Source organism: Balearica regulorum, chromosome Z (genome assembly GCF_011004875.1).
Source record: "Balearica regulorum gibbericeps isolate bBalReg1 chromosome Z, bBalReg1.pri, whole genome shotgun sequence".
Classification (NCBI taxonomy): Eukaryota; Metazoa; Chordata; class Aves; order Gruiformes; family Gruidae; genus Balearica; species Balearica regulorum.
The window spans coordinates 34,316,380-34,599,222 of NC_046220.1; the positions used below are offsets into that span (position 1 = coordinate 34,316,380).

General features: G+C 42.6%; 3 protein-coding genes across 7 annotated transcripts; 2 read left to right on the forward strand and 1 right to left on the reverse strand.

The window, feature by feature from the left end:
• Window positions 1–5,073: 5,073 nt before the first annotated feature.
• On the forward strand, window positions 5,074–80,187 carry GAK (cyclin G associated kinase). 4 transcript variants are annotated; one of them, XM_075740186.1, is made up of 28 exons: window positions 5,074–5,410; window positions 17,836–17,897; window positions 19,273–19,332; window positions 21,228–21,342; window positions 21,768–21,910; window positions 25,490–25,615; window positions 26,786–26,875; window positions 31,388–31,523; window positions 32,129–32,241; window positions 32,800–32,911; window positions 35,058–35,181; window positions 42,689–42,738; window positions 42,833–42,981; window positions 46,088–46,210; window positions 49,994–50,127; window positions 51,389–51,583; window positions 52,621–52,738; window positions 55,151–55,230; window positions 55,585–55,778; window positions 57,602–57,760; window positions 58,538–58,981; window positions 60,995–61,165; window positions 66,034–66,168; window positions 66,529–66,648; window positions 69,968–70,180; window positions 71,592–71,740; window positions 72,855–73,031; window positions 74,643–80,187. In XM_075740186.1, exons 1-28 carry the CDS (start codon window positions 5,269–5,271, stop codon window positions 74,742–74,744), a joined length of 3,936 nt encoding a protein of 1,311 aa, XP_075596301.1. In that variant the 5' UTR covers window positions 5,074–5,268; the 3' UTR covers window positions 74,745–80,187. The 4 variants fall into 4 exon arrangements, with proteins under 4 accessions (XP_075596301.1, XP_075596300.1, XP_075596302.1 ...); XM_075740185.1 differs by having other exon boundaries at window positions 5,075–5,410; window positions 58,538–59,011; XM_075740187.1 differs by having other exon boundaries at window positions 5,075–5,410; window positions 32,869–32,911; window positions 58,538–59,011.
• Window positions 80,188–108,320: 28,133 nt separating this feature from the next.
• Window positions 108,321–209,672, forward strand: PIGG (phosphatidylinositol glycan anchor biosynthesis class G (EMM blood group)). 2 transcript variants are annotated; one of them, XM_075739878.1, is made up of 13 exons: window positions 108,321–108,550; window positions 112,178–112,383; window positions 113,529–113,738; window positions 115,301–115,489; window positions 117,014–117,152; window positions 119,493–119,705; window positions 129,032–129,249; window positions 131,825–132,106; window positions 141,171–141,628; window positions 149,434–149,625; window positions 156,274–156,583; window positions 168,629–168,792; window positions 208,015–209,672. In XM_075739878.1, exons 1-13 carry the CDS (start codon window positions 108,391–108,393, stop codon window positions 208,238–208,240), a joined length of 2,967 nt encoding a protein of 988 aa, XP_075595993.1. In that variant the 5' UTR covers window positions 108,321–108,390; the 3' UTR covers window positions 208,241–209,672. The 2 variants fall into 2 exon arrangements, with proteins under 2 accessions (XP_075595993.1, XP_075595994.1); XM_075739879.1 differs by lacking the exon at window positions 208,015–209,672 and adding an exon at window positions 171,165–171,271 and having other exon boundaries at window positions 108,322–108,550.
• Window positions 209,673–256,688: 47,016 nt separating this feature from the next.
• TMEM271 (transmembrane protein 271) lies at window positions 256,689–258,263 on the reverse strand. Its single transcript, XM_075740575.1, is given in 3 exon segments — window positions 256,689–257,611; window positions 257,643–257,766; window positions 257,769–258,263. Coding segments are annotated over 3 exon segments (1,182 nt in total). The 5' UTR covers window positions 258,063–258,263; the 3' UTR covers window positions 256,689–256,847.
• Window positions 258,264–282,843: the final 24,580 nt, after the last annotated feature.

The window sequence follows — 282,843 nt, forward strand, 5'->3', positions numbered from 1 at the left end:
TCCTAACTTCTAATCTAAATCTACCCTCCTTCAGCTTAAACCCATTACCCCTTGTCCTGTCACTACACTCCCTGACAAACAGTCCCTCACCATCTTTCCTGTAGGCCCTCTTCAGGTACTGGAAAGCTGCAATTAGATCTCCCCAGAGCCGCCTTTTCTCCAGGCTGAACAACCCCAACTCTCTCAGCCTGTCCTCACAGGAGAGGTGCTCCAGCCCTCTGATCAGCTTCGTGGCCCTCCTCTGGACTCGCTCCAACAGCTCCATGTCTCTCTTGTACTGGGGCCCCCAGAGCTGGACGCAGTACTCCAGGTGGGGTCTCACGAGAGTGGAGTAGAGGTGCAGGATCACCTCCCTCGACCTGCTGGTCACACCTCTTTTGATGCAGCCCAGGACACGGTTGGCTTTCTGGGCTGCAAGCGCACACTGCCGGCTCATGTGGAGCTTTTCATAAATCAATACCCCCAAGTCCTACTCCTCAGGGCTGCTCTCAATCCATTCTCTACCCAGCTTGTAGTTGTGTTTGGGATTGCACCAACCCACGTGCAGGACCTTGCACTTGGCCTTGCTGAACTTCTCACATGGGCCCGCTTCTCCAGCCTGTCAAGGTCCCTCTGGATGGCATCCCTTCCCTCCAGCGTGTCGACCACACCACACAGCTTGAGATCAAAGATACAAACTTTTTCTTCAAGGAGTTGGATAGCCTCTGTCTCCAGAGTACAAACCTTTATTTCCCCTTGTTGTTGATTTGTGTTTCAAAGCAGCCAGGAGCACCAGCTGCAGAAGAAATCCGATGGAACAGGTACAGTATACCCAGAAGGCCTGTCTACAAATTTTAGTGAGTTTTCTAATAACTAGTGAATTAATTTTATTTACATAGGGTAGCTAATTTGCCCTATGTAAAATTTTCCTCAAGAACAGCAAAAGACATATGCCTTGTTTGAAACAAGCAAACAGAGAAAAGCTACCTCTGCTAAATTTGTAGTGTCTAATCTGGACAGACCAAACTATTGCTTCACAAAATCAGTGAAGTAATTTTTCTCAAATGATTGGCATGTTTTCCCATTATCATTCTAGAAATGAATCACTTAAACTGGAACCTCAAAAATAAAAAGGGTACCCAAATCAGACATAAGCATTAAGATGGCAGTTATTGCTGAAAGTTGAGCTAAATTATAATGTAGCCTACATAGAGGGATCAATCAAAATATTTTTGTTTCCAAATGTTGCAACTATTGCTTTATTAAAGTCATTATTTTAATATCACACTGGCTTTTCTTTGAAATATGGGGTTACAATATGTTATAAAAATCTCCCAAAATACAGTGGCTTATAATGTGTGTAAGAAAAAAATTATAATTGCACATCAGAACAACAACACAATAGTTTATGCATTGTGTTTTGTGACTTCATCCAAAGTAGCAGGCTGTACCGCTATTCAGCTAATACAAAAAGCTACATGAATGAAAAATCTGTACTGCAGAAAACTACTTGGGTGTACCATACACTGTAACATGTAGAAGTATTAGTGGCTGTTCTAGAAAACAATTTTTTCAAATAGTGAATTTGGATGGGCAATTCCAAAAGCTGATGATTCTTGCTGGATTGTGTGAGGCAGGATTAAACCTGAATCTTTCAAAAGGGAATAGTTTCACTCAAACCCCGTCTAGCCAATTAGGGAAGAAAATTAATGAAACAGAAGTGCCAGCTTGGCTCTGAAAGTGTCTTTTGTATCTTTCTGGTCTCAGAAGATGTGAAGGGTCTCTGCACGCAAAACATTAAATTAAGAGAGGTCAAACCTGTTGTTTGCTTTTTGTCAGTATTAGCTTTGTGACTCATGCTTTCAGAGTACATCGTAAGAGCAGCTGCACTAAAAAATACAAACCTTGGAGATGTATTTGATCTTCCAAGATGTACTTCTGAAATAGATTTTCAGCTGTGCTGAACCTAATAAATCCTGTCTAGAGCCATGCAGACATTATTATATATGCCATTTTCCTATATTTCAAATAAGTGCTACAGAGAGAAATGCAAAGTAGAATGCTAATTCATTACTATTTAATTCATTTAATTCCTAAGGAGCTGAAAGCAATTACTGGAATGGAAATTAAAGTGCGTATCTTTACTACCTGCTAATAGAATGAACTTTTCATTTAATAATTCCCCAGGTTATAGCTCTGCCTTGTCTTGACCTTATAACACAAAAGGAAATCCCTTCTTTACCACCTTCCCCACCCGAGATTTTTGTCCAGAATGATTCTTGGCTCATTCTGAGTGAGGCTGTAGAAGGCAGAGGACTGGAGGAGGGTTAAAATGGGAACGCTGGAGCAGAGCTTTTTCATCAGGAGCTCAACCATCCTGCAGCAGTCCAACGTGGCTGTCAGAACTGGGATGCAAATTAGTAACAGATGGCACAACTTTGTTTTCCTCTGCTTTTCAACAGGGATGGTGCCAGCATATAAATGGATAAGCTTTACTGCTTTTAACAACTTTAAAAAAATAAATCCATAGGCCACTCAAGCTGCATAAATAGAAAGAATACATTGCTCTTTTTGGCCAAGTACTGTTAAAAACTGGAGCATTTTACCATACTTTTGTCTTGGCATTAAATAAAAATGTCCGCCTCAGTAATGGAGAGCCTTCTAGACAGCCACACACATTTCAAACCGCATTGTACTTAGTGGTCTGCTTGACCTCTCCAGTATAGTTCTGGATACTTAAAAAGGCAGATCAGTAAAATATTACCCAGGCATTCTTTTAAACCTCTTGGCCAGAAAAGCTGCATTTACATCAAGGCTCTTCTAGCACACCTGCAGTAGCTGGAATGCCAAATCCATCCTGATTTTTTCAAATGTAACATTCCTGCTTCTTATCCTATGTTTTTTCTTATACTTCCTTCATGTGTAACAGATAGTTACTGCTCCTGCAGTCTTTCTTAGGACAAACTCCCACTGCAAGCTATGATTGTCCTATTTGAGCAATTTCAAGCAACCAGAGGAATTGTACAAATCTGTAGGCTGAGCTTTTCGTATGAGACCTGACACTTGGTGCCTATCTGCATATGATTTTTGCACTGAAATTTTGGATTATTTGTGCCAAGATTCTTTCTCAACAGTCAAATCTCTCTTGCATAAGTAGTAAACCTGCAAAGTTTTAAATACAATGTTTTCAATGATGGAATTTTATTTGCTAATTTTTATACATTAAAAATGTATACTGCCTTGTCATCCTCAGCTGTTTCTTCCAGCCCTTGCGAAGTTTCTTCCGCGCTGAGGTAAATGTGAGGCTTAGCAGTGAAACAGTCTGGGAACTGGCCATGTTAAAGCCGGTTAGCAAACAAAACCCAACAAAAACCTGAAATCCAAAAAAGGGGTCATTTTAGCCCAGGTCATTCAATCTGTTACTGAAGATATGGCAGAAACCTCAGTCTTTATTTAAGCTGAAGTATGAGTTTTAGTTGATTCACATTCTGTCTGCGACAGAGTCCTCCTTTTGGGAATGAGAAGTTGCTAACATAAAACCCAGACCTTCAAACACAGAAGGATTACTTGTGTGGTTCCTTATAAAAGATCCTGTTCCTTTTCCAGTGGCCTTGTATGAATGAGTCTTTGAAGAGGAATATGCAGATGAATGATACAACAAGGGACAATGAGCATAACAGTATGGTGTGGCAAGCCTAACCAGCAGTGTTTGCCCTAAATAATTCCAGCCTTTGCCTGAAAAAAAAAATTGGAAAAGTCAGAAACCAAAATGGGATCGAAGGGAGCATGCTCCTGCTGTGAATAGAGAGTCTACTGTTCTTGAATGGTGATGGTGGTATGATTTATGATAGCAAAAGAGGTTCTCTTATAGGGAGAACTGAAAAATAGCAGTTAACCTCTGTTACAGAGAGAAGGAAGTTCTCCATATAATCTAACTTCGATAATTTAAACTTTTTTTTTTTTATAAGAGATATAAAAAAATGGGATCTCTGTACAAAACTACTGGCCTTTAAGACCACACTTCTTGACTGGTAAGGCACTACAGAACAGTGAAGGAAGCACAGGATGCCGTGCCCTCGTAATTTCCACAGTAGCGTAAAGAACAGCAGGTTGTTAGTTTATGGAAGTTGATTGAGAAGTGCAACTTTAAAATATTTAACTACTCATCTGTGCAGGAGAAAGTAAGCATGGCCACCTGAAATCTCATGGAATTTGGGTATGTCTGGGATCACCTCCAAGTGATGGCTGCTGTCAGCAAGCAGACTGCAATAGTGAAGAGATGTGACTTTCTGGAGTAGAGTCCTGGCTAGCTGTATTCTTTCTGCAACAAAAGGTTTTGAGACAGCCTTGCTTTTAGTGATCTGCTCTCCCAGGTCATACAGCTGTATGCAGCAGATAGCCCTTACCAGTTAAGTCACCTGCTGGTGCAAGCACACGAAGTCAGCCTCACACCTTAGCACGCAGGCTAATGCTCTCCGGGGATTATAGCCATACTATTCATATTTTTACCAACATTCTTGTACCCGCCGTGCTGCAATGCATTGGAAAGGCAACACCACCATGTTCCCTGGTGCGTGCAGGTTCAGGCGGCTGGGACACGGGAAGGGCTGGCGTCGACGTGTCAGGGTGGCAGGGAAAATCGAGGGAGGTGGAAGATCCCGGGGGCTGATGAAGTGAGAGGATTACAGCAATACCCTGGGGGAAAAGCGCACGTGCAGCCCAACTGCCACCTCCGCAGGCCTGAGTTATCGACCCGAGGAACGTCACCTCCCGGTCACTGCCGAGGTGCTGAGTGTTAACTGGGGCGGTGGGGGTGCGTCAGCTACTGCCTAGTGGATGAAGTCCCCGCTCCCTGCCCCTGCTCCCACCCCCGCCCAGCACACACCCCGACCCCGCCGTGCCGGCCGCCGCGGCTGCCCACCGCCAGCGCCGCCGGCCGGGCGCAAAGGCGAGCTCCCCCCGCTGGTGCCAGGGGCGGGGCTTTCCCCGGGGGGCGGGGCGGAGCCGTCTGTCCGGCGCCACGGCTGGCTGCGGCGGCGGGCAGAGGGGTGGGCAAGGAGGAGGTGGCACCGTGAGGTCATAAATGACGCAGCGCTCCCGGAAGGAGCTCGGAGCGGAGGGAGTAGCGTCTGACGAGATGGGGTGTTGTCGCTGCGGTCGGTAGCTTGGTGGAGCCTCCTCGTCCCTCTTCCGGCCCGCCGTCCTCCTCTCCCCTGCCCCCCGCCGCCTCGGCCGCCACCGCCGGCCCCCTCCTCGTCGCCCGGCAGCTGGGCAGCGCCGGCCGGGGCCATGTCGCTCTTTCAGTCTGCCCTGGACTTCCTGGCGGGCCCCGGTTCTCTGGGGGCCGCCAGCCGCGACCAGAACGATTTTGTGGGGCAGACGGTGGAAATGGGCGACATGAAACTGCGCATCAAGCGGGTCATCGCGGAGGGTAAGCGCGGGCGGCGGCGGCAGGCCGGGGCCGGGGTCGAGCCGTGCGGGGCGGACCCCGCTCCTGCGGGGCTGGGCTTCTCAGGTGCCGGGGCTCCCGCTACCCCTTACCCCGTCTCCCCTTTCTTGGCCGGGAGGGGCTTCCTTTTTGGTAGGTCCCCCCGCGCTCTGCGAGGGGAGGCCTTGTGGGGTGAGCGGGCGGCGGTGCCCGTCCGGTGCCGTTGGCTTCCTGCTGGGCCGGCAGCCGGCCTCTCCGAAGGGCTTGTTGCCGCCTCCTTGCTGCTCTGAGTTAGCGTTGTTAGCCCACTTCAGGAATAAATCCCCGTAGAGAGCTAGTGTGTGCTCTGTGGCTACTTCTTCACTTGCTTTATGATTTGAAATACTGTCACTGTGTAACACAGGTGTCAGAGGAGTTTATAATCTACCTTGGACCTCATGGAAATACTGCATTGCATTATATTTTTTTTAAAAAAGGACAATGTATAATATTACATCAAAGGTGCAAGTTTGCCTGTGCTGTTTTGGGTTGTTTGGAAAACTGTGAAATACAGGAAAATGTTAACTTTAAACACAAATGTCAGGACACCGATCTCGTTCAACATAAAGGCTTTGTGGGACTACAGGAGTTAAATGTGTACCGGGAGTATGCCTGGGCAGTTTTCAGTTTCCGTGACTTTTTGGGTAGGCATCTTGGCGCACAACTTGCTAGCCTATTTTAAAATAGGCGCTATGTTTGGCGTGTGCAAATTACTTAGAAATTAGCAGAAATTTGGATCTTGTTGTTCTTGTGGTTAGAGGAATTACTTTATTTCTTCAAGCAGAAGAGATATTGAAAGCTTGTCTCAAAAGACTAAAATGTGAGTTTGTCCATATTAATGCATTTATGTGGTTGTTTAACTTTGTACAGGTGGTTGGTGTTACTTAGGTTAAATACCCCAAAGCTCTATTCAGAGCTCCTTTTCATTATTAAAGTTATTTTCTGTAGTTGCTTCTTGTAATTGTCTTATGTAGTTTTATAAATAGATTTATTGATTTTTTTTCCGAGTAGTTTTTTGTTGAAATCTTAGTGAACAGCATGGAAGAAGAATTTGATTCTTCAAAACTAGCTACTTACAATTCCTTGTGTAAAACACCAAATTCCTTGTGTACAACAATGGGACATTGGTCTTCACTGTTTTATCTTCTTAAGGGCAAGTAAGTTGTTACTTTAATGCTTAAGCACTTTTGGCATATGATCTTGAGCAAAACTTGGGAGTTTTTTTAGTTAGTAAGTTGTATTTAAAACCATACTAAGTGTCAAGACCTGTTCTGCCTTCAGTCTTTACTTACGGCTTCTTTACAAAAGATCCAGAGTTGAGTGAAATGCAGGTGCTCAGTATGGTGTGACTGCAAGGTGAATGTGAAATCAGCTGGCTGTTGCTGCTGATAGTGTGACGTTCCTGCCGGGAATGACCACAGCAGTTTCCAGAGAACAACAAAGGAAAGGAAGGACAGGAAACTATGTTTGAGATGTATCTGCTGTTTAGCTCTTGGTTCTGAAACAAGTATTGCATACTGTACTTTGGCAGCAGCCTGCTGTTTCCCAGGATCTGACACAGGCTTTCTAAAATGTCAGGGGAAAGAGGCCAGGTTCGATGATTTAAAGCAAATGGGGACATGCTTTAAGTCTAGGCTTCTTGAGAATTTATCTGTAACCATTGCTTCATGTTCCATGTTGGTCTCAGTATTATGGTTTTATTTCATGTCGTTTTCTCGGTATTTCACTAATTGAAATAGAGCCTAATTGCTTGCTTTTGCTAGAAAATAAGACTTTCTAGCTGAAAGTTGGCTAAAACAACCCTTAGGGAATACTCAGTTTAACTATAAAATATATGTATAAAATATAGAAGTCGTAGCCTCTCCTGCTGTCTTCAGACTGGAATTTGGAATGTTTCTGTCTTTCGCATATCATTTATTTTGTTGCTGAAACTGAATTCATCTTTGAGCTCTGAACCTGCATTTGACACCTTCTGATACATGCTTGCATAACTGGTTTATAAGCATTCCCTTCCATGCTCGCACATGCAGAATCTGTTTTTTTCTAAACAAATCCTTTCATGCCAAATTCCCTACTAAAAATCAAATTTCTGAATTTAGATTTCAAATCCATGTTGTACTGTGTGTGACCTGCCAATGCAGAGAGGTAGCCCTTTCTGTAAGATCATATGGTCTGCTTTGTTTTTAGTTGGTGTGAACAGGCTCTGTGGATTAGCGTTACCAGTATCATATGGCAGCATAAGTTCAGTTCTCACACCCTTCAACTCTTTGCAGCTCTGTAGCGTACTGCCCGTCTGTGTTGGTGCAAACACGTTTGGTCAAGCAGAACCATTAGCTGCACGGTTCATTTGGATGCGTTTCCCTGCTCACTTTGCAGAGGTGCCATGCTAGGGGTGGGACCAGGCTAACTGAAAACGTGGTTTGCTGCTGCAGGAAGCTGAGAGCAACCGGGGTGGGGGGGACGATAGGGTGGTGATGATCTCTAGCACTGATACTGTCTCCAAATGCACTAACAGCCTAAGTGTGATACAGGATGGACTGAGTGCTCCTGGAGCATGGTCTCCTGTATTTTCTGCTTGGGCATTTCAGTAGCTCATGGCAGGTAAGAAGTTTTAGAGGAAACGGGTTGGGTCCTTTGTTTAATCCATACTTGCCCATCCTATGATGCTGTCCTCATCAGCTGTCATGGTTCTTTTGGGTCCTCTGGTTAAGGGCACAGGTTGCCTCATGCTTCTAATTAAGTAAAATAGTAATTGATTGCATACCTAATTAGTAAATATTAGTAAATGTAACTATATCTCTCACTCTTTCGTGACAGAGGGCGTTCTCTTGTATGGCCGTAAGTCACTTGCCAGTCTGAGTATTCTGTACTTGTCTCCATCACAACATGGGTGTCTGCATATGGGTAGTCCAGCTGCTTGTGATAAGTTCTGCAAATGCTTACTAACATGTTTATTTTTTATAGGGTTAGGTGAGGGTGGCTTAAACTGTAGTCTCTGTCAGGTCCCTTGCTCTTCATGTGAAAGGTGTGTGTGTATTTATGCTGACTTTTGCTTCTTCAGTTGACATCCTGGAGCGTCCTTCCCTTTTGTTCAGGAATGTCAGGATTCCTGTCTCAGTCTGTACCAGATAGTCGAGGGACTGAGATGTTCCTTGCTCATTCAGTGATCGCTGTAGCCTGCACATTTGACCTTGGGAGAGAGTGAGGAGAGCGTGTGATCACAGCAGGCTGAACAGTAGTTTTCGGAGTTTTCTTGTTTCTGGCTCCTGAAAGCTGCACAGACAAACAACCTTGCAAAGTTGTTTTTCAAATGCTAGATGTTGCTGGCTTTCATTTTTGCCTGTGTTGGACAAAAATGTCTCTTCTGATTTTATGTGTTTTTACCTGGTAATGGTGACACTTAAAGATGATGGACAAGTAAAGATGGGAATTTTTTTGATCTCCACCTATACTGTAGGAGGAATAGAACCTGATCACTGTGCTGTCACAGTATTCATTGAGAGAGACTGCTGATGCCAAAGATGGTCAATGAATTACAGAAACTTATTCCTCAATTCTGTCTAGCAATGCTACTCCAATGAGACAGTAAACTGATATGTGAATAGCATGTCTTCTGACATGTGCTGTCAGGGTCCAAAATGACAAAGTTGAATTTTTTCAGAACTGTAAAATGTACATTGTACAGTTGCAATAGCTTTGGGATCTAGCTAATTGGAGAGGCCTGTTTGTGTGCTGAATGAATGTTTAATAAAATATTGCTACCTTTTAGAGCACAAATGAAAGGCGGGATGATGATCTGATAGCTAAATAGGATATTGACAAAACTGCTTCTGTGCTTAAAAATTATTCAATCTTTAAATATAATCATATTTTCTTCAATGTTTCCATTGAGCCTTTTTTGTAAAAGCCAGTTAGCTGTTGCATTGATGGGGTAGCAGAAAGTTACAGCAGTTCATAAATTATTTCATATCTCATGTTGACAAAGTAAAAATAGAATAGAGAACTTCTCTATTTTCATAGAAGTATCTCTATAATAGAACTTCATCTTTATGGTCATCTGTGGAACAAAACCTGATACTCTTATAAGGTTGAAATGATAAAGGGATCTTCTGCAAGTTTTATGTTAGGTGTTTGGTTAGATTAAGTAATGTTTTAAAGAGGTTTTAGTGTGTTAAAAATCAGTTGACAACTTCACTAGTAGTTCCTACTGCCACTCAATGCGTATTGCAATATCCCTACAAATACTCCACTGCCAGTGAGACTTTAATTTGCTTCTTGAGTACTGCTGTTGAGGTTTGTAGGTTGAGTAGTAAATATGAAATTATCAGTGAGTATCCTATTTTAGCTTTATTAAATTTTCTGGAACAGAGATCATACTAACTAAAGATAATGGCATCAGGAAAGTCTCTTTATGCCATCATTACTGTTTAAAATTACTGTTTTCATCTTTCTCAACCACTGATTCAACTGCAGACTGATTAACTTTGGAGTATGCTATGGCTCTCTCTTTAATTCTTGAGTATGTAATTCCTGTTCTGTGAAGTATAGGCTAGGACTTTGATTTTATTTGAAATGAGGCACTAGTATCTTGGTTCAAGTTAAAGAATTTATATAAAGCAACTCAGGGTCTTGTCAGTGGAAGGCAGTGATGGCATGGAATGAGGAACATTCATACTTCAGAGTATATTGAGAAATGTGCTGCTTGCTCATGTAGGCTAATTGTAATGTGTTTGACACTTGTGTTACTGCTTTAGCCAGGTACTCTTTGGCCTGACAAATATGCAGCAAAAGCTGAGGATAAGTGATGAAATTAGTGTTTCAGTGTGTGTGAGGTTCTCCTGCAGAAGAATCGGGGAATTGATATCCTCAAGTGAACAGTCAAAGATAGAGATTTCACTGTTCATGTTAATGCTGTAATGAGCAGATGATTGTGGGGTGCTTGCCAGCTCTTCAAATACCAGTTTTATCTCATGAAACACATTGACTTTTTAATGCTGATTTTATGTATGGGATACCTGAGACAAGTTCCAGAAAGCTGCCTTTTGGACACTGCAGGGTTGTAGACAAAATGGTGGAACTTCTGTGCCATTTCAGCATCACTTTCCTTGAGACTTCAAATAAATTACAAGTTTATAATACATTCAGAGTCCATTTAGCCTTGTTTTGTCTTCCAGATAAGGGGTTTTCCTTACCACTGTGTTGCTTTACTGGTTCTTGTCCCTTGGTTTAGAAAGAACCACTCTGAGAATAGACATGGATTTTTCTTCCTCCTGTGGAGGTGAGGACTGTGACTTTCAGTTTCCTGCACCATCAAGTCTTCAGGGCTTTTTTTCTATGGGCTAATGTTAATACTAGTACTTTATTCTTTTTTAATAGAGAATTTTCCTCTCAATACAACAGTATTTTGCAAATAAGACAAAACGAATCGTGCTTGTGATGTGCCACTTTGTCCAATTGTACTGCCTTTATAATGAAGTTCCAGTGGTTAAGCTAAACTTTCTGTATGCTCAAAAAAGCCATTGAAAATCAGGATTGAGATATAGGGAAGGAAATTCCCTGAAACTCCCCTGAAAGAAATATTACTTCTGGTTCCTCTTTGCTTAACTATCCATGTACACTTTACAACTTTCCAATGTTTTTTCTTTTTTACATATGAGGCTGAACAACTGCGAATAAACCAGGTGGTGGTGTAAAAAGCAGGAAACAAGCAAGTTCTGTAGCACACATTTAACAACCATTTTTCATGTGTATTGATTTCTTATGCTTCCTTTGAGCAGCAAGCATGGGCAAAAGACCACAGAAGAGAAACATGATGACAAAAATATGTTATTTAAACTGTTTGATCTGAGTCTAAAACTGCCACCATTGTGTAAGAATCATTCCTTAGAAAAGTAGCAATAGGCTACAGACCTTTATTTTTTTTTTATTTTTAAAAAGCTGTCATGAATCGAAGCCACGTAGGTGATTTGTTGTAAGCTGCATTCTGATAAAATGAAACTTGTGTCTGTTTAACGTATCAAAAAAATTCTGCTTTAGTCTTCAAGGCTTCTTCAATATTTTGAATGGGAACAGGCAGTAATACAGTTTACCAAGCGCAGAGGTGCAATTTTATGGTCTCTGCAACTCTTGGATTCACAGGGTTGTGGTATTGTAATTAAATACTGATTTTTGGATGGATGTAATTCATAAAACTCTGGGCAGCAGAGGCACAATGAACACTTAAAAATCAAGTTTCTGTGAACATTGTTAGTTTGATTTGCTGACAGATGTTTGGAGTTACTATGAAGGGAGGAGAGCTCACATCAAGTCAAAGAAGTTGCAACAGCCTGTGATGTAAAGGATGAACTGACAGTTACTCTGCAAACCATGTGTGAGGGAGGCTTCTCAGAAGTGGGAAAAAGATGACAATCTCTAAAGAAGAACTGAAGCACCCTGACCTGGCAGCTTGCCAGTTTGCATTCCCTTTACTGTAGATATGGAGAAGTTTTTTAATGTGAAACAGAACAGTGCTGTTCTTTTAAAGCTGGTGTTTCATGGGTATAGTAGTTCCTGCTTGTGGAGAGCTCTGGAAGTTTCTACCTCTCCACCTCTCAGTTGTGGGAAAGTCCAGATCTTTGAGTTTGAGCCATGTGTAATTTTTGAGGCAGTTTCCTCTTGTTATTAGAACTTTGCAACTGACACAAAGGCATGACTGGACTTCAAAAAATACACTTATCAATGCTTGACAACAATGACAGAGTATACTTTCTATTTTGAGTAAGGATATTGCTTGTACTCTGGTGGAAAAGTGTCTGTCTGCTTTCAGGTAAGATGCACTACACCTTGTAGTCCAGGCTAGAATTATGGTGTTCCAGTCAAGTTATAATTGAAACATGAGCAGCTCAAAATTGGTATGGAAGCAAATTTGGTCAGTATTTGGGAGGGGAGAGGACAAGTCATATCAAGTAGTTATAAACAGGAAGTTATTCACACCATCCCTTTCTCATGACTAGTTAACGCATTAATGAAACAATGCGTTATAGTAGCAAGCAGTTTTATGTTGTGGTTGATGTCCCGGTTTTGACGCTTCACTAGCTGACAAGTAGGAGAACTGTCATTTCACTGAAGTAGTTTGTCTGAAAAGAATCAGTGAAGATGGGGAAAAACTGGAACAGGATTAAAAAACCCCAGTTTTAAGTCCAATTTGGTTTTAGTGCAGTGAACTTACTTGATATTATGCGATGGCTAGGGTTAACTTGAGGGAGAAGGCAAATCTTCTGGTTGGAAAAGAAAGGGTCTTCTAATCTTTGTAAGAGAATGATGGAGCAATGCCTGTGGGCTGTGGTGGTGTAAGGGTGAGTGTTGAGTGCTCACTGTTAAAGCAAATGAGGTGGGGTTAGTTCCTAATGCAAAGGAAGTCATCAAATGGTCTCAGTGTGGGCCAGGAAGGTGAGGCTAGTAAGCTTTGTGCTCTAGCATCTTTCTTTTTCTCTAAGTCTGCCATGTGGCAAGCGTGATTCCAGGACTGTAGTACTCCATATTCATGAGTTGGTGTGGTGCTCTGTAGTGAACCTCTTATGTGTAAGTTTGTGTCTACAGAAAAGAAAGAAAACCAGTTTTCTTTTGCCATAATTTCTGTGGCAGAAAATAATAATCTGCGACCATTTTTGAGAGCTTGGGCTGTGTTCTGAAAAGAAGATTATGAAATGCTTCAGCAGTGAAAAACTTCTCTCAGGGCCAGAGCTTGGATGGGTATGTGTATGTATATATATACACACACGCATGCACACACACACTGGTAACCTGTATGGGGAGATACTAAGATGATTTTGCTGGTACAAAAAGCTGCAGAAAACTGACTTAGAGCCACCTACAGATATTTACATGAGTGGAAATAACAAGTGAAAACACTCCAAATAAAACTACATTCTTTCTACCCCCTTAGGAAAGAAACCAAAGCAGTCCTTCTAGTCTTAACTTTGTTTCCTCATTTGCCTCAGTCGGGTCTCCTATAAAGGTGTTTGCTCATACAGGTATGTTGATATAGGGGTGTGATCCTTGACTGACATGTTGGTCAACACTGGCTGTGTTGACTATGAAATCTTTGGTGTGGTTATAGTTAAACAGGTGAAACTGGGTTTGGTTTTTTCATTTTTGCAAATTATATTCCAAACTACATTGGTCGAAGGGGCTGGAGAAAACTGTTATGGCAAAGGAGAAGTTTTGCCAGTAGAGATGTCCATATTCAGGGTATGTTAAAATGGTTTTAATAGACTAGCTCTACAAGGAAGCCAGCATCAAACCCTAAATGAAACTGCTTTTAATAGTGAATCAGTAGGACTAATTTGGCTTTTGTGAAAGAATTGTTTTCACCAATAACAGATGGTTTTAAGAAATGTAAATTAAAAGTACCTTCACAACTTACTGTACCTCCTTTGATATCCCAGAAAATCCATAGATTTAAAATGGGTATGAGCTGTAGTGCTGCAATAATGCTGAACAGATCATTACCTGGAATGAGCAAAGTGGTATGGAACTGAATTGTGTTGAGGTGAAACAATGAAATGACAGAATGAGAAACTTAGATAAAACTGATGTTTTGACAGGGGCATTCCTGTAAAGGATGAGGTTAGAGGCCATAGCAGTGAAATTGTCTAATAAAATGGGTGTAGTGAAATAGCAATTTAAATACCACTGGGTTTTGTTTGAAGTTCTGAAAAGTTTAATGAACTTAACTCTGTGTTTAGCATTTCAGTACTTGATCTTAAGGTGCAATTGCTGAGGTAAAAGTGCATCTTGTAAGCTACTTGTGTGCTCTCAAGCTATCGCTGTTTTAATGATGTTTCTCCCTTCAGCTTGGTATTCTAATACCTCTGTATAAATCGTGAGATCCTACTGCATAACTGCTGCTAGGAACTCTGGTAAGCCATGCCACCATTGAAATGGCCTTGAAGACTCTCTTCATTACTTTTCCTTTTGTTAACCCATGCTATGAAAAATTTAGTAATTAAACCAAGTGTTTTGGTAATACACAAGTTGAGTCTGGCCAGCTTTAAATTTGACCTCAGCAAAATCTTAGTTTGGACACTTTGTATGCAGATTTCACCAGATTTCCAGATAAGGTCAATTATGCATCACTTAAAGTCAAATAGCTGTGCTTTAAATTTAACAGAGCTTTTATTGACTTCTGTTGGTAACAAGAATTTATAATTTTTAAATGGCTGGTATTGCTCAAAATGTTCACTGGCACTGCTAGTCCAAAATGAACATTTATGATTTTCAGTGACTATTGAAACTTGCAACCAGTATATGCTTCGAAGTAGTTATGAAGCTGAATATAAAACTTCTTCAGATTCCTAGCTAGCAATTAAGAGGACTGAAATTATTTTTTTTGTTGAAAATGAGATTCATTTAAATGCAACAAAACTTACTTAAACTTCAGAAGTCTTTCTGAGGTGGTTGTAACATTGTGATTCTGAGTGTTAAAAACATAGGCTTTTCCATCAAGAAATGAACTTGTGTAGTTTTCATAAATGTGGTTTTATTTTAGGCATGGTTTCAGGATAATTTGCAAACTGAGAAAATTTCAGGGCAGCTGTGAATGCATCTATAGAGTTTTGGGAGGGCTGCATGATGATCAGCACTTACGTGAAAATTTAAAATGTATCTTTTTTTAAGGCTTACTATAGTCTTTTTTTAGTCAGGTAAACTAAGTCCTCCTTTTGCTCCTTTATGTCCTCAGTGTCAACAGAATTAAGCTCAGTGATAATGTGCAATGTGCTTTATATTGTAAGCGTTTTTATAATGAAGGAAGAGCTTGTAGGAAAGCTTGTCGGACCAGTTGAAATGGTTGGAAAGGTAGCAATGTTTCTAGGGACCTTCTTCAGAGTTTGCATCAGCTTGGTTGTTAATCAAACATATGCTGGTGGATTGAATTGATCATTTAATTCTGATGCATAGGTGTTTTCACCTGTATAACTTCCAGAAGAGCGTTTGCATTTGAATGAAGCATACTTACATTTTGGAGTGCATGTAGGTAGGTCTGTGGATGTTTGTAGAGGGTACTAGCAAGGTGCATGCTTGAAATGCAGGGTACATGTGCCACATTCCAGTCCTGGTAGAATCTTTGGCAGCGTACACAGCTGAGCTGAGCTTGCAGACTAACTGTTCTGTAATCTGGGGTGCTTCTGTCACCACTTTGATCTCGAGTGCCTTCCAGAAAACTAACTGCACAGTAGTTTTGTGTACTAGAAATTTGTGCTGAGCTGAAGCCCCTAATTTTGTACACCAAAGCATTTCTAGATGCAGCTTTGCAGGGTTGTTAGATTAAAATAAAAAATATTTATCAAGATGAATGTAAAGACTTTCTTGTGTAGGGCCAGTGGTACTTTCACTGTGTAGAAGGTCTGTGGGATCTGTGTAGGACAAAGACAGAAGCAGTGACTGATGAACAGTGTAGGGGCTTGCAACTCAGTCGGACAGGGGGGCTCTGAAACCTGGGGCACACCTTTGGATGTGAATAGGGAACTGCTTGGGAAAAGCAGTCAAAACCCATTGTTTCCCAGAACCTAGCTTCAGTGGAAGGATGACTTGCAGATCATCTTGCGTGTTTCACCAGCTCTATGGAATCCATATACAGTAGTCATAACTGATCAGCACTGCCCAGACCCGTGTTTTCCTTGCTTATGTGCTCATTCACAAAGGAGCAAAGTGTCTTTAGGTAATACTATGGGGTGGTGTTAAGTGTGGACTTCCTTCTGTCTCTAGCCTTTGCCTCATCAGTGCCCAAAATGCTGATTGTAATTGCTGATCAGAACAGTTGCACTAGGGGTCTTAGAAAAGCTATGGGAACTTCCTTTTGTGGGAATTACCATACCTCATTTTACAGAATTAATCAAGGTGAATGGCTAAGCACAATGCATGCATAAGTAATGAAGTGCAGCCCTCGCTGTCTGTCATCTTCAGTGTTCTCATCAATACTTCAGCTCTTCTGTGGTGTGCTAGTTACTATTTTGCTTGTTCTCCCTGCAGCTGGGATCTTAGTTTTGCTGGTTTTGTGTATAATTATCATCTTGATAGCAGAAGGAAAGACAATATCAGGAGCCTGTCATTTATTTGTTTCATGTTGTGGATGCTACTACCAACGTAACAAGATGTGTGGGCAGTACCATTCAGGAGCTTTGAACACTGTGATGGTCAATTGCCATGTAAAACTTTTGAGAGCAGTTCTTGAAAAGCCTTGTATTGGATTGAATTGCAGAAAGCAAATACTGTGTTCACCTGAGCCTCATGTTAATACTCCTTATCCACAGAGAAGGTATTGAGTTCGAATGTGAGTGATTTGGATCCTGCATCTTTCTTAAAGTGACTTGTTTCTTGTCTGTAGCTAGTTCATTCTTAAGTTATCCTATTGTCTCAGCCTTTTTGATCAGTAAAATTTTGTAGTTCACTGACATCTTCTGTGCTTCCCCAAATTATTGCTAGAGAACATTGCTGTGTAGTTCAATGATTTACCTTTCTATTTCTTTAATATAAATTCTATTTCCATTGAAGTTTGTCACTTTGGCTGTTAATCTACTATAGACACTCTGCAATGGACAGAGTGCATATATGCAACCACACTGTTGGTATAACCATGAGGATGACATTCCCAGAAGAAATAGAAGTGATACCAGGATCTTTAAATTGAGTAGAACTGTACAAATATGTTATTTTGATACAGTTAAATTAACATAATTAGCAATTGAGGAAGATTAGTAGACCTATAACTTGTTCTCAGTCCTTTTTTACTTTTTAGACATTTGCATGGTGTTCTTGAGCAAATTGGTAGTGTTTGAAATAGATATTCTGACAAAAGGAATTGGAAGGAAAATAGTGTTTGGAATGACAAATTACAATTTAGTAACAGCATCACCCTTATGGGAGGTGTGTGCTTCAGCGCTTGAAAATGCTTTCTGCTTTTAATATGAAGCCTGAAGCATGGCAATTATCGTAACAGTATGAGGTGTATATTTAACATTTTATTTCCCTCGATTATTGCTATTTTTATAGGAAGCCTAACAGTGTAAAACCAAGAAGTAGTTTTTAATGAAAATCTTTAGGTAATACTGACTGTACTGAATCTTGATTTCATAAGAACCTGCATTAAAGCTTCATAGGAAATTTGTATATGCAGACTGACAAAATGAAGGAAAGTAACAGTCAGTGTTCTGGCATGTGTAAAAGAAAGGCAGAGAATATTTTAGCTCTTGTATGGAGGTTACTCATACTCTCAGCAAGCCACTGAAAATATATATACTTCTTACATTCAGAAAAGCATCTAAATTCATGCATTAGCTCTGTTAGACTAAAAAGAATGATTTAACTGAATGTTGAAGTTAAAACTGACTTAGTGTTCCTTCTTCTTTTAGGTGGTTTTGCTTTTGTCTATGAAGCTCAAGATCTTGGAAGTGGGAAAGACTATGCTTTAAAGGTATGCTTACAAGGTCTGTCTTTTTGCTTGCTGCTTTAGCATGACAGTTAATTCTTGATGTGTGCCACTGAACAAGTCTTTTGGAAAAATCCACAATGATAGTGGTGTTTGTATTTAAAATTTTTTTTTTATTTTACGTGTATTTAAAACAATTACTCTTGTTTCTGTCAAAAATGGGAGTTGCTTTATTAGGTAGTACTGCTGTTTGTCTTCATTTGGTCTAGAAATTAATGATCTTTCCCCAAGCATTTTGCTGCATGGGTAAAAGGAATCTTTCCTAGTTACCTAAAGTGGGGTACAGGAGTATTTTTCACTCCTCAGAAGCAGATGTAGGCTACCGGTTAGCCTACCTTTGTACTTCCAGAGTTAAGTTTCATCAACATTAAAAATACTTCACACTTTGACTCATTGATTGAACATTCAGCCTAGCACTTTTCAGAGACCCTCTTGTTTTCTGAAGGCTTATAATACTCATGTAACAGCTGAAAAACTGAAGTATTGTGGAAAGGACAATAAAGTGAAGTAATTTGTTGTATTTTACTGCAAAAAAAGAAGTCATGCCACTTGTGTTCATCACAAAATGACTTCATTTTTGGAGTAGGTGTGTTCTGTGGCTGTCTCAGTATGAAGACATCTATCATGGAGAGAAAGTGAAAAGGGTAGTAGCATGAGAGGTGGGAGAGGTAAGATGGTGTTACATCACCAGTAATTACTTGGTCTGTTTTTTCCCTTTTCATACCACTTCCTACAGTAACAAAACATCTGACCAAATCCATATAGTATATGTTCAAAATGTCATCTAGAAGTAGCCCCATTTAAAAATAAAAGGTGAACCATTACTGTACTTTTTTGTGAAACAGGTACTTTTGTAGTAAATGCTCTGATTCTAGTCAAATGTTGACTTCAAATCCAAGTAATAGTAATGCTTGATTTTGCTGTTGATTACTTAGGTACCATTGAAAAAGTTGAACTACATAATTTGGAGAAGTTTTTGTTGGATTGGGTTGAAGGTTGTTCTTAAAGATTGGAGGCAGAAGATGAATCTTTACTTGTCAGTGCACAATGGTGTAGCCAGGAGACTTTAGTGTGTTATACAACAGAAGACTGTCAGAGCAGTTACTTTACAAGTGTCAAAGTTTACAACTGCTCAGTTATCACTAAACATGAATGGTACAGGTAGCTGTAAAACTGGGTGCTATATTTATGGTAGTATGTCCAAATGTGCAATAAGCCTGCTTTGTATCCCATCACAGTTCCTTATGTTTTTGGCTGTTGCTTATCCTTTGTGTTCTGCGGGGGTGGGGTGGGGGAACCAACTGTGCACTGATTTTCTGTAAGTTTTAATAACTACTGTAATTATTCTATTTTCTGACAGCGATTGTTATCTAATGAAGAAGAAAAGAACAAAGCCATCATTCAGGAAGTTTGTTTTATGGTATCCTTTTCTGGAACATATTTTAATGTTTTGATTTAATTGCCTGATATCAAACATTTCTGAGAAGACTGCTCTACAGATTCAGTTCTTTCCATGCCATACACTGCTTATGAGAACTGACATTCTGAGGGAGGTCTGGGTTCCTGATTTGTCATAAATCTGGCACCAACATCCAGCATGTTCAGTTTTCCAAAAATTGCAGGAATTTAATGTGTGCAGATAACTTTTGTAGCTAGTATAGACTTTGTCATATGCTTTGTCTAGCAAGAAGTGAAATTCTTATTTGAGCTTTCTTGCAGTCCTGTGACTATGGTCAAGAGACCTTTTGACTATTCAGATGATACTTAGATCTTTTGAATTCCCTCACTTGCACTAGATCCATTGCCTTTTTGACTACTCAAAACTTTGCGTTTACTCTCAATGTTTCTTAATTTCTGCCTTAGATATGTCTGGCTTTGAAAAGTAATATTAAAGAATGAATTTCAGTAGAATACATGCATCAGAAACAAAAAGCAGATGTTTCTCAGTGTTGTTGCTGTCCTTTTCGTCTTCAGTGATGTTAGTGTGGTATGATGTCATATCAGTGTTTTCAATCCTTGACTTTAGTAAACTCAATATTTGTTCCCCAGCATCTGCTCTAAGAACCATAGTTTGTTTCAAGAGTCAGCGAGTAGCTGTGGTATGCTGTTTTGTTTACCACTCTGAGTATTCAGCTTCATTTTGAGTTATCAGGCAAAACTGTTGATCTTAATTTAAGCTGCTCAAATATTTCTTTTTATGATTACTGAAATGTTTGACAAAATCTTACACTAAACGTAGTTCACTAGAAGTACACTTGCAAAGCAGGGACTACCATAGCACTATACATTTTTCTAGCTAATCTGACTACATCTTGCCACAAATAAAGAACTGAATGTTTTTTGGATTTTTTTTCACAGCTCAGGCTCATAACATATACATAACATGAACAAGGGTTAACTCATGCTAACTTTCCAAGATATAACTGTAAAATGAAATTAATTACTGCAGGTCTGAGTAAAAGTATGTGAAGAGATGCATAAGATACAAAATAGTACTTTGTATTCATTCTAAGGTGATGGATCAAACTTGCCCTTTGTAATAGCTTTGTTGTACTTAACAATGTCTTTGCTTTTTTCTTTTCAGACTTGATGAATGCATCTTGTAAATAGTGTGTTTGTCTCATAGATGTTTCTCAGTATATGACCAAGGTGATGCACATCAGGCACAACACTAACAGGCGTAATACAATGTAACTTCCACTGGCAGGAGTTGAGATTACTTACATTTTGCTCCCCTTTACATAGTTCAAAAATGTTACCTTGAATTTTTGAACTGGAAGTGAAACCTGACAAAGCATTTAATATGAAGAATTATTAGTAATGATGGGAGGATAAGTTCCTCAGTCTTTTAGAGCTTTTATTTGCTTTGAATTTTATTTAAAGTAAATTAAAACATAACATACTTAATACTTGCCTTGGAAAGACAGGTGTTGATACAACAGCCCTTTCTTGATCAGCCATCTGGAGAAACAGCTGATAATTAAAAGGTCTCTCTGGTACTTGTGCTAATGCCTTGTAGTCATTGTCAAAAAGAAGTAACTAGGCCTGTTATGAAGTCCAGTTTCCTCAGAGCCTTAACCACAAGGACTTTTTGATGTTTTATTTTGGCTTTTTATTACTACCTTCAGTGGCTCCCCTTAAAGTATCTTTTTTCAACCAAGGCCTGGATTTCCCTGTTCTTTTCAGTAATTTAATTGCAGCTGTAGTGCTTTCTGTGGTTTTAAGCTAACATTTCAGATTAGATGTCTGTGAACTGCTGTATACAATTGTATCAGTAAACTTAGCAGTTGTCTTCCTTGAACATGCTATCTCCAGAAAAAACTTTCAGGTCATCCCAACATTGTCCAGTTCTGCTCTGCTGCATCTATAGGAAAAGAAGAATCAGACACAGGACAGGGAGAGTTTCTTCTGCTTACAGAGCTGTGTAAAGGTAAACATTTTTCTTCCCCAGCAATGCATGTTGCTTCTGATACCTGTTTTGCACAGGTTGCTTCACAGCTTAGAAGCTTTGAAAGCCTCTTAAAGATAGCATAGTTCAGTGGACCTCATCTTTTATAGGATAAAGATCATGTTCTTTGAGACTGTAGTTCAACCTCATCTTAAATATGGGATGATAATTAAATTCTTTGTTTGATACTAGTCAGAGGAAGGAAGAGAAGGAATAGTTCCTTAGTGCACCATTTCCTTCCGCACTGCAGTCAGTGTAGATTTGCCATTTTCAGAATATCCATCTAATGTTGCCACTCAAGACTGTAAATCTTCCTTGATGAGAAAAGTGTTTGTCCACTCATGCCAAGCTTTCAGAATTTGTTGTGGTTTGTGTGTGCTGATGTGAATTTCTCTGATTTCCTGCAGGACAGCTAGTGGAATTCTTAAAGAAGGTAGAATCCAAAGGACCTGTCTCCTGTGACACAGTTTTGAAGATTTTTTATCAGACCTGCAGAGCAGTGCAACATATGCATAAGCAGAAGCCTCCTATTATCCATAGAGATTTAAAGGTGTGTTACAATTTTTAAAGGCTGAAGTTTTAAACTGTAAAGGAGCCTTTCAGGCTGAATCAGTGTTAAGGGTGTTGATCAAATGCAGTGGACACTCTTGAGCACAGTGCTTACATGTATTGCCTTGCCAAGGCTGCTGGGTGTCAGTGAAGATTATCGCTGAAATACTTGCATCTCCTCAAACAACGTCTTTTCATTGTGCTTGTGGTGTTAGTACTACTCGTTCTCTATCTGAACGAGCTGACAGAATAGTTTATCGTGGTTTGCTGATGAAGTTAGTCTAAGTAATTTGCTTTTGATAACATAACTGGTTATGACTTGGCATTGCCACTTTGGGGTGAGCAGGTTTTCTACATAAACGAGGTAAAGCTGTGAAGGAGAAGAGAAGGTGATGTTGGATTCTCTGTGAAAGGTTACGTAGCCTTTGAGAATGTGTAGTAAACTGTTTTAGAACTAACAACTTGCATTGCATTTTAGGGCTTGTTTTTAACTTGAATTTTTAAATTTGCTAGGCATAATTCATGATAGATTCTGTTTCTTAATTTTTCATTCTGTTCACCATTACCAAGATGCTGTAGGGTTATGGTGTAGAAAGTATCTTCTTAGAAAGTTTGAAGATTTGAAAGGACTTCATCTGCGTTTGAATTTTGTATTTTGAAGGCAGAGGTTCAGCTTTACATTGTGCTATACCTTAGACAAAGGAGCCTTAATAATCAGTGAGTTTCTGCTGTACTACAAATACATTTGAACCTAGTGGAAAGAGGTGGTCTTCATAAACATAAACAAGATAAGACAAGATTCTTATTCCTGAAACAGTATATGAATTTCATGCATATGTCTGTTTCCTGCTTGATGTGGTATCAGCTGAATATAAAAAAATGAAAATTTGTTCTTCTATGTACTTGATTACTTTGGGGAAAGGAAAACTAAACCACTTTTTAAAAGTGTGCTAGGTGTTTTCAACACTTGTTGAAAGTTTGATGTTAGCCACTAGTATAGCCCCTCAATATAAAAATAGTTGTGATGAGCACTCCTGGTTTTTTTCTTAGTACCATTGGGCAGGCTTCTAGGTCATGTCAAATTTTAAGCAAGGTGGGTAGAACTTTCTTGGTATTATTTTCAGAATAAAATCTCTTATACTTCACAGAAATTTCTATACACCAGCGCCTAGAAAAGCTTGTAGAAAAGGTGGATCTCTTCTCTGAAAAAGGGGTAAAAAAATGTATTTACAAATAAATATACAATTTCTTACGTTCCCAGCTCCATAGTTGATCTAATGCTGTCATTCAAGGTCTGTTTTTTCTTATCAAGTATTGTAAGTTCCTGAGAGATAAAATATGGAAAAAGGCAGGAATTTGGTTTCCTGTTGGCTTCATGTTACAGGGGCTGCAAAGCAAGATTAGATGATAGTTGTGCTACAGTAGGCAGAGACCTTACTACAATCAGGAGCCCAATAGGGAACACTTAACTGTGCTAAGCTTTCCAGAAGACTGAACTTAGGTCAGCAGCATAAAGAACTGTAGGTCAAAGTTTTGAGCCAATCTCAAATGCTAGTGTAGCTTTTGGGGGAGGGGTGTAGTGGGGTAGAGTCCCAACATTTTTCTCAATTATTTTGACTAAAAATGTAAGGATTCATTAACTTCTACAGTGCAGCTTAAAAACAAGTTCACCATCATAGTGGTGGCTGTTTCTGTCCTCCTGTGGCTTCCTTCTCTTGTCAGCGTAGTGTATTCTTTATCTGAACCCCTTTGAGTGATGTTCGCACTTACAGTATGTGTGTACAGCACTGTAGGAACCCTACTAATTAGAGTTGTAAAAACACTAAGCTAGTTAGAGGGCAAATTGTTAAAATGTCAGTGCTTCTTGGATATCTTAATTATGTGAATTTGATCTGGATTTGCCATGCAGTGCACAGCTACTCTGCATAACACAGGTCATAGAGCCTGTTAAAATATGAATAATCAGCTGTAATGTTTTACCTTATTTAGCAACCTTTACCAAAGCACAAAAATGAATATGTGCACAGAAGCTTGATCTCTGGTCTTACTGTGACAATTTTTAGTGTGTAAATTTAATTTGATGTTGAATCCCCCCCCCCCGTAGTACATGGAGAAAAGCAAAGGTTATCCAACAGAGAAAGAAGTTCAGCCTGCTCATTGAGATTGGTATTGTAACCACATCATTAACAGAGCTGTTGTGGTTTAACCTGGCTGGCAGTGAAAAAAAATACAGCTGTTTGCTTGCTCCCTGACCCTTCCTCCCCTCCTGTGGAACTGAAAAGGAAAGACAAAAGTACAACTTGTGGGTTGAGGTAAAGACTGTTTAATAGAACAGAAAAGGAAGATAATGATAATAAAAAAATATACAAAACAAGTGATTTCTCACCACCTGAAGTCGATGCCCTGCCTCCTGGCCCAACCCCCAGTTTTATACAGAGCATAATGCCATATGGTATGGAATATCCCTTTGGCCAGTTTGGGTGAGCTGTCCTGGCTGTCCCCCCTCTTAGCTTCTTGTGCACCCTCTGCCTTCTTGTTGGCAGGGCAGTATGAGAAGTTGAGAAGTCCTTGACTGCTTGGCAACAACTAAAACATGAGTGTGTTATAAACATTATTCTCGTCCTAAATCCAAAACACAGCACTATGCCAGCTGCTAGGAATAAAATTAACTCTATCCCTGCTGAAACCAGGATAAGAGTGTATGTCTTCCTGCAGGGTAGTCAAAATTAATTTTATGGTGGAAGAAGTTGGAAGGGGCATGTATAAGGGAGGCGAGTAGGATGTTCTGAAAAAAGAAAGGAAGGAAGTCCAGAGATGATGTGGTTTTGAAGGGAAAGGAAAGACAAGCCTGGTTACCTGAAGTGTGTCATTGTCATGTTACTAATATGCCTCTTAACTTTTACACCTTTTCCTGACTTCAGAGATACAAATTTTCTTTTTCAGTCCTCTTGTTGTTATGACTCTACCACACTTCTGGCCAATACCCTTAAGTTTCATCCCCATTTCATTTAGCAATTCAGGAAGGTTGGATTTTGTGAATTAGAAGAGGGAGGGATGATTCAGGGAGCACAGGGTCCTCAAATAGCTGGTTTCTGTGTCTGTCTGCACAGGGTCATGGCTGCCTCTTTCTGCGTGTTCCCCAGCAGCCTGTTTCTCTACTAGTACCTTCCTGGTTTGTGTCTGTGGCAGTCATAACCTCCACTTCACTGCACTTAAGCTCAGTGTTCAGTTTTGTGTATGTAAACATTTGGATTCCAAGATACTACTTCTGCAAGTGGTCCTCTGAAAAACTGTCCTCTTAAGCACTAAGAAAATTATTTTCTTTCCTGGGGTTTATTTCCTGCTCACTTGAGTGTTTCTTGCTTATAGTGGTTTTGGTGCTTCCTTTTTAAAATTGGCTGTATTCCTACCATATACGTCTACAGTACTGTCTGAAATCTTTGTGCTCCTGTAAACAACATTCTGGGCTATAGTGAGTATTTTTTGTATATACGCACAAGTGAGTTGATGTTTAAAAGCATGTGTGTTAGTGTACAGAAAAAAAGATGTGTTTAATTTATTATTCTACCTCTTTTTGAAGGTTGAAAACTTGCTTATTAGTAACCAGGGGACGATTAAACTTTGTGACTTTGGTAGTGCTACAACTATAGCTTACTATCCTGACTACAACTGGTCTGCACAGAAGAGAGCACTGGTTGAAGAAGAGGTGAGACTATTTTAATGTGATTAATCTCAATATCAACAGTAGATTCATTTGACTGTTACTATTAATCTGACATTGATTTGTGGGACTTCTAAGACAACTGAAGATTGTTTCAGTTGTAGAGTTGTTTGTAAAGCTTTGGTGGTTTATATTTGTGTTGCCAGAGTTCAAACACTGTCTGCAGTTATAATCATAGCTTGTGTTCTGTAGCTGTGTATATAAACACTGCTTCAGCTTGAGCAGTCTCCATTCTGCAATCTGATGTGAAAATAGAAGTGATTACTAGAGCTTCTTCTAATTGTACTCTGAACAGGAAGTGAAAAACTGGTTATGCCAAAGTGATTCCCACCGTCTCAACTTTTTTTTTCAGTTCAATCATGTATAAGAAACAGCAAGTCTGCTCAGCAGAATTTAAATAGGCAGTATTGCAGTGCCTCTGGGACCTCAGTGACAGTCTTAAGCATGCAGTGTGTTTTTTGCAAAGTGCATTTGTTTTTAGTTTAGATTCACCAGCATTACTCTCAACTCTAATGTAGTACATTAGCTGGACTTGGACTTTTAAGCATGGAGAAATAATGACACTTAAAGTTCATTTGTGCAACTTCTGATATCTTGAATCTCTGTAAATGTCCCGTTTTGGATTCCAGCATCCTTGGAGAGCAATCCATTGATTTCTAGAGAAGAAAAGATGATGTACCACTGTGTTGTATAGTCTATGCAAAAAGATGGTAGAAAAGGTCTCTTCAGGGATCTTTGTGAACATAACTTAACTCTTTGGACGTATCTGTACTGTCATTAAGTGTCATGAGGAAGTGAGAAATACATACTGGAGCATGAATTCATTTCTTGGTTTACTGTTGACTTTCTGTATTTATGCCCATATCTGTCTTTGCCTTATGTAAAACAGTCATTTTACTTTACGTGTTTTGCAGTTTGGAAGGACTCTTGAATATTACAATGTTATTTGAGTACTACTGTCTTTATCTGGCCTTATATCAAAGCTGTTGTGACTATTGCAGGATTCAATTGATGGCTTCTACCTTAACAAGTATTTCTGAAATTAATTTTCGAAGTGAGAATGCTATCTGTTCTATGTGGAGAGACATTTCCTTGGTTGAATGCTGTTAGAGCTTATTATTCAAGTTCTGTTTCAAGAAATTCTGTCTTTTGCAGATCACAAGGAATACAACACCAATGTATAGGACACCAGAAATGGTAGACTTGTATTCAAATTTTCCAATTGGTGAAAAACAGGACATTTGGGTAAGAAATTTTTCTCTTGCTGTATCATAGCTGCCTATGTCATAGTGAAATTGATTTTGCAGTCTTCATGTTAATTAGTTGATTAAATAAATAAAAGCACCAAAAATAAACATAGGATAGTCTTATGTCAGAATAAACTTAAATAGGATGAACTGTGTATCTAAATGTTAAAAGAATGAAATATAATATTTGAGGTTTTCTCCCAGATGTAGCTTGGCTTCCGCTGAGAGGCAATGCTGAACTTCTTTGTCATTCAGTAGAACTGTGGCCTAGTTGGAGTTTGCTACCATAGACCCAGAACACTTACAGTCCTGATATGCAAAGTCTTGCCTTTAATGCTCTGCCTTGCATGTAATCCTGGGACAGCCTATTGCTGAATTCAGAATGGTTACATCTAGGTATTGCATCTAGATGAAATACTGACAGCAAAGATGAGAATGATCTAGACACCATTCATGCTTTGTATAAAAAGGATGGTAAACTGTTAACATTCACTAAAAAATCTGTGGCCAGAATTAGAGGTAAATATTAAATCCTCAGTTGTACCTTTTGCAGTTGTGTAATACTAATATAGTACTGGGATACAGCCCAGTGACATTGTGCATAGGGACTTAGTTTATTGTATGTTTTTTACAGTAGCAGGTGTCAAGCTGTTCAGCTGTTATCTGTATTGGCACTGTGTCAAAAGAAAATTGGAGAAAATGTAATACTGGTGCTTTAAAAGTTTTTATTTGGAATCTCAGAACATTCAGTTTCCTAAATTAGGTACAAGATATTGTAGAAGCTCATATTCAGCTTCTGCAGCTGGTGGCGATTTTCTTCTGGCATGTGAGAAATACCAGGAAAAATACAATTTTTGACTGTTTGGTTACTTCACAGGAGTTAAATACTGGCAGCTGGAGCCAAGATTACATCCAGTTAAACACAAATCTAGAAGTGCATTTAACAAAAGCCTCAGTCAAAAGAGCATTTACAATTTATTTTTTGTTTAGAATAATTCGGTATCTGTTAGTATTAACATGGTAGTTGTATTAACATGGTAGTTGTCTCCTGCTGTGTCTTTGGAAGATCTGTTCCATTTACTATGCCTTCATTGGAACATGTTGTTCTGTGTTTTTTTCCTTTACACTCTGGGTTCAATGAAAACAAACAAAGTATTTGGCAGTAGAATATGGCACTGTCTCAGGAAGCATAACTGATCTTGTAGTTTGTGGTTAGGATAAACAAAGCAGTTTTCCTAAGAAGGTAGGCAGGGTGCTTGTGGTCTGTGTGCTTGCCACTGTATGAGTTTAAAAGTATAAAGGAGCTAGAAATGTCTTACTTAAAACAGCAGCATAGATAAAACATTAGTTATCAACCACATAGATTCCACAATAGGAATGCTTTCTGTACTTTTCCTACCTAGTTCTAGAGATCTTCAGAAAATGAACACTAAACTCAAATACCTTTAGTTCCTTTTTTCCAAATTAATGTGATTTCCTGAACTGAAATTCAGGTGAATTGCACTGAAATAATAGGCTTTACCTTGTCTTAAAGATTTTTCTCCATTGAAATTATCTTTTGCCTTGGAAGGCCCTTCATACACTCGCCCTCTTATAAATGTCTGAAAAAGCAAAAGAGTGGGCTTTGGAGTATGTTTAAGGAACAAAATTTCTAAGTTAGATTCCTCTTACCAGTATCTGGTAAAAAATGCTTCTAGTCAGTGCAAGACATCTTGCGCATCTTTAATTCTGTGGGAGCTGAAGGATCTCTTTAGATTTCATGTAGTTTAATTCTATTCAGAAAGTACTTTGGTGTCATACCTGTGTGTCATCCTGCAGCTATACTGTAAAACTTAGCATTGTTTTAAGTATGCTGCATATTGTCTGAAGCTGGTAAGTGAAAAAATAACAGTATTTTGATTTATTTCAAACAGCCCCGCCCCAAACACTCCCCTACCACAACTCCCCAAAACCCTCACTGTCGCCTTAAGGAAGAGTTAAATTAGCTGCTGGTAAGGCACAGCAACTGGTCAAAAAGCTGTTCATAGTTATTTTTGGTCACTTTGTCATGCTACTCTTTCACCTGCTGGCATGTAAGTGCTCAAACTGACCCAGGCAGCTTCTGTAGAGGGGCTGTCTGCAGTTGTGGGGCAACATCTTGGGGAAATCGGCTCTTCTGTTAAGTGTATTAATGCTGAGGTTATGTGGATGGTCTTGGCTTTGAGGAATTGTCTTCCTGCAACTGGAATAGCCTTTTAGCCAAACTGAATCACAATCGGTGTTTAAAATATTCAGAATACATCACTATTACAATCCTAAGTTACAGATAAAGCAGAGGGAATGAAAAACATTCTTTAGCAAAGCAGAGTTCAAATCTAAGTGATCTCTTCACTTCCTCTGCATTCAGCCGATTGCCTTTGGCTATGGATGTTATCTTCTGATGTGCTTGGTGTCTCAGACTATGCAGGGAATAGTTTCGTTCCTCCAACTAAATTATGATCTGCCTTCTTTATGAACAGGCATTTCTGTGGCAGAGTAGGTGGTATTTTCTGTATGCCTCTGCTGGATTAATTAATGTGGACTATATGATACTTCAGTGCATACATTACAGAGCTTTATGTCAACAGATGTTGACATAAAAATGTAAGTATAAGTACAAAAATGTACTTGCTGTACAATAATACATAATTAGTATGCAGTTTATTTCTGGCCTTAAATTGAGAGACTCAGTGTTTTGGAGTAACTAAATCTCAAACATTCAACAACATTCAAATCTTTGAAACTGGGATAAATTGACAACCAAAACCAGCTGGAAACAGTGCACGCAGAGGGCTGGAAGCAGTGAGCAGATTTTTTAGCTGATGTCTTCATTGGCTTGTTTTGTTTGTGAGGGCTATAAAAGCCCATATGCTCAAGCAACTAAGCTGAGGTTCAGAAGAAACTTTGAGGAAGAATCTTCCAGTCTGTTGTGCAAACACTTTCTTGGAGGTTTTAGTTGCTTTATTACCAAACTTTTATTGGCCAGATGGAACTGGCATAACTCTGCCAGTTATATGTTAACTTATATTAAAATATATATATCAACCTACATTTAATTAACAGATGAAATTATTCTAACTAATCCATAACACCTGGACTATTCAGAAATGAAGATATGAAATAAAACTCTGAGCCTTTTTGTAAGAAAAATCCTGTTCTTGAACATGTTCTGTTGCAAGACTACTCATTTTTTTAATACTGTAAAATTTATAAAATGGATTTATTATAATGATTTTTAAAAAGACAGGAATTGGAAAATCCCTGAACCTGAAGACTTCTATGAAAGGTAAACAAACCCCAGAAACCTATTTAGTAGCAGTATTGCTGCTTGGAGCTCTCTAACTGATAAACAAGTGAATGTTTCACTAAGTGTTCTGTCCTCAAGACTATTTCTAAAGGACTGTGAAGTTAATTTCTAAAGCACTTGGAATATATATAGAGTTGCATGAGTCAGCAGCTGATGATTGAAACCTGTGATTTGCAGGCAGTATTAGGCAACTTAATAAATTTCATAGTCTAAAATTCTGCTTTAAATATTGCCCAATTAAAGATAGCACAAACAAGAACTACCACCCAATGGGTTCATGAATCAGAAAATTTGTATCTGTAAACTTTCTTCATTCTTAAGTTTCACACAAAGAAGGTGGGTGCTGCAGAGCTCCTTTTGTCCACAGCTGTGGGGACCTCCCAGCAGGACCATGATGCTATCTATCACGGGGTATGAGATTAGGTGTATAGGCTAAGGTGTTTCTTTATCCTTGGGTCAATATCCTTGCATAAAATTGCAACACTCCTTTGAGTGGCCTAGGAGGAAGTGTGCCCTGATCTGCTCATGTCCCTGTCTGGGGCTGCAGTTGTCAAGACAGGAGAACCACCAAGTGAGGCAGTCACCCTCTGTTGCCATGGGCAGCCCCTGCCTCCCTGCCTGAGGCTCTCCCAGCCTCACACCAAAGTTGTCCATTCCATGCCTCCCTGATGGCCAGGAGATGCCCATCTTGGGCTGAAAGCGTTGGCCACCATGAGCATTCTGCCCACTGGCATGACTGCTGCAACACTAGGGCTAGTGCCAGGATCTCAGCCCCAGTGAAAAAGGACACAGAGCTCCCTTTGACTGTGGCTTTGGGGAGACCTTATCAATCTCTACAGCTGCCTGAAAGGAGGTTGTAGCGAGGTGAGTGTTGGTCTCTTCTCCCAAGTAACAAGTGATAGGACAAGAGGAAGTGGCCTCAAGTTGCACCAGGAGAGGTTTAGACTGCATATTAGGCAAAGTTTCTTCACCAAAAGGTTTGTCAAGCACTGAAACAGGTTGCCCAGGAAAGTGGTTGAGTCACCATCCCTGGAGGTATTTAAAAGATGCGTAGATGTGGTGCTTGGGGACACGGTTTAGTGGTGGACTTGGCAGTATTAGGTTAACGGTTGGACTCTATGATCTTAAGGGTCTCTTCCAGCCTAACTGATTCTATGAAATGTTTCTGCCTTTACCTCTACTTAGGCTCTGGGCTGTATCCTGTACTTGCTGTGCTTTAGGCAACATCCGTTTGAAGATGGAGCTAAGCTTCGCATAGTTAATGGAAAATATGTCATCCCACAAAATGACACACGCTATTCTGTGTTTCATGATCTCATTCGTAAGTTTACGATGTTTCTTAATTTGGTGTCTTTATGGATACATCTTCTTATTGACAGTGTTGTGTTACTGATAGTTAAATGTTATTTACATGTGATGGTGAAAAAGGTTAACTGCAACACCTTGTTTTATTAAAAAATTCAATCCATTATCAAAAAAACTTGGAAATTTTAAATGAAACTTGGTTTTTAGTGCTATTGTCTGTCTTGCTTAGGATCTGAATTAGTCCATAGGAACAACTAGTGTTTTGATTTGGTTTCTTTGAATTTGCTTTAGACATTCTATTTTTAAATTTCAAACAGATTTCTGGAAACTTTAACAGTACCAGAAATGTCTCCAACTCCAACAGTATTAGATATAAAGTTACTTCTGAGGTTATTCATTAGCTGATCCTAAAGTATATTTTTTGAAATATTCTTAACCCTAAATAGTGTTTTTTGTGGATGCCTGTTATGACAATGATAACTGGATGTGGATTTAGCAGTGGCTTCACTCCGTCCACATGTTTGATTATTGCATTGGAATGCACTGAAGAAATTATTCATCTCTATTGGGAGAAAAGTTGTGATGGGTATCTGTTACATTGTCTGAATTTCCTTTTTTTAGGCTCTACTTTGAGGGTGAACCCAGAAGAGAGATTGTCAATCACTGAACTTGTGAATCAACTGCAGGAGATTGCAGCAGCTAGGAATGTGAATCCAAAATCCCCCATCACAGAGGTAAAGATGTCTCAAGGAGTATTATTGATTAGGTCTCCTTTCTCTCCTCTCTTTATCCAGTGAGTGTGAGTTTAGTAACAGATGTCAGAGCAGGTCCTCTGTTCCTTAGTCACACTAACTTGTTTGGAAATTCAATTGAATTGATCTGTATCAATTGTAGGATCTTCAAAAATATACCTTTTAAAGCACAGAGCTTGCATGACATTAAAGGAAACTAATTGTAGTTCTTAGCGCTTGTTGAAAAACTTCTCATGGTCTTGGGTCATTCTTTAGTATGCAAGTACTCTGACACGCTGCATTTAATTGTAATTAACTTGCACAGAAAAAAAATCTAGTATATGAAGGGTCTGCCTATACTAACTTGAAACCTATTTAGTTATCTTCTGTTTGATGCTTAATTGCACAATACTGCAAGTGAATCAGTTAGTGTACCTTAACTTCCTGGTTTTCTCCTGAGGTTCAGCTTGCTTGTTCTCACCAAGTAAAAGTAACTTACAAAGCATAACAAGTTGGCTAAATTGGCAAGAAGATATTCATAGTGAGTTTTAATTGCCACAGCTCCTGGAACAAAATGGAGGCTATGGAAACAATGCTCAGCCTCGGACACATGTATCCTCTGTTTCACAGAGCTCCAAGCCTGCAGGACAGCTCAACAATATGTACAATGCAGGTAAGTGCAGAAAGAGACATCATCTTAGTGTAAAGCCAATTGCATATTTTCTATGTGGAAAAAAAAATCACTTGGGGGTTTTAGACATCTTGCACAAATACTAGCTATCTTGCATTTATATCACTGTTTCTACCCTTTTATTTTTCACAGGATTTGGTTCTATGTTGATACATGCGAATGAATTTCTCAACTTCATTGCTGGCTGAGATAAAATTCAGTTTCCTGTGTAAAATAGTTGAAACTAAAATGCATTATTGACCTGTAGAGGTGGGAGAGTTGAAATAAGTGAACTAAAATTTGATGAAATTGGATACAGTAAGCAATAATGTTCTTAAGAACAAGAGCTGTAGAGAAAGTATTCAGGTTATGACAAATGCATAAAAATGGCTTATTTTAAACCCAAAACTTTTGCAATGAGGCAATTATATTTGTGTCTTGTGTAAAGAGGATTTAAGAGGAGTTTAAATTTAAACTGTTAAAAATCTTCTCAGAAGTGCTGTATTTTAACTTGCAAACATGTTACTTTGTGGCAGAAGTTGCTGAAATCAGTATGTATTCTGAGTTTGTGCACATTATTGAATCTTTGGTGTAAGAAAGTGATGGCCGTTCTTGCTTTGCAAGCACTACTAACATCACATATGTTACAACTTGAAAAGATAGCAGCCATTCTGTGGCTTTTGGTATAACTTTATGCTGAGATGGGCTTGTTGGTGTCTTAACAGTTGAGGTAGTCCAATAAAGAAACGCAGAAGCTATTGCAGGGGTTTTGACTATGGACCACAGTAGTTCATTAATGCTAAGGAGTCACTGAGCTGACATGTATTTATTTAGCCTGTGAAAAGTCTGTATGAGAAAAAATACTTCTGTAAACATTTGGGGTCCTCCTCTCCCTTCTCCTATCCTGCCCCCCCCCCCCCCCAAAAGACTATTGACCCCCCCATTGTAATCTGAAGTCCATCTGGCAGAGTGATCGTAGTCTAAAGCTGTTAAGTTTTGTCACTTCCAAAAGACTCATATCTGACAGCCTCAAAGGGAAAAAGCAGCAGCCTAAGCGCAGTTTATTGGCTAACCAGTCAGTACTGTTGGAAATAGCTGTTGAACCTGGCTAGTTATGGGAGATTGGGCAGGGAGGACTTCAGGAGATAGTTGTACAATAGAACATTAGTGGGGAAGAGAAGGAGTTGTGGTACCATCTGAGGAAAAACAGTAGTAGGACTAGCAGTACTAAATTGAGTCAGCTGAAACACATCTCCAAAATGACACTTAAAAGCTGACATACCCATTCTGTAAAAACAGATATTCCAGAGTTCATTCAGTTGAAAATACTTGCACTTAATAAAGAAAATGAGAAGCTTGATAGGCTTATTTTCATGTAATTTCTTATTAAAAAGCAATTTCTGCACTCATCATATCATATGTGAATATGGAATATTTCAATTAATGTAAAAGATATCAAGAAAATATTACATACTGTGTTCAATTTTCCTTCCAGCTTGATATTTCTTGCTTGATATTACTTATACTGAATTGCCAATAAGACAAAGGGTGTTAATGTTCCAGAGAAAACTTAAAATGGGGTAATATTTATTGCAGTAATGTTATCTGTATATCAATTTCTGTGGAAGAATCCAGCTTCCTAATAGGTTTATAATCAAAAGGCTGCCTGGACATCTGTTTTGTGCAAGAATGAGTACTGTTTGCCATATACAATCATATTAATAGGGATGTTTTCCTAGGATGTCGTGTTTAAAAAGTAACCTAATTATGCCAGCTGCTTTTGAAGCCCTGCATTAAATGTCTCTACTGAGGTTGTTCAAGTAGATTTGCTGCACTTAGAGACTGATACTAAAAAAAAAAAACAGTGTTTTGCTGCACTGGCAATATGAAATAAGTGCTTCACTTTCAGAAGTTTTTTACTTTGTTTACTCTTAAATGCAAACAGTCAATTAAACATTGTGTTAAGTAGTTTGCTAGTACCTCCTGACTGCAGGAAGTGCTATTTTTTGTGTAGGTCATAGTTAAGTAGAATGCTAGAACTGTGAGCCTTACAGCAATTCACTTCCAGCTTTGTAGGCAACTTGCTTTAGTATGGAGCCCATTCCAGGATATGACTTAAAGTACAATTATTTTTATTCGACTACTCTAGGCCTGACCGTTGCGGAATGTGACCAGACTTATGGAGGGTTCTTTGATATTCTGAGGGGTGGAACAGAGCGATTTTTCACTAATATTAAGGATACATCTTCTAAAGTTATCCAGTCTGTGGCCAAGTGAGTAAAAAAAAAAAACAAACCAAAAAAATTGTGCTGGTAAGAGTTCTAAATGAAGGGTCAGGAGCTTACTCCAGAAATGATCAAATTCAGCATACTTTTCCAAGTATGAGCTCTAATAGCTGGTAGCTAGCCCTGAGATTTTGAGTGATATTAATACAAAAGTTACTTTAGCAATTGTACACTAGAAATGAGAATGTTGGGGACAAAAACCTATTCATAAGTATACTTTCCCTGCTGTTTTTTAGATACTGAAAGCTTGGGAGAGATGAGCAGGTGGGGGCTGGAGCAGGGTGGAGCGTTATGGAATAGGACTATTGTGGTTCTGAATGAATGAATGGAATTGGTAGATGGGGCCTCCATGAATAAGAGAGGAAGAAAAAAAAAAGTGGTATAAGGTACAAATAAAGGAAACGCAGGTGAAAAGAAAAACTACAGGGAAGCAGTGTATGAGCTCTTCAGTTTAGTTTTTAGGTGGAACCCTATGCCCTCAAGGCAAAGTGAGAGGATCTGCACTGTTTGTCTCCTTTGTCCATTATATGGAAGAATACTCTCCTTTTTTGATGTATGTGTTCTCAGATACTAGTGTGTGATTATTTTTTTCTAATCAGATTCCAAATGTTTCTAGTGCCTCTATATGATCAATATTAATCAATTTGATTCATACATTTAAGTCATAATAAAATTTTATGCAGTGTAAAAGTTTTTTTTCTTAATTCTAGGAAGAAACAGGTAAGTCACTACTGAATACCAGGACTGAACTAGAGCCTTCTAAAGAATACTGAACCTTGTTCTTCACTGTAGGGTTTGTGGCCCTTTAATTGGGATGGTGCGATATGGCTTGTGAAGTTTATTGCTTGCAACATACTTTTTTGTCACCGAGTGTAATCTGTGCGCAGTGTTGCTTTAAAATGTTTGTAATGATCACATAAGTTAGATTTATAGATCTTGCACCTCTGTAGCTACTTCAAGTGCATTTTTAGCTATTTTCTCTCACACTTAATCTGTTTAAACTTCCCATGTGTGGCTGAAAAAGGCCAGGTCCTCTATTTCTTAAAGGTTGCAAAAGCTGTGCAGCTTTGGTTTGTCCTTAAGCTTTCTACAGAAGCAGTTGCCACAGTAGCATCAGACTTTTCACCTTGGGGAGACCACATAGACTCAAGAGAAGACAGGGAGGTGTACTGGGGAATGGACTGTTGCATGATGAAAAGTGATGACTTGTTAGCAGCTTAGCAGAACTGTAGGAATTCAATGTATGAAGTAGCATGAGCTACAACTTTTAAGCAACTGCTTCCATTTTATTTCTTTAACATCTGCTGTCCTGCAGGCCTCTGTTCTTTATCTCCTTGTACCTGCTACCTTCTGTGGAACTGATCTTCCTCCCCCCTCCTCTTCAGTCCTACTTCTGTTCATTTATCGTGGTATCTTGTCAAGTGAAACTTACTGTGTGGTAAAACATGGAAATATTCAGCAGATTCCTTGCCTTTGGCAGCTCTACTATTTATAAACTCGAAGGTACTTGATTTCTTGTCTTAAATTCTGCCAGTTTTGCTTAGACTTAAGTCTCACAGCAGAGAAATTTCTTTTCTTCCTTTGACAGATACCACTTAAGTTCTTCTCTACCTTTGAGAAAGTTTATAAGCCCTACTTTCCCATGGCTGTGTTCCTGTTTTAGCTCTTACTCTGATACTATATTTTGGTTGTACGCTCTATGCTTCTGAAGTACGCCTGCACTTCACTTTCTTGTGCTTCCAAAATGTTGGAAGCACTTGACTTTCCAAATTGTTGTGCTTCTGTCAGTTTGAAGAAGTTTCCTCTTCCCACTCTTGCAAGAGGTTTCTTCCTTAAAGGCCACTGGAACTTTAATTACTTTTTTGAATTTCATCTTAATGCCATTTTCACCTTTTCTAGTGGTGGATTAGGACTGTCTAAAATTGTTTTAATGTGTCATGGCTTATGCTGTACCTGCACCCTGTTTTTATTTCTCTTATCTATCAGGTGTGTGTGTTTGCTTTGTGAGACTTCCTTTGCTTCCATAGTAAGTGTAGTTTGCAGGGAATAAAATAGGAACTGTACATCCAAGTGTGTCTGCAAAGCTCAGCTGGCAGCTTCTGAAGTATAGGACAGTGAGTACTTGCTGTCTGAAAAGATGCTATTCAGTTCATATGCTCTTCTCTACAATTGTTTGTTAGGATTATGATGACTGCCCCAAATAAGTCTTGCATCTATCTTGTTCTTAGAGTTTATTATGCTACTTCTGAATTGCTAGTTTGTGTTCTGTGGCTGAACTACACATTTGGCACTTTAGTTAGAATCCCTTTCTTGACAAAAATGAAGAAGTATGATTGAGATGGAATGTAAGGGTCAAGTCCTGCACAGAGCCCCATGGCAGGATCCTTTGTGAGACGTAAGGAACTGTTGGAGTCCTCTAAACTGCTTCAAACTTTGTCATGACTATTTACTTTGTGGTAGTGTTTAAGCCGCTGTCAGGAATGTGATGCTGTTGGAGACATTTTAGTGCATGTCTTGTGGAACTTACTAAATATTAGCCAAATAAAAGCTTTTTACTTTTTTGTAATATCCAAATTAGATCAATGAGCCAAGGCCTTTTCCAGCTAGTGGGGAATACAGCATTTGCATGGGCTCTGATGGATTGACAGAGGACTGTCAGACAATGCACGTTAAGTCCTAAGCTTCATCATGAGATCAGTCCCTCACAGATGTTTTGGCTAGCCTAATTGAATAAAAGTTTATATTTAGGTGACTTGTGCATATCACCTCTGACAGAGCATGTGAGACTGTCAGGCTTTTAAGCTCTGCACTGACATAAATCTTGGTTTTCTGGTAGACCTTCTGTCTTCACGCAACTGCCTGTTGTCTTGTGTTATATAAGCGAATTTGGTCGTTGGGTGGGGAGTGGAAGAAGGGAATGTACCAAGTACATAATTATGCTGGTGAAAACCAGTTACTTCAATACTTATTTTCAAGATAATATTAATCAATACTGGAAGAAAAACTCTTTCCACTTGTAATTTGCTGATATTCTTTAGTGGCCCTTAGTGCTGTAATTTGCATTCCTTGATAAGTCTGTTGTGTATTTTGAATCTTAACTGTTTAACAGTTTGCTGAAATGGCAAAACTGAATTAATGTGAGCAATACTTAATATTTTGCAGGCCTTAAGGTAGTCTCAGGTTCTTTAGCATTTAACATTCACTGTGCTGCTGAGAGTCCCACCACTGGGCTTGTGCATTCTTAAACTGCGTATGCTTTAACCAAGCTGAAGTTTTAATTCTTTTTTTTTTTTTTTCATCTTCTATAGGATGTATCTATTTGTTATGGTCATTTCCTGCCTTTACAAACTTGTGTTGTGGCTACAGCTGATACTATCAGGCATGTGATAATACCTCTTCTACTTTGCATCCTTGACTGCCTTTCCAAAACTCTTCAGCCAACATGAGAAGCAGACATTCTGGACAAACTAAAATCTCTCTTCCTTGTCACACATTTCCCTCACCACACTTAAGCAGTACTTGTGTTGGAGTCTGTCATCTCATTAGGTAGGCTCCATCCTTCCTACTTAGCATTGCTTTTTCAAATTGTGGAATTACGTCCTTTATCTGCAGACAGACTTCTTTCTCACTGAATCCACACAGTGGAAGAGTTAGTGTTTTCGAGTTGCTACAAAATTAACTTTTTCTTCTCTCCTATAGCTGCCTTTATCTTAATTCAAATTGTGGTCTCTTGTTTATCCTAATAAGTGATAGTCTGAAAACTAAAACACATGTCACAGGCTACTAGGAACAGGTGAGTGAATGAAGGCCATCTTGATTGTCCCCCAGGCCACTTCACTTGCAAGTGTCATCATCTCCATTGCAGGTTCAGGTCATGCAGAAGCAGTTTACAGCTACATGAGAGAGAACACAGAGCAACAGAGGCTCAGTGCTCTGTTGATACAAACTGACCTAAAAGAAAGTATGAGGGTGTATACACACTTGGAGCAGATAGGCACTGCTCTGTGAAGGGGCCTGATATGGCTGAGCAGTATCTGCATCAGAGGGAACTTTGTTCCAGGAGATGTACCTGTGTGGGCCTGATAACTCACTCTGCAGCCATGCGGCCTCAACATACCTCTGGTCAGCTTGTGACGCTGCTGTGCCCTTGACCAGTTTTTATGCTTATTGAGGCCTACATCCACACAGGTTACAGATGCCCTGCCAAAAACCATATATAAAAGTTTTAAGTAACCAGTCTTCACTGGTATTGAAAATGGCATGCAAAACTTACGATCAATCTTGTTTTGCTTTATCAGAACAGCCTATTTCACTGAAGAGATTGTTCCCTAGATTACTAGATTATAATTATTTACCTTTTATTGCTAGCTTTCTTCGCTTCTAAGGTAATTTTGTTTCTGGTTTGATGCTGCATTAATGTTTTATTTCATGGATCTTTGTGTTGCACTAGGTAGTTGAATGATTAATTCAGTTTTATGAAGCAAAACCAAGTGGGAAGAGATTGATGTGAATTTCACTGCTGCATTTCTTTCTGGCTTTTGAAAAAATAAGCTGCAAAAATTGTGTTGCTTAGCTAATGAATAGATATTTTTCTACACTTGTGAGTATAGAGATGTCTGGAGGAAGATTGCTTTAGTGTCAGACAATTATTTAACTGAAGATAAATGGTTTGTGTACTCATATTGTAGTTGTGCTGGTTAGTTTGTTGTTGTTTTCCCATCTTCAGCTGTTAGTAACACAAGGTAACTATGCAGTGTTGTAGTATTGTGCTGTATGCTACCTAGTCTATTTTGTGAATTTATTGTTAATTTTAATGTGTTTTAACTTTGAAGTGATCTTTTGTGTAATACTAATTACGGTCTTTAAGTGCAGCTGTTCTCTGGCAAGATTGACAATGCCAACCATTTATACATTGAAGTCTTTAATGTCACTTAAAACTTCTGATTTTGTTTAGGTACTTATTCTGCAAAAATGAGAATTTATATCTCGTTGGCTACGTTTCCCACTAGACTTCTCACTAAAAAGCCTTGAAGAAGCCTGGTATCATCAGAAAAGTGACTAAATGCTAGTGTCGTAACATATTTTCCTGTTTAGCTTAATCACAGCCTTAGAAAGCACACTGAGTTTTCCATATGGAGCACAAGCCAGAAGCCCTCCATGCAGTCTCTTGATTTGTTTGCATGAGCTCCTGCTCTTACCATGTGCCAGCAACATCGTTATTTAAATGAAATTTCTGCTGTTAACAGTATGAAAGGGAAGACCTTATTCCTGATGTGTAGTTACAGGGTTATATCTTCAAATGTGTATGAATACTTAGCAGTGTGAAGAATATGCATTTTTTCACCTTCCTGCCATTTAAAGCAATCTCAGTTACGAGTATGATATGAAATGGTCCGCTAAAAACAAAGTCCCTTATGTTAGTCTTACTTGAAATATTCAGAATAAAGTTCAAGGAATTCAAGGATAAAGTCACATGTTTTAGGAGACTTGTGTTGATTTTGCAGTTTAGCAGTTACATTTTGATTAAGATAGCACAAGCATTCTGAAGCTTTTTCAGTTGTTAAAGGCATACAGATTTTTTCCTGCAAAGCAGCAAGCTTGATTCAGCTGTGCTCTGTTGTTTGGCATACCATGCTACACTTTCTCAGCGATGTGTGTATGGTAAGATCCATGCTCCTAATAATGTTGCATTTTAATTTAGACAAATGTAAAAAGCAAAGGTGAGTTGAGTGGTCTTGCTAGTAAGAAGTCAATATCTGAAAGTGTTCCCAAAGGAGTGGGTGTGAGGACTGTACTTTTTTTTGCTCTTAATAGTTCTGTGCTTCTCTTTCAAGTTGCTGCTTAACCTCAGTGTTATAACATTGAAGAGAGTGGTTCTTTGTTCTCAGACTATTCTGTTAGGTAGTTCTTTATCTTGATACCAAAAAAGTTGTTACATTAGAATGATCAGAGTGTTTTCTTACTAGAAGCTGGTGAGTGTAAGCAACAAATAACATCTGATGCCTCTCAATGATATAAAGGACTTTTTACTAAAAAAAATCATGATTAGCTCTGAATGTAAATTTCTGCCTTACTTTGGCTGCAACAGTGTAACCACTTGAGCTATATAAGTCCTTTGAAAGGTGCAAAGAATTTTGAAATGGTGTTTATTTGGCCATTTTTGTCTACCTTATGCAAGCCTTTTCAAGGCTGAGGTTGTTTTAGTGCTTTGTCCAGTCAAACTCTCAAACTTTTGTAGTGATTTCAATTTCTCTTGAGATTTGGGGTCATTATCATTGTTAGGACACTGATTATGCCACGCTGCATAAATACTGTTTAATGTCCTTGCTTTCAGAACAGTTTTTCTTGCCTTATCTAAAATCCTCTTCCCAATCCTTGTAAATTCAATAATCTTTTAATCAATCCCTTCGTCTTTACTGGCAAGCAGTAAGGAATCAAAGCATAATGTTCTCTTTTGATATTTCAAACTGAGTCCAGTGTACTAGGTCTGCTTTTTCAAGCAGTGTCTTGAAATTTATAGTGATAGAAAAGCATTGCTTTGATAGTGCCTCTGCATTCCTTACATATGCATCATAGTGTTGTGATGACATTTTGATATTCTGGAGATAATATGCTACTGACTTATTTAAGTTAGGCATGTCTAAACCAAATTTTGTAGGTGAGGTTTCTTATTTTGCTAATCAGGAGTGCAGACCTATGTGGTTATGCTCAAGGGTGTAGGCCTGCACTGGGGCTTTTCAGTCTTTTTCTTAAACTTTTTTGTCCTGCTACGTAGCAGATACCCTAGAAACAAACAAAAACCCCAACGAAACAATGGTCATAAAATAGTAAATTATTGGCATAATGTGGGTGATCAGGTAGAGATGAAGGGAATGGACCTAAATAAAAATTCACTGGGAGATTATTTTTCAAAGAGGCTGCTCTTTAAAACTGTGCACAACTATATGAGAAAGAAATGAGTAATGATTAGTGCCTCGCTCACTATGGGAGTTTTGGAAGTGAATTTTTGGAGTAATGATTTAAATGAGGAAAGATTTGGGTACCCTCTATTCATATGGAATCCCGAAAGTGGGCAGCATGACCATCTATGCCAGATAGTAACACATGTCAGAGTTACATCATTTAAAATGTTTCAAAATGGTCTTTGTTTTAAGCATTATGATGTCCTCCATTAAAGATGTTCCTGCATCCTCTAGGCTTTCAAACTGATACCTACAATGAATGTTTATCAGCAAGAGCAGAGGCTAGAGGAATGAGTTAAACATTGAAGGCACCTGTGCAAAATCCCCAGAGATGATTGTTGCAACTGATGTAAATGAGTAATTGTTCAAATACAACATCTATTCTGAAAACCTTGAAGTGTAAGGTGACAAGCCTCAAATGGAAGAAATGAAACACTCTCCATGGTGGTGGCTGTAGTCTGAGACTTGGATTTTAGACTTATGGCTTGAATGGTTCTATTTCCCAGTATTAACTCCAATGTGTTCTGTTTCAGTTATGCAAAAGGAGACTTGGATATATCATACATCACTTCCAGAATTGCTGGTATGATAGCTATGTCTGTCTTAAGAATAACTTCTGATTGTTCTTAATATATGAAAAATGTGAATACTTCACATGGTGTTTGTTCTGTCTTCAGTCATGTCCTTTCCAGCTGAAGGTGTAGAATCTGCCATCAAAAATAACATAGAAGATGTGCGGTTATGTCTGGACTCTAAACATCCTGGCCACTATGCTGTCTACAATCTCTCTCCAAGAACATACAGACCTTCAAGATTCCATAATAGGGTCTGTATAGTTTTTTGTGTATTTCTGTAAGAGATCTTTCAATACAGTCTTGATTATAACTTCAGCTTGTTATTTTGAAATATGTTAAAGTAGGCTGTATAATCAAAAAGATCATAAAAGAATAAGTATAAACATAAGGTCAAAGAATAACCTATATTCTGCTTGTCTTTGCCTTCAATCCAAACTTAACTGATTAAAGACTAATCTTTAATCTTACTGACCAAAGTCTGTGTTTCCTAGGCTAGTGATATCTTTGAAAACATGTACAGGTACCTTACACGTTTCAGATTTAAATGGAGAATGCTTAATTAAAAATCTTACTAAAATGTCAGTCTTTCGTACAATTGGAGTTTTTTTCTGGATCAAAGGTAATACTCCTTCGGTGTCTGATTTGCACAACCTGTTCATTCGCTTTTCTCCTTGTCTCACTACATGGCATTTGACTCCCGTATATCCCAGCCCTAGCTGACTGCTTGTTGCTACTGCCTGAAATACTGGTATGGCTTAGCTAAGCCTCTGTTAGCCTTTCTGGCTATTTCTCTGATACTAAAATGAAGACATTTGCCTAATTCAGTAACAAGATAGTGAGGACAACTCACCTTATTAGGTGCTGAGATACTGGACTCCTAAATACACACGACTGTCCTGTAAGTATGTCAACAGTGGAGACTGTTAGTGTGTTGTGAGTTGTCTAGCACTGGCCATGTTAGACCTCACCTAAATAGTCTGTAGTGGTTATGCACCTTCCCCACAATATTGACTTCCCAAAGGAGAGTCTAGAAGCATGATTTGTTACAGGAAACCCGTTTTGGGCCTTATCCTGCAGAGCCATCCTTAGCATTACTTCAGTTATCCAAGTTCACTTAAACTGTCAGACTGAGGTATGTTTAATGCATTCTATCTAGTGCTTGTTTCTTCCTTCCTTTTGTTTCTTTGTAAACTTGTAGACAAGACAAAGTATTTTCAGACCTGAAAAAATAATTACTGCATCTTTGGGTGTAGGAGTCAACTTCTTTATCTGCATTTGGTTCTGTATGAGGTTCATGCAGAGGCTGTTCAACATGGAAGGCAAAGCCTAATTATGCAGGAAACCTCCTGCATGATTATTTGGAGCAGGTACCTCAAAGCAAAATCTTCAGCAATGCTTTTTTAGTGCTAGATTGCTGGAAAGGCTGCTGAGACTGGCAAGTGACCTGATTTACTCCTCATCCTACAAAGCTATCAATTTCTGTTTATGGAATGATAAATTCTGTGACTGAAGTTGCGTGCTCTGGGGATGGTTTTTGGTTATGCATGTCCGAGGTGCCTGTACATTGATATTCCTCATGTATTGGTACTATGAATGGTAATATGAGCACAGCTAAATCTACCAGTGATCTGGAACTCCTCTGGTCTGCATTGATCTCTTTGACATTAATTTTGTCTTATGATCTTTGTTTTGCTGGGAAGTAATAGTAGATACAATTTGTCAAAATGTTGTAGGTTCCTGCCAACTTCGGCTGGGAGCATTTCAGAAGTTTCTACAAAACTTTGTGTTCTGTTTAAAAAAACAAAAAAAGGCAGCTATTTTAGTTGGAAAACAGACTCTTTAAATGTATTGGGGGAATTGTCCCTGTCTGTCACTGAAATCCAGGTGCACAATGAGTAATAGTGACTGACTTAACTTCATTATTCAGTGCTGTGTGAGAGCAGCCATGTGGGAAGCTAGGGAAGCTTAGTTTTTCTTTAGTGCCTGCAAAAGATGATTATGGCAAGCCTTAAACTTGGTCAGAGGAGAAGAGCTTCTGAAATTCTTAATTCTATCCCTTTGCTTAGTAGGTATTTATGAAATTATATGTTCTTGCTTTCTTGCTGTATATTATCTGTGTGGAACTTTTACAAATTTCTTTAACCTTAGTTAATGGTGGTTTTGAAGTCTTCTCTGCTAGTTTTGAGTCGCACTTGGAATAGGTTGCTCACAGAGGTTGTGCACTCTCCATTCTGCTAATGATCAGAACATTTTGAGCTTAAAATATAGCCAAAGTAGAAGAAGGTAATGTTGTGTGATATACAAAAACTAGTGTTTGAGCAGAAAGTAAATGATAAACCTGATAAATCAGTTCTTTTTGCTTTTTTATAAACACCTGCTTTTCTAGACTGTTTTCTGGGTTGTAACTGTAATGCTGCAATACAACTCTTTCACTGCTACTTTAATATTTGAGATGTACTGAAACCCACGTTGAACCCTGTGGTGAACAGGAAAATAAAGGAGTGCTTGCCTTAGCTTTTACTCATTCAGTGGTGATTTTGTGTAAGCTTTACTAACAAAAGAACATTCAATTTAAATCTCTTGCAAAGTAAAACTTTCTGAATCTGCCCTCCTTTTTAATTAAAATACTAGAATACAGCTAAAAGCTGTAGAAGACTGTCGGACTTTCAGCACTTTTTCCTGAGCTTGGCAAAAACCCAATCTCATTAAGATTTTTTGTGATACTCAGTTCAGGTAATTCATCTCAGAGTAACCCTTGAACCTTTTTGTCTGTGTAAGAAAACATGTTGCTGATAGCAAAACTTGGTCTTCCACATTCAACAATTGTGGTCCTGGCTAAAAAGAAATAGAAAAAGCTTGCTTTGTAAGTTGTTTCTTGTTCTTGCAGAACATCTGTTTAAGTTTTGCAAATGCTCAAGGACCAGCGTTCTTACTGGACAGCTGATTTTAAGACTGTAGACTGTCAGCAGTGAGGCTGATTATTTGGTAGTATTTTGTAGGACTTATTGCAGAAGGAATACTATTTAACTGCTGAGGCCCTTTGAATAAAGGACAAATAAAAGCAAACCAATCTCTGGGTTTTTTTGCTTAAGAATCTGTACACAAATAAAGCTGAAACCTGTTTTACTTTCTAACTTGCTCTAAGAAAACTTCAGATAGTAATCTGAGTTGTTTTATTGCACTTCATGCTATAAAGTGGTGCTTACTCTGTGTGACTACTTTTCTTGAGTGTCCTGATAATTTCTACCTGAAGGTGGCATTAAAGTGTAAAATTACCTCTTATTTACATAGCACAAGCTGTGTATGTGTATGTGACTCTAATCTTGTTTCTCACCTCTGCTATCTCTCTTGTTGCAGGTTTCTGAATGTGGCTGGCCAGCAAGACGAGCACCAAATCTTCAGAATCTTTATAGCATATGCAAGAACATGCATTTATGGCTGAAACAAGACCAGAAAAATGTTTGCATTGTGCACTGCCTTGTAAGAAACTGGTTTAAGTCTGGAGCACATTGCTCAATCTAGCTTTAAATTGTGATAAGGATGCTAGTATCCATTCAGTTTGTGAACATTACTGGCATTCTTTACTGTGAGATGTGGAGGCAATTCCATCCTGCTAGGTCTTCAGGAAAGTTATTTGCATAGATTTTCTCCTTAAGCAAATTAGGAGGATAATATAGCCCCTGCTTACTTGCATGTAGCATGGAAGGCAGTACATAGGAGGGGTTAAGGCAAAGTAGCCTTTGGAAGAAAGAATCTACTCCACTATTTCAGTGTTTGCTCTATTTTTGTTCATGTTTTTTGAGCGACACATGGATGCATGCTGCATTTCCCACTACTGTCCATTTAGGATGTAAATCTGTATCTGCAGAACTGCAGAAACTGACTGAGACTTTCAGTGGAACTTGCTGTTTCTGGCAGCAGATTGCGGTGTAACTTCCACTGTTCCTAATGTATTGTTAACTTTGATATATCCCCCAAAAGCAATAAAACTCTTGATAGAGCCACATCATGTCAAACTTGGGGGGGGGGGGGGGGGGGATTGATTTAAAGAATAGTGACTATGTTCAAGATCTGAAAACATGAGTTTGCTGTTGTATTTGTGTAAGGGCATTTCATGTGAAATTCTGACATTCTTATTTCCCTGTGCAGTAGTAAGAGAAACGTGACAGTTGTTACGATGCTTATGATGCTGCTGGAAAGCATTCATTACTAGTCCTTTGATATGGTATAGTAGTCTATATGAAATATCATTGTTAGACCCTAAAAGAGGGCTAATCTGGCAAAATGTACTTCCTTAAACAGAGTTTTGCAAGGAAAAAGATCAGTTAATATTAGCTCCTGAAAACTGATTGGCTTTTCAGTGCTGCTGTGAGATTAGGAACCTAATTCTGTATTAAAGTGATACTTACACTACCTCAGTATCATGTGATTGCTGGTCAAGTAGGTAAGAAGCAGATGTGATGAATTAGCACCGATTTATGTAACATCTTTTCTTTGAAGTATTTTCTTTAAGGTACTTAACTCATTCTTTTTCCTCAGATGTGAGGGAAAGCTTCTATATATATGGCAGCTGTGATGTAAAGAGACCAGAACTACAAGAAATGCATGATAGCTGCAATATGTGTCTTGGATTCATATAGCTGGAATCTTTTTTAGATTTTGTAGATTTAAAAGCTGGGAAATCTAAGTTGAAAAGAATGCTTTATCTGATAGAGATAGAATGTTTTCATTCATACACTTTCTTGGATAACAAAACATAAGAACTGCTTATTGTAAAGGTGGAATTGCTTCTACGTGGCTGGGATTCAGTACCAGGTGGGGCTTCCTGTCTTGTGATCTTTGCTGTAGAGGTTTGGAATAATGCAGTGAATTGTTAAATTTGTACATTGTATGTGAAATGAGAAAAAAGTTGAAAACAAGGTTTAAATGGCAGTTCCCTGCTTCGGCTACAGTTAAGTCTTTTTGGACTGGCAATGGCCGGGATCTGTTTTTAACAAGCATCCTGTTCTGTTGATACTGCAAGACTGTAGCACATACGCTGGAGGCTGGAGTAAGTCCAGGACATCTGCAGTAACGTTTTGCTCTATGTAATTGTTTGGGGCCATGCAGTGATGGTAATCATTGAAAACTTGCACAGTTTAAGGTGTGAGCCAGCCACAAAGATGGTCAGAGGGCTGGAGCACCTCTCCTGTGAGGACAGGCTGAGAGAGTTGGGGTTGTTCAGTCTGGAGAAGACAAGGCTCCAGGGAGGCCTAATTGCAGCCTTCCAGTACCTGACAGGGCCTCCAGGAAAGATGGTGAGGGGCTGTTTATCAGGGAGTGTAGTGATAGGACAAGGGGTAATGGGTTTAAGCTGAAGGAGGGTACATCTGGATTAGATGTTAGGAAGAAATTCTTCACTGTGAGGGTGGTGAGGCACTGGAACAGGTTGTCCAGAGAGGTTGTGGATGCCCCCTCCCTGGAAATGTTCAAGGCCAGGTTGGATGGGGCTTTGGGCAACCTGGTCTATTGGAGGGTGTCCCTGCCCATGGCAGGGGGGGTTGGAACTAAATGATCTTTAAGGTCCCTTACAACTCAAACCATTCTATGATTTGATGAGTACAAGATCATCTTGGTGGAACTTAATGGCAAAGAGACTTGCCAACTGGATATGATGCAGCTCTTTAAGCGTGCATAAGTGTTCCTTCAGATACCTGTGTTCAGATGAACTAAGTTAAGATAATTATACACACTCTATGAAAAGATATGTTTAATTTGTTTTATGAAAGCTATTCCTTTTCACAATAGTTTAGACACAAAATGCCTCTATCTAGTTTTTTGAGGCTTTGGACAACTTACGCTCACAATCTAGCTTTTTCCAATAATTGTTTTTCATTGCTCTGTTAATGATTGTTTATGCCTGAGGATTGTTTATTTTTGTAGCCAAGATCATTCATCCTTGTAACGGGGAAAATTTAAATTCATACTGTCCTATCTCTTTATGGGAGTGTTTCTGTTGCTCCCATTCTGCAACTTAACAGCTTTTCTGAAGTGCGAGGTTCTGTCATCATATTTATTTACTAATGACTAAGATATTCTTTATTTTGAATGCTGTATTTCTGGTTGTAAAGTGGACTTTAAAGTCTTGTAAAGTTATCCTCTGACTTCATGCCACAGTTGCAAAGGGTTTGTGGTGACTTGCTGACTTCTTGGTACAGTGATTTTTCTCTCCATGGTGTGGTGCTTTGATTTGGAAGAGGCTTTGTAATGCAAGTGTACATAGGTCAATGCTTGTTGTGCTGATCAGTGTTGTTTGTTTCTTCCTTTGTAGTCATTAATGTTTTGTCCTAAGTGTACGTGTCTCAGGGTAGGGACCATGTTTTTGTTACATCTGTGTGAAATTTAACTGAAAGGCAGGGTCCAGCCCATAGAATCATAGACAAATTTAGTGACTTCTGGAAATCATTGGGCTTGCTAGTTATGCCAGCAGTAATAATATTGATTTGCTGAACTGCTCTTTAAAGATCTGGCTCTTATGGTGCTGGCATACCTTCTTTTCATTGACCTAAGTAATGGTTAAAGTAGAAGCCTGGCTTTGAAGGAAATGCCTATTAAGTTGGGGAAAAACACTTCCTTCTTCCCCACTTCTGCACTCGTATGCCAAATGACTACAAAAAAAATCTGTTCCATGTTGCTAGCAAAAAACTTAGAAGTCCTGTTCTGCCAGCCATTACCTCTTCAGAACCTTTAGTCTTTTATAATGCAGGGATGAACCTGGGATATGTGTAGCTGTGGTCCATGCAGAAAGAATGTTAGTGTTTTAATTTCCTTAGTTCCGTGGCAAGCTATTAATCTCAGGCAGTTTTAGTCAGAAGACTAAAGAGTTTAGTGTGGCTTAGTTCTTCTGAATCTCAGGACTTCTCTTGTAGTAGAAGTCCATGATTATCAGCCAAAAAATAGCACTGAACCAGGGTTTCAGGTAGCAGCCAGGAAACAAACTTAAAAATGGCTATTAGTGATAGTAGCATAATAAACATCAATTGAAAATTTCAAACAGTGTTAAGCTAATAGTTACTCACATTTGAGCTAGCAGATAATATGTAGTATCTTTTGTATTGTGTGGAAAACAAATGAAAACATTTCATAGATACAAACTTCAAATCTAATGATCACACTAGACCTTAGACTTCACTATATTAAATGAGGAGAAAGCATTTTCTTCAATAACTTCTGTCATACTTTTTACACTAGGCTTAATAACAAAGTTACAATTTTTCTTTGTAGGATGGAAGAGCAGCATCTGCTGTTGTAGTTTGTTCTTTTCTGTGTTTCTGTCGTCTCTTCACTACTGCTGAAGCTGCAGTTTATATGTTCAGTATGAAACGCTGTCCTCCTGGCATTTGGCCTTCTCATAAAAGGTATGGTATTGGTCTGTTTGTAGGATGCTGTTGAAGCAAGTAGTAATGCAATTGTGAATATACTGCTATTTTTACAGGATGCTTTTTAGGAAGATCAGTTATTACAGTAGTGTCTGTGTTCAAACAGCAAAATAATTAGAAAAATGGGTGTTTCAAAGTAGAGAAAGTAGTTCTGAATTTTGAGAGCCCTTAAGTTACTCATGTTTTTGTCAAAAGTGAGACAAGTGTGAGCTGTAGTGAAGAAATGTTTAGGAATGAAAACAAGGGTATGCAGTGCTTTTGAATGCTCTCTTAAGTGTAAAATCCTCTTCCACATATGTAAGACTTATTCCATGTTTACTAGTTTATTACAGTAGCTTTTACGGTGTCAGAACACTGCAAGTTCTGTGGAAAGACTAATAATGATTTCTGTCAATCTTTTCTGATTAGGTTAGAATGCCTCCTGCTTTTTAAAGGAGTGCATGCAGAGGTAACTTACATAGACTTTGGCAAATGTTTTAAACTGAGTATTTGATTTAATTTGATAGATCTTATAACAATAAAGTCTCAGTAGCAAGTGACACTGGTAGTAAGGGTGTTTCCTACAAAAAGGATTAGATTTAGGAAGGTGAGAAGTAAGGATTAGTTAAGTATAAATGACAGATTATACTGTTGTACAAATTTGAGTATATTTAATGGGTCCTCTACAAGATAACTTATATTAATGAGGATAAGTTTAAATCCTTTAGGAAGCTTTGAGTTACTAGCTTCAGAATTGTTGTGCAATTTTGATCCATTATGTGTAAAATACAAAATGAATAGTTTTAGTTCAGTGTTTTAAGGCCTTTGAAAGAGTGGCTAGTTTGTTTCACAAGTGAGTATGTGTAAAGCTACAGAACTAAGTCAATGTCTGGACATGTGTGGAAGGTGGGACATGACTGCAAATGAGTTAATATGCCGTGCTGTATTCAATTTTCTGATCTATATATTTTTCTGTTGTAATGCCACTATCAGGCTTTGGCACAGAAATTGTGTTGCTGCCCATAAATTGAGAGGCTGGCTAGGGATCATATTTCTCCATGTTTCTATTTCGTTTTCCTTTTGTGAAATTCTATCAGATTTGAAAATCTGTTTGCTGGAAGTGCTGTTAAATGTTGCTAGTGTTTTGTTTTCATCTGTCACTGCTCAGTGGCTGGATATGAACAGAAGTAACTTACTTATGTGTTCACCTATTTCTAGAATTTGGTTCTCTGGCTAAACAAGTATCTCTTGGTTTTGGCAGATACATTGAATACATGTGTGACATGATGGCTGAAGAACCCATTATTCCTCACAGCAAGCCCATCCTTGTCAGATCGATTGTCATGACTCCAGTTCCTCTTTTCAGTAAGCAGCGTAATGGCTGCAGGCCTTTTTGTGAAGTTTATGTGGGAGATGATAGAGTAACCACTACCTCCCAGGAATATGACAAAATGAAGTAAGTACTCTGAAGTGCTCTGAAACAGCACATTATATTTTTCTAGACTAACTTACATATGAAGTCTTTACTGTAAGGAGAGAGCATGATTTTGCATATGCCAGTTGGGCAGAAAGGTTCTTCAATGTATGGAACAGCTCCTGTGTCCCATTTTAGCTGATCTTGAAAGGTAAATCATGAGGAAGAGACAACGTGGTTATAAGAGCAGCTTGGATCTGTACTTGCAGAAAGTGAGGGTGATGGCGGGATTGACACAGTGGACACTGGGAGGCAGAGATAAGCAAGACCCTCTTTCCTCTCCCTCCATGTGGTATAAACAAGATCAATCCCTGGTGTGTGAACTACATCATGTCTCAGTCATGGTAATGGTAAGGATTGCCCAGGCACAGTGGCTGTAAGGGGAATGCTTATTAGCCCCTGTACAGCTCTGGTGCCTGCTGGTGTAGTGCAGCACAGGAACTGCAAATGGTACTAGCAGTACTAGGTGTAGGTAGTCAGTGGAAAGATGAGAGAATACAAAAGTCCTTCTAGCTTTCCTATAAATCCTTTGATCTAACTTTCCTGTAAGCCCTGTAAGGAGTTTAGTCAGTTTGAAGAGACCCGGAACAGAAAGAGCTGTGAGGTGTTATAGTAACACTTTCCCCTCTTTCTCTACCACTGTCACTCAGTGGGAGTCCTAACATACCACAGCAGTGCAAGTACAGTTTCTCTCTGCACAGTTTCTTCTTTTTTTCAGCTTTTTTCATAATATCCTGTCTCTTGCATTTCCCAGCAGCTCCTTGAAGATGTTTCTCCCATATTTGATTTGAGAACTATGGGTCTAAATATGTCTGTTGTTCTTGCTCTGCTGTAGTCAACTTGTAGTTTTTAGAGCAGCTTTTAAGTTTTAATCATTTAGAGTGAATTTCTTTTCCATTAGAACTTGAAACAGATTTTTATGGGTTGATATTGAAGGCCTTGGAGAAACCAAACTAAACATAAGGTAATACACTATTTTTTTAAAACAAAAATAACTGTGGTTATGTTTTTTTCTTCAGGGAGTTTAGAATTGAAGATGGGAAAGCAGTAATTCCACTAGGTATAACGGTCCAGGGAGATGTTCTCATTGTGATCTATCATGCCAGATCAACACTAGGCGGCCGACTACAAGCCAAGGTAATGATATATTTAATGGCCTACATGGAATATTTGCTTTTTCTTGTTGTAGTTTTGTATCATACTTGTATTTGTGATCTCATTGAGTACATAGCTTTACTTGCTATTCTTTGTTCAAAGACATGTGTAAGATTTTCATGTACTTGGGAATTTAGCCTTTTCAAGCCTAAGTATGTCCATTCTTAGTGGTCTGCATGTCGATGCTTTGGTAAGCATTTCTGGAAATTACTCCAGTAAGGATAGTTACTGTATTTGCATGGAAAGCCTCTAGCCAGTTTTTTGAGGCAGTGATTGTTGTGTGTTAAGTTGCACAACAAGCTAGAACTTCCGTACACATAAACTGCAACCAAAGGAAAATCACTCATTAGAAGAGTGGAATTCCAGGGACTGCCTGTACAAAACAGGCTAGGAAAATCCATGTGGTTTTGTACCCTATTTCTAAGGCCAGGTTGAGTTTTTATAGCCAGTTTTCTTACTGTTTTTTGCTCTTCTAGGAAGAATGCATGTTTACTTTTTAATTCAACTATGGATGCAAGATCAGAAAAAACTTGCTAATGAATCCTGTCTTCAAATTTCTGAAAAACATGGGATTTTTTTCTCCAGATGGGTAACCCAAATTAAACTTGGAGATCCATGTAAAAGTTAGGAAGGGGTAGTGCAAAGTTTAGGATAGCTTGGAGCATTGTGAAAATTGATTCAGAGGTTTTTCAGGTTCCATACATTTGGGGCAAACAAGCATATTCATACATATCTACTATTACTGAAATAGTTTTCTCCATGTATTTTTTCTGCTTTGTGTGTAGGAAGGTGAGTATCAAATCTTCTCATGTTGCAGAGGTTCAAGACTTTATGTCCCCAGATTGATAATGGGGCCAGATCTGCCAGAACATCCTCAAACTGAAAGCTCAGTGAAATGAGTCTCTAATGCACAAAAATAACTAGTATTTGGTTCAAGGTCATCAGTGAAGAAGGCATACAACTGGGGAAAAATCAGCCAAGGTTAGCAATACTCCTTGTGCAATCTTGGTTTCACTGATGGTAGGGTTTCTTTGGTGTGGTTTCTCTGGCATTTATTCATAAACTGGAAAAGATTAGAATTTTCTCATCCATCTGCTGAAACATACATCAAGAGTGTTTGTAATGATCCTGGTTCACAGCTTTGATGGAACAATATTCAAGGTATCCTTAGCTTTATGTACTGTAAATTGCCCCCTGAGGGTCTCTGCAGAACTCTTACCACCACACTTCAATATTGCTGTTAAGTGCCTAGAGCTAGGCTTTGTGAATGTCTCCCACTTGCTCGCAGTTAACTTCAGAGAGGATTTAGTTATCTTCTAGGAAGTGTCTCAATAGCAAGGGATTAAGAAACCTGATTTAATAGGGTGATCAGGTTTTTATATGTAGTTCTGGGCAGGGATGTATGAATGGATCAGAGAAACTCTCTCCAGTATGTCCATGTGTCTCTTGTACTGAGGAGGCCAGCACTGGGCACAGGACTTCATATGTGGCCTCACTAGTGCTGGATAGAGGGGAAATGCTCTGCCTGTTACTTGACGTTTAGTTATGATGTTCAATAAATGCTCATTTACAAGGAAAGCTTTCATCATTCAATTTTATTATATCATATTTACTGGACTATTACTGTATGACTTCCTTTGTAAGGACTGGCAAGATTATTCAACATGTGTTGTAACTAAAGCTGGGGAACTAATACATTGTGGATGTATGAGTTTTCTGTAATTTGGATCTGTGTAAGACCAGGAGCTATGGGAATGTTCTATAGTAGCATTTTCTGGATTCTCACATGCTGATCAGGCATGGGAAAGTAGTTTTTCTGTCAGCAGAAGAAAGAGTTAGGAATGTTGAACAGTTATAAGGAATCAGTTTGGAAAAGCTCTGTAATTTTCTCTGGGATGAATGGTTGACTTCAAGTTGCACAGGAAAAAGAACTCTTTCCATGTCTTATGAAGTGTCCTTTTAAATGTGCTACATTTAAAACTGTTCTGGATGGACTCCTTTATAGATGACACATACTTCTTGATTAGTGTATTGCACAATGAGTTTTTCTGAGTGTATATTATTCAGAAAAGAAAGAAGGATCATTCAGTTTCAGCCTCTAGAACAGGGTCTGGAAATATTTAAGACTTTGATAGTTTGAGGTTAGTGATGAGGGATATCTTGTTCAAGGTCTTTTGGTTTGTTTCTGGTAGTAATAGATTTATCTGGGTTCTGTCTTAAACTGCATTTAAATCTCTCAAAACAAAGTATATATGGAATTAACTGAAACTGTAGCAGAAAAACACTTCAAAATATTTTAATACGGAAAATATTTACATTATATCAAAAGCAGAACACTGTGCATACTGTTCATGTGGATTTATGCAGTTTCCCTGTATTTCTTATTTTCAACAGATGGCGTCAATGAAGATGTTTCAGATTCAGTTCCACACAGGTTTTGTGCCCCGAAATGCCACCACAGTGAAATTTGCCAAGTATGTTGACACATTTTTGTAGGAGATTGGAAGAAGTTTTCTTTGAAACTGCTTAATCTGCTGAACCAACATATGGTGGGGGGAGGAAATATGGTCGGTGTAGGAAGAGGATGACTTAGATTGCAATAAGATGATTCTTTTATTTTTCTTACCTCAAGGAAACTGAAGGTTTTGTTCATGATGCAAAAAAACTCTGTATCAAAATACCACCTGTTTTAAATATATGGAAAAACTAAACAAATACAGCATGTTTTAAGCCTTATACTAATTGCTTTAAAGTTATGTCTTGGCCTGCAGTGAATTTAACCTAGTTAGCCATCAGTATCAAGATTCTACTTGTGTGCATCTTTGCAGGTATGATCTGGATGCCTGCGACATACAAGAAAAATATCCTGATTTGTTTCAAGTCAATCTGGAAGTAGAGGTGGAGCCCAGAGACAGACCTAGCTGTGAACAGCCACCATGGGATAACATGAATATAAAGGGACTGAATCCCAAGATCCTTTTTTCCACACGAGAGGAACAACAAGAAATTTTATCAAAATTCGGTAATGAATCTCTTGAAAAACTAGAGAACGTCATAAAGTTTCTCATGTACTTAGTGTTTGAGACTCATGTTTAATTTCTGATATTGCTTTAAGTGAAAGAAATTTAAAAGGTTTTTTTTGTAAATATCACTTAAAATTTTGCATTCTATGGGGGATTATAATTATCCTTCTCAACTCTGCTGTTATTACATTTGCTTGCTTTAAAGCTATGAATATGCTATTTGCAGGGATTTTAGCTAATGGAATTGAGAGCCAGGATTTGTAGGCCAAATGTGTTGAAAGAACTGTATGTGGCTAAACTGGCACCACTGTAATTTCACTTAAAATCATCTATGCATTCCTCACAAATGTTCTTAACTAAAAATGTTTTTATCAAGGTCCTTGTGCATAGCCAAGTAATGCTGTAATTCAATTTTTCAACTTTTCCTAATATGGTCCAGCAGATGTTTAATTTTTTTAATACTATATTCTGTGCTTCATCTGTAGATGCCAGCATTAATTCCAGTTAATGCTGTTCAGTATCTTTCTTCTCCTGGTATCAGTAATTAGCTGTGACATTTTCACTAAGACTCTTAAGCCTTCTCTGTGCTTCCAGGATAAAAAGCATGATGGCGATTATTGTGGTGATTTTTAGACACCATACATGAGGTCTTACTCTCTATTCTTAATATGGTACATTGTAATTCCATTTCTTCTGATACAAGGTAGTTGCTGATGTCTTTTTTTTTTTTAGCAGGATATGTTTGGTTTGTATTATGATTTAGGTAATTTTCTATTTAACTTAGTTTATACAGATTTTAAAGATCCTACTGTGAATACAACTCTCAGCTCATTAAGATGTTTCATTGGTAATGAGGATCTGTAAAAATTACTCTTAGTTTAAGTCACTTTCATTTTCTCATTGATAAATGCAAGGATTTCAAATTCCATTGAAAATATTTCTTAAAACTGGTGGGAAGTAAATAGGACAAGAGCAAGTGCTATGAACTGGTTTTATAAAACTTCTCTTATTAAAATTGAATTTGAACTATGCCATTAATCATGATCTTTCATATGTGTTTTCTAAGGCAGATTATTTTTTCTGCATCTCTAAACTGCAACTGAGTATGTGGAAGGAGTGTGAAAAAGTGGTCTACCAGTTTGGTGTTTAGATTTAGACAAATAGCTTTCTCCCAAGCATTCATCCCATTCTTTTCAAACAGTAGATGAACACTTAATGTAGGGAGTCATCTTATTTGCATTGAGGAAGCCTCCTTTCTGAGACATGATTTAGCAGTAGGTAATTCAGCCCAATTCAGTCTTACACAAGAGTCACTTAATATCTGATCTCAGTAAAATAAGAAATCTAAGGAGCAGTTAATCACAGCCCACAGTGTATTACGCAACTCCTTTGAGATGTTTGTTAACAATTCCATGTTCTTATCTGGCTTTATACTCTGCATTTTTTCTATAGCTGCATTTGCTTTTTTCTGATGTTCTGTTCCTTATTGCAGATGTTGCTCATGGCTCTTTCCTGTTTTAGGGGATGATTGGTACAAGTGAGGAGTTTATTTACATTTGTAGGAAAATGAATGCTGAATGTTTTGCTTTGAGTCTGATTTTAATTTAATGTTATGGCTGAATATAGGGTCTTAACAGCCTTTGTAGTTGAAACAAAGTTAATAATGCTAATTTCAGGAATTTGCCTTTGCAGAGTAATAGATACTTTGAGACAGTTGTCTTGCTATAGCAGTCAGTCTGCAAGTGAAATACCAGCTGCTATGACCAAGATTGAATTTTAGAAGTTTCTGTCTAAGGGTTCTGGTTTAAAATCTATCTCGTAGGGAAACCAGAGCTGCCTAGACAACCAGGTTCAACTGCACAGTATGAAGCAGAAGCATCTCAGCTGGAGCAGTCTTCAGAAAGTGCACCTACTGAGACTGAATCCCCACACAGCAGTAGTACTGATGCAAATAATTTCTTTCATTCTCTGGACTGGAAAGGTACAGGTTTCCCTGTGAAATAACTATTTGTTGTATATTTGTTGTCTTGTACACCTTCCAATGAGTGCTTAAGCCTTCTTATGCAGCAAAAGTCACTATTTCACCAGAACATGAGAAAAAGCTATTTAAAATGTGAGCTCTGCAGGTTAACAAGTGGTCATTTGGCTTCGTCTGGATAAACATCAAGGAATGGGTTTTGGTATTGTGTGTAACTTAAGCGCTGAGCTGAATTTTTCTTTTTCAGCAAAAATCATAACCTTAAAGGTTTGCAAGGAATCCTTTGCATACCCACAGCCCCATTTGGGCTGGCTGAGGAACAGAAGAAACAAAGTAGACTAGCCAGTGGGTCCAGATCAGTATGTATGGATTGAGAAAATGTAACTTTAGTGCATGTGTAAGTCCTTTTTCTGGGTTCTGCTTTGCTGGAAAAAATGACAGCATAAGCAATTATCGACACTGAATGCTATCATTGTGTGGAGCAGCAGTTACTGAGTGATCTTCTAAGCCGTAAATGGTACAATGTCCTGAGGTGAATGTCCAAGTCAGTCTCATTTTGAAAAAAATCGTAATACCTGCCCTTGCAAAGTGGCAAGTATGGTAGTAAGCTCCCCCTTTGCCTGCCCTGTACAAAGAGGTGGTGGACAACAGCTCTTTTCATCAGTTCTTTTGTGACCTTTGATTAATTAAGTATTGATTTCATATGATCTCACCATACAAGTCTATCTTATCCTAGTTGGCAGACAAATCCTGATGAGCTGTTGTTTCTTTTTATTCAAGAAGGAAAAAGTCCAGAAAGTGGAATAGAGGACAATTCATCTAAAAATGATCGTGTTCAACTATCTGATGACAGGGAGGAGAGCGATCCCTCAGATGAGGAGTTCCCTACATTTCCAGGTGAAGAAAGTGCAGTAAATGTTGATGAAAAAGACTCCACTCCAGAAGGAGAGTTGCTTTTTGAAGCCAATTTTGAAACTCCATCTGCACTGTTAGAAAAATCTGTTCCTGAAGAGAATGTAGACTTACTGGGACTAGACTCTGATATTTCACCAGAACAGAAACAACCTATATCAGAAACAAACTCTTCAAGTAATGCGGACTTGTTGAACAATCTGTTTGTGGGTAATGCATCACAGATTTCAGAAGAGACCACCGGAGATCTTCTTGGACAAGGGACAGATTTCTTTTTCAGCAGTCAGTCTCAGTGTCCAGCTGCTAATCAGGGTACGTCTTCAGCAGCAGCCATGTCTTCAGGTATGTGAATTTAACATCAGTAGTCTTTGGCTGACCAGCAGATAAAAACTGCTGGTTGCATTGTGCTTACAAAGTGAGTACCATCTGTTGATCTGTACACTGAAAACATTGGTCTATAGCAAGAATCTGCATAGAATAGGTGTTTTTACTGCATGAAGGAGACAAATTGCTGTATATTATCCAGGTATTTGTTATGTTGCCAATACCCTATTAGCTTTAAACCATGTAAACAGAGAAGTATCAAACTTTGAATTTAAAGGAGATTCAGTACTCTTGAAGAATGCAGAGCTTTTCCCTACAAACGTTACGTGCTAGATCCTTTTCTAAATCCACATGTGAATAACTACTTTTGTTAAGGCATGGAATTGTAATGCCTTACTGCTTTCTTGCATTTTGCGTAAAGCAGTAGCATTAGATGTGGTACAGAGCTGTGCTGCTTAGGTCAAATGTCTGTGTGGGATTTTTGAGGTTTTATCAAAACAGCTAAGCAACAGGAAATCCTGTATATTACTGTTCAAACCAGTAGGATAATGGTACTGCTAAAAGGTGTGTTTGTGTACTTGCTGGTTTTATTGATGTTGTTGGCAGGTCTGTGTCCTGCAAGACAATGTTACATGCTGGTACCTATTTGGTGTTTAAAACAAGGTGGTTTAGTTCAGAGGTTCCATTCCTCTTACCATTGCATAGTTAGCTCTTTAGTCATATGACAAACTTCTGGGAATAGCAGTTCTCTGCCTTGTAATATGATTTTGGGGAAAAGTAGTCAAATAATCCAGGAAAATGTTACAAGGTTTTGCTTATTTGCACCAAGATAATTCATTTGGACTAAAAGCTTTAATCTACATACAGCTGCAAAGTACTTTTGTAGAATATTGAGGTGATTTCAGTATTTATTTCTTTTGAAGTAGTTCAATACTGAACTTTGTTACTGTGGTCAATGAGGAATCACTTAATTTGCCATTTGTACATAGGCAGAAGTCTAGAAAAGAGAAGCTTCATTACTTTATTTTTTAACTATACATTTCTTATATCTGCTCCATAAAACATCTGAGCAGTAGTCATGTATGTATCTCATTCTACCTTTGAATTGGATAAAAGATTATTGCAGAAGTGAGAATATTTGGTCACTGTTGTATTTCACTTTGCACGTCAATCTTGTGGTTGAGGTTTTGTGTATGTGCAATGTAAGATAACTTGATCACGTTCCACGGTTTGTTTTTTGATGTATTAGTCCTGTACAATGTGGTGATGACCTCAGGATGTGCTAGGGCACTAGCAGGATTATTCCTTCTCTTCAGCTTCTCAGTGAATCTGGCAGGAGTCCCTGGGTTCTTGAGGATTTTGACCCTAGAGGGCAGTAGAAATGCAAAGATCTTGAGCTATGATTCTAGCTGATGGTCACGTTACCCCATGCTGACTATAAATACTCTTCCAATTAGTTTTTTCTTCATTGTGATCAGTAGAGACCTGTTGAAAGCCTTGCTTCTGTTGGTTTTCATTCTTGAGTTGATGTGCTTTCTGCTCCGGTGTCACCAATGCCTTCAAGTCAAAGTGGTAGTATAAATATTTTACTTGATATTCTTTTTAGTACTTTAATAGGCTGTTTTGTATAATTTCTTTGGAGTTTTCGCATTATAGAGTATTTAACAAACGTAATTCTTGTGTTTGTAACAGATGATCATTCAAATTTAATGTCTTACATGGGTGAAATTAACAATATTGTTGAATGTAGTCTTGCTAAGGATTTGGGTTTGAAGACATAGCTATTCATATTGTGTATGGCTGAAATATTTTTTGTACCAACTGGAAAGTAGAGATGTCTAGAGGAAGGGACAGATAGTGACTCTTTGCCATGAAAAATTTCCAGAAGGCTGCTGCAGTTACTGACATGAACTCTTTTGTGCCCCCAGAAGAGTAAGGCTTTTTCAACTTTGTTTATTCTAAAACTTGTCATAGTAACTTTGTTTTCTGTTTCTTTTTTAGCTGATCCTTTTGACCCATTCACAATGTCATCAAGCTCAGAGAATCAAGCCCTGTCTGGTCCAGACCTCTTTGGGGACTTTCTTACTCCAAGCTCAACATCTACAGCTAGTACACTTCCTTCCATGCACAGTTCACTTCCACCTTCTTCCAGCTCAGATTTCTTAAATTTAGGTAAGTGTGCTTCTGGTTCTGTTTCTCAACAGTTGCTGCTGCTCTGTGCATTTCTCTTTCAGCTTAGTCAAGGTGGATTCGTGTCTTAATAGATCCACTTGTTGTGACTGCTGTTTTAATTAGCTCTGTGTTCTGGGAATGCAGATACAAATGCACAAAGTAGCAAGGGTTTCCTGTAAAATGCCATGCTAATGTTTATGATGTGAGAGGAGTTCTAGCATTGCTAACCTTCTGTTAGGAGCTGGAGTCTCCTGTGAGAGCTCTTTGAGGATACACAAACACCTGCAAACTTATTTTCTAGATGTCAGAATGCTATTTTGATTGTATTCAGATGTTAAAGATTTTTCTGGAAGCCTTGGAAAAGAAATGAGCAAGTCAAGTTATAGTACAGCCAGTTCTTAAAGTGCAAGCTGAGGCTAACTTGGACCTTCTTGACCTGAATGCATTGTGCTAATATTCTTACAGAGACATTATGTAATACTCTAATCTTATTTGTTTCATTTAATTTCTCTGATGTATTTTTGGTGAAGCCTTTTCCTCATGCATTTGTTTTAAAACCTATTCATCTTTAAACAAAAAGCTTTGTGATATGTTCCGTCTTCCTGTATCTCCATCCTAAGCACATTACTTCCAAAGTGTTACTAAATAGAGCTTCTAAGCACGTTCATTCTTTAAAGAGAAACATACCCTGGCAAAAATGGTAGAGCCAGGGGTGTTGCTTTTTAAATCTGATTTTCAAAGAAAAGCATAGGTCCTCTCCATACAGATTGGAGTTGAGGTCAGTCTGTAACAGCTCTTCTCTGCTGCTCCTTCATCCTCACACTGTTCCTCTATTCCTGCTGGGTCTTTCCCAAGGGATACAGTCTTTCAAGACTGTGGGTTTCTGTAGGTGTTGTGGTTTAACCCCAGCTGGCAGCTAAGCACCACGCAGCTGCTTGCTCACTCCCCCCTGTCAGGATGGGGGAAAAAATTAGAAGAGTAAAAGTGAGAAAATTTGTGGCTTGAGATAAAGACAGTTTAATAGGTAAGGCAAAAGCCGTGCATGCAAGCAAAGCAAGACAAGGAATCCATTCACCACTTCCCATGGGCAGGCAGGTGTTCAGCCATCTCCAGGAAAGCAGGGCTCCATCATGTGTAACAGTTACTTGGGAGGACAAATGCCATCACTCTGAACATATCCTCCCTTTTCCTTCCAGGAGCCTGCTGCTATTTGGGCTCCTCTCCATGGACTGGAGCTTCCTCCAGGGCATGTCCACTTGCATGGGGTCCTCCACAGGCTGCAGTGTGGATATTTGCTCCACTGTGGTCTTCTCCACAGGCTGCAGGGGAATCTCTGCTCTGGCACCTGGAGCACCTCCTCCCCCTTCTCCACTGACCTTGATGGCTGCAGGGCTGTTTATCTCACACTTTTCTCACTCCTCACAGCAGCTGTGCAGTGTGTTTCACCCTTTCTTACATATGTGTTCCCAGAGGTGCCACCATCTTGGCTGAGGCACTCAGCTGTGCCCAGTGGTGGGTCTGTTGGAGCTGGCCGTGTCCAGCATGGAGCAGCCCAGGCCTCTCCTCATAGAGGCCACACTCCTGCAGAACCCCCCCTTTTAAATTGGAGGCAGTCGGGAATGGTGGTGTCACATTTCTCACCCTGAATCTGGGAGTGTTTTCTTCCCAGATCTTATTGCATGCAGTTTGGAGTTGCCTCTCCTTGTTGGACAGGGAATCTAGTTGACCCTGCCTCTGGGTGATGCAGTCTGAGTGTTAGCTACAGAGAAACTGGGTAAAAAAGAAGCAGTATTTGACTGGCTGAGATGAGAAGGCTTCCTCCCTGAAATAAAAGGCTAGCCAGCTGATTGCCCTCTGCCATGTGTTCAGGAGTTACATTCCAGCTTTGGCTGATTCTGCTGAGATCATCCCACTTGCTGCTTCCTTTGCAACATTTTTGTTCTGTCCTATAGATACAGTAACAGCTGTGTGGTTTAGTTGTATATTTGCATAGTTGCCAGTCTTATGCCACTTTTAGTTATGACGCTATTGTTGCATCATATAGTTTGTTGCATGAGGTTACCAAATAGATGATGATTTTTTTCTGTTCAGTAGAAGATTTGATCAATACTGACCTTGTGGAGCATTATCTCAGCCAAAATCTATCTCACTCCAGAGGCAGGGACCTCTGGAGATTGTTTGGCTGACCTGTTCAAAGCAGGCTGCTCAGGGCCATGTCCTTACTGATTTTTATTATTTCTGCAGATGCAGACTCTACAACTTTTATGGGCAACCAGTGCCAGTGTTTGACTACTTTTACAGAAAAAAACCCTTCTGTTTAGGTGAGGTTTTCCTGTGTTTCAGTTTGTGCCCACTTCCTCTTGTCTTTCCACTGGGCAGCACTGAGAAGGGTCTGGCTTAATTGTCTTTATTTCTTCCCATTAAGTATTTATACAAATTGATAAAACTGCCCACCCCCAGTCCTTCTCTTTTCCAGGTTAAACAATACCAGCACCCTCAGCCTGTCCTCATACCAGAGGTGGTCCAATCCCTGTGTGACAGAGAACCCTTTTATGTACTAAGTTTAAGTTGGAAAAATACATAAATGTGAATTTCTGCTCTCTAAATGTTTACCTGCAACCTCAAGGAGACCACTATCAGTGTTCAGATGTTAGTAATATGTGAGCAAGCACAGAAGAAAAAAATACTTTGACATCTGATTTCAATGCTTATTGGTTTATGTTTACTCTTTCTGATTTTGGTTGATAACACTTGCATCTTAGTAAATGCATTAATGTACCTGCTATATTAATGTAATTTCTGGAGCTTTCTGTCAATGTAGGGAAAAGATACTTGAAATGTACCCATCTTCTCTTCAGTCTACTGCTACACAGTGATTTCCTAATATTTCTCTGTTGCTATGCAGGCTTTAAAAACCCTATGGAAGTACAGGAATTGGGATAACATTTCATGCTCATTTAAGTTTACCTGGCAAATGACAGCTTTTCTATGTGTTTAGGTGAAATGAAGTATGTACTTGAGCCTTTAGCATTCCATCCAGTCACTGGTATCAATTTTAGCAAGTGAGTTAGGAATATTAATAGTTCTAATGCTTGTAATTTGAATGAGTGAATGTGAGTAAAAACATAACTAGTAACTGGAGAAGAAAGGGCAAATGAGAGCTTGTTCTTAAATTACATATTTGGAAGAGTTGTGTCGAAAGAACAGAAGAAAGTGCAAACATGAGGTCATTAATGTAAGAAACAATTTTAAACTCACTAAAAATAAAGTAGTAGTAATGTCAGCATTCATTCAAAATAAGCTGCAGCAATGAGGTATGGTGAATCTACTTGAATCTACTGCTGGAGCAGTAATAAGTGTCTCGAATTCGTTTTTAGTGATGGATAAGCTTTCTTTGGTAGTAAACGATTACTAAACTTCTGCAGATACAGAGGAAAAGCTGTTTCAGTGTACACAGGTTCAATAATCAGAATTTTAGGCTTGTATTTTTCAATGTGGCTTGAAGTTTAAAATCATAGGTATTTTAAAATGTAATTTCAATTTGTAGGAAAGGTAGTTCTTAGAGTATCTGGTCTGTTAAGGTATTCTGTCCTGTAATATGAAAATGTTGAGCAGTTACTGTTAAAATGGCAACGTATTAACAAGATAATTTAATTTTCTGTGAAAAGCTGTAGTGATTTGGCAGAGAAGCTAGTAGGTGGGATGACTATTCACTTCAGATAACCTGCTCTTAAGTGGTCACAGTTGCAAAAACAAGCTATTGTCAGTAGTTGGAGGAGTGTCCATTTTTTCCTTAGTAGGTATCTGTTCAGGGAGTGTTTCTGAGAACCGAATTGGTTTGGATATGCAAGTGGCAGGTCATCTCTAATGCAAGTTGAGTCTGGAATGTATTTCCCTCTGCGAGAATGATCAAAAGATAGCAGGAGATGTGGAAGGTGATTGAAAGAAACCTGAGTGACCAGTGTAGTCTTTCCCTGAGTAGAATTTAGTTTCTCTGATGACTGTGTTCTCAGGCTTTAGACAAGGTTAAAAAAACCCTTGCATCATATTAAACCAGCCTCTTGGTTAACAGAAAATCCTGTCCTCTGTGATTAAAGGATTTCCGGAAGAGATGACAAGTTAAATAAAGAAAACCTAATGTGAAGCTGTGTGTAGGATAAAGTAAAACTCAGGTCTCTTATTGTGGGAAGCTGGAAAGCATGATCTAATTATTCTTACATCTTAGCTTGATTTGAGCAGTGTTAGTAAAGAACTATGCCCTGACCTCCAGTGGTTTACTGTTGTATGGCTAAGAATTATAAATATGTGCATTAAAGAAGAACTTAAGGAACAAGCAAGTATGGATCTGCTTGCCCATGATCTCAATTGCTTCAACTTTCAGAATATTTAGCTATGCTCCTTGTTTTACCCTTTCTTTAGATATTCTGCTCCTTTACTGTAATCTGTCTATATGAACTACAGTGTGCCAGGTTACAAAAATAAAGGATTTGAGCATGTGGTCTCATCATACCTCTTCAGAATGTGTAGAAGTCACATTGGTATCTGATTGGTAATGCTATTTTTTGATGTTGAAAATCTATTGTAATGCCCAAGTGGTATGACTAGAAAAAATATAGCATAAGAATAACCAGGTCTGGGAGAAGGTCTCTGAAGTGCATGGAATGTTTCAAATACAAATGAAGGAATTTCAGTGGTAAAACCCTTCTGAGTCCTGTTTAAGACTGCATGACTGTTATGGAGAAATTTAAGCTATGTGTTTGGTCATTGTAGCTGACAATGTGATACACAGTTCTATTGGTATTGGCAAAATATCCATTGTCACGATGCTTTTATTAAAAGAATAATCAAACCATTTTTTTCTTCTGTAGGGAATTTGACATCAGAGCCACCTAAAATATCATCTTCTACAAGCCACCCAGATCTCTTAGGTGGATGGGATTCTTGGGCAGATTCCTCAGCAACCAGCAATGTAGCGTCAGCACAGTTGAAATCCCTTTTTGAAGGTATTATGAAATGAAATTCTTTAATTAGAGGGAATAAGGAATACTCCAAGCTTGATCAGTTTAATCACCTGAAACTGAACATGTGTTTGTGCCTTTTTGATTTGTTCCTTAAAGGACTCCATGCTGCTGTGCTTAAATGCCCCTTTAGTAAGTCACTTGCGTAGTTTTTCAGAATAAGCTCAAGGCAGAGGAACCAAATAGTGTCAATTGTCTGTAGCAATATTGATTCTTGTCATGGTAAAAAATGTCATGGAGCAGAATGCTGGGCAAGTTTACATGAAGTGTTGTTGAAATAAACTTTTATTCATTCTCTCAAATTCCAAATACACCAAGTACATGATACATTTTCTTATTACACAGGTCAAGCTTTTACCACAGGGAGCCAGTCCAGTGTGTCTTCAGGTGTGTCCCTCAGCCAGGCTAAATCTCAGAACTTTGATCCCTTTGCTGATCTTGCCAATCTTGGATCTAGTCTTCCAGGTAAGATCTTACTTTTAAGAGCCTATACTTAATGCCTCTACAGTTTAATTTGCTTCTTATACCAATAAATGTAACTGATAATGTATATAAAAGGAAAGTGTTACCTTTTAATTGTTAACAACCAGCTTGAGGCAGTTGCTGAGAACAGACAAGTAACAAGGAAAGATGAAATCTTTACAGAAATTGTGTGAAACATCTGGTATAATATTTCAGAAGATAACCACAGCTGTAATTTAGAAACAGTGTAATACTTAATGCTTCAGAACCTAGTTGAGAAGGTAAGAGAAACCAGGGGTTGCTGATTCAGTAACTAAGCATGAGGTTTCTTATCTAGCATTGACTGATACTGTGCTGTGAAGGATATAAAATGAAAGCTGGATTAAATTCCTTGTTAGGTCCAAAGTGACAGTTGTTTTCCTTTGAATTCAGTACTTTTCTCTGAATTCAATAGGCCTTCATAGCTCCTCTACTCAAATCTGTCATGTTTGTAAGATGAGCAAAAATCAGGCCCATACTTGTATACCAGTACCATGAGTATTACGAATGTTTGTCAGTTTGCAATGGTGCGCACAAGTTGTGGAAGATGAGACACATGGCAAAGTTACACTTCTCCCAGCATGTTATATTCACCCCAAACTCAGGAATTAGCACTGCAGCATTCTCAAACAGCAGAAAAACTAAGGGCAATAAAAAGAGATGAGGTCCTTGCATTTCAGGACCACACTGCAATAGCAAATGGCTGATTTGTAGCTGTTAATTGTGACTAGCTGCTGAGAGTCCATGGAATAGGACTGTCCAAAGAACAACCTATAGTTGCTGAGTTGCAGAAATGTGCTTTTCCCTTCACTTGGAGCTGACAGAGGTTTTATCCTGTTGCCTTGGCAGTTAGCATTGTGTATTGAATTGAGTATCTTCTTGGTGGAATTATCTTTTATAAACACAGTATACATACAATGTTTGGCTTCTTTCTGTTGCCTGAGCATAATTATGTGCAAAGTTCTTGTGTTGAAGTGGTACCAAAAGGCTACACTGCAGTAAATAATTTACAAAATTTTTCTAGCTTGATAGTTCAGGTTAATATGGACTTGTCAAATCTATAGATAGCGTGACAGTAAAAAAATCAATTTATCTTTGACTTGCAGATGCAGGCATAGCACACACTGAACCAGTGGAAGACATTGTACTGATTTTAGTAGGATTTAGATCAATTCATTAGTCTTTCAGCTAACTTTCAGTAGGAAAAATGTCACTGTGCTAGTTAACCTTCTCAGGTTTGAACTGAATTTTCAGGGAGTTACAAGAACTGGAGTTTAGACTTGGTGTTGTATTTTTCATAGGCGTGTTTTGGCCTTCACTGACAAGTCATTATTCTGGAAGAAGAATTATGAGAGTGAAAGCTACTCAATTAGTAATGTTATATAAACAGAAAAGAAACAACAGCTAAAGGTAGTTAGTAGTGTAGTGTGTTAGGGTAGTGGTAGGATACCAAGTGTTCTGTGTTAGTTGGTGTTCTCACACTCTTCGTTTTTAGGAATGATCTAGAAAGTAGGAGTGTGGTGTTGAAAAGTTCCTGCTGATAGTGAGGTGATGCCTTGTCCTACAGGAAGAATTGGTGGTCTTGTGACTGAAATAATGAATGTAGAATGCTTTGAAAGAGTAGTAGAATGAGATTATTTTTCAATGTGCAAGTTCATGTACTCTGACTAGTAACAGATATTTTTTTCTATAAATTTCACAAGTTAGAAGTGACTGAAGACTGAGTTGACTCTGCAGTTGGGTGCTTTCATGAAAAAACAGTGCAATCCTACATTTTATCAGGTGTTCTATTTAGAGGTATAGTATAGTATCTTCTACATGGCCTTGGGGAGACATCCTCTTGTGTAAGCAGTTATAACTGGAGCAGCAGCTACAAAACAGAGCTATCAGGAGAGCTGAGGTGTAGGGAATCAGTTTTGAAAGAGAAAACAAGAGTTTACTTTGCTGTGTATACCCAGACAGACTTGGGTGTTTTTCCTGAGGCTTTAGCGTGAATAAAAAGGCGGAAAAATAGAAACAAGAACAAGTACATTTAAACTGGCTTGGAATATGTTTGAGCTGAAAGTTTCTAACCATCATCAGCTAATTAAAAACCTATGTGGAGATACAAAGACTAATTCACCTTCCTCCAAGAAATAATGAGATGGGATCATAAATTTGTTGTTCAAGATTGACTGATAAAGATTTCTAGTTTTGAAGTGTCAGTATTTCATTCATGTTATACTTCCTGGCTGGCATCAGGTGTGTAACCATATTTGACCACTAGTTTTGAATTTGTGTTCTGTCATCTTTAGGGAATTCTTCCAACATAAAGAGGTCTTAATCTGTTTCAGGATGCCATAAGTGCGGTATAAGATGTTTTCAAAAAAAATCTAGCTGTATCTAAATTCAGTTGTCATGTTATTTTTTTCCCCAGTGATGGGTATATGCAACTTGTCAAGGGAACTGAGTTTCTAGGAATCTCTCCAAAGGATGTCAGTTGAGGACAATTTAATGGTGGCTTGGTTTAGAATAAAAAAAATTCAGATTTATTCTCATCAGTGAGACAAACTGAATAATGAATTTAAAAGGTTGGAGCTTTATTCTGCTCAAATTGTTTACAGTGAGTATTGTAGAGTGGAGAAAAGGCCCTGTGTGTTCTTCCCAAAGTGAGTAGCAGGTGAAGCTAATGAAGGGAAATGGGATACTAAAAATTGAATCAATATTTTGTTGATAGACAGAGGGGTCTATAGATCACACCTGGGTGATTACAACAGTATCTCCTGCAGACTTCAGTGCTTTTTTTACTCATGTGCAATGTTTTCTGCTAATGCTTCTGTAGAATAAGTTTCTTATCTTTCTTAAACAGTAGTGCAAGAAATCACTAGAGACTTTGACAGCACTCGTTTGAAAATATTCTCAATATATTACATTTTCTTGATCATATAATTAGTTTTTAAGTGTCCTCTGCATATTGACAGATGTTGAAGTGTAAAGAATTGGGAGGCAGAACTATTTTCTGGCCTTACACATACCTTGCTGGTCAGACAAGAGCAAATGTTTATGCTAAAACTGACAGTTAAGAACTGGAAAACTTTCAGTAGATGGCTCTAGATCCTGCCATCTAAGCTACTTGTTAATGAGACTCTTAACTTCATTTCACACACTCTTTTCTGTTACACTTTCTCTTGTATAGTGGTATTGCTCTAAACTATGTGTTTAGATGTCAAGACCAAACTGTCTTACTTGTATGAAACAGTTGTTCAGCTTGGTATCTGTCACTTAATTTAGTGTTTATTGTTAGGTTCCTCCAGTGGTGGACTCCCGAGTAGTGGCTTTGGTCAGAAGATGACTCCATCTCAGAAGTTGGGAAATCAGTGGCAGAAATCCACAAAACCACCAAGTACTTCATGGCAGTCCCAGACTAAATCCAGCACAGCAGCTAAACCTAATTACACAGTAAACTTCAGTGTTATTGGAGGACGAGAAGAAAGAGGAGTCAGAACCCCAAGCTTTGGTAAGTTTTCTGAAGGCATTATTTATAATGATTGGTATGAAGTTAGTGAGATGTTCTGTTAGCTGCAGAAACTCTTGTACCTTCATCTTTTTATTTACGTTTAGGCTGTAGAAATCTGAAAAGAGCTTGGCAAATCTGGTGTCCTGTTTTTGCAAAGCTACACTAGAATATCACAGAGACAAGCTGACTATAGCCCAAAGACTTGCAAATTTAGGCATAAAGTCTCAAGGCTATGTTCACTGACCCACATAGGTACTGGTTTTATATCACTGGGTTAGGTAAATTTGATCTATGCAGAGAGAGATGGTTGATAACGTTGCTTCATGCTAGTCCACTTGTGATACACAGGTAAAAGGATGCACCATTTTTCCTAGCTGAAGAATAGTAGCTAGCCTTAAAAAACTTAGAGGAAATTCTTCTGTTTCAAACAGGGATGGGGACGGGAGCAGGTGGAATCGTTCTTGGAACCAGACTTGCAATCAGTCTTGGAACCTTAAGATGTTCCAACTGAATAGGCAAACCTAGAGGTATAGGGTTGGGCAGGGGCCCTTCTACATTAATCTTTTAGAAAATTTTATTTTCCCAGGTGTGCTGGTATTAGGATTATGCCTCCTTTTAATTGGCATGTAGGTGAACTGCAGGTACTTCTGTAAGTTGAAAAGATTCCATTGATCTGTATGTGGAAAGAAGTGACAGGATGGAGGGGCAGTGGGCACAACCTGCAGCACAGGAAAGTCTGCTTGGAGAACAGGGGAAAAAAATTTCAGTTAGCATGATGAAATGCTGAAACAGGGCAAGGGATGTTGTGAATCCTCATCCTTGAAAACAGGTGGACCTCAACTGGACAAGGACCTGAGAAATTTATCTAGAAGTCCCTGTTTTGAGTGGGGATTGGACTATATGATATCCAGAGGCCTCTTCAGAATTCAGTTATTCTGTAATTCTCTAGATTTTTTTGGTTCTATAATGACTATTCATGTTGATATTTTATTCCTTCATTATTCTGCATAAGTCTCAACATACTAAAATATTGATTACATACTTTTGATTAGAGTATTGAATATATGGTCACTTGAAAAACTGCTGCACAGCAGTTTGAATTACTTTATAGTGGAAAAATGAAACCATTTCCAAAATCATGAATACATGTGTGCTGCCTTGAGTCTAATCCATTTTTTAAAAAAGATGACATCCAAGTATTTAGTCACATATGCACATGAGGCTATCCGTTCCACTGGATTGAAAGCAATCCCTTTTATTCCTGTCCTTCTGTTAGTCTTATGGAGTTAGCCTCTGAAGGATATTTATCATGGTAGGGAGAAATGTCATGCAGGTGTATCTAAGTGCAATAGATTTCCCCCATTAATGTATTTTATGTAACTTTTCCTTTAATATTTTTCTGCTTTCTTAGGTCAAAAGCCAAAAGTTTCAGAAAATGACTTTGAGGATCTCTTATCTAATCAAGGGTTTTCAGCTAAATCTGATAAAAAGGGACCAAAGACCATTGCTGAGATGAGAAAACAAGAAATGTCTAAAGATATGGACCCATTGAAACTCAAGGTTTGTTTAACAGTGATTTTGATGTGTGTAAATCTGAGCTTATGCTTAGAACTGCTGATAATAGAGCAGAAGGATACAATTGAAGGATACAATAGAGTAAACTGATAGAGTGAAATATCTGTATTTAAATCATATGATGTAGAAGTTAATTAGCATGAACAGCAGTCAGTTGGCAATGAAGCAGCAGTGACGATAGCACAAAAAGTGTGAGGATGGAATGCTAGATCCTATTTCATTTAGCTAAGCTTGGAGAATTTAAGAACCTGTTTTCTTGTCAGAGTCCATTTCTTGAAAGCCAGAGCAGTTTTCTCTCTCATGTTCCCAAGGGTCCCCTTAGAAAACATGGATTTGACTGATAATACAAAACTACACTTTAAAAAATAGGCATGTGAGAATAACTGTCTTCAGAGTGACTGCTTACTTGCATTTACTGGTTAATAAGTGCTACTGCTGTTACAAGAAATTACTGAAAGATGCAATTCTGGAGATAGGCCACAGAATTAGTCTGTGGGTTGTTACCTGATTAGCTCTTAAGATTTTTTGATGTATTACTCATAACATCACGTATTAATGTTCTTTCAGTTTTGTAGTCTTTATGGTGCTTTAGAAGACTTAGAAAAACTTTGGTGGAATGCTGAAACTTGTTTTCACAAAGTGTATTACCTGAAGAGAGTGTGCATAGCTTGCATGGGTAGCTTTTAAGACAAATCACCATATATGGAAATAAATACACATTTTTATTTAGCATACTTGCTGATAGACAGCAGATTTTCATATTACATAGTGTTTAATGAAGACACTGTATCACTACATCAGTGGCTTGAATATTGCTGTTCTAATCAACTCTCATGGGGATATACATAACTATCTTGGCAATTTCTCTTGCAATGACTGAATTTCTGCAATAAACTAGTGAAAATGAGCAACTCCTTAGTGGCAAATGCCACTTTTGGGCAGCAGAAAGAAGAATGCAGTAAGATAGTTGGACCTGGGGGGAGTGAATGCACCAGGACAACTGAATTTGGGTCTTGTCTTGTACAGAGTAAAGGTTATGTCTTTAGATGGAGAATGCTTACAGTGCTGCATTCAGTTCTGTATGTTCTGTTTTTCCCAGATTCTTGAATGGATTGAAGGAAAGGAGAGAAATATCAGAGCATTAATATCCACTCTTCATACAGTGCTTTGGGAAGGGGAAAATAAGTGGAAACCAGTCAGCATGGCAGATCTAGTAACTCCTGAACAAGTAAAGAAGTACTACAGGAAAGCAGTGCTTGTAGTTCATCCAGATAAGGTGAGTGTGTTCCTCTGATCCTTCCTTTAGAGGGAATACAAACTACTTTTGCCACACCATACTAGCCACTGGCAGATGCTGCAGCCTTGCTTCTTGATCAGCACACTAGATGCTCTTCACTTTGCTTCCATTGTCTTCTGAATGTGGTGTCCTACTGCATTCAGGTAGTACAGGACTTTTCTTGTCATCCTGATGCAACACAGAATCCAACAGACAAATGTTAACAAATGAAAGATCTCATGAAAGTTGTACTGAGCACCAAAGTCTCAGTTATGCTGGGTTCTGACTGACTTCTGGCAGGTTTAATGCTGACTGGTAGAATCTGTTTTTTTCTACCAGCTAAGTCAGGTCTTTTAGGACTAGTCACCAGTATATGAAGACTTAGAGGCTGCCACAGCAAAACTGGTGGGGAAAACCTGCTGAACCCCCTTTACCGAACAACTTTACTAGGAACTAGAAAAAGTAAACTTTACTGAGTAAACAAATTAGCAGTTGAAAACTACTTGATGAATATGACATTCCAGTTGTCTTTAAAAATATTTAATACATTCCATTGCTGTTTTAGTCTCCCAGTGTATGAAGATAGTTTCTTGTTCTGAGTCTTTAGATATAAACACAAGCATTGAAATATACCTGATTTGAATTTGCAGGCTTGCCTTCACTGGTGGTTCAGTGAGCAGTAGTCTAAATCCTGTCTTCTTGTATCCATAACAGAGAAACAAGATGGTGTTTGTTCTTTTCTTCTCCCTGTCCTTTGCTGTTCTCATGTGGTTTTCTCCGTCTTTGTGGCAGTTTCTTGGTGCTTTGTGTAAGCCCCTTAGTGCATCAGTATCAGAACAGGGGTCTTTTTGAGGCTTTTTTTTCTTTCTTGGTTTCTTTGAGTTAAAGCAGTCCCTAAAAAGGTCTATAAAGTAATGCAGCTGGCATTAACCAAGTAGCCGGAGAAGGGGAAGGATACTGGAGAGGGCTCTGGGGCTTTCCTTTTGTGTTAGAAAGAACCTGTTAAAATGACTCATCTCACCTTGTGGGGCTGGATCTTTACTAACCACTGGCACTGGGTTGGCCTAGAGGTAGGGCTGCTGTGAAATAGGCAGGGAATCAGGAGCAAACTATCTCCATTTGAGTTTGGAGGTAAACACACAGGAAGTGCTATGTCATTAATGTTGAATCTTAACATCACTCACAATCAGCAACAGACTTTTCTCCAGGAAATGCCATCCAAAAGGAGCTGTCTTAAATAGTGCTTACATTTTATTCTTGTACACTACTCTGAGGTCTGTCAGAAGCAATTCCAAAAATGACCAGATTTGACATTAATACTAACTAAAACTATTTATGAAAAGAACAGCTTGAAAAACTGTTTTTAGCTACACTTCAGTTATTTATGAATTGCACTAAAAGTTTGAAGTAATATAAGGAAAGCAAGGATTTCTTTAAAATACTTGTGGCAAACTTTGGATAAGATCAGAGAAGGCTGTGTGTCTGCAAAATTATATTCACACAGCAATCTAAAGTTGAGTAAGATAGTAAATATAAAATGGGTGAGATCTTCCCCCAAGTCACATAATTCCTAATGTTTTTATGCTTCTAACATGTTCTGGTTGTTTTCAGGCCACAGGACAACCTTATGAGCAGTATGCCAAAATGATCTTCATGGAATTGAATGATGCATGGTCAGAGTTTGAAAACCAGGGATCCAAGTCCCTTTTCTAAAACTTCACTTTTTATAGAGCTACTTCTAAAAGCTGGACCTGAGCATTGTTGTGACTTTATTGCACCTATGATTTATGAAGCTCTTCCATAATTTCAACACAGTTTCTAATCATGCACTTAAATGTGGTGATATATTTTGTAATATGTAGAGTACAAAGCATTACATAGATGCATTAAGAAAACAGCTGCTCAGTACTTGAAGAAATCAGAGTCTGGAAGTAAAGGTGTCCTTTCAGTTTTATATATGAAAATAGAATGAAGTGAAATAGAATTTTAATGAAGTTCTGTGATTTCTGGTATACTAGCATTAATTATTAACCATTCCAATTTCATTGGTCTCTGCTTTACTCCTACCTTCCCCAATTTGTCTGTTACTTTCAGTAGTTTCGTGATTCAATTTTGATGTTTAGTGCCTGTTGCCTTATTCAAAGTGTTATAGTTACCAGCAGTGAATTTGCTTGACTTATCTCAAACCTGAAGGTGTATATTTTCATCTGTATTTTATGTAATCCATCTGATAATCATTCTGTAAATAACATTTTCTGACAATACCTGTGCTCCTTACAATAAATTAACAGTTGTTTAGCCAAAAAGACCCCAAATGTGGGAAAGTCAGCCAGGGTTGTTCTTGATTTTTAACTTTTTTACATATCATAATTCTAGAAACAAATCTTGACTTTAAGGTCTGCATGTTCCTGCTGTTTTGTTATTTATTATGAACCTGTGGAAGGCAGTACTGACCAGTGCTTATTTTCCTAGTTCTTTAAATGGTGTATTTTACTTCCAATTCCAGTGAAACATTCCTTCCATTGGACTTCAGATACTCTGACAGAAATAATGTTATTCTGAAACTTGAAGTGTAAGCACAAAACCTTTTGCTCTGATTTGTCTGAGTAAATACTGCATTACTCATTACTATCTGGAGAGCATTTAAAGTGCTTTAGCACATTTTGCTGCATGTCTGAACTTCTGTATTTTTGAGATGCATGACATCAGTGTATGTGAAAACATGGGGTGTATTGGTAGACTTGCATTTCTGCTCACCTACTCTCCGTGCACTGGCTAGTGCAAGATGAGTAGAGACACACCTTGATAACAAAACTTGCCATGTTTTCTCATCCCTATTCAGAAGGCAGTTTTTCACTAGTACTGAGGTGAATGAATGCAAATGACCCGTGACTGTTATACTCTGTGTAATATGAAAATTGCATTTTGTTATCAAGTTTGGAAATGTTGAAAATTAGTGTTGTGGTATTAAAGCTTTGGCAGCAGTCTCTTGAAACAGTACGGTTCGGCATTCAAGGGGATATTTTGATCATCTTGCCATTTTATATACATTTATATACATTTTTGCATGCTTAACTGAGGGGGATGCTGTACCTTTATCAGAGGTGACTGTTCAGCTGAGCAACATGTGAACAGAAAACTTGAGATTCTGATGCCACCGGAATAGTGTGGTGGGTGAGGTTTTCCACTGCCACGCCAGCCTGTGAGCTGATGGGTTTAGAGACTTGTGAACACAGGTTGCAATGTACAGTCTCTAAGCTCAGATCTAACACAGTTACTTAACCTCTGATAAAAGGTTTTGTTTGTATATATTCATATCTATTCAGCTACTGTGATTTTTTTAAGAGGGAAGCCAGGTTCAGTTACAGATCAGGAAGGCTATATGTTATTCATAGTTGCAGTTGTATTTCAGTTACTGCTTTAAAGCATTTTTAAATATCAGTAGATTTCTTCATAAAAACAGGTAACCTGCTGTCTGATTTAGAGTAAGAGCTAATCTTTTTTCCCTTGGGACACTGCTAATTCTTTGTGTTCATAGTCTGCATCCATGGAAATTAAAGGTTTCTGCTGGTAGAATAGGTTTGTTGGAGACTTGCATGTTTTTTTACAGTTCCAGGGCAAATGATATCTAGCAATAGGCTTAGAAAGATGTACACATATACTTAATGACTGTCATCAACTATATTCCTATATACAGCTGAGAGAGAAAGCATTTCTGAGGGAGCTGCTTTTAGTAAGGAAGAACTACTTTAAAAACCCGTATTCCATTCAGCACATACAGGCAACTTAATTTTGAGAGACACACTTTTAATTGCTGTCTTCTTGAAATATGTGTATAAAAAAATTAAAACTGAAAACTGGGAGGAAAATATCTTCCTCTCTACTTTGTATGTCTGGTAGCATTTTCTGGATGATGTCTACATTTCTGTTTTTATTTGTCTACTCTTGTTTGCAAAACTTTCTTTAACAGTGGAGAAGAACTTTTGATGTGATTTCAAGTGAGTGCAAGTGTTTTATCTGGAACTGAAGATCTGTTGAAATTGATTCCACCTTTTTAAAATTATGGAAAATCCTGAAGTTTGGCTGTGGATTCTTCCAAAAGCCATTTGAAAGTTATTGAAACTTCAGTCAGGCTGACAAGACCTCTCAACTTATTTTATGGCTTACTCAACTCTGGTCCAAAGTGTGGGAACTGTCTGATTCCTCTATAGTGCTCCTTTCTATGTAGCTGAATTTTGGTGCTAGGAATCTAGGAAAGGCTCAGTTTGGTAAACTCTCGAATCTTGACAATGAAACTGTTTTGTTTTGTTCATTTAACTGCAGTTTAGTGGTGTTGCATACAAGACTGTGCAGAAGTTGGATTTCAGTAAGGCTTCATAAGCAAACTTTAAAAATTCACATGATGAACATAGTAAACTAAAGTTTTGTTTTCTTTAGAAGATAAAGCAGCACAAGGACCACTAAACGTGTTTCATAGTGTAAGGCGTCTGTATGACATTTTTTTAGTTACAGGAATCTGGGAAGAAGGAAGTTAAAGTAAATTTTATAAAAACATATTGAGTCTTAATGTTGCTTTAAAGCAAAGGGTCATTTGGAAGGAAAAGTCCAGAAGTTCTGTTTTAATTCATCCTAAAAAACAGTAATAAAAAATGGTAAAAAACCTGGGAATATGAGGGCTCTCCAACTTTTCTCATGCTCTATTTCATTGTTAATTGGTTGTCTGCTGTATGGGATAGGGCTACACTCAAGATATTACTGTAGTTCAAGCTGAAAAGGTTTTAGAATAGGCTACAGAAAAATTGATTAAGCTTAGACTTGATTGGATACTGTGAATTCTCTCTAGGCTTAAAATGTATATTTTCCATTCATGCTTATTATTGCACAGTTAAATTTTGAAATCTTGAAGTGAAATCATGTCCTGAAAGTTAGACTGTATCTGCTTCTGCTGACTGCAAAGCTTTAGGCTGAGGTGTATGTTGCCAGTAGGTTGATGTGTCTATCAGACTTCACACGTGGCACTTGAAGTTCTGTTGTGAAGCATCTGCTTGACTCTTGCCATGAATCAGTATTGTTCCTTTGTTAATGGCAACTGACTAATACCATGCTGCCTTTGCAGCCTACCAGGATCCAGCACTTAAAAGTGAGTAGCTTGACATAGTTATTGCAAGAGCAAAAAAACCAATGCAACATAGATTAAGGGAAGAGTAGAGAAGAACATCCAGAATCTAACCTACATCTCAAATGTTGTTTTACAATTATCTCTTCATTAACTTATTCCTACCTACCTCTGATAAAACCAGGTCTAGACTAGTAGAAAGAACCTGGTTTGTAGCCAGCTTTATCAGCCCTTTTAGAAGTGCTACTGACTGGCTATAGACAAGTGGCAGTACCAAGTGCGTGGCTTCTTTTTGCAGAAGTTGCTATAAAGCAGGGCTTACAAAATGATGGGGCAGGTTTCCACTAGTTATTTCTGAATTAAGTTGCTTATGTTACAGTGCTGTTAGATTGGAGAGTCAGGCAACTTAACTTTTAATATAGATATCTGTAAGAAGAATTGGTATTAAGGGTCTGTGTGGCTAGAACCTCCCAAATGGAGAAGAGTGATGTGTTTTGACCATGTTGGGGGAAATCAGTTGATGTCTTTAACCTTGGGCATGCCTGTTTGGTGTTTCCTGGTGCTGTCAGATTTCCTTGAGCTTAACAGCAGTGAAGAGAAAGGAAATAAGCAGTTAAGCACTTATATGCATATCAAATTATAGGGTTATGCTCAATATTGTTAGTGGGTAGTGATTCCCAAACATCAAGCCTGGGAGGAAAAGTTCCTCTGTGTTGTCACTTGGGTACCAAGTTCAGATAGTTTGCTAATCAATGGTACCTTCCTTCATCAGCATTGTTGTAGGTTTTCCATTCTGTACTTGCTGAAGTACACTTCCTTGGAACAGTGGCAAAGTCCTTGGCCTGGCACCTGTGAGGGTAACTAGTGCTCAAGAAAAATGCCAGTTTACCTCCATTTTCTTGCTGATTCTAGAAAGTTCCTCCAATGTTGTCTTGCCAAGCATAGAATAACAGTTCCTTCCTGAATGCAGGCTACATCTCAAAGCTGCGTGCACAGGATTCATGTTTTGCACAAACCAAAGCAGAGTTTAAGCCTAACTGGAATCTCAGCTGCCGTTGGGAATGCTGGGCTATGTGCACTGTTCTGCTTCCCAAGGCCAGTGTTTCCCCAGCAGCAGCTGTATCTTTGCATAGTCATTGGCTGGAATGCAGGAATGTTTCAGGGGTTGCATAAATGCAGAAACCTTGTTCCTTAGCAGTGTCCTTAATTGTCTTAACAATTGCAATATAATGAGTGCTTTGTAAATAAGTTCAAATTAGTCTTGTACAGCTGCCTGTGCTTTCAGTCAGTTGACACTTTGTCAACAACTTGCAGGTGATTGACCTGTGAAAGCTGTAGAAGGAATGTATAATTTCCCACCCCTTGAGTCTGTCCCTGGTGCAGGGTACCTCTGGCTACCAGATGCCCAGTGACTAGGAGTAAAGGGTGACTCAGCTGAGCTGCAGTTCTCATCTTGATGAATCTTGCAATGCTTGCTTGCTCTCTGTTTGGGTGAGCTTCTTGTAGACTGCAGTTTAGACTGCATTATGCTTCCAACATATGCTCCAAAAATACAAATTCAATCATTTTTATGAAGGATACATTATCATAGAAACCTTTATTACCAAAAGAGGATTAAGAGGCATTGTGAGAACTCCCAGAACTGTCTTTAGTGGAATGTACTGTATATTTGCAATGTAGACTTCTAGAAGTGCTTGTCATCTCTGATAAGGACTTCACTTGCTCTGAGGTCCTTATTGTATTTACCTGTAGTTGTGATTAGACTTTCTATACCTGTGATTTTTCTGGTTTGGGATGTGTGGAAGGACAGAACAGATATTCAAGTCCTATTTTTTGCCATCTTTCAGGAAATGCAATGTACTGAGTAATTTTGCTACTAGTGAAATGAAAATTATACCTGTATGTATATAAAGGTAATATAGTCAAATTAAGCCTTGTTTAAAAGTAGATTTAATGTTTGGCACAATGTCCTTGAACAGAATATTTTGCTTTGAAATGTATTACAACTTAACCAGTGATCAATTAAAACAAACAAAACAACTTTGCGTGTTTCTTTCTTTAGCAAGGGGGAAATGACCTGAATTCCCAAAGTATTTCCACTGCCTCTTTCAGAACAAGATGCAAGTGTTATAGAAATGCTTCTCATTAGTATGTTGAGGTTGACTGAACCTCTTAGAAACCAAGTGTCTCTTCTGAAGTGTCTCTTTGCTTGGAGAAGAGTCCCTGCAGTGTGCTCTGTGGTTTGGCAGCTGAATTGCTTAAACTGCTGCCTGTGTTGGGCTGAGAGGGATTCTTGTAGAGGACTTGGTGCAACACAATGCCATCCTGTCCCCAAGGGAAGCTCTTGTATAGATGTGTGACAGGAATCAAAGGGAAGGAGAGCAGGAGCAAGGGGACAAGACTGAGGCAGCAGGGAGGAACGAGCAGCCTGTAGGGAGGGTGGGGGAGTGGGACATATGGTGATGAAGGACTGCAGATGTGGGGAGTCTCTGAGGGAATGCTGGAGAAGGGGGGAGTCGCTGCTGGGACAGTGCTAACTAGGTGCCCAGAAGCATCTTTGGACTCCATGCTCTCAAACAAGAGTGGGGGAAGCGGGGTCTTTTACAGTTCGGAACAAGCCTCTTGGTGACATCGAGAGTTTCTTTAAAAAAATAAAAGCATAGCAGTATAGGATTACCACAGGGGATCCCCAAGGCGAAGGGTGGGAAACAGAAAATATGGGAGAATGGGTGGGCATGAGTAAAGGAGGATGGGTGGGAAAGAAGCATCAGCAGCTGAGAAGCAAGCAAAGCAAAGCTCTGTCAGGGAAGGTCCATTGGCATTGGTAATGTTTTTCATAGTCTGCTTACTACTTTGAGTAGTCTGATGGGTTTATGAGAGCTGAATATTAAGATAGGTCTTCTAGCATTGTCTGACCAAATAATCTTTCTCCTTCTGTCCCATACAGAACATGCCAGTACTTCTGCTGTTAATCTGCTAACTCATAATGTGCAAAACTGCTGAAAAATGTATTGATACCTACTTCCAATCCCTTACTGCTGCAGCAAAAAAGGATAATGTTAGCGAGTTGCATCTTTCTTTGCCATGTATAAAGCCTCTGGCATTTATTTGGAAAGATTGAGTTAGGAGTACAATCCACAGCAGACTGAAATCCTGCAGTGTCAAGCTGGCAGGTGTCAGTAAGTAATTACACCAGGTAGGCAAAATGTGTTAAAGGGTGGCCCGAAGGTCAGTATTGAGCAGAGCAAACAAACTAGGAAGAGCAAATGGGGGGATAAAAGAAGGTGGCAGCAGCAACACTGTGCAGAATACTGCATGTGCTCATCTGCTTCTGTGCCCACCTGCTGCAGCTGCTTCCCCACATGTGCAAGGCACAGGCTGCTTTCAGACCTGTACTTCTCCTGTGTGGGGTGTCATGAGGAGCATGCCTCCCAAGGAGCCTTGAGCTGCAATTGGTTACCATTTCCAGATGTAAAAAAGGGTGTTTCAGGATTTCCTAGGACTATCAGCTCTTCTTAGGAATTCAGTGAAGGGGCAGAGGCAGAAGGGACTCTGTTCTGTGCTCTGCTTTTCTTAAGGCAGGCAGCTCCTCTCAGCCTGTCCTGGCCTGGGGGTTGTGTTAGTCCTCTCCATCCTGCCGGGAGAGGGAGGTGATGGGGAGGTGGCTGCCCTGAGCCAGCCCTTCGGATAGCAGGCAGCGCTGCGGCCAGCACAGCTCTGCCAGGAGGAAAGGCAGCTGCCCTCCTTGCTGAGGAAGAGGGGGCAGGAGCTGTGGGGTGAGGAGCACTCAGCCCTCTCCCGTGCACCCCTCAGAGTGGGTGGCAGCTGCATTGCTTGCTTGAATAAAATGCATATGACTGCTAGTGGAATTATTTATCAGAAGTAATTATGTTTCTTCGCTTTGATTGCCATCTGCTGGCAGAAAATTATGTTCATAACCATTTCACACTTGTACTGCACCGGGTTTTTTTAACCAAACCTGTGCCACGCATTTTGCATCTTTTTGTGTATTTTGTATGTGAATGCTGCAGAAAAGGGGCTGCTTTTGGGTATCTGAATTCATAGAGCTGATGATGCCCAAGGCAGGGCTCACAGCTGTCTGTGGGGCTGGAAGAGCAGCAGGGGCACCCAGCTCATCTCCCTGAGCTCTGCTGGGGAATGTGCTGTGCAGCTGCTCCTGTTTCAAGCTGGGGCACTGTTGCCTGCTTTTCCCCTCCAGGAATCCACAGGCTCTGCCTCTGCTAGTTTTTAACTGCTACCCCATGACAATGGGTGATCCACAGCTTGAAGCAGGAGGAAGTAATCTACCTTGCTGTTGTCATCTTGGAGCTGGAGAAAAGAGATGTGCACCACAGGAGTCTCTGAACTGGGGGTGGGGAATGACTGAAAACAACGTAGGAAAGCAAAGGGCCAAGGAGTAAGCAGATCACAGGTCTGTGCATTGCATGTGCTCAGGCTGTGGCATGTAGATGTGGCCTCAGTATAGACACACAAGTATTTAGAGTGCAGATAGTTGGACATAGTTGCCTGCAATGGGAGGAGGAAGAGTAGATAAGCAGCCAGAACCTGTGGCAGTGCAATCTGCTATATGGTCCCAATACTTGCTCCGAGCCCCCAGTAAATGAGGCTGTACTGCCTGTTCAGCCTAGGCTGCTTCACCCATGGTGGGGGTTGTTGAGCCATCATCATCTGTTCCTGGGTGGCTGCAAAGGATGCTGCCTGCACTGTCAAGCTCTAGTCTCAGGGGTGGCATCTCGACACCTGCTCTTATAGAAAAGACCAATCTCTCACCAGCATTCCTATGCCCCACTATGAATGCCACAAAATTCATCTGATCAGAATGTTAAATACTTAAAACTCAGGTGCTGAATTAAGTTCTGCCCTGGGAAGTTTCTTGTCTGAAGAAAGATGGCAGCAGCTTCAAAGAAAATTTGATCTACATTTATTTACCTTCATGCAGGAAGGTATAAAATTCAGCATAAGTGACAGCAATTCACAAGGAGTTGATACCAACAAGACCTTAAAAGTGAAGTTTGAATTTTACCTGAAGGAATGGTAGGAAACTGCATCTTTAATCTGATCCAGCATCTTGTGTATGGTAAATAAAATTAGATAAGCTTCAACTTCTAATTCTGTTGCTGTCAAGTGTAATGTGTCTGCTTCAACTGAGAAATGATAAATGAGGTTCTTTAATTTCAGCACTATGCAAATAATATTAGAAGATTACTCCTGATGCTGGAAGATCAGCACCTGCTGGAAGATTAGCATAGGCTGGAAGATCTATTGCTGTGATCCATGATGGCATTTAATACTTACTGTTTTCTATAGATAGACTGACATGCAAATGTATTTCCCAAAGACGATTTTCCTACCTCAAGTATTTGTTGTTTGTGTAAAAGCATAAAAAGGAGATGGTAAAAGACCATGCACTTATGCAGGAATGTGAAATTAAGCTCCAGGTCTGCAGAACACTAGGAGACATTTGCATCCCTTAACTGGACAGAGACTGCATCATTTTTAATGATCCCAAGAGGGCAATGCACAGGAGAAGGCACACATCCAACCTGCTGCTTTCACCTGTGTCCTCCTGCCAGACCCACCCCTGCGCTTTGTCCCAGGAAGTTGCTAGACTTCAACCAACCATTTTTCTTGTACCCTTCTCTCAGAAATGGCTTGAGTCTTACGAATGAAAATTTCCTGGAGGCAGTGTAGGAGAGCTTGAGGAAGGTGCGTGTGGCTGGAGGAACATAAAGGATGCTGGTGGCTGCCTAGATGGCAGCAGCACTGCCGCCAGTCCCCATGTGAACCCAAAGGCACATGTTTACTTGGAGCCCAGGACGTGTCCTGGCTTCATCTATGGGCACAGCTTTGCTTCTGAGCTGCCTGCTCCAATGTGAGAAAAGGAAAAGAGCAAAAAGTTCACCCTAAAAAGTACAATGCTTTACTTCTAGCACTAGTTACTTTGTCAACATCTTGCCTTCGTCCTTCCTGTGCGTTGCTCATCGGCATCCCATGTCCTTTGCCAGATGAAATGCTCTGTTAATAGTGGGCAATTTCTTCCTTCTTGTTCTTGGGTACGTGTAAGATGATCTTTTTATGTTTCAAGCCCACATATGCTAATAGGTTATGCTTTCTCCTCTCCTATGGGTCCACAGGGTTAGTTATGCCATGATTACTCAGGTTTGCTGTTTCTTTGTATACAACGTGATTTCTTAGAAAAGGAGAACCAGATGACTGCACAAACTAAACAAAACTTACGCTAAAGGAATTAGGCAATAGTGCCAAAAAAAAAAAAAAAAGCTAAAAACTACAGGACAAGAGCAGACGCTGGCCATTAGACAATTTTGCTGCTGCAGCTAGGACAAGCTAGACAATATGTGTCTAATCCTATGGTAAGTTGCAGGTGATGCGTCTTAACTAATTTTGCAGAGATGGCTGATATCAAGTTCAAGGTCTGACAAGACTTGAGGTCTAGTGTAGCAAATTGATGTTATAAACCTTGAGACCTGATATGAATATGACTGTGCTACAAGGCTACAATTTCTAGGTGAGAAAAGGCAATTCCAAGGCTTAAGACCTGAAATTTCAGAAATTCGTGTGTGCCAGTCATACATTTGTGGCAATCAAACACCCACCTGTGAGAGAATTCCTGTAAGGAATTTCTAAGTGTTAGGAGGAATGAAGTCCTTCAAACAACCAACAATACCATGCACTTTGCAATGGGAAGTCATTACTTCTCAGTATTTCGATAGCTTCTAAAACATCTCAGGTTTGGTACTGTTAGTATGGGTCCTACAGGCCTGCATATTTCCTATATTCAGATGTTTGACTGTTTCTGAGATAAGGTTTGCCCTTGTTTTACATGTGCAGTTATCAACGCTGAGGCTGTTCAGTTTTGGAGCAATGAACATGAACAAGAAAGCAACCTGGCACTCTTGGCAAATGTGTGCTGAGGCAGAGCCTTGTTTTCAGATATGCAGCTTGCACAGAATTATCTGCTTATCAACCTCTCTGCAACTCCAGTGTTGGAGTCATCTGAAATAGTGGTGCTTATTTTTCTCACTAGGATATTTTTGAAAAGCTGAAGTGGTTCCCTTGGCATTAAGTATAACTGCAGTCATACCTCCTCCATGTAGATTTTTAGCTACAACTCACGTTTCCCCAGAGAAGATCAGCCTCTGCAATTGGACACCTGGCATGGGGCAGATGTGCCTTGGTGATACGTGGGTGCTGGGCTGTGTCCCCGAGCCGGGCCCGGGGGTCGGTCTGTGGGAGGCCATCAGCCTTTGTGGAGGAGGAGAAATAGGGTTTCTGCGGCATTAGCAACGTGCTGTCTTCCCAGCAGGAGAGTTTAGTAAGAAACTTACGCTTTGCAGTTCCACTTCTTGCTAAAGGGCAGAATAAATATCGAAGCACTAGTAAAATCCAGCTGAGCTGTCTGAATAATCCTTTAATAAATTGTATAATAAAGAAGTGAATTCAGTAGGAGATCAGCTGTTTACATTGGTCCATAATTGATCTCTAGCAAATAACACATCCACTTAGCATCTTTCCTGCTTTCAGCCCTGGGGACATGAAGGATGAGATGGTATGAGCCAATTCCCTCCTCTCTACTGGCAATGATGTCATGGTGGCATAGTTACCAGGATTAGGTGCGTCCTGCATGGTGGGAGCCACTGCTGGCCAGTTGAACCATGGGGCTTTGCACGAGCAGCTTGCAGCTACACAGATGGGTGATTGCGGTGTGCTGGCTGGCAGAAATTCCTTGCTAGGCAGAACTGATTCTGCTGCTGCACACTTAACATCGAAATCTGACAAGGGAGCTGGCTTGGCATTGCTGCAGGGAGGACTGTTTGCAGGAGCTTGCTCCAGAGCTTGCATGGGCTGCTGCAGGGAGCAGGGTGGCTCTGGGATCCTGGGTATCTGCTGCAGTCTTGGACCTCTGATTTCAGGGCAGACATTTTGGAAACTTGGCACATCATAACATCTGGGAATCTGCATGCTGCTCCTCGAAAGACCTCTCCTAGATCCACCTGGTTTGTGGTGTCTGGGCCCCTGGAACAGGGTCTTGGTGTATTTGCTGTTGTGGCTCCAGGGCAGATCAGACCTTGGGGTTTCTGGAAATCTCCCTGATACACTGTCTGTGCTGGTGGGAGCCTGAAGCATTGCGACTGCTGACCATGCAAACGCAGGTTTAATTATTCAGCTTCAGAGAAGAGATCTGCCCTTCTCCAGTGGCTCATGTCATGGCACCATACCCTTTTGGGCCATGGAGCAAGGGACTGAGTAAAAGGAATTGGGTGCCCTCTGGCATGCCTTCTGGAGGCACGTGCTGTCCTGCTCCTGCTGCTTTTCCCTACCATACTTCGTGCTTGGGCAGGAGATCAGAGGAACCAGCCCATTGCTGTGTGTCCTGTAAATGCTGTCCCAAATGTCTTGAAGAGGGACATGATCCCTGCTCCTCCTCCTGTCACAGCAGCTACAAAGCATGGGGCATGATATTCTCCTTATGGTCCAAAGTTGCACTTCATAGAATCACAGAATAGTTTGGGTTGGAAGGGATCTCAAAGATCACCTAGTTCCAACCCCCCTGCTGCGGGCAGGCACACCCTCCACTAGATGAGGTTGCCCAAAGCCCCATCCAACCTGGCCTTGAACATTTCCAGGGATGGGGCCTCCACAATCTCTCTGGGCAACCTGTTCCAGTGCCTCACCACCCTCACAGTAAAGAATTTCTTTCTAACATCTAATCTAAATCGACCCTCCTTCAGCTTAAACCCATTACCCCTTGTCCTATCACTACACTCCCTGACAAACAGTCCCTCTCCATCTTTCCTGTAGGCCCCCTTCAGGTACTGGAAGGCTGCAATTAGATCTCCCTGGAGCCTTCTCTTCTCCAGGCTGAACAATCCCAACTCTCTCAGCCTGTCCTCACAGCAGAGGTGCTCCAGCCCTCTGATCGGCTTCATGGCCCTCCTCTGGACTCTCTCCAACAGCTCCATGTCTCTCTTGTACTGGACACAGCTCCAGGTGGGGTCTCACAAGAGCAGAGGTGCAGGATCACCTCCCTCGACCTGCTGGTCATGCCTTTTCTGATGCAGCCCAGGACATGGCTGGATTTCTGGGCTGCAAGTGCACACTGCCGGCTCATGTTGAGCTTCTCATCAATCAATACCCCCAAGTCCTTCTCCTCAGGGCTGCTCTCAATCCATTCTCTGCCCAGCCTGTAGTTGTGCTTCGGATTGCCCCGACCCATGTGCAGGGCCTTGTACTTGGCCTTGTTGAACTTCATGAGGTTTACACTTCTTAAGTATTCTACATGCCCTTCTGCAACAGACGCATCACTGCCTAATACAACAGTGCAAGAGGCTCTGCTGTTCAGTCCTTCCTTGGTGCTGTGGAGGGCAAGGTGCTTCCCACAGGCTCCCCCCAGCTCCCCCTCATCTGAAGATGCTGTGAGCCGCAGGGCACAGCACCTTTTAAAGCTTCCCACCCTCTGCCTGAGGAGCTGCCTGGCAGCTGGTCCTGAGAGTGTAAAGTCTGTGCCTAGCACCGACTGCGCTTTGGCCCCAGAACAGGTTTTACTTATGTGCTTTGGAGTCCTGCCGCAGTCTGGGTGCAAGGCTTGCTGGGTTGCAAATGATGCAGAGCTGTGGGGTAATGCAACCCGTCAACCAGGAGTTCTGGGTGGTGAGAACCAGCTGGCAGCATCTCCTTTCTGTCATCTGCACAGCACAATCTGCCTCCTCCTTGCTTGCTGTCTGTATGCCAGAGCACACAGAGAATTTGCTAGCAACCAGGTGCGTTGGATATGCAGAGCACGTTGCCATACGCATTGCCGGTTTTACTGCTAGGAACGCTTTAGTGGCTGTGAAATGAGATAAGCTGAACACTGTTACATCAGTATCGGTGGACAAAAGAATCAAAAGTAAGGGTTCTGCATAACAACAACAACAGAAAAAGATGTTTTAAGTCTGATGTTAGATGGTTCATGAAATAATTAGCGTTTCCAAGTATGTCCTAATTTCAGACAAAAGTGAAAATACAACAAGATGAACAGAAAATGATGGGTTATGCTTTTGGAACAATGCACTTTAATTGAGCCAGATGGGCCCAGATGTTTCCTCCCACTCTCTGACTGAAATGATCACCTATTCAGAGAAAAATGTTGTGGGAGAAACTGTAACAAAGATGCAAGAGGAAATTTTCCACAAGCAATGATTACATTAAGGGGACTTCAGCGAGTTCTTACTGCTCTAGTGAGGCTAATTGTGTATGAAAGTAGGAACATTTGAAGGCTGACTTGAAGAGGTGCTTACTGCTGTTCACACTTCAGTTTGCATTCTGATCCAATGTCGTGGTTTAGCCCCAGCTGGCAGCTAAGCGCCAGGAGGCCACTCACGCACTCCACCTCCACCCGGGCCCAGGCTCCCCTTATATACTGAGCACGATGTCATGGTATCAATAGCCCTCTGGCTAGTTTGGGTCACCTGTCCTGGCTGTGTTGCCTCCCAGCTTCTTGCGAAAATTAACGCTATCCCAGCTGAAAACTGAACATCCAAGAAAGACTTTATAATTAGTCTCTTCTCTCATCAACTGGCTTTGGCTCCAGGTTTCCTTTTGGTCATCTGCTCTTTCTGTTCCTGGTTAATGCAAACAGACCTCTTCTCTCTGTGTTTCAGCTTTCCTGATGCATTTGATAACAGCGACTATTTTTCTTCTAACTCATTTTTAGAGTTTCAGTTTGAAGTTGCAACTGAGAGGAATGGTTTTACATCACTGCAGCATTTGACACAATCAACCTAACCAGATATCTTTGACACCCTGAAGGTCTCCCAGCTTCCCTGCACACGCATTTGAAGCTGCCAAGGGGTTAGGCATGCACAGGGAGGTGGGAAATGTGTGCACCCATATGCAGAAGTGTCCACAAGAAAAAGTGGAGATTTAAGACTACAACATTAAGAGGTTGGTAGGTGTTAGGAAGATGTTGAGGCCATCAGGTCTGGAATGGGCCTGGTCATGGGCATGCTCGATCTGTCTGTCCTGGGTTCTCCCTTGCTAGCCAGCCTGTGCTCCCTGCACTCCTCCTCACCCTCCTGGCTGCAGTCAGTCACATGTGGTATGACTAGAAAGAAGGTTTGGTTTATTTTTCTGCCCCAGGCTGTAGTGGCCAGGTGCAGGGCTGTGTGGCAGTTGTCCTTGGACAGCCTGACTGTATACCTTAGTATCCTGTTATTTGATCCTCCTGTTTGCTGCCCTTGTCCTTCCCTTTCTCAGCTCAATCCCTTCCCAAATAAACAGATCACTCCAAATTACCGATTCTCCACTGGTTCCAGTTTTGTTACATCCATACCCAAGTCTGGTATTTCTGATATGGTTATCCATACAATCTCTGTCCTCTATGCCATTACTGATCCAGTTCCTCGGTAACTGCTGGCCTGGCAACACTCTTTTCCCCCGAAGGTCTCCAAAGGTCCCCTCCCTAGAAGTTCACTTCTAACATCTCTGAACAGCCTGTGAAACCCAGCCAGTCCTCACAGTGGCCTGGAAATGTCCATCTTCTTCCTCTGTCACAATCTGTCCTGAAGAGCTGGCAGAGTCCCCTGCAAGGCCATGTCCCAGCACCATCTATGGGTTAGCAGCACTCCATTCCTCTTTGACACAGAAGGAAGAGAGGAGACACAGAGAGCAGCCACCCAAGTCATCCCTGCCATCACCTTGCAGGGAGGGCAGGAAGGACAGGGGAGGGCGTGACTCATGAGAAACAGACTCCGTTGCCTTGTGACTGCCTTCTAATTGAAGCTCCTGTAGTATCCTGATGTCCCCAGTTCATCTTGTGAGACTCCTCCGGAGACTGGGCACAGCACCTCCTCCCTCACGTTGTCCAGGTTGGACGGAGCTGTGAGCATCCCAGGTGGGCTTCATCCCCGTCTTCAACTCCTTGGACAACGTGTCACCCTGGAGCTGGGACTGGAGCTGAGGTATTGGCTCACTCATTTGAGTCCCGGGTGCTGCAGGCGGCAACAGCTTCCTCCCGCCTTGCAAACTGCCCGGGGGGTCATTTGCTGGGGCAGCCCACAGGGGTGTTGCTGGTAAAGTGAAGTTACTGACGTCAGCACTAAGAAAGTCTTCTAAAGAAAACCTTCCAGATCTGGGGGTCAATTATCCTCTTTCAAATTCTCTCAGAGTTAGGAAAAGGGGCCTTTCCTGCCTGGTCCAGTGTCCAAAGTGCTCCACCGCCAGCCTCTGGGCTGAAGCTGTGGCTCTTTGAGTCCCAGCACACCCCAATGTGTGGGAGCTGCATACCCTTCCTCCATGAGCTGCATCTCAATCTAGCTCAGCTGGGGAGGATCATTGGTGAGTATTACACTAATTAACATCACAGAGTGGCGTTCCTCTCTCAGGTGCATGTGACCCTGCTCCTCCACCTCTGGGAACTGGTTCCTGCTAGAGGTTTTTTCCCCAGGCTGGGGGAGCAAAAGCCTCTGGGGAAACCTGCTGCTTCCTTCTCCTGCCTGCTTGATGACAGTGTTTGACTCAGGCATTTGGATTTGCTTTACAGCCAAACAGAAGACTGTTTCCTTTGGCTAACCCCGGGCAGTATGTTTCTCAACACATGCCTACAATGCAGCTGCAGAATGGCAGGGGAGCAGGCACAAACAGTGTCTGAGGTGGTGCTCAAGGTGTGGGAAGCTGCTGCCTCCATCAAACACAACCAGGTTCCTCTTGGGAAGGAATTATCTAAATGACACCAGTGGAGAACTGGACAGCATGGACCAACAAATGTACTTGTGGGGGCTTGCTCCTTTTCAACTTGGCAGCTTTCTTCCAAGCTCCCATTAAGCACTGCAGCCAGTTGATATTCTGGTGCTTTCTATGGGAGCCTGTTTGCAGGTCTGCAATGGTCTAGAGCTGTACTGATAGCATAATAGACCCTGAGACAAACTGTCTTGAAGTTTCTATTCATCATATAAGAAAATCTTAAAGCTGTTAGACAAGTCTTTAGCTCTGCTTTGGATCCCTGTATGTGGATTAATCACTGGGAGCCCCAGGGAGCAGAGCTAATACTCATGTTCAGTTGTTCCAAGCAACACTACAAGCCAAACAGCTGTTAAAAAGAAAACTTATGAAGGCAGTAACTCCTCACCACCCCCTCACACCTGTTACCTAGTAGCTTACAAAATCTCCTTCCTGCTGATGGGAATAAAGAAGCCTTGTTTCTCCCTCTTTTCAGTAGGTTTCTGGGTGGGACTTAGTCACACAGAAATAAAAATCACACAAGTTCCTGGCCTGGTCTTGATGTAGGAAGACAGTACCCTACACGACAGTCTCCCATCCTTGGTACACCTGTAATGGAGAGCTGACCAACAAACAGCCGTTGGGAGGGAGGGAGATGCAAAGGCTCCCTGTGCGTCCTCAGGCAGTATAGCTGCAGAAAAACACAAACCTGCCTTGAAATATGCCTTGGTAGCTGTCAACCTGCAGCTATTGCTACCACAGGATCTCAGAAGGAAACTGACCTCCAGGGTAACCACCAGTCCTTCCTTAAGCACCTCTGTTACAATGCACAGAAGTGCATGAACCACAACTCTGGGATGGAGAATGCACCATGGGATGTGGGAACATCATTCCCTCAGCTTTGGCAACCCAAATGCAGCATTACTGATGACCTGGACAATTTCCCCTTTGTGACTGCATCACAAGTTTCTTTGGTTTGGTTTAGTTTAGTTTTGTTCCGTTTTTTTCTTGGAAATACAGGGTGGTGAGAAGATGAGATAAAGACAAACGGCAGTGCTGTGAGACACAGTAGTTCCTCAGCAGACTCACAGAAACTGTCTTAGGAGTGCAAAAGCTATTGTCATGTCTCTGGTTCGTGTTAGTGTTTGAGCATTTAGCATATGAGATACTGCAAGAGTGACTGAACCTTAATCAAATAAAACAACTTTAAAAAAAAAAAAACAAAAAGGAACTGCTTGACAATTAATTTGGAAACCATGTTTTTTCTCTGACCAAGGAGTTCAGGGATTTTGAACCCTGGCTTTTGGCAGCTCTCACTTGGAGGGACCCCTCTGGAGGATCCTGTAAGTATTTCAAAGCACTCCCTTCAAAGCAAGACCCAGTTGCAAAACCAGGCACAGGGGACTCTAAATATTTGTTCAGCCTTAGTTCTGACCCTTTGAGCACCACACAGGAGCTCCCCGTCGTGAACACCCCTCTGCTGTCAAGTCAGCAGGACTGCAGCTTGAACTGGGAGTTGTTCACAGAAACCCTGGGAAGCATCTTTTTCTGTGCTGGAAACACTGTGCTCTGCTTCCAGATAGCCTAGAAATGGGCAGGGATGTATCTGCCAGTATCTGTACACTCCACTTTCTTCCAATGGAAATACATCCCACCACTGTTGGTAAAGGAATCTGGTTGCCTCACTGGGCATAAACGCAGGTTTTATTTTTTTGGAAGCAGAAAATTCTTTAGCAGTCCTTAATTTCCAAAATAATTTTAGTTTTTCATGAAATGTAGATGGTCAAATCTTTCTCTGAAAATAGCTGATCGTTTTTGCCATCCCAGCCTGTCCAGTACATGCCTTCTCACATGGGACAGGTGACAGGTAAAGGCAAAAGAAATTTTTTTTTTTTTTTTTTTAAATCACAATGGCCAAGTCTCTTTAATAAATGTCATTTGGTTACCAGCAATACAGCATTAAGCGAACAGAAGCCACCTGTAAATAAATGATGACTAGCTCTTGGCTTTTGAAAGGAAATGTCAGCCTTATCACTGTAGTTGCTCCCAATAATGGCTTCAGTTCAGTCCTGGGAGGACACTTACTGTCAACATGTGGGATGCTCTCAAAATGAAAATGGCACAGGTCCTCGTCTCCGCAAGTGGCTGCACCTTGGTCTGCCACCGCGCTCAGCAGAAAGCTACAGCTGTGGCTGTTTGCTGAAGCAAAGCACCTGTCCTGTCCTTGCTGCTCCCAAGGTACTGGTGAATCAGGCAGGCAGACTCAGCTGCAAACTGGAAAAACTTGCTGGTGCTGATACAGCCTGTGCCAGACTCCACATTACCATGTGGTGTGTGGCTCAGAGGTGTCTGCTTGGCTTTCAGCTGTAATCCCGCAATCTAGTCACTAGTGCACAGAGCTACTGGCTTGAATGTGCAGTCATCTTAGCAATGGGCTCCCAACAACGCTGCCTTCTCCCCACCTTTCCTCCCACATTTTCCTTCAGCTGACTGGTGCTGACCCATGGGCTATCTGGGGAAGACAAGTTTCTGAAGACTCTCAGCCCCTTGTATATTTAGGCATCAAAACCACTTCCACCACCACGTGCAAGCCCTCGACCCTGCACAGGAACCTGGGACCTCCACTGGCAGAGCCCTGGCCTGGCACGAAGTCCCACCAGTGAACCACAAGGTTGGGTCCCGGGCTAAGGCAGCCACTGACAACCTCGCATCATCTTTGGTGAGGGCTGTCCATGCCTACACAGTTAAAAGGGATGTTCTTGTACCACCTGAAACCCAGGCATGAACTGAGCTCTCTTACCTCTGAAGGCCCTGGGGAGGAAATTGGCTTTAAATGGATGATAAAGGCTGCTGAGCAATTAGCACAAGCAGTGTCCTCAAGTGGTGCCCACCTCACCCTCTCCCGAGCAGTGGCACTGGGAGAGGAACCCATGGGTGTGTTGTCATGGGGTGCCTGTACAGCTGCTATGAATCATGAGTTGGGGGGCGTCTGCATGTGCCCTTTTGAAGGGCTTTGTGGGGGCTGGAGGAAGCCCCATGCAGGTGAGGGGCTCTGCACTCCCTGCCCTGGAGCTGAGGGAGCTCCCTGAGCCAAACCCCTTTGGCAGCAGTGTATGTGCCATTCGGTGTCCTACCACCATGGGGTCTTCCAGCGCCCAGGAGAAAGCACGCCAATGCCTCCCTTGGAAACATGTTTCTGAGGGTTCTGCCAAGGAGAAAAACGTCCTGATTCCAGTTGCTGCTGCTTCCTGCATTTTGCAAACAACCTTAGTAAGGATGCCACTTGTTTAAGGCATCATGCAGAAATAAGTCAAATGCCTCACGAAAAGTCAGAGAAACCTGTGCCAGTCTGGCCTCTGAGGAACCACCCCTCACCCCTCCAAACAGATCCTGCTCTAACAGCAGCATCCTGTCTTCCTCCCTCTCCACAGCTAGCGTCAGTTCTAACAGTAACTGGATTTGGGAGTTATGCTGGTTTAATGATATGATAATCCCTTCAGAAAAGGCATTCATAAAAGTCAATGATTGAATTCCTAAAGGAACTGAATATGTACTTCTTTTGCATCTGAAGAACTGAATGAAACAGATGGTGATTTTTTTGACACTCTATATTGGGCCCCACCTAAAACTTTGTTATTCTAGTTCTCCTGCTATACCTGCATTGCATGGACTTTGGAACTCCAGCAAGCGGAGCTCTACCAGTAAAAGACATCTTTTGCCATTTGGCATAAAGCATCTATCTTATCTTGTCTGTGGTAACATACCCTTTAAAGAACACTGTTTTGTGAAAACAGAGGTTGCAGCACATATGTTGCAACAGCCAAACACACTGCAGGGAGAGTCAAGCTGTCCAGGGAGCTGGGTGTGAGAAGGGAGAGTGACAGACTGTGCAAGAGAGCTCACGCGTGGGCTTGAGAGCACCCATGAATAGACCCAGAGCTGTGCCTTAGAGAGGATGTGCAGAGAAACTTTCCCCAGGGATGTAGGGAGGCTCTGACTGCAGCTGAAGGGAATTACTGTGCTGCGAGGACACATGTCTGCCAGGAACCGCCAGCCCTACCTGAAAAATGCTGCGAGTTGGAGGGAGTTAATTTACTATGCCTTTATTTCTGTTTCACTGACAATGAGTTTCCTCAAGAGAAGGTTGTCTAGTGCCTGTTCTAACAAAAAGGCTCAGTTAGGATCATGATATCTTCAGGGCTGCACCATGGCCAGTGTGGACACAACAGAAAGATGGCCAAAACGTCGCTTATTTTGTTTGTTCAGACTGAGTGGGAAGGTGGAGAAATGGGGTTCACTCCAGCAGTAATGGTTGGGTGACTTGTTCTGCTTTCCTTGTGTAGATTACAGGGAAGGAGGCTGGTGCCTACTGTTCTCCCTCCAGACTCAGCAGGAATAACATCACATCTGTGGTGACCCTAAATGTCAGGCAGGTTGATGAGAACGCAGAGCACATGCTGTTGTTTAAGCAGATTTCCCAGCCCCTGGTCTCTAGATGAGAGATGAGTTCCAGGGGTTAGCTCAAGAGAAGGCGGACTTTGCAAGGGAACTGAAATTAGAAGTAATGTGCTGAAAATGAACTGTGTATCGCAGCAGATGAATTGAAATGAATGCAATATAAATATTAAACAGACTAAATAGCATGTGATATAAATTCTATAAATATAGCAGAAGGGAATACTTGTACTGAACATTTTGAAAGCTTGAAGATATTAAGATACCACAGATGGGTAGCCAAACATTGCACAGACTTCTGATGCAGCCTAGTCTTGTTACTTTGGTTTTACAAGAACTAGCCTGGCTCTCTATCTTGTAGTCAGTTTGAACTACTAGAGAGTAAACAACAACAACAAAAAATCTGTGTTACTTCTACAGCTTCTTGCTGAAGACTGTGTTCTCTGGTTCCTCTTTTCTCTTTGATCCATCTTAGGCTGAAAGTCTTAACATAATAGAATCATTTAGATTGGAAGAGACCTTTAAGACCATTGAGTCAAGCTCATAATCCTTCAAAGAAATCTAGGACCTCTGAAAGAAATGCAAAAACTTACTGCCTTTGTGTGTTGGGTTTGCGTGGCAAGGTTTTGGTAGCGGGGGTGCTACAGGGGTGGCTTCTGTGAGAAGCTTCTAGAAGCTTCCCCTGTGTCTGACAGAGCCAATGCCAGCCGGCTCCAAGACGGACCTGCCACTGGCCAAGGCCAAGCCAATCAGCGCCTCTGTGATAACATATTTAAGAAAGAGAAAAACAGTTAGAGAGTGCTTTTGCAGCTGGAGAGAGGAGTGAGAAGATGTCAGAAACTCTGCAGGCACCAAGGTCAGTGCAGAAGGAGGGGCAGGAGGTGCTCCAGGCACCAGAGCAGAGATCCCCCAGCAGCCCATGGAGAAGACCATGGTGAAGCAGGCTGTCCCCCTGCAGCCCATGGAGGGAGGATGAGGTGGTGTAGAGATTCCACCTGCAGCCCGTGGAGGACCCCACACCGGAGCAGGTGGAGACACCTGAAGGAGGCTGTGGCCTGTGGGAAGCCCACGCTGGAGCAAGTCCCTGGCTGGATGGGTAGACCCGTGGAGAGAGGAGCCCATGCCAGAGCAGGTTTGCTGACAGGACTTGTGACCCCGTGGGGGACCCACGCTGGAGCAGTTTGCTCCTGAAGGTCTGCACCCCGTGGGAGAGACCCACGCTGGAGCAGTTCGTGAAGGACTGTAGCCCATGGGAGAGACTCACGTTGGAGAAGTTCGTGAAGGACTGTCTCTCGTAAGAGGGACCCCACGCTGGAGTAGGGGAACAATGAGAGGAGTCCTCCCCCTGAGGATGAAGAAGTGGCAGAAACAACATGTGATGAACTGACCGTAACCCCCATTCCCCATCCCCCTGTGCTGCTGGGGGGGTGGAGGTTGAAGCCGGGAGTGAAGTTGAGCCCGGGAAGATGGGAGGGGTGGGGGGAGGTGTTTTAAGATTTGATTTTATTTCTCATTCCTCTACTCTGTTTTGCCTAGTAATAAATTAGATGAATTCCCTCTCTCAGTTCAGTCTGTTTTGCTCATGACGATAATTAGTGAGTGATCTTTCCCTGTCCTTATCTTGACCCACAAGCTTTTCGTTGTACTTTTTCTCCCCTGACTAGAGAAGGAGGGGAGTGATAGAGCGGCTCTGGTGGGCACCTGGCCCTCAGCCAGGGTCAACCCACCACACTTTTTGTTACTTTCCTACTTCTTTTTCCATGTACAACTTTGGGATAAAAGCAGCCACTTTGTGTTGTGTTTGCACAACACTCAGCCTAGCAGATCTGGTCCATCTCTGGGGTTTCTATGTTCTGCTGAAAAGCCTGCAAACCTTCCTTGCATTGTCCAGGCAATCATCAAGCTTGCATTCCTGCAAAAGCCCAGACTGGATCTGTGACGGACTGAAGGCACTACCAGGTGCTTTGTTCCTGCACCCTCCTTTGCCCCATGCCAGTTCTGAAACAATGCAACTGTCCTTCCAAGAGATCTCTGCTCCCAGTTGTATCAGCTGTGCCAGCCTGGAAAACAAGCTTATTCCCACTGCTTGTATAAAGAGCTACATGGTGGTGCTCACTGTGTCCCATCTCTATATAACATGAGAAACCTGTAGACACCTGTGCCTTATCCAAGAAGTGGACCACCTTCATTGCAGCAACTCCCAGCAGTGATAAAATAGTGCGGGATTTCTAGCAGAATCTTGCTCTCATCAGAAAAGGTACCTGTCAGCTGCTGCCATTTCACTGCAGTCCTTAAGCAAAATCTCAGGGACTCATTTGAAAATATTTGGTTTAAATGTGGGAACACTGTGCTCTGGAGGCGTTGTAAAATAAACTCCTGTTTGGTAGCATAATAAAACAGGAAGGTCTGAAAGCATTTCTCCCTTGGTACTATATCATATTGTCCTTTCCTTGTTTTCCATGCAGTCTCCTGTTCTCTACAAACTTAAAATGAAAAAATTTTTTGTATTGAGAAAATGTAACAGAGCTGCTATTTTACCACTGCCCCTGCGTTAGAGGTGTGCTGCTGTTCCTTTCCTGGAGCAGCCTTTTTCGGGGAGGCTGTTAATGCAGCCGTGTGTGCTGGCCAGTACCCAACCCTGAGACCTGCCCCACCCAAATAATCGAAACCTCCCCCAGAATAAAGCGTTGCTCATTCTGAGTGGAAAAAACAGGTCCTTGGTTAACTTTACTGCCTTTTTTTCATCCTATTCTTACAGCAGCAGTCCCCAGATGGCACTGTTTGGCTATTTTATGTGGTTTTTTCCTGTTTGCTTTTTTTTTTTTTTTTTTTTTTTAAGTTCATAGGCAGTGTAGAGTCTTTGAAGAAATGCTATATTCTTCCATATAGTAGGAAAGGCTGCTTCCTAGGAACCATGGCTTGGTGATGGGATTGATTATTTCTTTGTGTTTTTGTAGCCTTGTCCATAGAAATGGCTTCGTTCTTTTTGACTGTCAGTGTTTCACAATGCTCTGCTCTCCCCAAACCCCTTCTTCCCATGACATATCTTCTCCTCTCTCACCTTTGAATATTCTTCAAGTATTGCAGGCAGCAAGAAGCTGATAGCAAGACAATACTGTATGTGTATAGATGGTATATCCTGAAGCATCACACTCAAAACCTAGTATCTTTCTTTGCAGCTTTAAATTTCCATACTTCTACTGTCAAGGATGTTTGTGTTTCTTTTCCTTTTTTTGATGTCTTTAGTGGCTGCTTCCATTGTTAACTCATATTACAACTACTTAAAGAAAATCAAGACAACTTTGATGATACCTTTTTCTCCAGATAGTGTCGCAAGCTAATAGGAGACCTCTAAACTGTTAATAACTACCAAGATTGCTACTGCTCTAGTTTGTGGAAAAACCAAAGAATAATTTTTGTTGTTGCATTCAGTACTCAGGAAGGGGATACAGGACCAGATGAAAACAGGGTAACATGATGGACAGAAATGTTCAGGGAGAGAAGCATAGCAGCAGTGAAACCTGTTCTCAGGTGGAGAGGATTATGTTCCTCATCTAGTAAGGGAAATGGTGAGGTTCAGAAAGAAAGAAACTGTATGTTCAGTAAAGTCATGTCAAAACAACAAAGTGAGAAACTCAGACTTACTGTTACTCGGTTTGGGATGCAGAGGAATAGGGGATTTAGAGAAGGAAGGACAGAGGCAGTAGGTGCTGACTGCAATAGCCCATTCAGACACAGGACTGATCTGTGATGTCCTATGGGTCATAACTTGTTTACATTTTTACTAATGATTTTTGGCACAAGAATTGGAACTGGAATAGTTAAGGAGATGAGAGTGATGATACAGCATGAGTTTCAGTAACCTAACGTGGTAAGATTACGCTTTTGAGAACCAGCAGCCAGAATCTTTGTTACCACCTGGAAATACATCAAAGGTGATGTAGGAGAAACGAAACACGTGAGGGCATGCCAGTTACAAGATGATCAGACTATGGGTGGGGCACAACTGCGGAGAAGCTCTTCCGCTATGTCACGGCCATTGCCAGCAGAGAGGAAAGAGACCCTCAGAGTCACAAGTGACGTATTGAAGCCTGCTTTGAAACACTGTGTGCAGCGTGAGCCACGTGCAACATTGGAACGAGGCCCGGTGTGACAAATAATAATCTTGGCAGGTGCAGCACAGCCGAAGGGGGCCAAGGTGCAATGACAGTGTCCTCCACAAAGACATCAGGATGGAAAACCAGCTGGGATTCAGAGGAGCTAAGCTGGATAACACACAGTGCTGGCACATGAACAAGGGATCTCCAATACATTGAGGGTGGAAATTAGCAGCTTTCTAGCAACTGCAAGTCATTTTTTTGGAACAGCCTAAGAAGCTTGAATAACAGCAAGATGAAGTTTGACAGGTTTATGGAAGACAGCATACAAGATGATGGGAAAGGGGTGGTTTCAGTGGCTGAGGGGTGCCCTCTTCATCTACTTTGCTGTGCCATTTTGCTTGAAAAAAAAAAAGAGATGTGATTTGTCATAATCAGGTCTTCCTTGTAGAGTTGTGTCAGACAACTTTTGGGGATTGAGTTTAATCACTGTTACAAGTAAAAATGCACACAAAACAGAGAGAAAAACAAAGAAAAATATCCTGACCTCCTGTTGCAGCTATTATACTCTGGTTTTGGTGTTCTGGGTATGCTGATAATTAAACTCACACTTCAGTCTGCTGCAGTTTAAAATGGAGTCAGTAATGGAAGACTTCTGTTTCAGTAAAAGAAAATACTCAGCTGCCTGTCTTAACACTAGAGGCATCCAAGAAGTGGAAAACCATTCTTACTAAGGGCTATAGAGAAATCTCATTTTCTTGATGGTTCTTGATTCTTAGTTACAGTAATTCTTGTGCTCATTGAAAGCTTTCAAAAGTCATCGAAATGGACAGAAAATATTCCTAACTTTTTTTTCCCCTGCTATCAGGAACTCTGGTGGCCTTTGAAAATCTTCCAAAAGCTCAGCCAATTCCAGTGTTGCTGTAATCTAAGCCTCATTCTCCATCTACACTTTGAGAAAATAGGCACTGAGAATAGCTAAAATAAGGGAGAGATCTTGCTTTAGTCTCATTTCACTTGATGGATGTGCCAGAAGCTGTTTCAGAAATTAAAAGAAAGCTCAGACAAGGAAATTTTTTCAGTTTACTAGTGCAGATAAGCTTAACAGCCTGTAATTGGATGTAAGGACTCCTTGCCCAATTTTCTCTAGAAATAGGACTTATGGGCTCATAGCGTCTCTATATGTCAGTGTCAGTCCATTTTAATGTTTTAATCCCCTTGTCAAGTACAAAGAAACACGGTAGAGAAGCAGCAACGCTGCATGACTTGAGGAGACAGGTGGCTGAGTAAAGTGGGGAGGACCTATGAAAGGCTGGAAGCAGTAAAGCAAACTTCTGTCTTATTAGACCTTAAGAATCTAAGAGACTTCATAAATGCCTCAATGGCAGGGGAAGCAAGAGGTCCAGCCAACTCAAGAAATGAAACTGTAGAAAGCCTAGACAGTTTTGTTCTTCTGCTTGGCAAGTCACCATTTTCCTGGCCCGGCTGCAGTGAGCAGGTGCAGACACAGGGACAAAACCCAGGGAGTTTCCTTGCCCAGGTAACATGCTCAGGTATGTCCACACTGACAAAACACCCACCTTCTGGGTCTTGGTCCCAGACACTTACACGTATTTTGATTTGTTACCATGTTCCCTCTGGAAGTGAAGCAGGTAACTCAAATGCTGTGACGCAGAGTCTGTTTCAGGGACCAGCTTCCATCGTGTGACACTGCACCAGGCTTGGCTCCCTGCAACCATCCAGGCAGGCTGAGTTCCCTCTGCTACCCTATGGTCCTTCCCAGCGCATGCAACAACTGACTCTCAGCTTCACCCCACAGAAAACGCAGCACTCAGCCCTTGCTAAAGCAATCTGGGAAAACCCCCCCAGCAACGGTCTTGGAGCTCTAGTGGATTCGGGGCATGGAGGAGAGCGGGCCCAGGTACGACGCAGAATGACTCTGGCCCACGCAGAAGCAGCCAGCCCTTCCCCACAGGGGAGGAAGGGGGAACATCTGCCTGGCAGGCTGTTAATTGGTGATGAAGCTATCAAAGCAAGAAGTTCTAGCTACAGGGTATTGGAAGAGATTTATCCTGAAAATATAAGCACCTGAAAACCTCTTTGAGAATTTACTGATGCCACAGTTTGACGATGCTGATTCATTACCTTAGGTGACTAAAGACAGCTAAGTTACTGTTTCTTTCCCCCTCAAAAACACTTTTGCTTTTAATAATTTGCACCTGACACATTCTTCTTCCCTGTGCCTGCACAGTAACAAGCAGCGTTTCCTGACCTCTCTGCAGCCACTGATACATCTTATTAATGACCCTTGTATAGGTTTAGCTTTTCCCTTGGTGATGGCTTGGCTATTCAGCATCAGATTTGACAAAGTGCACACTTCAGTTAGCAAATGGGCAAACAGCCTGCACTCTTAATGCTTGCTAGCCTTTCTCATTTTCTTCTTTCCTAAGCTAAACAGTTGAATAGCACCTGAGCATTAAGATAAACAGATTTATGATGCTATCTTGGTACAGCATGGCATTTGCCAGCAGTGAAAAGCAACACATAAAGACCTCTCTCCTGGAAACAAGTATTCATGGTAAGAAGTGTCAGAGAAGAAGCTGTTTTCTAAAACAAGAAGTGCTTACATTACACATTGGTGTTTTTTAACATAAAGTATGTGGTGTTCAGCTATTAATAAATATCTAGGCTTAAAGTAAATTAAAGACACTGTTACTGAGCATCTGGCACCTGCAGGTGAATCTTTAAGTGAGTTAATTTTAAAATGAAGAATTGGGCTCAGAGAAAGGAGAGATGTTGGGCAAGAAGGCTATAAAGATAAAAAACCCCACCAACCTTGGTTAGGATTTCTTGCTTAGGAAGGTTATTTCAGTAAATTTATATGACATGGAAGAATGTAACTACATTTCCTACTTCAGTATTGTAACTGTTTATCACCGCTGTTCATAGGGACTCAGGAAAAGAGGATTTCTGCACCATGAGAAACTCTCAGTAGGACAAAGACCGTGTGACTAAAGAAAGCCTTATAGCACTAGGCAGATCAAGGTAAACAAGGAGGGCTGGAAGGGGCTGAAGTCATCGCTTGCATGGTGGGCACAAACATACTAATGTCATGGAGAGGGAGTAGCTAAGCAGGAAAAGGGGCAGTCCTGTTCCTGGCAGCTGTGGGGTCACCCCAGTGACCAAGATGCAAATGTGGTTGTTGCACATGTTCTGGTTGGGACATTCATATCATGCCCCTTTTCTCCCACTGCTCTGTGGATTCTTTGGCACCTGCTTTAGGGGTCAGCTTACACCACAAAGGGCTTTCTTGGTGGGGGCACTGATAGAATCTGTTTGCTATTTCCAGGTTTTCATTAAACCTGCAAGAACCTATTATCACCGGAATCCTTGTTCACTGTCTCTGTAGAAACGAGCTAAGGCTGTCAGAAAGAGCAGGAGAGAGAGAGACTGTCAAACAAAGCATGGCTGCGCAAGCTTTTTCCTTAGGAAGTAGAGTAGGAAAGGAAATGGGATTAAAGGAGGAGACAGTAAGATAAAGGGGCAAAATTAGAGGGAGGAGGGATTTTATTCCATTTTTGTGTGTAAAGCAAAGCTGCTGCTTCAGCTCTGCCTTGATTTGGCTCCTTCTCTCAGTGCCTGCCCTGAAGGCTAGATGGCTGGCATTAGTCTAGCTGGTAGAGTGTGCAGATGTTTGTGGGGTTTCAGACATTTATAGCACCAGAATCAGTCCATTTACTTAAGTTGTTTTGTAATTTTTCCTTGAAGACTTATTCTTTTTCATTCGTGTTTTATCCAGCCCATTTAGACGGGATGAAAAACTAACATTGGGTCAGAGCATCCTCAGGTCTGTTCTTAGAGCAGCACACATGGGGATCAGGCTCAGCGATCCCAGCCAATATTTGCAGCTCTCAGACAACTTGCTGGAATGGGAGCACAAATGCAGTTCTAAAGCCAGGGCTTTCTTAAGCAGGAATGACTGTTTACATCTCTGTACAAACCCTGTGTACAGAAAAGGGGACAGACATATTGCTACTAAGCAGTATGAGCTTTGAGTGCAGGGCTCTGGGGGAAACTAACAAGCAGCCTCTTCTTCAATTAGTTCTTGCTCTGCAGCTTTGCTTCCCCTTTGAAAGCAAGTAATTTCATACTGCAGCAAGGAGCAAGTCTGCAGTCTACAGAAACAAAACAGACTTTGAGTTCCTACAGCTCATCACCTCAGGGGTTATCAAGGGTTATCTTCTTCTGTGATCCCTGGCTGCATCAATCGCAAATCCCATAAGCTCTGCAAGCATGGTCTCCAAAGTACCTAAACCTCTGTGTGTGTGTGTGTGCGCATGCGCATGTGTGCGCGTGTGTGTAAAGACAGACAATCAATTATTTCATATGGATAAAGCTATTCAATTATTTTTTAATATATTTTTGCTATTTAATTCTCCTGTATGTGCAGAAATTCCTATTCGGTCTTGGATTTGAGAAGCAGGGTTTACAACAACAGTGCTTCTGCATTGTCTTTTGCCTCAGCAACTACAAGTCTCCAGAGGCTTTGTGGTGCACCAGAATGGAGGAGGGAGATTCACACTTCAGTAGACAGTCTTTGATAACCTTTTCTGATGTTTTACCATGGCTTAAAACCAGCGGAGACCTGACATACATTCAAATTGCCAGGTACTGAAGAATGGAGAAGTGATAGGAGAGAAAAAATTACTACATGTCCTTCTCAATTTCTAACTACATAGTAGTGTTTTCAAAGTGTCAGATCACCTTGGAAAGTTTTTGGTTTTGTTTTTTTTATTACAGCTTCACTTACCTGATATGCTACACAACCTTTATATGTAAAAAGAGTGGCTTTTATTTACACCAGTCAATTTTGCCACTGCCCTCATTCCTGCCCCTCTTGTGTGTTCCCCAGTGCAGTACTGAATGTATTAGGGGCAGGTTTAAGAAGTATTACTCTGATTACAGAAAAAGGATGCTTGTTTAAGCCACCAGCATGAGATGTTCACATACCTGACCTTGTCAAGTTTGGATGAAATATGCAAGTTTCTCATAAACACAGACAGACACTCACATGGAAAATCTTGCTGAATTAGAACCAGAGAGGGAGAATACCTGAGGCAGTTCAAACAGAAAGGTGGTAAGCTGAAGATCCCCAGAAGTTGTTAACAGCAGGTAGAGAGACCTGAGAGCAAGACTACAAGGGAACCAGTCAAAATAAGGTTAAGTAAAAGAAGGGGAAAAAAGAAGATGAAACTGAGGAAAGTGGCTGCATATTGGCTGTATTTGAAACTAGAGGAGAGAGGAAGATTGGGCCTTTTTCCAGTCAAAGTGTGAAACGTAAGTGAAAGAATCAGGTGAAAAGGAGCTGGGGAAGCAGACATGCTAGGTACTGACTAACAGGTGCAACATTTCATTAAGTGCTGGCAGAGGACACAGAGACTGTTGGAAGGTGGTGTGCTCCTGCCTCATGCGACACACCAACTTTTTTGTCTTACCTGCTTTTTAACTGTTGCCCTGGTAAAGAAAAGTCTTGATGGATGCCAGAGAGATCAACAACATCACCTGGCTGCTTTAAGTGTTGGTTGCAAAGAACTTCACCAAAATGCATTCCTGCTGGTTTAATGGAACCAGTGGGAGGTCTGGTGAAGACAAGGCTTGGTTTCTGTCTGCCAGCTTCTCAGCAGATTTGGGGCAATGCCTCCGGTGAGAGCTGGGAACAGCGCCTTAAATTTCCTTTTCTTCCACAAGACAGGGAGATGTAAGTTTGCTTGAGTGGCTCTTCACAACAGCGGCAGTAGCAACATGCTGCTCTGGCAGAGAAAGATGCAGATTCATCTCCCAGGTGGAAGAGTTGCACTGTGCTCTAAAACGCTCGCTGGCTCTGATGAAACGACAACCTTTTGAGGGGCACGAATTGCACGTTGCTGCACAACCTCTCCTGACACTCTGACATAAAGGTTTAACCTTAGTCAGCGCCCCTTGGCATAAATGGGTGCACACAGCACTGGTTGTGTGCTTAAAAACTGGGGACCACACAATCATTCCCTCCAAATTCTCATGAAATGACCAACTCTCACAGGGCACAAATCTGTTATGCACTTGTAATATGTCCACAGAAATGCACAGCAGCAATTGCGAGTATATTATGCTATAATATACTTGTAGACTCATAGATAATTACTCAGTCAGATCTAAAGTCTTGTGCAGCACTCACATTTTTTTCCTAGATATTTGATGCCTGCAGTGAAGTGAAATAATAATGAACTTGAAAGCACATAGCTGCAAGAACTTGCCAAATGCTGATGGGGGCAAAATTATGATGCAGCTCAGAAAATGCCCAGAGATAGGTCCTGGGGAGTGTGAACCACATGCCAGCTAGTGTATTTATGTCTGTGGACATAAATCATCCTCCTGCATGAACATAGAAATTATGATCTTAGGTGGGAATGTGAAGGTATGAACTACAGAGAAAGTTGCAGTGTTTTGGGAATTTCTACCTTATTCCTGAAAAGTACTGAATATTTTCCCAGAAAATGAAAGAAGGCAGAAATTTCTTAGTTGCTGTTTTGTGATTTATAAACACTGCCTACATTAGGGCTTTATATTTGTGTTATGTTTTAGCCCTGGCCGGCAATTAAGCACCACGCAGGCACTTGCTCACCCTGGTGGGATGGGGGAGAGAATCAGAAGAGTAAAACTGAGAAAACTCATGGGCTGAGATAAAGACAGTTTAATAAGTAAAGCAAAAGCCACATGCATAAGCAAAGCAAAGCTTTCCCATGGGCAGGCAGGTGTTCGGCCATCTCCAGGAAAGCAGGGATCCATCATGCGCCACGGTTACTTGGGAAGACAAACGCCATCACTCTGAATGCCGCTGTCTCCCTCCCCCCCATTTTTCCTCTTCTCCAAACACCTTAGATGCTGAGCATGACATCATATGTTATGCAATATCCCTTTGGTCAGTTGGGGTCAGCTGTCCCAGCTGTGTCCCCTCCCAACTTCTTGTGCACCCCCAGCCTGCTTGCTGGTGGGGTGGTGTGAGAAGCAGAAAAGGCCTTGGCTCTGTGTAAGCACTGCTCAGCAGTAACGAAAACATCTCTATATAACAAAAACATCGCTGTATCATCAACACTGTTTCCAGCACAAATCTAAAACACAGCCTCATACTAGCTGCTATGAAAAAAATTAACTCTATCTCAGCTGAAACCAGGACAGTTTGTTAATGGAGTTACTCTTTCTTATTTTCTGCTTGGGCAGTCTCACTCACTAATTCAAGGTTTAAAGGAAAGTAGAAAGTGCCCATATAAAGTAACAAACAGAACTTTTCTGGACATACAAATAATGTAACTTTGAGACGTGTTACATAAAGACATTTTAGAGCTTGATGCACACATAAAATGGTTTGCAGTAAAAAATGGAAGTTTCATTTCGCCCTTTCCTAGTGATTTAAATCCTTGCACATTTTCTCTGAATTTCATTGCACTGTCCACAGTCAGCTGCAATTAATTACCAAATACTAACTTTCGTGAGCCTTCAATGCCTCATTTCTGGCAAGAAACAACCAAACTCTATCTACAAAAACGCAATTTGTTTTTTACACAATGCCTTTGCATCTTCTTAGGAAATGGAGATGGTAGAAGCAGTCTGAGTAGAAGCAGGAAGTGGCTGAGAGGGATCAGAAAAAGCACTTATTTGTGGCCTTAACACAGCACTGTGCTCAGGGATGTATTACCCAATCCACCACGTAAGCAGCGTGAGCTCACTGGGCACGGGGTCCTTGATTTCTTCTCTGTATTTGGAGGCCTTAGAAAGACTTGAAGGGATATGAAGTCATACGAAGCTTTTATCCCAAACCCACTCACACATGCTTTTCACATCAAAGCAGCTTTGCCCAGCGACAGCTGTTGCAAAGCCCAGTATGAACAGCTGGTCAGTAAAAGCACAAATCGAGCTGCCTAAGTGGGAAAACACTCTTGAAAGCATAGTACAAGGCATTTGGCCTGTCTTTACACAACAACATATCTTACTTTATGTCAAGGAAAATGGCCCAGCAGGAAAACTGCTCTGGAGCCCAGTTATATGGTGCTTTTAGAGCCACATCAACATACACATAGCTGTGGGAGGATGGCTATAAACAGGTTAGATGCCACGCCAGCATCAAGCTGTTGCAGCTTGTAACAGACCGCAATGGGCTAAGCCCGGAATGGTGACTAGCACCAGCAGTCCGTGGCTGGTGGGGAGCACTGTACTTGTCAGATTAAGGAAAACACGCTGCCCACAGGTAAAGCTAGGTCATTATGTACGCCGCAAAAAAAACATACCATGTATTTCTAGCAAAGAGGTGGAACATCTGAGAAGCAGTTTTGTTTGAGGGAATGAAATTCTGAGCTTCGAGGCTATCTTCCTGTATCAATGGGCATAGCGAGACCAGTATCAACTCTGCTTCACTTTGCAGAACATCTTTTGTTCCCTTTTTCAGAAAAATAAAGCCTTTTAAAACCTCATTTCTCCTCTTTCATCTGCCGTGATCCACCTGCTACAGTCTGTTACCTTTCCCATGGAAAGGAAGGGTTAAAAGACTGATGCAATCCCTGAACGCTACGGCCTTTCGCCACCTGCCCCAGCGGCTGCCCCAGCGCCGGGGAACGCGGGGCTCGGCCGACCCTCGGACAGAGCGGGCACCGCCATGCCCTCACGATGCCACCCGCCCCGCCCCCGGCTCACCGTGGGGGGAGAGAGCCGGAATCTACTTCCGGTTTGGGGGTCACACCTCTCGTGGAGAGGTTGGGTGGCCGCTAGCCAATAGTAGACCTCGGTGGAGAGTTACTGTGGCTGCTGGTTGGTCGGCAGATGGGCAGGGGCGGGAAGAGAGGGAAGGGGCGGGGCGCCGCAGGTGCTGCCTCGGAGAGCCAGAGGAGCGGGGCCTGGCGGAGCTCGGCGCCGCGGTGGGAGGATGCGGCTGCGCTCGGGTGTCTTCGCCTCCTCCTGCCTCCTGGTGGAGGCCCTGGGGGTCGCGCTGTTCCTCCGCGGCTTCTTCCCGGTGCCCGTCAGGTCCCTGCCCCGCAGAGAGTCCCGCGGGGACCCTCCCGCCGAACCGGCCCCGCCCGGCCCAGGTAACCCCAGCAGCCCGCCCCTCCCCTGGTCGCCGTGGCAACCCTCCTCCCCCGCGGCCCAGCACTGGCGGCTCCCGGTCACCAGGGCAACCGCACTCCCACCCCCGCCCGCCCGCCCGCTGCCCCGGGCAACGGTTGCCGCGGTAACCTCCCGACCCGGCCCGGCCTTGCTGGCCACGGCGGTGCCCCGCTCTTCGGCCAGAGCCCGGCAGGGAGAGGGCCGGAACGGCGGAGCCCCTCGGAGCTAGGTGCCTTGCCCCTCACCATTGCGTCTGCTGCCGCCGGTTTGTGTTGTGTCTCTTGGGTTGTGAGATTGCAGAGGCAGGAGCAGCCGGTGCGAGCCCTGTGCCGTGAGGACCCTCTGTGCTGCAGGACGGCTTTCTGTAGCGCCATTGTGTTTCCAGACCTGTTTCCGAAATAGTTTAGAACTTAACTAATTTTGTGTGTAGTTATCGATCACTGCCAGCACTATCTGCTCACGGTCACAAAAGACCTGATGCATCAGCTGTCACATTTTTGGGGCTATGCTTTTATGTTGTTTTATTCCCCTTTCCCTATCTCTGATACAGCCATCATACCCATACTTTTTAATGATAAGTTGTTTGCATTAAGCAACTCCATTTCAGTTATAATACTTCACATGCTTGCTTTGTTAACTTACTCGTTCTGATGTGCTGGAGAATCATTGTTTTTGTGATGCTCACAGTGCTGTGTGAGAGTCTGAATGCCACTTTAGTGAGACTTTAACGCGTAAGTAGTGAGGAAATCAACTGTGGTAATATGGGTTTTCTTCACAGTCCGGTCAGATTGCAAAATGCACAATGTTACTGTCCATTACTCTTCCTCTGAACTCGTGGTCTCTACAGGTCCTGCTGTATCCCCTAGCTGAAATTGAAACCAAAAGTTTTGAGCAACTTTTTAATGAAGAGTTGGTAGAGGATGTGCTGATACGTAGCAGTCTTATATGTCCAGTCACAAGTTCTATTAATAATGTGAAGAAGAGGAATGTGTACTTGAAGGAGTGTTCTTCACCAATGCTTGGAGCTTGTGGGGTGAAACTTCAGGTTCAGTGGACAGCTAAATTAAGTAGTATTTTGCTCATATAAAGCTCTTACTCAGGACATCTAGTTGTAGTTAACTTGGTGGAACAGGACTGTAACTGCCCAACTGGGTCTTTAGCTGCTTGTTATTGATAATTTTTCCAAAGTATATGCCGTTATGCATGTTGGGACAGGCTTACTTAAATGGCAAGAAACAGTGGAGGGAAGAGAAGGTTGTGTAATTTAGAGCATGGTGTGCTGATAATCAGTTAAGCAGGAAGGCTGAAAGAATCTAATCTGGTAACAGACCTGAGCGGATGCTACCAAATTGCAGGTTGCTTTTTAGGTGGAGATTACCAAGACTGTCAGAGATGTTTGATAGGCTGCTATGAGTGAAATGTTGCAGTCACGTGTGATTAATAACAGGAGATTAACACAGAGGGAGACTGTTGGGGTGGGAGGGAAATGTCAGACAATTGGGTTTTGAAAAGACTGGTTTAAGTTGAAAAGTATAAATGTGTACCACAGGGCTCTACAAACACTTTAAATTTAGGCCTGTCACTAGTAATCCTAGGGATAGGTAGGCAAAAATGGAATGACAGTTGAAGAATACTTCCTTTCGTAGTTCTTGGGTTACAATTTGCTCTCAGAGATATCTCTTGGTCTGGATGGTAAGCTCTAAAGGCAGGGGATTGCTTACAAAACCGTGATACAGGCTTTCAGCCTACTTTAGATGTATTCAGAAAAGAATATTTATTCAGGGCTTCTGTATTTCCTGAATGTTTCACTTTGTGAGCCCAGACCGCCATTGAATCCATGCTGTCTTGCCTGCGGGATGACTGATAAAATTGTGTAGCTGCTTGTATAATAGCGAATCCTTGCAGCACATCATTGTGGCAAGTTTTTGGTACAACCTATGGTTTTGTTCACTGCTTACAGAAGTTCAGCTTCATTTAAAGTAACTGTTTTCTAAATAACCATAGCAGGGATAAATAAGCATGCTGCATGCCAGAAATTGCACAAGCTGTTGCTTTAGCTGTCTTACAATCAGTATTTTCAGATGGCTTGTAATCAACACCTAATTTCTTTGCACTTCGCAATACTTTGATTTACTGGTGAATAACACTGTAGGAGGGATTTCTGAGTAGGGTGTGTTTGTGATCTGAACATTTTTGTTGTCCAGCAAGTTTTGTTTCCCTAAGCCAGTGAATAGGAGTAAATTATGAGAAAGATTTAACTAACAATACAGTACATCCATTTGTGCCTTTTTGGTTTTCACTGGGAGCCAAAGTATGCCTGCTAAGTTGATAATTCAAGTCTGGAAAAACAACATTATCATTTTAATCAGGGTTGCTGGCAGTTAGCATTTTGTTGCTGTTGAGATTTCTTCCTTCTCCCTGCTGTGCCCCCCTCCCCAATTTCCTTATCTGGAAAAATCACTAGCAGTAAGGGGGCTGTGAATGTCAGTTTATTGATGCTTATCTATGTAGCAAAAAATACAGTTTCAGAGGTGTTTTGAGGCTCTTTTGTTAGACATAACATCATCCGTGACCTTTCAAAATTGTCAGCCACTTATTCAAAAACATTTTACCCTAAAGGAGTGTAAACCCCCTAAATTTATATAATGCATGTACTGAGAAGTTGATTCACCACAATGTTGTCTGAATAGAGATCTGTGGGTAGGATCCATTCTGCTTCCATTTTGTCCTTCTGTGTTTTTTCCTGGTAGAGATATGGGACCTGTAGAGGTTGGGCCAAAAACTGCTGCTGTAAAAGTTAAATGTCACCGTGTGGACCAAGCGCAATACAAATGAAGAGTTACTGCAGCCAGCATTAAGTCCATACAAGAGAAAGAGGTGGGCTTGAAGGCATGACACTGCCCGCTCCCTGACGCACAACAGCATTTTGCTGTGCCTGCCCATGTAGCATGTTCAGGGGATTCTGGAATTGGATTTTGGCCCTGCAGCTGCCCTCACCAAACTGTCCTGGCATTCAGTCTTCTACCTTGAAGGGCGCAAGTGTGCACAAATCTTTTCCCTTCAAATTTCAGTGAAACTGTCTATTTCTTTGTAATTTTCCTGTTGTCTTATGGTGGGATTTGATTGAGAGGCATTGTTTGAGACATGTTCTTAATGTGCAAAACTGGGTATTAGCACAGGTGAATGCTGCATGTTGTTTCTAACAAAAGTTGTCTGTCAGATATATGTAGTTCAGCTTTACTAAATTAGCCAGAGAGAAGGCAGCAGCTATCCCTTCTTCTTCCTTTGAACATTCTCCATTTTGTAGCTTTTCCGTAGTTCTCCCAACTTCACATCATGCATTCCATTCACATTTTGTTTTCCTTCCTAAATGCTCTATTGGATTTTTTTGTTGTTGTGCCATTCCTGTGCTGGATGACCTGAAAACTCAGCTTCCTCTGATTACTTCTCATGTTTGCTATTGTTTGCAACTTCTCGCTTCTGAATGTAAAGTTAAGGAAGAAGTTGGAAGCACTTATTTCTGTGGTGAAGTTGGCCTTTAACTTCTGTCTAGCCGTTGTTAAAATTGTTGATGACTTTTATATACCCTTTTTTTTTTTGTTGTTTAGGAAAGATTTCTAACTGGACCAAAATTCCACCACCACTTTTCAAAAAAGTTGTCATTGTGCTGATAGATGCTTTGAGAGATGACTTTGTGTTTGGATCCAAAGGTAAACAGTTCATGCCGTATACTACACAAGTTGTTGAAAAAGGGACATCCTACAGTTTCATTGCTGAAGCGAAGCCACCCACTGTGACTATGCCTCGAATTAAGGTAAGTGGGTATTTTTCCACTTGGGGTTGTTTCATTTGAGAAAATTTTGAAGGCTGGGTTGTTTCATATGCTCGGAGTTGGCATAAAGGGCAGGTTTTCTCTGTTACTGCAATTTGTGGCTGAAACTCACTTTGCTGTAGTAGTGCATATGATAAAGTCCTGATTTTCCATGGCCTTAAGGTGCAGGAAAGGGCAGGTCAGGGATTGAAGGCTGAGTAAGAGGAAGAGGTGGCAGCTCCTACTTAAGTCACTTAGCCTTGTTTTATTCCTTTATTTGGTAGCTTTGTGGTGGGAAGGTCTGTGAGAATCACTTAGGGGCAGTTAAGGCCCTAGTGCAGGATTAATTGATCAACATAATCTTTCAATTTGTAATCACAGGAAGGCAGTAGCCTCTCAGTTGTCAAATTTTCCAGTTGTCTTCTATCCAAGAACATTTTTGTTGGTATTTCTCTGTGTTATTGTAACTTCTGATAGGAAATCCAGTTTAGTGTAAATTTGTCATAGGGAAGTTTTTGCATAGCTTAAAAAGAAAATTGTGCGAAGTTCTAGATAACTGAAAGATTAGCTGTGGGTCTGTATTGAAAATACTTGATCATCAAGGCTTCTCAGTGGTGGATCTGAGTGACATTTCTTCCATGGAAGAAGCTGAGTGAGTGAGCTTTGATAGGTCAGCCAGAAGGCCAGTGAGAGAGTGAGGGGGAAATAGCCTGGTAACTCTTGATTGGTAGACTTCATTGCATTTTCCAGAAGATTCTTAATCACTGTATTGAATGTGCTACCATTGTTATTGTTGTGTTAAGTCAGTTTACTTAGGCCTCCTAAACTGTCTTTTTGGTGATTTTATGATGAGTAAATGAAGCGAATTTCAACTGGCATACAAAGTTGTTTTGCTGTTCACTAATTAAGCAAATAGTATTTTTACCTTTCTGTAAAGCAGCTATTATCTCTGACATGAGCTAGCACTATGTTGTGGCAGGTAATGTGGTATGGCAGCTCATGTGTTCTTTTACTTTACTATGTGTTTTTATTGAAAGTATAATTTCTCTACCCTCTGCTTCATTGCTTCCTTTACGCTAATACTATCTTCTGAGTACTGAAAGACATTTTAGTTTCTGTTAATATGTCTCTTTTCCTGTGTTATGTAGGCTTTGATGACAGGTAGCATACCTGGTTTCATTGATGTTATTGTGAACCTCAATTCTCCAGCTCTGTTGGATGACAATCTGATATGGCAGGCAAAAACAGCTGGGAAAAGAATTATCTTTTATGGTGATGACACTTGGGTTAAATTGTTTCCAAAGCATTTCGTGGAGTATGATGGAACAACATCCTTTTTCGTGTCAGACTTTACAGAGGTGAGAGACTTTATGTAATCCTAAGTTAAATAATGTGAGTACAAACACATAGTAGCAAATCCTAAGAATGAATGAATGAATAAAACTGTCCTTGTTCTGAAATATGAACCTGGCAATTAAATAAAAATTGGATATGTGTTTTCAGTATTCTCAATGTGGAGCTAAGTATTTCAGTCCCTCATACCTATGCTGTGGAAAGTGTTTGGATGATACAGTAACAAACAGTGTGTTACCGTTTAACTTTCCTAAACGTATGATATTCTCACAAAACATGTTGCGGTAGGAAGTTAGACTACTTGCTTTGTTTAAAAATTCTGCTATCCATGTTTCCAGTTTGCTATCACATTTATATTAGTATGTGCAATCCTTAAATGGCCCATTAATATATAACCTTGGTCTCTTAGAGGCATACTTTCTGGAGTATTGTATCACTTTTGTGGTTGCAATGTGAGTAGTGTTTCAGTGTGTTATCAAAGAGGGAGCATAAAAAGTAAATGAAACAAATTAAGAAAATTCTTATTCTGTGCACACTAAAAGAGTAAGTGGTTTGGCAATTTTAGCTCATATTTTGAACCTTTATGATTTGTGAAAGCTTGGGCTTTTGACCTGCTGCTACTGACATAAGTATTTTAGTATGTTTAAGGAAATTAGATAGGTCTAATGTGAATTGGAAGACACTTCTAATTGGTTACTCTAATAAGACTTGCAGAAGTCTCAACATGGAGTGGAAAAATGCAAACATGCTGCTGCATCTGCAATTAGATGGCTGTCATGCATATATGCTCTTTATGCAGTCTTTATGCTTTCTGAATATAGTCCATTACACAGAAAGCTTTTTATAATTTTTTAGTTAGTTACATCCAGAGTCAACAAAGCTGTGTTACATGTGGAATTTTTAAAGGATTTTTAATATTCAGGGAGAAATATATGCAACTAAAAATAGCTCGTCAACCTAAGCAAGGGAACATGTGAGTTAGGCCCCAAATAGCACTTTTCAAATAATTTTTCTTCCTTGCTATGTTGTCAGCTCTTTTTCTCACAGCAAGTACAATCTTTTTGTGTTTGCACAGTTGCAATAATCGAGTTGAAAAAGCAGGAGTGGGGTTTTTTCCCCTGAGCTTCCAAGCACCAAAGAGAGTCTTTTCCCTGTACCTACTTCTTGTGAAGTGACAAATCAGGAGTGTGAAGGATGAAAGTGACTGAAAATGTCTTGAAACAGTTTTTAAAAGTATCTGTGGAAGCATGGCAACCCATTTTCTCTGTTTGTATGTAATCTGATGCCTCATAACCAGAAAAGAGTGATATGGTGTGAAGAATCTGTCTAGTAAGATAGATTGTTGTTGGTTTTTTTTTTTTTTTTTGACTGTCTGGCATTGAACTAATCAATCTAATTTTTCTTTTTTTTTTCTTTTTTCTTTTTTTTTTTCCTGTTAGCACTGTGAGTAAGTGTAATTCTTATCAGCTTCCACAGATTTTTTATGGGTAGTGCAATCTAATTTTTCTATGCTTTTTACAAGAGGGAAATATTTTTACCTTTTAATTGTTTTCCTTTTATTTCTGAGGTTGATGATAATGTTACCAGGCATTTGGACAGAGTATTAAAGAGAGAAGACTGGGACCTCCTAATACTACATTACCTGGGGTTGGACCATATTGGACATGTGACTGGGCCAAACAGCCCATTAGTGGGACCAAAACTTCGTGAAATGGATAACATCCTGAAGAAGATTCATATTTCTCTTCTTTCAAAGGTAACATAGCTCCTTTTTGGATCAATGTCTGTTAGTTGTGGACTAACTTCAGAATGCTACCTTATTTGTGGGCGGTAGCTGTTTATTCCTAGACCAAAGAGGGTATTCTTCTGTCTTTTACATTCCCTGGCCATTCCCCAGTTAACCATAGAGCGTAGCATTTTTAAGGATTTACTGGCTGACCTTAGTAACATCTGTTAAGTCTCTTCTGAACAGCTGTGGGAAATAACTTCCTGTTGGTGTGCAGGAAGAGGAGAGGAATGCATGCCAAAATTCTCTTATCATTCATGAATTAAAACAATGGTTGGTGTGCTTTCTAGTAATGAAATTCAGCAGAAGGAGTAATGGGCATATATAGCCATGGTTTTGATTTCTGCAATTGTGAAGGCATACCTAATTCTTAGATATTGAAAAGATTCAAATGGAAATAGTGGTTATAAACAGTGTTTTTCTTATGCTAGATGTAGCACATAAATAACATCCTGTATTTCCAAATCTAAAAACAGATTCAGATTTGGTAATTTATCTAAGTAGTCTGGACATTGAAATACCAAGTCCTAATTCCAAGTGGCCTGAAGCTTTTTTCTTGTTTGCTTTTGGCAGCTGCAATTCAGAATAGCTGCTCATAAAATTTCAATAGTATTTTTAGACTAATGGATACTATTATATGAAAATAGAGGTTAAATCCTGCTTGTGAAAGTTATAGTCTGATGAACGTTGCAGTAGTTTTGCTGCAGTTTGTTAGTATGTTTTGCTTTTGCCAACTATATGCAAGCTTTTATCTCAGCTTTAGAATACAGGAATAATGAAAGCACTTTACTTTTAGATATGACAGGTACTGGTAATGACTAGACATGACAAAAAGCTGCTTTATTATGTAATGACAATATTTATTTTCTGCTGTCTTTGATTTATTAGCTCAATATTGTTGGACAGGTTTCACTTAGACTTCTGTTTCTTTTTGTTCAGAAGAACATCATTTGACACTAGTCATGTCAGATTTCTACCCCAAAAGCACTTGAGAGACTAGAAACTATTAGAAAGAGGATTATCTTTTTATATTAAATTTCTATTATATTAATATTTACACTATTAATAATTTAGCATTTATATTAAAAACTCAATGAAGCTGAAGAAATGGAGGATGGAATACTTCTCTGTTAATGCAACTGCTCCTGGACTCCTGATTTTCTCCCCACAGTATGATGACCTTTGTTTAATCCCTCAGTCAGTTTCTTGTGACTCTGTAAATGAGAGGATTTTTTAAAGCTTTTTTGGGTTTTTTGCAACATACTGACAAGTATCTGAGATACGTATGTGTGCCTTAACTGTTAAAAATGAATATTACTGCATAACACTTAGTTGCAGACGTCTCTTGTAATCCACGCTAGGTGTTGTGAGTCAGTTTAAAAAATGGAATTTATTTTGAGAAATACTAATGTGTGAAAATTATAAAGATAGTGAAGCATTATATATACACATCTTGTTTGTACTGTAACTTAAATTTATTTCTGTGACTTGCAGGAAGAAGCTTCTCTGCCCAATTTGCTAGTTGTTTGTGGGGATCATGGGATGTCTGAAACAGGTAGTCATGGTGGTTCTTCAGAAGGAGAAGTGCACACACCGCTGCTGTTTATCAGCTCTGCTTTTGAAAAGAGAAGTGGTAAGAGTCAAAGAAACTTGACCTCTTCTAGAACACATTGCCATCTCTAATTTATATTGGCTCTAGAATTCTTCCCGAAAAGTGCTGTGGTTTGTTCTACAGGTATCTGGCAAGAGCCATTCTGCATGACCTACAACTCTGGTTTTAGTTACATTTTACATCTATGTCAAAACTTAAGTTTTGTAACCACTGAGAGAATTGGGTATTTCTCAGATGATAACCTTTTGCACTTCTGTCCTACTTGAGTGTTGAGAGCTAATGAGATCTGTTGTCAGGATCCTGGGATGCTGGTAAATGGATAAAATTAGAAGTAAAATCCTATTTGAAGTGAGTTTTAAGTTTTGTCTTTCTTGGCCAGCATATTTCCCTGGGCCTCCATTCTTGTCCCTCAGACAGCCAGGATAGAGGAATGAATGACAGTTTCTCATTCTGAGAGTAACAGGAAAGAGGAAGAATTGCTCTCATGAAAGGATGAGAGGTGACCGCAGTGAAAAAAACACTATTGATTGCTAAGTGTTAAGGAAAGAATTAGGAGCCTGAGTGTGTTTACTGTTTTGGCTGGGCAGTTAATTTTAAATCATTGATGTGAATTTGTTTCTGAAACTCATTTTCTACTTGTATAATATAGCTTAAGGTAAGAGGCAAGATGGGAATGGTGCGGTAGAGAATCTGTAATCTAATCTGTAGAGTCTTGCTTAAACTCCTTGACTGAGTGAATCGGTGAAATGTAGTTATACCTGGAGTGAATATTTTCTCAAAATAATTCTTTCTTCTGCCTTTCATTCTGCCACTTGCTCATTTCCATCTGATTTCCTTACTTTTAAAGCCTGTTTGGAGAAACTTGCCTTGTTTATCTTGCTCGAGGTTCTTGCAGCACAGTGGAAGCAGATTTACCTGTCTGTCATTTATATAGCTGTTATCCAGTTGCAATAGAAAGCATTGCTTGAGGAGTCATTGAACTCTTCAGTTTATATATAAAAACAAAAAAAAGTCAAGAGCTGACCAAAGCTCTCAGGTAAGTTTTTGCTTTATAAATGTCACTGGTATGTGTGGACAACCACACCACATGAGTGTAGATTCTGTAAATGCAATCTCTTATTCATTGGGATTGGTTTCTGTTAGGTTTAAACCAAACATGCAGCTTTTACAATACAGTGAAATATATCTATTCACCTGTCTTTTGGGACCAAGTTTGTGATTTCTAATGATGCCCATGTAAATATCCAGGAGCTTGCCTTGCATTGCTACAGTAATCAGAATTCTATCGACTGCTCCTTATGATGCTACTGTAAACAAAATGTACTGTGGTTAATTTGGTAGACCTTAAAATAGTAACCTTGTGGGCTTTTGCATTTAGTATGCTGTCAGAATATTACTTGTGTAGCCTTCTACAGAGATGTGTCACCCATGATTGGCTAAATGCATTTGGTAGTTTGGCTTTTTTTAACCAGTTAAGAACTTGCCTTTAAAGATGAAATCTGAAAACTGCTGACATACAGGCACTCATGCAAAGAGGCTTTAGGGATTATAGATGGCATTCTATACAAGTATGGGATTAATCAGAGCTAGATGAGAAATGAGAGAAGTTTTAATGCTCTTGAAGGGAGCCTCGAGACTAATAAACACTATATATAGAATTCTTTCTGTACTGTACTTCAGTCCAAACACTCAATGCCTGGAGTTACAGAGAGAATGAAGTAATAGCATAATAGAAAAAACACTGTTATGTAACTAGCAAAGCGCACAAAGAAACAATTGACAAGGCAATCTTAAACAAAAGGTCACTTATGTTAGTGAAATTATTCATGCATGTAGATGGCTGTGGGACTGAAGGCTAATCCTAATAACTGCAGTAAGGTAATGGGATCCTGCAGAGAACCCTTTAAAAATCACTGGGTTTGCCTGCACAGACCCATGGATTTGGGCCTCAAGATTCTTTACCTGACCTCCAGTTCTGTTTGCCTAGCAACCTGATATTAATTAAATCTTGAGCTGTTGTCATTATATTGAGAAGCTTGTAGAATGCTGTCAGCTTCTTCATTCATGCATTAAATTAGTCTATTGTAGTGCTTTCTATTCTTTCTCATGTAAAAGTTATCAAACCCTCTTAGGATGTAGGCTGTGACTTGCTATTAAGGTGATCTCCTGGACCATCTCTTCTTCCTTGTACTTGTATAACATTCATGTTTTAGATCACTTGAAATAGCTGACCTAACACCAGTGAAAACATTTTGAAACTAACAAGATGCCAGCTGTCTCTGGAGAAATAGAATGGGCTTGTTATTGAAATACTTTTTTTCCTCTTTTTTTCTTTTCTTTTCCTTTTTTTATTGATTCTAGGTCCTTTAACCCAACCTGAACTTGTGCAACAAACTGATTTAGCTAGCACACTGGCAGTAGGTCTTGGCCTACCAATTTCAAGAAACAGTGTTGGGAATCTTATATTGCCAGTTGTAGGAGGCAAGACAATGAGAGAACAACTACGTTTTGTGCACTTGAATGGGTTCCAGCTTAGCAGGCTGCTGCAAGAGAATACACCTGCATATGAAAAAGGTAAATCAGCTAAAAAAAAAAAGTTACATGTACAAAAGGAGGTTGTTTATAACACAGTTTGGGCTTTTAGCATGGCACTGCAAATCAGCCATTCTGTTGAGGGCAATGTTCAGAGAAATGATACTGAATTCAGTCTTTACTGTAACCTGCTGTGGCACACTGCCTCTGAATAAAGTTTTTTTTAACATCCAGTACTATTCCTAGTAGGCAAAAGAGCAGCAATGATGATGAAAGAGTAAGACTAAAGTAAAACTGCCAGTGTAGTTAAATCTCAGTGGTTTCATACCTGCTATTTGTGAGGTATCCTACATACATATTGATTCAGAGTTATTTAGACGAATAGCACAATGGAGTGAATTTTCTTGTTTAAATAAAAAGATGCTTCAAGTAAAGCTGGGAAATAATTTAGGGTAAGTTATCTTTTTATTTCATTCTTATGTATGAATTTACTTGGAGTGAGAACCTAGAGAACTGTAAAGTTTTTTATTAAAAATACACATAGGTGTGCATATACATGTGTGCATGTATTCGGAGGAAAGAATGAAAAACAAGTGGAAAAATAAACGAAACCTAGCAATTTTTTTTTAAAATTAGTATTTTGTTAGGAAGCATGATATGAACTGCAATATTAGTAAGCAAGTTAATATGATAATTATGTGAAAAAAATTGAGTCGGAGGATGAAGGAGAATAATTTACCATGAACCTTAGAAGATGTTGTCTTAAAGTGACTGTGAAGCTTGAAGCCCTTGTCATTTGATTTATAATCTGTTGAATCATTAAAATAACTGGATGAGAATGCAGAGCTGTGCTATAGCTATGAATAATTAAAGTGGGTAACAACATCAAGTTTAGCAGGATGATCATTTTAGGTCAAGAATTAATTGTCTTTCAACATCACGGCTTCTAATCATATGTAAACCCTATCCAGGAGTCTAAGAAAACAAAGGCTGCTTAGGGTAGCAACATGTCTATAGCAGGACCCATGCTCTATCTATTCTGGTGGTTTTTTTCTGCACAGATTTCCTCACTTAACCCATTTGAGTCAAGTGAGGAAACTTGCCCTGTTGGTGAAGTTCAGGATACAGCTGTGTTACTGAAAATTCCAACACAAAGCTCCATCTAACAGTATTTCTGCAAGCACTGGTGAAACAGACTGACATTTCTACCAGCTTCGTGTTTATATCTTCACTTTCATTTTATTTTTGTCTGAGAACAGCTTAATATCAACTTGTAGCTTTCATCTGAGAAGTGAAATCAAAATTGCTGAGAATGGAAACGTGGTAAATTTTTATGCTACTTGCTTCTGACTGCAAACTGTTATTAGAGGTACTACCCTGCTGGAAAGGGGTTGGGAGGCAAAGCATCCATGATGAGCTTCTCTTCTTTCAGTAATGGAGAGTGTCAGTAACATGGAACTAGATCCAAGTAATGGTAGGTTACCATTACTTTAGGTGAATTCTCTCTGTTGCTGTAAACTTGTTAGAAGGTGACGTAGTTTAGGCCCAGCCAGCAGCAGAGCACCACACGGCCGCTTGCTCACCCCTCCCCCAGCGGGATGGGGAGGAGAACGGAAAAACAACGGCAAAGCCTCGAGGGTTGGGATAAGGGCAGTTTACTGGGACAGCAAGGGAGAGGGAAACAGTCAACAACAGTGCTGATAAGATATTCACAATGGGCGATAACAGAGAACAATTTACCGATCCCATGACCAGACCGACCGACTGACCAGACACTCAGCTCCTCCCGGAACCGCACCGAAACCACGCCGCTGCCCGACTAGCCCCCCCTTTTATGGTGAGCATGACGTCACATGGTATGGAATAGCCCCTGTCCAGCTTGGCTCACCTGTCCTGGCTCCTTTTGAAATTAACTCTACCCTTGCCAGAACCAGGACAGAAGGTCTTTTTTTTTAGAGGGTCCTAGGTGTGCAAGGCTGTAAGTTAACGCTTTGGTCAGGACAATTAAGGTTGACAGGGAAAAGCGTGCTGTTTGTTTAGTGTTGTTTGATTGATGTTGATACTTCAGGCCCTAGAAATACTAAAGAAAATGTCACTAACTCAGTGGCTAATGCTGCATGTAGTTTAAAAGCATGCATGAATGGCCCTTTTGGGTTGCTTCTAAATGCCATCCCACCTATCTCACTACAGGCATATACATGTGTATGCATATCTGTCATGATTCCTATAGGAAAGGGATTATCTTGCAGAGTAGTCACTATATTTAGTAATCAGATCCATCTTCAAGTAGGATCCCCGTTTTTTAAAAGGGTAAAAAAGGAGGACCCTGGGAAGTACTGACCAGTCAGCCTCACCTCTGTGCTTGGTAAGATCATGGAACAGATCCTCCTGGAATGCATATCAAAAGACAGGGAAGACAAGCAGGCAATTAGAGATGGCCAGCATTGCTTCACCAAGGGCAAATTGTTACTGACTAATCTAGTGACCATCTACAACGGAGTAACTGCATTAGTGGAACAAGAGAAAAGCTATGGATGTCATCTACCTAGACTTCTGTAAGGTCTTTGATACACCCCCCCCCCCCCCCCCCCAACATTCTTGCTGCTGTATTAGAGACATACGGGCTTGATAAATGGAGTCAGAAGAAAGTGGCCATGTCCAAGAATTACGTTCAATGGCTCAATGTCCAAGTGGAAACCAGTAACGAGTGGTGATCTAGTCAAAGGTGTCCCTGCCCATGGTGGCAGGGGTGGACTAGTGGATCATTAAAGATACCTTCCAACCTGAACCATTCTATGGTTCTATGATTGTAAGTTGGGATGGGGAGGAGGGAGAGTTGCCCTTTATGTGAGAAAGCAGTGGCAGTGCATGGAGCTCTGTCTGGGGGTGGATGATGAAACAGTTGAGAACTTCTGTGTCAGGATTAGTGGACAGACCAACATGGGTAATATTGTTATGGGTGTCTGCTACAGACAGTCTGATGGGGAAGAACTAGTAGGTCTTCAGACAACTTGAGGAAGCCCCATGTTCACCATCCGTGGTGCTCATATGCTGCTTCAACCGTCCTGTTGCAGTTCAGGCTAGATAACTGAACAATGAGGTGGACTGAAAAATGGCTCAGCTGCTGGGCTGACAGAGTTGTGATTAGCAGCACAAGGTTGACCTGGAGGCCAGTCACCTGGGGCTTTACAAAGGCCAATACTGTTCTAACATCTTCATTTATCATAGAAACATAGAATGGTTTCGGTTGGAAGGGACCTTAAAGATCATCCAGTTCCAACCCCCCTGCCATGGTCAGGGACACCCTTCACTAGACCAGGTTGCCCAAATCCCCATCCAGCCTGGCCTTCAACAGTTCCAGGGATGGGGCCTCCACAGCTTCTCTGGGCAACCTGTTCCAGTGCCTCACCACTCTCCCATTAAAGAATTTTTTCCCTAATATCTAATCTATATCTGCACTTCTTCAGCTTAACCTGGGCAATGGGACAGAGTGCCCCCTCAGCAAGTCTGCACACAACACAAAACTAGGAGTGGTTGATGTAGTAGGTGGCTCTGCTGCCGCTCAGAGGCACCTTGACAGCCTGGAGAAATGGGCAGACAGGAACCTCTTAAGATTCAGCAAAGGGAAATGCCGAATCCTACACCTGGGAAGAAATAATGCCATGCACCAGTGCAGATTGGATACTGACTGACTGGAAAGCAACTTGGTGGAGAAGGACAAGGGGTCCTTGTGGACACCAAGTTGAACATCAGCTAGCAATACACCCTTGTGGAAGGAAGGCCAAAAGCATCCAAGACTGCATTAAGAGGACAGTCATCAGCAGGTCAATCCTTACTCTTTCCTTACCAGTGGTGAGACCACATCTGAGGTCCTGGGCCCAATTCTGGGCTCCCCAGTACAAGAGAGGCATGGTTATAATGTAGTGAGTGCAGTGAATGGCCATGAAGGTGATGAAGGGATTGGAACATCTGTCATAGAAGGAGAGGCTGAGGGTGGTACGACTGTTCAGCAGGGATCTTATCAATGTAGATAATACGTGATGGCAAGGAATAAAGATGATTAAACCAGGGTTGTCTTGGTAGTGTCTGGTGAATAGACAAGAGGGAATGGGCACTACAATTGATATACAGGAAGTTTTATTTAAATAAAAGAAAACTTTTTTAATATATATAGGGGTTGTCAAACACTGGAATGAGTTGCCCAGAGAGGTTGTGGAGTCTCCATACCTGGAGACATTCAAGACCTGACTGGACACAGTTCTGAGCAATCTTCTCTACCTCACCCTGCTCTGTGCCTTTGGTTTTTGTTTGTGAATCATCTGGACACTCATCACAGTTGCGCTGATAAAGTCTTGGTCCATACCATTTCTGAATTCCACAGACAACGTGTGCTGCCAGGTTTTTTTTTGAGGGAAAGGAACCTCAGAAGATAACCCAATTAGACATCTCACTCACATTTGCTACTGCAGGCTCAAACTTCCCAATGCAGATTCTCAGCTGATAACAACTGATAGATCATAAAATTTCAGTTGAATACTGAGAGAAATGCATCTGACTGGAGCTTTAGTTTAAAGTGAAATATACTTGCAGGCATAGCCTAAGCCTTTCTGCTTTTTTTTTTTTTTTTTTTTAATTATGATTATTTTCAGCTCAGAAAGAGTAGGTTCTTCTGAAGGGGAAAACATGGAATTCCTGTGGAGAGTATTGTAATTTGCAGCACAGAGATAGGGCACCAGCTGTTAGTACCTTGAACATAACTGAGTCGTGGTAAGAAAAGATTCACCCATTTTAAGCTATAGCATAATGTATACATTCATTTTTGGACAATGTTCATTTCCTTTTTAATGCAAAAAGATGAAGTCAGGTGTCAGTTGAGATGAATCACAGAATCACAGTCAGATGGAAAGGCAGAATGACTTTTACATGCTATTTCACAAAGAAGCTATGGAGTTGCCTGGATTCAGCCACTCCAATGTTAAGAACAAACTGCAACAGTACACAAAAATATCTTTGTCTTCAAATGTATTTTAAGTATATCTATTTAATAAAGAGCAGAATGGAGGCAACTTAGTAACTTTTTTCTTTTTTTTTTTTCAATGTTTGTTCATGCAAACATGCATTTTCAAACCAAGAGGTAGTATAGCATTTCATGGGACTTGGGTTTTGATTTATTGAGGTACAAAGGAATCTTCATGGTTAAACCTATCTTAAGGTAAATTAAATTTGAAATGAGAAAATTGAAGCTTGGCTAAGGGCTTGATTATTTTGAAAAAGACTTTGAAAGATGCTAATAAATGCTAATGTGAGGCATTAGGTTTTCTTTTGATAGAAATGGACACATGCAGGTAAAAAAAAGTTTGGAAAAGGAGAGTAAAAATAGCTGGCAAAAATGAAGAAGCTGAAAGGAAAATTATCTAGAAACACACTTTGGGTTTCTGAGCGAGTTCATACCTCAGTGTAAGGTAGGCAGCTGTAGGTATCTGATAATGATTCCCTCATGTTCTGGACTTCTGAACATTCATTTGAATGATGAACTAGAATTGGTTCTTTGAGTGGCACTTCACAGTGGAATGAAGAGTCATGCTTGAGAGCAAGTTGGATGTTATTATTAAAGTGAGTGTCCACTTTTCAATTTCTAATTAATCCTGTACTTTTATCAGAGGCATGTGTTGATTGAAATAATTTGATTGTTGCTGGGAAACTTATATACTGAAACTGGAGAAGTCACTTTTATATTATCTTTTTTTTTTCTTATTTTTATATTTTATTTTTTTTAAATGATTGCTGCCTGTGTCTGGAACTAAATAAAATTTTTATCAGACAGATGCTTGGGAAGCATAGCCATTTGCTTTTGATAATGTTGGAGGAAGGCTGAAGCAGATAATGCTAATGTAATGCTGTGCAAGCAAACCATTGCCAGTTCTTTGGAAAACCTGTAACTGGGCAAGCTTGCTTTGAATTTTGCCTCAAGTTTAACTTGTCTTGTGAGTATCCCATGCAGGAGTGACTTGCAAATGTTACCCACCAGTTACCAAAATGCTTCTCCAACAAGTGACAGTCTGTGACCCTTCTTTTTTGTACTTACCGCATACAGCTGTGCCATTGAACACATATTATTGGAGTTCTCAAAGGAAATTTGGTATCCATGGTCCTTTATTCCTTTCTGCAGGATCTTTAAATCATTCACTTAATATATATCAGAGATATAAATGTGTGTTTGACTAGAATAGTCATCTTTCACAACATGGACAGAATGGGTTTGGTGGGCAGTAGCATGGAAAGAGGTAGATGAGAGCGAAATAAAAATGCTAAAAGGAATGAAGAGGGAGACTGGACAAAAAAACATGAAAAGGGAGCAGAACAGCAGCAGCTGTTCTGTAGAGAATTTATTTAGATTTCAAATGTTCAGTAGAGAGAATTTATTTAGATTTCAAAATACAACCTGGACTCATCTCCATGTTCTTTTTAATGAAATAGTGACATGTCAAATCTCAGTTTCATTAAAACTCATTTTAGATGATCATTTCTGGATTTCCTCAGAAGTAAAAATATTTAACTCTTATTTCAAATATACTGGAAGAGGAACTTTCTAGGGAATTCACTGTTCAAAGAACTATGGTAGGGAAATGAAAGTCTCCATGAGCACTGGCAACTATCTTGATATACAAGTGTTTGCTGCTGGCTGAGTTGTACTTTCTAGCAGATATCTGCAAGCCTCCTGCATAGTAGGATCAGCATGCTTTGGAGTCTGTTGGAAGTTTTGGGAGACCAGACTGGACATTCTGAGTTAAACATTGCTTTCCGAAATTCTCATTTTGAATTCAGCCAGTAGTAGATCACGAAGTGCCTTGTAGTGATAAGAGACTTACAAATGGTAAGCAGAATTCTTTCATAACTGTACGAGACTTGTGAATAGAAATACTTCATTCATCTTCTTTTACTTGAAATAAAATTTAAAATGTTTGAGTTTAACAATGTACGTTTGCTGAAAAGAATTAACAAAGAACATGCTGCTTTTTTTCCAAGTCTGACACACTGTTGATCTACGAGGAGTAAGAACAAGCTGTAACTTAAGTCTTTATGACACCAAACTTACTTTGGTCATTGCTTTAACCCTTGTCCTCTGAAACTGTACAGCAAATGTTTTGCCCTACTTTTAGCTAAGAAGGTAAAGATTGCAAGATGGGAAGATACTGATAGGCTTATTGTATAAAAATTTCCAAATTGGCCTTTTGGCCCTTAAGTTGTCATTAACTTTCAATGAAATTGCAGGGAAATAGCAAGGATTATTAATGTGAAGTGAAACTAAACATTTACTTCTAGCAAAAAATATGGATATATGTAAATATTTACACATAGCATGATGTCCAGTGAGATAGAAGCTTCTGAAAATTATACTCTTCCTTTCCTTTTGTTGTCAGCTGAATTTATGTGGTGATTATATACTATAGTCAATGACAAGTATTTTAAATATCACATGTCATGTTGTAGTATGGGGTGATATACCTATAAATTGAAGAGGGAAAATATGTCTTAAGTGCTTTCAGAGACAACATCATTTGCTACATTTACAATAAAGCACTGAAACTGATTTAATTGATGTATTTTAAATAAATGCTTTTGAAATTAAACTTTCATTACATGAATAGAATGTTCTATAATAATAATTTTTGAAGAAATTGGTTTAATTTCTTTAACCTTTATGCTTGTAGTGAGTGTTTACATTTTTTTTAATGTGTGAACAAAATGATGCTCATCTGTTTTCACCTCCAGACTCTGGTTATTGTCACTGCTGAATATATCTTTTTTGGGAAGTAAAAAGGCTGTCAAGACTCAGCTTTTCATGCTGCAGCTTTTTGTGTAAGTGTTTAGTAATGAGAAAGTTGGTGATGAAAATCAACAGTAGTTGATGGGAGAATAAAACAGTAGAGTACTTTCATGTGTCCTTTGAATCGACTTGAATTGTTGCCTCTCCACACCTACCCTTTGGCAGGTTTCAACCAGAAGAGTTGGTGTAAAGTAAGGATTCTGTGGAATAACCAGTGAGGGGAAATACATGTAGGAGAAAAGCTACTGCTGATGTATTTGTAAAGGATTTCTAAAATGTAGTATTTAACTGTTTGCTTCTTTCCTGTGTGGCCTGTTGCCCTCACTCAAGCTTTTAAAATAGATTTAGAGAGAATAGAGTAATGCAGACGTGTTTCTACAGTGTAAGACAGAAAGAAAAGAAGCGGCGATGTCTCTGTACCTATATTAAAAAGCATACTCACATTAAAACCTGAAGCCACAGAATTCAGTGGTTCCTTATTTATGAAATGGGAGGAGTTGAATTAAGATTACTCCTTCAGAGACGTAGTCTAATGCTAGTCTTGTCCTCATCCCCGTTTCTGAAAGCAGACCACAGTCTTCATATGTGTTGTTCATATGTGTTCACCTGCAGTCCCGTTTATACATATATTAATCAAAACTACATTTCTACAAGAAAATATTACCTAGGTATAGACAACACATCTGTGTCCTGGAGGTTGGGGTTTTTTTTCTGAGTTTTTCTCAATTTATTATTAGGTTGGTTTTGTTTTGGTTTTTGTTTATTTTTCTTCAGGTCAGAATTTTTTTAGATGTAGATAGGACATCATGAAATCATCTTCTGCCACAACAGTCTTCCTTCCATTGGTTGGTGGCAGCATCAGGTTTTCTCTTTTTCCATCAAGTTAGTCTGTGGGCCGTCCTTACGCTATAACTAAGTTTATCTGCTGAGGATTGCTTTGCACCAGCTTCAGATAGTCCAAATGCCTAAAGCCAAACTGTTCACTTCAGCTGTTAACTTTTATATTACTGCTTCAAAATTTCACATCCTGTGTGTTTAACTTTGTGGTACCAACTGATGCTCATTAGCTTTGCAGCAAAATCAAGACACCTAATATGGTGTGTGTGTCCTTTGATGTTTCCTCTAGAGATCAGCTATTAGATCATTTCCCGCTTGGCTTGTACAATATGACCTGGATAACGAGTGGCTCCAGTGGAGAACATGACTTTTTTCAAGATTTAAAGCATATGAATAAGTTTGTCCTGGAAACCTTTTGTAAGAGTAAATGGATGTTTTAATATGTTTGTTGCTTGTAGAGGTCTTGACATTTTATCAGGTTAGGGACTAATTGCTTTTATTCTGAGTAACTGGCTCATTACGGTCTTGCTGCAGGAAGATAATGTAACTTTCTAAATGTGAAAAAAGTTTCAACTGCCATAGCAATTTTTTTTATACTATACAAGCAAATACAAAAATGTGCTCACATGTCTAATTTATCCTTCTTTGTTCATGGGCCCTCTTACTGCTTTTCTTCTTTTTTTTTTTTTTTTCCCCTCCTTAGATCCTGGATATGAACATTTTAAGATAGCAGAAAAGTCCCATGGTAATTGGATCAAACTATATTTAGAGGGGAATAATTCAGAAATACTCTTAAACCTTGGCAAAAAGGTCCTGAAGCAATATTTGGAGGCCCTGAAGACTCTGAGTTCTTCACTAAGCAAACAAGTGGCACAATATGACATGTATTCAATGATGGTGGGGACTGTGATCATTATGGAGGTACAAAAATACATCTTTCTGTGACAAAGCTAAGTGTACAAACATAAAATTTTCTGGTTTGTGACTATTTAGTGTATACTTTTACTGGTCTCTAGAATTACTGAGTGTGAACTCTTAGAGTTGGCTTACTTTCTGCTTGGATGAGGTTAATAGTCTTTTAAAAGTATGACTTAGCCTTTAAAATTATTCAAGAGAGCTTTTGATATAAGCTACTTATGTTTTGGTGTAACTATAGTTACAGTAGATCTGCAGATGTGCTACAACTTGAGTTACTGCTATGTTAGTTAGCCTTCTACTTTTTGAGCAGCCTTACTACATTAAAAAAAAAAAAAGTCTGGCAAGTAAGTTCCTACCTGTTCCTCTGTATCTAACAGTGAGTGTAGCTGCTCAGAACAGGCAATACCTTGTGTGGGCAATTTTCACAATTTCAAGAATTATTCTTCATGCTGATAGGTGTAAAGCCCTGAAATAAATACTCACTGTAAGGTGCTGGGTTGCTACTTCATATCTCACGTAGGAATAAAGATAAGATGTCCCGTGTGCAGAATTTTAAGTGGTTCTCTGCAATTGATGTTTTGGGCAAATCTCAAATGCTGGAAATACTCTCTGTGGTAATGCTTTGAGAACTATGCTGAAGGGATACCATGCCTGGATACTGAACTTTTATGTACAGAAGCTTGCACTGACCTTTTAGATTACATGAGTGTCAACTTTTGTAAGGATAAGCATTGTTCCCTAGGGTGGAAATACCTACTACAAGCTTAATTTAGTCCTTGCACATGTGTGGTGCTGTACAAGACTATTCTCTGTGTATGGAGTACATCTGAAATGGCTTTCTGTTAGGTTGCTCAGTGGGGTTTATCACTGTGCTTACTCCTTCACAGGAATTAGTTACACAGTGCCCTTGGGAGATGAGATGGTAGGTTCTGTTCCTGCTCTACAGATGGCAAATCTGGAGGCGAATAAAGCTCAGCACAAAGCTGAAGCGCTTATATTTCTTTTTTGTTCTGTTTTGGGAACCTATACATTCAAGCTCTTAACAGTTACTTTGGACCTGAAGCATTGGATGATTTCTTTTTTTTTCTGGAAGGCAGTTGTAGGTGCTTACTGTTTCTACAAAACAGATGTCAGGTATTTTACTCAATGGGCCTTCATCAAAAGAAACAGGCAACCATGAAAACGTTGGTTGACAAGAGCTTGCTCAGCAGCATTGTAAGAGTCGTTGCAAAACTGCTGGAGTTTTTTTCTTTTCTCCAGTGTAGTACTCCACAAACTGCCTTGCTTTCCAAAGTCTTTTTGTCTTGATACGTAGTTTCCACCCTCACTGAATAAATAAGGGTAGGGAAACTCATAGGTTACTTCAAACTATGCTATGCTATAAATTCCATTTATCCTGTATTTCACATGAGGAGAATACTTCTGGGACATGAATTGTTAACAGTGCATTTGCTCAAAAGAACTAAATTTAGATCTGTAGATAACTACAATTTGAGCATTTTCCTATCATAAGTGCTGTCTTTGTTTTAATTGTAAGTGCTGTGTTAAAAGGTAAGACGTAAGCTGATTTAATACTGTGAAACTTCATAGTTTCATAACCGAGTGAACTGCGAGAAGTAAAATGTGAAGAAGACGGAAGACTAGTGCAATGCATTGGATTTTTTTGGTGTCCTTTTCTATACGTCACTGTATCGTGGGAAAAAATTTAGGCAGAGGTCTTCACAAGTGACAGTGAAAGATTACAGGTTGGCAATGGTCTGATAAAGTTGTTTTTGTCTTGATTTATTTTAATCTTGCCCTAGCTCAAGCTGATTGAGCTCAGTCTCGTCCTAGCTCCATCTGTGCCCCTTACAAACCATTTTAGTGTGTGGCTGAATTTTCCCTTTACTTGTAAAGGTTTGTACATGGGTAGCAGAAATTATTCGTGATATTATTCATTTCCACTGCTACAGTTCCTTGAGAGGAAAGTTGGAATTCTGCCTGATTTGTGTGCAGGTAGAGCAAAGCAAAAGTAAATCCAATAAATCAAATTGAGGTAAGGAGAGGTACAAAAAATAAATACCGGGAGAATTCATGAGCTTGAAATGCAGCATACACTTGTGTAATAGTATGAGAACTTTCCCTGGTTTGGGAAGCTATTTAACTCAGCAGCATCTCTGTGTATGTGTATATCACACATTGTGGCCTTTGGCAGAGTGTGTATGTAGCTTTAGGCATTTACAGGTGACAAATAATGGATTAAATTTCTTCACTTAAGAACTAGTTTGATATTGTGGAGTTAAAACTCTTACTTTTGCAGGGAATGAAGTTCACACATATGATCAGTTACCACAGGTGGGGTGGTGCATGGTAATTTATTAAACTCTGGCAACGTGTGTGTCCAAGCCCTTAACACAATCTTTAATTTTTCCCATTTATGTGGTAATATCTTACTGGGGTCAAAAAATCCAGCATAGTTCTTCATAGTTTGGATTTTGTTTTTTTTTTACATATTAACAGTATGATTTTTTGGTGTGAATTCTCTGTGTGTTTTAGCTAACCCAAATTCTTTAAGTATTAATTATCTAATTTTTTCTAGGTTCTGCTGCTGCTTTTGCTCAGTGTTCCAAAAGCCCTGAGCAGCCAGGCAGAATTTGAAGTGCCCCTTTCCCCTCCACTATTCTCTCTGCTGTTTTACTTGATGTGTCTGATGCTGTGTGCAGTTCACGTCATTGTATGCACATCGGCAGAAAGTTTATGCTATTTCTGCAGTATGTCCTGGTTAACAGCAGTTGGAGTGATGATGCTGATTTCTGCACTCATGTGCGGTATTTTATCTGCCATTGCAAAGATCTTTGAGAGTTCCAGACTTCGACTGAAGGTGAGAGCATGCGTTAATTATGGTTCAAAATGTTTTGCTTTTTATGGCACACTTTCAGATAAAGTTGTATAAAAATTTTCTGTGTGTATACTTAAAGAAATTGTTATTTGTAATGTAATTTGAATAATTTAAAATAGTAATTGAAATGTAGTGTGTTCGCTGTGGCATGATACTGATTGCTATAATGAAGATCATAGAGGTGCTTATTTTCACATTACTTTGAAAAATGTTCTAATTAGTGTAAATTATTTTGCAGTTGATTTTATGAGATCAGAAACAGTTACGGTCTATGCTAATTTTATGTTGTTACACAGTGATGTTTCACAATTGCAGTTAAAAGAAGATGTATGATATTTTGCAACAGCATGCACCAGTGATGATTTGTCCTTTTCCAAATACCACAGACATTAATGCTTTAAGACTAATAAGAAAATACTTTGCCAGTACCCTTTCTTATATTGGTATTCTTAATGCTTTTTTAAAAATAGTTTTGAAACTGTAACAGAGGGAGCAAAATCTATCTGTCTCTTCTACTTTTCAAGTTAAACTTTTTAAGTTTAAGAAATTGAGTTTGTTACGATCTTGGAATGCTCAGAAATGTTCTCAGTTGTGTGAGTAGTTACCTTCTGTAAAGTACTTGATGAGTTTTATTGTTGTATTGAGTAGAATTCAGGTAATTCCAAGGAAATAGAATTTGCAATGTCTTACTTTTCTTTCACTGTGAAACTTAGTATGCCAAGAACTGTCAGTTACACCATAGAATCAGCTTCTAGCTGTTTTTTCTGATGCTCATTAGTCATATCTTTCAAAGGTTTCTGAAATTCAGTAACTTCAATGCTCTTAGTGCTCTATTCAATGGTACTACCTCTGTGCAGAACAGTCCTTTGTCAGTGTGGGTTTCTTTGAATCACGTTTGGGATTTTAGTGCCTTTTTTTTGTGGTGTGGGACAATGAAGTAAGACTGCTGATTTTTATTATTCAAACTATAGCAGTTTGTATTTTGTTTCTGTAATTTCTGAATTTGTGTTATTCCTTCTTGGAAATGCTGCTTTTCTGAGAGAAGCCTTGGACTAAAAGAAATACCCTTCTCTCCTGAAGACAGCTTTTTTTCGCCCCCCCTTTTCAATTTTCTTCAGTGCAATTCATTTAAGAGTATTGAAAGTGATTAAAAAGGGAATTGTTGATAGAACATGGTGTTTTGATCTTATGTTTATATTTATCAGCCACATAAGATTTAGATGTGTCTGTTGATCATTTAGATAGACTAAAATAGAGTAAAAGGTCAGCTAACAGTGTGTGCTTAATGAAATCAGGGAAAGAAGTTTAATCTTGGGTATAGCTGCTAACAGAACAGTCTTTGGAAGGGTAAATTACAGTTTGCTTTTGGTGCTGAAAATTTTTGTGTAAGTAGTGTTAATGTTTTGCTGCCAAAGCTAGTGTTGCCTGTGTGGTTTTTTTTTTTTTAAGGCAAATAAAAGAAGAAAGTAAAATTACTCAATGTGAATGGAGAAATCTACTGAATGAGATGTCTAGTTGTACAGTTTGTTAACACTGTTGGTACTTAGGGACATGCTGGTCTGTAAATGGATTTGGTTCACATCTGCCATTTCTGAGTTATTCTACTTAGGGTCTTCATCAGCTTTCTGTATTTTATTGTAAACAAGGTAGAAATTATTCTTAGAAAAAGTAAAAGAATATGGTCTTGAAATAATAATTAACAATCCAATGTATTCTGTAGAAACTTAACATTTACTTGCTGTGCAATGATAAACAAATACAACTACGGAAGACAAGCTCATTTTTCATCTTAATTGTTACCAGTTTTTCTAATTCTAGCAAACAGTAACAATCTAAAAAATTATGACTGTCTAGACCTGCTTATAATTTACAGACATTCCACTACAACAGAGTTGAGAGCAATGGCAGTGGATTATAGCTTTGTCCTCCAGGTTGATAGTCTCAAAGCAATTCAGTCTATCTGTGACCAGAAATCTTTGTTATATGGCTAAAGATGAGTTAATTCCTTGTGACACACACTACTGTAGGAGTAACTTTAAAGTAACTTTATATGACCTAGGAAAAATGCTTTCCTACTAGATCAGGTTGGAATCTATGAAGATGCTGCTATTCCTTGGCTATTACTAAATTTAGAATAGGCTGTTACCAAGTGTTGGTTGATAGGTACAAACTCTGCCTTTTTAATTTGGCCTGAGTCTTAGGGTTTCATTCCTGTCTGTTCTTGGCATGTTTTCATGCTTGTTGGTGAGAGACAGCTGCTGTGCTGGTGTGATCAGCTTCCTGCAGATGGCTTATATATTGCTAATACAGCTGGTCTGTCAGTGATCACAGCAGCAGTTGCAAAATGTCTCCTGGTATTCAAAATTTGAGTTGGGTGGAAATGCTTTTCTTATGAAAGGAATTAATTGCTAGGTCCCTGATGGAGGCAAATAATTCCTCAAGGAACAAACACATAAAAAGAAGCACCCGTATAATCCATGCTGGTCCACTTTTAGAATTAATCTTTCTTAGGAACTTTAGAGGAGGAATTGCCATTTCCATACTCATAGTCTTTTGGCCATTTCTGATGATTCCACCTGGTCAGTTATGCCTAGGGAGCACGGACAGGAGTATGTGTGAGAAGTCTGTATCTATCCCTTCTATTTCAGTTGCCTGCCTTCCCTACTCCTGCTGTGTCTGTACATCTGCCTATGAGGACAAACTGAGCAAATCCAGGCAAACTGATTAGAAATTATATCCAGGATACTGTATCCAGTTTCATATCTTTTCCTCCAGCACACCACATTCTGCATATGAGAGACCACAGCAGCTGGAGCTTTCTCCCTGGTTGATGTTGGGGCTTTAAATTCAATCCCCTGTTGCTTGAAGAAGAATGCTTCAGCAGCAGCTTATCTCCTTTTCCTCTCTGGTACCAATTATGAGACCATCTGGAATTCAAGAAGTAGGAAAAAACCCTTTTTATTCACAAGCGAAACTTGGTGTCACTGGCAATAACACTTCTGTCATTTTAGGACAGGGATCGGTCAGTGTCTCTTGGATGTGAAAATGCTTATTTTCACGTCACCTTTGAAAATATCTACAGTTATCAATTCAAGCATTTCCTGGTTGAACTAGAAGGGTGGGGGAATATCTGAAATTGGTGCATACATGTTTTCTGGAGTTTTACCTAGCTGGGACCTCAGGACATACCAGCAGATGATCAGATCATCTGCTTCGAGTTGATAATACACGAATGAGGAGGTTTTCAGCAGTGTTTTCCAGAAGGTTAGTATGTGTTTGTTTTTCCAGTGGTGGGGCAGATAGAAATAAAAAATACTGGATTCTCCACCTCAGGTCTGTCTGTGCTTATATTCCTACCTGAAACATATCTGAAAACGTGGGAAGCTGAAGTATGTCTTATGAAGTGTACTGAAGTATGTCTTATGAAGTGTAGGCAATAGTAATTCTGGTTGTGGCACGTGTGACTTTGTATCCAGACCTGTAGAAATCCATCCTCATCATCCCATCTTCAATGCTATTCTGTAGGTGACTCGGTTGCTGGATATGTATCTCATCTCATCAGTCAGATAGGCTTTGCTGTCTCTATTCAAGTTTGAAAGGAAGCTTGCAATATTTTGTAGGTTTAGTTAGTAAGTACCTCCATTCCAGACGCATATAAAAGAAGTGATCTGGATTTGATTTACATTTTTACCAGTCTCAGGGCTGTTGCAGAATGGTGTGGTGGGGGTTTTTTGCAGGTGGCTGCTTATACAAAGATAGAGCCTGGAGAATGTTAAAGGAGCAGTGGATAATCTGGTGCTGCTTGCAGTGTGGATGTGAGAGGTTATTTACTGGTAACTGGGGCACAAACACTATAATTCACAAACATTCATGTCCCACCTTCCATCCCCTTTTCCAGTAGAATACCTAGACTTTGGGGAAGAAACTGGTCATCTGTATATGCTGTGTGTTGGTCTGGAAGGGACTTCTGTGTTAGGACTATTACTTATGCTGTCTGAATTCAAGTGTCTGTGACCTCGTGCATCTCCACAGTGCGAATCTGCGTATGGGCTCCACTTCTGAAGAAGCTCTGAAGCCCTGCTCTTCTGCTGGCAGGCGTAGAATCCTGAATCAGGGTCTTGCCAGTTAAAAAAGCTAAAAACCTTTTCTAATCTCATGCTTTATGATAAAATGTAGGTATTTTAAAAGTAATTAAGATAAGCTCTCCTGCTAATGGCTTCAGAGCTTTTTTCCTTAAAATTGTTTCCGTTCACATATAAAGATTTCTCTGAAGTGCTTCCCATTTGTAATGCTTTTTTTCCACTGTGGCTGAATATAGAAACTGATTACCAAGTTCATGAATTTTCTGAAGACCATTGCAGGCAGTGTTAGCATCTGCTTCCTGACTGTTATTTATAGGTTCTGATTACTATGTTTCTAGCAGCACCAGTCCCTTCTTTTAATGACACTTCAGGCTTTAAATAGTTCTGCAGCCCTTTACGAATTCCAGAAAATCGTCAAAAATTTTAGCTTCTTGTTCATAGCTTCACTCAATTGCTTGGTAGTTGACTTAAGTACACTATTTACTACTACTAGATGTATATTTTTTTTTCCTGTTTCTGATAGAAATCAATACCAGTATTTTTGGAAAGGAGAACACAAAAGTTAAAGCCTGTCAAATATGTTTTTTTAAAATTTTCATTGTGCAGAATTATATTGGGTTTTTAGTTATGTAAACAAAATGTCCCTCTTCCTGTTTATTTTAAAATACCTTGTTCACATTAAAATATTTTTGTTTTTCCTCCTCTGTGTGATATTCTTTACTGAATTGAACAATAAAACATTTTTATGCAATTGTACCTAAATATTTTTTTTTTTACTTGTTAAAAAATAAAAGGTGATTGGATAGTGCCTTTACTGGGTAGCTTTCAAAAATTATTTCAAACTGCTGTGAAAATGCAGGAGCAAGTGTAGTACTGTTGTACTCTGTCATAGGGAAGTTATCATCATTGGGAATCAAGACTGGGTGCAGGGAACAGAATGGTAAGTATTTAAATTTTGGGTGATGGTGGGCATGAAAAATAAAACGTTTCTCATCTGAAAAGTGATTGTAAAATTCCTCAGGCATTAACTGTGGATGGTTAATTTTTGTGAAAAAGAGCTTTACTCTCAACCATAAAGAAGTCACATAAGTGGAATTGGACCCAGAAGGTAGACTACAGGAGGTTTTATTTCAGAGTGAAGGAAATGTAATTTTAACGGGCAGAGATGCATATAGTCCACTGTTTATGTACTGGCACTTCTGCAAGCTAGCAAGGTATGTTCAATGATAGGCCAAAGAGGTCAGTTTCTGTATTACTTAATTACTAATGCTGATACATCAAATGTTAAAGCTACCTTGGCTTGGCAGATTATAGGCTTAAATTGAAAGCCCGGCATTATAAATTTCTTAACCAAAGATTCTGTATTTTGCCCAGATATTGGTGCAAGTCGTGCAAGTCTTTTAGTATCTGGAGTGCCTACTGAGTTCCTGAGGGTTGGAGGTGTTCAGCAGCTAGAAAGACAGAGCTGTGAATATCAGAGTAGGACCTACATTTCTGTCTCTGTAAACCAGATCTAAAAACTAATAAAGGCACAGTTCACATGTGAGGGATTACCAATAAATTTAGAAAAACTTGATGACGCTATTTTCAGTATTTCTTAGATCATGATGGCTCAGGAGATTATAATTTTCAGGATAATTTTTCATTTTACATCGTGACTAACTCTGGTCTGAAATACAGTTTATCAATAAATGCCATTGGACTTTAACCCTTTGATGTAAATATAGCGGTAATTTTTTTCTTTTTTCACTGGAGTTGTGAGAATCAGACAAGCAGACAAGAAATACAGATTTCTGACACTGGGACATTTCACACTAATGCCGTCATTTTCATGAGGCTTTTGCATGTTCCCCATTGGTAATGCATCACATCTTCAGTTTTCATGTCAGTGCTGACAGCAAACAGATACAAGAGAGCAATCCGTATATAGATTTTATGTCTTATAAAGAAGACCAATTGTGTTGAAGACTGGTTCATTCTCATTTGTTGAGGATCTCAGATTCCTTTGTCTCTGCAAACAGATAGTGCTTACATGCTCCCTCATTATTTAGTTAGCCAAGAGCTTTAAGGTCAGCATGATGGAATTTAAGCTTTCTGTAGTTTAGTCATTTACTGTTCTTGTTTCAGCTTTGTGAATTTCATGGTCTTTGGTCTCTGCACGGACTACATCTCTACCTTATCCTTTTGTTCCAGAATGTATCTTAAGGTATTTGATTTCCAGAGTAGAATACTAAACAAAGAGGAGTGGTCTTTAGAACACTGAAGAAATTTCAAATGCTAGTAAATTTAGATTGGACCTGGGCGGTTTTACACATTATGACTCTTCTTGTGCTAAGGTTTTAGTGGTTTCTTCCCCTGATATTGTTATATTGTTGTGTGTAACCTCATGCGAATTTTTTGTTGGTTTTGTTTGTGTGTTTGGTGGGGTTTTTTTAAGTGAAGTGACCTTGGTGTAATATATTTCTTTAACGACACAAGAAAAGGAGGTGATCTGAATAAGTGATAACTTTAACTATATCTTCTGCATTCTTTCACATACATCTTATTAAATCTTGATTTTGCAGAAGTTGTTTTCCTCAAAGCAAAATTCTGGATAGTGTCAACTACCTTCTTGCATCAAGTGTGTTTGTTGTCCTCTCCATGCTACACTATCTTGCTTATTGAACAAAAATACATATGCTGCTGTCAGTAAATCTTAAGCATAAGTGAGACTTGCATCTAAGATGCTCAGGAATATTTGTATTGTGTACACCCGCTTTATTTTTACCTTCTCTAAGATAAGTGAGTTTCTATATTATTCTTACAAATGATTTAAACAGTTCAGGAATCATAATACACTGTGCATCTTTGAATGTGCGTATGTTCTCTGTGAGATTTATCTGTATGAATATTCAAGGCGTTTTTTTAAAGTTTGTTCAGAAGGTCAAATGTAGGAGGATGAAGTGGTTGAAATGTGCAGTTAGAGAAACTAATGTGAAAGTAGTTTCAGAGCTCTTTGTTCTGAAGTAAAAATGGCATGCAGTAGTTTTGATTTGGCTTTTAAATTGTTATTTATTGGGTGTTTAAAATAGCAATTTAAGAGATACTCTCTGATATTCTCTAATAGAAGAAAAAATAATGAGAAAATAAAATGGTAAAGGATGATTTTTGACAGTGTCTTTCCCAAAATGCTTCGCAAGTATGTAACACCATGTGTTAAGGTACGTTAGGAAGCCTGTGCTGGCTCCAGTGGCCTCCAGGGCTGGGGCATCTGTCCTGGCCTTGCTGCTGGAGCCTAGCTGTGCCTGCCCAGCCTGGGCTCCTGCCCCCACCTCTGGCTCAGGCTCTGAGGAGAAGTTAAACAGATAGAGGTCCCTCCAGTCAGTGCCCTTGTGACCTCTCACATAGGTGCACACTCTGGGGCCTCCAGTTTCTGATGCAGACCTACAGGCTTGTAGCTGCATGGTCGCTTTTCCTGTTGCTGACACCCTAACCTCTCTTGCACTCTGATACCTCTAGCTGGTGGCGCACCTTGGGCATACAGTCCCCATGACCTGTGGTTCCCACTTTGGTCTCTGGCATGTGGACCCCCATGCTCTGCAGTCCCTGGCAGTACAGGTGTGTGCGTCCAAAGACCCGTATTCCCGCTTGAGGTGCTGGCATTTGCTTTTACTCGCCGTGTCTCAAGTTGCTGGCATGCAAGCTTGTCCCCAGTTACTTGCAGTGAGACCTCGCAGCACCCGCAGGTGGGACAGAGAGTGGAGTTGCACAGAAAGACAGGAGAGGATTTAATAAGACAGGATAGAAAGCAGTGATCAGGCACAGGGCTCAGTCAGAGAAGCGTGCTGACTGGCTCCTGCTTTATGTGACTCTGGCCCCTTTATCCTTCCTCCTTTCACTTTGCCCCCTGCCTCCAGCCTGTTCCTCCCCACCCCCTTTCCCCCACCTTTGACACTTTCCTGAAGTATTGCTTAATGAGTTTGCATAGATCCACAGGCGCCCTCAGATATCCATAATACTTATGTTCCGTCGCTTCCCCCTTATCTGTTACAAAGTCCAGGCTGATGCTCTTCAGAGCTATGCCTGTGGTTTCTTAATGGCCTGTCAATTAATGGCTGAAGAGTTTTGGTCATCTTTATGATCTCCCTTAGTGCTTACTTATCAGGTTTGTGTCTCTTTGTGGTCTTTTTATGGCTTTCCCTGTTACTTAGTATTCCCTGTGAGCCGAAAAGGTCCTTTACCTGATAATGTCAATGAACCAGATGCTCTCACCTTCCACATGCCCGTCCACTCTTTTTTTAGCCATATCATCGAGGGGTGTGACGATGAGGCAATTCCAAGAAGCTGCTATGAACAGGAGATCGAACTAATGGAGGCATTAGGCAAAGAATATTATGGTTTTAGATAGGAACAGTGTGTGAAGTAGATAATAGATGGATAAGGTTTAAAGTAGATTTTATGATGAAAGACACATTTCAAGCTAAGTAAGGTTGAGGGGTGCCATCAGACTGTCTGCAAGTAACTTTTGTTAATTTGCGTAGTGAAGGATGTCATTGTACTGAGTTGAGGGTAGCATAGATTTAAACTATTAGAAAATTACCTATTATCTGTATCTCATTTGATTTCTGCAGGATTTCTATTTTTACTTCTGTAAATGTGCAGTGAGGTTGTTCCAAACCTTCTGTCACATGCTGGTAGGGAATCTTAATCTGTGCAGTTGTGATGATTATTCATAGAGAAGTTTTTTCCCTTAAACAGAATGTCATTTTAAACAGTATGATTATGTTGTAATGCTAGCTTAATAGGCTACACAAAAATGATTCTTTTAAATTTTTGGGGGATTTGTCAAGATAGAAATAACTTGTCTCACTGTTTATTTTGTTTTCTTAGAGGAAATTGCTGTAAGCACACTATGAATGCTTAAACAAGTGAAATTTTTATACACTTTCAACATTTTTTTTTTTTTTTTTTTTTTTTTTTTTCAGAATCCAGTTGTGTCCAGTTCTAGCTGGTCAGAAATAGATGTGCTGATTCTAGCTGGAACAATTGGCCATGTTTTGAGTTTGGGGGCAAGTAGTTTTATAGAAGAGGAACATCAAACCTGGTATTTTCTTATCAATACACTTTGTTTGGTGCTGTGTCAGGAACTTTGTAGAAATAATTTTCTTCTGAAAGAATGTGACCCTCAACATAGCACCACTGTGAAACAAAATTTTGATGTTATCAGAGAAGCCTCTGAGTGCAAGAATATAGACATTCCAGCAGCAGGTAATTCAAAATTGGGCAAGGCCACCTCTTCAGCTGAATTCATAAAAGGATCGGATAAGTGGATAAGTTTAGCAAGTCCATGGATCATCCTTATTTGCTGTCGGCTGCTTCGATCCTTGAATCAGACAGGCGTCCAGTGGGCTCATCGGCCAGACTTTGGACATTGGCTGACAAGGTGGGTATCTGATTTATTGTTATACTTTCTGTCTTAGTAAAAATGTATGTTTCATTTGGTGAAATATGTATACATTTCTATATAGTCTCTGTTTAGAAAGTGCTGTAAACATGCAAAGTGGGTAAACAGTGAAGTAACATAAGGAATTTTTCACTGCTATTTAATGCAGGAGTAATTCCTTGTGTACTATCAGTAGTTTATATCTTTGCCCTGCACCATGACTTATCTAATTAATGCCAATTATACATGATAGGTTTATCAGAGGCAAAAAGTAAATATTTTCCATGTGAAAGTCAACAGTGTCTGGTTTGGGAAATTACAAATCACTTAATAAAATTAAACCCTTGAAATTAAGGCAGAAGGTTCTGCTCAATTCCAAACTTCATGAAGTTGCAGGAGAAGATGCTGCACATAGAATTCTTCCTTGTCTATCACAGACATTTAACGTGTGGGTGGAAAACTGAAGGAATTTTTCAAGTGCAGTATGATAAACAAGAAAGGGAATTTTTTACAACTTGAAGTACACTGGAGAAAGTCTGCTACCTTTTAGTATTGTGAAGAACTACAGCCATTATTCAGTGATAAGAAGTACTTGATATTTGAACTGTCTTCTGTACTTCAGCTGGTGGATGGAGAAGCAACACCTTGTGACTGACTAGTCAGTGTTTTCCAGACAGCAGATGGGGAGGCTGTGCTGTGTAAGATAAAGAGATTTCTTGCCAGTATCTTACAACACGTGGATGAAATGTCATTCATCATTCATTAATAGCAACATGAGCAAATGAACTACTATGAGACTTGTTACTTATTGGCATCCTCACAGATAAAATGCTAATTGCTGTGACAGGCATGAGTGCTGAAAGACATGAGTTATGAGGGAGTTTATCACATTATAGCAGTTGTTCTATACCAAAGCTTTTGCCATGCATTCCTCCTCTTGAGATGAAGTCAGGAATTGAGGAAGGAATGCCGTATTCCCAGCGTTAAGTACACATGATAGAGAACTCCTTCATTATGAGCTAAGCCAGTGTGTGAGCAGGATTATGTGTGATTTGGTGTGACTGGGAGGATTTTTATAATTAATCCTGAGTATCTTCCAAAGATTTATTTGCCCAATAACTGAGCCAGATGTCTTCTTCAGACTGTCAGCCCTTTTCTTTCGAGTGTACTAGTGCTACAATGCCGTGAAACAAGGACTTGATATTCTTGCAGCTGAAAAACTGCATTTGTTTCAGAGATGTGCTTTTGCTCATATTGTCCTCCAGGAAAGTTTACTGACCTTGGAAATGTTAGGAGCCTTCTAAAAATTGTGTCTGCATGCCTGGACTTTACTTCCAAAGATCCTGTCTCAATTAAGTGTGTTCCCACCTCTGATTTCCTGGTGCTAGGTATGCCTATAGAGCAGAAAACCTGTTACACCATTGGGCTGTGGGGACTCAGGGAGATAGCACAGGTAGAATGTAGTCTGCAGCTACAGCAGGTGCTTCTAGGGCTTCCTGATTTATAACAAAAGCTGGGAAATCCTGTATGTCCAGCTCTAACACTACTGCTTCTCAGGAGCTTTCAAGCAACCCACTCGGGTAAACCAAGGTGGTTTACACCTGTTTTGGCTTAGTCTTTTTTTTTCTGTTGGGGAGGAAGGGGGGAGAAGGGAGGAAGGAGGCTATTTTCGTGTTTCTTTTTTTTTTTTTTCTCCTGTGAATTTGAATTGGCAAGTTTTGCAGAATTCATATCCATCTATTGAAAACAGAATCACGTTGGAGGGGACCTCTGGAAATTATTTGGTTCAATCCCCCTACTCAGAGAAGAGTGATCTGGAACAGATTGCTCAGATCCTTGTCCAGCTGGGTCTTTGATATCTCCAAGCATGGAGATATCATAACTATTCTGGGCAACCTGTTTTCTTCCCCTCCCTCCCCCCAAATTTCCTTCTGTTTAAACAGAATTTCCTCTATTTCAATTTCTGTCCTTTGCCTCTTGTCCTTTGCCTCTGGGCACCAGAGAGAAGGATATGCTCAACATGAGATCAACATGAGCCGGCAGTGTGCACTTGCAACCCAGAAAGCCAACCATGTCCTGGGCTGCATCAAAAGAGGTGTGACCAGCAGGTCGAGGGAGGTGATTCTGCCCATCTACTCTGCTCTCGTGAGACCCCACCTGGAGTACTGTGTCCAGCTCTGGGGGCCCCAGTACAAGAAAGACATGGAGCTGTTGGAGAGAGTCCAGAGGAGGGCCATGAAGCTGATCAGAGGGCTGGAGCACCTCTCCTATGAGGACAGGCTGAGAGAGCTGGGGTTGTTCAGCCTGGAGAAGAGAAGGCTCCAGGGAGATCTAATTGCAGCCTTCCAGTACCTAAAGGGGGCCTGCAGGAAAGGTGGAGAGGGACTGTTTATCAGGGAGTGTAGTGACAGGACAAAGAGTAATGTGTTTAAGCTGAAGGAGGGTCGATTTAGATTAGATGTTAGAAAGAAATTCTTTACTGTTATAGTGGTGAGACACTGGAACAGGTTGCCCAGAGAGTTTGTGGAGGCCCCGTCCCTGGAAGCGTTCAAGGCCAGGCTGGATAAAGCTTTGGGCAACGTGGTCTAGTGGAGGGTGTTCCTGCCCATGGCAGGGGGGTTGGAACTAGATGATCTTTGAGGTGCCTTCCAACCCAAACCATTCTATGATTCTATGATATGGCTTCCTCTTCTTAAATACCCTCCACCTCCAATCAGGCTGGTAAGATCCATACTGAGCCTTCTCTTCCTGAGGCTAAACAGTCCCAGTGCTTTGAGTTTCTCCTTGTATGACAGATGCTCCAATCCTATCATCATTTTCCTAGTCCTTTGCTGTGCTTGCTCCAATATGTCCATGTTTTTCCCTGTACTGGTTAACCCATACCTGGAGCCAGGGCTGAGTACAGGGGAAGAAACACCTTCTTCAACCTGCTGATAATAATTTCATAATGCAACCCCAAATGCTGTTGGTCGTCTTTGTTCAAGGATACATTGCTGGTTAACAGTCAACTCAGGGTTCACCAGGATCCTCAGAGCCATCTCTGAAAAGATGATCAGTCCTCTATCTGTCCTGATTTGTGTAACTATTTGTTCCAAGGTGCAGGACTTGCCTCTTCCCCTTGTTGGATTTAATAAGGTTCCTGCTGAACCATTTCTCCAGCTTGCTGAAGTGCCTTTGAGTAGCAGCAGACCCATCTGCTGTATCAACCACTGCTCCCAGTTCTGTATTGTGTGCACACTTGTCGAGGGCACACTCTGCCCTGTTGTGTGGGTCATTTACGAAGATGTTAAACAGTATCAGCCCCAGTGTCAAGCCCTGGGGTTGATCACTAGTGACTGGCCTCCAGGTGGACTTTGTGCTGCTGCTGACAACCCTGTGAGCCTGGCAGCTGAGCCAGTTTTCAGTCCATCTCACTGTCCACTTTCCTAGCCTGGACTCCCATCAGTTTGCCTGTGAGGATGTTACAGGAGATGGTATTAAAAGCCTTGCTAAAGCCAAGATAAAAAACATTGCCGGCTCTCTGCTCTTCCACCAAGCTAGCCATCTCATCACAGAAGTCTGTTAGGTTGATTAAGTATTACTTCCCCTTCATAAAGCCATTGCAATCCCATTATTAAAGCTGTCTGCATCCCCCTTCAGTGAGGCTGAAGTACAGCAGCTAGATGTCATATCAAAACTTTAGAATTTTACAGGTGAATTGCTCCATGTGCTTCCCCGCCAAATTACAGCTTCACCTTGAGTATATTTGCTTGAGTCTTGAAGCAAGTAGAGGAGAAAAGGTCCTACAGCTCTAGTCTTAGGCTACAATTGCTTGTTTGGCTATCATGGTATATTAAAGGAGCTCTTGCCTTACAAGGCAAGGTACCTGCTGTCTTCCACCTCCCCTTACTGGTTCTGTATTATACCAGCACAGCTGTTGCTTTGTCAGTGTGGTGAACAAAATTGTTGAATAGATGTGGCTGGGAAAATAACCCAAGACAGGGTGGAAAACTCTTGGCTTTCAGATGGATCTCTTCCCACTCTGATTTACCGTCCAGCTTCACAGGCACTTGGGCTGGCTTAGTAACAGGAATGCAGGAAGAGTTTGCAAGCCAGCACTGCTGCTGTTGAAATTCCTGTAGAAACAAATGTGGTAGTATCTGCATCTTTTGAAGTGCTGTGGACATAAACATTTTTTCTTTCTGCCCCTATCAAGCATTCCTTACAAATACCCACTTGCCTTTCAAATCTGATTGAGAAAGAACTAATGATTCACAAACTTCTGCTTTTGGGGGCTTTAAAAAGATTGTGGAGTGCTGTGCCTGGCAGGCTAAGAGAATGTGTCGTTGGGGTGCCACAGTTCTGCCTTCTCCCTTTCGTTGGTGTAGCTACTTCTGTCGTGTTTAGGGAGCAGGTGAAAGAGCAGAACCTTGGCAGCCCTCGCACAGGTTGGCTTGGGCTGCTGTGGAGCTACATCCTGACTTAAGTCAATGGAGCAGTTTTTAGCCTAACAGGAGAATACAATATATGTCACCATGCTGACATATACTTCACTTGCTTTATAGCGTTAAAAGATTGCCCAAATACCAGCATTTGAAGTGCACAGTTTTTGGACTTGAGTGATGGGATGTAGGTGAGTTCTTGGGTCTGAAATGTTTCACTGGACAAGCTTTGGAAAGATGAGGCAACGATGCAACTAAATCTTTGTACATCCCATGGTTTGTAGAGTATCTGTGAATTCTTATTTGGCAAGCATGCTTGCCTTTTCTTTGGTTGGAGGTTTTAATGTCTTTGTTGCTTCTCCTTCACAAGAGAACAGAGTGGTAGAGATGTCTGTTTCCCTACTGTTTTGATCAGGACTGAGATGATGTGTTTTCCTGATAGCATAAATTAAAAGTTGGTGATAAGCTGAGTTGCATAAAGCACTTATTCCTCTTCCCAAAATGCATTGCTAGTCTGTAAGGTTGATTGTTATTCTATTTTTAGTATGTGTTTAATTTGCATAGTTATATCTTAATAGCACATTTTTTTAGTAATAAGAAATTAGAACCTTACTTAGATCATGTGTACCCTTCTCAGTTTGAGTTAAAGCTGCTCAGGTTTTTTTCTAGGCAGCCTTCTAATTTGTCTTTAAGACAAACTGATGAACAAACTACCCTCTTCTTTTTATCCCTTGTATTGACTTTTTAGACATCTGTGCTCATGCTCTGACTAATATTTTGCTTATCTGGACAGTGCTTAAGGAGCTCAGCATTTGAGACAAAGAGGCTATTGTGTAGGTTTGTGCATGGAAAAACGTAAGCAGCAAACCATAGAAAATCAATCTACTTCTAGTGTGTTGAATTTGGCTATTAGGAGTGCATCCAACAGCGCTGAAATAAGGAAAATGTTCTTTGTTATTTGCAGAGAGACTCTGTGAAACCTGCTACAAAGGCAAAAAAAAAAAAAAAAGGCTTTGGTGGGAAAGGGGGCAAAAGAAAATCAGACAGTAGATTAAGTGGAAGAGAACATGCAATCCCTAAATTTGCCTGGAAGTCAGGTTTTCTATTTAATTAGTTGGTATTCAGGTAGCTTCATTTGGCTGTTAATCTTGGTCAGAACTGATACTTGGAAGGTGCCAGTGCTGCTTCATGGCTCACTGTGGAAGGGGCAAAGCTGTCAATGGCAGTGTCAGCTTGAAGAGAAGCGATGAGAAGCAGCAGCATGGGAAGATGATAATATTTTATTTTAATAATGTACTTAACCATCCCCAAGTGCCCTTCCCCCCCAAAGGTAGCATACCATGTGACTCCTATGTATTCTATTGTACATAGTAGAATGAAAGTAACCAATTAAAAAAGGCTTTATCCACATAAAATATGAATCGTGCACATTTATAATTCCTTTCACTCTACTTGTATTTGCAGTAGTGAGGTGAGGTCAAAGCAGTGGAAGGAAATGTATTCAGTCTTCATTCTGATATCAGAAGTATGACAGTGTAGACCATAGATGTTATAGTAAGAACATGTACCGAAGCTCTCTTTTTTTTCCCATTCCCCTTCCCCAGATTCTCTCTCAGGAAACTATTGCTTCTTCACTTTCAATCTTGTCATTTGCACAAAACCCACTACATTTCAGCTGAGATCAGAGTAGCAATTTCATGCTTGAATTTCTGAGTAGAATTTCAAAACCATTTAGAACTTTGCTAAATGGCTGGACTCTGTGTTGAGCAAGTACAATCCCTTACAAAATATGTGCTAATTTAATATGCAGCCAAGGAAATTATAGCCTGAAAGTTTCTGAAATTTTCTACAAAGGTTCATTTGAAAGATACAGTGGCTACTAAATTAATTCTTTATGTGTTGATCATGAGAGATGGTGCATGCACTGTCTTCACAGGTGGCTGCAGCAATCCCTTCACTGTTTCTACTGCCTCCTCCTGCAGAGGAAGAACAATGGTGAGGAGAAACATCAAGACTACATTTTCTCTCCAATAGTGTTCTAGTTCTTATTCCTCTCACTTTACTGGCCTGCAGAGAGTAGTGCATCTCTTGGCAGTCTTGTTAACTTGTATAAAGTGCTTGACTGGGTCCCACAGGCAGAACTAACAGGGCAATTTTTCTGCCCCGTATCCTTTCCTCTGTGACTTTCCAGGCACAACAGCTGAAACAGCTATTGGGTCAAACTCCTGATAAAGCATATACTAGAGAATAGGAAAGTAACCTGTTTGAAGTACTAGAATTCTGATTAAATCAAAGATAAAACTTGAGTTTCGTAAGTGTGGTCAGAGTTAATGCAGATAAGAGCCCAGGCTCATTGTCAGTTTGCTGAAGTCAGTGATCTTTTGTCATGGCATTTTGAAGTGTGGAAGACAGAAGATGGAGCCCTTGGCTTTCACACTCTACGTGGTGTTCTTAACAGAAGGTAAATCTAACAAAATTAGCTGTTGTAGGTCATTTGGGATACCGGGAATATTTGCAGTAGGAAAGAGTTAGCAATTCTTGGATTACAGTGGACTTTCTAAAATAGCATAGCTAGCTATGGTAGGGGTTCAGTGCAGATCTTTACCCCATTACATTTTGCAATGCTAATTGATATCACTGAAGATTTAAATACATACTGTTGGCAGCATGCTCAATGAAACGCCCTTGATTCTGGAATGAGTGTTACCTATTTAGGATGCGGGGGATCATACAAACTGTATCTGTAATCTTCTTGGCCATGATGCAAATTTTGTGTCTTTATCTCTTGTATGTATTGATCCAGTACAAGGTTCTGTAGTTGCATAAGAGAATCATTGTGCTAATGTGTTTGCGTGTGTATGTTTTAAACTATGCAAGTATATTTCTGGTCATTTTGTCTAGGTAATGTTTTGTATGTTGAAAATTAAACAAATCAAATACATATGCAGTTATTTAAAAAGGGAGGATAGTTCTAATTCTGTAGTGCAAGAATATTTTCTGCTGTATGCTAGAAAATGAAATGCTGTAGTATAAGCAAAATGTACTGTTTCAAAATGTATAAATTACAAATGCCTAGTTTAAAAGCATTAGACCCTTTGCCATTATGCAATATGCACCTCAGTTTTTACATAATTAACAAAATAGCTTGCCTATGGTGGAACACAGTAATTACACTTTTAAACATGCATGCTTGAATAGAAAACCTCATTAATAAACCTGTTTTTCTAAAAATACTAAACTTTTTATCATACTTCTTGGAAAGTTTATAACAGATGTCAGTGCAGTGATTAATTTGGAAATACAGTGCTGTAGCTAAGGCTTTATCAAATGTGTTTAGCAGTAATTACAGTGATGTGAAGGGAGTTTTTGTGGGTTTTTTTCCAGCTCTGAACATAAATCTGAACTCTCCTTCTTGGCTGCAGTCTGCCTACTTATGATCTTCTTTCTGGTTCAAAGAAGATGCTCACTGGCTTCAAAAATTGCTATGGCACTCGGGCTCCTGGGAATCTACAGTTACCGGGCATCTATTGGGAATGTCATATTTCCATGGCAACGTGACAGCAAAGATATTTCAAAGTAAGTTAATCAACAGATATGTAAATCTATTTCTAGAGAGGTGTTAGCACTTTGGATATCAGGGGATAAGGTGGGAGGGGATGTTATGTCTAGGCTGGAATCACATTTTTATGAATAAAACTCTATTTTGTAGGTGGGCAACACTGTGTTTTTGGGATGTGTGCTTCATTTTGAGCCCCATGAAATGTCTTTTGACTGTGACAGATCAGAAGCTGGTCAGATAAGAATTAATATGAGGAAAATCTAATAGTCATACTCTGTATTTTTGCTACAAGAAACTCCAAATGCACCGTCTCCTCTTGTTTTATATGTACTTGCCACCTTTAGCAGAGTGCATGCTAAGCTCATTTAGCTACTTCCTAGTTTTGAAAAATGCTTAGGCGGTAATTGGGAGAGTTGCTTTTCTCTATCTTTCTTTTGCAGGTGAGTGTTCTGTAATACATGACCTTTCAAGATGTAACCAAATCCTTCTTGAGGTCTAGGCTGTGCTGCACAATGCATACTAAGGACTTTTACATGGATGTTAAGTTTCTTATAGAACTAGTCTGTAAGAAGCTATTAGCTCTTTCACCAATAGCTACTTTTGGAATGTAGCTAAGTGGCTTTAGTTTTCTTATGATACTTTTTACTTTTGGATTGTACCTGGTTCTGCAGCCTCAAGTTTTTCTAAATGTCAGAGAGCTGTGGAAAACTTCCAGATTCAGTTAGGACATTTGATGAGGAGGAAGGGATCATGGAAGAGAAGTTGTAAAGCAATTGTCTTCTGGATGTAACAAACTTTCTCTCACGCTCACTTTGATGTAGATACAAATGGTTTCTGTGTGAGCTTCTTCATCAGGGGCCAGAGATTCACAAGATGTGCAGAGATTGAAGAAACCCTGCAGGAGAAGATCTTAGGAAATATAGATCAAATTTCCTAACAAAGCATGTTTTAGAAAAAATATTCTTTTGTATGTATATCTAGGCATATAGGCGGGAAGCCTGGTACAGGACTCTTTCTGGATCTCAGTAAGATCTGTCAGGAAGAGATACTGAAAAAGTTGCTGAGGGGAGCTGCCCTGGAGCTGGCCCAGCCCACAGCGGAGCAGCAGGTCTTGCCACACAGGGTTTTCCTGAGGCCAGGAGACACCAGGGGAAGCAGAGAGACCCACCAGGAGCCTGCAGCTCGCACAGGAGATGCTGATGAGGCCTGGGCATTGCCCAGGCAGAGCCACGGTTGCCACCCCACACCTGCATAAGGCAGCCCAGACAGCACTGGCCACCAGGAGTGCTGTGAACAGAGCGAGCAGACAGGGTATGGCGTGATAGTTGGCACAGCAGTTTGTGAGGGAGGGCACACAGGGAGGGTGCCTCTTTGAAGGAGGGGCGTTCCACTGGCTGAGTGGGAGTCTTGAAGTTCACATAACCCAGCAACTGGGCAGCATTCTGTGACAGGTCAACGGCACCCATCCTACCTGACCCTCCAAGCAGAATGGTGGGCACTCATCTGAGAGCAAAGGCTGCAGCTCGGGCTGGGGGGTCTGCACCATCTACCCCAGCAGTGGCCGATGACTCCACCCAGGTGGAGCTGCTGAAGGGAGAGGCTGCAGTGCAGACCTCAGGCTGCAGGATGTGCCCAGACCTTTCTCCTGGGGTAGGGATGGGTGGCAGGCCTGCCTGCAAAAGGTGTGCCCAGGTGGAGTACATCCTGCAGCAGGTGGCTGAGCTGCAGGAGGCTATGAAACATCAGGGAGAATGAGGAGTTAGATAGATGTTTCCGAGTGCACTCTGCACAGCCCATAGCCAAACAGCTATAAACTCGCCCACCAGTACACAGAGAAGGAACGGGGTCCAGTAATGCAGAAGAATGGAAGCTTGAGACGGCAAGGACCAGCAGGAGGAAGAGACTTCCCCCGAAGCCTGACGTGCAGAACCGCTTCACCACTCTGCAGACTGAAAAGGAAAGACTCCCCACATCAGGAGAGATGCTGGAGCTGAGGAAGGCAGCCTGACGTGCTCCCTGTATAACAACCAGAGTTGGAATGCGTCAATGATAACTTTCTTCTCCAAGTGACAGAGGAGCCAACGAGGACAGGTGCCATGCTGGACCTTGTTCTCACCAACAAGGAGGGGCTGGTGGGCAATGTGAAGCTCAAGGGCAGCCTTGGCTGCAGTGACCGTGAAATAGTGGAGTTCAAGATCCTCAGGGCAGCAAGGAGGGCACACAGCAACTCACCACCCTGGACTTCAGGAGAGCAGACTTTGGCCTCTTCAGGGACCTGCTTGGTAGAATACCTTGAGACAAAGCCCTGGAGGGAAGAGGGACCCAAGACAGCTGGCTAGTATTCAAGGGTCACCTCCTCCAAGCTCAGGAGAGATGCATCCCAGCAAAGCGTAAGTCAGGCAAAAATGCCAGGAGGCCTGCGTGGATGAACAAGGACCTCCTGGACAAAGTCAAACACAAATAAGAAGCCTGCAGAGGGTGGAAGCAAGGGCAGGTAGCCTGGGAGGAATACAGAGAAACTGTCCAAGCTGCCAGGGATCAGGTTAGGAAAGCTAAAGCCCTGATAGAATTCAATCTGTCCAGGGACGTACAGGGCAACAAGAAAAGCTTCTCTAGGTATGTCAGTAACAAAAGGAAGACGAGGAAAAATGTGGGCCCCCTCCGGAATGATACAAGAGACCTGGTTACCTGGGATATGGAGAAGGCTGAGGTACTCAACGACTTTTTTTGCCTTGGTCTTCACTGGCAAGGGCTCAAGCCATGCCACCCAAACCTGAGAAGGAAAAGGCAGGGACTGGGAGAATGAAGGACCACCCACTGTAGGAGAAGCTCAGGTTTGAGAATATTTAAGGAACTTGAAGGTGCACAAGTCCATGGGACCTGATGAGATGCATCTGCAGGTCCTGAAGGAACTGGTGGATGAAGTGGCTAAGCCCCTCTCCATCATGTTTGAGAAATGCTGGCAGTCTGGTGAAGTTCCCGCTGACTGCAAAAGGGGAATCATCACGCCAGTTTTTAAAAAGGGAAAAGAGGAAGACCAGGGTAACTAGAGGCCAGTCAGTCTCACCTCTGTGCCCAGCAAGATCATGGAGCAGATCCTCCTGGAGACTACTCAGGCACATGGAAAACAAGGAGGTGATTGGTGACAGCCAACATGGCTTCACTAAGGGCAAATCATGTCTAACAAATTTGGTGGCCTTCTACAATGGGGTTACAGCATTGGTGGACAAGGGAAGAGTGACAGATATCATCTACCTGGACTTGTGCAAAGCATTTGACACTGTTCCGGATGACATCCTTGTCTCTAAGTTGGAGAGACAGGGATTCGATGGATGGACCACTCAGTGGATAAGGAATTGGCTGGATGGTCGAACTCAGAGAGTTGTGGTCAACACCTCGATGTCTAGGTGGAGGCCAGTGACAAGTGGTGTTCCTCAGGGGTCAGTACTGGGGCCAGCAGTGTTTGACATCTTTGTCAGTGACATGGACAGTGGGATCGAGTGCACCCTCAGCAAGTTTGCTGATGACATCAAGCTGTGTGTGTGGTCGACACGCTGGAGGGAAGGGATGCCATCCAGAGGAACCTTGACAGTCTTGAGAGGTGGGCCCATGCAAACTGCATAAATTTCAACAAGGCCAAGTGCAAGGTCCTGCACATGGGGCGGCGGCAATCCCTACAGGCTGGGCGGAGAATGGATTGAGAGCAGCCCTGAGGAGAAGGACTGGGGGGGTGTTGGTGGATGAGAGGCTCAACACGAGCTGGCAGTGTGCGCTTGCAGCCCGGAAATCCAGCCATGTCCTGGGCTGCATCAAAAGAGGTGTGACCAGCAGGTCAAAGGAGGTGATCCTGCCCCTCTACTCCACTCTGGTGAGACCCCACCTGGAGTACTGCGTCCAGCTCTGAGGCCCCCAACATAAGAATGACATGGTGTTCAGATGCTGGGAACCCTGCTTTCATGCAGCATCAGACAAAGCCCTGAAGAATCTTCCCATGCCACGCTGTGGCACACAGCTGCCCTCTGTGAAGAGGTTCTGCCTCCCTCTCATACCATGATGCCTTTTATTTTGTGTAAAAAAACCCACAAAGAAACCAAAACAAACCCATGTGTCTGCTCGTGCCAGGTCAGAATGTTATCTCTGTCATGACACCCACCAGCAGACAACACAGGCCAGCACAGGGGTTCCAGCATGGTCCCTTGCAGCAGCTACTCAGGAGCAAACCCAGGAGTTTATTTTAAATGTGTCTAGAGGTATCTTTAGTATATTCATGACATGGAATAGCTCCAGATTGAGGTGCAAGGTAGAGGTAGTTTTGTGTAATGTGAGAAAAAGTTGTAGGCAGACTGCATTTTCACGCCTAATGCTTTCTTCTGTAAGATGAAGGATCTTTGCTCTGAAACACCCCCTTTCTGTACCCTTTCCTGAAGATAAGTATTCTCTCTGAATGTGACAACTGCTGTGAGGTGGATGAAGAAGAACAGGCAATTGAATTATGTGTCATCTTCTGTGGCTTTACTAAGATAACCTCTACATTAAAAAATGCAAGGAAGTAATTTAGCCTTCCATTTAACTCAGAGTTCATTTAAAAAATGATACTTTGTGCAACGAAAAAGATGAACATATGCCATACTGACACAGACTAAACAGTAGTAGTGCATTTGCTGAGAAATTGTTTTTTTTGTCTGAATTTCCATCAACTGGTTAATTTCAGTTTTCACTTAACACTTCACTTTAATAGTGACAGATGTCCAAAGCTATTTCCTATAGTTTTACTTCTAAGTCACTTGAATATATTTCAGTATTTCATGGTAATAATTACATCAGAATTACCAAAGATACTGAAATAGGGCACTGAATTTCTGCATTAGCCAAAACCACAGGAACTCTCTAAACTTTACTGTTGGGTTTTTGGTTTTTTTTGTTTTGTTTTTTTTTCCATAAAGGAAAAAGCCAGTGGTCCTTATGGGGATTTACAAGGGCTTGCTATTTAAGGGAATAAAATAGTGAAGCCCCTTTGCATAGACTATTAGGTATGAGTTTGATCCTTTGAAAGTTAAACCACAGAACAGAGCATTGTATTCATGGTTAGGAAGACCGTATCACTATCATGTAGTGGTTTTGTATTTCTTCTTGGTTCTGTGGGTGCAAAAAGACAACTGAACATGTAAATACTGTTTCTTATTAATTGCTTTCTTGATTTTTGGTTCTCTGTCCTGCATGTGGAAAAGAAAGATTGAATTCAAACTTATTTGTTAGTAATTGTTTGAGAAGGAAGGTGACCTTCCAAAAACAGAAAAAATATGTACATTTAAAAGGAGAAATTTATTTTTAGAAATTTTGACTAGTGGTGTTTTCTGTGGTCTGCTAGTTGCACTAGTTACACCAAGTGTAAGTATGCTTTTATTATTTTTAGTGTCACGGTCTAATCCTCCATATATTATTAAGTCCAAATGACTCAAGAGTCATCACTTCTGAGTGAATTATAGTAACTTTGTAGGAAACTATGTTTGTTCACCACTCATGTATAAAGGGACTGATAATCCCTAAGGATAGTGTATATTAAATTATGGATAAAGTGTGTAGATATGTGTATTTTTATCTTTTGCAAGGTAAAAAATAAGATTTATAACCACAAAATTTTTAAGACGCTCATTTGGTGAGTTCATTGGATTATTATTACAGATTATCGTACATTAACATGATTTGTGACCTTTTTTTGCCCAGTACACATATCACTGCATTCTGATGTATATCTGCTTTCACTTTCTTTGTTCCTTGGGTCTTGCACGTCTAGAATAGCAGGTCATAGTTCTTAAGGTCCTTGTCAGCTTTTTGGACAAGATGCTGTGCTTTCTGCAGAAGCCAACTTTCACTGGAATTGAAAAGGCCAACAAATTCATAGGTGTAATGAACACAGCAATAGATGCTAATTACACTTACTACTTAAAACATTCATTTTTTTTTGTAATGGGATTACTTCGGGATTTGAAAAATGTGTAGTTACCAGGAAAAAACCTGCTGGTATAAACCAGCATATCTGTATATCTGTGAAGCTGTGTAAGGTGAGAAAATGTCTGAAGTATGCAGAAATTTCAGACTGAAACAAGGATCTTCCAATACTATCACTGTCTTTTGGGCTGGCTAAAAAGAAATATGTTTGTGTGATTGAGTTGTAAAAAATCACTGATCACCTTAAAGGGAATAGTAATTTTTAAGTAAATTTAATTCCTGAAATAAGGTTTCCATATCACTCTAAGGAGTGTTTTTGGGGGAATTCATTATGCTATATAAATGGCGTATTTATATAACTCTATTTGTGGATCTAGACTTTGAAGAGTAATAATGTAAATTTATTTTGATTACATTAATTGACATAGAATTTTATTTTTGTATTTTAGATTAGTTTTTAGCACAAACTGTTTTCTTTGCTAAAGTTGATTTGGAGGTGTTGTAATTTAAGTATGCAGCATTTTTGGAGTTTTTGTATTTGAGAAAGCTCTCTCATGAGTTTGGCCACTGCTAGCCTTAGAATTTAACCTGTTTGGCCTTGCACCTCTCTTGAAAGAACTTTTTGATCTGTGAAATAGATATTAGTAAGTAGCTCATCTTTCTGTTTTATTTATTAATTATTATTACCTTTTTTTTTTTTTTAATTTCCTCTTTAGGGGGATTACTGAAGCTCGTTTTGTTTATGTCTTTGTTCTTGGCATAGTCTTCACTGGCACTAAAGATTTACTAAAGTCACAGGTTATTTCTGCAGACTCCCGTGTGAAGAGTACAGGATTATGGGAAGTGTATAGTGGATTGGTACTACTAGCAGCCCTTCTATTTAGACCTCACAATTTACCAGTCTTGGTGTTTTGTCTGCTGATTCAGACAATGATGACAAAGTATATCTGGAGACCTTTGAAATTTGATGCAGCACAGATCACTATCATGCACTACTGGTTTGGCCAAGCTTTCTTCTATTTTCAGGTAAGCTGAATACTCTTCCTGCTACAGAGGTGGGAGGGGGAATAGTTTTTGAAAGAAATATTGTCCATTATGAGTAAGACGCCAACTAAATCTCAGAGAGGAAGAGTTTACTGAGTTCTTAGAAGGGTTTAGTTTCTAAATGTATTATTAATGTTTTGTTTTCAGAATCAGGGAAAGAGGCATACCTTGATAACTATCTGCAGTATAGATTTCTGAAAATGCTAAATATATCGGATACCTATACCAGGGGTGACTTTGGTCTGTTACTGGGCCTCCTAAGTACTGTTCTGGTGATAACAAATGTAAAAATTTCAGCTCAGTTGATTAATACCAATAAAAGGCTTTTTGTCCCTGATTCTTGAGGCTTACAAAACCTTTGGTAGAATCACAATAGGTCTACATACAGTTTAAGACTGAAGGGAAGTTCTGTGACAAGTTAATATCTCTTCTGAGAATCAGAACTAATTACCATTCTTATTATATCAAATGGTATCTTCTTTCCTGAGGAGCCTTACTAATTTCTATAACATAGTTCTCTGCATTGCAAATAAGGTTGGAATTCCATAAAAACATTCCTTAGCATTGAAGCTGGAGAGGTTCTTTCCACTTCTAATAACGTTGGTAACTTAGTGTAGCAGACTGTCTTAAAAGGGCATTTGTTAAGTTGGGAATCAGGTTGTTTCTGGTTTAGGAGGAGAGGCTTCTTGATTTGTTGCAAAATTTCAAGGTGAGGTCTGCATTGGCTTTACTTTTGAGGCATGGCAGAGGATGTTAAAACTGTGGTCACACTTAGGGCGCTTCCTAATGTGTTTCTGATCCTGTTAGTACTGACTAAGGGTTGGCTTGACTTTGCTCTGAGACTACAAGTCAGGGATAGGGCATTGATGATGGGGATAAGATCATCATAATTCATCCTTTCCTTCCCAGTTTTCCTGCTCAGAGGACATAACATTTCTTGGTTGAATGGCTTTTGCATGTCTTGAATGTTATTGTTCAGACAATCAGCTCTGATTATGGCCCTCCGAGAGCAGCCCTTTGTGGGGTTGGCAAGAGGCTGAAGACAGGGCCCTCTCAGTACTGAGGCACCAAGCAAAAGCAGCTGCTGGAAATTTAATGGTGGGTAAGCTAGCAAGAAAATTCTGGTTATGGAAAAGGGACTAATAAAGAATGATTTGAATGTTTTCATAAAGCACCCATTTTCAGTGATGATGAATTCTTGGGAAAGATGGCTGAGAATTTTGCAGAACCACCAAAGCACAGAAGATTTGAGGCTGGAACGTGCCTCTGGAGATCATTCAATCTAACCTCCTCCCCATCCAGTGGTAGGTCAACCAGATCAGGTTGGTCTGGACTGTGTCCAGTCTGATTTTAAATACCTGCAAGGATGAAGACTCTGCAGCCTCTCTGGGCAGTCAATCCCAGTGCTTGACCACCCTAGCAAGTAAAAAAGCTTTTTCTGGTGTTTAAACAGAACTTCCTGATCACAACTGCATGAGCCCAGTAGCTGAGCCAGTTTTCAGTCTACCTCACAGTCCACTTTCCTAGTCTGGACTGCATCAGTTTGCCTGTGAGGATGTTATGGGAGATGGTGTTAAAAGCCTCCTTGTGAGGTGAAAGTGCATTAGATACATGTAGCCCCAGTATCTTTAGGCCAACATGGTGTGATGGAATAGAAAGTAAGGACTTTCTAAAATAATACATTTGCTGTCGAAGTGTAATTGAGTAGGTTAAATTTTGTGTCTTCTCTGATCTGAATGCTGCAAATGTTTGGGAATAACTTTTCTGGAAGAATTTCCATGAACTTCAGAAAATGTGTTCTGTTGCTTCAGAAATAAGCTATCAGAGGCTATCAGGAGCATGATACCTCTTTCAGTTTGACTATGCCTTGTCAAAGGTTTTTTTCAATACCAATAAAAATCTATTCAAGACCAGTAAAAGGTAACAGTTAGATCTGATAGCACCTGTGAGGGTTTTTTAGTGGCTTTATACTGGTGTTAGTGGGAATATAGAAATATGCTTAAGATTTTTCTTTTTAATTTTAATGACTAATTTTTTGCACTTTGAACTACCCTTGCAATTGAAGAGGGTTTTGGGTTTAAAGAATGGAAGAAGTGATTTCCATTTTAATTGGCTGCACATTGTGCTGTTGGATATCCTGCATTTTCAGGCCATTCACCCAGGCCCCGTCACCCCACAGGCAGTTTTGACATTTCTTCTTGATGTGTTTCCTTTGGAAACAACAACTTCCAGCATGACACAGATTTCAGCAAACTTGAGGATATGTTAAAAATTAGCTCTGACAAGGGAGTCTCTTGCCTATAGACAAGTTGCCGAATCACAGCATCCAAAGCTCAGAAAGGAGAAACTCTCCATTGCTTTGTTGAGAGCCAGGTTGCTTGATTGGTCTTTGTGCATCTCCTGTCACTCTAAGATCTGGAAAATGAAGGTTGATAGTTACTTATCAAAACTTCTGGTAGAAGCAGACCAAAGCTTCCCCGCTCCGTGTTATTTCCCATGCTGGTTTACTACTAAGTCCGAGATATAAAATAGAGCAGATCCAGAGAAGGAGCTGCCTTTTTGTGTCCCATCACATGTCTGTGAACTCCAGCTTTGAAGAGTGTGGTGGGTTGACCAGGGCTGGAGGCCAGGTGCCCATCAAAGCCACTCTATCACTCTCCCTCCTTGACCGGACAGGGGAGAGAAAATAGAATGAAAGGCTCGTGGGTCGAGATAAGGGCAGGGAGAGATCATTGCCCAGTTACTGTCAGGGGCAAAACAGACTCAACTTAGAAACAAATTAGTTTATTACTAAGCACAACAGAGTAATAAGAAATAAAACCAGATCTTAAAACACTTCCCCCCACCCCTCCCTTCTTCCTGGGCTCAACTTCACTCCCCATTTCTCTGCCTCCTCCCCTGCAGTGGCGCAGGGGGATGGGGAATGGGGTTGGGGTCAGTTCATCACACGTTGTCTCTGCTGCTCCTTCCTCCTCAGGGGGAGGACTCCTCACACTCTTGCCCTGCTCCAGCCTGGGGTCCCTCCCACAGAACACAGTCCTCCACCAACATCTCCAACGTGAGCCCTTCCCGTGGGCTGCAGTTCTTCATGAACTGCTCCAGTGTGGGTCCCTCATGGGATCACAAGTCCTGCCAGCAAACCTGCTCTGGCGTGGGCTCCTCTCTCCACGGGGCTACAGGTCCTGCCAGGGGCCTGCTCCAGCATGGGCTTCCCATGGGGTCACAGCCTCCTTCAGGTGTACCCACCTGCTCCAGCACAGGGTCCTGCATGGGCTGCAGGTGGATATCTGCTCCACCGTGGTCTTCTCCATGGGCTGCAGGGGGATCTCTGCTCCAGTGCCTGGAGCACCTCCTGCCCCTCCTTCTTCACTGACCTTGGTGTCTGCAGAGTTGTTTCTCTCACATCTTCTCACTCATCTCTCTCGCTGCAAAAACCGCTGTTCCTCCCCACCCCCTCCCCCTCCCTGCCACCCCGCTTATTTTCTCCCTAGTACCCAGAGGTACTACCACCGTTGCTGGTGGGCTTGGACTTGGCCAGCGGCAGGTCTGTCTTGGAGCCATCTGGCATTGGCTCTCTTGGACATGGGGGAAGCTTCTAGCAGCTTCTCACAGAAGCCACCCCTGTAGCCCCTGCTGCTATCAAAACCTTGCCACGCAAACCCAATACAAAGAGATTCTTCTGAATTTAGCAATGGCTTAGCAAAAATTTTGACAAATTCTTACTCTCTTTAGCACAGAGTCCTTTAAAAAATGTATCTATTTCTGAAGAACTTGCCTACCATCTTCTGCATATTTTTTTGGCTGCCTACCTGGAAAACCAAGGTGTGTGTCTGTAGAATGCTTTGGGTTGGAAGGGACCTTAAAGATCATCTAGTTCCAACCCCCCTGAGTTGTAAGAGAACAGGAAGGACTTTAGAAGGAACAGTTTTGATTGTAGCCTATTTCTCTATTTTCTCTATTTTTCTCTATTTCTCTATTTGTTCTATTTTCAAAAGATCCTAGAGATGTTTCAAAAATAAAGAAATCAATTCTGCTAAGGGAAAAATTGCTTTTAAGAGTCAAGACAGATGGAATTTTCCTCTACCCCCCACTCCTTAGAGAACAAGTTTTCAGTTCTCTTTTAAAAATGCTGTAAGTACATTTGCATTAGATGCCCTTTCTAGGATGGAGATTAAGAGTTTGACCAAAATACCACTCTTCAAATGTTAGCTTTGTTCTTTTATTCTCTGATGAAAGAACCGTTCTGCAGGTATGGAAAGGAACAAATTGAATCATACAAGGCTAAGAGGGTTTTTTTTTGCCTTCAACAATTGAAAGCAATTATCTGATGTGCAAAATGTTAGTGTAGAAAGGTAGAATGGTCAAGCCAGTAGCTCATAAAATTACAGAGGCTACAAATTAATGATCTCTTTTGAACTGGCAAATTTCTCCCAATTTGTTCTGAGAATAGGTTTTCCTGTCTGGGACTCTAGATCCAAGGATGGAAGAAACTTCTTCCAGAAATTATGTTTAATTTCATGCTCTTCGTATGTAGGTTTGCTCAGTGTGTAGCATTCTGATCTGCACTGCTGGGGAAAATGAAAAACCTGACAACTTATAAAACCTACTTCTTCATTAACTATTTTTAAAGGTATATTTATTATTTAATATATTTAAGTTTCTTCCATTTCCTTTGAGTTCAGAATCTAGAGCATGAATGACTTGCAAGGAAAAAACTGCTCAGTTTGTGTAGCTTAATATTAGGATTGAAGTGTTTTATTGATTTATTAGTGACACATAATTAACTGGCAATCTTATATTAATGGCATTTAATTAACTGGCAGTCACTGAAGTATAGACGCAGGTTCCATACCAGATACACAACAGATGAACACTCACCAATTTCTATGCCATTTTGTATAACTGATCTGAAAAAGATCTAGCCCCAACCCCTGCACCAGGACACCCCCCTCCCAAACAGTACCATAGATCAGTGACCTCACTAGAAGCCGTAGATGATTTTTGGGTGGTTGTGTATACTTTCCAGCTCTTCCTTACCTGAGTGATAAAAGATGGAACTCTGAAAGTACCCATACTTTTCATGATGTACCTTTCTGGTTTAGTAACAGATTCTAATTGTTTGAATAAACCATTTAGTCTTTTTGCTTTACTTGTGGGAAAAACAGGAAGGTCTTTGCTTGGTGACAGTTTTCCTTACTTCTGTGGCTTCCAGTGAAGATACACAATTCTTACTGAGTAAACTGCAGTTGTCTCAGATTTAGCAACTACCTGTCTCAGCCATCACCATAAACTCTGAGGTCTTACATTTTGACTGACTTAGAAAAGGGTTGTATTTCAGGCAGAGTATGTATCATTTGTTCTCAAATACTGAATAAACATTAAGGAAGTACAACTGGGCTGTTTCTGCTGGAGAAATCCATTGAGTTCTCAACTTCAGTATTGACCTCTGTTCAGCTTGCCTTGGTACGAGCTAGTGATTTGTTTACTACTTCTGGAGTGAGCGATGTCTATGCTTGAATGCAAGGGGAGAGATGAAGGAAGCACAACTGTATTATTAGGCGTGATGTGCAATGCTGGCATAGATTTAAATGCCTTCCCTGACTTTTTTCCTTCAAGTTTGTGAACTATTAAACTGACTGGGTTCAGAGTGGTGATAGGTTTTTAATCTCCAGACAAGCATAAAGATCTAATGTAGCATACAAAAATTGTAGCAGGTTTATGGTTGAAATACAGAAATTGAAAAACACTGAAATTTGTTGTTGGTGTAGATCAGATTGGATACTAAATTTAAACTGTGCTAGCTAAATGAGGCAGGAGAAGAGAAATATAAACTAAATATAAACCCCTTCCATCTGGAAATAGGAGAGAGATTTGGAGAACTACTTTTTACACATGCCCTGGTGTGATTATGAGGAGAATGAGACTTCTTGCCCATGTTGCTCAGCCTTTATTAAATCTTGGTAGGCAAGTGGGTACGTAATGACAAAAGCAGTAACTCTCGCTAAGTGTGGAATGTAAGTGATGGTCTTTTGAATATGACAGTGGGTAAAAATAGCCTTGTTCAGGATAGCATATTTAATGAATGAGGCAGGGTTCTTTCGAAAAAAAGAGTGTAGCGTCCTTAAAGACTTTATGGAAGTATAGCTGTGAAAAACCTAAGTGTACAGAGTAAACAAGCTTCGTAGAACAGATACTGTTTTTCATTAATCAGTTAGTATAGTTGATGAAAGTGGGGGGAAAAAATGAAGTGCCTCAGTGTGGAAGCTAGTATTTTAATCTTAGGTAGAAGTAGAAAAAAACTCAAACAACAACAAATTAAGTATGGGTTAAAAACAAATGCCTTGAGCACAAATGCCTTAGTTTAGCGCAGTTCAAGGTCATCTTCACTGAGAGGAGCTGTTGGGAGAAAAGCTTGAAGGAAGGGCCTGGCACTCCTTTCCTTTGGGAGCTGCTTTTAATCTGATGCTTTACTGCCTGTGCTATGTCACAGCTACATAGGCAGGCATGTCTGTGCCTGTCTTGTTACCTTCTTGGTCTTGATCTGGACCTGGACCTGCTGTCTGGGTTTCCTGGCCTAATCTTGGACCTGCCTTGTCACTACAGACTTGCTGTGTGGTCCCTGGACTGCGTCTGGCCCTGAATGCTGTGTCTGGATCTAGTCCTGACCTGGACGTGCAGCTGAGCATTCCCAGTCCTCCTGACTTACTGGGCTCACCTGCCTTGTTTTCACGCTCATTTCCCAGCTTACCTTCCCATCCAGAACCAGCTAGTCCTTGCTGGTCTCTGACAATGTGAATTCAAAAGGCAAATTTATTAAACAGTTGTAGCCTACATGGGAAGACTACACAATTAACTTAGGTTTTACAACCCTTTAGCAAGATTTTTGTGAATAGTAAGCAGTGGAGAAGGTTCCTCACACAGGTTGTGCATTCTTCATGCGTGGAGGTTTTCAGAGGTTGGCTGGATAAAGTCCTGTGTTACTTATATGGAGCTGGGTAAAAACACTTCATTTTTTAGTCTTGTTTTAGTAGTTAGGATCTTTGCTTTATTTATTGCTTTGTGTAAATCAATGAAGACAAGCAAAGTTAAAAATACTCCAGTATTGTCAAACAGATATGGAATTAATACTTAGTCAGAATTAATATTTAGTCAGAATACTACTTATTTGTCAGGATTTTACTGCAAGCTTGAGAACAAGCTTGAAATGAAATTTTCAACAAGCTTGAATGATTGATTGTTTTCTCCTAATCTCTGAGTTGTCCACATCTCATAGTTACTTCCCAGAAGTATATTATATCTTTATTATTGCTACTGGCCCTTCAATTGCGGTGAGAATAGAAATAAATAGCTTAGTTGTTTCTCTTAACTATAGCAGCTCTTAAAAATTTATGTTGCTATAAATATTTCTTAAAATATTTTATTTACTTTGGATGAAAGCTCATAAATGAACAAAAATTCCATGTATTTATTTATTAGTCTTGTGGTTTTTTGTTCCCATCCTTAGAGCAGTACATCTGCAGAAGAGGAGAAATAAAATACAATCTCAAAACCTTTAAGACTTCTTTATACTTTCTGGTATTTTTTGTGACTGGAGGAGGACAAAATAGGATTGTATATTTTCAGAATCATTTATATCTAATTCATCTTGTCTTTAGGTAGAGAGATGGACTGAGTGACATTTTAAAGTGGATTATAGCTTTCTTTTGTTATGATTTGAAAGCATAGTAGGATAATTTATATTAGAGAGAACTTCAGAAGGCCCACAGTTCAAACCCATTCTCAAAGCAGTGTCAGCTGTGAGGTCAGACCAGGTTGTTCAGGGCCTTGAAACCTCCTAGGTTTGAGACAGAAGAACCTTTCCGGCCAACCTTTTCCAATTACTTAATTTTTTCACCTTAAATTATTTGCTTCAAATAATTAAATTCCTCATTCTATGCTTGTTTAGAGAAATCCAGTTACTAGGAAGGCACACAATTATTTGAAGGGCCCAGTGGAAGTGTGGTAACAGTCTGCTGTGTTAAATCAGTCATTAAACAAGCCAGAAGCATGTCAGTTTTGTCTTGCACCTCTGTACTTCTCAATTAAGTGAGAGTTGTTGAGATACTGCAGGTAATAGCACAAATTCAGGGAGTGATGTGGTATCTGAAAAGTTTGCAGAAAAATCATTGCAGCTTTGAAGAGAGTTTAAGATTGTTTTCATTACTGCCTGTGGAAGGATTCTCCTCTGTTGCTGTAACAAATATGCTGAGTAGTTTATCTAGCCAGTGTTTTTATATTTGTGCTTCATTGTGCTAAATTATGACGGATTATAATGGAAGCTTTTATGCAATAGTGCATTGTCTCCTGTCAGTTTCTGCCCTTACCATAATAAGCTATTGCACTGTTTGAAATACTTGAGTGATACTTAAAATAAAAGCAGACATTCTGAATTGTCAGTTATTTATGTATTGTGTGGAGTATTAGAAGTTATAAGCTACAAAAATTCAGTTCAAATATATGAATTAGTCTTGGAAAAAGATATCTAACATGAAGAAAAAATGCTTCTTACTACTCAACAAGGCTCTTCCAATAGTAGCTGTGGAGCCATCCATGAGGCTCGGCAGGTTCCTGGTGAGGGTGGGGTATTTGGATACTTCACATCCAGTGTGGTCGGAGTTGTACATGTGTGGATCCAAGTATGTGCATCTTTGCTGTCCTTGTTCAACAGCTACGTCACTTTAAACAAAGTCAAAGATAGCTGGAGTGAGCCCCGTGTGAAAGGAACCAGAGCGAGTTGGTGGAAAGCGCTGTTCCTTCTTCCTGGTTCTTTCCTCTTCCCTCTGTCTTCCAGAGGAGAGTACATCTTTTTGCCCTGTTGCGCAGAACCATGCATTTATTCTTGCACCTTCTCACATGCGGTGGGATGGGGAGTTGCCCTGAGATGCCAAGGATCAACCATGTGTATGTGCAAGTGGAGCAAAAAGTGTGAGACTTTTCAGCTCTTCACGAGATGAGGTGGATTGCATGATGCCTCAGCTTTTCTATTCTGCACGCATCACACAGAGGAGGAGGAGGGGAGAAAAAATAAGTAGATGTGTGGGTAAGAGACCTGTTGCTGTGGACAGAAATTGGTGGAGAAGAGAGCAGGTTCTCTCCCTATTGGTCCCTGTCAAACCTCTGCTTGTTGAGAAGCAGCACCCTGCCCTGCTCCCACTGTGCTGCACCTGACCATTCTGCTGTTGCCACGTCCTCAGTCTGTACCCCTCAAACCTGAGGAGGAGCCTTTTTTTTTACAGCTTGCTTTTCCAGTCTCATCTTCAAGGTTCTAGGGCACAGATACGCTTTTTCTTTAGCTGCTGATCATTAGTTATTCTTTGCTCGGCTCCTGTCATTGCTGAACATTACGCTAAATGCATAACAATAATTACGCTGGTGCAGCGTAACAATAAATTACTACAGTGGTGAATGGAGAAGGTCAAAATGAGGAAGATTGACAGTCATAAGTCAAGATTTTTTTCTGCTGTATGATATCTTAGTAAAATCCAGACCTTATTGCCCTCTTACAGCTTCAGGCTCCCCTTACATTCTGGGGATATCTTGGTAGGATTCACTGACATATTCAGTGACTACTGATAATGAGCTCTGGATGGTTCTGTCAACATGGAGCTGTTTCAGGAACAGCATTTTTGCTGTCCCTGGTGCCTAGTTACTGATGTACCTGAAAAAGCTACCTATTTTTCGTGATGGTGGTTTGACCTTGGCTGGAGGCCAGGTGTCTCCCAAAGCTGCCCTATCACTGCCCTCCTCAGCTGCACAGGGGAGAGAAAATAGCGAAAATACAATGAAAGGCTCGTGAGTCAAGATAAGGACAGGGAGAGATTATTCACCAATTACTGTCACAGGCAAAACAGACTCAACTTGGGGAAAATTAATTTAATTTATTACCAATCAAATCAGAGTAGGATGATAAGAAATAAGAACTAAATGTGAAAACCACTTCCCACCACTCCTCCCTTCTTCCTGGGCTCAACTTCACTCCCCATTTCTCTGCCTCCTCCCCTGCAGTGGCGCGGGGGGATGGGGAATGGGGTTGGGGTCAGTTCATCACACGTTGTCTCTGCCACTCCTTCCTCCTCAGGGGGAGGACTCCTCACACTCTTGCCCTGCTCCAGCCTGGGGTCCCTCCCACAGAACACAGTCCTCCACCAACATCTCCAACGTGAGCCCTTCCCGTGGGCTGCAGTTCTTCATGAACTGCTCCAGTGTGGGTCCCCCATGGGATCACAAGTCCTGCCAGCAAACCTGCTCTGGCGTGGGCTCCTCTCTCCACAGGGCCACAGGTCCTGCCAGCATGGGCTTCCCATGGGGTCACAGCCTCCTTCAGGTGTCTCTACCTGCTCTGGCATGGGGTCCTCCGTGGGCTGCAAGTGGATATCTGCTCCACCATGGACTTCCATGGGCTGCAGGGGTACAGCCTGCCTCACCATGGTCTTCTCCATGGGTCGCAGGGGAATCTCTGCTCCAGTGCCTGGAACACCTCCTGCCCCTCCTTCTGCACTGACCTTAGTGTCTGCAGAGTTGTTCCTCTCACATTTTCTCACTCCTCTGTCTGGCTGCAATTGCCCCTGGTGGTTTTTTTCCCTGCTTCTTAACTATGTTATCCCAGAGGTGCTACCACCATTGCTAATGGGCTCGGCCTTGATCCAGCAGCAGCTCTGTCTTGGAGCTGCCTGGCATTGGCTCTGTCGGATATGGGGGAAGCTTCTAGCAGCTTTTCACAGAAGCCACCCCTGTAGCCCTGGCTGCTACCAAAACCTTGCCACGCAAACCCAGTACACCCTGTGTGCTCTGGATTTCGTGGGCAACCCAGGCATGTATTTGACAATAGCACTTTCTCACTGGGGTAACTTGCGGTTCAGGAAGACTGCAGTCACTAAGGTGAGAGGACATCAGGTTGGAGGGAAAGGGGGAGCCACTGCTCCTCATGTGCTCTGCTGGGACTGGGTCTGAGGCTGCCAGTGGTGACACAGTCCTTACATTTGGGTTGTTCTGGGATTCTGTAGGGGGGTAAAAGAGAGTTTGATAGCTGTTAGAATACTGCTGCTATAGAAACCAGTCAGCTTCTCCAGGTATGGTAAGAATATCCAAGAGCTTTAGTGTTAGTCTGAGGAAACTGATCTGTGACCTGCTAAGCTAAGAAATATTCTGCCTTAATCACAGGCTGTGTTTGCTGCTTTAGGTATTTGAGTGAAATTAAATACTTGAGCATTGTCAGTGGAAAATAATTCCTTCAGTTTTATATTATCCCTTGTTATTTAGTGGTCTTAGTCACTGAAAAAGAAAACTAGGTAAAACATACAAGTCCTGGACAGATCTTGATAGTTTCATTGCTTTATGTTTGGTGTGTTTTTCTCTATCTACATTTTAAATGCCTTTCGTTGATGTTTCAGGCTGTCTAGACTGACTTTTGGTCTATTTCAATGCAATCTGTTGTGATACAGAGACTTGGGAAACAGAAACCTCTCTGAATTTCCCTGTCTTAATCTGGTTACCTGTAGCAACTTGTGTCATGGGGCAGGCAGGTGGGTGGTATGAAGTTCAACTACAGCTCTAAATTAGAGCCCTGCTGGCTCAAAGGGCAAGAAAGATTTATTTCCTGGTGTAATTTTAAGCAACAGGCTTAAAATCTTGGGTTTGAACCATGTGTGCTGAAAACTGCATTTTTTTCATTACTGTGACTGAAATCAACAAGTGTAGCTGCTTGCTTTAAACTTTTTTTGGATGTAATTTATTAAACAATAGGCATGTAAATTTGCAGACAAAAGAAGCAAAAGATCATGCTGTTTATGCCTTCATTAATCTGTAAATCCTAAATAGAACCTCTTCTTTGGTAAGCTGCTTTATTGAAATTCACACATAAAGAATATGACTGTAAAGTGGCTTAAAAAGTAAGTCTTTAACTGGTGCAATAATTAATATTATTCTAATGTATTCTAAATGTTTCTTTGGCGATATTGTAATCTTCACTTTTTTTATTTCTATTTTCAGGGAAATTCAAATGGCATTGCTACTGTGGATGTTTCAGCAGGTTTTGTGGGACTAGAAGGCTATGTTGAGATACCAGCTATCTTCCTTACAGCATTTGCAACATATACAGGACCTTTGCTTTGGGCCATTCATCTGCTTTGCTACCTGAGTTCTGAAGTTAGCAGGTAATCATGTTTTGAACTAAAGTGATGCTCCTCTACGTACTGCAGATATAAACACCTTCCTTGTACTGTATACCTTTTCAAACAAATAGTTCTGTTTACATATTTTTTTTTCCTTGGAAGTTAGTTTTCTATTAAGAAAATGCATGTTCTTTTTTTGATACAAGTTTGTATCACCTCACTCTTCCAGTTTCATTTTCTCTGCAGAAGTTTTGCACTTAGAATATACATGTATGTTTTACTAATTTTGTTTCTTAATAAGTTCTCAGTTTGCTAAATTACTTAAAATTTTATTACGTTTTGTTGTAACAGCATGTGCCGCCTAAAAACATTCTTCTTGGAACCTATTAAGTAGGACACCTGAGGACTTTTTAAAGTAATAGAATAGATTCAAACTTAACTAACATGCTGTTCTTTGAATGTCTCTCCTTGTTTGCAATAGTAACATACAACATTATATAAATGAGATACATTTTATTGTATGTTACTGGTTATTGCAGTCATTTGTAGCTAAAATATTTGTACTTCTGGATATCTTGTGTATCAGATAGGTTAATGTAAAATGAATAAGTGCATCTGGAATTTTAAGAGGACATAGTTGGAAAGTGCGTACATAACTTATGAGTCTGCATGTAAAATCCAATTGGACTCTGATATTGCATTTAACTCATCATGCAGGGCATCCAAACCGAGATGCAGTACGTTAAAATACAGAGAGAGTTGTAAATTCCATCTCATATAATATCAATGCACAAATGCAAAAACTTTATACATTTTCACAGAAATAACATTTGACAGTGACTAAATTCTTACCAACTCTGTTATATGCAGAATTTAAATGTACACTTTTTATTTTTTTTAATGGAGAACAAAATGTTGCAGCAGGCTTGGCAGGTGGGATTTTAGACAGTATTTAGTTTCTCACAACTCTTTGCCTTATGCATTCTCATCCTCTGTAAACCTTTGACTTTCCTTTATCTACAGTGTGTCACCTGGTCTCATCCTGTTGGTACTTTTTGTTTTCTGGCTTCTCTCTTCTCCTTTCACTTGTTTGTTTTGGGCTATACCTACACTGTGAACTTGTGTTGGCACATGTGTGTTTATCAAAGGCATAAGGAGATGGGATCCCTAGCTGTGTAGACCAGTGGAGGTTTTTGAGCCAGGAAGGACCTGTTCTAATAGGCTAAATTCCTGCACAGTCATTGTGTCCGTTGCTCTGTATTAACAAGCACCTTTAACAAGTATAGTTATTATTCACCTTATTCACTGATTTGTCGGTCTGCCATATTGCTGTCTAAAGATATGTCTAACTCTACTTCATTGCAGTGGAATTACGCAGACCACTGCTGGGCTATTGTATCGCTCTAGTAATGCACCCTTTACTGTAGATTGAGACTCATTGTAGAACATTACCTCTTATTCTGAGGCCAACTACCTTGAAGTCATCTTTGGTCTTATATAGATTGATACTATCTAAGTACTGGTCTTTAGGTATAATGCCTCTGAAAACCAGCCTTTTCTCTGTTAATTCTGGTGGGTTTTGGCTTCGGGAGTAGCAGATGTGGAATACAGTAATCATTGATGTCTGGATTTGTGTAACCGCAGAAACCCCTTTCTCGAATTTTCCTTACTACTTGGTGTCTTGACACAAAACTCAGTGCTAACTCTGTTTCAAATGCTTCTCAGTTTAGCTTTAGTTACTGCTTGGCTCCATCAATACATCTTCCTAGCTCTTCAAGTTTTCTCCATTCTTTTGACTCTCTTTTTAAAGAGTTACCATGTACATATAAAAAGCCCTGCCTCTTGTCTTCTAGTAAATATGTGACCCATGACCTTAGGTATTACTTAGATTCTATCTAAGTAATATAATTCCTTTATACTTTATAGTATTATAATTCCTTTATACTTTTCCCATGCTTTGTTTAAAATAGTGCTAGACAGTTTCACTGGTTATATCCATGTTCCCATGTTGGTTTTTTTAGCAGTCCCACTTTCCATTCTTTGTTATTACACTGTAGGTGCTTTGGAACTGGAGCTTTTTGCTTGTGCTTGGAGGAGTCTGAGCAGAGTGGAGTAAACCACCTTAGTGCCATTGTCTGGGGAGGGAGAGGGAGAGAATAAGAGCTCCTGTAGTGTTTTTAAAGAGCTGAAGTTTTAATGTTGTTTAAAGCCTAGACTGCAGACTGTGATGAACACTAACATACAATGAAGAGAAAATTATAGCATGTTTTTGAAAGCTCTTCTAACAAAATAATAAAAAACTTTCTGTAACAAAATCTTTGAGGACCTGTACTTGTTTAGTATTGTTTCAAATAATGTGCTTCTGTAGTAGTGTTGGTTGTTGTTCTGATGTTTTCTTGGTTGAATTTTTGCAGATTAAAAGCTCAGCTAAGTAGTGTTGCCAGGTACAGTGCTGGTTTAAACTGCTCTCAAGTGAGTAGCTGTGACCTGTAATACCCACATCACTTATGTAAGTAGATTCCATCAAGCAGCCTGTGTCTGTAGCCATTTTAAGGTTCATTTGGGTCAACTGGTAAGGTTGTTTCCTCTGCGAAACAGTGAATAAGCCTGGATTGGAATCTCTGTAGCTACTGGGACCTGTTTAAATTGGTACCTTACGGTGCTTGTAACTTGGTCTGTACACTTTTTGTTTTACTCTTTTGATTTGCTGTTGCTGGCCAAATGGTTGGCTCATTATTTTGTCGTTAGAGCTCTTTAGAGCCAAGCTGAAACTGCAGAAGGCAGGTGTAAGCTGCTTCATGTGTTTTCTTAAATGTATGGGAGACTGAGCATTTTCAAATACTGCTATATGCTTTAGAATGTTCTTTACAAAGGCTTCTTATTAACTTTTATAAGCAATGTGCCTTGGTCACTGAAATTCAAACCCTTTCCTTTTTCTTATGTGGTCCTGAGTGCAAGATAAAGATCCTTTCCCCGCTTCCTACAGATAGGAAGATCTAAAAGAAACCAACCGCCCCAGTTTTTTTGCAGTATGCTGAGTGGGTCCCATTAGATTGCCACAGGATGTCATCAGGATTCCTGACCCACCCTGGTATCATCTCAGCTGAATGGATGTGCCCAGAACTGCTCAGCAGTGCCATTCTTAGCCAAGTCCCTGGCACCCTGCAGCCTGTTCTAGAGCTGTTGCATCTGAGGAAGTTGACCTGGACAGGGAAGTGTGACTTCAGTGCTAGCTGTGGTTTTTTTATTCCAGCCACTTAGCATAGCCCATGTAATTTATAGCTGCATCAGTTGGGTTGGCTTACCAGAGCTTATTGCTGGAGTTCTTAGAAGCTGAGCTCCACCAGGGCATCACTTCCTAGGTGCAAGTACACATGCATACCCTTCCCTCTCTCTGCACTTTGCATTTATCAAATCACAGAATACTTGAGTCTGGAGTCTAACCCTCTTGTCCAGAGCAGGTTCCTCAGGGCTATGTCTAGTTGGTTTTGAGTATGTCCAACAATGGGCATTCCAGGGTCTCCTTGGGCAACCTGTTCCAGTGTGTGACAATACTCGCAGTGTAACAGTTGTTTTCTGATGTTTAAGTGGAATTTGTTGTCTGTCAGTTTGTGTCCATTGCCTTTCATCCTTTCACTGGGAACCACTGAAAAGGGTCTGGGTACATCTTCAGCTTTCTCAGCACCTCATTTTATGTCAGATGCTCCAGTCCCTTCATGATCATTGTGACTGGAGCTGACTTGCTCCAGTACACCCATGTCTGTCTTGTACTGGGGAGCCCAGAACTAGATCCAGAACCCCAGATGTGATCTCACCACTGCTCAGCAGAGAGGAAGGATCACCTTCCTCAACCTGATGGCTCTACTTTTCCCACTACAGCCCTCGGTTGGCTCAAGGGAACATTGCTTGCTCATGTTCAGCTTGTCCGCTAGGAACAACCTATGTCCTTCTCTGCCAAGCTGTTTTCCAGATGGTCCGCCCCAAGCCTGTCCTGGCTGATGAGTTTATTCTTCCCCAGGTGCAGGATTTGGCATCTCCCTTTGTTAAACTTCTTGAGTTTCTTGTCAGCCCACTTCTGCAACTTGTTGAGGTGCCTCTGAGTAGCAGCAGACCTACCCACTGTATCAACCACTCCTCCCAGTTCTGTATCGTGTGCAGACTTGCCGAGGGGGCACTCTGCCCCGTTGTCTGAATCATTAACAAAGATGTTAAACAGTATCAGCCCCAGTGTCAAGCCCTGGGGTTGATCACTAGTGACTGGCCTCCAGGTGGACTTTGTGCTGCTGCTGACAACCCTGTGAGCCTGGCAGCTGAGCCAGTTTTCAGTCCATCTCACTGTCCACTTTCCTAGCCTGGACTGCATCATTTTGCCTGTGAGGGTGTTACAGGAGATAGTGTTAAAAGACTCCTTGTGAGATGAAAGTGCATTAGATACATGTAGCCCAGGTATCTTCAGGCCAATATGGTGTGATGAAATAGAAAATAAGGAGGTTTTTGAAATAGTACATTTGCTGTGGAAATGTAGTTGGAACTCCTTAAATGATTTGCTTCCATCTGATGAAACACGTGGAACTATAAAATATTTTCCTCATATGGAAAGGTAAATATGTTTCTAAAATAATTAAGTGCCATGTGATAGACAGTCACATGGATATTACTGCCAGTTTTAGTCCTTCAGGCTCTCCTAAGAAACTTGGCAGCTTAAATGTGATGGGATTTTCACAGACAGAAATAGTAAGAACTCTTTGGCTTCAGTCTCCATGGAAACTGTGCAATAACTCCTGAAACTATTTTTGAGACAGGGAGTACTGATTAAACTGATGCCTAAACTTAACCAAGTGTTCTCTGTGTGATTTGCATAAATTCCAGGGAGCACCTTATTCATGGAAAGGGTAGTTTTTACAGTGACCACTGTATTGCTCCAATCTGAAGTAGAACTTTGGATTTTGGGATCCTTAGGACCAGGAAAAGTGCCATGTTGTTGTATATCTGACCTATTTTAGACAACCTCACTGTGCAGTGCACTCCAGATGGATTCAGTTTTCAAGCTCCTACCCAAACAAAATTGTCATGTGGGTGATGTTCACAGTGTTGTGTAATTACCAGTCTTTAGCTAGGCATCGTGATAGTTTTCAGATTACTTGCACATTAGAATCTGCATTTTAATTGGTTTAATGAGTCAGATATCAGAGTGAACTGGTGGACGTTTCCTACCACTGGAAGGCTGCAAGCTTATTGGCTTTTGTTCCTTAGTGATTTGAAAGTTATAACAGTGCTTTCCTGTTAGCAAATGGCTTTCAGGTATTAAAAATGGAAGTTATGCCCAACAGGAAGGTGCTAATAGTTGCAAAACTTTTAATGTTATGCCATGACTTTGTTAATATAGAATGCCAGCAGAGCAAACTTAAGTTTTGCTGTGAATTCTTTTATAATGCTCATGTAAACAGAATTAGGAAGGCATGCCAGTTAAAGGAATTTCAGCAGTTAACATCAGCTTTTGCCATCTTCAAGCTGATATGTTTGATTCATGGAGTCCCCATTCACAATCCATGTTAACACATTAATCCTTTTACTTACTGACATAAGCTGGAGATGCAGTGAGTGTTTCAATATATGATTTTTTTTTTTAATGAGTCCCAGGTAGAAAGTGCAGGCCTCCTTCAAGACAAAGGGGCAATGCAAACGTTATTCCCCAAACCGTTCAGTATTTTACGTAAGTAGTTTTTAATTCTTCTGGTTTCACTCCATTTTCTCCTCTTTAGGATATTTAAAGCTGAAAAAATGTTTGCAACTAAGAATATGCTGCTGCTGCATTATCTAAAATGGTAATAGCTGTTATCTATTGTGTTTGCCAGCAGTCCCATTCTCTAAATAAAAAAATAAAATATATAGAAGGTATCTACTTGTTCATTGATTTGTATGGAAATCTGCTAGTGATTTGATAAAATTGGAATGGGGTTTTATTGCCACAAGCCAGAAGAATATATTACTCAGATATCTCCTGACATGCATCATTGCTGTGATGGCTGGAGATTTCTCTTAGACATCATTAGTGCTCTGTGATGGATACCTCTTAATTCATTCCCTTGTCAAGCTGGTGAGACACTGACTTTTCCTATGAGGTTTCCTTCAGGCAGCCATGGCTCTTAGTATTGGAAAGTATTTTCTTAATAGTGAAAAGAGATCAGCAAACTCAGGTTGCCTGCAGTTGCCTCTGTGTTATAAACAAATGACAAGTTGCTTCAAAGCCATTTGCAAAATAAATGTCATCCTCTTACTCCATGGACCAGCTATGCAGCTGTGTTTTAGGAGCTGAAACACTTTCTATGTAAATGTTAAGGAAAGTTGTGTGCACAGAATTTACAAATACATAGTTTTGGGGTGGGTTACGTTATTTTTGCTTTGTGTAGGTAGATGTAAGCATCCGAACAAATTTGGAAGTTAAAAAATTATGATCTAATTTTTAGTAGAGTTGGCATATCCAACATGAGGATTTTTTTCTAGTAATGACTGATGACAGTAATTGAGAGCTTGTGTTTCAGTCTGCTCGTTACTGCCCAAATGCATTGTAGAGGTGTCTGCACAGCTTTTTAATGGTCTTATTGATGCTGCATACTGCCATTGCTGTGAGATTGTTCTCATCAACAGAATTGCTGGCTTTGTTAGAGGCCACTCTAAGTAAGCATGTCAGATATGCTTTTTATTTTTTAAGTAGTCTATCACCTTTTCTTTGTGGGTAATCTTGAACTGAAAGGAAAGGGTTCTGAAATTACTACTTCTGTCCAAGCTCTAATTTGAGGTTTTTGTGGTTACATTGTCTTTCTCCTCTTGCTTTTCTGGTGTTCATCTGACTTACAGAAGTGCGCTCAAAAGCACGTAGCTGAGTTGGCTGTAGAGCCTTCCAGTTCTCAGTGTATCTGTAGAGCTACAAGCTTCTTACTCTACCTAGAGTAAAGATATGCAATATCACTTTGCTGTACAAAAGCGTGCAGTATTTGACTTGTTTAGAACCTCTGCACTGTGAGACAATATTTTTCTGCAGTCTTGTATGACTAGATTTACAAATGCTGCTTACACAAAAGAGTTCATTAAATTTAATACACACATAAGCTTATTGAATCTATTAGGAGAACCAACATTAATGACATTGGGCATGAATAGCTTAGGGGACATCAATTTCAGGCAGAAATTTTGGGATCCAGTGGTAAGCAAACAGAATTTCTTCACAGAATAATGACAGTTGAGACAGGATCTGTTAGCAGGAGTCTAGAAAGACTTCAGAAGCCTCTGAGTATATGAAAGAAATAATGGAAGAAAGGTTAGTTAAGTTTTGTGTTTGTAAATAAACTTCTGGTAGTCCTTCCTATTGTTACTGAACCATGGCTGTTGGAACTTAACAGAGGAAAGCTAACTTGCATCAGAGTTGCAGGATGCAAGTGTAATCTGGCATGTCATTTTCAAAAATCATAGGCACTGGGGTGCAACAAAAGGCATTTTAGTAAATTCTAATAAAAGGGATTAGGTTTGTCTATAGTGACATTTAAGAAGATTTCTTTGATTAGTTTACACATCTGTTAGTAGAGGAAGGACCCTGAAGCTTGGTGCTGCTATAAAATGAGGTTACACTTTCCTAGTGCTTCCTGTCTCTTACTCAGTCTCCCACTCTCGCTTGCTTGCTATCCCTCTCTCTCACTCACTTGGTATCTCTCTTTATACCTTGCTTGGTATCCTCCCCATCCCTCTTTTTCTTGCTATCCCCTCACCCCCCACCCCACCCCACCCCCCAAGCTTCCTTTCTCTCTTGGACACACTTTACACTTCTTTGATGCACTTTGCCTCTCTCCTCCCTCTCACACTTGCCTTCTCTCTTGTGCATTTTCTGTCTTGTCACAAAAGATTGCAACTGGCCCATGCTGACTGAGGAGAGAGGGAAGGATGCAAAGTATAGAATTACAAGAGCAAGTATTTACTGATGCACATGAGGTGTCCCAGCCAAATTGGGGCACCCCAAATGTGGTTTTATACAGGGTTCTCACACCTTTGCTCATGCTTCTTTCTTGCTGTCGTTGTCTCTCTCTGTCTCTGTCTTGCTATACACCTGTCTTCCCCTCTCCCAAAACTATTCCTCTCTCTTTTGCTTTCTCATCCTCTCACAGATGCCTCCCCGCCTTGTGCACTTTCCACATCTCTCATGCCTGGGATTTCACCACCTCTCAAGTGTGGATGTTCCCAGTCTCTTTCATATGCAGGCTCTTCCCACCTCTTGTGCACATCCTTCCCCTCCTTGCACGTGTTTACCTCTCTCTCATGGGCTTCCCCACTCTCAGGCTCTCCTCCTCCAAGCACTTCTGTCCCTCTCATGCTTCTGCGCCTTTGCAGGCATGCATCTCCCCTCATGCTTCCCCAGGCACTTTCCTTCTCAGGCGCTTCCTCCCTCACACTTCCCCCCTCACGATGCCTCATCATGCTTTTTCCCCTCTCTTGCACACACTTTCTCCCCCTCCCTGTCATACTTTCTCCCTCTCACGCATGCATTCTCCCTGCCTTGTGTGCACTTCCTCCCTCCCTCACATGCACTTCACCTTCTCTTACATTCTTCTCCCCCTCTCAAACATGCTTCCACCTTCTCTCATGCACTTCTCCCCTTCTTGTGTGTACTTCCACCTTCTCTCACCTGCCTCTCTCCCTCTTGCCTACTTCCCTCTCCTTTGTGTTCTTCCCCTGGCTGGCACACTTCCATCTCTTTTGCGTGGCCCTCCCCTCCTTTGTGTATTCCCCTGTTGCATGCTTCCCCCTTTCACACATGCACTCTGCTCCTTGCAAATGCACTCTCTCCCTCTCGCTTGCATGCTTCTCATGCATACTCTCCTTTTCTCACTTGAATGTGCTTTGTCTCTCCGTTGCTTTCTTTCTCTATTGTGCACTTTTGCTTTCTTGTGTGTCTTCGACTTATGCATCCTTCTGCCTCTTGCTTTTCCTTTTTCTATCTTACTTTCATCTCTCTGTAGTTTCTCCTTTCTTTTTGATTTCCCATGTCTCGCACTTCTCCCATCTTTCACACACTCAAATTCTTACAAATTTAAATAGTTTGGACTTTTGCTCTCTTACCTGGGTCCTCCTCCTCTTTCCCACCTTCCCTCTCTCACATGCCTTTTCTTTCTCTTGCATTTCCTTCCCTCATTCTGTCTTTGCCTCTTGCTTTCCCTCTCCTTTGTATGCTTTCCTGTCTCTGACATTTTCCTTTCTTGTATGCACTTTCCCTCTTTTAAGTTTGCAGTCTTTTACTTGTGCTTTCTCCTTATCATTTGCTCTCTGTCCCTTCTATGTGTGGTTTTTCCTCTCAATCTGTAGAGCTTCTCCCAACCATACCCTGCTTTCTTCTTCTCTTGGAGCTGCTTTCCCTCCCTCTTAGATTTGCATTTCCCCTCTCAGGCATTTCCTGTCTTTTGGATGGACTTTGCCTCTGTCTTTCAAGCTTTCTTGAGTCCCTCCCCACAACACACTGGCTTTCCCTCCTCTCTCCCCCCCTCATTATCTCCATTTGTTTCTCTTCCCTTTCTCTGTTGTCCCTTTCCCCCTCTCTCCCCCCTCTCACATTCCCTTTCACTCTAAGGCTTCCAATCTCTTTCTTTCTCACTGCATCCATATTTTCCTCTCTCTGACACCCTTTTCCTGTGTGCCTTTTGCCTTTCTCTCTGATGTGCTTTGTCTTTCCCTCATGTCTATCTTTATCAACAATCTGGACAAGGGGATCAAGTGCACCCTCAGTCAGCTTGCAGGCAATACCAAGTTGTGCAGGAGTGTTGATCTGCCTGAGGGTAGGAAGGCTCTGCAGAGGGATCTGGACAGGCTGGATTGATGGGCTGAGGCCAACTGTATGAGGTCCGACAAGGCTCAGTGCTGGGTCCTGCACTTGGGTCACAACAACCCCAGGCAGCGCTACAGGCTTGGGGAAGAGTGGCTGGAAAGCTGCCTGGTGGAAAAGGACCTGGGGGTGTTGGTCGACAGCTGGCTGAATATGATCCAGCAGTGTGCCCAGGTGGCCAAGAAGGCCAACAGCATCCTGGCTTGTATCAGAAATAGTGTGGCCAGCAGCACTAGGGAAGTCATCGTCCCCCCCGTACTCAGCAGTGATGAGGCTGCACCTTGAGTCCTGTGTTCGAAGGACTCAACGTCAAAAAAAGACATTGAGGTGCTGGAGCGTGTCCAGAGAAGGGCAACGAAGCTGGTGAAGGGTCTAGAGCACAAGTCTTATGAGGAGCAACTGAGGGAACCAGGGTTGTTTAGCCTGGAGAAAAGGAGGCTGAGCCACACTGAGCCTGCTGGCCACACTATTTCTGATACCTTATGGCTCTCTACAACTACCTGAAAGGACCTTGTAGTGAGGTGGCTGTCAGTCTCTTCTCCTGAGTAACCAGTGATAGGATGAGAGGAAATGGCCTCAAGTTGTGCCAGGGGAAGTTTAGATCAGATATTAGGAAAAATTTCTTCACCGAAAGGGTTGTCAAGCACTGGAACAGGCTGCCCAGGGAAGTGGTTGAGTCACATCCCTGGAGATATTTAAAAGATGTGTAGATGTGGTGCTTAGGGACATGGTTTAGCGGTGGATTTGGCAATGTTAGGTTAATGGTTGGACTTGATGATCTCCAGGGTCTTTTCCAACCTAAATTATTCTGTGTGCTATGCCTCTTGCATGTATGTTCCCTCTCTTACACTTTCCCTGCCCCCTGATGCTTGCCTTCTCTTGCATGTTTTGCCTCTCCTGCATTTCACCTGTCTTAAGTGCTGTGCCTCTATCATGTGCTTTTTTCTTCTACTTCCCTATTTCTCTATCTCATTCTGTTACTTTGCCCCTTGTGCACGCTTTACCTCTTGCGTGCACTTCCCTCCACTTACGTGCTTCCCCTTCTTGCATGCGCTTTCCCCCCTTGCACGCTTTCCTCCTCACATACATTTTTCTCCCTTGTGCATGTTGTCTCTCGTGTGCATCTTGCCTCTCTCTCACAGACTTAGCCTCTCACATGTGCTTTACCTTTCATGTGCTTTGCCTCTCTCGCATGTGTGCACTTTGCCTTTCTCTCTTTCTTGCATGCATGTATGCTTTCTTCTCTGTCTCTCACACTTCTCAGTCTCTTGCGCTCATGCTTTACCTCTCATGCATGCAAGCTTTGCCTCTCATGTACATGCTTTGCCACTCTTTCTCCCTCTCATGTACACTTTGCTGCTGTTGTGTCAATTTAGGCACTATGCTGTCTTATTCTCTCTTGCTTTCCTGTCCAACATTCTTTCCTGCCCTCTCATGCATTTCCATCTCTCAGTTTTTCTCTCTTATTTGCACTCTGTGTCACTCAACCTTTCAGTCTCTCACTACCCCCCTGCTTGCTATCCTGCTCTCTGTCTTGCTATATATCTCGCTTGCTCACTATCCCTCCCTCTTAATCACACCCCCCAACCATTTCCCCCTCTCTCTTGAACTTTCCATCTCACTCTTCATCTCCTTCTCCCCCCTTCCCCTATATATGTCTGTCTCCAGCTCTCTCTGTCCTCTCTTCTTTGCTCTCTTGGTCTCTTTTACTCTGTCTCCCATCTTTCCCTCTCCCTCAGATGTGCTTTTCCTCTCTGAGTTGTGTCCCTGCCACCCCAGCTTTCCTTCCCTTCCAGACATGTTTTGCCTCTTTCCCTCACACACTTCACTTCTCACGTGATTTTTTCCTCTTATGCTTGCCTTTTTCTTTCTCCCTTGCTTTGCCTCTCTCACTTTCTCCATCTCTTAAGTGCTTTTCCATCTCTGACACATTCTTGCATGCACTTTCCCTTTTGCTCATGCTTTCAGTCCCTTACTTGTTCTTTATCTCCACTGTTTGCTATTTATCTGCAACTCCCTATCCCTCTTTCTCGCCCTTGGTATCCGTCTCAGGCTTTTCCTTTGTCTCAAGTATGCTTTCTTTCTCCCTCACAAATTCTCCAAAATCTCATCGTTACATTCCTTCCCTCTGTTTTGCTTCTGCCTCTTTGTCTCTGCCTGTCTTGGGCTTTCTCTGTACTTCATCTCTCTGTCCCTCCGTTTGTCTCTCTCCCTCAGACATGCTTTCCCTCTCTGCAGTGTGCTTTCTCACTGTCTCAGTTCCCTCCATCCCCCCAACCTTTCTCTCTCTCAGAAACTCTCTCTTTCAGATGTGCATACCCTCTCATTCTGATCAGCTTTCTCTTTCACAGGCCCTTCCCCTTTCTCACAATCTTAAACACACTTTGCCTCTCTCTGACATACTTTGCCTCTCACACAGGCTTGGCTTCTCTCTTGGTTTTCTTATCTCTCATGTCCTTGCGAGCATTCATGCTCTTGCGTGGTTTTTTTTCCTATTTCTTTGTTCCCTACCCCTGTCTCCTTATTGCTTTCTGCTTCTCTTGCTCTTACTTTCCTTATGTATTTCTCTCTCCCCCCCTCCAAATTTTCCTTTTTTCTCAGATGTGCTTTCCTTCCCTCTCAGATGTTTTCTTTCTCTAACGTGTTTCTGCTTTTGCAGTTTTCCTCTTTTGCTTACACCTTCCCACTTGTGCTTTCTTGTACTTTTCTTCCCTCCCCTCTCTCTTGTGCTATTCCCTGCTATCTGTTGCTGTCTGTCTCTCATGTTTCCCTTTTCTCCTACTTTCCCTCTCCCTCTCATCTTTCTTGTTCCCTTTTCCTCTCTCTCTCTCCCCTCCCTTCCCACCCACCTTGTTTTGCCTGCTTTTCTGTCTTCACCCACCTTCCACCCCCCCCGACTGCCTTCATCTGTGTCTCACATGCTATTCCATCTCTGACAGTTTTTGTCTTTCTTGTGTGCACTTTCCCTCTCATGCTTGCTGTTTCTTGCTTGTGCTTTCATTCTGTTGTTCACTATTTCACTCTCGATTGCTCCTTTTCTCCCTCTCGTGCCTTCCCTCCCCTGAACTTTCCATTTGTCTCAGACAAATTTGTCTCTCTTTTGAATGTGCTGTGCCTTTCTCTTGGACATGCTTTCCCACTCTCTGGTAAGCTTTCCCTGTTACATGTGCTTCTCCTCTCTCTTGCTTTCCTTGTCTCCCTTGTACGCTCACACTCACTAGCACACCCTCTAGCATGTTTCTTCTCTCTCATGGTCTCTTGCTTTCTCCTTGTCTTGCATGCTTTGTCTTCTCTCTTCCATGCACGCTTTCCAGCTCACTCACTTTTCCTTGTGGTTTTCCTCCCTCTTTCTTGTGCTGTCCCTTTCTATCTCATGCTGTACCTCTCTTACACACTTTTCCTTTGTATTGCTTCACCTCACACATGGTTTGCCTCTTTCTCATGTGATTTGCCTCCCTAAGAGTGGGATTTTTTCCTCTCTCTCCAATGCACTTTCCTTCTCTCACCCCCCTGCCCCTTGCCTGGACACACTCTCCCCCCTCCTTGTTTTTCTGTCTTTTGCACCTCCCTCTCTTGTTCTGCCTCACTTTCCCTCTCCCCCTTTCACTTACCACTCTTTTGTTTTCCCCATTCCCCGCATGCATTCCCATCTCTGAAATATTTCCTTTCTGGCATGCACTTTCCCACATTTATGCTTTCAGTCTCTCATGCATTCTTATCTCTGTAGCTTATTATCTCTCTCTCTGTCACACTATGTCCCCCACTACCCCTCTCTCTCTGATGCATTTTTGCTCTCTCATGCACACTTTGACTCTCTCTTATGCTTTCCTTTTGTCTCTTGTGTGCTTTTTTCTCTTGTCTCTCATTCTTTTGCTTTCCCCTTCTCTGTCTTGCTTTCTCATTCTCTTTTTCCTCATCTTGCATGCTTTCTCCCTGTTGCACAGTTTTCATCTCTCCTGCTTGCAGTTTTCCTTTTGCTCATGCTTCCTGTCCCTTGTGATTTTCCTCCCTCTCTTGTGCTAGCCCTTGCTATCCCTTACTGTCTGTCTCCTTCTCTTTCTTTTGCTTCCCCATTCAGTCTTTTACTCTCTCTCCATCTCTCCCCCGCTTCCCTCTCTCTCCCTCTCAATTTACTTTTCTTCTGTTTTCCCTCTCTATTCCTTTTGGTTTCACCTCCCCTTCTCACTACCCCTCTCACTTGCCCTCTCCCTCTGACACACTTCTCCTCTGTATAATTTTTCCTCTCTCTTGCATAGTTTCTGTGTCACCTGCTTTCATCTCTCTTGGTCTTCCCTCTCTCAGGTGCCCTTCTTGCTTTTTTTTTCTCTCTTCACCCTCCTTGTTTTTGCTCTTTTTCACTTTCCTCTTTCACTTTCCCTCTCACGTGCTTTCCCTTTTGTCTTACATTTTTTCCTCTCTCTGTTTCTCTCATGTCCTTTATTCCTCTCTCATATGCTTTGCCTCTCTTGTGTGCTTTCACTTTCTCTTGCACTTCCCTCTCGTCACTCTCACTTTCTAGCTCGCTCTCTCATGCTTTTCCCTCCCTCCTATGCTTTTCCATCTGACACATTTTTCTACTTTCTTGCATTCACTTTCCCACTTGCTCATGCTTGCAGTCTCTTGCTTGTGCTTTCCCTACTTCTGTGGCTACTTCTCTCTCAGTATGCCTCTCTTTTTCCCTTGTTATCCCTCCCTCTTTCTCTCTCTTGCTTTCCCATTGCCTCAGACATGTTTTCCCTCTCTGATGTGCTTGTTCTCCCCCCTCCCCACAGATTTCTCAAGCTTTCCCCCATCTTGGTCAGCCTGGCAGGCATGCTTCATCTCTTGCATGCACTTTGCCTCTCTTTTGCATATGCTTTGCCTCTTTCAGACGCTCACCTGCTCTTGTAGATTTACTTTGCCTCTCTCACGTGCTGTTGCACTCTCTGGTATACTTGCCCTCTCTCTGATGTCATTTCCTTCTCACGCATGCTTTCAGTCTCTTAGTTGTGCTTCTCTTCTCTCTCTCATGCTACTCACCTATATCTCTTGCCACCCTCTCTGTTTCCCTCTCTCTTTTTAGCGCTCTCCATCTCTTTCCCTACCCCCCCGTTCTCTCCCTTTCCTGCCCCCCTTATGTTCCCTCTTTCAGACACTTCACATCTCTGTCATTCCATTTGCATCTCTCTCTCTCCTGCTTTGCATCTCTGTCATGTGTTACTCCTCTTTCTCAGATATGCTTTACCTCCCTCTTTCTAGTGCTTTCCCTATTACGTGCACTTTGCCTCTATCTCTTGTTTGCCGTCTGTCATGCACTTCCACTGTCTTGCATGTTTATTCTTTCTCAGGTGCTTCCCTCTCTCAATGTCTATCACTTTCAACTCCTTTATCCACATTGTCCCTCTCTCATGTGCTTCCTGCCTCTCTCACACAATTCTGCTCTCTTGATTACACTTTTCCCCTTGCTTGCATGTTTACTTGTGTTTTTCCTCACTCCATCTCCTGCTATCCCTGTGTTGCTTTGCCTCTTTCCCTCTTCTCCACCTCTCCTACTTTTTTCTCTCACACTTTTCCTGTCTCTTTCAGACATATGTCCTCCATATTGCTTTCCTTCTCTCCCTCACACAATTTCCTACTGCCATGCCTCATATGGTTTGCCTCTTTCACCTGCTTTGCCTCTCTGCTGTGTCGCTTGCCTCTGCCTGTCACCTACTTTGCCTTGATCTCTCTCTCATGCATGGTTTACCTCTCATGTGCTTTCTCCCTCCCGCTCTAGCACGCTTTCCCTCTCTTCTGCACTCTCCCTCCCTCTCACTTCCTGCGCCCTTTTCCTTTTTCTGGTGTGCCCTGTGCCTGTCTCTCTCACAGTCTCCGTCTTGCATGTGTTCTCTCTCTCATGTGCTTTCCCTCTCACATGAATTTTCCTTCTCTCTCATGCTTTCCTTATCTCTCATGTGCTTTTCCTTGATGGTTCATTCTCTTGCACTCCTCCCTGTCTCTTAAGTCATCTGTCTTCTTACCCCTCCTTTCTGTGTCTTTCTTCCTCTCTTGCACGCTTTCTCCCTCACACAATTTCCCTTCTTGTTTGCACTTCCCATCGCACTCATGCTTTCTGTCTTTTACCAGTGGCATTCCTCCCTCTCTCTCCTGCTGTCTCTGTTGCTTCCTCTCTTTTTACCTTGCTTTCCCTCTCTCATCTCGTTCCCTTTCTTGTTGTCCTCAGTTCCCCCTTCCCTTTCTCTTCCCTCAGCTCCTGCCCTGCTCATCTCTGTCACTTTCCCACTCCCCATCACACATTCTCCCTCAGCATCACAGGGTTTGCCTCTCTCTCACCTACCCTGCCTCTCCTCACCGTGCGCTTCTCCTGTGTGTCACATTGTTTGCCTCTCTCGTGCTTCCCCCCTCACTCTTTTCACACTTGCCCCATCCCCACCTCTTTCCCCTCTCTCACACACATCTTTCCTCTTGCTGTCATGTGGTTTGCCTGTCATGTGCTCTTCCTCTTGGACATGCAGCGTGCTCTCTCTCCAACATGCTTTGCTTCCTTTGCATGATTTTTCTTTCCCTTGTGCTTCACTGTTTCCCTTTTTCTCTCATGTTGTCTCTTCCTCTCTTGTTAAGCTCCTCTCACATGCTTTCTCACCTTTCTAACACTTTCCTTCTTTCTTGCATGCTCTTTCCCACTCTCTCATGCTTTCAGTCTCTTGCTAATGCTCTCCCCTTCTAGCTTGCTACCTCGCTCTCTCTTGGTCTCTGTCCCTCTCCCACTTGCTATCCCTCTTGCTTTCTCTAGCTTTCCCTCTCCCACTGCATGTTTCCCTGTCATATGCTGTCCTTGATGTTCATGCCCTCTCTCTTGAATGCGCATTCCCTCTCTCCTGGACACACTTAGCTCCCGTCTCTTGCTTTCCATATACCTCTTGTGTGCTTTCACCCTCTTGTGTGTGTCTTCTTTCTCTTGTACGTCCCCCTCTCTCTGTGTCACTTTGCCCTTCTGCTGTCCCCCTCTCTTGCAAGCTCTCCCAGGCAGTTTTCTTCTCTCATGATTACATGTTCTTTCTTACTCCCGCTGTCAGTTTTTTGTGTTCTTTTCCTCCCTCTCTCTCATGCTGTGTCGTTTGATCTCGTTATTCTCCTTGCTTTCACTTTCTCTTGTTTTCCCTCTCTTCCTGTTCCCCTCCTCTTTCTCTTCCCCCCTTATTCCCATCTTTCCCTGTCTGTACCTCATTTCCACCTCTCTCTCTCTTGCTTTCCCTCTGCCTTGTGTTGCCTCTCTCTCAGAAAGTTCCTTTCTGTTGGTTTCCCTTTGTCTCACACTTTCCCCCTCAATCACATGCTTTGCCCCTCTCTGCTGCCCCCTTTTCCTCCTCCCTCCCATACGCCATCTCTCTGTCATGCCTTGCCTCTCTTGCATGTGCTTTCTCTGGCACCTCCTTTAGTTGCTCTCTCCCTATGTTTTACCCCCCCAAGTTTCCTCTCTCTCTCTCTCTCCACTGTCTGAAGCCTCTCCCCCCCATTCCCTCGAATGTGCTTTTGTCTCTAATGAGCTTTCTCACCCCACCCCTTTGGTCCTTCCCCCTCTCACCCTTCCAGCCCTGAGCCTTCCACCCCTTTCTGCTTTTCAGCTCTCTTGCATGCTTTCCACTTCTTTCACACACATTCCCTCGCTCACGTCTTTCTCATGCTCTTCCCTCTCTCATTCTCTGCTGCTTTGCTCTCTTGCAGTTTTCCTCTCCTTGTGCATGTGTTTGCATCTCTCATTTGCACTTTACCTCTTGCATATTCTTTCAGTTTCTCTCTTGTGCCTTCTCTATCTCTTGCTCACTAGCACTCATCATCTCACTGTCTTACTTGCTAGTCTTCTCTCCCTCTCTCTCTCTGTGTCCATCCCTTTCAGTCCCTCATTTTATTTGTCTTGCTGTGCCCTTCACTTTCCTTCTCAAGCACCCCCCCACTTCCTGTGTCCCCAACACTCACTCTCTCTTGCTTCCCCTCTGTCTCCCCCATTCCTTCTCCCTCCATTTTCCTCCCTCGCAGACAGCCTTTCCCTCTCTTTCTCACACACTTTTGCACTTGCTGTCATGCACAGTTTCTGTCACTCTCACATGCTGTAAACTTCCCCCCTCCCCGCCTCCCCGTTTTTCTCTCTCATGGTCCCTCCCGCTCTCTTGCACTCCCTCCACCCCTCACTCTTCCCTCTCACTTCCCACCTTGTCCTTCTTTCCCTCTCTCCCTGGCTGTCCCTTCCCTCCTGTCCTGGCTGGCCCTCTGGTCCCCCCATCAGTCTCTCCCCCCCCCGCCCCTGTTCTCACCTTCCCTCTCTCTTTGACTGCCCTTCCACTGACTGCCCACCCTTGCTGTCCCCATCTCTCTCTCCACCCCACCCCATTCTCTCCCCTCCATGTCTCCCTGTCCCCATCTGCCCTTCCTCCCTGCACTGTCCTTCCATCTCTCTAGCTCCTCTGTCTCTTTTGCTGCCCCTCTGTTTCTCTCTGTCTCATGGGCCGTCTTTGTCACTGTTGCCCCCTCTCTGTCCCTTTGTCTGTCTCTCTCCTTGCCCTTGCTGTTCCGTCCTCTCTCAGTGTACCTTCTTCCCCCTCTTTCACTTTCTGTCCCTCCCTACTCTTGCTGTCTATCCCCCTCACTCCTTCCCTCCCACTGTCCCTCCTGGTCTTTATCTCCATGCCTCCCCCCTCCGCCCCTGTACCTTCCTCTCTTTCCCTCTCACTGCTCTCCCCCTGCCTCTACTGTTCCTTTCATTCTCCCTGTCTTGCTCCCTACCCCTCTATCTGCTTGTCCCCACATCTCTTTATCTCTCTCTTTCACTGCCCCTTCCCCTTTCTTATAATTTCCACACATTTACACTTTTTGTCTCTCATCTGCCACTCTCTCTTTCTCTTGTCTCTCTTATACTCCCTCTTTTGCGTGTCTTCCTTTCTTGGATGCTTTGTGTCTCTCGTGAGCACTCTCCCTGTCTTGCACATACATTGTGTCTCTGGCATGCTCTACTACATGGTTGCCTCTACTACATGGTCTTGATTTCTGTTGCACACTCTTTGCCTCCCTTAAATAAACTTTCCCCCTGTGCCTTGCAAGCTTTTTGACTCCTAGTCACCCTGTTATATCCTTTCTGTCTCAGTTTTTCCATCTCATTCTTTTCTTCTCTTGCACTTGCTGTTATGTACAACCTGGCATGCTTGAGCTCTCTTGTGCACTTGCCCTCTCTCATGCTTTCACACTCTCACTTCTGCAACCTCTCTGTCACATTTGCCATGTCTTGTGTGCTTTCACTCTCATACACTATCCCTCTCATTTATGCAATCAATCTCATGCGGTTTCCCTTTTTTCTGCCTTCTCTCTTGTGCTTTCCCTCTCCACGGGTATGTTTTCCTACCCCTGCATGTCTGCTTTCCTTCTCTCTGCATGCACTTTCCCTGTCTTGCATGTGCTTCTCCTATGTGCACTTTACCTCTACGGCATGTGCTTTCCCTCTCATTCACCTGTATGGTTTATCTCTCCCTCCATTCCTCACATATGAATTGTGAGTGGCGTTCCTCAGGGGTCAGTACCGGGACCAGCACTGTTTAACATCCTTGTCAGCGATGTGGACAGTGGGATCGAGTGCACCCTCAGCATATTTGGTGATGACATCAAGCTGTGTGGTGTAGTGGACATGCTGGGGGGAAGGGATGCCATCCAGAGGGACCTTGACAGGCTGGAGACGTGGGCCCATGAGAACCTCATGAAGTTCAACAAGGCCAAGTACAAGGCCCTGCACATGGGGTGGGGCAATCCCAAGCACAACTACAGGCTGGGTGGAGAATGGATTGAAAGCAGCCCTGAGGAGAAGAACTTGGGGGTGCTGATTGATGAAACACTCAACATGAGCTGGCAGTGTGCGCTTGCAGCCCAGAAAGCCAACCGTGTCCTGGGCTGCATCAGAAGAGGCGTGACCAGCAGGTCGAGGGAGGTGATCCTGCCCCTCTACTCCACTCTGGTGGGACCCCACCTGGAGTACTGCATCCAGCTCTGGGGGCCCCAGTACAAGAGAGACATGGAGCTGTTGGAGCAAGTCCAGAGGAGGGCCACGAAGCTGATCAGAGGCCTGGAGCACCCCTCCTATGAGGACAGGCTGAGAGAGTTGGGGTTGTTCAGCCTGGAGAAGAGGAGGCTCTGGGGAGACCTAATTGCAGCCTTCCAGTACCTGAAGAGGGCCTACAGGAAAGATGGTGAGGGACTGTTTGTCAGGGAGTGTAGTGACAGGACAAGGGGTAATGGGTTTAAGCTGAAGAGTGGTAGATTTAGATTAGATGTTAGGAAGAAATTCTTCACTGTGAGGGTGGTGAGGCACTGGAACAGGTTGCCCAGAGAGTTTGTGGAGGCCCCATCCCTGGAAGTGTTTAAGGCCAGGTTGGATGGGGCTTTGGGCAACCTCATCTAGTGGAGGGTGTCCCTGCCCGCAGCAGGGGGGTTGGAACTAGATGATCTTTGAGGTCCCTTCCAACCCAAACCATTCTGTGTTTCTATGATTCTATGAATTCCTTCTTTCTGGTGCACATGCTTTTTCCTCTGTATCTCTCACCCATTCCCTCTCTCTTGTGCACTTTTTGTTTCTCACACCCACCTCGTATACTTTTCCTCTTGCTCATGCTTGTGCTTTCCCTCTCTTGTTCTTGCTTCCCCTTTATCTTTCACACACTTCCCCCTCTCTCACTTTCTTGCATGCTTTCTCATGCTTTCCTCACATGGCTTCCCTTTCTAGCATGCTTTCTGTGTGTCCTAGTCTTCTGCATATGCTCTTTCCTATCTCTACTGCACCCTTTTCCTCTCCCATGTGCACATTCCCTCTCTCATTTTTTCCTTTTCTTCTGGGTTCTCACACATTTTGTTTCTCTTCTGTACTTCATTTTCCCTTTACCACATGTTGTTTCTCTTTGTGTTGAACAGTCTCCCAGTCTCTCCTGCTTGTATGTTTCCTCCCTCAGGCATGCTCTCTCTTTTCCTCCCCCTTTCACTTGCTCTTTCATTTCCACTCTTCTCTCGTGCTCATGCTCTCTGTTCCTCCATCACACTTTCCCTCCCTCTCCTTTTCTCTCACTTTCCATGCATGTTCTCAATTTCTAGTGTGCTTTCCCTCTTATGCATGCTTTTAGTTTGTTGCATGTGCTTTTCCTTTTGTCTGTGCCAGTTTTCCTTGCTTGCTCTTGTTAACTTTTCTCTCTTGTGTGTGGATACATTTTCCCTCTCTTTTCTCTCACATTCTATTGTTTTTTCCTCATCTCTGAAGTCTTCCCTCTTTTGCATGCATGCTTTCCTTCTCTCTCTGTTATGTGTTTCCTCTCTTTTGCATGTGCTTTCCCTCTCTTACATGCTTTCCCACTCTCACTCTCTTGCATCTTCCCTCTATTGGTTGTGTTTTCCCTCTGTATTTCTTGTTTGTACTTTCCCTCTCTTGGGCACTTACCCTCCCTCTTGCAGCCCTTTTCCTCCCTCCCTCCCTTGTGCTGTCTTGCATGCTTTCTCTCTCACTTGTGCACTTTCCTGTTCTGTCACATGCTTTCCCTCTTTCATGTGCACATTCCATCTCGAATGAACATCTCTTGGTTTTCCATCTTTTTTAGCATGCCTTTCCCCTCTCTGACACCTTTCCCTTGCTCTGCTGAGCTCCCTCGCTGTCGCACCTTTCCCCTCTCTTGTGCATGCTCCCTTTCTTTTTCTCTCTCACTTTCTCATATGTGCACTTCCCTGATTTACTTTTTGTCTCCGGCATGCTTTCCCACTCTTATGCTTTTTGTCTTTCACTCATGGACTTTCAGTCACAGTTTCCTGCTTTATCATGTGTGTTTCCCCTCTTTCTCATAGGCTTTTTCTCTTTCTCATATGCACTTTCCCTCTTGTTTGCTCAAGCTTTCCCTGTCTTTACTGTGAATGTTTCTCACTTTCATGCTCTCGAGCTGTCTCATTTAACATATGTTACCCCCTTGTGCCTACTTTCCCTCTCAAATACTTACCTTCTTGGTTGAACTTGTCTCTGTCATGCTCTTTCCCTCCCTCTTGCATGCTTTCTCTTCCTGCCTATCCCTCTCTTACATGCTTTATCTCTGTCCCATACATGTGTTCCTCTCACCCTTGGACACTCTTCACACTTTTCAATTCTTTGATTTCTCTTTCCCTCTCTCTCTTCTGCATTACTTCTCTGTCATGCACTGTTCCTTTATTGTGTGTGTTTTCCCTTCCTCCCTGGTGCACTTCCTCTCTCTCTTCCATCATCCCTCTCTTATGGCTGCACTTTTCCTGTCTTTCTCCTTTGCTTTCTTTCTCTTAAGCACATGCTTTACCCTTTGAACATGCTTTATCACAACTGCTTTCTCTCTGTCTCATCATGCTTTCCTTTTCTCCCTTGCCTGTTTTCCTGTTCTGTCTGCACTTTCCTCTGCACTTCACATATCTTACATGCGCTTTTCTCTCTTTTTCTTGTGCTCTGTCTCCCTTGCCCTTTATTTTGCTAACACTCACTTTTCCCTCCTATCTTGCACACTTCCTCTGTATCAGGCTTTCCTTGTATCTCATGTTTACCTTTTGCAGACACTTTATCTTGCATGCCTTCCTCCTCTCTCATGCATGCTCTGTTTTACCTCTCATGTGTCCACTTTCCTTATAGATTCTGTCTAGTGTCCCTCTCTTGTATATTCTTTCCGTTAATCTTGGGCATTTGCTCTCTCTTGCACGTGTACGGTCCTATTCTCTTGCATGCACTTTTTGCTTTTCTCCTTCTTGTGCTCCCCCTCTGTTGTGCCCTTTTCCTCTTTCTTGCACACTGCTTCTAGCTGTCTGGGGCTTTTTTGTGTCTCTCATGCAATTTCACCTCTTGTGCACTTTTTCCTTCCCTCTGTCACACTTTCTCATGCTTTTCCTTTGATTCTTGCTCTTTCTCACATGCTGTCCCCCCAGTGCATGTTTATACTCTCTTGTGCATGCCATTTCCATATCTGTTGTATGCTTTCTTGCTTGCTTGTACTTCCTCTCTCTTGCATGTTTCAGACTCTCTCATCTTTTTCTGTTGTGTGTAGGCTCTCCCTCTCTCATGCACTTTTCCTCTGTTGTAGGTTAACCCCAGTCCGCAGTTAAGTACGACACAGCCATTTGTTTGCTCCCCTCCCAGTGGAATGGCAGAGAGAATCAGAAAGACAAACGTGAGGAAACTCATGGATTGAGATAGAGACAGGTTAGTAAGTGAAGCAAAGCTGTGTGCACAAGCAAAGCAAAATAAGGAATTTGTTCACTGCTTCCCATCGGTAGGCAGAGGTTTGTTTAGCCACTTTCCTGGAGAGCAGGGCCTCAGCATGCATAATGGTAACTTAGGAAGACACAGCGTAACCACAAAACATTCCCCCTTCCTCCTTTTCCCCCCTCAGCTGTTATTGCTGAGCACATCATACAGGATATCCCATTGGTCAGTTGGGGTCAGCTGTCCCGGCTGTGTCTCCTCCCAACTTCTTGCACACCCCCAGACAACTTACTGGGCAGGCAGCATGAGAAACTGAGAAGGCCCTGATGATGTGCAAACAGTGTTCAGCAATAACTAAAACATCGGTGTGTTATCAACACTCTTTTCATCACAAATCCAAAACACAGCAGCATACGAGCTGCTATGAATAAAGTTAACTCCATCCAGACAGACCCAGTACACACTTGCTCTCGTGCTTTAGCTCTTAAGAATTCCAATATGCGCTTTCCCTCTTTGCATGCTTTTTCACTACATCTTATGCCTTCCCTCTTACTCCCTTGCTTGTTCCCTCATGCTGTCTTACTTTTCTGTGTTTGTCTTTTTCTTGAGTTCTGGGGCTTCTTTTCCTTGCACTCAGTTTTTCTTTCTTGTTTCCCTTGTCATGCACTCTTCCCCTCTGTCTTGCAGCACTCTTTCCCACTCCCTGTCTCATGCTTTGTAATGCTGTTCGACACTCTTGCAGACATGCTTTCCCTCTCTTTCTCTCTCGCTTTTTCTCTACCCCTTTTTTGTTTTTCATCTCTCCTTCATGCTTTCCCTCTGTCTTGCACATTCTCCTTTTCTCTCTAGCATGTTTTCTTCTCTGTCTGGCTTATGGCCTTCTGTCATGTGTACACCTTCCCTCTCTCCCTTTGCCACTCATGCTTTCTCTCACACACACTCTTCTGCTGTTTTGTGCACTTCATCTCTATCTCACATGTGCTTTCCTGTTCTTGGGCTTTTTATCTCTCACATGCTCCCTTGCACATGTTTTCCTTTTGTTGTGAGTATGCTGCCACATGTTTCCTCTCACGCTTACTCACGCTTTTCCTCTTTCTTGCATATACATGCTCACTCTCTCTCCCACATGTTCTTTCCCTCTTACGTGTGGTTTCTCACCTGCATGCCCACCCCCCCATATGCTTCTGCTCTTTCATGTCCTTTTCCTCTCTTGTGCGCTTGCTCTCTCAATCTTTCTTGCTCTCATGCTTGTGCAGGTTTTCCTGCTCTCATGCTTTTTTTACTGTGTGCTTTTCCTCTCTCGCGTGTGTTTTTCCTGTCTCATGCACTTTCCCTCTCCCTTGCAGTTTCCCTCTCTGTTTTATTCTCACCATCTCATTCCTTCTCTCTTGCTCCTTCCCCTGTCTTAATTTCTCAGACTTTCCTGCTTTCTCTTGCATGCTTTTCCACTCTCATGATTGCACCTTTCCCTCTCCTGTGCTTTTTGTCTTCCATACTTTCCCAATCTCATGTGCCTTTTTTCTTATGTCTCTCTTTCTTTTGCTTTCCTTCTCACACAAGTTTTCTCTCTTGTGCACTTTTCACTCTGTCATTCTTTTCTTGGTGCTCTCTTGCTCTTTCATCATTCTTGGAGTCTTGAGCTTTACCTCCCTTATGTGTGCCCCCCACTCATGATGTCTCTTCATTGCTCACACTGTCCCTCTCTCATGGTTTCCCTCTGAACTGCCTGCTTTACTTATCTCACCTGTTCATGTTTTTCCTTGCTTGCTCACTCTTGAGTGGTGTTGTCCTCTTTTGCAGGCTTTCCCTTTTTGAGGGGCATTTCCCATCTCTCTCCCTCTTGCATGCTTTTTCCTTCTCACTGTCTTGTGCTTTTCCTCTCCTCTTGTGCTTTTCATTTCTCATTGATGTGCTTTCTATCTTTCTCTCTCTTTCCTCCTCCCCCCTCTCTCCAATGCTTTCTCTGTCTTCCACACTTTCCTTTTCTGTCTTGCATGTGTGTTCTCTTGCACACCCCTTCCTTCTCTGGTACTGTCTCGTTGCTTCCCCCCTCTGTCTCTCAGTCACAGACTTTCCTTCTTTCTTTCTGCCACAATTCTTTGCATGTGTGTTCATGTCTTCTCAGGCATGTCCCCTCTCTCTTGTATGTTCTGTTCCAGTTTCTCTTTTACCTCATGCAATTTTGCTTTCCCTCCCTGTCACGTGCTTTTTCTCCCTCTGTTGTGGCCTTTACCTCTGTCTTGTGTTTTCCCTCTCCCATGTGCAGATGTGCTTCCTCCCTCTGTCTTGCTTTTCCCTTTTTTTCCCTATCTTGAGCATTCTTTCCTTCTCTTTTGAACACACGATTGTTCTCTGTTGCTCTCAGTCTCACACACTTGCCTTCTCTGTTATGCTTTCCCCCTCTTGCATGCTTCCCCTTATACACAGGCTCTCCTCTTCTTGTTTGTGCCTTTTCTCTCACAAGCTTTCCATCTCGCTCTCATGGACTTTTCCTCTCTTTGTGAGGCCCTTCTCTTGCATGCACCTCGCCCTGCTCCTCTGCATGGTTTTCCACACTTATACGTGCTTTTTGTTGTTACTGCAATTTCTCTTTTGCTCACTCTCTCACTCTCAGTCTTTAACTCCTTTCATCTTGCTCTCCTGCTTTCTTTCTTTTGGTTTTTCCCCTCTTCTTTGATCTCTTGAGCTTTCCTTCTTTCTCCTGTACATATTCTGTCATGCACTCTTTCCCCCTTGTTCAAATCTCCCTCTCTTGCACATGCTTTATCCCTTACTTGTACTTTCCTTCTCATGCAGTTTTTTGCCTGTGCTATTCTTGCCTGCATTTCATTCCCTCTTGCTCCTTTTGTTTTACCTCTCACTCTTCCCTTTTGTTCACTTTCTCTCTTTCCTTCAGTCTCTATCCCTCTTGCTTTCTCACTTTCTCATCATCTTTCCCCCTGATTTTCTTTCACATCCCTTTTCACCTTCCCACTTGCTTGGCCTCTTTCTCTTATTATCTGTTTCCTGCTCAATTGCTGTCTTTCCTCCACTCTTGCACTCTTTCCTTCTATCTCTTTCCCTTTCTGTCTCTCTTTTCCTCCCTGTCCTGATCACTTTTCACCTCTTGCTTGGTCTTTCTTCAGCCTGTCTCCCATTCTGGCTCACTCTTTCCCCCTCTAGCTACCTTTTTCTACTCCTGTCTTTCAATCTTGATTGCTTCTTTTGACACACAATCCCTTTCCCTTGTGCTCTTTCCTTCTGCCTCTTTCTCTCTCAATTGCTTTCTTTCCCTCTCCCTCTCTGCCCTGACCCCCTCTTTCCCTCTTGTTTCTTTCCTTTCATTCTCAAACCTGCTTCACAGAATCACAGAATGGTTGAGGTTAGAAAGGACCTCTGGAGGTCATCTTGTCCAGTCCCCCTGCTCTACAAGGGCTACCTGGAACCTCTTGCTGAGGTTCAGAGGGCTTTGAATATCTCCAAGGATGGACACTCCACAAACTCTCTGGGCAACCTGTGCCAGTACTCAGTCATCCTTCAGTAAAAAGGTGTTTTCTGATGTTCAGAGGGAACCTCCTGTGTTTGCCTCTTGTCCTGTCAGTGGGCACCAGTCACTGGCTCCATCTTCTTTGCAGCCTCCCTTCAGGTATTTATATACTTTGATAAGATCCTCCTCTTCTTAAGGCTAAACAATCATAGCTTTCTCAGCCTTTCCTCAGAGGAGAAATGCCCCACTCCCTTCATCACCTTAATAGCCCTTCACTGCACTCTCTAGTAGCTCCATATCTCTCCTGTAGTGGAGAACCCAGAACTGGACACAGCATTCCAGGTGTGGCCTCACCAGTGCTGGATAGAGGGCAGGGATCCCCTTCCTCAACCTGCTGTCAACACCGCTTCTAATGCAGCCCAGGATACCATTGGCCTCTGCCGCAAGAGCACATTGCTGGTTCATGACAACTTGGTGTCTACCAGGATCCCCAGGTCCTTTTTTTGCAAAGCTGCTTTCTAGCTGGGTGGCCCAAGCATGTAGTGGTGCATGGGGTTGTTCTTCCCAGGTGCAGGATTTGGCACTACCCTTTGTTGAACTTCTTGAGGTTCCTGCTAGCCCATTTCTCCAGCCTGTTGAGGTCCCTCTGAATGCCAGTGCAGCCTTCTGGTGTACCAGCCTCTCCTCCTGGTTTTGTATCATTAACAAACTGCTGAGAGCACGCTCTGCCCCATCATTAAGGTCATTAACAAAAATGTTCAACAGTATTGTACCCTGTGTTGATCCTTACAGCACTAGTCACTGGCCTCCAACTAGACTTTGTACCACTGTTCACCACCCTCTGGGCTTGGCCATTAAGCCAATTTTCAATCCCCCCTCACTGTCTGCTTTTCCAGCCCACACTTACTACGTCTCTATGAAGATCTTACGGGAGACAGTGTCAAAAGCCTTACTGAAGTCTAGATAAGCTGTATCCACTGCTCTCCCCTCATCTACCAAGTCAACCGTTTCATTGTGGAAGGTTATCACATTGGTCAAGTATGACTTCCCTGTGGTGAATCCATCTAACTACATCTCTGTATGCTTGGACCATGTCTCTCTATTCCTTCCAGGTTACCTGTCCCTGCTTCTACCTTCTGTATGCTTCCTTTTCATGTTTGACTTTTGCCAGGAGCTCCTTGTTCATCCATGCAGGCCTCCTGGCATTTGTGCTTGAATTTCTGCTCACTGGGATGAACTGCTCTTAGGCTTGGAGGAGGTGATCCTCAAATATCAGCCTGGAGGGAAGAGACATCCAAGAAAACTGGCTGAAATCCCACAGAATTTTGAAGCAGATCCATAGAGAGGCCAAAATCTGTTTTCCTGAAGTCAAGGGTTGTGCTTTTGCTTTTTTGCCCTCTTCCCTCCTCTCAGGAGTGTCCATCTCATGGTCACTGTGGCCAAGGCTGCCTTTGAATTTCACAACCCCAACAAGTCTTTCCCTGGTTGTGAATATGAGGTCCAGCAGAGCACCTCTTCTCATAGGCTCCTCGGTCAATTGGATCAGGAAGTTGTCATTGATGCTCTCCAGGAACCTCCTGGATTGCTTAGGCCCTGCTGTGTTTTCCCTCCAGCAAGTGTTGGGGTGGTTGAAGTATGTCGTGAGGACCACAGCCTGCCAACACAAGGCTACTTATAGCTGTCTGCTGAAGGTATCATCTACTTGTTCTTCCTGGTCAGGAAGCCTATAACAGACATCCATTACATTGTCAACTGTACTGCTCTGTTCTTTAATCCTTACTTAGGAGCCCTCTCGAAAGCACACCCAGATCCTCCTCAGCTTTGAAGACAGTGAACCTGTTCCATTGTTGAAAGCCTTCAGGTGGAGCAGCAGCCTTCCTCTTGGTGCCAGAAGTCACTTGTCTTCCAGTCTTGGCCTTCCACGAGTTTTCACTTACCATTCTGCTGGGGACAGAGTTTTCCTGTGTCTGCACTGCAGTTGGGGTCGAGAGCCCTTGAAACTATAGGGTCTCTGAGAAGATCATGTCTCTCTTTCATCCCCTCTGATGCTGCAAAGCCTGCTCACTTCCATAAATCCTTGACTTGGTGACACAGCTCTTCAACAACAGCATATCTGCTGCAGGAAAGATGACCATCTCTGCAAGCCTTACGGAGAGGCCCTGTGCAATCCCTGTAGCTGGGGACTTGCAGGCCTGCATATGCTATCCAAACCTCAGTCTGGGACAGCTGCTCCAAGAGCTGCTGGAGAATGTGCTCTAGTGCATCACTAGCATGATGAGAATGTTTAGGCTAGCCTGAATTGAGATGAGGATCCATTCATCGAACCCTTCTGCACAAACTGCTGTCTCTTAGCTGTGCTCTAGGCCTACCGCTATAAAGGTACCTGACCTTTTCTTACCAGGCAGCAGCTGTAACAAAGGCTGCAGGCACCCTGGGCCAAGGGCAGCTGGCTGAACACATTAGAAACCGCTGAAGCTTCCTCAGGCCCACAGCCCTGTGGCTCCTCTTACCTTGTCCTTACCTTGCAGAAGCATGTACCATCAAATCTCTCAGAGGGTTCCCAGGAGTTCCCCAGTGTTCCTGGACCCTGTTACCAGAAGCTCCCAAAGGAGAACCCAGAAACTGTTGTGCAAACTGCTTGCTCTCTTGCTCCTTCTCTCCTGCTAGTTGTCGTCCCTTCTCCTCTCTCTGTTGCTCTTTGTTCCTCTTGCTCTTCCCTTTCCTCACAGTTGTTCCCTCTGCCACTCTCTCCTGCTCACTTGTGCTCTTTCCCTCTCATTTGCTCTTTCCCATTCACTGTGTTTTCCTCTCTTTTTTCCTCTGCCTCTCTTTACCTGTTCCTGTCTTTCCCTCAGCATTATTTTCTTTCCCTTTCTCTCCTAATCAGTCTTTCCAAGTCACACTTTCCCTTTGTCTGTTCTCCTGTTCTCTTCTCTCCTTACTCTTTTCCCCTCTCCTTTGATGTCCTTACCTCTGCCTTTTGCAGCCTTGCTCACTCTCTTCACTCACCTGCTGCCCTCTCATTCTCGTGCTCTATCCCTGTTGCAGTCCCTTTCTTCCCTTGTCATTCTGAATCTGTCCTGCTGCGTCCCTTTTGATGTCTTTACCTCATGCTCACTCTTTCTGTCTGCCTCTGTGCTTCTGCATCCTTCTCTCTTGTTCACTCCGTGTCAATCTCTGTCCATGCTTGCTCTTACTCTCTCCTTCTTTCCTTCTTGCTTGCTGTCTTAACTTTGCTTTTCTTTCCCTCTGCCTGACTTGCTTTATTTCCCTCTCACTCTTTTCTATCTGCTCTTTTTTCTCTCTCAATCATGCTCTGGCTTTCTTTGCTTCTATTTCTGTCTCCTTCCCTCTCACTCACATCTCTCTATCCTGCATGTTCCTTTCCAAGTCTCTCTCCTCTCGGTATCTTTCCCTTCGCCTATCTTTTTGTCTTGTTTGCTCTTTCATTCTGCCTTTCCTGTCTCACTCCACCTTTGTCTCTTCCTCTTTATTCTCCTCTCTCTCAATCCTGTTCTCTCTTCTCATTCCCACTCAGTCCCCTCATCGCTGTCACCACCCTCTGCTCGGTCCTTGTATCTCCCAATGTTGCTCTGCCCATTGTGCTCTTTTTTGTTCTTTGCACTTTCTTTCTCTGCCTTCCTATCTCTTTCCCTCTCTCCCCTTAGTCTGCGCTCCCTTCTTTCTTGGTCTCCGTCTCTGCCTCATCTCTCTCTCATGCCGACGTGTGCTCTTTTGCTGTCTTTCCCTCCTTCTGTCTCCAGCCCTCTTCCCCCTTCTGCTCTCACTTGCCCAGCTTCTCCCCTTTCCTTCTGTTTCCCTTGCACATGCAGTTTCCTTCCTGCGCGTTCTCTTTTCACCTTTGTCTTTTCCTCTTTCCCACTCTTTCTTGTACTCTGTTTTTCTGTCTCTTCCCCTTGTCTCTTTTTCTTTCTCACTCCCCTCGTCTCTCTCACCCTGTCCCCATTCCCTCTCTTTCCATGTCTCTTTCCGTATTACTAGCCCTCTTTGTCTCCTTCCCTCTCTCATTCTCTTGCTTTCCCCTCTCTCACTCCCCCTCACTTTTCCTCTCTCTTATGCCTTTGTCAATTTTCTCTTCCTCATTTTCCCCCCTTCTCTGTCCCTCTTTCTCTGTACTCCGTTCTTTCTCTACTCCACCCCCCTTCTTGATCTCTTGCCCTTTCTTGTGCTCTCTTTGCATACCATTGTCTTTGTCTTCCCCCTTTCTCCCTCCTCCCCTTTCTCCTTTTCCCTCTTTCTCATCCTTCTCTTTCTCCTTTTCCCTTTTCCTTGCCTTTTTGGTCAATCTCTCTTTCTCTCTTTCAATTTCTCTCTCAGTCTCTTTGAGTCTCTCTCCCCATTGCTCTCTCTCTCCCCCTGTCCCCTTCTGTCTTTTCCCTTCCCTGTCACTCTCTCGCCCCTTTTCTCTGTTTTTCACTCCACAGCCTTATCTCTCTCTCCTCTTTTCTCCTCTTCCCTTTCACACTCCTTTCTCCATAAAGCCCTCTGCCTTTTTCTTTTTCCTGTTCTTTCCTGCCCCTCCTCTCCCTTCCTTCCTTTGTGCGTGTCTCTCTCTTCAGGCTTCCTTTCTATCTCTCCATGTCTCTCCCTTTTTGGCTCTTACCCCTCTCCTTTCTCTCTTGCTCTCTGTTTCTCTCCTTTTGTCTCTCCCTTTCTCTCCCTTTCTCTTTCTTCCTCTCCTCATGTGCTCTCTTTCCCCTTCTCTCTCTGTGTCTCCATCTCTATCCATCTCTCGCTCTTTCTCCTGTGTTTCCACTCTTCCTGTCTCTGCTCTTCTTTCTCTCCCCTTTTCTGGCTTGCTTGTTCCCTGTAGTCACACCCTGTCTTCTCATTCACACTGCCTTTCTCTTACTTTCTTTTTTACAATTAGTAAGGGCTGCATGATGATGCTGGGTTCTCAGTGGTTTACATTACTGCTCAAGCAGGAGCAGGGCCGTTCAATGGGACACTTCTGGAAAGTGAGGACCATATTTGTAGACTTTTGCTTACATACTAGAAATGTTTCTAGATGTAACCTGTACTTTTTGCTGTTAATGGCATTGTCTTACTGTTCTTACTTGCACGTTTTGTTGTGTTTTGTTTTGTTTTTTCTTTTTCACCATTAATTTTCTGTCTGCTGTTCTGTGGCCAACATAAGCCGACTTCTTGTTTCTGGTAGCTGTAGATAGGACTGTACATAGGATACTGTCCTGCATTTATCCAAGATTTTTCTGTCTTCTCACACCTTTTCTTGAAGTGCACAAGTTCTTCTCAATCGTGTATGTTATTGGGGTGGCAGGAGTAATTTGAGGAGAAAGCTGTTACTTTAGTTAAGTCACAAGTTTAAAAATAGTTACTGTAATGGAAAAATACAAGAAAGAACTGGCTCTGGTCTCAGTACAAAAGAGCGAGCATTGCTTCACAGAAGCATAGCACATCCTAGGTTGGAGGTGACCTCGAAAGATCATCTGGTCCAACTTTTCGTGGGAAAGGGAGCCTCACTGAGATCATCTAGTATCCTGCCCAGCTGCATCTTGAAATCCTCCATTGATGGGGACTCTACCACATCCCTGGGGAGATTGTTCTAGTGATTGTTTTCACTGTAAAAAATGCCTTTCTTACACTGAGATGAAACCTCTCCCAGTGCAGCTTGTACCCGTGGCCTCTTGTCTTCTCTGTGTGGTACCTGGTGAAGAGAGCACCTCTGCCCTCTTTGTAGCCATGCTTTAAGTACTGGAATGCTGTAGTGAGGTATCTCTGAGGCTTCTCTTCTCCAGGGAGAAGACACCAAGCTCCTACAGTCTTACCTCATAGGGTGGGTTCTCCAGCCCTTTGATCATCTCCAGTGCTCCTTTGGACCCTCTACAGTCTGTCTGCATATTTTTGGAATTGTGGGGACCAGAACTGAACACAGTACTGGAGGTGTGGCCTGACAAGCACTGAGAAGAGTGGGATGATCACATCTCTGTCTCTGCTAGTAATGCCCCTGGCGGGCTCAGCCCGGGACCTGATTTACCTTTGTTGCTGCTGCAGCGCTCTGCTGGTTCACATTCAGCTGGTTGTCCACCAGCATCCCCAGGTCCCTTTCAGTAAGGCTGCTACCCAGCTTCATAGATCCTAGCCTGTACGGGGCCTTTGGTTATTCTGTCCCAGGTGCAGGACTTCGTACTTGTGTTTGTTAAAATTCATACAGTTCTTGCAAGTCCACTCTTCCAGCCTGTCCAGGTCTCTCAGTAAGATGGCTTTCCCTTCCTTTGTGTCTACATCACCACCCAGTTTAGTGTCATCAGCAAACTTGGTGAGGGTGCTTTCAATCTTATCATCCAGATCATTTATGAAGATGTTGAACAGATTGGGGCCCACTGTCAATCCCTGGGGGACCCTACTTGTGACAGGCTGCCAACCTAAGTAAAAACCATTGATCACCACCTGCTGTGGGTGGCCTTGTTGGCCAGTTTCCTACCGATACTTAACTAACTTCCTACCCATTACTTAAATAATTTCTGCCTCACCTCTCTAGAAATGCCTTGTGACACTGTTCAGTTAGACTGGTATATTCTAAACTGGTAAGTTTGAATATAATTAAATAACATGGTAACAGTCTATTTTAAGTCTCTTCAGAGCCTTCCTGCCCAGAACAGTTGTTGGATGCAATTTTTCTTTATACCTTTAGCTAAGATAATGAAGAGCTATTTGTTTACAAATGTGGGCAGGAAAGCCTGTAGATGCACATTAACAGAAAATCAAACTATAAGTTTCTTTGTTATTCCATGCGTGTGTGATGCTGATGTGAAATTCTTCAGGCTTTTTTCTGCCAGAAGTCTTCAGAAGTGCTAAGTGGATTTTGGAAGAATACTTGCAGAAAATTGACTAATGCTGGGCTTTGAAATAATTATGATTTGTGTTTTGCTTGTTAGAAATGTCAATGATTTGGTTATCTCTTGTTGCCGTAAAGTCTGGGCCTGTGTCAACAGGAAAGACTGATTTTACTTTTTTTGTTTTCTTGGAGCTGAACAGACTAAGACGTGCTAAGGATTAACCTGAACAGAGCCTTATGGGAAAGCTTGAGACAGTGGTAACAGGCAGGAACAGTCACTGCATATATACCAGTATGGCCTACCGCAGAAGTAGTGAGGAAAAACATATCAAGCAGCTCAAATTCGTGCAAATCCTGTCTTTGAAGAGTGGCTGGAACTCCTCAATATCCATTGTAGCTTACATGGAGAAAGTTGGTTTCCCAAGTCAGGGATACCTACTGAAAAGGAATACCTTCTTTGTGGTGAAGAAATCTGAGATTACACGACCATGTTGCTGAGAGTACAGTTTAGCTACCTCTTTGCCTGCAATCCTGAAATGGAAACAGATGTTTGAGCTTGTGAAGTGTTTTCTCTTTTCTATAAGGGAAGGTGAGGACTGATCAAGTGAAGCTGAAAAGCAGAGAGTTTCCAGTCCTTTGTAAGTTGATTGCCACAGGATCAGTGTTCGGGTAAAAGAGCACACACAGGGGATGAATTGGATCTAGTGGACATCTTTCCAAGTAGGTTGTCAAGATTTGTAGAAGTCTTTACTAAAGGTATAGTTGCTTTCTTGCCATAGCAGTTAATTGATGACCATAGCCATTCAGAGTGGCTGTTCAGACCTTCTGGCCCAATACCAGCATAATTGGATTCCTACTTGCAATCTAATACAAATCTTTGGTAAGTATCCAGTTTAGGGAGTTCCTCTGGAACTATTATCAGGGGCCAACCCTGATTGAAGAAGGGAAAAAGGAATCTGAAACTTAATTGATACATGCTATGTCTTTTAGATAGAATTCTGTTCTAAGCAGGTTAGCAAGTAGTGGATGCCAATGAGAAAAGTTACCTTTGCTAGGTGACTGACACTACTTCTCTTTCTGATAGGAAGCACCCAGCACAACTGATTATGCCAGCAGTCAAAACAGGCAAAACTATTGATCTGATCCTATTTTTCTTGCTTTTGATGCTGAAATGAAGAGAATTGAAGTTTCGGGTCTTAATAGCCTTTTAGAGCTCAGTCTTTCTGAGAACCTGCTGAGCCCTGTACTACAGTCCATACATAACCTCAGTCCACTGTAACATACTGCTACGGGTGCTTGACCTTGGTCAGCTAGTTGTAGCTTCTCCACCTTTCCTACTGGAAAAGAGGATGCACAGGAAAATCAATGGTCATCCCCCAGTTCCTTCATTTCCATGGTTGTAGAATATACTTGATAAACCTTTTAGCTTGCTGGCAACCACCCTTTTTGACATCTGCCCATTGATAGGGTTTGCTGTCAAAAATTGTGACTTTATAGAATTAATGCTGTTCTGATTGATAGTCTGTACCAGAGTTGATCATGCAAATTTCCAAAGGACTTTTGATTCCCTTGGATCTGCTAAAAATATAAAGTGTTTTTCCATGATAATGCAGGATTGTATGCTACAATCTAAGATAGCACTGTAAGAGTTATACTAGGTGAGAGTAGGGCATGTGGGAGAGACATAGCAAATTTGTTCTTGCTGCTAAACTAATTGATATTTGCTTAGATAAGAGGAATTTCTTATAGGTTGCAGATACTCTGAGATTTCACAGACAGACACTTAGAGTGGTACAGGGTTTGTTTCTGACTGCAAGCCTTTATTAATATACACCAGACAGATTAACAAAGTGCCAACTATTTTTCAGAGAGCACTAAACAGGGAGATCTTGCAAACTGAAACTGCAGAAAGCCTAGAAAGAAAAGCGCCACTAATACAGTAAAAAATGTTAATACAGTAAAATTGCCTTCAAATATGCAAATTCAGTATCCCAAATAAGAGGTAATTTAGGCAGTGATATTCAGTTAAAAAAGAGGAGCTGGAAGAGTAGAAATGCTGGAGGATAACTTTCATTTCATACTGAAACCCTCCAGACATGACCCCCTTCCCCCAATCCCAGAAAAATTACAATCCTGGGGTATTCCCCACTCATATGCTTGCATATTTGTAAAATGTTTATTTAATGTGGTGGGTTAGAACAAGGGTTGGAACAATGTGAAGTAGTGTATTTTAAAATTCCTTGTGGAGGTATTTGTAGGGCTGTCTGTGGAGGGTTTTTTGCTTAATTTTTAAACTACAAAACGTGTGACACCATCTGCCAAGTATTCTATATAACTGGGAGACATGCTTTCACAATAAAAGAGTTGGTTTTCTTTCATGTTTTTGGCATCATAATTTTTTCATTTTACAAATCTTGTATTACCCATTTTAATAGCACCTTAGAGACAGATCGAGAGGTGAAAGATTTGTTGACAAAACATTGGTAATTAGGATTTAGGAGATCAAAGGAAGCAGAAAACCTATTAATAGCACAATTTCTTGACCACATTTTTCTATGTATTAAATATTCAATTAAAAGAGAGGAGTTTTGTTGAAGGCCAGTGTGTGCTCTAGACTATACTTAATGTTTGCAGTGTATGTATGGCATGTACAGTGTTGTGAATCTGTAGTGTTCTTTGCTTCAAATGTCTCTAAAGGCATTGTTTTTTTCTGGATCTAGCAATCTTCAGCATCAGTCTCGCATGAAGTTTGAGTATGCTTTGTCATCCTTAACACACTTGGATTTCTCATTAAAGTCCCCAGAAGCTAACTTGCTAAATGAGCTCAGTATTAGAGGCTGGGTACTTTTTTTTTTTTTTTTTTTTTAACTCCCGCGTTATGCTGAGGCCTTAATATTGGGCTGGTTCTGTCAGAACATGGAGGTAGTGTGTACAGTTTACATCCCTCTATTCCTCTAAATAAGAAAAGGCATTAACTGCTGCAGAGGCAGTTCAGTATGGAGTAGTTACAGTTTGATGCTTTAGATGTGTCCTGTAGTCTTCTGTTGTTTTCAATGAAACAGCACTGAGAGGTTGCAAGGTTATTAATTACTGGCTGATCCAGCTCATAAGCGGTAGGGTACCTGAGTGGCACACCACAGCCAGCTTTCTGTGCTCTCCTGGTGACTTCTTTTGGAACTAGCTGAACCACCTGGATTGTCTTGGTCACGTTAGCAGCAGCAGCCTGATCCCTGGCCACTGTGTTCCTTGTGGCCTGTCAAAGCCCTGTACCCTGTGGTCACTCTGTGTGTGCAGAATGAGCAGAAGGAGAGCACAAAGTCCTTATTCTTAGCTATTCAGCAAATTGGGTGCCTGGCAGAAGCAAGAGGAGAGAATGGTGCTGTGCTCAAAGAAGCAGGTCATTGCCTTAGCATCAGAGTGGTCTAACTGCTTGTGCTCAGTCATTCCAGTGCTGTTTCCGCAACAACACGTGTGTGAACTCTTATGCCAGCTCCAAAGTAAACCGAATTATCCTGCTATTGAACCCCACTAACAGTTTAACTTTGTGGATACAGTGTGCTTCTGTTGCCTTCTCTAAATTGCACAGCTGCATTACACTCTGAAACTGCCCAAGATTTCCTTCTGCAGGTAGGTGTCTATGTTTTGTTGAGAGATGAAGCAAGTGCTGAGACCTTTTGAAAGTAAAGGTATTATATAGGCAGAAAACTGTTCATTGTTTTAACTAGATCAGAATACAGAAAGAGTTATACCGTTTACTTACTGACTTGGGGTTTCTTCACTAGTAATTATAATATGAAAATGCAGAATTTAAATGTTAGTAGTAAAGATTACTGTGTGCTCTCATTCCAGTATAAAATCCAAGTACTTAAAATATTATGTCTACTTAGTTTTTGAGCCAAAAAAGTGAGCACACAGACATTTGATTAAAAATAATCTTCCAACCAGTTTTTCATAATTAAAAAAGTAGCCATTTTTAAAATTTTTAACACCATTGATTTACGATTAGGAGCTTTCTCACTATAGGTTACTAAAGTGTTGTTAGGTGAGCACAAACTAGGGAAAAAGATATGAACTGAAATTTAAATTTAAAATGCAGAGCTCTTGAAAGACCTGCATGTTTAAGTTTGTGAACACTCTCATTTTTCTCCATACGATTCCCTTGAAAATCCCATCACTGAACTTAGTAAGTGTGATAGCCACAGCCACCGATAGCCTTCATCTAGCTGGTCTATCAAATGCATTTTTTTACTCTAGAAAATTGTTTAAAAATTGCCTGTTTTCCTATCCAACTCAAAACCCATTTCCTGTGTTTATTCAGTTATATCATCTAACTACTACAAATACTGTTTTTAGTCATATCAGCATGAAAACAGCTAAGACTGAGTGAACTGCAGTTTGTTTAATCCATGTCAACAAAATCAGTTATTAAACATAAAGCTGGTTATTTACACAAGCTCACCGAAGACTAAGATAGTTAGGCAGAAGCAGAGAGCAGCCTAGTTCACTCCCAAGTCACAGTTTCTTTGGCTAAGCAGCGAGGGAAATAATTTTTTGTGAACTGAATGATGTTTTGCAGTCATTCACACCTGCTGTTCTGAGCTGATTTTTCAACTCTGCTTTCATGACCTGTTCTTCCTTCCACTGAAAGCTTTGGGAATTTCGCTCTTGACTTTGTTGGAAAACAGGACTGTATCCTAATTATTTTGATTTAAAGAATAGTAAGTTAATGGCTTATGTAAAATACTGCATTATGTAGCTTACTTAGTCATAAGTGACTAATTTACATCTCACAGAAGTGCTAGTCATCTTAAATTTTTATTACTTGGAACAAGATCAGAATTAAAAACCAGGAGGAGCAGAACAGATCCTCAGATCAGGATTTCAGTGTAAATAATTTCTGCTTTTTGCCAGTGTGTTCTTTTGGGAATGGATGATGTAAAATGTTTTGATGGGGAGAGGAAAATGTTCTGCTTATTATTCCGGTGAAATAGCTTTATTCCTTCCTCTTGTCTGTACAGGTAAGCATCTGTGTGAGTCTCTGCAGATGTGGTTCGGGGAAAGTGGGCACGTGCCCGAACCCAGCATCATTGCTGTGAGTTGGCACCTCAGGGGAGGGAGAGCAATCAAAGTGCAGAAAACCCTTTCACTTCCATTTTCATCTGACTCCTGTCACCCACCAGAATACCTCGGTGTGGCAGATTTGGACCACGTAGATTAGATATGGGGCAGAGGTTTCTTGCAATACAGTGGGCCCAGCTGAGCTAAGCTGCTGTGACAGGCGTGCAATGTAATGCTCTTCTAAGCCTAAGAATATGGTATTCTCTGGAGAATGTTATATTCACTAGCTTTGTGAAGTTTTCCAAGAGCGCAATTTTTATGTCGCTTTGTACCATGTTACTGGCTGTGGGTAGCAGTGTACTCTGGCAGGTTTTATGCCCTTTACAAGGGGAGCAGACTCCATCTGATTATCCATTGTACAGGTTAGGCAGCTTTGTGAAGAGTGCTGAAGTCTTTCTTCTCTGCCTCTTACCATCCAGATTCTGTGGAAAGGCACTGGAAGGCCAACAAGAGATGAAGCTATCTTGAAACTGCTTAATGGAGACTTTAACAATTAGAACAAAGTATATTAAAGCACAGAAACTTCTAAGTTTGAGGTGAACTCCTGAGTGCCTTTATTATGGTGACAGTTGCTATGCTTACACTTAACATACTTACACATCATAGGTTTTATAGAGGTGATAATGACAAGCTTTATGGGTTAAATTGTTGCATCAAATAATCAGTTTTCTAACACAAAGTGGAGATCTGTGAGTATTCTTTGTGTTGTGAAATAAAGCCAAAGAGTGGAGGAACTCGGATGTCTTTACTAAGCTTTGCCTGAGAATGAACTCCTCTGTTTTTGTTACCAGGAATTCAGCGGCAGTGGGTCATGGCTGTTTCTGCTATGCTCTAATGCATTCAATTCCAGTTGCCATCTACATTGTTTTCATAACCGGTCTGCGTTACCACCTGTTCATATGGAGCGTCTTCTCACCAAAACTACTTTATGAGGGAGTGCATGTGTTCATCACAGCCGCTATCTGCCTGTTCTTCACAGCTATGGATCAGAACCACTTTCACAAAGTGCAAGATTGAAAATAAGTGCACAGTATGCACTTCTGTGTTGTAATGTCCAGTGTGTCGCTGGAATGGAAGAAAGGAAAATAATGACTTTAAATTGTGCAGAATTTGAAGATTAACTTTGTTTATTTTAGTCAAGATCAGGATTTGAAGGGCCTGTCGTATTTTAAAACTGAGTTTGCTTTAAAAATGTTGAATTGAAATAAACTCTTTTTTCATGGATAACTTTTGTTCTATAGCTGTCATTATAGCATTCTCCAAATAACAGAATGGCAATATTACATGAAATGAATTTAGAATTATACATCTTAATATAAATACAGACCAGTGCTTCATGGGTACTGAAAAAATCTTTTGCACGTACAGTTTTTTTACCTTCTTAGACTACAGAATCCTAAAGATGTGCGGGATGTTGCTGTTCACAAGATCTTATATTCATTAGCCTTGGGGGTTTTTATGTTTGTTTTGTTTCTAGCCTGTGCATTGAAATTATTATTAAATTATCAAATTATTGTACAAATATCCTAGGTAAGAGATTTGTTTGTTTGTTTTGCATAGGCAGCATTTCTATTTAAAGGCAGTATTTTCTTTGTAAGATGACTGCAATCACTATTTGTAATGGATTGGATCTCGATCTGCGCTTCAGGCACTGGATAAGAAACGCTAATGGGCTAACAAAGTAATGAATCTTCTGTGGACTCCCTGAACTGCTCAAATGTTGTGTTTCTTTTTATTAATGTATAAATGTTAAATCAGGTTGGTGACAGCTGCACTCAACATTCGATCATGTTTTCCACGCTAGGGTAAAGAGTTATGAGGCCTGAGCAGGAAAATAATTTAATGGGCTAAGTTACCAGCAAAATAAAAAGTGTATTATTTGCATCACCTCCCCCTTAGTGACCTGTCTACCCACTTCACTTGAATGCACTATAATTAATTCCTACCAATGTTGTTTTTCTTGTTTATGTCAAGAAGATATACATTGATGAGTATTCTGTGTATCAGTATTTTTTATGTTGGTTTTCTTGCCTCATATTTTTGTCCATGTTAGCAGCCAATAAGATTTAATCTAAATATATTAGGGGTGTAGCAGAAGAGAAGCATACAGGTAACTTTAATTTTTGTTATAAATCTGAAAATAAAAAGCTTTTAAGCCCTACGTAGCTGACACGACATTTGTTAGGATCACTGATACACTTTTCATCTCAGGTTTCAGATAGAGCAAATCTCAAGAAGTAGGCCTTTAGTGTTTATACATTAATATTAGGTCATCTTGATCACTCACAATGAAATTTTTTTCAATTGTAAACCAACAAACTTTTCAGTATCCTGGCCATGTATTGCTGTTCACCTGGAGAAGAGACTGCTGGATCTCAATGTCATTCACTGTCACCTGTTGGAAGTTTTAAAATTAAATACTTTTAATGAATTGTTTTTTCACTGCAAATTATGGAATATTTAAACCAGTTTGTATTTGTGAATGGTGTACACATTTACCATTTTCATCATTCTCAGTATTTTTTCTCCTTACCTGTTGCCTAGCAACTATATGGGGATTATCGACATCATCTCTGTTTGCTTACTTGGTTAATTCCTAAGCAATCCTCCCTAATGTTCATACAGAATATAAGAGATTTGACTCAGAGAGAAAGGGTGCTACTGGAAGGGGTGGAAGGGAAGTTGCTTCTGGGGTACAGAAGCCTAAAAGAATGTGACGTGACATTCTCAAGGTCTCTTATTCCTTCCTTCTGATATTTTTTGCATCTAGTGTACCTCTTGGACATTTTATCAAAGAGTGGGATCGAAACTATGGTGTGTGTATTCAGGTTGTGTTTCTTCAGATTACTTAGTTAAAAAATCATAGTGTCCCCTTTCTCCTCTGAAATTGAAAGATGTCCAGAGTGAATCCAAGAGAAAATAAATGGGTCTGTTATTTAGGTCTTCAAGACTTAGGAAAGGAAGGAAGAAGGAGGAACTTAGCTCAAGGCAGAGATGCAGTCTAACACATGAGTTTGGTGATACCTCAAGAAAACATGGTGCTTTCAACTTCAGAATTGCCATTTTTATTCTTTTTCACCCTTTTTCTTTGGGTATAGGCAAATGAAATAGCATTTTAACTTCTTCAGCTTTTGGGATACGGCAATGCAAAGCTGAGGCAATGAAGAAATAGTTGGTTATTGCTGCATGCAAACAGACTTGAACTGGGGAAGAATTATGTAAAAACCATTTCGTTTTAAATCAGCACGAAGTTTTGGCAGTTGTTCTGAGTGTACAAAGAAAGCAAATGCCTGAATGCAAATTCTCATCTCGGTAGTTAGCTGCTCTTCTTCCCTCCTCATCCCAATACCCCTTGTCATGTTCAGGTACCCCAAACACTCAGACAAGGAGACAAACAATGTGGGACGCAGGAATGGTACATGGGATGGTTTCTGCCACTCTGAGCATACCGGTTCCTTCTGTCCAAGTCCTCTGTGGTCCCTGCTCCAGCATGGTATCAGCCTGGGCTGCAGCTTCCTCAGGAGAACCATGTGCACAGGCACGGAATGCTTTTTAAATGCATTCTGAGCAGGGAAGTTGCGTACTTCTCTGTTTGGACAAAGTTTTGACACATGGTAAATTTTTCCACTGAACATCTTTGCTGCTGGTCAGAGCCAGGTTCAGCCAGTTAACAGTGGGCTATAGCTTCCTCTGATAGCTGTAGAGTCCACGCACTGCAGATGAACTGGTGTGTCCTGTGCAGGTGACCTATGTGCTACACACTGAAATGGATGCGTTGAAATTTTTGTACATGATGCAGAGAAGGTCATGTGCTCAGGATGCCAGAGGGTTATTGCACAGGCGTGTTTGTGCTGGGACTTGCGCTGTGTCCAATAGTCGCTGAGGGGAGCTGCTCTGGTGCTAGCCTGATCCGCAGTGGCGTGGCAGGTCTTGGCACACAGGGAGTTTTCCTGAGGCTGGGAAACACCAGGGGAGTGGAGAGACCCGGCAGCTCTTGCAGGAGATGCTCACATGGCCAGGCATTGCCAGAGCCATGGTCGCCACCCCACACCTATAAAAAGCTTGGGGAGCACCAGCAACCAGGAGCACTGCGAACAGAGCGGGCAAGCAGTGCGTGGTGCAGCAGTTTGCGGAGGGAGGGTGTGCAGGAAGAGCCTAGTCACCCTACCAGCTCAGGAGGCAAGTTCAGTTGATGGTCACCACCCTCTTGGAAGGAGCTTAGCTGTGGTACCCACCCAGCAGAAAGCTCTGTCCTCTGCGCTTGACAGAATGGATGTGGCAACCCAGACAGAGCTCCCAGGAAAAGATGCTCCCCATGGGAGGAGCATCCTCAGGACTCAGGCTGCAGGGAGTGCCATAGCCCGTCACTGGGAATGGGTGGCAGTGGTGAGAACGGCTGTGTGAGGTGTGACCAGGTGGACAATCTGTTCTGCTTGGTGACAGAGCTATGAGAGGAAGTAGACAGGTTAAGGAGCATCAGGGAGGGTGAGAGACTGGTGGAGCATGCTCAGCCCTCCCTGATACAGAAACAGGGATGGCCACCAAACAAAACCCAAGATGAAGGGGCCCTGGATCCTCCCCCTGCCAGGATGAAGGCAGTAGTTTAAAGGAAAGGAGTGAATGGAGGCAAGTCCACTGGGGTGGCCGGTGAACCTCCTTCTTGCCCACATCACTCTCCCAGGTGCCTCTGTACAACAGGTATGAGGCTCTGGATGTGGAAGGTCAGTCAATGGATGACATGAATGATGGTCTATTATTTACACCAGAGCCGTCACCAAGGTCAGAAAGGCCCTCCTCCCGTATTATGACCACCTGCACAAGGAAGAAAAGGCAGGTTATAGCTGTAGGTGACTCCCTTCTGAGGGGAACCGAGGGTCTGGTATGGTGGACAGACCCTCCTCTTGGGGAAGTCTGCTGCCTCCCTGGGGACTGCGTTAAGGACATCGCTAGGAAACTCCCCAGCCTGGTATGGCCCTCTGACTGTTACCCACTGCTGCTCCTCCATGTGAGTGGTGATGAAGCTGCAATGCATAGTCCAAGAGCAACAAAAGAGACTTCAGGGCCTTGGGATGGTTGGTGAGGGAATCTGGTGCACAGGTTATTTTTCCCCTCTCCTTCCATTTGTGGGCACTGACGTTGGGAGAAACAGATGGAATCAATACATGGCTCTGTGGCTGGTATCCCCACCACAATTTTGGCATTTTTGATAATGAGGTGGCCTACACAGCACCAGGCTTGCTAGTGTCAGTCAGATGGGATTCACCTTTCTCAAAGGGGAAAGAGGGTCTTTGCCCAGGAGCTTGTGGGGTTCACTGACAGAGCTTTAAACTAGGCTTTAAGAGGAAGGGGGATAACATCAGGCTTGCCTGCAACAAGTTGTGGGATGACATGCCAAGGTTGGAGGGATGGAGTGCCAGTGAGAGCCGTCAGCCTGTTGCTCAGAGATGCGCTGGACACTGCAGCATGCTTGAAGCCTAGAGGACACAAGCAAGGGGCTTCTGAGATAATAGGAACCAACAGGGAAACACCAGTGAAACACCTCAAAGGAATACCAGCCACTCCAGCCAGTCAGCCAGCCTCAATGGGGGCCCATCTGAAATGTCTCTATGCAAACACACGTAGCATGGGGAACAAACAAGAGGAGTTAGAGATGTGCACACGCCTGCAGGGCTATGATCTCATTGGCATCATGGAGACGTGGTAGGATGGGCTGCTATGACTGGAGCATTGGGATGGAAGGACACAGGCTCTTTAGCAAGGACAGGCAGGGGAGATGAGGAGGGGGTGTTGCCCTCCATGTCAATGACCAGCTGGAGTGCATGGAGCTCCACCTGGGGATGGATGAGGAGCTGACTGAGAGCGTATGGGTCAGAATTAAAGGGAGGGCAGGGACAGGGGACATTATAGTGGGGGTCTGCTACAGGCCACCTGACCAGGAAGACTGAGCAGATAACGCCCTCTATAGACAGATAGGAGCAGCCTCTGTTCACAAGCTCTGGTCCTCATGAGGGGACTTCAACACAGCAGAGCATAAGCAATCCAGGAGGTTCCTGGAATGCATTGGTGGAATGCTTCCTTCTCCATGTGACAGAGGAGCCAACGAGGAGAGGTGCCATGCTGGACCTTGTTCTCACCAACAAGGAGGGGCTGGTGGGCAATGTGAAGCTCAAGGGTAGCCTTGGCTGCAGTGACCGTGAAATGGTAGAGTTCAAGATCCTCAGGGCAGCAAGGAGGGCACACAGCAACTCACCACCCTGGACTTCAGGAGAGCAGACTTTGGCATCTTCAGGGACCTGCTTGGTAGAATACCTTGAGACAAAGCCCTGGAGGGAAGAGGGACCCAAGACAGCTGGCTAGTATTCAAGGGTCACCTCCTCCAAGCTCAGGAGAGATGCATCCCAGCAAAGCGTAAGTCAGGCAAAAATGCCAGGAGGCCTGCGTGGATGAACAAGGACCTCCTGGACAAAGTCAAACACAAATAAGAAGCCTGCAGAGGGTGGAAGCAAGGGCAGGTAGCCTGGGAGGAATACAGAGAAACTGTCCAAGCTGCCAGGGATCAGGTTAGGAAAGCTAAAGCCCTGATAGAATTCAATCTGTCCAGGGACGTACAGGGCAACAAGAAAAGCTTCTCTAGGTATGTCAGTAACAAAAGGAAGACGAGGGAAAATGTGGGCCCCCTCCGGAATGATACAAGAGACCTGGTTACCTGGGATATGGAGAAGGCTGAGGTACTCAACGACTTTTTTTGCCTTGGTCTTCACTGGCAAGGGCTCAAGCCATGCCACCCAAACCTGAGAAGGAAAAGGCAGGGACTGGGAGAATGAAGGACCACCCACTGTAGGAGAAGCTCAGGTTTGAGAATATTTAAGGAACTTGAAGGTGCACAAGTCCATGGGACCTGATGAGATGCATCTGCAGGTCCTGAAGGAACTGGTGGATGAAGTGGCTAAGCCCCTCTCCATCATGTTTGAGAAATGCTGGCAGTCTGGTGAAGTTCCCGCTGACTGCAAAAGGGGAATCATCACGCCAGTTTTTAAAAAGGGAAAAGAGGAAGACCAGGGTAACTAGAGGCCAGTCAGTCTCACCTCTGTGCCCAGCAAGATCATGGAGCAGATCCTCCTGGAGACTACTCAGGCACATGGAAAACAAGGAGGTGATTGGTGACAGCCAACATGGCTTCACTAAGGGCAAATCATGTCTAACAAATTTGGTGGCCTTCTACAATGGGGTTACAGCATTGGTGGACAAGGGAAGAGTGACAGATATCATCTACCTGGACTTGTGCAAAGCATTTGACACTGTTCCGGATGACATCCTTGTCTCTAAGTTGGAGAGACAGGGATTCGATGGATGGACCACTCAGTGGATAAGGAATTGGCTGGATGGTCGAACTCAGAGAGTTGTGGTCAACACCTCGATGTCCAGGTGGAGGCCAGTGACAAGTGGTGTTCCTCAGGGGTCAGTACTGGGGCCAGCAGTGTTTGACATCTTTGTCAGTGACATGGACAGTGGGATCGAGTGCACCCTCAGCAAGTTTGCCGATGACACCAAGCTGCATGGCATGGTTGACATGCTGGAGGGAAGGGATGCCATCCAGAGGGACCTTGACAGGCTGGAGAGGTGGGCCCATGCAAACTGCATAAATTTCAACAAGGCCAAGTGCAAGGTCCTGCACATGGGGCGGTGGCAATCCCAAACACAACTATAGGCTTTGCGAGGAATGAATTGAAAGCAGCCCTGAGGAGAAGGACTTGGGGGTTTTGATTGATGAGAAGCTCAACACGAGCTGGCAGTGTGCGCTTGCAGCCCAGAAAGCCAACCGTGTCCTAGGCTGCATCAGAAGAGGCGTGACCAGCAGGTCGAGGGAGGTGATCCTGCCCCTCTACTCCACTCTGGTGGGACCCCACCTGGAGTACTGCGTCCAGCTCTGGGGGCCCCAGTACAAGAGAGACATGGAGCTGTTGGAGAGAGTCCAGAGGAGGGCCATGAAGCTGATCAGAGGGCTGGAGCACCTCTCCTATGAGGACAGGCTGAGAGAGTTGGGGTTGTTCAGCCTGGAGAAGAGAAGACTCTGGGGAGATCTAATTGCGGCCTTCCAGTACCTGAAGGGGCCTACAGGAAAGATGGTGAGGGACTGTTTATCCATGAGTGTAGTGACAGGACAAGGACTAATGGCCTTAAGCTGAAGGAGGGTACATCTGGATTAGATGTTGGGAAGAAATTCTTCACTGTGAGGGTGGTGAGGTACTGGCACAGGTTGCCCAGAGAGATTGTGGATGCCCCATCCCTAGAAGTGTTGAAGGCCAGGCTGGATGGGCCTTTGGGCAACCTGGTCTAGTGGAAGGTGTTCCTGCCCATGGCAGAGAGGTTGGAACTAGGTGATCTTTGAGGTGCCTTCCAACCCAAACCATTCTATGATTCTATGATTCTATGAGTCTATGAATGCATGCTAAGCCACTGCTCCTGTATGGTGCTGTCTGTAAAGATCAGGGCAGTTTTTGGAATTCCTCAGGTAAAGTGTTTGCAAGTTGAACAAGATTTATCTCCACAACTGCACCAGTCACAGATGCAAGCTGCCATGAAGGGCTTCTGAATAATGAAGGCTTCCCTGAATGCTTCAGCAGCACAGGGAAGGGAAGAAAACTATGGTCCCACTGATCAGTAGGACAGGAGAGGGAGCTGGCTGATCTCATTCTAGGCTACTCTGTCTAACTGTGAAAGACTGTGATGGGGGCATGTTTATGAGGCTAGCATTGCACCATCTTCCAGAAGTGCAAGGAGGGTCTAGGGAATTATGCCATCACCTCTCCTCAGTCCCCAGGAAGACGATGGAGAGAGAGACTGTTCCCGAGAAACTGGATGGAGGGGAAATGACCAAGAGGGATTCACCAGGACAGCTTGTGCCTGGCCCATTGGTGCCTGAGCGCCTTTTCTGAAGAGATGACAGACTCTGTGGAGAAGGGAAGAACACTGGATATTGGACAGCTTGACTTTAGCAAAGCCTTCTGCATGGTGTACTTACTGCCTAAATGGTGAACTATGTATCAGTGGGCTTGAAGGTGGACTGGATCACTAGGCTCTGAGGGTTGTCTTCAGTGGTCTGAGGTCCCATGGTTGGCTGGTGACCAGTGGTGTCCCTTGGGGGCAATGCTAGGGCAAGGCAATTTAAGATCTTTCTTAGCTGAATGAAGGGATGGCAAGACCAAGGTAAGTCTGGAGATCGAGCCCACTGGGGGAGCGGTGTATATTGTGGAGGGGAGGGCTACCCTTTGGAGGCACCGTGGCAGACTGGAGAAATGAAGTACAGCCTGGGCAAATACCAAGTTCTACCCTGGCTCAGGGTAGGAGACTGGTAGTGGTGTGGGACAGGGCCCATGGGCTGGGAAACAGCTCTGGAGCTCCAGTGGGCAGCAAGGAGGATGGTGAGCAGCACTGACAGCCTGATCCTGCTCCCCCGCTGATCAGTATTCAAGGAACACACACACATCCACACCTACACAGGTATTTGCATAGATAGTTTATCCAATACCTTGCAAAAATTCCATTGCCCCCCCCTGCTGCTGGCACCCAGACAGGGGAATCCCCGAGGTTTGCAGCCATGCTCTGGTTGCTGGTGTCCAGACCTCTTATCTTACAGGTGAGTTCAGTTTGCAGTTCACTGGTGTTCACACATACCTACTGTGGGTGTTGACAGAAAGTGTCCAGTGTTGCCTGTTTAATCCTGCTAGCAATATGCCGCAGCACAGAAATCCTAGGCTTCCCGCCCGCTTTCCCATAAACTTACTGGGCTAGCCTGTGGAGATATGCCACGGGAGGTGAACATGTGCATAGTGCCGAGGAGACTGCAGCACAGCACTTCGTGTAGGTACTTGCACAAAAATACCTGCATGTGATAAATCCTTCCGTGAATAGCAGCATGGGAGACAGCTTTGGTTTACACAGCACAGCCTCATGTGTGAAGCATGTTAAAGATTAATATGTGGAGAGTCACTCCCCTCTCACTCGCCTATTTGGCCTCCCAGAAGCAGGTCCCTGTAGGGTGGTTAGGAGCTCCATGGTCTTCAGGTCTGGGTGCGTGGAGGGGCATCTGGGGAAGTCCTATGAGGGCACTGGGGCTCCTTCCTGAGGCTTTCAGTAGAGGGCTGAGATGAGTCCCAGGTGGGATGGGAAGAGCACTTCAAGGAAGGCAGAGTGATGTGAGGGAGGCACAGGGGCAAAACAAAATAAGAGTTACGGGAGGCAAGTGGGAGGAATTTTCCTGTTGTGGGGCAGTTTCTGCAGGGTGGGCAGGGCCAGGGGAGTGATCCCATCTGCCCTTGTAACACATGCGACATCTCTGAGCAGGCCAAAATGAAGCCATTTTATGAAAACCCCAGGGGAAAAAAAGCCCACAAAATCAAGACAGTTCTCTGGGAGCGATGGTTCACCTACACATAAGCTCACAACAGCTGACTTCCAGTATGTTTTCATCTCAACATCCTACTCAGAAAGACTTTTACTGGTGGGAGAGAAAGGGGACATAAGGAAGCAAAATATCTGTGACCTTATTCATACTGCTGACCTGTTTCAACCAAACATGGAGCAAGGCAGAGGTCTTGGGATAACGTGAGTTCCCATTTCTCTCTGCTAAGCATCAGCAATGTGTCATGGACAAGAATCTCAGGGCATGCCTCCACTAAAAACTGGGTAGTCAGGACTTAGCTAGTGTCCAGTCCACGTAAAAACAGCTGTATGACCGGTCCATGCAGGTATGCTTTGGGCAGAGGATGGATGTTGAAACCAGGCTTTGCTAGTTCCCCTGGTCCTGGAATAGCTTTCTTTAAATACATACTGAAGAAGCTCCTGCAAGTTCTTTCATATTCATAGTAGGTGGAGACACCTGGAAAATGTGCCTCAGTAGTAGAGTTTTACTGGGCTTTTGATGTAGGCTTCTTAACTCAGACTGCGGTCAACACCTGCAGATCTGCCTTGGCATCCTTGTGGTGGAGGCCAGACAGCTGTTGTCTGGTTTGGCTACTGAGTACAATTGCAGGGTAGAAATGAGACACCCTTTCCATCCTTCTCCACATTGTGGCATCTGTCAGTGTATGTGAAACTGGCTGCATCAGACTCTCACCCCAACAGAAAGGGAGACAGAAATGCCACACAGCCTGCCTGTGACTTGGACTATGACTTGGGGGTGAAAGCCTTTTCCTCTTCACAAAATAGTGTGTGGAAGCACCTCAGGGCTGTCTGCTACTAGAAAGGACACACAGTACTCTCCTAGTTTGCAGATCAGCACAGACATACAGTTAAAGAAAGTTCAGTCTTTCCTTCTGCATCCCCTGGAAAACCTCTGTGTAGAGCCTGCTCGCTCGACCTATGGTGAATTTGGTAGAGCCAACACAATGATGCCAAAAGTATACTGTCTGGATGGTAGCATTTAAAGAGTTGTGGTCTATGGCTCAATGTCCAAGTGAAGATCAGAGACGAGTGGCACTCCTCAGGGGTCAGTATTGGGACCAGCAGTGTTTGACATTTTTGTCAGCACCTCTCCTGTGAGGACAGGGTGAGAAAGCTGGGATTGTTCAGCCTGGAGAAGAGAAGGCTCTGGGGAGATCTAATTGCAGCCTTCCAGTATCTAAAGGGGGCCTACAGGAAAGATGGTGAGGGACTGTTTATCCATGAGTGTAGTGACAGGACAAGGAGTAATGGCCTTAAGCTGAAGGAGGGTACATCTGGATTAGATGTTAGGAAGAAATTCTTTAGAGTGGTGAGGCACTGGAACAGGTTGCCCAGAGAGGTTGTGGAGGTCCAGTCCCTGGAAGCATTTAAGGCCAGGCTGGATGGGGCTTTGGGCAATGTGGTCTAGTGGAGGGTGTCCCTTCCCGTGGCAGGGGGGTTGGAACTAGGTGATCTTTGAGGTGCCTTCCAACCCAAACCATTCTATGATTCTATGACTCTATGATTCTATGATTCTATGACATGGACAGCAGGATCGAGTGCACCCTCAGGAAGTTTAGTGATGACATCAAGCTGTGTGGTGTGGTCGACACGCTGGAGGGAAGGGATGCCATCCAGAGGGACCTTGACAGGCTGGAGAGGGTGGGGTCATGCAAACTGCATAAATTTCAACAAGGCCAAGTGCAAGGCCCTGCACATGGGTCAGCTCAATCTGAATCACAACTACAGGCTGGGCAGAGAATGGATTGAGAGCAGCCCTGAGGAGAAGGACTTGGGGGTGTTGATTGATGAGAAGCTCAACATGAGCCGGCAGTGTGCACTCACAGCCCAGAAATCCAGCCATGTCCTGGGCTGCATCAAAAGAAGTGTGACCAGCAGGTCGAGGGAGGTGATCCTGCACCTCTATTCTGCTGTCATGAGAACGCACCTGGAGTACTGCATCCAGCTCTGGGGGCCCCAACACAAGAAAGACATGGAGCTGTTGGAGCAAGTCCAGAGGAGGGCCATGAAGATGGTCAGAGGGCTGGAGCACCTCTCCTATGAGGACAGGCTGAGAGAGTTGGGGTTGTTCAGCCTGGAGAAGAGAAGGCTCCAGGGAGACCTAATTGTGGCTTTCCAGTAGCTAAAGGGGGCCTACAGGAAAGATGGTGAGGGACTGTTTGTCAGGGAGTGTAGTGACAGGACAAGGAGTAATGGCCTTAAGCTGAAGGAGGGTACATCTGGATTAGATGTTGGGAAGAAATTCTTCACTGTGAGGGTGGTGAGGCACTGGCATAGGTTGCCCAGAGAGATTGTGGATGCCCCATCCCTAGAAGTGTTGAAGGCCAGGTTGGATGGGGCTTTGGGCAACGTGGTCTAGTGGAGGGTGTTCCTGCCCATGGCAGGGGGGTTGGAACTAGATGATCTTTGAGGTGCCTTCCAACCCAAACCATTCTATGATTCTGTGATACTACGTGCTATACCATGGCTAGCAGACAGGTATAGCACAAACTAGCTATTTAAAGCCTGAAATTCTGGTGATAAAATACTAGATAATTAGCAAAGTAATTTTAGTCCATTTGCAGCAAATGTGTTCATTTGCATGAAGAGTGCAGTGAACGTAGACTAGCTGAAAGAAAAGCACAGAGATTGGGCAGTTTTCCTCTTTGATGTAAAGATTATAATTAGTTCGTATTTTTATATGCAATGGTTTGAAAATGCCTTATCTGAATACAGAGCAAGTGTCACTTCTCTGTAAGTGTTTCACCTGCTGTTGGATGCTTAACTCAAAATGCTGGATTCTTTTAATCAGATCAATTAGATTTTGTTACATGTAACATCCCCCCAAAAACCTCTAAAGATACAGTTTGCCCAGAATGGGCTTTTTACCATTATTGTTTAATGGCCTTGCTCCATTCCCACTGAAATCAGGGGAGTTTTGCTCACACTGCCAAGACAGCCCTAGCTTGCAAATAATTTCCAGCTTCCATCATTGAAATATTTTGCTTGTTTGATGCTGTATTGTTTAAAATGCCTTAAGTACTCTTAGAAAATAAAAGCCAAATCAGTTTAATTCTGCATTTGAAATGTCAGTGTCATGCTGCTTTTATGTAGGCATATGCATATTAAGTATTATTTTCTGAGTGTAATTGCCTTAAGTACTGTTGATCATGCAAAGAGAATGATGCATTCTCTGACTCAAGGGTCTGAGAATCAAAGATCCCAATCCTGCAAATGCTTACGCATGTGGAGAAAGCCCTCTCAAGGGACGACACAGACATCCAACTACTTTTGTGTTCAAGGCCGGGGTCCACATTTAGCAGACTGAAACCAGCAGAAGCACACAGCATCTCATCCTTGAGCAGTACTGGTCATTGGAGGGAGAGGCTTGGCAGGAGAGAAGAAGAAGGAGTGGTGAGGACAGGTGGAGGTAGAAAAGCAATGTGGATGGAGTGTTTGGAATCAGATGGAAGTAGCCAGATGGGTCATAGAAAACACCAGGAAGACAAACAGAGGAAAAAGAAAGGAAGACTGGGAAATGTGTGAATACACTGTCAGGCAGTGATCCTTCAACTTACTGGTGGTAGCATGAAAAAGTTAGGTTGAAATCTGTTTTGAAGGTGTTTGTAGAGGGATTGTTCTGACTGGCTTCACTCCACTCTGTTCCTGAATTGAAATACCAAGAAAGTAAAAGGAGGGTTGGAAAGATAGTCTGGACAGGATGAGCGGTGCTGGAAAATTAGACCAGTTTGAAGAGCAGTAGCATTTGTAAGAGTTACCAACTCAAACTGCCTGCTTTGACTGAGCACCTTTCCTCTCTATTTTGAGGAACATTCATTCTGTTCTACATTGCATGATTTCTCATGAGCAGCACCTCACATTACAAGCTTAGGGTGCTGTGATCCCATAGTGTTTTGTGTTGCCTATTAATCTTTAGCCTGGGTTGCTGACTAGCCAGCGCTTCATGGGATCCTGTCATGGTCATCCTCACAGCTACAGATGTGTTCAGACCACTGGGTCTTGATGTAGTGGAGGTAGAAACACTGTACAAGAAGAACATGGACCTGTTGGAGAGGGTCCAGAGGAGGGCTACAAAAATGATCAGAGGGATGGAACACCTTTTCTATGAAGATAGGCTGAGAGAGTTGGGGTTGTTCAGCCTGGAGAAGAGAAGGCTCCGGGGAGACCTTATAGCAGCCTTCCAGTACCTAACGGGGCCTACAGGAAAAATGGTGAAGGACTGTTTATCAGGGGGTGTAGTGATAGGACAAGGGGTAATGGGTTTAAATGGGAAGAGGGTAGATCCAGAGTAGATATAAGGAAGAAATCTCACGATGAGGTTGGTGAGGCACTGGAACAGGTTGCCCAGAGAGGTGGTAGATGCTCCATTCCAAGAAACATTCATGGTCGGATTGGATGGGGCTCTGAGCAACCTGATCGAGTTGAAGATGTCCCTGCTCATTGTAGGCATGTTGGACTACATGATCTTTAAAGGTCGCTTACAACCTAAATCATTCTATGATTCTATGATTCTATGAAAAACAGGGTGGGGTTGGGAAAGCTGTAAAGGTAATGTACAAATATTCATAGACATTATGCTCTGAGCATTGCTAGAGTTGATAGTACAAAACAATCTCCTTTTTCATGTCTGAATGTTTTATAAAACACTCATTTCATGGCCCTTACTTCCCTGAGTTGCTTGCACCCTGAAGGTAACGTGTGAGGAAAGGCCCTCGCACAGTTTGTGAAAGAAGGAGGGAAGCCTGTTTTAAGAAGAACAAAGCTGAAAGACTTGAAAGTGGCTGGGAAATTCTTTGCTTTAAAAAGAGAAGGTTTTGCTGGTGAAAGAAAAACCATAGCAATCTACAAAGATGTATTATACCTGGGAAACCCCTTCTTTTCTTGACATGGCCTCTTACAAGAATATGCAAGATCTCTGCAAGTGGAAGACAGTATGTGTATTTGCTTGTTTTGCCTATTTATTTGATAACCCTTCTACCTCCATACATCTACTCTCTCTTGCTATGTCTACTGCAGCTGCTGAGTCCCTGCGCTACTCAGCTGCACGCAAGCCAGCTTGTGGGAATACCACTGTCACGTGCCTCTTTCAGGGTGCATCTCACATCTTTGTGCATGCCTTTCTGTGTATATGTTTGTCCATCTCCTGCATTTCACATAGCTATGGTGAAAGAAACCCAGCTAGGTTTCAAGAGAGGGAAAAGCTCTTTTAGATAGTACTCTTGTGCCTCTACCTCCACACGGCAATTACTGCCTTGGTATGTACACACATGGAGTGTGGGGGGACTGTCTGGGATCCTGTTCCCGTAAATTAAATGACAGAGATCATACTCTGCCTCTTCTGCATGTTTCTTCACAGCTACAATCTGTCACGTGAGACAACACTTAGGAAAACTCAGTATTTGACTTTGGTAACTGATGAGGCTGGTGGCATGCTACTGCCAGGCAACTGTAGCTGGTCCAGTCTCTGGTCCCACAGGAAGAGCCATGAGGATAGAAAGGGAAGAGTTAGCCTATACTTTCTTCTGTCATGTCTGAGTAATGTATTTGCAGGAAAATGAGCTTCTAGCCATGCTCAGCTTCCCCAGTTCAGGCTGAATTTGCCACATTGATTTTATGGTTGGAGGTGAAGTGGAGAACTTGGAGATGAGTCACAAAAGGGGGCTGAGAAGTGGCAATGGCAGCTCTTTCTCTAGAGCCCTCTGATCAGAGCGCTCAACATGAAGAAGAAAAGGGGACAGTTGTGTGACACCCTCCAGCTCGCAGGCAGTCAGGATTACTTACCCCAGTATCACTGGTATATATTTTTACCATCTTCTGTTGACTCTTTTATCCTTCATATGAAGCAGCTGAGTGTCCATTGGAGCTGAGGTCCCTCCCCACCAGTTAGTGAGCTGTCTTCTTCTGCGTGCTGTAAATATTTACATGTCTTATGCAAGCTGAAGAGCTTCGTGGGAAATCAAGGAAAGTTGTCCTCAGCACAGCTCGTAGTGTGATCTGCAGGAATCCAGGCAAGATGTCCATGTGCACAGGGACAGTCTTTGCAGGTCAGATCTGGAAAGGACATGACTTCTTGCACTGTGACTGAGAGAAATGATGCAAGGCTTGCATGGGGAGAGAACAAATTTTATTAGCTAAGGTAAAAATCAGGCGAGTTCTTCTTGTATGCATGTGTACACAAAGGACATCCATGTGAGGGAAGCACCAGTGGTAAAAGTGTGTGTGGGGGAAGCCAAAGGAAAACATGTGCAACCTTCCAGAAACCCTGACTAATGATGTCTCCTGACATGTGGCCTTCTGCAAGGGCTTGTGGTAGAAGCCAGCTTGCTTCACTGCAGGTGGGCTGGACAAAGCACTGAAAACATCTCCCTCCCATTTGACATGCAGGAGAGAAGGGCTCTGCAATCCCTGCAGCTCTGCGGGGAGCTTTTGACTGGTGTCCTTCGAGACTGTTGTCCCTTGAGGTAGGGCTCAGCATTCCCATCCAGACTTGTGAACATCCATGTTCATGTAAGTGTCTAGACAGGAGCGATTCCTCTGGTGTGTCTGCTCCTCTGGTGTGCGAGAGGTGACATTTCAATGGTTTCTTCCAGCTGCTGAGGACTTCCCTGATCTCAAGACCAGGTGTTTCACATGACCTCAAACACAATTTGTGAAGAAAAGACAAAAATTTTTCTCTGTGTGGAGTGAGCAGGGGTATGTGTGGTCCAGAAGGAAAGCATGAAAGAAAAGCAGCACAGAGCTACAACAGGCTTGTGGCTTGTTAAAAACAGAGCTATCTGAAGGTGCACACAGACCTCCAGCATCTAATCTAGCGGGTAGGAGGCTGCTGGGCATGCTGCTCTCTGGAGGTCATTCAATGAGGTGAGTCAATGGGGACATTGCCTGGAGGAGCCCAGGGGTGCCAAAGGACAAGAGTTCCCAAATGAAATGGCAGATGGGAAGCTCTTAATTTCTGCAGCTGGCTTCTGCGCTACAGAAAGCCACCACTGTTTTCCCAGGTGAGTAAGTGCTGGTTTGGGAGATTTTATTTTTCAGAGTGGGAAGTTTTGGCATAGGTAGGTTGTGAGAGAAGACAGAAACCTCCTATCTGTGATGCTGCCTGGAGGTCACTGTTGCTTACAGTTCATGATGATCTATCCCAGGGGCCTCACATAGTGCTGTGCAATTTAGCTTGAACGTGGCAGGCAGGTCATGGGAACTTCTGAGATCCTTGGTGAGAAGGCCAGCCTCTGCAGATGTGGATGGCCAAGGTCAGGTTTTGGTGCTTATGCCAGGGCAGCCACACTGCAACTACACAAGGGTGAGCAGCTGCAGCGTCTGCTGGAGTGGGGTGTAAAACTCTGCCCTGGGTCAGTGAGGTCTCTCCACAGGCTGATTTCGGTGGGTTTTCACTGTGTTCTTGAAAGGGGGCACATGCCCACACACATTGCTGAATCGTGGCCCCAGCCCTTGGCCTCCTGTCTGACAAAGGCTGCTTCAGGGTCTGAGCAGCCGGAGCTCCCTGCATGGAGCTCATACTGAGATGTCTTCTGGTGAACCGAATGACAAGCTGAAAACCAGCCCTTACATTTAGTTGTCTGCTATCTGCTGCCATTAATCCACTTGAGATAATTTGGCAGCAGCGATCAGAATGAATTAATTTGGGATTTGCAGGCTGTTGAATGTTTTTCCTCAGGCAGCTTTCTGTTGAGATTGTGGACTTTGGGGATTAGCTGCTATTTAAAGCCGCAATGCATGAACTTCCATGGTAGCTTGTGCTCTGTCTGTCCAGCTGAGCCAGAGGAAGAAGTGATGCGTGTGGGTGCAAGCTCGAAATTCAGTGTTCTGCTGCTCTGCTGTGGCTCCTCCATCCCTGGTGGGACTGATCTCGCTAAGTTTCTAGCATCAAGGTGTGATTCAAATCTTCCTGTGTGCTGGGCTCTGCTCTATGACAGCTAATGTTGCACTGGAGACCTGTACAGCCTCAGCTTCTCCAGAAAGGGACTGCTGCTTCTTGACAGCCACTTCTTTGGGGCTAAAGCAGCTGTTATTCCCTGTTTGCTTCTTGACAAAGGCAATTCAATCTGCTGCTTCCACTTGCAAAGTTCATCCTCTGCCCCAGGGGGACCAATATTTGGTGCTGGGAGTAAAGCAGCTGAATAGAAAGAATAAGCTATGAAAAAAGGGGCAGAGGAGTTTGGGGAGTAGTGCAGGGACAGGGCGAGCTGCTGTGAGAGGGGACCTGCCCCCCAGGTTGTTCAGAAGCACACGCCTGTGGCCTGGGACCTGGACACGCTGTGCAGGGGCTGCTGTGTCCCTGGCCCAGACCAGCAGCAGCACGGGCAGGAGAACCTGTGGCGGCACCGCATCCGAAGAGGATGTGCCACCTTTCCCTGCCTGCCTGAGCATTTAAGCATATGATTCATACCTTTCATATCTGAACATCCGTACTTGTTTATCACAGACTCTTTGACTTCAGTGGACACAGTGTTACAGGAAGCTGTGGTGAGAGCCTGGAATCTGGATACCACCTGCTGAAAGGCAGGTGCTTAGAAACACACGCAGAGGCTGAGATCTGCAGCCTTACTTTCAAATGCACAGAGAATATGACATTTCCAACAGGCTTTAATAGCAACCGTTTGGAAACAAAACAACCCAGCAGATTTGTCATCTGCATGCCTGACATCAAGTTTTCACCTTCTTTTTGTGTCCAGGTCCACATTTTCCTCCTTTTTTTACTGCAAAGAAGCTTTTGTGTGCTTTGCAGTGGGAATTTAAAAGAGGAGCCAGAATGAAAAATAGAGTAGGTGCATTGGGTCTTCTGGTATTGAACTTGCAAATGCACTTATCTGGGATGCTGCGACCTTACCCAGGGCCTGTGAGGTACACGGAGAAGGCTGAGTTTGACCGTGATAGGCCTGAACTTTCACTGGCAGGATCCTGACCAGCAATCCTGTGTTCAGAAGCTATAGCTCCATTTCCCCCAGCAGCTGCTGGAAGAAGCCTTCTACTAACTCCTGGGTAGACTAATTCTTTGACCTTGCCTGTAAGCTATGGTTTAAAAAAATGAAGATATTTTTAAAATGTTTGGATAAAAATCAGTGCTCAGTCCACACCTTCCTATTTTCAAACTAGGAATTTTTAGCTGGACAGAAGTATAGATCTGTGACAAGAGAGATGGTAGCTAGAACTGTCCTGATGACTGATTTTGCATTTGCAAGTTGTTATAGAAAACTTTTCAGTCCAGAAATATTTTAGCTGGCACTTGTTTAAATTGGATCCTCTTAAAATAGCATGAGTTATTTTAGAAGCCTTTTCTGCCTTAAGCTTCTTAGTAACTATTAGGAAATATTAAGTGTGCATTCACTATGCTAAAAAGAATAATGGAGATCTCAGAGCAATCAGTTCTGTGTGGGATGCTTAAAGCGTTAACATATTTTGAAGCGATTATTTCCAAATTAAGATACCTAGAGTTGGAAGTGATCATAATGTGGCTTTTGCAGTCAAAAGACATAGAGTAGGAAATAGAGAAAGCTGGCAGCATGTATGTGTTCTGAATTAGGATTATGTGTTTGTGTGTGCACTCTTTCAGCCCATTGCTATAGCTTTATTAATATCCATCCATATATAATTGATTTAAAAGCTATTCACTCTAAGAGTCAGTTTCTGCGATCTGAGAACTTCATATCGAGCTACTAATCTCAGCCAATTTACAGCGAATAATGTGGTTATTTGTTATTGTACAGACGGTTTTATTGTTTCCTTTTTCTGTACATAGGAAGAAATTTTCTTTTCAATGGGAAAATAGCCACTGCTGCCACAGCAGACAACAATCTCTTCTCTGCATCCTCATTTTGGCTGGAGAGGCACGTACCAGAGAAAGCCACGTGACACCAGACTGGGATGCACAGCAGTGAGCTTCTGTCAGGCATGACTTTGGTCATCCTGCTGCCCCTTGGGACCCTTGTGATTTTGGGAGCATTAATATTTGCTTCTCTCTGGAAACCCCATGGAGTTTCAGGATCCCCAGCCGATCTGGGATGGGAGCTGCGGGTAGCGACTGCACTAACACCTTCAGGCTTTGAGATGCTTTTTCAGCCTGCAGTCATGAGGCGGTGGCAATAGCACGACCCTGTGGAAAGTGTAACAGTGATGGTGTTGGGAGGGGCAGGGGGGCTGGCAGATAACTATTTGCCTGCCTCCCCCCAGGGGCAAAGCAGGGTGCAGAGAGGATGGCGGAAGGAGGAGGGACCTGCACCTCAGACCAGTGTAGGAAGGTGATCTGAAGTAATGTCAGGAGGTCAGCAAGGGGTAGTTGTGTTACAGGCTGGAGCAGCAGCAGTTTGCAAGTGTATTTTTGAAAATACTATTCTATGCTGAAAAGAAAGAAGTACCGCAGGGTAGGGACAACCTGTAAGGATCATAAAACTCATTCCCATTTCCCCTCCTAAGTCCCAGCGCCATCCCCGCAGCATCCAAAATGGACCTTCCTCTGTTTTTGTGAGCACATTCCTGTTTCTGGCACTTTTTCTGTAATGTGTGTTCATAAAGATGTTAATTCCCTCCCCAAAAAAATAGAAGATGGTGCAAGACAAAAAGTTTGGCTTAAGCCACAGCATGGTAAAAATGTCATGCTCCTTTTTGCTTGTCCTGCTGCTCTGAGCCAGCAGTTTAGGCATATATCTCTATAACTGCGCAATGGATTTCTGTCCACTGCTTGGGCTGCTGCAGCTTTCTAAGTCCACCTTATTACTGAAGTTGCTACTGCATTCAACACAAACACACATTCTAAAAAATGACCCCATGTCTACTGAATTTAATGATTTCTCTTTCTTATGCAGTGTGCTAACGGCTATGCTGTTCAAAAAAAAAGGGTAATGTGTGCACTTGGGATTTTTTCCTTAGACAAAATTGCCTCAGCCTTGAAGCTCCTTTGTGTCGTGTTTGGTGCCCTGCAACAGTGCCTCCATGTTTATCAAAGGAAATGCTCAGTTTTTCAAAGGGTCTTGCGTAATAGAGCCAAACAGGTTCTAGTGGGTGTTAAAATACTTTTCTAGTTTGAAATCTCCATACAGCAGAAATTTGTTAACTAACAAGAGCACTGGTTGTTCGCACCTGCCGGAAAGGCAGTAAAAATAATTCAAATCACATTGAAAGCCATTGTGCTCCTGCCTTAGCTGGATTATGTTAAATGGACCTTGACAATGTGTTTAAATACACCTCTGTGGAACTTTTCATCAAAAGGTCACCTAAATGAAAAGACGCTAAACAAGTGTTTGCCTAAAAATGTTTCCTAGTGCCCTTGGCACCCCAATGCCTCAGAAAATTTTGGGCTCACACTTGCAGTAAGCAAAATCTTTAATTTTGTAGTAACTGCTCAAATGACTACCCTGGAGAAACTACATAGTAGGGAAGAAAAGTGAGACAGTACTTGGATTTGAGCCCTTCAGGGAAAGTCATCTGGGGTCTGCATCCGTGTAGTGGGAGCTTTAGCCCTGGTTGGAATCATGGCGTGGTCTTTTTTTTTGTTAACACACCCTGAAGACAGGCCAGGTGGCTCAGGCCAGCTTTCCAAGCACAGCTTCACTGACATGGAGGCCCCTCCTGTTCCTTTTGGTAGGATGCAAATATGGGCAAAATGCTCAGCATGGGGCAGAGCTGGGGCAGGCTTTTTCACACATTAAACTCACAAACAGCTGGAAATACCTTCAAGGTTTGTTCCAGCAGCTGGGAACAGAGAGGGAATGATAATCCACCTTCTCCTCCTCCCACTCTGCAAGAGGCCACCCTGAATTTTGCTGCAGTGATTGTGATGCTGCTGCAGATAAATGCTGGGTGAAGGAACGGCACAGGTTTGGAGACCAGCAGCCTGCCACCTTGGTCAAATCCTGGTTGCCTCAGGTGCTCAAGGAACTGACAGCAGGAGTGTTCATTTGCCATGATGCAGCAAAATAAAATGAGGTGGGAGCTGGGTGGACACTGTGTCCTTGTGTGGATATCCACACTCACACAATGATTGAAATTGCTGGGCTGTGTCACTGCTCAGAGAATGGCTGCAGCATGGCACAATAGATATGGCAAGGGGACAGGACCATTGATCCTACCTGCAGTGCTGCTCCTCTGTGGTGGTGAGGCCATGACCATGGCACGCTGCCCATCTTTGTTGCTTTTGGCTTTTGCTAAACAAGGTGCAGAGCTGGGGGCTGACATCCCACTCTGACCTGGAGAGCCTGTCTCCTCCAAGGGGTTCTTCTGGCCAGTTTGGCATATTTCAGCCAGTCATGACATGGGCTTGCTGGTGGCATTGCCCCAGGAGCTCCTCTCAGCCTGACAGCTAATGGGACAAAGTTTTCTGACATGGCTTGGGATATGTGCCAACTCATCACCCATTGCTGGATAAATTTGCCCTTGTTGTTAGGAACAGAGGAAATCCTGCTGTCCACTGTAAAGAACTGGATAAATGGGAGCCATGCTGCTGGATTGGATAGAGGCATTAGGGGAATATAAAAGAAGTTACAATGCAAAGGTGGAAAAGGAAATAATTACTGAGATAGTTGACTTCTCTATGAAATAACCTGGAACCCATTTGAGCTGGTTGCAGACAAACCATTTGGCCAAACAAAGATCTTTCAGCTGGCAGTGAATAATGCAGTCCCTATTCAGTGTGACTACTTATACTGGACATTCATATGGAGGAGTGTCCCAGAGCAAGGCTGGGACACAAACAGCAGCATTGGAGTGGAAGTGGAGCAACAGTGTCACCTCTGTGCTTGCTATTGGAGTGACCGCAGCAGAGATGCTGTGTCCAGCCCTGAGCTTGCAGCTTAGAAACACACTGCTAATATGGAGGAAGCTCTGAGAAGAGCAATGAGAACAATTAGGAGACCAGAAAACTTGCCTTTGTAATGAGAGGGTTGGTAGTTCAATTTATTTGACTTATCATCCAGGCACTCAGTTGATCCACATCTATACCTGCCGGGAACAGGAATGTGATGACTGGGGGCTATTCGATCAAGCAGGAGATGGATAACAAGAGCAAGGTGCTGCAGGTTAAACCAAAATAAATTCAAAGCAGAAGCAAAGGGTAACTTTTACTAGCTGGGTTAATTGAGGGCTGTGGAGGGGTCTCAGTCTTGCTCCAGAGGTTTCCCTTGAACCTCAGCACTCCTGCCAGCTGGAAGGGCAATTTAGCAGATGTGCAATCCCTCCCTACCTTGCAGTTCACCTGAGGGAAGGCTGGCAGGGCAGCGTGGGCTTGCTTTAACCCCCAGGGCCATGCAGCTCTGTGGATGGCCCCAATGGGGCTCACTCTTCTTCCCCACAATGACTTGCAGGTGTTGCGTCCTCCAAAGTGGAGGAATTACCCAGGAACACAGCAGCAACTCCTCTCCCCCACTGGCTCAGCTCAGATCTTGCTTTCTGCACCCTGGAGGCTCAGGGCAGGCTGGATCCTGGCACCCTCCATGGCACTGGCGCTGCAGGAAGCACTGCCTTGGAACGGGTTGCTCAGCCACAGGTCTGAGGTAAAGGTGCTGCCTTTCTGCTGCCAGGCCCCCAGGATGCCCAGCCTCTTGGATACTAGGGAAGGGACCACCCACAGATTGGGACTCCAGCACCATGTCCCTTCAGTGCTTTATCTCAACATAACCCTTTGCTACTCCCCCTCGGGCCCAAAACCTGGCTGATCCCAATGCAAGACAAGTCTGTTCTGCTTTGGCTTATGCTGGTGGGAGCAGCATGGTCTCTTCTTGGAGTGGTCCAGCAGGGGAGGGAGAGGAAGGGGCCACAACTGGATGCCAGGTCCCCCATTTCCTCCTGCTACTTCGTGAGGGAGAGGCCATGCAGGTAGTACCTCCTTAGCCTAGGAAAGAAAGGCCAAGGACACAAGAAGCATGGGCAAGGCACGTGTGATTACCAGTGTAAAGTCAAAGCCTAGCTTTGGTAGCACATATGTTTGGGCTGTCTGTGTTGCCACCACTCTAGGTGGTCTGCAGAAAAAAACCAGCATCTCAAGCATCCGAGGTGGAGGGACTTGTGCCTCTCCTGCTTGGGATTAGCATATCCACATTTTGTGGCCGATGACTCTCATGTCCTCTGGATCCCATGCGCTGTGTGCCCCTGAAACAGGATTACCTTTTGGGGTGTAGGTCTATAAGATGACCACAGGCACCTGTCCTTGGCACAAGGCACCCAAGAGTGTCTGTCTGTCTGTCAAGGATATGGAAAAATTATCCTGTCAGCTGTGTGGAGGTTTCTTCCAAGAGGGAGTTGGATTGCATGAAATCATTGCTACCAGTCTGGGATCAGAGCCTGGGAGTGAAACAGAGCCTAGGCTTGGGCCGTTGACATCACTTTGCCTACTGCTACATTGAAGTACTACTTCACTGCTATTGCTATGTCTGGTTATATTAATCTTTTATAAGACCTTTCACAGAAGCTCAGTAGGGTTTTCTTTGCTAGCTGAACGGCCAAATTTTCTTGGTTATCCCAAGGATTAACTCTAGTGCTCGGACAGCTACGTGGTTTTCTTTCCTAGCTATGGAAGTATCTGATACTGTCTCTGAGAGATGGTATGACTTCTTGAACGAAAAGGGAAAGCACAGAGATTTTCTGTGAGCTGCTCTGCTCAACTACTCAGTAACACATGGTATTTGTTCATAGCAAACCCCTTCGTGGTGAAATATGTACTGTAACGCTGAAGTCCTCTAAAGAGCACATTTTCTGATTGCAAGGGAAAAGCTTTAAAAATTAGTTAGATTCAACCTTCCCTCCCCTGGAGGGAGGTAGTACTGCATGCATAATACGAATTGCTTTTATACCCAATTTTCTTCCCTTTCTTAACGCATTCCACTGAGATAACAAGAAGGGGCATTTTATTACCCTAAGCTGTAATGCTCTTCTAACCAGAGGTCTAACTCTCCATCATAAACATTTCGGACTAGAAACTGCAGACACGGGTGATGTCCCCTCTGCACGTGCACCTGCAGCTGCCCCACAGCTGTGTGTCCCAACTTCGTGTTTTGGTGGAAAACACATTCCCTGTCTTCCAGGTTTCTCTTGGGGTTATGGCTGTGGGGACCCTGGCTGCAGCTCTTGCGATTGCCTTTCTTTTTCTTCACTCCTGGTGTTTCCCATGGTGGCAGCCTACTTTCCCCATGGGCCTGCTCGTGTCTGTCCTTCCACAGCAGGCGGGGAGGAGGCAGCAAGTGCTGGTACAAAGTGAGCCTCGGGGGACACTTGCAGCTTCCTTTTATTGACTCCAGAGGCCTCTGTTGAATTTGCAATCTAAATGGCTTTGGACTAGATAAAGGGAAATGCTTTCCTGACAAATTCTCTGGAGACTGCATGTGTGCTTAGGGCCTGAATCAGCACGAAAAGTTTTAGTGACTCCGTTGGCTTTGAACGAGGCACGGGAGGATAGGCCAGTGCTGAGAGAAAGCTAGAAAAAGCAGAGAGCTAGTACCTGAGCAGGAGAGGCTGAAGAGAAAGAGAGATGGGATCATTCTTCTCCTCTATATAAAATTGTGTAATAACAGCCAAAATCACTTGCTTTTTGTTGTAAGGAAAACTGATTTTATAATGAGTGAGTAGGAGATTTCAGTTCTGATAGGATGGGCTGGCTCAGGGCTCATAAAACTGTTATGCTTCCAGCTCTTCCAGATATGGCGCCTTTGCTAGAAACGATGTTTGGCTGAAATCTGTTGTCTTTGGCAGTTTGCCTGTAATTCCAGATGTTCAATGGCCTGGTCAGAGTTGCTATGTGTAAATTTAGAGTCCATGCACTGCAGATGAACTGGTGTGTCCTGTACAGGTGACCTGTGTGCTACACACTGAAATGGATGTGTTGAAATTTTTGTACATGATTCAGAGAAGCTCGTGCGCTCAGCGTGCCAGAGGGTCATTAAACAGGCTTGTCTGTGATGGGACTCGTGCTGTACCCAAGTGAAGACCAGTAATGAGTGGGGTCGGTATTGGAACCGGCATTGTTTTGAAAGTCTTTGTCAGTGACATGGACAGTGGGATCGAGTGCACCCTCAGGAAGTTTAGTGATGACACCAAGCTGTGTGGTGGGGTTGACACACTGGAGGGAAGGGATGCCATCCAGAGGGACCTTGACAGGCTGGAGAGGTGGGCCCATGCGAACCTCATGAAGTTCAACAAGGCCAAGTGCAAGGTCCTGCATGTGGGTCAGCTCAATCCGAAGCACAACTACAGGCTGGGCAGAGAATGGATTGAGCGCAGCCCTGAGGAGAAGGACTTGGGGGGTGCTGATTGATGAAAAGTTCATCATGAGCTGGCAAAGTGCGCTCACAGCCCAGAAATCCTGGGCTGCATCAAAAGAAGTGTGACCAGCAGGTTGAGGGAGGTGATCTTGGCCCTCTACTCTGCTGTCATGAGAACGCACCTGGAGTACTGCATCCAGCTCTGGGGGCCCCAACACAAGAAAGACATGGAGCTGTTGGAGCAAGTCCAGAGGAGGGCCATGAAGATGGTCAGAGGGCTGGAGCACCTCTTGTGTGCAGAGTTGGGATTGTTCAGCCTGGAGAAGAGGAGGCTCTGGGGAGACCTTATATCAGCCTTCCAGTGCCTGAAGGGGCCTACAGGAAAGATGGAGAAGGACAAAGGCCTGTAGTGACAGGACAAGGGGTAATGGGTTTAAGCTGAAGGAGGGTCGATTTAGATTAGATATTAGGAAAAAAAAATTCTTCAATATGATGTTGGTGAGGCACTGGAACAGGTTTCCTAGAGAAGCTGTAGATGCCCCCTCCCTGGAAATGTTCAAGACCAGGTTGGATGGGGCTTTGGGCAACCTGGTCTAGTGGAGGGTGTCTCTGGCCGTGGCAGGGGGGGTTGGAAGTAGGTGATCTTTGCGGTCCCTTCCAACCCAAACCGTTCTGTGATTTTACGATTGTGTTGTGCAGCGAGCTGGACATGCAAGTCTATGATTTCTGTCCTGGAAAACCCTCCATGGGGAGAAACACAGCAGACCTGCTTGGGAAGAAGGTCTATAAGACTGAATAAAGTGCTTGCATGGTTAACAGGCTGTTGAAAACCTCTACTTGGCAAAATAAGGAAGATTATCTTCCCCCTGAGGCTAATACCCCCCCTTTTGCAGGTGAAGTCTATAAACATAAGTGGAGGAAGTCTTGATGGGACCACACACTGCCCCGCTCCAGTATCCAGTCTCTGACCATGACCAGTGACAAATGGTCTAGTGGACAAGCACAATATGGGAGATAATATTTGGTGACAGTTTGGCAAATCACCTAAAATTCTGATCTTGACACTTCTGAAAGCTAAGTTATGTGGAGAAAAAGACTTTTTCCTGTTTTGGGGATAGGCGGCTTTGGAGTTGAATGATGGCTCTTGGTCTGTGATGTGAGATTAGTGATTTCCTGACTGTTGCCCCACGACTGTCCTCACCTCCTGCAGCTGACCCTGCTCAGCTGAAGTCCCTTTCACCTGTCCTCGTGCAGTGGACCTGTCCTTTCCCTGGCCCCACCATCTGCCTCTGGTCCCTCTGCCCCTTATGGCCACCACTGTGGCACTAGCTGGCAGGTCACCTCATGTGAGTGCATTTTCCACCCACTTTCCCAGCTTCTGATCTCTGATCCGCATAGCACGGCACTTCAAGCATCTTCTTCTGACTTCCAGTCATGGCTCTCTTTGCTGACCTTTGAGAAGGGAGCTTGCGAAATGTCCCTGGTTCACTGTGAGCTGGAGGTGAAAGAGTGAAGTTTAATTACTCCCTGAATCCAATGGATTGGACAATCTCTCCCAGTAGCCTGAAAGCGCTGTATGTTTCTTTTCTGTAAATCAGGTGCTTTATTAGATCCACCGTAGCAGAAAATGCAATGTAAAACTGAGCGTAGACTTATTTTAGACACAGTAGTAGCAGAATTAAGAAGGGAAATATCTTTGACTTACTGGGGGAAGTCATTTAGGAAGAAATTGGAATGGTTAATTAGAGAAAATTATCTCAATCTAATATTTTAAGGCTAATTTAAATGCTCCAGCCTCTTTCATGTAAGGAAAAATCTCTTTTAATAGCTTAGATTATTATCAAGGGATGTAAGTTTAGCAGTAGCAACATTTTAAAATAAATTTTCCATCTAGAAGTATTGTTAAAGTGATCCCAAAATATTGTGAAAGAGATGTAAAAAATCATAGTGGGCTTCTTTTTTTTTTTTTCTTTTTTTTTTTTTACTTTCTTGGGGAGGTGGGAGGTTGGGGACAGGGAGAGTACAGTTGAAGAGATGTTCAAATTTTGATGTGCAGCAGAAGGGCTAGAAACTTTGAGATCAAAAGTTAAACCTGTGTGATTCCTGAATTTCAAACTATCAAAAGAAACACTTAATCTCTTGACAAAATCCCAGGATTTATAGAGGTGCCAGTAAAAATCCTTCTTTTTCACAGTAGGTATCACACTGCAAATTCCCAAAACATTTTGTTAGGTTTAAACAAATAAAAAAAAGCCTCAGGCTAATTAGTGTACTTAATTATTTTGATCTTTTACCCAGGCTCCCAGTTGTTAAACTAAGAGCTTGGAGTGATGTTTGACAACTTCTGCAAAGCAAAATTCTGGCTTTCACCTGCCAAAGACCTGAAGTGTCTCAGGTTGTGCTGCCTGAGGTAGTAGCAGATGGTCAGCTTGCAACTGCAGAGCTGCTGCAAAGGCATGTCCAAAGTGGGAGAGAAAGCCCGCTTGTCCCATTAGCACCGCGTTCCAGTCTCCCTTGCCTTGCTTGGGGTTGTCCACCTTTTCCTTGTGATTTCCTTTGCTTTTTAATGCAGTAGTTTTCTAGCTGACAAGACTCCTCTGATTACTTACTAAAACTCTGATTGTTCAAGAGAAGCCTTAGTTGGATTTTACTGATTTTTTCAGTTAGAAGAGGACATTACTCTCCTTTTTCTGTTTGCCCAGTTTTCTGTGCTGCCCAGGCTGTCCCACCTGATGCAACATGATGCAGAGTATTAGAGAAACAAGGACAAAACAGGGCCTGGAGGTGGGCTGTGACTACCGCTATCCCAGCGAGAGTACCACACCGACGTGGCTTGCTGTCAGTGCTGTACTTTTTCTGCAACAACGTGAACCATTTGGATACCATATTTGTAGTTCCTATTTTCATTTACCTTGATTCTCACAAGAACTAAAAGCGAAGCAGCCAATAGCTCCTCCCTCACTCAGAAAACCCCCTTCCTTCCAAAAATCAGTAAAAACGCATTGCATAGTTACATGTTTAGCATCAGTCCAGGCAGCAGCCTGTGTACGGCCATGAGGCTGTGCGCGAGAGTTTGTATGGGAGAATCTGGAAAATTGCCTTAATGAGTCAGTACTGTTCGGCCTACACAGGGATAGCCTTTAATTTTCTCCTCAGAGGTGGTAACCTATTAAGCTACTCTAAAATGCATCTCTACCCTCACACCTCAGGGAGGGATAAATGACATTTAGTCACTGGGTAGATAACACATGTCTCATGACAGTATCTGGAATTACCTAATGATAAGTTGTAGGATATTTTTTCTGTTTGGGAGATACATTTTCAATGTAATTACACATCTCCTACACCAGGGATGCTTTGCTTCAGCTAGTGTAAATTCTGCTTCTCACTGCATGTTTTGCAGAGGAGTGGGACAGATTCTGCTATGTTCGTCTAGAATAAATACACAGTGATTCATATTTTCAGTAGAATAATCTATTATGGCAATGTTACTATAATAAACTTGTGATTTTTTTTTTTTTTTTTTTTTTTTTTGTATAGCACAGTTCGACAGTATTGTGTTTTGAAAAACATTAGAAGAACGGATTAATTTCCGTAAAAGTGGTCAGCACTCCACTTCTTATATAAGCATGATGTGGCAGCTTTGGGACCAGAATACAAATGGCTCGTGAAGGTATCTCTCTACTTACAAATTTTAACGTTAGGAACTCTAATAACAGCAAAATGCCATGATGACTCCTTTGTGCCACCCTGGCACAAAGCTGGTGAGCAGGGCATGTACTAGGGTGATGATTGCATTCCCAAATGTTCATTAGCATTTAGCCCACCACTTTTGTAAACAGGACCAAAATGAGTATTGTCCTTAAATTACAAAGAGAAATTATAAGAAAGTAATCAGCACATTCAGTGCTCTATGAATGCTTTCAGGTGTAGATCAACCTTCAGCCCCAGTGGAGGCTAAGAAGGAACAACGTATAAGCAGGTTACTCGGTAATAACCCAACGCCCAAGGCTTTTGCGTCTTTCTGTGGAGCAGCTGATTCTGGCCAAAGGATTTTAGATGCATACACCACTGGAGTTTTCTAGGATCACAAATGCTGTGTTTACGAGTGCAATTAAAGACTTTTGGAAGTGATGATGTAATAACACAAGGGGCAAAACCTGAAAATAGGGCCAGATTCTGATCTCATTTGGATTAATTTTAATGTGGACCAAATCCAAGAATTTAAGCAAAATTTGTTCATGTACAGCTACTGTAAACTGAGCCTGAGTTTGCTCCATCCCCCTCAGCCTTCCTCTCCAATGTGCAGGCAGCATACTAGCCTGATGTTGTGCTGGCCACAGGGAGGCGGTTGCTGTGTGCAGGCTCATGCTCCATCATACACTATTTGCTCTGTGGCTTTGCAGAGGCTGGCAACCACCGGCCCGGATGCCTACAACAGACTTAGGTTCCTGCCAGCTGTTGCCATCAGAAGGCATGGTAGCAGTGAGGCTGTACTTGAAACGATGGTTTCATATACCCTCTACCCGCATCCGTGATGCCCTAAACATGCCAGTACGAATCCTGATGGGGGAAAGGGAACCTGCAGGGGCAGGAGCAAGGGAAGATAGCAAAGGCTGAAATGGCATCACAGAGAAGAGGTGGGGAGACTGGCTATGAAACGTAGAGTCAGAGGAGCTGGGAAAGGCTGTGGAAGGAAACAGGCAGACAACTGTGGAAGTGGCTTGAAGTAGTGTGGAGAGTGGGAAGTCTCTCCTCCTATTTTTAGGCAAGCAGCTGAATTGATCCACTTCCCTGCCCGTGGGGGTCGGGCAGTAATGGAAGCCACCCTCGGAGAAGCTGCCGAGCAGGAGCAGGGCTGTGCTTTACCTGCAGGTATGACTGATTTCCAAGTGCTGCACGATGGCACGTGCTGCAGCGCAGACCTTCCCTGAGCTGAAGTTCAGGAAAATGAAAATGCTAAGGGACCCAGCCATGGATGGGCACTTGCATGCTGCTGGCCATCCCAGGGGACTGGAAGGCATCAAGGGCTGCGAGTGGCCCTCCCCTCTCCACTGCTGGGAGACCACGGCTATGCCTGGGCAGGGGTGTGTGCCATCCTGCAGCCAAGCTCCCCATCAACCTCGTGCAGAGCAGCCAGTCTCCATCTCAGCACTTGGTGCGGTCCCTGTGCCAGTCAGCTTGCATGACATATCATTTTGGGTATCTTTGGTAAATCCTTAGCTATCTAGGGAGACAATCTTCCTAATTTATCAGCAAGAACCTTGTGCTTTTCCAGAGGGCAATTCAGTGTAGCTAAATTAGGTTCCTGCTTTGCTTTGTGCTTTCAAAGAGCCTTTATCTCTGTCTGAGCAGAGTACACGCTTCCAGCTCACATGCTTAAGTTAGGTGATGTTGTATGTATACTACTGATTTCCTCTGGTCCATGTCCAGGAATTAACACCGCGTATTCCTGGACTTGTGGGAAGGTATCATCTCAGAAATACAGATCAAGGGTGTGCCTCGCTGAGCAGATAGGACAGGAGATGATGCATAAGGCTGAGGGTGATAAAGGAAGAGAGGATCAGGGCAGTACTGACATGAGTGATAGTCACACTTTTGAAGATCTGCCTGAGTTTCCTTCTCTACAGGCAAATCTGGGTGATGTATTCTCAGGAGCCATTTTCATCAGAGGTGGTCTGTGGGGAAGTATAAAAAATCAGTTCATTGTGCAGATTTTTTTTTAACTAACATTTTATTTTTACTGTAACCTTTTTTCTGCCATCACAACCCTGGAGATGGTGTTTGAAGAAGAAATAGATGAACTGACATCACCTTTTTGTCCTCCAGGGGTCTGTGAAGAGAAGAGGAGATGAAATGTAGCAATTAATTCACCAGTGCCAGGATCATATCTTTTATGCAGAATATGGCCATCAGGTGTAGTTTTTGAGTAATTATCCACTTGTGGGTGCAAAGGGACCACAAAGCATAGGATTCTTGAGTCTGCCCATTGAGATAATCTCTCATGGCTCAGCCTGTGGTTGGTGAAATGCTGGGGCTGTGTTGTTTGCCAAATGCAGGCAACAGCATAGCTTGTTGCACCACTGCCGGTGGTGCCCTAGGAAGAGGCAGAGCTGGTTCATCCCCTACAGATTAATGGTGGCATGAATGTGGTTGCCATAACCTAAAGCAACAGAGCCTAATAAAAAAAAGAACCTATTAGCATCACAGGACATCCGTGACCACAAAATAAGTCATCTTGTCCTGCTCTATCTGCTGTCCTTGCTTAGTTTACACTTGTGGGTATGCATGGCTTATGGTGAGGAGAACAAACTCACTGTGAGGAAGCTGGCTGGAAGGAAGGAGGATGAGCTGGCATTGAGTTACAGGCAGCAGCAGCAGCAGCGATCTTCTGGGCACCTTTCTTCCCTTCCACTTCTGTATGGAAGTGAGAAGCTCTGGCAAAGATTAGTGTTAAGTCTGTGTCTGTTCTGAAATCAGTTTATGCACTTTAAAGATATTGTGTGCCATTGTCTTTGGGTCATTAGTTTGTCTCAGTGTCTCAGATCAGTGTGTTGAGGAATTGGGAACAGTGGGAGCACTCAGTGCTAGTTTCTCCCTGACATGTAGGAGGCAGAAATTTGTATGGTGTGTCTGGCTAACTGTGCCTAGGTCTGGTGAATCCTTTCCTGCCCCAGGTGCCTTGCAGAAGCAAAATATTGATGGCACGGTGCCATTTTCAACCCACCTTTAATCACCTTGGCCTTGGGTGGCTGATGACTCCATGTGCAGTCTCTGATGAATGTTGTCACCAGCATGTATTAAGCTCCATGTGTAGTCTCATCCTTCAGTTTCTCTCAGCTCCTCATGTCCTTGTCCCAGGACAGAGCACGTGTGAGGACCATGTGCCCCAGCTCCTGCAGCAGATACTAGCAAGATGGGATGCTGCTGGGGGTACCTTCTCCTCCCATGCAAAATCACTGCACAGTTCTCTCTTGAGTTTGCTCAGGGCAGGACTGTGGGTCATTGAGCAGAAAGGGAGGTCAGAAGTCAGGCAGGAAAGATGCAATGGATAGAGCACACCTGGACAATTTCTGGAATGTTTTCTGGGCATTTCTTGGTATGTTTCTCCCAACTTGTTTGCACATATCTCCCTTCATGCTGCTGTTAATGCCCTGGCTGCTGATCTGGACAAAGAGGTTGTTGGGAAAGGAGGAAAGCTTGGAAGCAAAGACATTGGCTTTCTGTGCATAAGCCCGGTCCTGATAGGGGCTGCAGAAAAAGCCAGTTCAGGCAGGCTTTGGTTTTGAATAACTCTGTTGGGCTGGATTTGGGCAATTTATCCCAGTTGCTGCCCTGGGTCTTTCAGCTGGTGAACACACTGCCACAGCCTGCGTGGACCTGAGTGCAGTGGGCAGATGGCTCCTGCTGAGCTCAGAGCTGCTGGCTGCCTGCTGGCCCCAGAGCAGGAAGGATAACACCCCATAGAATCATGGAATCATCGAACGGTTTGGGTTGGAAAGGACCTCAAAGATCATCTAGTTCCAACCCCCCTGCCATGGGCAGGAACACCCTCCACTAGACCAGGTTGCCCAAAGCCACATCCAACCTGGCCATGAACATTTCCAGGGATGGGGCATCCACAACTTCTCTGGGCAACCTGTTCCAGTGCCTCACCACTTTAACGTGCTCCCTGCTGAGCTCAACTGAAACATGGTCTTGCTGCAGCAGCTGCCTTTTATTGCTGAGAGACACCACTAGGCTTCAGGTGGTATCTCACTGCTCAGGACCTGCTGGGAGCTGTGACCTGGCACTCCTCTCCCTTCTGCAGAGAAGATGAGGCTGATCTTGGGGACTCCAGGAAGTTCACTTCTCCTGGAAGGGAGCCAGGAAATTAATTTTCACTGGGTATGCCAGGCTTTGAGGGTAAGCAGTATGCCTCCTACTGAATGCCTGGAGATGTGCTTATCTGCCTTCAAGAAAGGTCTAGGGGTGTCTGTAGGAGCAATGGAAGAGTATCAAGCAGCTTTTGGAGCTGGCTAGTACAATTATTTTAATATTGTTGAGCCTTCAGTATACCTGTGATGTGTTGGGGCACTGAGAGCCTTGGACAGACATACTTTTATTATTGTTCAAGTTGACATGATGACCTGATCTTAGTTAGATCTGATACAGTGGCTGTCGGTACCTTCTGTTCTGGTCTTGCAGCTTTTTCCATTGTGCAGTTTCTGCAGATAAGATCTGTGGTGTGATTTGAACATGTTGTATTAGCAGTACAGAAAAAACACTGACATTTCCAGGAAGCTGAAAGGTGTATGAACAAGACTTCAGTGATGCTGCATGTTTGAGTCTTGGCTCATTTGGAAATCCAACAGATGAAACCATCTTCTTCAAATTTTGCTGGCACAGGAATCACAGATATATCTGGAGCACTTTCCCTTTTCTGGTATTTCTTCATAATTCCAGCCAATTTGGCCTTTCCTCTCCTGCTTCAGGCTTGCTGTTCTCCAGAGCCTATTTCAGCCTGAGTCCTCACAGGCAGCACATGGGTCACAGTGGTTCACAAGAAGACATTTAGCTCTTTGGCTTCATGTCGAACACTAATTCACTACATGCATTTTGAGGTGCAAGGCAGCAGATACCACAGGCAAGCAAAGAGAGTGACTAAGAGGCAAGGAGGTGCTGTGGGTGCACCCTGGAAATGCTGCTATGTTATGCAAGCATGGAGGATCTGGGCTTGATGTAAGTATTTGATCACAGCCTTGAACACATCCCTGCCTATCCCAGCAGGCTCAGACTAAGGTCCTGACGCACAACAGCTTCAGTTAAACTGAAGGCTTAATGCGCAGGTGTTTAATGTTCTCTTGCCTATGCCAACATAGGTAATATCCTTGGTTTTGGAACAAATCAAGGGTAAAGCAAACAAAGCCAAAAGAAGGAGGCACCTGCTGATAGCAGTTACTGTTCAGTTCAGGCAGATGGGAGCATTTTATTATCCTTTGCACAGTATCCAGGGGAACCTCAGGACCTCCCAAGCAACAATGCAGCAGGAAAAGGAAGTGTACTAATTCCTGGAGCAAGTGCGTTTGTGCAGGGCTATTGGCCCATGGGTGCTATCTGTCCTGGCTGTAATGGAATGGAGAGATGCTACCTCCTTCCACAGTAGTCCCAGGCAGCAAAAATGGCAAATGCTACAGTTTCTGGAACCCAAAAAAGATGAAAAAGCATTCTTGGTCTAAGGGACCACGTGCTTGCTCCATGACGAAATTCTTGTCCAGCTGCATGGCCTGTCTGTATATCTTATAGAGAAAAGCTGTTGTGACCCCCCCCATTCTCCCTGCTTTCCTAAAAATCTACCTTTTCAAGCTTGTGGTGGGTTGACCCTGGCTGGGGGGCCAGGTGCCCACCAGAGCCGCTCTATCACTCCCCTCCTTCTCTAGTCAGGGGAGAAAAGGCACAATGAAAAGCTTGTGGGTCGAGATAAGGACAGGGAGAGATCACTCACTAATTATCGTCATGAGCAAAACAGACTAACTTAGAGAGGGAATTAATCTAATTTATTACTAGGCAAAACAGAGTAGAGGAATGAGAAATAAAATCAAGTCTTAAAACACCTCCCCCCACCCCTCCCATCTTCCTGGGCTCAACTTCACTCCCGGCTTCAACCTCCACCCCCCCACAACAGCACAGGGGGATGGGGAATGGGGGTTACAGTCAGTTCATCACACGTTGTTTCTGCCACTTCTTCATCCTCAGGGGGAGGACTCCTCACACTCTTCCCCTGCTCCAGCATGGAGTCCCTCTCACGGGAGACAGTCCTTCACGAACTGCTCCAGCGTGGGTCTCTCCCACGGGGTGCAGACCTTCAGGAGCAAACTGCTCCAGCGTGGGTCCCCCACGGGGTCACAAGTCCTGCCAGCAAACCTGCTCTGGCGTGGGCTCCTCTCTCCACGGGTCCACAGGTCCTGCCAGGAGCTTGCTCCAGTGTGGGCTTCCCACAGGCCACGGCCTCCTTCAGGTGCCTCCACCTGCTCCGGCATGGGGTCCTCCATGGGCTGCAGGTGGAATCTCTACACCCCCTCATCCTTCCTCCATGGGCTGCAGGGGGACAGCCTGCTTCACCATGGTCTTCTCCATGGGCTGCTGGGGGATCTCTGCTCTGGTGCCTGGAGCACCTCCTGCCCCTCCTTCTGCACTGACCTTGGTGTCTGCTGAGTTTCTGACATCTTCTCACTCCGGCTGCAAAAGTTCTCTCTAACTGTTTTTCTCTTAACTATGTTATCACAGAGGTGCTGATTGGCTTGGCCTTGGCCAGTGGCAGGTCCGTCTTGGAGCTGCCTGGCATTGGCTCTGTCGGATATGGGGGAAGCTTCTAGCAGCTTCTCACAGAAGCCACCCCTGTAGCCCCCCCTGCTACCAAAACCTTGCCACGCAAACCCAACACAAAGCTCCTTCCCTCCTTTTCTGTCTCCATTTAACCATCCCTTCATCCAAATCTAGTGTTACCTTATTTCTGAAGATGGCATACCTGATCTTTCCATTGTTTCTCTTACTGCTGTAAGTGGATCATTATGAGAAAACGTGAAACTGTACCCTGTCTGTTTCCTTAGGATTGGCTTTATAAAGGAACCCAAATTTCCTTGATCGCAAAGCTTTCAAAGACATAATGCAGCCCTCTGCAACAAGCAGGTACTGAAGTCCTTTAGGAATTGAAAGACTACTGACACTGGAGACAAATGGCTCTATGTGTAAATGTCATCTTACAAGTTTGATTTTAGATTGTTAATTTTGAAACTGTGCTTAGGTATGTCCCCCCTTTATTATATAGGTCATCAGTGTATCTTTAATTTCCTCTGCATCTGGGATTTGTTCATATGATGCAGTTCCCCTGTAAGGCACCATGACAAGGTACACTTTGCATGTTTTCAAATGCAGAAGAATGCAGCATCTGAGAGTTGGTTGTGCCCCTCCACTTCTTCCAGTACTGTGCTTTGTTTCGCTTGGCTGGACTGGCACCTGAACACTTGTAACCAAAACTGAGCTGTGAACAAATTATCTCACTCTTTCCTCATTGTGCTGGTTTTGGCTGGGATACAGTTAATTTTCTTCATAGTAGCTAGTACGGGGCTGTGCTTTGGATTTGTGCTGAAAACAGTGCTGATAATACAGGGATGTTTTTGTTATTGCTGAGCAGTGCTTACACAGAGCCAAGGCCTTTTCTGCTTCTCACACCACCCCATGAGTGAGCAGGCTGGGGTTGCATAAGGAGGTGGGAGGGGACACAGCCGGGACAGGTGACCCCAACTGACCAAAGGGATATTCCATACCATATGACATCATGCTCAGCATATAGCTGGGGGAAGAAGGAGGAAGGAAGGGACAATTGTAGTGATGGCATTTGTCTTCCCAAGTAACTGTTACGCATGATGGAGCCCTGCTTTCCTGGAGATGGCTGAACACCTGCCTGCCCATGGGCATTGGTGAATGAATTCCTCGGTTTGCTTTGCTGGTGTGCAAGGCTTTTGGTTTACCTATTAAACTGTCTTTATCTAAACTCACGAGTTCTCTCTTTCACTCTTCTAATTCTCTCCCCCATCCCACCGGCGGGGGGAGTGAGCGAGCAGCTGTGTGTTAGTTTCCGGCTGGGGTTAAACCACAGCACTCAGTCTCTAAAAAACACTATGTTGCACTGTTACCTCCACATGTAAGCTCTGTTCTTGGCAGGCACAAGCACGTCTTCTTCCAGAGATGAGATTGCTGGGAAAGAGTTCATAGCTGGTCCCAAGTGTCCGTGGGACTGGCAGTTTCTTTCTATTGCTCACCAGGGTATAACTTCTAGGCACCTTGTTCAGGTAAGAGCTGCAGACACCTGGAACAGAGTTTGCCTTTCTGCTTGGGGTATGTATGAGACATTTTGTCCAAAATGTTGTGGGTTTTTCCGTAGATTGTTCTGATGATTAGAAAGGGATGGAGCACTCCCTTCCCCCATGGGATGCATTGCCTTCGTCTGTCTTGACATGAAGAATGTTCCTGACTAAAGGAGGTATGGCCATAGCTGGGTAATTTTGCTGTTCTCTAGAGTGTTCTGATTAAAGGGGAATAAAATTTGCTTTACCACTGATGCGCATTGCACTGCAGACACTTTGTCATGGTGTAAGTATCTCTCCTTTATTCAACTCTGCTATGGGTATTTGTGTACTATGCCATCTTCCACATCAGCAGGGTAAAATTTTGCCAGATCCATGGGCATCCAGCATCCTCTGTGCTTGGTCATTTGGGGATGAATCTGTGTCCCTCCCAGTTCAGTGCTACTGCAGCATTTGCAGCCATGATGAGCTGAGCAGAACCTGGGCTGATGATTCATTACTGGAAGAGTGTTAAGCATACAAATGAGAGGATACAATCAGCAGTGGAGCTTATTTTGTGTATTCCTGCTCTACTTTCCTTCACCAGCAGGAACATTTCTAAGGCCAGCCTGCAATCCTCTGCAGCCCTGATGGCCTGCTCGCTGGCAAAGTAGTGCTGTAGAGACTCCTCTGACACACACAGCCAGTGAAAAGAGTCTTGTTCTTACTGAATGTGAAGCGCTGCTGGCATGCACCTCTGCTAAGCACCTCCTCTCCTGGTGGCCTCTATTAGTGCTTTTTATTAGTCTGGCAAGTAAGCAGTTCAAACAAACACCAAAAAAATAATGAACACATGCATCTCACTGCCCTCCTCATATAAATCAGTGTGCAGTGATGAACCCTTATTATTTGTGTGCTTCTAGCTACTCGCAGATGGCCACAATCCAGATTAGATGCTCTGTGCCAGTACATCTGATTGTCAATAAGAGGCAGCTTGACTCAGCTGAAGCAAAAGCTTTTTCTGCATATGACAGAAGTGTTGCTAAAGTTGGCTGACTCCCGGACTGTGTAGGATATATTCCAGATGAAATGTTTTGTTTTTGCTAAACATCTTACAGCCTTTTTTTTTTGAAGAAATGTATTCAGAATTTCCCATAAGGCATTTGGCAAAGCTGACAGTCAGCATTTTATATGCTCTGCTCTCCTTCTGGTGAAATGAGGCAGTTTTGGGTGTAATTCCATTGACTGCAGTAGTTTTATTTCCATTTGTCCTCATTGGAGGGGTCAGAATCGGGACCTAACATTTATTCATTGGTGGCAGAAACGTCAGTGCTGGCTGAAAGGCAGGTGGAGGTGGAAGGGAACAAGCCTCAGTGAAGAACACAAAAGGATCAAGGTACAAGCCCTGCTGCTGAGAAGTCTCCTGCTAGTGTTGAAGTGGCCAGCAGAAATTGGTGGTTCACTAAAATCAGCAAGTGGTGGTGTGGTAGACCAGCAACACAGCCATTTTCAGTGCAGTTGCTCACGCAAGGATTTATTGAGCTCCTTAGGGAAGCAGCTGAACCAGGCTATTATGCTGCCTCCCAGGTGCTGAAATAGCCTGTTGTCTCTTTGCATTAGTTATTTCTGCTGAGGTTCTAGTGGTATTTCTAAGTTGAAGTGGGTAAATGTTTGTTCTAGAGATGCACTTTGATGCCCATCTCCTCTGAGCAATACAGTTATTCATAGAAGGGAGGAAATTTAGCATGCAATAGCTCAGGAAACTCACTCTTTCCTATTTGGAGCCCTAATTAGAGCAATTAATCACTGCTGCTTCTGCCATCTAAGCTTCCAGGCTAGAATATATTGTCCTCTCTTGTCAGAGCAGAAATGTAAAAATGGTTTCTCTTTACCTGACACTTTGCCAGTAGAGCCTTTATCAGTGTCTGCCTCCTACCAGCTTCTATCTTGCCTGAGAGCTGGAGCTGAAAATATAAAGAACAAATTGACATGACTGTTCCAAAAGGAATAAGAGGTGTGAAATTTTAAGAGATCGGCTTCTACTCTGTTTGTGTGGGTTTTAGTTGGATTTCTCCACTTGAACTACCTCTCTTTGGAATTTCTTGTGGATTTCCATTTTTGCTGTGTAACAAGATGACCATTTTTTTTCTGGAAATACCCGGATATTTCCACTGAAAAGAGGGGTTTTCTTTCCACTTGATGCAATTAAAACTTCTCCCCACAAAGTCCCTACCTATCAAAGTTCTCCTGGTGTATGCCCAGGGCAGGATGGGGATGAGGTTGCCTCTGTGTGTTTTAACTCCCTCTCTGCCCCTTGGTCGGTCCATCAGTGCTTAATTTAACTGGTTAAATGGACGATTGTCACTCCACTCCCCCTACTTCCCCACGTATGAACGTGCATCAGCTGAAGAGCTGTAGGGGCTGGGGATCACAGTGCAGCGCCATGGCCCTCTCTGTCCCAAACTATGCAGCTCTCTAAGTTAGGGACGTCAATGCTTTATTCTCTCTTCTGTGTGGTTTTGTGACACTGATAATTCCTTCAAGGAAGAAAGGCATTTCCTGTGGCACCTGACCTCCTGGTGTGCTGCGCCCCATGGTGCACTGAGGCCCTGTGCTATTGAGTCTCTCACTGGCCTTGAGGGTAAGGCAAGCAGATGAAGATCACACTGTCCCCCCTTTTGCCTCTTTTCCTTGTGAGACCTGTGCAAAACTGCAGTGGTACCTTCCTGTCCACAGATGCGCAGGTTTCAGTGGGTTCCCCCCATGGAGTGTGACTGAGGACGAATCAGGTGTGGGTCCATGATGCTGGAAGTGCCTGCACTTCTGCTGAGATTTGGTGGCTGAGTGGGGGTGCTCTCCTGCTCCGCTAACAGTGCCAAACAGAATGGGTGAGCTTGCCTCACCAGTGGCAGTGACCTCGCTAATGAAGATGGCCATCTGTCCACAGCCGGCATACACATTTTAACCATGGACACACAAGACTAAAAACTCCCAATATGTGGCTATGAACACAGTAGGTACTGGACTGCAAGTCTACTCTAGTCATGTATAAAATAGTTTTTGAATAGTCATCTGGAGATTTGAAGGATTTCCAGCTGCATGTGTAAGGCAAGTTGAAATTCCTGTTACTGTTAGCCTTTGCTGCACATTATGAACAGTGTGACAGCAGAATTGTGAAATACTCATTTTCCTGTGCTGTAAATACCTTCTGCTGCTTCCTTATCAGTCAGCTTCAAAACCTCTTACAATGAAGCAATTCTCTGGATCTGAGATTTTAACACTAATGTTTGTCTTTTTGCTGCCCTTGATGAAAAATTAATGAACTATGAATGAATGAACAGTTCTGCCCTGTTTATGCTTTTTTCTTTTCATGCTTGGATGCTGAGATGCATTTGCTGAAACAGGGCCAGGGTTGCTTTTAGACTTTTGAGATGAATTGGTCCAGGAAAACTTCCAACAGGAATCCTCATTCTTAGAGGTCTGGAGCTTGAGACCTTAAGCAGGTAAGAACTGCCACAGCCTTCAGTTAAGGACAGCACAGATCATCACACAGCTCTTACAATGTGCCAACCACAGGACATAGACAAAGGTTTTTCTTGTCTTGTCGCTCATTTCTATTCATTGCCTCAACAGCTGATTGAATCATTCAGTACACCATTGGCAGACTCTCCCCCTAAGCACAGAGGCAGTAGAGAGCGCGCACTTTGCCACCAGGAGCCTGCGTGCACACTTTTCCTTTGGAGCAGTTGCTAGGGGGAGCAGAGGATGAAAATTGAACCCAAGACAGAACTTAACACCCCTGTTGTGAAGGTCTGTGATTTGATCACTTCCATTTTGGTCAAGGGGGAATACAGTCCTCATCTCCCCATTCCACTTGACTTGGGCATATTGCTTTAGCGAAAGTGGCCCAGGAGCAGTTCCCCACATGCAGCCTAGGCCCCTCCACACCCAAGACCGCTGTGTAATGTGGCATCATGACAGCAACCTGCCTTCCCCATCCTGTAACAAAGGACAGTGTTTTCACCTGGGCTGCAGCATGTCCTGCCTTACCTTCTCTCAAGACAGGCACAGAATGGTGCCACAGCCCATTTTCAGGGGTTCGGGAGCTCCCTGCATGTATCCAGCAGGTTCTGACCTCGTGGTGTCACACGAGACAGCAAGCAGCTTGTTCCTACTGGCAAGACAAGACAGGTCCACTGCATATGGGAACATGAAGCTCAACACACTAAGGTAACACATCCAGGTAAGCCTGGATGATGATGGTGCCTTTCAATATTTTCTGGTAGCTCTCCAAGGACTTTACTGATGAGGAAGTCTCTGCCAGCCAAATGCGTTTCTGTGCAGCTGTCTCCTCCCCATTTGTTGGAGAAGCACCCTTCTGTTCCATTCAGCATAACAAACCACATTTCTTAGCAACAGTTTCTCAAAGAACTGTATCTGAATTTCTTTCCTTTTGATTTAGAGCAAGGGACAAGTCAGAAAGCAGTATATGATTTTCTCAATCTCCCAGTCTTATTTTGGCGGTAGTAATTTTTTTGGTTACAAATAATTTTGACTGCTCAGGTTAGGAGGTACTGCTCCTGGAATTAACTCAGCTCTTAATTATACATAAAAAAAATTTGAATAGATTGAGTAGTTTTCAACACTTGCATTTCCTTTTCCTCTCTTCTCCCAGGAGTCTAATTTAAATTATCTACACACGCTGGTAGCTTCTGGGTCATTCAGGAAGAGGCAGATACTCCAAAATGCAACAAAGTAGAAATTTCTCAATGGCTTTCTCCTTTCCAGTGCAAGCATGAGCTTCTTTTGGTAGGACTTTGCCATGTTCCTTGAAGCCATCTGGCCTAGAGCTAGTAAGCTGAGCCTTTACTCAGATCCACCACTGACAACCCCTTATGATATCTTACGTGAGGGCATTTGTTTTAACCACGAATGCATGGTAGTTACCTACACCTTGTGACCATACATAACTCATCCAAAATCCATGACTGCCTGGTTGCCTAGGACTGGATATTATCATCTGGAGCTTTCCCTTCTGTAGCACAACTTCGTGCTGTTGCCTCCTTCATTTGCAAGGAAATGACAAAATTTGGATGCTGGCATACAAGGCACCATCCACACCATACACCAAATTCCTGATATGACCTCTACAGGAATTGGTGGCACTCAGTAATTCATAGGACAGCTCTACTCAATCTCCCTAAATTCAATAATTTAAATGTCTGGAGATTTCACTGAGTATTTTAGTGAGATGAGCTTTCATTTAAAATGTAGAACCTGGGGAAAAAAGCAAATTCTGAAAGAACCTTCTCTAAACCCAAGTATTAGATTTCCAAAAATACATCCCTGGAAAATAATCCTTGCAGATATTATAGGTATTCTTCCATCCCCAAATCCAATGTCTTAATATAAAACCAATGAATGCTTTGGAACGTTTACTCCTCTGAAGCCATTAAGAGGATCATAAGCTTTCTCTCCTCCCACACTTCACTTTATCCTCTGTTAACAATGGCCACAAAGGAGACCAACTGGTGAGGAAGCTCATGGTACTTAGTAGGTGTTTAATCCCCTACTTGCTGTAGTGAAACAAATGATTCATTTGCAGAAACCATGAAATGAACTTGCTCGCATCCCCATTAGACAGAACCATGCCAGGAGCAGAAAGCCAGAAGTGAAACACTGGGAACTTCTGCTAGGTTGAATTGCTACTGGGATGCACCTACTGGATAGTTTCACTCAGGACATACAGAATTTTCTGTGATCTGGTGATGAGTCAGAGCCATTTTGCATGTGTTTTTCACTAGAATTGTTTCCTACCATAAAGCTTATGGAGGTCTTCCAGAGATCTAAAACTCAATGAGTATAGGAGTAGCAGTCTGCAATGTCATCTCCACTCCCACCTCAGGGTAAACTCACTGAAGTTTAAGGCAGCTGGGTCTGAAGAAGGAACGAAAGAGGACATCAGGATTTCTTTTCCTCTGTAAAGGAAAATATGCCCTTAAGAAAGTCTTATGGCTTCTTAAATGACTTGATCTTCAGTCTCAGATTATCTAGGATAACATTAGGGTGACTTACCCATAAACTTCAGCAGAACTTCACCAAGTGCCCGAACATTGGGTCGAAAGTACATACCACAGCCAGCCAGCGGAAAGCAAGGCAGGTATTTGAATCAAATTTTGAGAACACCAATTTGTGGATTTCACTCTTAGAAAGCTACACAGTGGAAGAGTTTCAGAACTGAAACTGTAATAGAAAGAACCTACAAATCTCCTGCACCCAACTCAGATTTTTTTCTAGTTGCTCTGTTTGGGCAGTGCCTCCTTTTAGGTAGAACATGCCGTACACCAAATTGTTGCAACGTGTATTTGAAGATTTCCCCCCAGCATTACGTTAGCCTGTGGGCTTCCTGGGGACCATCTTTTATTTGCTAAACTGTTATTAGATCAGCTATTACTGATTCTGGAATACATACTAAGCAGTAGTCACAAGCCATTAAGTACTGAGAGATAATTAAATTTAAAAACTGGACAGTGACCATGAGGAATTCAATCTTATTCATCCTGAAGCATTTTAACTGGAAATATGTGCCTGTATTAAGGAGAGGTAACTTCAGCACACTGAAAGAGTGCCACCATATGAAATTACCAGATCTAGATTTTTACCAATGGAATTTATCTAAGATAGTGGAACATCCTGTAACTGAGAAATATCTACTTCATGGTAAAATCTGGAATTTTATGTCAGGGTTCCACTTGTACAAGTTTTAAGTCCCTGAAAAACATGTTTTTTGTTATGAAAGTGGTAATTAAATCCCTAGTTTCAGTTGTATTATTAGACATCCATCTAAGACAATGAAGAATATGAAATGAAGAGCATTAGGCTTTCCTTATAGCATATGCTGTGCTTTAAAACATATTTTATTGATCCTAAAATTACAAGATCAATTACTCACATTTTCTTGAGGATCAATTTTGGATTAGATGGCAAAATGAAGAAAAGGTTTTCATATGTACTATGTCCAAAAGCAGAAACAAATTGCTGTTCTCATGTGAACATTCAGAAACCTTTTCTGATGATTAAACAGTATGTCTGAAATATATCTAAGTTACACCAGCCACCATAGCGCTTTTTGGTGAACCAAAGAAGTCCTACAGTGAAATCAAACTTTTCAGTAAAATCTGTACTACTTTAATACAATTTCCCTCTAACGTCATTTTTTCCTGGTTTTCAATTCACGTATATTCTGTCTGTCAATTACAATGCAAAGTATAAGTAACAGATTTAAGCAAGGATGTTGGAGTGTGAAAATAATTCATGTGAATTGCTAATAGGCTGGTGGGAATACATTTTTTCCACATCAAGGCAAATCCTGTCGCATCAAAGACTGGAGACTTGATTTTCCACCATTACATCCCTTGACTATCTGCTATTACCTGCAAAAGGAACAGGAAAGCTGGGAGCAGTCTGCTACCAAATCAGTACTCCACTGTGACCAGAACAGCAGTATTGTGTCTACTCTTCCTTCCCTTTGAACAGATGTGAGTAAAGCTATGAACAAATTAAGCTGCGAGGCAAAAAAGCAGTCTTGTTACTTCAGCTAAGCAAAATGGAGATTTGATAGCACATACACAATGTTTCTCTTCTGTTCTTCCTGGTTTTGTTACTTAAGGCAAAAGCCTTGCAGTTAACATCCTCCAGTGACATGAATCGATCAGGCTTGCATTCGCCTCGACAATCACGTGACGGGGAATGGAAAATAGAGGGACAGTATGAGTCCTCTCAGGTAATTAACCTACGCTCCAATGCTTCCCACACCAGCCTATTTTCAATTTCAGCACAGTACAGTTTATACACTCTAACATTATTGCTCAGAAGACAGAGTGATGATTCAGGCTTACTAAAAATGGCTTCACAACACTGCAATCATGCCTGTGAAGCTTCATCTTGTATCCTGTATCTATAAGTTTCTTCTCACTGAGAAATAAATACGTGTGGTGTTTTATCAGAAAAGTTTGTCACTGGATACCTGAACCACTTGTATACCATCTTTAAGAAAACATGGCTTGTTTGGTCAATTTGCCTGCCAATTTTTTTTCCTGTTTTTAAAAAAATGTGTTAATACCTTAGGTGACCTCCCTTAATACTGCTGTCCATACAAATAATAAATAACTGAGAAATAATATGCCACTGCTGCATCCTGTCATGCCAGAAGATCAATATTACTTTAAAGATTATTTAGAGTAGCTGTTACATTATCATTTGTGCTCAGACCCACTGAAGTCAATGAAATGACGCCTACTGGCTTCTGTGGGAGTCCGACTTGGACATTATTCTGGCAATCTGTCCACCACTAAATTAAACTATTACAGGGGATAAAAGCCCAAATGAAGAAAAGTAGAAATTTGGGAACTAAAACTGAGCCACAAATAAATATCCTAATTCAATGGCATTCTGAACAGACTTAAATAAAACACAAACACACACACACACGCATGTACACACACACACAAAAAAAAGTTATGAATTTAACAAGCTTAAAAATTCATAGTTTAAAATTGTTTACATTTAAACAATTGACTATAATAGGTAGCTTTCTTGACTTTCCATTTATTTCCCTGAGCACTGATCTTTGGAACATCTGGAGTTTCAGAATTGTCTAGCTCATAATTCCTAAAATACTTAAGTAAAATACTGTCTTTTTATGTCAAAAATCAATTCCTTAAGTAAAACTAAGATACAACTTCCATGAACTACAATGTATATAGCCAATTTTTTAAAAGCCAACAACTATTACTACACTTCTGCATCTGTATTTAGGCACCTAGCTGGTCTGTTTTTCAAAATCACTCTGCAGCCTAGCAGTTGCCATTTCATTCAGTACAGGGTACTATGCTGTCTCATAAACTCATCTAATTGGAGACCTACATAAGGAATTGCCTCCTTGCTTTACTTGCTTATTCTGCAAAATCTCAGCTGTATGAGCAACACAGTATGTTACGGGTTTGGTTTTGTGCCTAAACTAGTATTATAGGTAAAGACTACAGACTTCCTAGTCGCTTCCCCGTAAGGGGTTAAGGACATGCATCTGCAGAGAGCCAGCAAAAAACCACTCTTCTGTACTAAAATGGGACTTAGCTAGGGCATATGTTTTAGGCTGGCATTCTGCACAAGGAAATCTGCTGGCCAAAAAGAGCTGTATTTTAAATTTCTGCTATTTAGAACTACTTGGCAAATTTGCTGTCTTCTCTAGATTAGAGCTTTAATTGTGAGCTTCGCAGACATCAGTTTGCAATTTTAAGACTTCTAAGGCATTCTGCATTTTAGATTATACAAAGTGTGCAAGTCAAAACACTTCAGAAAACAAAACTGTGCAGAGAGATTTGAATATTTTTAGGCTAAAATCTTCTCTCTCCAATTCTAAGGCTGTAAATTACGTCAGTCTCTCTGCAGCTAAAAATTTAAAAATAATTTTCCATCGACCACAGAAATACAGGGTAACTTTGCATTCCCTTAACTCTCTCTCTCTCTCTCTCCCTCTGGGTAGCGGATACACTGGCATTATGCAGCAGGCTCCAAACACAGGATTAACTGAAAGGTTATTTTGTAATATTTCATTTCAGTATATGGTAACTGGGGGGAGGGGGTACTGAACCAAATGCAATTTGAAGAGTTGCTTTCTGGTTCTTTGTGCAACATGGAATTAAGCCTTTACCTGTTCTCAAATGATGTAATAAAATATGCATACCTGCTTCTCTTTAATTAGCACTTTCTTACACTATCTGGTACTGGCATTCCACAGCAGAATCCAAAAGGAGGATTTAGCAGTTTTTCTCTTTGAACAGCATACAGTCCTATTATTTTCCCCCCTCTTCAGGAATTAAAGTGGCCTCTTTTTCTTTTATTAAACAAAAAAGAAAATTCTTGCTTTGTAATAGGAGTATAAATACTGTTTTGAAAACACATTTGGAAGATGTCTTCCAAGATGGTTTATCTTTTTTTTTTTTCTCCTTTAAAACTGTGACCACTGCACCAGTTAAGGCTGTTTTTCAATATATATATATATTTCAAATAAAACTTTAATATTCAAGCTTATCAGATTGATGAATTGTAACAGGTAAAATGGAACTCTTTACAAGGTAAACCATGTAGTTGTACAAAATAGAATTAAACCCTTCACCTGTGTAAAACAAAAAGAAATCCTGCCTTGCTTTAAAAACACAGAACCTGTTTACAAAAAGGAATGTGTATGACATTTGGACTTCCTTTTAACTGCCATATCCTAGCAACATCTCAGTTGTTTTAGTAAAGGAACTACTCATCAATTTTAAACTGCAGTGAATTTACCAAACATTTTCACTATAGACTTCTGAAAGCTTTTACAGTAAGAAGTTATCAACAAAAGCAGGCACGTTAGTGTACAAAAACATTGTTGATTTTTTTCCTGTTTCTTTTTCAAAGTGCAGGTTTTTCTCAATGTGCATCTTACAAGACCAACGAATGTTTTAACTCACTAAATCTTAAAACAGAACTCAATTCTCCCAAGGAGTTGTGTAAACGTTAAAGATCCCCAATACACCTCTAGTAAACGTGACACAAATGTCTCTGCGTTGTTTAGAAATTTAGCTCTTTTGAGAGGTAAAGAAGCTTCATGACACTTTTTCCTTACACTGGCTGGTTATCATAAATGGGTAACTCTGGACTGCTAAAGCTGGAGACTGATGAATCACTTGAAGGGAACTAAACTTGGCTACGGAGGAGAGGCGGCGGGAGGAACCAACCCTTAGGCGTTTCTTGCGCAGCCTTTGGAAAATTCAGCCGCCGGCGGACGGAGGGACGGACGGAGGGTCAGTGTGAGGGAGGGAAGGGGGGAAAGGAAGGGGAAAGCGGGGAGGGAGGAAGGAGAAGCTTCCGCAGAGCCAGAGGCACGGCGGCACCTGCCCGCGGCCCGCTGCGCCCGCGGCTCCATCCCGTCGGTGGTGCGAGCGAGAGCTGTCCCCGGGTCCCGCGGCTGCGGGGCGCTGCCGGGCCCGCTCCCGCGCCCGCCGCTCGTCCCGCTCCCGCCGCTCGTCCCAATCCCGCCGCTCGTCCCGTTCCCGGCTGTCAGGGCGAGCCGAGGGCCGGGCGGGGGGCCGGGCGTACCGCCTGCGGTCGGCGCTAGGTGCCCTGAGCGGAGGGCTCCCCGGGGTAGATCTCCTCGTAGGCGGGGGGCTGCTCGCTGGGCAGTGGGTAGCAGTAGGGGTAGGAGGCGTTGAGCTCGGGGTCCATGGGCGAGTAGCCGGGCAGCTCGACGGAGGGATGCCCGCCACAGTGCACCTCCACGCCGGCCTCGTCGAAGACGTGGAAGACACCCACGTTGATGTAGGAGACGGCCTGGAAGGGGCAATCCCCAGGGCTGAGCTCGGGCTCGCCGCCGGAGAACAGAGAGCCCTGGCTGTGGCTCGGCGCTCGCCGCTCGTCGGTGCCCCGCCGCCGCCGCCGCCGCCCGCCCGCCGCCGCCGCGGCCGTCGCCCCTCGCCGCCGCCGCCGGCGCCGCCCGCGCTGCTGCGAGGCCTTGTAATTCTTGACGAGGAGCAGGTTGACCAGACCCAGGAGGCACTCCAGCGCGTTGAAGACGGTGGAGAGCACCAAGCCGCGCTGGTAGTCCCGCAGCTTCTGGCAGCGGAGCGCTGCGGCGGAGCTGTCGAGGGCCGCGGGGCTGCTCCGCGGGCGGGCCGCGCCGCCGGGCTGCAGCAGGCAGTAGTGCGAGTACTTCCTCTCCACCAGCGACACGGTGTCGCCGTCGATGACGGCGCCGGCGAAGGCGCTCAGCACGCCCAGCATGAACACCAGCACCCCCAGCAGCAGGAAGTTCTGCCGCCCCCCGGGCGTCGCCTTCTCCACCGGCCCCGACGGCGCGGCCGCCGCCTGCCCCCCGCCAGGGCCGCCACCCGCCGGGACCGAATCCGCGGTCGGGGCCGGAGCCGGGGCTGGAGCCGGGGCAGGGGCCGGAGCCGGGGCCGAAGCCGAGGCCGAGGCCGAGGCCGAGGTCGAGGTCGAGGTCGAGGCCAAGGCCGGGACCGGAGCCGGAGCCGCCGCCGCCGCGGGGGCTGGAGCCGGAGCCGCCGCCGGGGCCGGAGCCGCCGCCGGAACCGCGGGCGCCTCGTCGGGCGGGCGGCAGCAGAGCAGTGCCGCGGCGAGCAGCGAGAGGCCGGCGGCCAGCAGCAGCCCCGAGTAGAAGGCGCCGGCGGCGGTGCCCAGGCGGAAGGGCTCGCCCTTGAGCTCGGAGCCCAGCGAGAAGCACTTGAGGCCCACGGCGGCGGCGCTGAGGGCGCAGGCGAGCAGGAGGCAGCTGGAGAGCGCGGCGCAGGCTCCCCGCACGCTCCACTTCATCCTCCGCGCCGCCGCCGCCGCCGCCGCCCCGCCGTCCGCCTCATCCTCCTACCGCGGCCCCTCTTGGCCCCGCGGCGGCGGCGGCGCGGCGCGGCGCGGCCATGCGAGCGCGGCGCTCCCCGACGGGGCGGCTGAGCTCCGCTCCGCTCTGCACGGCAGGCAGCCGCCGGCCGCAGTGAGCCGGGCGCGGCGAGCGCACACGCTCCCCCCCCCCGCCTCCCGGACGCCGCCGCCTCCTCGTCCCCGCCCGCCCTCTCTTATCGCGGCGGCTGCGGGGAGGCGATTAATTATGGATGGGAGCCGCGGCGGGCGGGGGTACGGGGAGGCGGCCCGCCGCGGGTGGCGAGGGAAAATACGACCCCCGCTTCAGCCCGGGGGAGGGGAGGCCGACCTCCCCGCTTTCCCCCCAAGTGTCATGGGGGGCGCGGGGGGGGCCTCCGCCAGCTCTCCGTCCTGCTCCCCGCCGGCGAGCGCGGCGAGGGACGCGCAGCTAGGGCAGGGGGCGGCGGGGGTTTTTGCACACACACACACACACACACACCGCCGGTTCCGATGTGGGGGGCTGCCGCTTGTCTCCGTGCTCGCGTCCTCGCTGTCTCTCGTAATTTTATTTTTTAGCGCTTGCTGTTGCAGGAGGCCGGCGGGCCGCCGTGCGTCCCCAGGGCTGCGTTGCGGTGTGTCGGCGGCTCTGATGCAGCGGACCGAGCCCTCGGCTCCGCGCTGCCCGGCACAAACCATCCGCGCCCGCGAAGGCGGCGGTCCCCGTCACCCCTCTTGGGTTTGTGCTCTGCCAGCGAACCCCGGTGGCATTGCTCCCCGCCAGGCCACGTACGCTGCTCCGTGGGCGGCGGGGGTCGGGAGCCGACTGCCCGCGGCGGTGCCCCCGGGACGCTCCCGTCCGGGAGGTCCCGTACAAGGTGGCCCGGGGGCTCCGCGGGGAACACCTACGGTGGCCTCCCGGAGGACAGCTGGGAACCTCAGCCTCGGAGCTGGGGAACAGGGGGACCGTGTCTGTGCCGGCTGCCGGGCGCCGGATGGAGAGCGGGGGCTTGGGGAAGGCTCTTCCTCGCCTGTCCTTTTTCATTCAGGGAAGCTGGAACCTGCAGTTCCCCCATTTTCCCCTTCTGTGTGCACACGCCAGCCTTGCTGTGTATTTTTAGCCGGCGCTGCTGATTAGCATTCAGGGGAGCAGGCGAGGGAGAGCAAGCCGTTTTCCAAGCCGTTTCCTCTTCCCTTTCCAAGAGAGCCAGTGCACCTGTTGGTGGCTGGAGGTGTGTGTGGGGCGTGATCTGGTGTTTAGCTTTCTCCAGGGATGTGACCCAGGTCCCCCTGTCCCGTCAGGGCAGGTCCTGTCAGCACCTCCCTGGACAGCACCAACACCCTGCTGCAGTCCTGGGCTGGGCCGGGCAGCTGAGTGCCAGGAACTGCTCCTCCCGGAGAGAGATTTTTTCAGGCCTGTGGCCCTCCAAGGGCCCTTGGTGGGAGGCTGCGCTGCCTGGAGTACAGCCCTCCCCAGTGGCACCGTTGAAAAGTATCAGGGGCTCCAACGGAACATTTCATCCTGCCCCTTGGGGCCACACAGACAAGGGAATTTTGCCCCCCTCCCTCCTGTTCGCAAAGGGCCCATGGAGCACTTTGTGTCAGGAGGTCAATCCTGGTAGTCCAGAGCTGCCTGACCTGTGGCTACGTGATCCCCTTGCCTGATCATAGCCCTGGTGGTGGGGGTGCGACCAACCTACCTGAGTCCCTTCAGGAGAGGATGGCTGGGCATGCCACCCACAGTCATCATCAGCTCTTCCCCTTCCCAGGGAGTCCCTGGCTCCTGAGGATTGGGGCGTGTGGGTCTGCTGATCTATGGCCACTTGAAGATTTTGTTGTAGGATCTGGGACCTTGGCTCTGCTTCTGCCAAGTGTCTAGATTGCTGGGGAAGATCAGGTCTTCGGATGTTTTTAAAAGAACTTGCCCCGTGTCCTTATGACTCCTAAAAAGTAAATGGATAGAGGGCACACAGCATTTTACAAAATACAGCACTTATTTCCTGAGGCCTCTGTTGAACTCTAAACATTGGAAAGCACATGTAAACTCTCAATCCAGCTGCCAATCCAGAGGGCCCCAGGAGGCACGCTGCATGTGGGTGTGGAGGGAAAGGAGCTGTAGCTAGTGGGAAGTAAACACTTATTGAACTAATTACATGTAGAATGAGCAAAGTGCCTCACTCCCTGACACACTACATAAACTTACTTACATGTGAGGGAAATGTGGGCTTTGTATCATTTCATTGTTACTGTCAAGAGTTTAACAGGGTTCAGAAAAGGATTAACTACTGTGAATAGCGAGAACATTTGCTTAACACTAAATAAATATAAAATTAAGAAGGGAACTCAGCCTTTATTCATCAAATTATTAATCAGCCTTTAACTGGTAATGGCTAGGGTAGGAAAAGCAAACCTTCCACTGAGGACAGATTGTTCCTTTATTGTGCACAGTTTCTTGATGTTTCTTTCCTGCTTTCTGTTTTGGCAGCTGCCAGAAGTGGGCAGCAAGGCTTCTTGAGTATGGTCTTTCACATGTTCCTGCAGCTGTCTCAGCTTTTCAGTCTACCTCATTCTGAATGTAATTTTTTAAGTAAAGGACCCTTCCTTCCCCATGTTTGTGACAGGAGTCTGATCTTGGATGGCACCCTAAAAGTTGTGCATTGTGAGAGGCCAGACTGACATACAAGTTTAAAAATGTAACTAGCAATTCTGCTGCACCTTTTTATTCCTCCTGTGGAGCAACTTGCTGCTGTTAACCTTTTCCAAATATTATCTGTTTCTCCCCAAACCGAGTTGCTTCCAAGCATCATGTTCAATATGCAAGGCTAGAAGTTTCACTACCAGCATGCTTCCCCATGTGTTATTTATTATTCATAAATCTCCTGTGTTTCAATGTCACTGAGTTAGCACATTTTTTAATGGTTATTTAGTGCTTTGCACTGTGGCACATTTTCAGTAAGAGGATACTTTATAAACACGCATGCACACTTATCATTAGAGTAAGGTCATTAGCATATCTTGCATGTTGAAATTCAACTGTCTTTGGATAAAATGTCTGAAAACACAGTAATAATTTGTTACATTAATAATAATAGACATAAGACTGTAAAACTCTTTAAACTAACAGAGGGTTGATTTAGATTAGATATAAGGAAAAAATTCTTCACTGTGAGGGTGGTGAGGCACTGGAACAGGTTGCCCAGAGAGGTTGTGGATCCCCCCTCCCTGGAAGTGTTCAAGGCCAGGTTGGATGGGGCTTTGGGCAACGTGGTCTAGCTGAGGGTGTTCCTGCCCATGGCAGGGGGGTTGGAACTAGATGATCTTTGAGGTCCCTTCCAACCCAAATCATTCTGTGATTCTATGAAAATAGTCTATCGCATCTGTATCTCACATTGAATAATTTGTAGATGATTGAATTAGAATTACTGTAAAAAATGACTGACCTACCAGCCTAAACAAAAGTCACTGGAGAATTCTCTGGATCCCAAAGGGCACTGCTGATCACCTCACTCCTAGCAGGCAGCCTCTTCTGATCAAGGTTAGGATGCCCATCTGTGTATTCATAGCTGATACATGCATGTCTGATTGGTCAGCCAGGTCTGCCTGCTGAAAAAAAGAGTATCTGTGTGCAACACATTATGACAGAACTGCGAGCCACTGGGCCACCTTAGTCCATCACCTGAATTGGTCACTGCAAGTGAGTTGGTCTGTCAGCCTCAGTTAATCGCAAAGTCAGGACCTGATGGAACTGTACGATAGCAACTGTCTGTAAAGTATGGTAGGTGCCACATGGTTTGTGTCTCTGGGTGTTGGTTTTATCTTCAAGCTTTGTTCGTCAGATTTTTCTTTTTAATTGCCCAAATCAAAATTTATCGAAGTTGTTTTCAAGGGTTATTTTGATGGGCTTCAGAACAGGTGTGCAAGGTTTTGTGGGACAACACTAGCCTGGGACGTGTGTTCCCAACACTCTCTTTATGACCATAGAATAAGCTTTCTGTTTCTTACAGGGGGAGCCATTTATGGCCAGATTCTGCCTTCGAAGGGGGTGAGGAACTTTAGTCCAAGGTTTGTTTAGCTCGCAGGGGAGCTGAGGGACTGTGCTAGCTGGGTGCTGGTTGGGAGTGGGCACTGTCATGAGAAGCAATGCAGGCTTGCTTTGCTCAGTGTGCACAGAGCTGGACATTTGCAGTAAGGTGCAGATCAGCCTCTTTGTGGTAACTCAGTGGCACAATGGACAACAGAGCTATTAATTATTTGCTTTCCAGGCTGGAAGCTAAATTGTGTGTTTGTAAAATATGTGAGGATTTTCAGCTTATGCCACTGAAGTGCAAGGCATTGCATTATTTTATTGTCTGCCTCTCCTCCCACACTGCATTTGTGGTAAGATGTATGTGTTGTTATTTCAATGCCAGTTTGATAAATGTGTGTCATAGCTTTGACTATTCAGTCATGATGGCTGTGTAACCTCCCATAACTTATTCTGTTGCCTACTACTACATTTTTTCTCCTATTTCTATAGGCAACATTATGGACGATAAAATCTTTTTACAAAAATTGCTTTACACAAGGTTATTAAGAATGCATTAGAAATTTGAAACCTGTTAGGTTTTTTTCTGGTCCTTCTTTTCTTCCATTTGCAAGGTCCACCAGGATGTTTCTGTGTGCTTGAGGCATGCTGTTCTCCTACTTTCACAGTATTTTAAATGGAAGACTCATCTCCGCAGGGAACATATGGAAAACACTGTAAGGGGACACATATTGGGAAAGACCCTACAACAGGGTACAAGTTTGGAGCTAACTGGTGGCTGGACACTGATGAAAATGCAAGGTCTAGAGATGCTGCTTCAATGGGTGACATTTAAAATAGGAAGCAGAGAGGTTGGGAAGAAAATGTAAGTAGTTAAAATACAGAAAGCAAACCCTATGCTGGAACCTGAAGGTGTGTAGTTGTTTTGGCAGCTGTTGGCCCTAGGAATTTTGGATTAAGGGAGGAAGGGTTTGAGAAATTAGGGGTATTGACACAACAAGGTCATTTGCACTATAGTGTCATGTGGTAATTTAGGTTGGAAGAGACCTTGGGAGGTGTCTAAGTCTGACCTGCTCAATGCAGGGACACCTCTGGGGTCAGACTGGACCCTAGGACTGCCACTGGGCTTTGTTCACTCCATGTATCTCACATCAGCAGCGTTTGCCAGTGTTTGGTTGATCTGACCACTTCAACCAGTTTTTCAGAACATACTTGTTTCTTGGCTCTGTTCCCTTGTCCTGGCTTCAGGTGATGCTGGGGCATCTAAGAAGACCTGTTCAGGATGTGAAGAGTCTTTATTACCATTTTTGTTTAAATGCTCCAGGATACGATACTCTGTGCAGTAAATCTTTTCAGTCAAGTGGTAATTATGTGAGGAATATTCTTTGTTTACAGGGCTATGGAATAGGGCACAAGGTATTCTGATGAGAGTTCAGATATTTGCTGTGGCATTTGTAAAATCGGTTATTTGATATTATGTGATAAATTACTTAAACAACAAGGACATCTTTCCTTTGCTTATTTCACAGACTTGTTCGATTATGACTAATTTGCAGAAAACATATCTGATGCTTTCCTAACTGCTGTCCTAATGCCCTGCTAAACTCTGGTCCCTTTTTGGGTGTCTCTTTTGTAGCCTCAACAACCTTACATTTTCTAGAGAAAGAAATTGCAAGAGAGGAGTGGAAGGGGAGAGCAGGTCCCCACTCAAGCTAGAGTTGTGATACTGGGAAAGCGCATCTTGGGATCCCCTCTGATCCCAGTAATATGGGAATTGTTCCTGTGCCCAGGGCTGGCCTGTAGCAAAAAAGATGTGGTGGGAAGGTGTGGCTCACTTGCATCATGACTTCTTCCTTTGGCTGCATGTTGGGACAAGGAATAATCTGTCTTGGTCTTTGAAAGCAAAGGCTTCATGGTGGGAGATTTCTCCTACACAGATCTGCAGCTTGGGAAGTACCTCCTGCCGCCTGAGGGCTCAGAGTGGTGAGCCATGGCTCCTGCTCTGGCTTGGTTACAAAACTGTTGTCCTAGCTGCCTGTCACACCTTGTCCCTCTGAGAGGTCTCTGTCCCTAGCTTAGCTGCTTGTCTGATCTTTCCCTAGCCTGTTATTTCAAGTGATGCCCCTCAAAGTGCATCCTTTTTCATGCCAGTCGAGATGACTTAGAGGTGGAGGTTAGTAAGTGGTGAGCAATGAAGTCAGCAGAGCTGAAGGAGCAGCAGTTAAAGGGGCAGGGGACATGCTGTTCTTTTCGCCCATGGCAGCATCTGCTGGGGGGGGACTTGACTCACCAAGGAAGGCCAGGTTCATTGAAGACACAGCACTACCCTTGGTGTTTCTTGTTTGCTCCCAGATTACCTCCTTCTCAGCCCCTGCCTGACTACCAGGGTCCTCAGGGTGAGCCACCAGTGGAGTGCTGTATGCTGGCCAAGCCAGCATGGTTCCAGCAGCTCTGGACCTCCATGTGTGCATCACAGGGCTGTTTTGATTGTAGTCTTTAATTCAGCTCCTGCCAGAGCTGCATTCCTTACTCCTTCATGGAGCCAGTATTGCAGCCTGCCATGTGTTTCAGATCCTGACTTGCCTGGTCTGTGTGTTATTTTGGGGTGATGATGGGGCAGTACTGGGCATTTTTTGAGTTCCTGGGACATTTGTAGATTGCTTTTAAGGGGTTGGTGAAAGGTAACCTTTTGTCAGGGGACTTAAATTCACTGTATAAGAGTCTACAGCACCATGGAAAATATTTTGAGGTTAAATAAGGGTGGAAATTGTTAGCAAAAAATGGAACACAAGGAGCTCCATAAGTCAACCCATGAAGGCTGCTGGTCCTGCACACATTATGTCCCTATCAAGGCACTCATGAACAACCCCCACTCTCCCACCTCTCTCTTGGAGTCTTTGGCTGCCTGTTGGAAGGTTGCGCAGAGCCTGATGGATCTGATTGTTAGAAACCTCCCTACTGTCTCAGTGCTAAATGTATTTTGTGGCCAGCTTGCACGCATTTGTTCTGTGCCAACATTGTCCTTTAACTTAAACGGCTCTTCTCCTTCGCTGATGTTTACTCTCTGGATGTATTTATAGACAGAAAACATACCCTCTCTGAGCGTTGATTTTGCTAGACTAAAAAAGGCCAAATCTTTTCCTCTTCCTCTTCTCCTCCCTCTTCCTCTTCCTCTTCCTCTTCCTCTTCCTCTTCCTCTCCTCTTTTTTTTTTTTTTTTTTTAAAAATTAAAAACTCTTTATACTCTGCAGTTTCAGCTCATTCTTAAGCACATGAGCAGGACAGTATGTGCATCTTTCATGGTCTTACCAAGGCCTTGTATCATGGTTTAGCCCCAGCCAGCAGCTGACCACCACACTGCCACTCGTTCACCCCTCCATCCCCAGTGGGATGGGGAGGAGAATCGGAATAAAAAGGTAAAACTCATGGGTTGGGATAAGGACAGTTTACTGGGACAGCAAAGGGAGAGGAAAATAACAACAACAGTATTTATCACAGAATATACAAAACAGGTGATACACAATACAATTTACTGACATGATGACACACCGGCCACTCAGCCCACACTCAGCCTGTCCCAGAGCCACACCACTGTCCCCAACTAGCCCCTTTTATGCTGAGCATGACATCATATGGTATGGAATGGCCCTTTCGCTAGTTTGGGTCACCTGTCCAGGCTGTGTCCCATGCCAGCTTCTGCTGCAAATTAACTCTATCCCAGCTGAAACAAGAACACCTTAGATGATGGTGTTAGGGCTACCTCATCTCCAGTGAAAAGGCCTTCCCCAATTATCCTAGAGTTTGTGATTGCTTTTTACCCAGATCCTTCCCATAGGAGGCTACATCCGTACCTAGTGCACCTTATTCATTCTCCTCCACTGTCGTTCCCAGCTGTGGGGCTGCCAGTTGGTGGCACTGATGACCTTTCCCCTTCTTTGGCTGATTTTTTCCCCTCAATTTCTGTTATTCCAGTCCTCAAGATAATTCAGCTTTTGCCTTTCTGATACTTTAAACCTCCTCTGTGTTGACGGTACCTTGTCAACCTTGTGCCTTCTGCTCCTCAAAGAACCCTATTTGTTACCTTCACTTGGTTCACTCTACAACGTGCTGCTGTCTCCCTCTTAGCAAGCTCCTTCCTCACTTTTCATCTCTTGTACCCATTTCTGCTGGCTTAAGTTAGCTTTCCAGATAATGCCATTTCACATGCTTCATTGAAGTCTAGAGGGAGAAACAGATAGGGATACCACCAAAGGAGAGTGCAGTGTTCAAACTCGGGGGGGGGGAGCTGTGCTGTGTTTTATCTCTGCTTATTTTAAAATGTGTCTTTTATTATCCCCCCCCTTCCCCCCCAAACTTGCTCTGTTTCCTGGTATAGATTTAAATAATGTACCCAAACTTCTTCTTACTATACTTCAGAAGGAGTAAATGTATGTTTAAATTTGGTTTTCTCCACCATATTCCAAATTTTTGTTATATGATGATTATCCCTACCCTGCAGGCTTGCCTCTGCTGGTCCTCCTGTAAGACTAGGTTGGAGCTGTGCATGCATCTCAATTTGAGTTTGTGAAGCTTTGTGAATTTAGGCTCCACTTTGAGTGAGACAGCTTCCTTGTCTTCAGTGCTTTCATTTCCATGGGCTGCCCTGCCTTTGCTCTAGACATGGTACCTACCATCTTTATGGAAAGCTTGGCAGAGTGTTCACGCAGGATGCTTCAAACTACTTTTTCTTTTTGTTTTCCCCCTCTCTCTTCTGTTTACTGCCTAGCACCTCAAGATTTTATTTCCTTATCTTCTATTTACATAACTGGCAATTTCTTTTTCTTGTTAATCCTTTGTGCAGTGTAGTTGTGCTTGACTCTTGGTAATTCTTCCTTTGATCTCCAACTCTTGGCCATATTTGTGGGTGAGATTTTCTTCCATTCTTGCTCTTCTGTTTCCATGTGCTTCATTTCATTCTCTTCTCTGCATCATGGCTTGCTCCGGGCTGACTGCCAGTGCTCCTGTCTTCAGGACTTTTTTCTCTGGTGATAGATCTTCCTTTTTTTTTTTTTTTTTTTTTTCCCAGAATGCTCCATCATGTAAATCTGCCCCATCCTGGTTTAGGGGTGGATTTCCAGTTCTCTCCCTTATCATTCTTCTGACTTTTCCATATTGTTTGATTTTGTTGGGGTTTTTTTTCTTTTTTTCTTTTTTCTCTCTCCTTCATACAGCCTCTCTTTCTCCTTCTTTCTCCTGTTAGGCTTGCTGCTCCTTTCTTTCTTGCTATCCCATCTCCTTCTCAATTCTCCTCATTATCTGAGTGCAAACAGTATCTCAAATCTAGTTTTATTCCTCTACGGGGAGCCTTTCTTTGCTGCATCTTTTTTGCCCTGTGCATTGACCAGAGCTAAAGACCTACCTTGTGTATCTTGTATATATCTTCATGCATCTTCTCCTTTCCTTTCTTTGCTTCTGCTATGGCTGCATATTCCTACTTGAATTCGAAGTGCTTTTCTTAATTTTTTTTTTTCCCCGCAAGAAAGCTGTAAAGGATGCTCAGCATGCCTCATCCTTCTCATCTGCTGTTGATGTCTACAATTTTTTCAGGTCTTCCTATCACTGTCATAATTTCAGACTTTTCTTTCCTGCCTTCGTCTTCAAAAGCATGGAAGAACCTCCCACTGCACTTACAACTTATTATTTTCTGTTTGCCAGATCCCTTCATTCCTGCCTATTGACTATTTAAATTCCTCACTCAGTTGTCAAGCTAATATTTTTTTTTTTCCAGTTACTATCTCATTGTGGTATCTCATGTCCCAGAACGTCTTTTGTGTCTTACCTTAGAGAACAGAAGAGTGTGAAAAACAAGTGAAAGTCTTGCCTTTTTTTTTTCTTTTTTCTGTTAACACTGGGTTACTATTACTGGCTGTCTTGTGCCAGAGCTCAAGATATCAACATTTATGGCAAAAAACATAGCTATATGCTGCCAACCCTTAGAAAGAAGATTTGGATTTGCTATTTCCTATTACTTGAAGGATGTTCAAGCTGTTTATTCTTGGTGAGATGGTGATATTAAACTTTGAACTAGAATGGGGAAAGAAGCTCATATAGATCAATAAAAACTGGTTAGGCAATATCCCAGTGTGCTTGAATTTCAGTTCTTTCCCAATATCTAATCCTAATGTCTTTCAACATGGGTCTGTGTTGTGAGTGAACTATCCTTGCTATCATTTGGTAAGCAGTCATCTTCTCTGATGCCAATAATCCTGGGCAAAGTTGCGGGTTTCAAAACTGGAATGCTGTATAGATAATTATTTTTTCTTGGGCAGGAGAAAACCCAGCTGCAGTATTGGAGCTGACAGCCAGGGAAAACTGATTGATATGAGTCCATCATGTACACTGACTGTGCCTTGGAGTAGAAGGAGTGGTTTTAAGTGCATGAAACCCAGCATGAAGCCCATTTCTTATTGGAGTCACAGGTAGTTGAACGCTTAAACATAGGAGATGTTGGCACTACATCAATACAGACTGCTGTAAGGGGCTCTGAAGTAGCCTGCAGCCCTCACCAGCTTCTTGGGGCCATGCTGAGCTAATTTGTCTCAAGCAAGATCTCTAGGCACAGTAAGGTGGTCTGAAAATCCTGAAAAGACTCAGTTATCTCCAACTCTTTACGGGGGGTGTGTGGGCTGATTCCCCTTTCCCCTGATAAGGCTCCCACTAAATCAGAATCTTATTCTGTATCCCACCATTACCATTTTGAGAAACAATGTCTTTGGGCAATGGGTTTGATTTTTAGTTCTTTTTTTTCTCTTATGTCCTCCCTAACAACCACTGCCTTCTCTGAGCCTGAGACAGCTTCCTTGGCAGTCCCAGGGCAGGTGGCTGTGCTCAAATGCATCCTATTCCTGATGCAGCACATCAAGCAGTGGTTTTGCGAGGCGCCTGGACCTGACCATCAGGTCATCACTCACATCTCCCTTGGTGACCTAGAGCAGGACTGACTCCCTGACAGAGACGGGATACTGTTTCTTGGCCTCTTTGCCCACTTAATTTCACCAACAGTGACATTTTCTTTTACCCTGTGAGGACTGCAGATCCCAGAGTGCCTGCCTGTGAAGAGGGTTTGTTCCTCTGGGGGAAGAGCCAGGTGGTCAGTCCCCTGTGCTTTCTCTGGGACACGGCTACAAGGAGGAAGGTGCTGGGTGTCTTTCAGCGAGTGAGTGTGGGGGGAGAGGAGAGTTGGGTGCACCCCCTCAGAGGTGCTCTCAGAGGGTTGGTGTGAGCAGTTGCTGCTGTTCAGCAGTTGGCACTGTCTGCTTTTTCTTCTTGCATATCGAATATATTTTTTCTTTAAATCTTCAACTAAGTGCTGTATATTATACGTGCTGTTTGTAGCTATTAAAGATACTTGTTTTGAGATAACTCTCTGCAATATGGCACATACATAATTAGGTATAATTAACTCCAATTAACCATATTAAGTTTTGCAACACTTCTCCTGCGATATTCTGAAGCTGGCTTTAATAGGTTTTGTGACTAACAAACCCATATTTGCAGGTTCAAGTTATACAAACTCATGCATAGTCCAGGTGTCCCTTTTTTATTTCAGTGCTGTGCTTTTGAATCCAATCATTTGTTGTTCAGTTGTCTGCATAATTAACTTGCAGCCTGGAGGACTCTTTCCTTCTGAGTGCAGGATCCTTATATATAGTGCATCTTTGGTGCTCTTCACATGACACTTCTGGGAAGTTGCTGATCACAATGGCATCTCAGTTCCTGGTTTACAAACTCCTTATCTTCCCAAAACTAGTTAGATGAGTACATGCTATGTTTGACAAAGGCCTAAGCAGCACATATGGTGAATAACACTTCACCGTGCTTATTTAAACAGCCAAAATTTTGCCTTTTATTCTTTTTGAAGTCTGCTTCATCTTACTTTTTCCTTTTAGTTTTAATTTTGTTGTGGCTTTTGTCAGAAAGTGCTTTGAAGTGTCATGCATTAAGAAGGTATATAAAACAGGTGATTGATTGAAAGACAAATGCAGTTTGGCAATAACAGAAAGATGCTAATGCAATTTACATGTGAGGAGCATACTGTGGCACATTGTGGCACCCTCTGGAGCCCAGCACCCTGCATCTCCGATGATGGAACCAGCATTTTCCTTTTCAGCTCAGCCTAGCATTTGAAGGTGGCTCCAGGCCCTCTAGATACTGGCTACCACATTTCTTAGCATATTGACTCCTAAAGAACAACTGGAAACAGCAAGACTGGTAGCGTATATTGCAAGGTCTACCCCATGTCCAGTTCATGAAAACCAGAAGATGCACACACAATTGGCACCAGAAATGCTGACGTTGGCACGAAAGGGTGTCTCAGTTGGCTTCCATACAAAACAGCTTCTTGACATCTATAAAACCGTTCATCACTCCCCAGTTTTTCAAGGCTGCATAGGTATTAATTTGCTTCAGGTTATAATCAAGCTGTCACTGATTTTAATGGGCCTTGGATCAGACAGGCCTTAGTTTTTATATGGTTTCCATTACAGTGTTAATTAACTTAGCATGCAGATTTAGCTATGAAGCTTAGAGATTTCATTTAGTTTTTATAATTTAATTGTGGAAACGTGGCAGTAAATGCAGATGAGAAGTTATGTGCAATTAATATTGACCCAGGGCTACTCAAATGTCAGACACTTCTCTCTGAAGACTCCCTAGGAAATCCAATCTGTTAAATATTGATTTTGTAATGTGGGGTTTTCAAACAACCTTGGTACTGGCCTAGCTGTATTCTTCCCAAAGTCTGGACTGTGTGAAACCTTGGTGTCTGCAAGAGCCAATGCTGAAAGCCAGAAAATCCTGTCACTTGGTGATGCTACCAGCAGTGTGATCTCCTGCAACGTTTTTTCAAAAATGCTGAAACAACAAATAGATAGAATTAGCCTCTGTGAGGGTGTGGGTATGTGTGTGTGAAGGCAGGTGGGGGATTGTTTTCATGGCTTTCAAAGGAATATGGTTTAGAGCCGCTGATAAACAGCTCATGGAGAGTTTGGGGAATGAAGTACTCTTATCACAGCAGTTGCTGTGCCTTTGCCTGGCCTGAAAGAGTCCATGTGATGGTGGGAAAGGGGGGGTCAGTTTCCATGCTGACCTTATCCTTATCATAGCCCGCAGATTGAAAGATAGGCTGACTACCGTAAGATGTGTTGATGCTAGTCTGCTGAATTCTCCGTCTGTTTTAGACAAATGCCTCACAGAGGCATTGGGATTTGTACTGTACGTGGCAAAGACTACCATATTGAAGAAATTCGTAACCTGTTGTCATATCTGTTGGCCAGATTAGTAGTCACGGGTTTAAGGTAAAACTTTCTAGCTGCCTTCATACTGAACTAGGGAACACATAGCTTGACAGGGTATGGAAATGACATTATTAGAAGTGTTCAATAACAGATTGGGCAAGTATCTGTTATAGGTCGTTCAGGTAGAGCTGGCCCTGCCAAGGTACTTCTTTAGCGTGATTTTGTGAGAGGCTGGCACACTGCTGTACTTTTTGATTATAGCTGGTGTTTGATATTTCAAGGAATGAAAAGTTCCTGCTCTGCTGTGGGCTTGGTGTGGATGGAAGAGGAATTGTCCTGACCATGGGCATTCCATCAGCTGGGAATCTTCACATGGTCCTTAACATAGCAGCCTGTGGAAATTAGTGCAGCACGTTAAAAACCTTCTAATTACCAAGGTATGTGTGGCTACAAAGGTCACTAATAGCTTAGGCAAATAAGCAGAAAAAATGAAGTTACTGAAATAGTTGCTGGATTTAAATTGGAGGTAATGGGGATTGTGCAGGCTGCATCTTCTCTAGATTCACCTCTCAGCAAGAGGGAAGCAAGCAAAGAAGACAGATTGAGAGATTTGTGCCTTGCAAATTGCAGGAGTTCATTGAGTTGAAAGTTAGTCTTATAGGGCAACAAAAGTTGTTTGTTTTAAACCACAACACAAATAGAGGCAGTGTTAAAAGCATTTCAGCTGTCAAAAGGGACAGAGATAGCAAATTGCACAGGTAGACTGCTAAACTGCATGTTAAATGCACAACTGCATGGGCAAGCTCAGGAATGGCTCTGGGCTGACATTTCTGGAACATGTTGCTCAAATCTGTTGTGCATTGTGGTGTGCAAAAGACTTGGATGTTTGGCTGCTACTTCATTCTTTCTTTCTGGCTCTCCTGCAACTCCCTCATTCATGGTACTTCAATTTTTGGCCTGCCTTAGGAAGCACCGTGTTGCAGACAACAAAATACATAGTGTGTTGTGCCTGGTACAGGATGGGGAAGGAAAGAGAGGTGTCTGTGCTGTGCTATTACTAAAGGGTATCTCTCCCATGGCTCCCTGTGCTGGAAGTAGTCCCACCTTACAGCTTTGCACTCGAAAGGCTGTCCTGATGCATAAATGGACATGTCTCCAATATAGGACCCCTCATTCCTTATTATCCATTAATTTCATCTGCCATGTAACTCAGCCTTGGGGGACAGGGCACCGGAGGGCAGCAGAAAGTCTATACCTGAGCGATTGTTAGATGTCAGAGCAGGGATCCCACAAGGTGCTCTGCATTTTCACAGTCTCATCCCTTTCCCATTGTATGTAGGCTTTCAGAAAAGAGGGGAAAAATGTGATCCCTTCCTCCCCCACACCCCACTCTGCTTTTGAAGGCAGGCTGAAAGCAACAGCATTTGCAGCAGAGTGATGTCTGACCCTGCAGCTTATTGCAATTTTCAGTACATTGTGTCTCCACGTGAAGAGCTGAAAAGCTAAGCTGAGACAAACAGCCCCTACTTGCTGCTCCAGGTTCTCCTGGAAAAAGCTCCACATTGGTCTATGAAGGAAGAAGCTGTGTGGGGGTCTGCCTCCATGCATTGGCCCCAGACTGTTGTTCATTACACATAAAAGAAAGTATCCAGTTGTCTAGGATCATTTTGGTGGCATGGTTTGTAGCGCATGTGCACACCATAGCTGCTTCACCTGCTTCAGGGCATCTGACTTTGTTGAGTTACGTGTAGTGACTCAGAGGGCTTTCCCTTGGTGGAACATAAAGGTTCACTTGCAGTCCATCAGCTTATGTAAAAGTTTGAACTATTTTTGTTCAAGTGCGTTGCTGTACATTTTTAGACTAGCTAAACTTCATGCACACTCCGTTTGCCAAATCCACCACTTTGCTACATCCAGTGAGATGGTATCAAAATCCCTCTGAAGCTTTTAGGGACTGCAGTGGTGCAGAGTGCTCTATGAATACAGCCATATTGCTTGTGCATCCAAATCTCAGGGAGAAAACTGCTAATTTGTGCGTGGCATAATTCCCACTTTCTAAAAGTTACCAAAAATATGGGAAAAGTCTAACTCAGGAAGTACTGCTCAGATTTAGAGTGTATTGAAATAGACTAGGGTAGATCCTTATATATTGCATCATTAAAACCCTCATGATGTGACTGTTTTCAGTCTTATCTTTGCTATTACACAGAACTAAAGCTGTACATATCTCTGCCTTTTCTTGTTTATCCTCTACTCCTTGCCATTGTGCATTTTGCTGTGCTTTGATGACTGGGTCTGTTTTGTCAGTTCCTCAAAGAGTCACCTCTTTGTCTTTTTCCATGAAAACCCCTAAATGTGATTCAGCCACTCTGAACCCATCTGCCAGGCCTCTGGACATACATAGTTCATTATGGCTGCTGGATGCTCGAAACATTTCCTCTTTCTTCTTTCCCTTCCCTAACCTCTGTTCTTAAAGTGCAACATTCTGACTACAGGAACCATCCTTCTATGTTGGGAAGGAGCTTCGCACGTGCTGGTATTTTTTCTGTGCCTTAAGTCCCTTAGAAGAAAAATGGGAATGCCTGCATGGTCTCGCATTTTGTTTTTTTAAATTTTTTTTCTGTTACACTGCAATTGTTACTAGAGATGCATTCTTGTAAAAATGTTTTCCAAATGTCAAGTTTTTTATGAATTAATTTGTTTGTTGCTCCCTGCTGTGTCCCAGGACACTTTGAAAATGAGACTTTTTTCCAAGAGTTTTATCCTGCTGTGTATATTTATATACATCAAGTTGCAATAAAACCAAACAATTTTCTCATTAGCAATGCAGTCTGCAGAAGTCAAATAATTTCTCTTGTGGCTGTGTCAGGGACACCATGCACTTGAAGTAGGGGAGAGGAAAAAAGGTTTGAAAAAAGAGGACTCAAGATTAACATCATGCACTCTAATAGAAGTCTTGAAATTAGCTCTTTCATCATACTATATTTATTGTTTTAATTTACTTTGGCGGCATTTGGTATTGGTACATGAGGTATGAATGTCCTTGCATGCTGCATACATAGGCAGAAGGAAAAGGGATTTAACAGAGCCCCTTCATATGAGGACAACCTGAACCAGACCAAGGCCCTGAATGAGATTAGGTGAAAGCATCACTAAAGGGCTTCCAGGTGGGACTTGTAAATGCTGAAGCATACCTAGTTTTGGAGAGGATTGTTCAACAAGGGAGGTAACCTCAGGCTTCGCTCTGGGAATCTCTCTGTTGCAGAGTTTAGAGCAGCCTTTTAGATATGCACCTTTATGCTGAAGAAAAGCCCCCATAGCTTCAGCAGGTGGAAGAAGAAGGAGCTTGCAGTGGTGGAAGAAGAAGGAGTTTGCAGTGGTGTTTGCTTGCTGTGTCTCCAGCTGGGCTGAGCAGACCTCTGGTTTCAGTAAAACTCTGAGTTTCCTAATAGTGAAGTGCAACAGATGCTGCTGCAGGACTGAAGGTCTGTGTGCTCCCAGCTCTGTCAAGGCTTCGGGGAAGTCAACAGCTTCCTCTGTTGATATTCTGCACCTGGCAAATACCTACCATCCTCCTCGGTCTGTGCTGCGGGGGGTGCAGAGGTGGGGCGTATCTGTAAGGGTAATTTTGAGGGAGGAGGAAGGGGAATGAAAGAAACAAGTCATGGCATTAATGGGGCAAGAAGACAACAGCCACCAGTGGTCTGTGGCACTGATGAAGGTTACACGGTAACTGAGCCAGCAAAACTATCATGACTATCTTGGATGCTAGTCTCCCATTAGCTGGTGTCTTGTTCCCATCCAACTAATACAGACAGCTGGAGATGCAGCATCTGCATGTGGGTGAAGAAAGCGCATAGTTTTCCTGCAGGGCAAATAGAGGCTGGTTGTATATTTTCTTTTTACCTTTCAAAAAGGTTATAGGGTGGGTGTTGGGGTGCTGATGCTTTTGTTTGGGTGCAGCTTGAGACCTGTGTTTGTTCCCACAGCAGGATGTCTGTTTCTGTCCTGTTAGTGTGTCCATCACCGCAGCATCAGATTTTTGCCTTGAGCAAGAACAGGGCTAATGTCTGTTGCATGTGGATCTTCCCTTGCTCTGCATCCTGGCGGGGAGATCTCTGTGGTGGTTTATTAAATAGCTGATATTCTATGTGCTGTTTCCTCTCCAGTGAACTCCAGCAGTGGAGACTGAGTTTATAAAAGAGATGGCATCTTTTCCCCTGTTGTTTGCCTCACACTGTGCCCATTTGTAAGTATTTAGCATTGACAGGCTCTACAGATGTGCTGTTATTTCCTTTAGATGAAATCCCGCAGTCACACAAATGTCAAAACATCACACTTGCTCCCTCTGTGTTGCCAGAGCCATCCTGCCACAGTAGTGATGATGTGCAGAGCGGTGATATCTCATCTCCAGAACTGCCTCTCTTCAAAAGCTGGGGTGGACAAGCAACTCTATGGAGCAGAGCAGGCATTCCCCAAAAACATTTTTAGTTTTGTTTCCCTTTCAGTAAAAAGATATACTAGCAGCCCTGTGAAGCTCACTTCTTTTATTAATTATACTCATTCACACAGGCACTGTGGTAGCAGTTTATTGAGTTAAACCCTCTGATAGATGAGTGTGCTCAACTTGCAGGGGGAATGCTGTCCATTTGGAGGCCAGTGCAAATATGGAGGAATAATACTAGGGTTTTTTCCAATGATCCAGTTGGTCCTTTTTGCCCAGACCCCACGTCTGTGTCACGGTCCAGGGAACGTCCAGCACAGCTTAGAGCTACAATGCTGGACACCGGCCAGGGAAAGGCATCTCCATAAGTGATGTGCTATGACCTTTTCCATCTCAGATTTTGTTCCCTAGTGGGAATCCAAGTAGGATTAGGAACTGAAATAAGAGGTAAACAAAGGCTGTGATAAAAAGAGGAAAAAACCTGTACTATACTGAGGTGAGTTCAGGATGCAGAGGGGGGGATGAGGTGAGGAAAGGCAGGCAGTTTGGCTAAGTAATGTTGCCACTGAAAGTGACAGGCATCTGGTTTAGTATTTAGTGGTAAACAGGAGGTGCTGGAAGACTGGCTTTCTACATGTGGAAAGAGAAGGTACCTGGGCTCAGTGCTTGTTCACCCATTTATATTCAGAATAAGCTGCTTGCTAGGTCTGCTTTTCCAGGCTCATGAAGGTGCTCAGAAGCTGGTGCTGGTCAGAGAGAGAAGCAGGTCTGGACCTGGGGCTGTAGGGTCAGTGATGGCAGAGTGCCTCGATGGCTGTCCTGGACTCTCAGCTGCAGATAGCGTTTGATCTTTTTCAATTTGGAGACTATTAGAAAAAAGTGGAAATCGCACCCCACCTCCCACACCATGTTTGATGATTCCTTGCTTTGTGTGCAAAAGCAGACCAGGTCTTGCAGAAGGGGAAGGCAGGCAGCAGTCTCCTCCAGAGCAGGCCCAGGAAATTGGATATGCAGGCTGTGGTAAGGATCTGCAGCAGTGGGCGCATCTGCAGAAGAAAAAAGGGGGAACACCATGACATCACTGTGCAGAAGGTGAAAGGAAAATCAGGCTGCGCTGAGAGGAAAGTAAAGAGCGGGACAAGCAAACCTTCCACAGGGCAAACCCCTAGTGCAGTTCTCAGGTCCCTGTTCATTGTAGAGAGGAGCAATCTGGGGGTCCTTCAGAAGGGAGCTGCAAAAATGAGAGGAGTTTGTGAAATAAGAGAAGGGCTTGGGCAGTCAGATGTGTTCAGTCAGAGGAGAAAGACAAGCTAACTATGTTTACCCATACATAAAAGGCTGCTGCAAAGATAAAAGAGTTAGAGCAATTGTTGTCAGTCATTGGCAAAGGCTATTCAAAGAAAATGGATTTTGAGGGCCGGCAAGGAAAATCATTGAAATCCTTCAGTGAAATTTGTAACCTGCCAAGTTTTAGTTCTCTTGAAGCAGAAGGAAAGGTTTTCAGTGAACATGGAATCAGCCGTGTAGCCAAGAATACAGCTGGCAACCAAGGCCAGTTGTGACATAGCCAGCGGACCCACCTTTCAGATTAGAGATCTCGCAGGAAGAGCTGAAATATGCCACTGTGTGAAGGGATGCTTTCCTCAGGCAGATCCTGGCAGAGCCCCAAATCTGAGCCCCTGCCTTTCCAGGATAAGGTACAGTTGCTGCAGTTACAGAAGGACTCTTTTAAAATGGGGAAGGAGAACTCAGCTTTGTTTTTATTTTTGTGATTGGATAATAATTAATAGAGAATGTGGTGATATGTACTTTAGTCCAATTTTATGAATGCAGTAGCTATACCTTGTCACTCTATATAGATTTGCACTATGCGTGTCGCTGTGGTGTAGTGCAGATGAGTCAAACAATATGAAGTGCAGAAAGGGAGTTATCTGCAGAACTTTATCACCTGGCCTATACTTTCCCCAGAAATGCCAAAGCATGTAGGGGAATAGTAGTGGATTAAGGTCTTGGGTTGCTGCACTGGACTCCAGGGTCCACGAGGGTGCTGTGTGTGCACCTCCTTCCTTCTCACACAGTGGTGGTTACAATAAAATAATGGCACAAAAGTTCTGACGGCAAATTGACCTGAATTGCCAAACCAAGATCTAACACCTAACAGCTCTGGATGCACTGGGTTGATTCCAGCTGTATGATTGCAAATTCTAGCCAAAGTTAACAGTAAGAGCAAGTTGTAAGTGGTAAATCTAAATGAAAGATCCAATTAATCCTCACCTCTTTATCTTAGTAACTTCTGCTGAATAGTCTGACAAAAATGCTGGAGTATTAAACCAGGACTATGATGTAAAATGCATTTCCTATCTCTGACAAGTACAATTTCAAGCTAGATTCTGTCATTCTTGCTTATATTCAGTAATAATTTTTTGGCTTATGTAAATCCATTTGCTTGCTCAGAGACAGATTACTGTATAAAGGTCTGGCCAAATATTCTGGAAAACTTAGAGTCTGGTTTTGCTTATACCGAACTCTGCCCCATCTCCATTTTTGGCATGCATTATAATTTGTTCCTGAATACTGTGTTAGCCCTGCTGACATATCAAACCCTATGCATAAGACCATATTCATGTGGTCTTTGTTTATTTGATCAAGCACTTGATCTAGTGCTTGAAATTTCTTGGCCGCATGGCCCTTGCAGTACTCTGCTGACAACTAATTCACCGAATCTGGCACACAGTAATTCTTTAGCACTAAGCTTCACGTTTTCATCTGGTCCAAGGTTATTTTCCCCTTTGCTTTTTGCCTCCCTTCTCTGGCAGCAGTTTTCACCCCAGCATAAGGGTCCTGCAGACACCCTGTGGGTACTTCTTTCTTAATGTTAGCTTAATGTAAACTGTGGCAGCTGGAGAGCATGTACACAACCCTTGTCAGCTGGCAGAGGGAAAGGAACAGAAACCTGCAACCTGCAGCCACTGTAGTCATCCCACACCGACAGGACTGGTAATGTGAGCAGCTCTCCGCTTTAGGATAGTTTATTGACTCTGCAGGAAACCTTATCACATACAGAAGAGAAACTGGCAAAGTAACTGGATATTAAATGCATTCTCACTACATCACAGGGTAAGGAGTGTTTATTTGTATGTGTCTGTATAATCTAGCATAGCAGTGTGCAGCAGCCTGACCTCTGGACTGATTTCACAGTTGGGCTTACATCACCAGAGCCTGTTCTTAATTTCCACAGGAGAGCGTGAGGGAAGAATGAAGATGCGTTAGTCCTACAGAAAGCATGTAGTCACAGTGAATAATGAGTGATGTCTCTGCAAGTAGCCCTGCAGTCCTTTATGAGGTAACGTGGTCTTTGACGTCAATGGGAATTTTGCTTCCACAAAAGCTAAACAGGGACTGCAGGACTTTGTTTCATGGGGTTTTATGAAGCACAACTGTCAGAGCCACTGAAAGAAATCAGGATGTATTTCACTGGCAGCCCTTCTGATGTATCTATTCATGATGCTTTCTGCTGCCACCTTGGTTTACTGCATTGCTTCTTTGTTGTATATTTTTGTGTCCACACTCTCCAGTCAGTTTTTCTTCACCTACTCCATTAAGGCCATGAAGTGGGGGTATAGGCAGGTTTTTCCTTCACCAGCTTCACTCTGAGTCCCTCTTGCTGGAAATGCAGGGGAACACGAGCTTTTGGGAATTCAGCGGATGCCAACCTGGCTGCCTTCCTGTTCAGTTTAAGTAGAAGAGCATTGTTCATAGCTTTTGTCTCTCTGTGGGTGACAAGATCATGAAAGTGCAGGGGAAAAACACACCTCTCAAACAGAAAAGGCTGAGGGCTTAAGAGAAACGTGCTTTTGGACAGCAGGGCTTTTGGTGGAATTAGACGGCATGATAAGGCATGACTCTAAGCAAACACAGTGGGTGCAAGAGAATAGACAATCTCGCCTGTGCATTTGGGAAGCCCTGATAAGGACATATCATCATGAACCCAGCTTATTTTCCTGCCTGGCACCTTCCAATTATATCTCACTTGATTTATTTGTTTAGTGATGAACTTTACTTCCAAATCAGAGTAATGTTCACATTATCTTTGATAGGTTCTATTACGTATCTTTGTTTTAAGAGGCTGATTTTAGGGAAATCCTCCCTCTCCCTTCGCCATAGCCTTTCCTGTCACGCTGGGCATTTCCCATGGTCCCAGCAGACAACTTTCACTCATTGTTATGGGCAGACATCCATATTTATAAAGACTGGGAAAAATTTCTCTGACCTTGTCCTAAAGGTCATCCCTTGGCAGGGATGAGCAATACATGAGTGGCCTGTGTGTGTGAGAAGAGATGTGAGGATGAAGCCAGTAACATTCCTAAGACCAGTCTTAAATGTATGAAGTCCATTTTCAGAGTTGGCAATAAAGGCAGTTATTTGCAACACCTTCAAGGTCATGGGAGAGCACTCTGTTTTGGGGTAAGGAGCCCCATGGGGAATGTGGTGCCTTAGGGGAAGCCCTTGGCTAAGTTCACCTGAAGGCTGCAGTGGTCCTGGTGGGTGGATGGAAGCAGGCACAGGAAGAGCAGCAGCCACCACCAGCCACTTTTCTTGCAGGGCCATGTCTCTGGGGCAAGACCTACAAGGCAGGGAGCAGTTCTTGTCACATTTCAAGAGGGGTATGGGTGAACTTCCTAGGTAGTGAGGAGCACATAGCTGTCTGGCTTTTTGATACTTTCTGTGCTTTGACAGCTTCTGTGCAGACTTACAGCTGCATTTATGTCACTTTTTGTCCCCTTCCATCTAATTCAATGTAGTTGTGGGGAGGTGTTATGCTTTCTCTGTTCATTCATTTATTTTAATGGAAGAAGGGGATAAGGAATATACTGGTTTGTCACTACCTAAGGTCCCTTTCCTGGTGGATTGTGGTCATTTCTGCTCTTTGGTTTCACAGTTTTTGAACGCTGCCATCATTATGGAGCACCACCAGAAACTTGTCTTTCTACGCTAGAGCAACCTGAGTACTTGGGCTTGTAAATACCATCCATTTCACCAGTGTGACAGCTAGAAAGGTTATTTGTCCAAAGACCCGTGGGAAATGAGTGACAGGAGGAGAATAAATCTGTGCTGGTCTTTGAATTATTAAGTCACTGTATAATCAATTAGATTTCTCCTAGGTGAGGCCTTTACCCTGTTTGTTTTGGTTTAGCCATATATAAAAACTTGTATCACATCAGTCATTTTCACTTGTGCTGCATAGTAGATTTTGAGCCTGTAGACCTCATTTTTTTCCAGACACATGGGAAAAATCCTGCCACTTCTGGATTTGCAACGAAGTTAAGAGATGTAGGGATGAATTGAAGATCATGTTTTGATGCTGAATGCAGTGCTCGGGAATAACTGTTCTGAGTCCAGCCACCCTGACTGAAACACTGCCCAGTGCAAGGGCACACAGGCTGGAGATGACAGGCCAAGACCAGCCTATAGTCACTGTGTGCAGGGGATGCTGGTCTCCACACTGCGTTAATGCCTGTGGACTGCGTTGGTATGAAAATCACTTGCCAGCTATCAGGCACACTGGAGCACAGAGTCTGTAAAAGAATGGGTGCTGCTCTTTGGTGGCATCCATCTGGTGTCTTACTGCCTGAGTACTCCCTTGCCAAGGAAAGTAATTACAATGAAAGTGCTGTCTGTACCGGTACAAGAAGATTAGGGAGGAAAATGCAATGGGGAAGGGCTGGGTCACTGTGGAATATGTTTGCCAATGGGATTTCTCAGGTGGTGCTTGGGATTTGGGAGAGATGCCGAGCTCTGGTAATTCTGCTGTTTTTCGTTAAGTTGTGCCTTTGAAACTGCTGAGGACCCAACCCCAGTTGTGCAAAGCTAGGTCACCAGTGTCAAAAGACTACGTGGGTCGTGCGGGTCCTTGCTAGAGTGCTAGAGTGCTGATGGGGGTTGTTCAGGAGGGGTGAGACAGGAAGAGGTCAGGTGCAGACTGGTGACAACTGGTGTTGCTGGTGGAGGTTGTGGTGTGGTGTCCTATGACAAGAAAAGGTCACTTCCATCCATTTTGGAAGTTTTCTTAATAGGAAGGTGTCGTGCTAGGTTCTTGGTGCCAGTAATCAGGGGAATCGGTACAGACATTGTACTGACTGGATAATAAACTGATGCTCTACAAAGCCTCGTTAGTTAAAGCAAGTGTGAGCAGAGTTCAGCACAGCTCGTGACACAGATTTGCTAGAGGGATGTTTCCCCTTGCTTACTGGAGACTATATTTGCCTATCTGGTAATCGAGCTGACCTTGGTTGGTTTAACAAAGAGTTTAAAGCAGTTTCTTTGTAGCAGCGCAATTTTCATTCTTTGGACTTGCCACAGACTCGTCAGGTCCTGCTTCTGAGGAAAGAGAGGTGGCTTCGTGACGCCCTGCTTCACTGGGCTGAAATGGGCAGTTTGTGTCTTCCTAGTGTAGCTGTGATGGTCTGAGGACGCCAGGCAAGAATTTGGGCATGAATAGTAAGTCTTACTGTATTAGCCAGTGTAATGGATAAAGCAAAGTACATAGCTGGGTAACATGGGAGTTTGCAGGCACATGACTCTAATTCAGCTCCACTCCAGATATTAGTGAATGTTTTCCAGGCTTGCTTGGTAACAACTAGAAACTGTTCCAGCTGTCTATTGCATTTTTGTTTACTTGTTTGACTTCTGTGCCCTTTTTTTTGGGGGGGTGGTGGGGTTTTTTGCGCTTTTACCTTCTGAGTTTATCTTTGCTAGAAGTCTTAGTCCTAGACAAGAGTGTAAGTTCATGCCAGGCAAGTGCTACTCTATGTGAATGTATGCACACAAGGTATTAGTGACAGAAGTGTCACTAACTGTCATGGACGGTCATTCTTCTTGATGGCTGAATCATTTTTCAAACTGTACTTTAAGATGTACTTATGTGATTGCTCTGCTTTCTTGAGCAGGCCTCTGCAATTTTATGTAGATGAGTTTTCTGCTTTATAGTGGGAGGCCCAT

What these genes read in the sequence shown, in the direction of transcription:
- GAK (XM_075740185.1), top strand. Translation starts at nt 5,269, where the DNA reads ATGTCGCTCTTTCAGTCTGCCCTGGACTTCCTGGCGGGCCCCGGTTCT. An exon ending in TTCAGGAAGTTTGTTTTATG is followed by an intron (nt 19,333 to 21,227) that starts GTATCCTTTTCT and finishes TGCTATCTCCAG; the next exon opens with AAAAAACTTTCAGGTCATCC. An exon ending in GTTATCCAGTCTGTGGCCAA is followed by an intron (nt 35,182 to 42,688) that starts GTGAGTAAAAAA and finishes GTTCTGTTTCAG; the next exon opens with TTATGCAAAAGGAGACTTGG.
- PIGG (XM_075739878.1), top strand. Translation starts at nt 108,391, where the DNA reads ATGCGGCTGCGCTCGGGTGTCTTCGCCTCCTCCTGCCTCCTGGTGGAG. An exon ending in ATATTTCTCTTCTTTCAAAG is followed by an intron (nt 115,490 to 117,013) that starts GTAACATAGCTC and finishes TGTGACTTGCAG; the next exon opens with GAAGAAGCTTCTCTGCCCAA. An exon ending in GTTCCAGACTTCGACTGAAG is followed by an intron (nt 132,107 to 141,170) that starts GTGAGAGCATGC and finishes TTTTTTTTTCAG; the next exon opens with AATCCAGTTGTGTCCAGTTC.